At 48.2% G+C, this 227,761-nt stretch overlaps 6 protein-coding genes across 11 annotated transcripts; 3 read left to right on the top strand and 3 right to left on the bottom strand.

Moving 5' to 3' along the window:
- Positions 1–23: 23 nt before the first annotated feature.
- JAKMIP2 (janus kinase and microtubule interacting protein 2) lies at positions 24–37,699 on the top strand. Of its 2 annotated transcripts, none has more exons than XM_042826237.1 (21): positions 24–79; positions 12,693–12,961; positions 14,168–14,665; positions 15,847–16,056; positions 17,148–17,246; positions 19,296–19,442; positions 20,588–20,728; positions 21,679–21,735; positions 21,980–22,099; positions 22,546–22,674; positions 23,485–23,568; positions 23,867–23,929; positions 25,803–25,901; positions 27,127–27,225; positions 27,527–27,580; positions 28,388–28,453; positions 28,812–28,880; positions 29,820–29,897; positions 30,790–30,993; positions 31,965–32,030; positions 36,638–37,699. In XM_042826237.1, exons 2-21 carry the CDS (start codon positions 12,833–12,835, stop codon positions 36,668–36,670), a joined length of 2,445 nt encoding a protein of 814 aa, XP_042682171.1. In that variant the 5' UTR covers positions 24–79; positions 12,693–12,832; the 3' UTR covers positions 36,671–37,699. The 2 variants fall into 2 exon arrangements, with proteins under 2 accessions (XP_042682171.1, XP_042682170.1); XM_042826236.1 differs by lacking the exon at positions 36,638–37,699 and adding an exon at positions 34,952–35,623.
- Positions 37,700–57,487: 19,788 nt separating this feature from the next.
- DPYSL3 (dihydropyrimidinase like 3) lies at positions 57,488–86,871 on the top strand. Of its 2 annotated transcripts, none has more exons than XM_042826597.1 (14): positions 57,488–57,784; positions 72,758–72,846; positions 74,970–75,154; positions 77,191–77,355; positions 77,649–77,710; positions 78,172–78,252; positions 79,712–79,780; positions 81,956–82,076; positions 82,568–82,724; positions 84,451–84,592; positions 84,852–85,022; positions 85,450–85,629; positions 86,241–86,403; positions 86,679–86,871. In XM_042826597.1, the coding sequence occupies exons 1-14, from the start codon at positions 57,488–57,490 to the stop codon at positions 86,765–86,767; spliced, it is 1,971 nt and encodes a 656-aa protein (XP_042682531.1). In that variant the 3' UTR covers positions 86,768–86,871. The 2 variants fall into 2 exon arrangements, with proteins under 2 accessions (XP_042682531.1, XP_042682532.1); XM_042826598.1 differs by lacking the exon at positions 57,488–57,784 and adding an exon at positions 66,607–66,681.
- Positions 86,872–89,191: 2,320 nt separating this feature from the next.
- Positions 89,192–106,572, bottom strand: STK32A (serine/threonine kinase 32A). The gene is made up of 12 exons (XM_042826425.1): positions 106,521–106,572; positions 105,114–105,169; positions 104,052–104,203; positions 103,800–103,973; positions 100,500–100,537; positions 96,000–96,089; positions 94,452–94,549; positions 92,928–93,044; positions 92,246–92,371; positions 91,106–91,234; positions 89,719–89,783; positions 89,192–89,445 (listed from the first exon to the last, which is right to left on the bottom strand). The coding sequence occupies exons 1-12, from the start codon at positions 106,570–106,572 to the stop codon at positions 89,355–89,357; spliced, it is 1,188 nt and encodes a 395-aa protein (XP_042682359.1). The 3' UTR covers positions 89,192–89,354.
- A 14,709-nt stretch (positions 106,573–121,281) lies between these two features.
- On the top strand, positions 121,282–182,267 carry PPP2R2B (protein phosphatase 2 regulatory subunit Bbeta). 4 transcript variants are annotated; one of them, XM_042826539.1, is made up of 9 exons: positions 121,282–121,538; positions 168,978–169,075; positions 170,075–170,240; positions 170,878–170,990; positions 175,147–175,324; positions 176,207–176,371; positions 179,488–179,657; positions 179,761–179,852; positions 180,616–182,267. In XM_042826539.1, exons 1-9 carry the CDS (start codon positions 121,421–121,423, stop codon positions 180,893–180,895), a joined length of 1,380 nt encoding a protein of 459 aa, XP_042682473.1. In that variant the 5' UTR covers positions 121,282–121,420; the 3' UTR covers positions 180,896–182,267. The 4 variants fall into 4 exon arrangements, with proteins under 4 accessions (XP_042682473.1, XP_042682475.1, XP_042682474.1 ...); XM_042826540.1 differs by lacking the exon at positions 121,282–121,538 and adding an exon at positions 140,100–140,214; XM_042826541.1 differs by lacking the exon at positions 180,616–182,267 and having other exon boundaries at positions 179,761–179,856.
- A 1,048-nt stretch (positions 182,268–183,315) lies between these two features.
- On the bottom strand, positions 183,316–214,626 carry TCERG1 (transcription elongation regulator 1). The gene is given in 21 exon segments (XM_042826255.1): positions 183,316–184,381; positions 185,210–185,310; positions 185,549–185,632; positions 186,540–186,719; positions 187,291–187,473; positions 188,270–188,434; positions 192,810–192,960; positions 194,987–195,105; positions 195,793–195,882; positions 196,918–197,053; positions 197,851–197,917; positions 198,518–198,678; positions 199,109–199,197; positions 200,349–200,464; positions 202,065–202,265; positions 203,559–203,621; positions 207,335–207,577; positions 210,262–210,487; positions 210,736–210,888; positions 214,401–214,559; positions 214,561–214,626. Coding segments are annotated over 21 exon segments (2,955 nt in total). The 3' UTR covers positions 183,316–184,179.
- Positions 214,627–225,110: 10,484 nt separating this feature from the next.
- Positions 225,111–226,372, bottom strand: POU4F3 (POU class 4 homeobox 3). The gene is made up of 2 exons (XM_042826508.1): positions 226,253–226,372; positions 225,111–225,971 (listed from the first exon to the last, which is right to left on the bottom strand). The coding sequence occupies exons 1-2, from the start codon at positions 226,370–226,372 to the stop codon at positions 225,111–225,113; spliced, it is 981 nt and encodes a 326-aa protein (XP_042682442.1).
- Positions 226,373–227,761: the final 1,389 nt, after the last annotated feature.

Raw genomic sequence — 227,761 nt, 5'->3', positions numbered from 1 at the left:
GGAGCCGCCGCGGCAGCGGGAAGATGGGAGCGCCGCACCTGTCCTTCGCCGCTCAGCATCGTCCCCTGTCCGCGGCGCGGTAAGAGGCGGGGGCTGCCTGCTCCCACCGCGCCGCAACAATGACGGCGGGGGGCCGGGACGGGAGCGGGGAGCGGGGCCGGGGCGGCGGTGGCGTGGAGCGCGAGCGATGGCACTGAGATGGAGGCCGAGGAGGCGGAGGGGAAGCAGATGGGAGCGAGGAGAGGAGAGGAGGCAGGGATGCAGGTGATGATGGCGACGGCGATGGAGGGAGAGGTGTGGCAAGGATGCAGCCCGCAGCCGTGTCGGAACCCGCCTCAGCCTCCATCCCGCACCATTGTGCTCCAGGTCCGTCATTGTCTCGTCCTCGCCACGGCACGCGGTGCAGCAAATCGCTGCCTGCGGCGGAAGGAATTTTTACGGAGCTGAATTCAATGCGCGGAGCGGCGCAGCTGCGATGGGCCTCGGTGAGATGGCACTGAGCTGGGCGCTGGCGCAGCTGAGCATGAGCAGCTGTGATGGAACTCCCCTGGTTTATTTTTACTTGTGGAGCATCTTTGCCTGTTCAGCGTTGCACGAGGTTTATTTCTGTGTGTTTTTTTTGGAAACGCACCTGTATGTGTCTCGGAGTCTCAGAGCTGGTGGGTTTGTGGATGTGTGTGAGAACCCGCGAGCTTCGCCCCTTTGTACGCGCAACACATCTTTTTTTTGTTATTATTCGACAGCTGTTAGCTGATGGAATGCGCCAATTGGGCTGATGCACAATTTACTCTTAGGTCATGGAATTGCTGCCCCTCAGCTTCATGATGGCTGCTTAGGACAGCATCATGCATTTGGGCTGGTTTATGGCACTGAACGCTCATTTGTAGACTGTTTCTGTTTTCTTTTCTGAATATACGTATAAAAAAGATGCTGAGCATGCCCTGTAGGTTGGGAACATAGAGATGTGTCTTCTTTGAAATTGTAATTTGAACTCTTGTAAGGAAAAAAATAATGACGCGTGTTGTTGAAACCTTTGCGTTCTGAGCCTGCCCTGTGCATTACAGTAAGGTGATGCCTTGGGTTCTTAGTCTCTTTCGTCTTTTGGGTCGGATTCTGCGTGTGTGCATATACCATGCCCTGTTTAGTAATCCGGGCTTTCTGTGCCCAGTCTCCTAGGCAGAGTGTTTAATAACCTTGTCCTTGTCATATTTTGGTGGTTTTTGACAATTTCTCTTCTTCCACTGGCCATTCCCAAATATGTGTTATGAGTGAGAGCCTCTGTGTCCGACTTACTAGGAAATGAACACAAAGTACAGCTGCATCGTGGTGGGGTGTTAAGAAGAAAGTTGTCTGTTGCCATTTGTAAATGTGCGGTAGGGTCTGTGAGACATTTTATTATCAAGTTGCTGGAAAATGCTGCATAATTTCTCTGTCATTACAATGGATAAGTAGCCCTTGGGTGTTCAAGTCAGGAAAATACTGTGAAACAACTGTCAGAACGGTGCTCGGAGTGATTTTCAGTTTTGTTTTCTATTCATCCAGTTGATATTACTGATACTGTGGTTTAAAAATTGTATAATAATAGCCCCCCAAATTGTGAAACAAGATATGGTAATGGATTCCACTGTCATAAGGCTGGTGTACAGGTGTTGAAATCCAAGTAGTTTGTGAATTACAACTTTTATCTTTTTTACCTTTTTGAATGAACTTTGGGACTGACCATGCTGTGAACTCATTTTTCACTACTGTGAGTGGGGGTTGCTTTGCACTGTGGTCAGTATTTATGCTTTCTGTTTTCTTTGTGAAGTTGTGAAACAGCAAAATAATTCTCATCAGCTACCTGAAATTTGGATCACATGGTCTGCCATGCTCCATATCTTCTATGTTCAGCCAGGTTTCTCTGTGCATCATAGCATCGCAATGTTTGGTTACTGCAAAATAAACGACTGAAATAATTACTTTAATTGATTTTACGACAGTATGTTTGCAGTGGATGTTTCTATAACAACTAGACTGCTCTAATTCCCAGGCAGGAAGCTTTTCAAAGTTCCTGTATAGATCTGTATCACTTCAACATCTGCTCTTGACTGGATTATAACAGTCGTGTTTTCCCATCTTCAGAGACAGATTCTCTGCTGCCTTCTTTTTAGTCATCATCTACGTCTGTGCAGGGCATCAGTGCAACTCTGCCATCAGCTTTCAAGATCCAGAATCTTTATTACTTGTTTTTGTATCTTTAAGGTATATTTGAATTTTTCCTTTAAAATATCAGGACTGAAAATCCTAAATGCCCCCCCCTCCCCTCCTGTCTAATTTATTTGTTGCAGGAGTTGGGGACCTGTATAGCAAGTTTATCAGCATGTTGCTGACATGAAGTTGCAACGAGTGTATTTAGCAACTTTTTGGTAAATGACAGAAAAGCTGCAGATTGCACTGTGTAGTATCTGATGAACTTGAAAGGAAAAAATAGAGATAAGCAAGTGCTTTTCTGGATGCAGGCTTTCAGTTTGGATCATGGTGAGTTGCTGACAAACTGTGGCACATCCTGAAACCTTAAGGCCTGTGTGGGTTTTTTCCTGGAAGATCATGTTTGGACATTGCAGCCACTTCCCTTCACTGCTGTCAGAATAAAAGCAAGGTGAACTGAGTTGTGTGCCCATCTGCCTCGCAGTTACATGAAAAAGAGGCAAATGAATGCAGAAAGTATTTAAGTACATGACTACACTATGAGAATACTCTCAGTGAACTGTGTAACAACAGCCAACAAGTAATGAATACACCCGAAGAGCCAATATACCACAATTCTATCTTCAGATGAAATATAATTCTGTGATGAACAACAAAACAATCGAATTAAATTTATTTTTACACAATACAGCAAAATGACTGATTTGAATTAACTGATAACCACTGATATCAGTAAATAAGCTCAACTAAATGTCCCACAAATGTGGAAATTAAAATTGAAAAGAAGAAATGCAGTTAAAACTTGCGTGGAGTGTCCAGAGTAGATGAGAGTAATCAGTAATGAGTGAACACGTAAAGGTGGGAGGAATGGTAATTGCAGGTTTTCTGAGCATGTTTTTCTTCTATTAGCACTGGTTTGTTAAAATTCAGTAAGCAGACTTTTTTTTTCAATTGATGCATAAATATTTTTCATAATTCATTTGTGCAGTGTATGCAAAATCCATATAACTCTTAATGTTACAGGTGTTTGAAATTAATTATAACCTGTACTCAATTGTTTTGTATGTCTTTGATGTAGGATTGGTGTACAAATAAGGTACTGAATAGTATTCAAAAGACCTGGAATTGTGTTAATCCATAACATTTTATTATAGTTCAGTGAACATAAGTGTTTTTTTGTTCCTGAAGTTCTGTTATTAATAGATAAGTCTTTTTTTTTTTTTTTTTTTTTTTTTTTTTTTACACTATGCTTTTTTGTATTTAATATTCAAGGTTCTGTGAGCTGATGTTTTCTGCCTGTATCAACGAGGAGGAAAATGAGATGCAGTCACTTTTGCAGAATCAGCTCAGAGAATTTGCTGCAGTTTCATAGGGCCCTTAGTAATATTCACTTTCCATCTCCCCTCCCTGAATAGAAATTATAATCAGTTATAATCACTCTCAGACAAACAAAGGGTGTTTGTAGACCATTGCACTTGAAGTACATGTAGTAATTTACAGCTGAAAGAACAATTGTGTGGATTACTATTTGATAGCTTGTAACTGAATGAATGGTTGGATTAATTAATTTGGAAATGCTTTAAGGAATTAAGCTATAAGACGAGAGTGTGCCCAGCGCTTTAGAGGCACAACTAACTGCAAATCAGCATCCACGTATATTCAGTGGTAAGCATTACTGGCTGAACGGACTGGCCTGTTTTTGCAAAGGTCTGTGTTAGCAGATCACTTCCGAATTGCTTTGCATGTTCTGTGGGTCACAGAATGACACACATGTTGCCCTTTCCTTGAAATATGTGGTCAGTGTCAGTGATCTGCATGGTAACCTGTGTAGGATGAAGTCAATGAAGGTGTAAGCATTGTTCTTGAAAGCAGACTGTAGGGCTCTTGAGGGCTTGTAAACTGGTGCATCTATCTTTCAACGTACGATAGAAGGGTAAAAATCACAACAATCAGAAATGAAAAAGAGCAACTCTGGTAATATTGTATCCCTAAGTGAATAATCTGTGTGTTTCTAGTGAATTCTGTTTCTAGCACTGCTGTTTCCAAAGAAAGGCATTTTGACTCGAAAGTGTGTTGAAACAGATAAGAGGACGTTCACATACATACTCGTATTTCTGCTGGAAAGCTGATCTGAAGAGACGAACTGTAATGCACATTGGCTTAGATTTGTACAGCTTGGAGTATAGCCTGTGGTAATGGGAACATGCAGAGTCTTATCCCAGGCAACTTAAGTGAGATACAGGACATGGGAAGTTAGAAAGATATGTTCATCAGATTCTGAAGGGCACTGACAGTGGTGCAGAGAGAGGAAAAAACCCCACGGAATCACACAATCATACATGTTTTGAAGATATATTGAACTTACAATGAACTGTAGGAATGAAGTGATCTGGTCAGAAGCAAGATGTCCAAAGAAGGAAAAGTCATCAGAGAGATCTACATTGTTAGAAGTGAGGAAGGGAGATTAGAACACAGAGTTTTCTTATTCACTCTGACATCTTATGTAAATCCCCTTTCATCAACTGCAGGAAGAATTTAGCTAAAGGTGGCAGAAATTCTTACAGGCTAACTCCACTTTTAATAGAAGTAGTATTTAAATACCTGACAGCTTTTAGTGGTGAACGTTTTGTTTTCTTGCTTGTATGCATTTTGATTAAATAAAATATGTATTTGCTGGCTTATTAAAATCAAAATCAAAAGAAGGGCCTGATAATATAAATCATGGAAATTGCAGTATTTATCTTTCAGGCTCCATGTGTTTCTCTGATGGGATTTGAGTGTGATCCTACTTGCATAACATTCCTTTACAAAACAGCTTTCTTGGTAAACCACGGGTGGGCCTGGAGTAACGTTGGAAGCACAGGACCGCCAAAATGTCTTCTAGACCACCGCCTTGCAGTGAGCTGGACGGCTGCTGGACTTCATCCCTTTTTTGACAGTTCTGCTGTTCTTAAATTGAATGTCTGTATGGGAACTGTTGAGAAAGGGCCGGTCAGCCCTGGGAGCACAGCTGCAGCAATTTACCTGTGGGACAGGAAGGGGTGGAGCCTGGCTGCTCCTCTCTTAGACCTCATTTAAGGGCTGACTGCCAGCAGGGAAGGATCTCTGGTTGGAGATCCCTCTTTGGTGGAGCTTTCCTCTGTGAGCCTGGAATCTTCTGATATGGGTAAGCAATCTTCTTCCCTTCCAGCACCTTTCTAGTGTGCTCATCCTTCTGGTTTTTACACCTCGGTTGCACCACCTTTTTCCATTGTATTATCTGTCTAATTGCTACCACGTCTGATCTACGTCCATGTATCTTTCACTCTGATTTCCCTTCAGAACAGGGAAGAATCTTGTGTTTTTACCGGTAGTGTTCTTGGTGAGCACTGTGTTGTGCTAACTTCTAGGAAAAGAACTTTGTGAAAAGGAGGCAGATGGTATTTTAGCCACAGGATACTAGAATTTTGGTTTAATATATCTCTCACTTTGCTGCAGATAACAATAATGCTTCTGTCCCCTTTTGACTGTTTCCATGGTGCTGCCAGCATCTTGGGTAGAAATGTTTGGCCCACTTTATAGAGCAAGGGCCAATGGTAGTTTTAGCAGCCTGGAAGCTCCAGATTTGTGCTGTGTTCCTTATGTTGAGCCTGAATCTGAGGGATATTTTGTGTGTAGTCCTGGAGGAATTTCAGTATTATTGAAAATTGCTGTGGTATTGATTAAATATGTAACTATTAGACTATGAATTTTGTTCTGTTAAAAGCTGAGTTGCTTCAGATTTTTTTCTGAAGAGCTGTTTGTCACCATTTGGTGAAGTAAAACATGTTAGCTGCTAGCGTGTGAAGTTTGCCATGTCCTCACTATAAAAAGAAGTATGGAATAGAATTGTGTGAAGGCATGCAAGCATTTACAGTATGTCTGATTTAAGACTTTGGGTTGGCCTTGGGATGCTGAACTGTGATTTCATACAAAAATAATGCAGACCACTCTTCTAATTGCAGTTTCCATTAATCATTTTTTTTCATTGTGTGACTGTATGGGAACTGCTGAGTCACGGCCTGAACCTCTGATTGATCACCTGAGATGAGCCTTGAGTCAGCCAGAGGAGCACAGCTGAAGGCAATTCAATTCACCTGTGCTGCCAGAAGGGGTGGAGCCTGGCTCCTAGACCTATTTAAGAGCTGGCTACCAGAGGGGAAGGATCTCTGCTGGAGATCCCCTCTTTTGGAATCTTCTGGTGAGCTCAACCCAAGGGTAAGCTCTTCCATTTATTCTCTTTTTGTGATCGCTGTCTGCTTTGCCTTACTCTCTTGATTATATTGCAATTATAACATCTTGATATCTATTGATTATACACAATTATATTGTGACTATAACATCTTGGTTATACAGTGACATAACACAAAGAATGGAGTGCTATGGATTTCTTGAATATTGTAATCCATAGCCAGAATGCTTGGGTCAGGAGTCAGGAAAAAACTGAGATGGGGTAGGCTGATCTGTCCTGGCATCCTTCTCAGGTGGAGAGTAGGCTGAATTAGCATGTGAATGGTTTTCTGGCCAGAATTGAAATACTGAAGGATTGTCTGTTTAGGCTCAATAGCTTCTGTTTTTTCATACTGTTAGAACCACCTCCCAGTGGAACAAATGTCACCTCCTTTAGTGGAGCAGGGCTTTGGAAGTGTGAGAGACTTGTGGTGGCTACCATCTGCTGCCCTGAGAAAACAGAAAACTGGAGTATAACTATAATTTAAGTATGGCCCTTAGAGCGAGCTCTGATGGGGTGAGACCATTTCTGCTGTGAGGAAGAATAAAGCTCAGTTCTTTTAACTGCAACTTAAGGTAAAATCAACTTGTTCTTTGTTAAAGCAACTTGCCTAGGTGATGAGACTACCTTAGTAAAACACGTAAGAGCAAACAAATTATGCAGTCTAAGAATTCCCGTTATTCTCTCTCCGTTGTTTTAGGTGCTGTTATCCCCAGAAATTTCTTCCAGGCCCCTGGTGTATTTCAGAGAATGGAAAGTCGATCCATCTGCTCTTCTACAGACAGTTGATCCCTTGAAATGGACAGAGGATATGAGTTATTGCTTATAACAACATCCTTTTAAAAACACTTTTTCCTTTTTGGTAGAGGCTTCTCAGAAAGGTGAATTTAGCTCTGAACTACTCGGAGTAATGAAACTTGATTGTGGGTGCAGTGTTTCTTGCTGCCAATGGACCTGATTACAATTAACAGGTCACTGAGCTAATACTTTTTAAATACGGCTGAATGGTGACTGTTGGCTGTGTGGTGGTTGCTCATGTTTCCATTGGCCTTTCATGCAGAGAGGAATTGAAGCCTCCGAACCTGTTGTTACCTAGGTTGCTCTGAAAATAATGCCTCCTATTTATTTTCGTGGAAATGCAAACAGATACATAGAGTGCAATAATGCTAATCAATAGGACAGACTCTTAGCTACAAAACACTATTTTTCAACACAGTTACTGCAGTTTGTTACACATTTTCACCAGTGGTGACGAGGAGCCTGCATGTCACGCTTGCCAGTGACTTGCTGTTTCACAGCTGCTGTGGTGGTGTCACTACAAGGAAACACGGCCCATGCTGTCCATCTTTCGTTAGCTGCTCTGCCGTCACATGGCAACAAAATGTAATGCAATAATGACAGGAAGGTTCAACATCTGCTGCCATACTGCCAACATCTGCTCTGACACTGGGCCAGTATCACAGAAGAGGAGTCCCTCATACTTTGCTTACTTTTTAATAAGCATCGCAGAATCAAGTTTACTATTATGGGAAATAAACCGTATCAAACACCATGCACTGTGAGGGAGCATATGGAATTTGTAGAAATACAAATGAAACTCTGAACAGCAGCCTAGTTTCAGTGAGACCACAAAATTAAAACCTAGCAGAGGAGTGGCCTGACTATAATTTGTATAGGCAGTGTCCTTTGTGAGGTTAGCATGCTGTGATTTTGTTACAAAATGCACATTTTGTGATAATACACATTAGAATCCAAGTTAATGAGGGTTTGCAGCTCCTTCACCCTGTTTGTTTATCCATGAAGGAAGCAAGTCCTCTTACAACTCTGCAGAACAGCTTGAGAATAGCAGAGAATAGGCTGCTGTCTATTGAGATTTTTTTCTGTGCTGTAAAACCCATTCTGTAGGACAACTACTTAACATCAGATTTGGTATATAAATCTTTACAAAGCTCAGAGCTTTGTGAGCCAAAACAACCTTTTGCTACAGATTTCATAACGGTTTTCTTAGTGTTTTGTTATAGAGCCATCTGGTTTTGACAGAGGTGTTTCGTGATCGTTATGTAGTACTGTCAGCAGCTCTGGCCCAGTGTGCCGGGTTCAGCAGGAAGGGTACAAAGGGAAGAGGCAGGGAGATGGGCCTGAAGTAAAACAGTGGCAATGAGCGGAGGGAGAAAACTAATTTACTAAATGTGATAGTGGAATGTGAGATTGCACAGTAAAATACAGTATCACTGGAGTTGAAACTAATAAATCAAAATGAGAGATAGAGTAAGGCCTTCACTTTTGGACACTAAAGCTGAAGACAGATGGCTGGGGAGCACTGCAGAGATGAACAGCAAAAGAAGGACTGTCTTGTGACTGGTGAGCAGGAAAACAGAAAGGGAACAGTGGCAGTCTGCTGGGAATGCCAGCAATCCTCACAGCTGGTGCGTTGGCCTTCCAGTACTTGAGGGGAGTATATAAACAGGAGGGGGAATGGCTGCTTACAAGGATGGGTAGTGATGGGACAAGGGGGAGTGGTCATAAAGTGAGACAAGGGAGGTTTAGGTTGGATATTAGGAAGCAGCTTTTCCCCCCAGAGGGTGGTGAGGCACTGGCACAGGTTGCCCAAGGAGGCTGTGGATGTCCCATCCCTGCAGGCATGCAAGGCCAGGCTGGATGTGGCTCTGGGCAGCCTGGGCTGCTGGTTGGCGACCTGCACACAGCAGGGGTTGGAACCAGATGAGCATTGTGGGCCTTTGCAACCCAGGCCATTCTGTGATTAACCTTTTAACTCCCAGTTCACTACATGGTGTGGAATACCAGTGACAAAAATCATAAAACCATGACAGGTATACTAATAAAAAAAGCAATCTCAATAATTATATATTGATTTCATAATAGCAAAGCAATGCAGTAAGATGGTTTCAGTATTTCCCAGATAGTAATAATAGTTTCCATTTCTTTTCTGTTCTGAAGGATACTCTTAATTTTCAGGATTTTCCACACTGCATAAATTTTGAGATATATTTTTCTTAACCAGCTCTAGACTTAGAGATTGCATTGAAATCTACTTAGACTTGGCCCCTTTACCCCCTCCCCCATCCTGCAGGAGTTTTAATTTTTTTTAAATGCTGAGAAGGGGAAGAGATTTAGAAGTTGCACAGAGGGGATTTGTCTTCCAGTATTAATCACGATCTGGTCTAGAATTTAATGTTCTCACTCTCAGAAGAGTAAATACAACTTTAGGGATAGTGACAGCCTGCTAGTTAATAGGTTGATATTGTGAAGTTATGTGGCTCTATGAATATCTTGATTTATTTTTCAAATAAGATTATTTTCTATACTGATGATACTGCAATTTCAGGGAGAAACAGGGAAATAATGTTACCCAAAAAGTAAAGCATAGAGATGACAGATTTAGAATAATATAAGCCTAATGTTTCTCATTACTTTTGCTTTTAACAGTATTGCAATATATTGTGTGTGTTTTACTGCATTTCAGTAAATATGATACCAGTCTTCCATGTGTATTTTTAGTGCATAAAGAAATGAACGCTTATCTTTTGGTCAGCATTTTGTGTTCTTACTTCTAGCTTACTCAGTACTTATATCTTCTGCAAGTACTTAAAAATAACTTCTATTTCAGTGGAGCTGTTACATGTGGAGGATCTGCTCAACTTTTTTTTAACATGCAAATGCACAGAGATGTCCAAATTTCTGTTACCCTTATGGTAGCTGGTGTACTTTCTAGTCAATCAAGAATACGTTTCTAACTCTTGTGGACATGGGGTGATGGGAAGTCCTAGGAGAAGGATATTTGGCATGAAGTCATTTATGCTACGCGTGTTTGAGATGCGTTAACCATTAAGGGATGCCAAGGGAGCGCAATGAATAGCTGCTAAGGCCGTTTGTCTCTTTCTGTACAGACAGTTTTTTTGGATACCATATGTCACTTAGATCTCCTGGAGGATGCAGCCTGCTGAAGGGGCCATATATTTTCCTTTTTCTCTTCAAAAGTAATGTGTGTGAGGAGAACGCTTACTGCAAGTGGAGGCCATCTATGTATTTCACGACTGTGTGTGCAGTACTTACAAGATGTCCAGCAGATCTCCTAAATGACCAATAACAACAGTTTCCTCTGTGAAGGGTAGTTTTACACTAGTGAAGGTTTTGATTACTAAAAAGAAATGCAAATCTTAACATAGGCCCTTACTGTGCCAGAATAATTTGTGAAGGGTGCACGTAGACTTAAGGTAGAGATGCCACTTAGAAAGAAATCTTCTCTGACCTCCTTGACAAGTAGATCCTGCTGCTTCAGCAGAAAATAACAGTAGTATTGACCTGCAGTGGGAATCTGTGCTGCTACCTCTCCTTATGCTGGAGTGTTGATAGAGCCCAGCTCTTGCTGATCATCTGTTTTGCTCTTATAAACTGAAAGGTCTGTGCTCTGTCAGGAGTGCAGCTTCTGCCTACAGGACTTTGTGCCCCAGCCCCTCTGTGCTCTAGCTCTGCCAGAGTTACAATGTGGGACCTCAATTTAGGAAGGACTAGTTCTTCTGTTCCTAGGTAAAAAACTGCCGGTAATGGTTTAGCTGCAGTAATGGTTTGCTGTGATTAATTCAAGAAATAATGAAAGCAAAAATCTAGCCCTTCATTAATAATATAAAGGATGTGCTGAAAGAACGTGAAAGTTACACTGATTACAGAGTTCTCTTCATTAATTATGAACCCACGTAAGTGAAATGATTATTACAGATTTGCAAAGTAAGTCACTGTCTTAAGCAGAATAGCCAAAGTTACAAACCAAAACAGCGAGTGGAAGGGGCAGGAAAAAGAACCTGGAAGTTGTGCGCCGTGGTCTCTTCTCTACCCATAGGATCACCTTGTGTTCCAGAACAGCTTCCAGCTCACATTGCATTACAGCAGGGTTTCTTAAGTGCTGCTGCAGACAGCCAGTCTCACCACAGTGTGGTCTGCAACATATGTTCAATACGTATTTCCACCCATTTTCCTAGAGTGGTCTGGAGCAGATCTCAAGGGCCCAAACCTCAAACTAGATTAATAAAGGACCCTTATTACAGTCTCCCTACAGAACTGTATGCTTGAATCCAACAGCATACACTCTTCTTTCTGTGACATAAAAGCAACTCTTTGTAAATCAGTAGGCATAACTCAAGCTGCAAAAGAGTATCAATCTGTGTCAGACTGCATTCCAAGATTCTTGGAAGCAGCTTAGCAAGGAGGGAATTAGGCCACTTGAAGAGGCAAGGTGTGCAAACAACTGACACATCTGACAGCGAGGGTTACACTGTGTGATAGGTACTGTTGCTGGAAACTCAACCAAGTTGAGTTTCTTTCTGTTTTTTTAAGTCTATAAGTGCAGACTCAGACATGGCCAGAGAGAGACTTTGAAGACTCTGCCTGTGCTTAGCATGTTAAAGCTCATTTGGTCTGTGTATCGATGGGCGGGATATGTGGTGTTGCCAGACCCTTGGCTGATGCAGGGAATGCTCCTACAGTGGAGCAGGGATGCCTTCAAAATGTTCTAGACATACCAGCTCATCTGTGTTTTAGTGTGCTGTTCGCGAAGCTTCCCAATCTGCATATCTTACTGATGTGATTGCGTTTAAACTTACTGCATTAGTTTGGCTAAGGTTGGAATTTTCTCCAAAATTTGGCTGAGGGACACTGTTGATGGAGTCTCCTTTGCAAAATGGCAAAGGAGACAAATTCTAGCCTGGCTGGGGGTTTTGCATATCATTTTTTTTCTCTGCTTCTAAGGAAACTCAGAATGGTGGTGAGAATGTCAGTGCTTTTCTCTTCCTGTAGCAGTTTGTAGAATTGTTGCGTGAAAGCCTGAATTTGGGAGGCTTGGAAGATTGCAAGGGATTGGGAAGGGCAAGAGGAAGAGATTGTTGATAGAACCTTTGGACTAAAATGCCTGTTCCATCATGATCCCAAACTGTAAGGCTTGAATTAAATGACCCGTCCTCTCCAGTTCTGTAGTCTCAATAGCTTTAATCCTTATTGTAAACAAATTTGTATCTTCTTTGCATGCTGTGCCTTTATGAGAAAAGGGAAAGAGTACGTACGAAATCTCTACTAGTATGTCAGACTTGCATGCAGAAGCCTGGTTGTGCTGGCATCTCCCTTGTAGGTTTTCAGACAAAGACTGCAGTGTTTTGAGAAATGAGCTATCCTGTGTTCTGTAACCATGTGAACTGTCATGCTGCAACGTCCACTGGCAAATAATAGTATGTCTAATTTCTTGCAGGGCTTCCAAAGCAGCTGAGGACAGAACCTTAAGGAATGCCATGCAGTAAGTGCTAAACAAACTGGCACAGAAAGGATCAAAAAAGATGGCAGTCTGTATTTGAAACAATTAAACATACGGACTCTCACTGATAAGAAATCATGTCCAAAAAAGGACGTAGCAAAGGCGAAAAGCCTGAGGCACTGATTGTAGCCCTACAGGCTGCCAATGAGGAACTCAGGACCAAGCTAACGGACATCCAAATTGAGCTGCATCAGGAGAAATCTAAGGTGAGTGAGGGTTTGGTTTTAAAGAAGTGTCTGCACTGAAGGAAAGAAACGTGGGGAAAACAGTAGAACAGAAATCAAGAGATGCAGCAAAACTCTTCTCTTGAACAACAGTTTGATGTTCCTTCACTGGAAAAGACTTCTTTTTACTGAGGTACAAATTCAAGCAGCCTCTGGCCTTACAGTGAAGCATTATGCCTTTTGTAACATCTTTGCCTGTGTTCCAATTAGTGATTTTTCATCTTATCTGCTCAAATTGTTTCTAAGTATACTGTTTTTAAAAAATTCCAGTGCCTAGTAGTGTTGCTGTTTTGAATGACTGCTTATTTCAGTAAAATATACCTCTATTTCAAAGTTGAGTGAAGTAGTCCTTAAGTGTACAGCATGAAAGTCCATATGGACCTTTGTAATCCTTCTGCAGTACAGACCAACTCTGTCATGTGCACTAAGGTATGTATGCATTGTTTCAGGCTTGTTCAGGTACCAGTGATCCGCCAGCTTTTCAGTATGATATCTAAACTTCCTTAAAAATCAACTTAGTATTATGTGTAGGTGCATGTAGGATTGTGCTGTGAAAGTGCTCAGAGGTCTCCAGTTGGGCTTAGACATATATTAGTGTAAATGTATTGAAGGCTGCTCTGTAACTTTGATTCCAAACATATGGACGAATAACTTAAAAGTTGTTTATATTAAATAGCAACAAAGAACTATCCTTGTAACGACCAGTGAAGCACACTTTTCTTTAGTTTCATGTCCAAGAGCTGACTATCTTAAAGTTTCACTTATGATTAAGAACATCTACAAAAGACTAGATGTTTTCTGGATGTTCAGATTTGCAGCACGCACTTTCATCTAACTTCCTACAGTCATGAATCACATGAAATCTGTATGAATCTTGCTATTGCCAAGCCTTCTACTTCTCTGAGGAATTTGGTTGAAATTAACAGTTGAGTTAGAAAGCTGTTAGTCAAATGTCTATACAAGGACTTATTTCTTAAGGAAAAACTGAAGTATTTATCTTCAGTAAAGACATTGCAGTATCTAAGTGAAGTCTTCAGGAGTTGGCCCGTATTTTGTTGGAGGAGGATGGAGGAACAACTGGGGTCTGCAGGAAGCCCTTTCTTATTCTGACATGGCTGTGTGTCCAAGTGAGCTTGTTTTGGTAGCAGTATCTTGGTAGCAGTTGACTCTCATTTTATTTCAACTTAGATTGCTAAACTTGAAAGAGAGAAGACTCAAGAAACAAAGCGTATCCGTGAAGTGGAGCAGCGCAAGCAAACTGTGCAAATCACAGAGCTAAAAGCCAAACTCCATGAGGAGAAAATGAAGGAGCTGCAGGCTGTGAGGGAGAACCTCATCAAACAGCATGAGCAGGAGATGACACGAATGGTGAAAGTCCGAGACAGTGAAATCCAGCGTCTCAAGTCAGCATTGTGTGCCCTGCGGGATGGCAGCAGCGATAAAGTAAGGACAGCCCTGACTATTGAGGCTCGTGAAGAGGCCAGAAAACAGTTTGACTCTGAGCGCCTTAAGCTTCTGCAGGAAATTACTGAACTTAAGTCTGCCAAAAAGCAGGTAGATGAGGCCTTGAACAATATGATCCAAGCTGACAAGATCAAAGCAGGTGATCTTCGAAGTGAGCACCAGTCCCACCAGGAAGCCATTTCTAAGATCAAGTGGGAGAGCGAGAGGGATATTCGCCGCCTGGTTAGTAAGCCTTCCCTGCACCAAAACATCTCATGTATTTTATTCTGTAGTGAGTTTGTCTCCTTTGCTTTTCAATTTTTTTGGTGAATCTTAGAACTCTGCAAAGCAGCTCAGTCTGAAGAAGTAACGAAAACCTCATGTTGCTGTATCTCTGTGGCTGATAACTCACAGTGAGTCAGTTAGAGCAACCACTGGGTGGGCAGCTAATACCACAGAGTAATGGTGATTGATTTCATCAAGACCTTGGCTTGCCAAGATCCTAATATATCTGCCATGCGAAATATTAGAAAATACATCTGCACTTGAAGTTATTAGTTTCTTTAACCCTTATGTTAGTGTCTTAAACACATCAAATCATGGCAAGAGGGAAGAGACCTTTTGCTTTGGTCTTGCCATAGCATTCAGTGAATTCATACTAATGAGAATGGGTAAAAAGAACCTATACCAGTAGTAGTGCAAGTGGCTGTGTTTTTTGTATAGCTAGGGAACTGGGCCTGCTTGCAATATTGGAACATTTGGCATGAAAACTGACAGTTCAGTAGAAGGAAACAGTGATGTAAATACTGTCAGGAGTGGTATTTTTGATTTTAAAGCATTGTGGTTGAACACTGATAGGGAGCTATGCACCCCCCACTCACACATTCACCTCTCCTCTGCTCCCACAGTGAGGGGGTAGAAATAATCGTATAGTAACAAGTTATAAAAAACATTGAGGTAAGGAGAGTTTAAGAAGTAAAAGAGAAAAAAATCCTAAAAACCAAGAAGAAGAAATGCAAATGATGCAAAACAGAGTTGCTCACCTCTGGCTGACCAATGCCCGTTCAGTCATTAAGGCATGGCAGCCCCAGCTTAGTCTTCCTAGTTTTACTGTTGAGCACAGTGTCAACATGGTATGGGTATCCCTTTGGCCAGTTTGAGTCAGCTGTCCTGGCTGTGTCCCCTCCCGTTTTGCACATCACATTGTGCTCAGTTTTGCTTTGTGTAAGGCTATCAAAGCTGTTACTGCAATGGTGTACAGTGCGGCTGACTCCTTGGAGTATATTATTTTCAAGCCTGGGTGGTAAGACTTAGCAGATTTAAGTGGTGAACACTAGTAAATCCTATTGTACTATATTCACTGAAGCTGAAGTGCTTTTGTTTTTACACACTTAACATTGTTGCTCTTGTGCTTTTCTCATCAGATGGATGAGATCAAGGCTAAAGATAGGATCATATTTTCCTTGGAGAAAGAATTGGAGACACAAACAGGCTATGTGCAGAAACTGCAGCTGCAGAAAGAAGCTCTGGATGAACAGCTTTTCCTGGTGAAAGAGGCAGAGTGTAACATGAGCAGTCCCAAGAGGGAGATCCCAGGAAGGGCCGGAGATGGCTCAGAGCACTGCAGCAGCCCTGTATGCAGGTTTTACTGACTTCTACACAACGTTTCTCTTGCTTAAATGTTGTCTTGGCCCCTGGGAAAACGTTTAAAAAAATCAGTACTGCTTTGAAAGTATTGATTGATGAACATAACTATCCAGATAGCCTGCATCCTCAAAAACAAACAGAAATTGGGAAGATGGGCAGAAAGAAGGCTGTGGGGAACCTAGGAGATTTGGAGAGTACCTCCTATTTCTGTCTTGCTTTATGCATGTGCAGCTATTGCTGTCATTCACAAGTGTAGCAGATATGCAAATTCATGGCCTGAAATAGTGATGGAACATGTGGTGGGAAGGCATGGCCAACCCAGGGGAGTTCAGGTGTATGCAATGTGCCTGATTGGGTGGAAGGGGTGAAACCAGGATCCACCCCTTCCCAGACCTCATTTAAAGGTTGGCAGTGGAGGTGAGGGGATCTCACTGGAGAGCCCTGCATATGAGGCCTTCTAATGATAAGCAGCCTTTTCTTTTTTTTTCTTTTTCTTTTTTTTGTGTCCGTGGCTGCTGTCTTTGTTCTTGTTTGCTGCAGCCGAAGTCTTTGTCACCCTGCTATTCTGCACTTCCCATCACGTTACAGCATTACAACAAGGAATGCAGCTCCTTGTGACTAAGCACAGTATTTACCCAACAAGTGTGTATGCATGCGCGTTTTTACATATATGTGAATGAGGAAGAAGAAGGTAAAGAAAGTTGATACTGAAAGGGGTGTCCTTACTTTTTTGCCTGACTTACTGGCCCAGCAGTGTATAGGAAAAATCAATTGAGACTAGAATATTTCAGCTTTGGGGTTTTTTCCCCCCTGTAATAATAGTTTAAAAAAAAAAAAAAAGCATCAGGATCTTTTTACTATTTTTTTAGAAGTAGAATTTTTTAATCTTAAAATTTTCTCAAAAGTAGATGTTTTCTTCTCCCAAAAACTCATTTTTGCCAAGATGTGTGATCTTCTAAAAAACAAATAACAAGTACAATTTGTTGGTTGTGTTGACTGGTATGTAGCTTTGGGTGATTGCTTTCCCAAATGTGTTTTGAAGAATCAGTAACTGTGTTGTGTTGTTACTGATGAACAGGACTTGCGCAGGAACCAGAAGAGGATAGCTGAGTTGAATGCAACCATCCGGAAACTGGAGGACAGGAACACGTTGTTGGTTGATGAACGAAATGAACTGGTATGTGAGCTTTGTGCCGTCAGATAGGGGAGGCCAGGAACTGTAGGGCAGATGAGGAGAGGAGTCTCCAAGCATGTGGTAAATGTGCCTTTTCTATTCATTGGGATTGTCTCCTAGGGCACTTGGGGTGGCTTTTCACTCCAGAGTTACTGAGTAATCTCAGTAAAGTTATATCAGGGCGAAAGTCACAATGGAAGAGTATTGTTGGTTTCTGTGTGACTGCGTTCCTTCCTTGACCTTCTCAAGAGTTCAGGAGCATGCAACAGTATATGGTGATGTAAATCACATGATGCCTGTAGTCCTATACTTGAGAAGAGACAAGAATCAGCTATAGATAGAATGGACAACAGTAAACTGATTTCTGTGTCTGATTTACTCTTAGGTGGTGATTTGATCACTCGGTCTTTTTACTTCCATGATTAAGAATGAGGGTGCTGAAATTCGATTCTGATATTTTATTTATTTTGTTCTTCAGATAGGAGTCTCGGTGCACTCCTTTCATATCAGTATGGCTGGCTTGAGCCTCCTCAATATTTTTAAATTAACATTTTCAAAATAACAAGTTTGTGGTAACAGTAGAAATGTGTTCACATGCCTCTCTTCAATTAGGAAAAGCTCTCAGATTTCTACAATACTGAATAGTTTGTAGCTGTCTCGTGCCATTAAATCTTCAGCCTATTTTTTCACAGAAAAAAAACTTTTTTTTTTTTTTTAAAAAAAAAAGGCTTCAAAATTCTATCTTGCATAATGTGACTATAAAGAATACATACTAAATGTGGGCAGGAACTGTTGGAAATACCATGTTGTAAGGTAAGTGAGTCACAGCCTGAACCACTGATGGAGCACCTGGGAAAGGACCGGTCAGCCCTGTGAGCACAGCTGCAGCAATTTACCTGTGGGACAGGAAGGGGTGGAGCCTGGCTGCTCCTCTCTTAGACCTCACTTAAGGGCTGACTGCCAGTGAGCCAGGATCTCTGGTTGGAGTTCCCTCCCTTGTGAAGTCTTTCCTGTTTGCCTAGGTCTTTGGAGATGGTGAGCACCTTTCCTTTGTAACGTGGTTCCATCCATGCTGGTCCCTTTGCTTTTATACTCCTATATCCCCTTCCACCACGTTAATCTTTCTGATTGTAGCACGTGTGCTTTGAGATACAATCAGACTGGCAATAGCTTTCTTCATTCGTAGGGTAAGGCAGGTAGTTTTGCCAACAGTGATGCTGTTGGAAGATGTAACCACCTCCTACCAGCTCCTCCCTTTCCTGTTAGCAGAAGGGGTCTTCAGGCACTTGCTAGCTTCAAGCAAAATCAATGGGTAAGATGATATGATGATAAAAGGAAATGTGCTTAACTCTCCTTAACAGCTACAGGGAACTCTCTCAGTTTTTTTTAGGGCAGAACTGCATCAGGCAGGAACTTCCTAGTAATGAATGGTAATACAGAGCTGATTCTTGCATTCATTAAGTAGATAATCTGGGCACACATCATCTTCTTTATCCTTCCTTAGGAAAAGAAACGTTGTGTATTAACACTGGGTTTTACCAGACAGAGCTAATTTTGTGGAGGAAAAGAACTTGGTTAAGACTCTAGCTGTATTAATACTGGGACTTCCAAAGATGCCATAAGATACTTTGCTTACTTTGTAGTTTAAATGACTTTTAGTCAATATTTGTTCACTCAAACATTCATTGTGCATATGCATAAGTTCCTACGTAAATCTGTCTTTTGATGAGAAAGTCCATGAGTTTCTTGAAGATAAAACACGGGTCTTGGTTTCGTTTACAGTTCTTGCAGCAGCTTTGCAGTTATCTGATAGTGTGTCAGTTTGCTTCATCTCTATAAGTGAGTTTTCCATTTGATAGAACTATCAGTAAAAACATAAGCATTGCTAGGGTAGCTTCACCAGTTCCAGTAATCACTTTGCTTGGTGTTTTAGTGTGACGGGAGTCCTATAGGGAAGATTAACAAAAAATATTTCTCACAAAGGAGAACTATATCTCTTATTTGGACTACTTACCATTATTAATTGCTACAAATCAATTGTTATCAATTCAGCTGAAGCGTGTCCGAGAAGCTGAAAAACAATGTAAACCTCTCCTGGAGAAGAACAAGTGCCTCACAAAGAGAAATGATGAACTGATGCAGTCTTTGCAGCGCATAGAAGATAAACTCAAAGCAGTCACTAAAGAAAACATAGAAATGGTCAGTATTGAAGAGAAAATTGCATATTACTGCATGATATGTCTGTTCTAGTGGAAACGTTTGCATGGTGAGTGCATACGTGTGTGTACTACTATGGACAAGATACAGCAATGGTTAGGTTTGTGCATAATAGCCTTACATAATGTTGTTTATTATGCTTGTGTGCAGTATTTTTGAGTGAACGCATAAAATCAGTCTTTAATATCCTGAAAACTATATTTGAGGCTGAATTAGAAGTTGTATTGAGTTATGTTCTACTCTACAAGGCTAATCAATTTTAAGACTCTGCAATTCACCCATGCCCGGAAGACAGATACACTTATTGCAGACATTACAAATTAGAATTCTTTTTCCATGGCAGTCGTGGATGGCAAATCACAGCCCCTTGGCCTCTCTCACAGCAAGCAGGAGAGACTTTAGTGATCATGCATTAGACATCAGGGGACAGCACCACCAGTGCATATGGGTGCGCATGGCAACTTAGTTCCACTATCAAGAGTTGCCATCTGTTTTTAGTAGCGTAGATGCACAAATTATGCAAGTTAGCAGGCTGTGGGTGGCTGGAATAATATTCTTGGGCTATAGGTGTTTCCTCTTCCACACGTGCTCAGAGCAGGCAGCACACAGTGTTCTAGTTAAAATAGTTATGGTGCCTCATTATTTCCCCTTCCTCTTCTTTTGGCAGGATACGAGTTTTTCACAAAGCTGAAATGTCCAGTTGCTCACTGTATATGGTCAGTTGAGGGGTATCAGCAAATGCGTGGGGACATGGAGCAGATACTACTGGGATGTCCCCTGGACAGGGGATAAATATATTTGCCATGCGGTGGGCCTCTGAATGCATGTGACTTTTAAGGGGTAGAAGTTAGATTACCACAAAATAAATAGATGTAAGTCCGTATTGTTCTTCAAGCAGAACTCAGCCTTTCTGTGCTGCTTTGTTGTTAAGAAGGTGCTTGTGGTTTATAAAACTTGTATAGCTGATACTATGAATTATAAAATTACAAGTTATACAAATTATTTAGCAGAAGCATATTAATATGATGGTACATTCTAAATGAAAAGCTCCACTTAATTTATAACTGAATGTTTGTTTTTGTTGTTTAATTGCTGGATCTTATTTTATCTATGTCTTCTTACCACAGAGAGAAAAAATGACATCGCATCCTCCACTAAAGAAACTAAAATCTCTCAATGACCTGGATCAGGCTAATGAAGAACAAGAAACGGAATTTTTAAAGCTTCAGGTCATAGAACAACAGAACATAATTGATGAGTTAACAAGGGTATGTCCAGAACACCAGGAAATTAGCAGCAATTCCTGTACAAAGTTAACTGCTACTAGTATTTCATATTATGAATAGAATTCTGAGGTTTCATATCTTCCTTGCTCTTAACACCTATGTAGCTTTAGATGTCAGAGTGTGTTGGTGTGGACTAACTGCTTTTTTAATGGGATGTTGTCTCTGCAACTTGAAAATGTGACATTTATGTGTGAACTGAGCTGTAGAAATGAACAGACTGAACAGTGGAGCTCAGGAACATACACACACCTTTGCAAGGCAGGGCTGTGACAAGCTGGCGTATGAGGTAACCATGCTGCTATTAAAATCTTCTTGGAGAAGAAAAATGCATGCACACAACGCAGTGCCCTTTGTGTGCTGGGAAAGAGCATGGTGCTAGTGGTTCTCTAGTTCTTATGTTGTATCCTTTAACACTGACAATCCCTTTTTCAGATAACTTTGCATTTTGTTGAGGGGAAGGAGAAAGATACTCCAAAGCAGGCTGTTTCTTCTCCTAAGGCACCATTGCTAGAAGTGGTGAAATCAACATGTGTATCTCTTAATAACTCTGAGACAGAGGAAGCACCACCTTTGCAGTGAAAGCAGTTTGCTTCCCATTATGAACCCAAATGGGTGCCCTGTGAAAGCCTCCTGGTGACTTTCACAGGAAATTGATCAGTGTCTGTTGTCTGACAGCCGCCTGCCAAGGCAGCTACACAACAGCAGGGGCTGCTTTTCTGCTATTCCCTCTTCATCAAGTGATTTTTCAGGTGGCAGACAGATTTAGGTATGAATCTTCCCTTCTACCTGGAATCATATTGCTTCTGAAAAATATAGCAGTCAGTGGAAAAGCAATGACTTATCTCATCTGTAGGTCTAACATTCTGGGGCTGCAAACAAAAGAAGATAGAGGTAAAAATTGAGTCCAATAACTTTTCAATCTCACTTTCCAGGACAGGGAGAAACTCATTCGTCGCAGAAGGAGTAAAAGGAGTTCAAAGCCAATTAAGGTAAGAGGAAAAACTATGAATTAAAAAAAGATATGTAAAAGTTGATTGGCATCTTCTGTTCTCGTGGTTGTTTTTTTGGTTTTTTGGTTTTTTGGTTTTTTGGTTTTTTGGTTTTTTGTTTTTTTGTTGTTGGATTCAGATTCCTTTTGCTGGTAATAGGGCTTGAAACTAATCCTTCTCCAAATTAGAAACCCATACTGGCTGTTTCCAGGCAGTTTCAGAAACCATGTTTTTCCTTCTTTAGAGACACGTGATAGACACAGTTTTGGGGTATGATGATGATTCCATGGACTCTGAAACATCCTCAGTGGCCTCATACAGAACAGACAGAACACCAGCAACTCCGGATGATGATCTGGATGAGGTAAGATCTGACTCGATTTCCATAGGCAAGGACAAATCTTCAAATGATTCTGACTTCAAAGCAAGTGACCTGGGTTTTATTGCTGCATATTGGATGGCAAGTTCTTCATTAAATTCGGCCTCGTTTTCATATACTCAAATACTGGGAAGTTCTCTCAAAGTCTAGTCCATAGACTCTACAGCTATGACTTCATTGCAGTCTGAGGTGACTTCTTCCCTCTCATCTTCCAAGAAAATGAACTTGCCACGCTTCTTTTTAGCTTAAAGACACATAATTCAATTAATTCTACATCCTTATCACTTCTCATTACAGCAGGATCACCATAAAAGCTGTTCTAAATCAAGATCTGTAAACCAACTAATGTGTTTAATACCTTACACTTGTGTTCTTTGCTTTGGCAGTGCTGTGCTGTCTAGTGCTTAGGCGTGTCCTTTCTCTTTCCTCAGAGTTTAGCTGCAGAAGAATCAGAGCTGCGGTTTCGACAGTTGACAAAGGAATATCAGGCCCTGCAGAGAGCTTATGCACTACTGCAAGAGCAAACAGGAGGCGTCATAGATGCTGAAAGAGAAGCCAAGGTCAGTAGCTGTCTGAGAGGCAAAGCGTTTCATTACTATCAGAATGTTTTGATTTCTCGTAGTGGCATGCAAGGAAAAGGAGATAAATATTCATGGACATCTATCTGCTGCATTTCACTCATTGGCAAGTATATTTCAAGAGAGTGATGACTGAAGATGGACACAATTGCTTTGTTTACAAGGGTCTGTTCTCTGGCTGTTTCAAACCCTTGTGTTTAGACAGACGTGTCGAAGCAGCTGCTTCTGTAGTTTGGCACAGAGTCACAGAAATGGTCTCCTGTTTTGCCCAGGTGTGAAGGGGTTGGATTTGTGTGTGTGAATGGAGGCCTGTGTTTTTCCATAAAGGCATAAATTGCACCAACTTTAGAAATACCCACCTGAATGCAGCTTTTTTTTCCCTTTTCTTCTTTTCTGTATCTGTGGCTGCTGCGTTTGGGCTTGTCCTCACTTGTTGCAGCTGAAGTCTTTGCCATCCTGCTATTGCTGCTATACTTTCCATTGCACTGTAGTGTTACAGGCTCTCACTAGGGTCTTTGAGTAGAGTTTCACACTGAATATCTGGCCTTCCATTGCTCTGCTCCAGTTTAGACATGTTTATTAACAGACTTGAGTGGAACTGCTGCTCTGTCCCCTTTTGCCATCTGTATGCATGTGTAAGGTGACACAAATATTACAGAGCTAGGATCTTTGTAGTGATTACTCATTCCCTAGAAATAATGGTGTAGATCCAGACTATTTTGTTTTTCATTTTTTTATGTCAGTCACACTGCTGTTTTGGTTGTTGCTGAATGCTGTGTTTGACTTTGACAGGCTCAGGAGCAGCTCCAAGCAGAAGTCCAGAGATACAAAGCCAAAATAGAAGATTTGGAGAAAACTTTAGCACAAAAAGGACAGGTAAGCACCTCTTGTGTATTTTGTTTTTCCTGTTTTGTATCTTCACTCTGTTTAGAATACACCTAGCACAATTTCATTATAGACTTCCCCAAGATGTATTATTATTACACATTCTCTGTGTAATAAGCAGGCAGGTATAGTGTGCTTAGAAGCCTTGCTAAAGCTTGCTAAACTAATATGCTGTTGTTTTGTGATCCATGATTTGTTTACTTAGGATTTTAAAACCTGAGTATTGTGGTTCCAATTTTCAGCCTTGTGAGGTTTGATTATTCTGTAACAGAACTGCTTCATTCAACAGGACTCCCATTGGGTGGAAGACAAACAGCTTTTCATTAAGAGGAACCAAGAGCTTTTAGACAAGGTATGTTCCTGAGTTTTGCATGTCTGGAGGAGACTCAGGGGAGGTTATGTTATTGCTCTCTATGGCTACCTGAAGGAAGGTTACAGTAAGGTTGTGGTTGGCCTCTTCTCCAATGTAGCTAGTGATATAGATAGAGGGAATGGCCTCAAGCTGTGCCAGGAGAGATTGATGTTAGGAAAAGGTACTTCTCCGACAGACTGATCAGGTGCTGCTATGGGCTGTCCAGGGAGTTACTGACTGGGAGTGTTCAAGAAATGTTCAGATGTTGGACTGAGGGACATGGTTTAGTGGGAAATACTGATGATAGGTGGACAGTTGGACTGGATGATCGTGGAGGTCTTATCCAACCTTGGTGATGATTGTGTTCACTCTGTAGGTAATCTTGATCCTAAAATACACCTTTTGGATGTTTACTCTAGTGTTTACAAGAATAGTGTATGGATAGCATAGTGTATTTGAATATGAACAGGATATACAGATAGAGTGATGTAGATAGATATGGCCGCTCCAGCACTGATAAGACACTGTTGGTAGTAGTTCTTGATGATCCTAGTCTAAGACTTGGAAGTTTTGCTCAGCATTACAGCTCTGCTGTTAACATTATGCTGTTGCAGCAGTGTTTCGAAGAGTTTGCTGATGCTGCCTCAACAGGACGATCAGAGCTGAGCTTCTTGATATGAAATGGCAGCAGAAATGAAGTCACCCTCTAACATCAGGGCTTTTGTACTCCTGGTCTCAGTATAGTCCATATGTATGTTTGTTTGTTTTTTAAGGGCTTGAGTCACCCCTAGGTCCTGTGAACTTGAACTGCTCTTTTACTTGAAGCATTTACGTGTGCATATGTATATCCATATATTTGTATGTATGCATTTTTAGTCATGCAATATAAGCCCATGAAGGACCTTAGCATTGCTTGCGTATCACCAACAGTTACAGCAGTGGCTGTACGTATGACTGCCATCAGCATGAGGCCATTAACACCCAGCAATGGATCTCCTAACTTCTTTCACCTCTCTAGATAGGGCATCCTAGCTGTGTTTCTTCCCTTCCATAAACAAGTCTTATAAGTCTCCAGCCCTGTGTCATAATTCCCCAGCCAGATGAATTGACCCAAGGGGGCTCATTTGGGAGCATGTTGATACAGATCAACTGTCCTGGTATTGGCTCCACTCGGAAAACCTCATTGCAAAATATAGATCCTAGCACTGACCAGAGACTTGTGGAAGGGAGCAGGCTATAGGGGATCAGAGGTGGAACTGTCCAGAGCAACGAAGTTGTATCTAATTGGCCAGTGCATGTTATTCACATCTATTTGCTAATTGACAGAACTGTTCTTGAGGAGTGCTCGAATGAGGTAGGATAGCTGCTCAAGTAACTGCATCCAGAGACAGTTGTCCCTGTGTGCTGACTGTGCTACACACTGAGAATCTCTGATCAAGCCCAGGACCTCCTCCAAGGCAGGACCAGGTGTTCCTGATAGGTGCTTATCCAGGCTGTTTGCAGAGTCCTCTAAGTCTGTACAGTTCCCCTCCAAACCATCTATTCCAGTGCTTTACCATGAGAGCAATGCACATTATAGTTAATACAGACTAATCTAATAGCTAGCTTGATGTTTCCATCAGCCTTCCCACTGATGTTCGCTAGGATTGGATTCCTTTAGGAAAACCTTTAATGTGAGCATTTTATGATGTTTAGCAAGGTGAGCAGAAGTTCACCTGTAAATTATAAACTCTTTGAGTTAACGTGGCAGCTAGAGAATCATCTCTAGAGGTTTGGATTTTACACTGCCTATGCTGTCCGAACTGTTACGTGACAAATACTCAGTGTCTCATGTAACAGTCATGCAGATAATGAATTTATGTATATCTATTAGATAGAAAAACTGGAAGCAGAAAACAACCGTCTGCAACAGGAGCTACAGGATGCCCGGGACCAGAATGAGCTGCTGGAGTTCCGCAACCTGGAGCTGGAGGTAGTGATGTTCTGCTTGCAGTAGAGCTGGTAGCAGATGAAACCAGTTCACTCACACTGGACACCAACTTTGACTGTTTACACCAACACTGTAATGATATGATAGAGAAACTAATCAGTGCAAGCACGTTTATTTGCAGTTTGTGGGAATATGTGGGCTCTAGTGTCCTGGAAACAGTAACCTCCGTACTTGACTCATTTTGGTCCGAGCCAGATGCCTAGTAAGCAAGGCTAATCTTAGCTGATTAACTTTGGTGTGGCTGTGCAAAGTTATCACACTTGTAGGTATGTTTTTTCTAATAGTTCAGAGCGGTCTGTTGTCAGCATGCTTTGTCCTTATTGCTGGCCTGGAGGATATATGCACAGTGCTGGCCAGAATCTATTAAAATTAACAGAAATGAATTGGATTGAAATGACCCAGTGAGCAAGATTTAAACTCCATCCTCATGTACTTTACTTAGGGCTGCATCCTAGTTGGCAGCCAAAATTGCTGCTGATATCCAGTTGTGGTTTTTTTGTTTGTGAACTTGTTTGTTTATTTTCTCATGGAAATGAAGAATTGAATTAAATGCTCACAAGCCAGAAATGTATTTCAAGGTGAAATTTAATCTTGTGTGCTTGCCTGACTAAGAAAAGGAATGTGAAATAACATCTTCAGATTTTTATTTTTCTTTGGCCTTTTAAAATAGGTGTTTGTAGATTTTAGGCAGTGAAGGTGTATAAACAGCTATGTTTATCAACTTCCTTGAACCTACTGCTTTCCATGAGTAATAGAACATGTGATGTGAGGATGGGCAAGGATGTAATCCAAGTATCCTTGTAGTCTTAAGTAAAATATTTGCTCGTAAAGGTAGTACTATCAGCAGTGTATAGTTTGTTTTGTTTTTTTTTTTTTCAACACTTTACTGAGCAAATCACTTTAAATGACAGTCTTAGCCGATGACAGACAACTTGCAAACATACATAATTCATCAATAAATAACGTGCCGTAAAATAATTAATTGGAATTTAGGATCCTATGCTACTCTGCACTCTATTCTTAGCCTAGAGTCCTGCCATTAGATGTTACCAGCAGTTGTCAAATGCTGATGTAACGCTTTTCTCCTACTGTGAGGAGACTAAGTTTGTGGAGCATGATATAAACAGTAGCCGTGGCATTTGCTGAGTTCTCTCCGCATCTCATTCATGCTAACATGCTCTCTGGTGTCGTCTTCATGAATATTCAGGAAAGAGAGAGACGGTCCCCACCATTTAATCTTCAAATTCACCCATTCTCAGACGGTGTGAGCGCTCTACAGATATACTGCATGAAGGAAGGGGTGAAGGTAAGTCAGTTTCATTGGGCAGGGCTCACTACAGGAGTGGCTGATGCTGTCCGTGTAATCACTTACGTTGATCTCTGCAAATAACTCCAGTCAATTTTCAGGTTTAATCAGTCTAATGAAACTTGTTTGACATATGGAGTTGTAGTTTTCAGTATGATTACAAAACCTGGTGCAAAAGCAATTTAAATCAGTGTGTGTTGCATTTCCATGTTTTATCTCAATGTTTTTCATAGGAAGGACAAATAATGCAGACATGATAAAAATGTGCATGCCTTGCCTTTATCTTATTTTCTGTTTGCAGGATGTCAGCATCCCAGACCTCATAAAACAATTAGACATCCTAGGTGATAATGGGGTAAGTTAAGAGGGAGATATTTTCTCTTTGCAAGCTACATTCTGTACAGAGGATAAGTGAAACCTGTAACTGACTGTTTTCTAAGGTATTTGTTAAATCATGTAATATTGGAATTGTTCCTCTAGAGAACATATACCTTTAACTTTAGCTTTTGTTGGACCTCTATAATCAGAGGATGTGTAACAAAGCAGTAGCTTTAACAGCTGGTTTAGTAGACTGGGAAGAATGCGTGTCCAGAAGCCAAATGACATCTGGAACCAGGCCTGACTGCAATCCAGGCACTCAGCAAAAACTTGTGATGAATTAGTTTGGCAGTATAAGCCCACCACATCTTCATCATGTCTAGGATTTCTCTGAAAGAAGTTTCATAAATAGGCAAGAAATACCAAACGCTGTGTGGCTTTCTAAGCAGACATTGCCCACTTTAATCATCCTTGTGAAAGAGAATATCCTTTATCTGTGGTCAACATTAGATATGCCTTAAGAGTGCATAAGAAATAGTAAAAGAAGGATCGTGATTATCTCTGTGTGTACTGAAACAGATGAGCTTTAGCTTAATTGTTTTTCAAGAAGTTATGGAAATTTGGTTTAGAGAAACTACCCCAAAGGCAAATGGGTCTAACTTTAGATTTCTTCTGAGGTGCAGCAGTGTGAAAACATAGTCCATAGCTTGCGAAGAAATAAAGCATTCTTCTTTCTTTATGTTAGCAGACCCGGGACACTTTGATGTAGACCTAGTGTGTATAGCATGGATAATCTGTATCCATGTAGGAAACTAGGGCTAATTTTGATTCCTTCTCTTCACAGAATTTAAGAAATGAGGAGCAAGTGGCTATAATTCAGGCTTCCACTGTGTTGTCTTTGGCAGAAAAGGTAAAATGTGTGCTTGCTTTTCTCAAGTCTTATCTAATGACTCATATAATGCTGTCAATTTTCAGCTCTGTTGTTGGAAATACAATCAAACTTTCTAGTACAGGAGGCAATTTCTTGGAAAAAGAAAACCCTGCTGGCAGTATTTTATATTAGTGTGCATCAACTAGAGATTTTGCAAGGATAGGAATACCTTAATGTAAATGTAATCACAGTCTCAAACACCTTGCTAAAGTGGCAGAGATGTCAGATTTACCAGACACGAGCAATGTGGTCAGAATAGCTGGAAATACAAAGTAAAATAAAACATTACTTGCCTAGAAAACACAGCAGGTTACAGCTCTCATTGTTTTGCCTGCAGTGGATTCAGCAGATTGAGGGAGCTGAGGCTGCTCTGCACCAGAAGATGATGGAACTGGAGAGCGATATGGTAGGCAGACTTTCTTTGAATGACTTCTTAGAAATATGTCACATTTGATGTGCCACAAGCTATTAAAAACTGGTCTTTTGGCAAAACACGTATGGAGGCTTTCTGTGATTATTAGTCCATGAAGTTTCTGTTTCATGTGCAACAGCAGAATAAAGGAAAGAGAAATAGTTGACATTTGAGAACTTTTTTTATCAAGATAACTGTTTATTAAAAAATACAAAGACTCAGATGCTGCTTGGTGATTTTCAGAGATGTAAGTGACCACACTCTTTGCCTTAATGTTAAACTTAAAGTTTAAAAGTTAGTAGTTGTACTGCATTTTATTCTCTATAGATAAGTGGGAAATAATTTTCATGCTGTTTTATTTCATTGTGCTTTAAACCTATATAATCTTTAAGGTAAAACACTCACAGATAAACTTGCTACAGTACTTCTATACTACTCTTATTCTAGTTAGTGGAAGTCTTTTAAAATTAGCCTACCAGCATGAGTTGGCATGTCCATACTTAAGTTGATTAAGCTTAAGTTGAGGACTTAAACGCAGCATCTTTCTCCAAATAACATGGTCATGAAAATGCCTGATTCAGTTCCTGTTCAGTTGATTGCACTCTCACACTTATTCCAAAATAAGATCAACAGAAGGTGTTGTCCATGCCTCCAGAGCTGCTGTCTGCACAAAAACTGAAATGCTAAGCGGCACCACTAAGAAAAGAGATTATAGATTTAGCTTTATGTAGATGTATTATCATGAAAAGCAAACACAGCTGTTTTTGTTCCTACTCTTCTATCTGAGATAGCCAAATACCAATAACCCTGCAGTGTCAGCTGTAGATCAGTCTTCTAGTCCTACCTAAGTCAGATATCTGTTGATTTAATAAAACTTCCCAAGCATTTTGAGTAACTAACTCATTTTTCTGTCCAAATGATCCTTTGTTGTAGGAGCAATTTTGCAAAATAAAAGGTTATTTGGAGGAAGAACTAGACTACAGGAAGCAAGCTCTTGACCAGGCATACATGGTATGTACAAAGGAAGTGCTACAGCATACATTGGTTTGCACTGTAGTGCGACACAGGCTCCATCTGGATCAAGAAGAGAGGTTTTTGCTTTCCTCTTGGTATCTTTTATCTGACACACTACCCATGCATCTGCAACACTTCAAAAGGACGCCTAGGATTTGCTGGCACATCATAAAAAGGCAGAGCTCCTGAAGTCCAAAACTCTTCTGTCATCTGAAGGCAGATGTTGCTCATTAATGTCAACATGTCCAAATGGAGTCAGTGCAATCAACTAGAACTCAGATCTGGAATCTTAGAGGGCCCGTTTTGTGTGTGCCATAGCAAGAAGATGATGTGCCACAAAGAGCAAGATTTCCTGCTGTAAAACACTGCTGTACCAAATTCTGATACGTAGGTCTGGTAACCAGCCACACAAGTTCAGCATATTTGGTTTGTCAGTTAATGGCAATACTCATGACTAGCAGGGTTAAGAGCAAAATTAGTCTAGCACTGACTTTCAGTCTGTCTTCTTTTGTTTTAAGGCTTATTTCTAGTGCAGTGGGTCAGCTTTAGAGGTGGTGAAATATTCATCTTTTTAATTGCAATTATAAAATACATATGAAAGTTTTGTCCAACTCCTGATCATCACTATAACCAGTTAAAAAAAAAAAAAAGTCACCAAGAGATGTCAGTGACAGTATTAGAATACCATGCAAATGAAAGTGCGCGCTTTTTTGGTTCAAGCACTGGGCCCTTCTGTAAGTTCTGCTTGTCACACTCCTGCACGTTTGAGCACAGGGACCATCATGCAGGTGCCTCAATCTGCCACAACTCCCTGTCCTCCCTTTTTTTTTTAAAAAAAAAAAAAAAAAAAGTTTTGTCTCTAACTGACTTTTGGTATTGCATCGACCAGAGGATCCAGGAGCTTGAGGCCACCTTGTACAATGCTTTGCAGCAAGAAACGGTGATAAAGTTTGGAGAACTGCTCACTGAAAAACAGCAGGAAGAGCTCAGGACAGCAGTAGAAAAGCTAAGACGCCAGATGCTGAGGAAAAGCAGAGAATATGATTGCCAGATTCTTCAGGAGAGGATGGAGCTGCTCCAGCAGGCTCATCAGGTAAAAAGAAAAAAGCACATGTGTATCTATGCAGTTTTGCAGTGTAAGAGTAAAAACTGAGGCCAAATCTGGGCAGGCTCCAGGTCACGGGCATGCCTGACATCTAGTTTCCTGAGTTGTTTTATACTTCATGTCTTTACTGTGCACGTAAACCCTTTAATATTAGCTCGTGGAGTGGTCTTTAGAAGTATTTTGAGTCTTAAAACTCTAATCCAAGCAGTTTTCATCCTTAAAAGTGGCTGCCCTAGTTATTGGACTTGTCTCAGTAGGAACTGCATAAATTGTTCTGGTGCATGTCACATAGGAGAAGTATCTTTTTCCTGCCACTTCTGGGTTTCTCCTGGTTACTGGCCATCTGTCATAGGCTCTGGCTAAGTAGAAAAAAGACACAAAGACTCAAGGTCTCATTTTTGTAGTCTGTAACTCTGTGGGATCATTCTTCCCATTGTGCTAAACTTCTAAGTTGTATTACGCAGTTTTTGTAGAAGTATCTATCTCTGTTAAAACCACACTGAGTATGAGTTTAGCACACCCTGCTAACCACAGAATTAGTGTTAGCCATAAACATTTAACACTTCACATCTGATAACATTTTAGTCCTTTTTTAATACATCATACTGTGAGAAATCTTAATTTTGATATATTTCCAACAGTATAATCACAACTGTACACTTTCCATATCTTTACCACAGGATTAGTAAAATCAATACTATCAAACATCCACTGTTGATGCTAATTCCCAGTGTTTTGAGGATGCAGTAAAATACACACAACATCATGTTTTGAGTGGTCATATGTGAGGTAAAGTCACTGTTAGGCAGGGCTAGTGGCTGGAATTGTGCTGCTCCATAAGTTCATACCTGCCAGAGAAGTGAACTCGTTAATTTCTGGGCTTTTGTCACTTCAGATGTTCGGTTGCTTTCAGCTGAGCAGAGCTACTGAGTCTAGTTGCTTTCTTTTCTAATTTCCAGAGGATCCGAGATTTAGAAGACAAAACTGACATCCAAAAGAGACAAATTAAGGATCTGGAGGAAAAGGTTGGTTTTGTTTTGTTTCTGAAGCAGGCTTGTTTTGAAAGTAATGACCTAATTCTTTTGAACTACGTGGATTTCTTCTTATACCTAAATCAGCTGTACATTTTAGTGCTTTTCTACTATGCCTTTTTTCAGTTTTTGCCTTTTAGTGTATTCTGACTTTAATCTTAGAGTCTCTTCCACAACAGATTGTTTCATTTTAGGAAATAAATTCTGAACACTTTTTAATTATGGTGAATGATACTGGGCCAAATGTTGAAACCTTTATTTGGTGGTGAGAGGCTGTCTTGGTCTCCAAGCAGTACATCCATTAAGGCAGGGTGATGGTAGTGAGCAGGAAGGAGCAAATGAAGCTCAGTGAAGGTACAGAGACTGTCCTTTGGGAACTCAGGTTCTAATGCTGTCTTGTTTACTGAAGTTTGCAATTGATTATGCAATATGAATGCAGTACCAGAATCTTGCTCCTGGCCGACCCGTCAAGTTGCATATCCACATTCTCCCTATATATACAAAGATACACATAAATATATACAGAGCTGTGCTGCTTTTTTCTTTGTCACATCAACTTGTCTTAATTCTTGATAGGTTAGATAGGATTGCTGAAGAAAGATCAGTGTGGGCGCATCATAATCTTACCGTTGATGTATTTTCTAGGAATGCTGTACTGATGTAAGATGCATCTCCAGTGAGAGCTTTGCCCATGTAGTCGTGTTAGTGAATATCAAAGTACATATGTGAGCTATAACCGTGGCTTTATCAGTACAGTGACTGTAGTGCCAATGAGCCCCCCCAGTCTGTATTATGTTCCTTAAGTGAAACAAATGAGTTCAGTGTAAAACTTGATATACATAATTCCTTCCACTTTTCTGTCAGTATTTTCATGACACAAGAACTCGGTGTCTGTCTTTCTTGAGTATACAACATGGAAATATTTCATAATCTGTAATGAAAATCAAAACAAAAATAAAATCTATGCAGTGGTCATATGGAGACCTTGAGTACGAGACTCTTTAGTGTCAATATTCCACAGAATTTTTTATTCATAAAAATTCACATTCCAGGAGATCATTCATGATTAAAATGACACATCCAGTTTTTTCAAAATATAATGGTTAGGTTTTGATATTGTATAACACTGTGTATACTTACAGTTGCAGGTTATTTCCAGCATAAATGACAGGCACTGTTTTTTTTTTTTTTAACCTACTTTAAAATACTACTCATGCTAGTTTTGATGTCCAGCTTTGTATCTTCCATCATTCCACAGTGGCTTACAGTGACAGCTGAATCTCAGGCTTTCAGTATGGTGCAAATTCTAGTTTGCCACCAAAATAAATCACATCTGTTTGTAATGTGGCACTTTGAGATGTAACTAGGGAAATACAGTGTATTCTGAACATAGAATTACTTTACTTGTCCTTCAGAGTGCAAAAAGAACTAATCCTGGTGCTTACAATGCCATGACTTCTTATTTTTATGCTGTCTTTTTCTTCTGCAGTTTCTATTTCTATTCTTGTTCTTCTCTCTTGCCTTTATTCTTTGGCCTTGATGTCAATGTGCCTCTTGAAAAGGTAAGACTTATTTTTCTCCTCAAATCTGGTACTTCTTGCGCTGTGCTGAGGATCAGACTTTGTGTGTTCTGTGCACGTCCAGAGTCAGGAATCTGGGAAGTCGTTGTCAATTTGTAATTTGTAAGTTCATTGTGGAGAGTGATCACTGCTGATCTAACAGGTGGCGTTGCAGCCAGACCAACACTGTCCAACATTCTTGAAAATGAACTGACAAAGCTTGCTAATTATACTATGCCATTTGTAATTGCAAAAACTAAAGCCAACAGGAATTTCATAATATCAAATAATTAAGAGAACAGCAGGTAAAATTCACTGTGCCATCTAAGTTTCTGGTTCTTAGAATTACCAAGATGAATACCATTAGGGTGATCTTTGCAAAACTGCTTGACTTCCACTGGATGTATGTTGACTTTATTAACCTTACAAGAGACTTCAAACAGATCTATAATAAAACAACAACAAAAACTTACAGCACCTCCTTGAAATAGACGTAAGGAACAATCTGATAACGAGAGAACTTTGGTTTTGTTGGAGCGCTGCTCCAGTTTGTCCTTTAACAGTCTCTCAACTCTTAGAGCAAACTGATACAATTGCAGATGATTCCTTCTGGATTCTTTTTCTGACAGCATTAGGCACAGCTCAATGTTGTTCTTTTGAGATTAGGATGGACAAGCATTTGAAACAAGTTCAGAATGTAATGTGTGTGAATGAAGCCGTATGCAGCATATTTAGCATCCAGACCAGAATTCTCTTGCTCCTTCTGGGAGTTTACTACCTGCATTTTTTTGGTGCTTGTGTATGTACATTTTCACTTGCGATTGCATAAAGAAGTCTGGTCTGCCTCAGTCTCACACTCAGTGAGTTTTACCATGTGGATTTTAACGCTGAGGAAGCAAAGAAAAACTAAGCTGTTTTCTCCCACAATTAAATCTGAAACCCAGAATTCTTTTCCATATTACAGGAAAGATTTCCTTGAACCAGAAGTAGTCTGCATTTGACTCATTACTGAATCAGCCAAAGTCCTAGATTTGGGGTAAAACCACAAATGTATCACCTGCTGTCATATCTGGTAAATTTTAGGCAACTTTGGTACAAGAGTTACTGACACTGACAGTTTTCCATGGACTGATGTGTAGCTATTTGCCTGAGGATACCTGTGGGAACTTCTGTTGACCAGAAGACTGTACTCTGTAGTGTCCAATAGATGGGGAGCAGAAACAGTCTGCCAAGGTAGCTGGTAATATAAGAAAAAAATCCTTTCACCTTTCTGATAGATTCTGTTTGTCAGCTGGATAGGTAGGCAGTGAACTTATCACTTATCTGATACAGATGTTCTTTTTCTTATACTTTTAGAGCACCCGGCCACACAGATTTGTCCCTAGAAAAGCAAATGCTTCCAACCCCCCAATGAAGAGAACCTTGTTTACATCTGTTTAAGAAAAACAAAAAAACAAATGAACAACCTGTAGCCAAGACCACAACCACCTTGTATTTTAAAGCCATCACTCAAGATTCATTAACGGACAGTTCCTGTCTAAAGCTATGATATATGCTGCATCTAATGAAGTTCTATATGTTGAAATTACAAAAGGGGAAGAAATATAAACTGTCAACCTACTTTGCTAAAGAAAAACTTAAATGGAATCAGCAAGGATCCGCTTCCAGCTGATTGAGTCAGAGTGTGTCTTGGGCATGGAACCAAAGTTACAACAGAAAAATCTATCCCTGCTGTGCAGGGCAGTTGTTTAAATCTGATATCCCACAAACAGATAAATAAGAGGAAAGAGCAGGAGAAACGCTTAGGCTGTGCAGAGAGATGCTGACCATAAGGTGTTCTGTTCGAACTGTCGGACTTTCTCACTGCAGGGAGACTCTTTCTCTCTCCCTTTGGTGTTCACCTCAGGAACAATGACAGCTGCAATGTGGGGGTAAAAAAAAAAGGAGAAATGTATTCTGGCTTATTGCACTGTGGGCAGGACAAACCACCATGTTTTGTATTTGAGGTCATTATGAGGCACCATTGCACGTGGCAGAGGAAGGGAAGAATCAGATGTGGGGCATAAGGAATATTTCTGGCGGAGTTGTCTTATCTCTTCATACTCCATGCATGAAGAAAAGCCTGTCCTTTGTCAGATACTTCTCAGACTTCCATATTTGGTTTCATTGAAAGAATAATACGCTGAGGAGCACTGAATTGAACTTACAGTGTGGCTTCTGAGAAGATGTGTTCAAGGGGAAAGGAAAGAAAGCAGTCCCCAGTATCTATGTTGTATGATCCTCAGAGCATCAGCTTTCAGATATTTTGTTCCAGCCTTGATCCTACTGAGCATAAGAAGCCCTTATAAATATTTTGGTTTGGCTTGTCAAATGGATTTTGTTAGCTGGCTTCTTGACCAAGAATGTGTTTACCAAATAGTGGGGAAAGCCATGTGAAGATATCTTTACTAGATATGAGAAGTAGTGTCTTTAGTCCATTTAGATATTACCATAATAACTAGAAGTCATTTCCATTTCGAAGCATTATGCATCTCTTTCACGACCAAGTCTGGAACCCAGTCCTGCTGTCTCCCTAAGGCAAGCAGTGCCCTCGCAGCTGCGTGTCCCTTTAGTCGGTAAAAAGCAAACCCCAAGGAGAGCTGGCACCTGCAACAAACCCTGCCAAGCTTCTGTGTCTGTTGGATGCACCTTTGCTTCCACCTTTCCTTTCTTCATGGTGTGCTGTATGAGCTAGGCACAGCAGTGCACTTCTCTGCCTCTGTTTTTTATTTCCCTGGAAACAGGGTCTTGCCTGTGCAGACTTCAGGTTCCTGTGGCAAAGCTTATTTGAGCTGTGTCTTCCACAGCGGCGCCTTAATTTCAGCTGGGAAAAAAAAAAAATGGATTTCCATGTAGCAGTGTAGAAGACAGCCTGTGCGTTACTTAAACCTTCAAAAGAGGGCTCATGTGTTCCAAATGTTATGCGCACAGACTCTGCATATTAGAAGCTTTAAAAGTGCTTTACAAAGAGTCTTGCCTTTGCTTGCTTGTTCATTTTCACAGATGAAGCAACTGAGGCACAAAGCAGTGAAGTAACTTGCACAACAACTCAGTAGGGCAGAAGCTATTCCTCGGCCGTAGCAGGAATGAAGTTCATCTAGTGCAGAGGATGCCTGCCCCTCAAATGTTTTGGAGCTGGAATAGATTTTACTCATTAATGTCCAACACTGGGTTCTGTTTGTCAGAGACTGAGAAGATCCTCATTTCATGCATGTCTGGAATTTCTGTTGAGCCCTCCATTAAAGGTTAGCAGCTACCAGCAACTTTCTGCTCCTTAAAATTAATTTAAATTGCGAAATGAATGGAGCTGCGTGAAGCAGTCCGTTTTAGTCAAGGGGTTTACTGAATTCTGCACTAGCTATATGTTGTTTGGCCCCATTTTACTTTATTTTTTTGTAACAGGCTTGTAGGCAGGTATGTTACATGAATGCTGGTATGTTTGCATGCTCTGTGTTGCAGAAGAATCTATGGATAAGGTTGGCCCAAACCTATCACCTGTGCTTTCCAAGGGTGCTGCTGCCAATTCATCATGAAACTTTGGAGTCAGGCCCTTTGAGAGCCTCCTCCCACATTTGTGACACATTGGGATCACTTCACAATTTCTTAAGTGCAAAAAGTTGTTTTTTCCTGTCTGGTTATTCCTTCTTCCCATTTCTACCATTCTCTGCTGGAGCACAAGTTTGTTTCGTATTTGGCTGCAGTAGTATGTGGGAAGTAAATGCAGCCTGGAAACTTTTCCTTAGACGTTATAATGCCAGGCTTGTCTTTAAGAAGCATGAGTACAGCATGTGTTTTCCATGGTGGTGCAGTAACTTCCATCTCTGCTTTAGTTTAAAAAAAAAAAAAAAACTGGAAATGTGTGTTACAGACAATCACAGGGCAGAAGCATAGCAGATAACACTGTCTGGTTTTAGAACATGCCTTGCTGATTTTGTGACAGGCTTCATTATTTAGGCCCTATGACCTGTGCTGCGCACATCTTGTGCTCATTTCTCTTGCCTGATTTCCCCTCCCTTACTCTTTCTTGTTATATGCATGTAGGTGCTGTATTTCCAAGGGCTGAGGGAGGGGTGGGAGGTGGCAGAGCATCCACAGGGTACTGTGGTGTGACACGTAAAAGGTTGCAAACTTCAGAAAGATTGCTAGAGTCCCTCCAGAGAACTGAACAACAGCTGCTTTATTCTCCTTGCAGCATTACATGAGCCATGCCTAAAACACACTTGCTGGTAAAATACAAGTTTCCTCCTCTCTGCCTGACAAAAATGAGTTTGATACAAAATGTTTGGCTAAATATACATATGTATCTATATTATATAGATACATACATATAAGTATATATGCACATCTATCTGTCTGGTCACTATTGTATATAGGAAATCATTGCTATAGGTTATGAAAATGTATTTCCAACCTAGGTATGGGGAATTCAATCTAGACTTGTTTAGCTACAGCAGCTGGTGCACTCATGGTTTAGTTTTACATCTTCTGTGGTACTTCTTTGTGGTTCTGTTTTTCCTTACTTTGCTTTCTCTTTTTTTTTCTTTTTCCCTCCACCATTCTTTATCCTGAAGCTGTCATCCAAGGCTTTCTGTTTTTCCCGATATTCTCTGAGGCAAGGTATTGAGAGTCCTCTCAAACGAGTCTCTGCAGCCCCTCCCTCAAATCAGCCAGCAAACCCACAGCAATTTATTCAGTCCTTGAGGATGGTAAACATAGCCCTGATTCCTCCTGTTTGTACTAGAGCAGGACCACAGCACTGCACTACTTCCACACCATCACAGCAGGAGATGAGGCGCACACATGATGGAAGTCAGCTGAACAAAAATCAAACTTGCCACTTTTTCTCCCCTTTCTCCACCAAATCAGGAGAGTTCAAAGACACTTCAAGCACTTCAGACAAAGATGTAATTGGTGAGATGAATTTAGGCAGTTTGGTTTGAGGAAGAAATAAGGCTTCTTGCCGTATTACCAGCCTGGCTCACAGCTCTATTCTCACTGGTGTGCCTGCAGACCCATGTAAATTTTATTTTATTTTATTTATTTATTTTTTTTCACACATTCTTCATTTTCCAACTCCTTGCTGCCATCTCAGGGGGGAATACCCTCTGAAACTCCAAAGTTTTCAGTTTCCTGGCATTCCATGAGAACGGGATAGGCCAGGCTTCTTCTCATTAGGGCGAGGTTCAATGAACAGCCATACAGTGGCTGGTGACTGAAAGTTTTTTTTTGTTTCTGTTTGTTTCTCCCTGCCCTTTTTCACATCAGCACCTGTTTTTAGATATAGTTTTGTTCCTTTTTTTTTTTTTCTTGGTGTTTACTCCAGAACAGAAGTGTTAATGATTTGGCAGAAACCCTTTGATAAACCACTGGACGCGTATCTGTATTATATGTATTAATGTGTAGAAGAGAATCCTTACTGTATGTAAAGTTTTATGAATGGTTATTTTTTAATTTATGTATTTAATATAGGATTCAATGACCTCTGGTGTTTTAGTTTGTATAAAGAAAAAATAAAACAGCAGCATTTTTTAAAAAAAATCTCACTTTACATTCACAGAGATGTTTAGTGTCTGTCCGGAATCTGTTTGGTGGTGCGGGTGGCAGAGCCCCAGCCCAGCTGCTGAGAGGTGGGGAGTCTCCTTCTCTGGAGGAATCCAGACCCTCCCGGATGTGTTCCTGTGCAGCCTGCTGTGTGGGGTTGGGCCAGGGGAGCCCTGGAGGTCCCTTCCAACCGCCGTGGCTCTGTGACTGTGTCGAGGCTGAACAACTAAGACATACGGAACGCACCTTCCTGGCCTGCTCTGCTCTGATTGCTTACAGCCTCCAGGGAGAGTGGAAGGGCCCGGGGAGCCATAGCGCAGCGCAGTCGGGAGCGCAGGCGCAGGGAGAGCTGCAGAGGCTGTGCTGAGTGGGTTGGTTGGCGGGAGGAGGGCAGGCAGCTCTCCCAGCGTGGGCCCATCTTTGCATTACTGACTTTGTGCTACACCTGTGTACCGAGGGGAAAAAATAAAGATGCTGCCTGTTTCGTGTGGCTCAGGTAGATGGGGAGCCCTTATCGGGCTCTGCCTCACTTTGAGAAAAAGACATCAGAATTTATTTTACAAACTCTTCGCACACCAATGCTCTGAGCTGCTGAAAGCTGACTTCCTACAGCAGCCTGTAAAAAAGAATGGGGCTCAGTTAACTGCTGCGGAGAGGCCGCGCGGTACGCAGGTGATGCACAGCCCTGTCGGTCAGTGCGGCAGAGCGTCCTGCGCCGAACGCCGTTCCGTTCTCTGCGTTACCACGGGCTCCCCAGCACCGCGCGAGCGCTGCGCGCGACTCCGCGGGACGCAGAAAGAGCCGCCGGCCGGCAGGTGGCGCTGCCGCCCTCTGCGCCGCCGTTCTCGGCCGCTCCCCGGGCCCGCGATGCGCGCGCCGTGCCGCTCTGGGCGGGACGGGCAGCGCCGCGGCTGTTGGGGCGGTAATGGCGCGAGGTCCGTTTGTACGCGGAGAACATCGGCATTGAAGTCAGAGAAATGGGGGGGCTCCGTGCAGGTGGACGCAAATAGCGCTGGAAGGCAAGCTGCGATACCGTGCGAACAAACCGCGTGGGAAGAGGACTGAGCTGATTGCGGGTTGAAAAAAATAAAGATGCAACGAAAATGACGGAGAACAAGTTGTCGTTTTGCCAGGCTTCATCTTCCTGAGGTGCCAATGTTCTCCACTGCCATCCTGGTGCACCACATACATTTAACTTTTCAGGTCATGCTTCTTACGAGGCTTTAGCTTGTTCAGAAAGACGCCCAAGTGGCCGCACAGAGCTCAGTGTGACTCCTGCGCGCAGAAGGAAGTTTGTTCCAGTTGTGCCACTCAGCCGAGCCGCGCGTGTTGTGCAGCCTTTACGTAAAACAGCCTTTGGTGCGTGAGGAACCGCGCTGTGCCGCAGCTGCAGCTTTGGGCAGCACGGCTGACGCTCACCGCTTCTCTGAGTGCGACTGCGTGCGCATCGAAGGGTCTGTCTTCTCTCTGCACCATTTGGAGAGCAGCGGTTTCCGATTGCGTGGCACTGTCCGAACGTACCGAAACCCTCACGGCTGGAACCGTGTCGTGTGCTCTGCTGAGGGGGGCTCAGTTTCTGAGCATGGCAGAAAAATAGGCTGCAAAGCCCCATCCGTGCTTGGACAGAGGAGCCCGCAGCCTGACGCGAGGCGCCGTGCAGTGCCTGCCGCAGCGTGCGGGCCCCGAGTGTCGGGCACAAATGGGCCGCTTTGCACAACAAAGAAAATCCTGCAAAAAAACGTTCAAGCCTGAAGCAGGTCTGAGACCAGACATGCAATGATTCCGGTGTGCACAACAGATGGAGACTTCGGAGTATGGAGCCACTAATCTATGGATTACAGAGTCCCTAATTACAGACTGACACTTACCATTTCTGAGTGGAATTGCCAGCCCAGGGAGGAATCTTGCAAATCAGCATTTGACACAGAATGCAGTGTTAGGGATAACTGGGGACGGAATCAGATGTTGTCACCACGTCAACCTTTTACACGTTTGTGCTTCTGAATGCTGCATGGAGTTCTGTGCCACTGCAGATGTTGAAAACAAGGATAGCAGAGCTGGGAAGGGCCCAGAAAAATCTGCATATGCGATCAAAGGCATGGCCTACAGCTGTACCCAGCCCTCAGTGACAGATACCTCCTCAAGAGTTAGACATAAATCATGCACACATTTCTCAGTATAAACAGGTCAGCGTGTAAGAACAGATAACAAACTGAGTTCTTCATCATCTTCAATTTCTTAACCACCTGATAGTAGCAGGGATTACAAAAAGTTTTAGCACATATGAAATTGAGCAGTGCTTTAAGTCCAGAAGTCCTAACTGAGATGCAGCCACGCATCCTGCCTCTCATTGTATTGAGGTTAACAAAAATTTAGTTGTTTACTTCTGGCCTTATACTACAGCAATCTACATAATAGAATGGAGAAATTACCTGAACATCATAGCCATGACTAAACTGAACTCCTACCCTAGCCTGCACCCTAATGTTATGTGTGTCCTGAATTCCTTGACTGCCTCAGAAAAACACTCACCAGTCAAGCTCTCATCAGTATTCAAGCCACGAGAGCATATGAGGAGCAGGAAATTCAAGCGATTCAACTTTCTGGTACACTGTACTCATACATTTCTATACTCATGGCTTCAGGACATCTGCTATCCACAGGCATAAATGCAAGGCAATTGCAGAGATTAATAATACAAACCTGGGATGTGGAGAGATGCAGTCATCAAATTAGCTTTTCAATGTTTCCAGTCAGAAATGCTGATTTAACAATAAGCCTGACATGACTGCCTATACTGTCTCTAGGCTGGTGGGATGCCAGTCGTCGCACTCCAGCCACGTGCTGCGAATCCTGTTCCTGGGTCCTTGCAAAGCTGAACCCTGCCTGTGTTGCATCCCTTGCTCACACAAGCTAAGAGTAGGGCAAAGCCTGCAGCTTCTGTTTGGCCACAGGCACACCTCCAGCACCTCTGGGCTTCCTGCCTCTGTCACAGAGGTCCTTCCGCACCGCAGCTCAGCCCCAGCCATGCTGGCAGTGCTGTGCCTATGGGCACAGGAAGGTTGTGCTCTGATTTGTGTTCTCCACTGCCATTCTGCTTCCCATAGGGTATAGCTGTCTTAGTGATAGTCTTTCTGGTGTTGGTTCAACTAAACCTGCACTGAAAAGTTTTCATGGGGTCTGGCCCTCAACACAGAAATGTTTTGGAGCGTGCACTGTCCAGTAAACTTACACTGTGTGGGTAGTGGAACTCTACAGGGGTCCCCCACCACATCCTTATCTCCAAATTGGAGGGATGTGGATTTGATGGGTGAACCACTCAATGAATAAGAAACTGGTTGAAAGGCCACAGACAGAGGGTGGTCATCAATGGCTCTGTGTCCAGGTGGACGCCGGTAAGGAGTGGCATCCCCCAGGGCTCTGTCTTGGGACCGGTGCTCTTTAACATCTTCATCAATGACAGCGATGACGGAATCGAGTGCACCCTCAGCAATTTGCTGATGACACCAAGCTGAGTGGTGCGGTCGACACAGTAGAAGGCAGGGATGCCATTCACAGGGACCTCGAGAGGCTGGAAAGGTGGGCAGGGTGAACCTGATGAGGTTCAACACAGCAAAGTGCAGAGTTTTGCACTTGGGCCGGAGGAATCCCAGGCATCCGTACAGACTGGAAGGAGCGGTGCTTGAGAGCAGCCCTGCGGAGAAGGACCTGGGGGGTCTTGATAGATGAAAAGCTTAACATGAGCCAGCAGTGTGCCCTTGCAACTTGGAAGGCAAATGGTGTCCTGGGCTCCATCAGCAGAGGGGTGGCCAGCAGGGACAGGGAGGTGATCATCCCCCTCTACTCTGCTCTTGTGAGGCCCCATCTGCAGTACTGTGTCCAGGTCTGGAGCCCCCAGTACAAGAAAGACAGGGAGCTGTTGGAGGGGGTGCAGAGGAGCCACAAAGATGAGCAGGGGACTGGAGCACCTCCCCTACAAAGACAGGCTGAGGGAGCTGGGCTTGTTCAGCCTGGAGAAGAGAAGCTGCGGGGTGACCTCATTGCAGCCTGCAGTACCTAAAGGGAGCCTACAGACAGGAGACAAATCAACTCTTGAAAGGACAGCAGGACAAGGGGAAATGGTTTTAAGTTGAGGGAGGGGAGAGATTGAGGTTGGATGTCAGTGGGAAATTCTTTACAGAGGAGTGGTGAGGTGCTGGGACAGCTGCCCAGAGAGGCCGTGGATGCCCCGTCCCTGGAGGTGCTCAAGGCCAGGCTGGATGGGGCCCTGGGCAGCCTGGGCTGGTACTAAGTGGGAAGGTTGGCAGCCCTGCATGTGGCAGGGGGGTGGAGATTCATGATCCTTGAGCTCCCTTCCAACCCTGGCCATTCTGTGATTCTATGAGGGGGTTAAGGTATTTGCTGGAATGCCATAATGTATTTAACAGCAATAATATTGTCAATAGTTAGCATAATAATTATTATTTTGGAGCAAAAGTGATTCTGAATTGGAAAGAAAATGAACCATTTTCTTTATGGAAAAGAGGTGATTCCTACAAATAGAATTCATTAATGGTTTACTAGGAAAACTATGAACAGTAAAATATTTGGTTTTGATTTAAGGTTAGGAATAATTAAATTGTAATCTTGTTGCTTACATTAATGCAGATCTCATCCTGACTGATAATACACAGAGTTACCATCTGGCCATTGTATGTAGGTAAGGTATTCTCCCCTTACTACAGAGGGCAGAATGATTTATAAACATCAGTTCAACTGACAAACACCACTGCGTTTCCTGGATGCGTTTCCTGCAGGTGGATGTCTGTGTTGCTCAGTACATCTGTGGGCATCTTCATCAAATAATCCTAACCTGGAACTTGCTTGTTAAACATCTACAGATAATTGAAATTGGACCTGCATAATAATTACAAATTCTACTACATCTATATCTGTTTGTCTGTGTGTTCCTCTAGATGGGAATGTGCATAGCAAACCACAAGAAGGTTTGTATTTCAAACTGCGTATGCAACTGTTTTGTTTTACTTCACAGTTCACAGATGACAATTCAAGTAGATATTTTCTCTAAAATGAAAAATAGTTTTAGGTGAAAGTCTTAGGCAATTCATGTGTATTATTTTCTGTACTAATACATATCAGTATTAATTAGTTAATATTAATACACATTCTCCTCAATATTTGAGAACGGCAAACACAAAAGAACATGTATATAAAAAGCAAGACATGAAGTAGGAGGTGTATTTAAGTATTAACTTGAATGTATTACAGCACTTGCTTGGCTGTATGAAATGAGCATTTGAGGTCCACTAACTCATCTGCGGAAGCAAAGGTCAGCAGTCATGAGTTCTCTAAGAGTGCAGCTGTAGCAGAAATGCTGTCAGAGCTTGAAGCAGTGATGGAGCACCTGGTGGGAAGACAGGGCCAACCCAGGGGAGCTCAGCTGTGTGCAATGTTCTGTGTGATGGAAGGGCTGCAGCCAGGATCCATTCCTGTCCAGACCTCATTTAAGGGTTGGCAGTGGAGGAGAGGGTATCTTCCTGGAGGTCCCTGCATATCTAAAGCTTTCTAAAGGTAAGCAGAGTTTCTTCTTATGCTGTTGTGATTGTGGCTGTTGTATTTGGGCTTGTCCTCTTTTGCTGTAGCTGGACTTTGTCACCCTGCTATTATTGCTGTGCATTCCATCACATTATAGCATTACAGCAGTATTTGTGGCTTCTGTGGTCCTGTGCCACTGAATAACTGACTGTAGGTTATTGCATGCTGTAACTACTGAAGATGTATCTTGGCAAGCTGGATTAAGCTGGGGCTTTGTAAGTGAATCTCACCCTGCTCCTAAGATGGTGTTTTCTCTCTCTGTAAATGGTACCTGGAGCTCTTGTGAGAAGTCTAAACCAAAAAACCAAGCAACTATGTGTACTTATTAAATTCTGATCTGCAGAGGACTCGGGGAGAATGAATACTTACAAAATGAGGTGACTTGCAAAAGGAATCTGGAGATTCAAAAAAAATTGTGTAGCTTCATCTGGTTTCCTTTAGATGCATAAAACAGAGTTGCTGAATTACTGCATTCTTGCTTGATGTGTAACACGAAATCATATTACTAAGCCCCCAAACACAGCTGTCTGTTCACCACACCCTGAGCAGCGCTTCACCACTGTCCTGGGCAGGAGGGCAGACGGCTCACCCAGGGCAGTGGACCTGCAGGCTGTGCACTGAGAGGTCCAGGAGGGTAAGAGAGGGTGGAACGTGGCAGCGAGCAGCAGGCAGAGTGAGGAAGGCTTTCAGCAGGAACTCGAGCAGGAGATAACTGTATTGGCACTTACCAACAGGTGTACGCTGAAATGCTTCCCAGGACAAGTGTGTTATCTGGTGATTGAACTCCCCTTAGGCCCATCTGAAGCCAAAAGTGAAATGCCAGCTTGAGTGCTTTGATATTGGGCTTCTGGAAGTGTGCAGACAAGTTATCAAGAGATGGCATTTCAGTCTCGTCTTGGAATTGGTTTCCTCACAATTCTCTATACATAGAGCTCAATTTGTACCATAAAGAAATGTGGCATAGTGAATACTGAAAGTAGTTAAATAAAAGCCTTTCCTGAGCATTTAAAGAGTAACTAAAGGGAGCAGTCTCACCATTGAATGGGATGGGCCACGCCTCCAGTTAGGGACACTGGGAGCTCTCCTCGTTTTCACATTTCCCCAGTCTATATGCGTTAGCTTCCATCTGCTACACAGCTGACACTTCGGTCAGACAGCAGTGAAGAGAGTGAGTTCATGGTGGACACAACTCTCCTTCCTGCAGTCAGCCACACACATGATCTAACTGCCACAGAACACCTTTAAACTGCGAACGTGCAGATTGATGTGCACCCACGAAGGACATCTGTTCCAAAGTGGCCTTGTGTGGAGGACTTGCAGTGCTTTGCAGGAGCCGTGTAGCTCTAATATGATTCAGTTCTGTATCCAGGATCTATTCCCAGTGGAGTGGCTGAGGCCACCCACAATTACTTCTTGCAGGGAAGGATGCTGCTCTCCATTGCTAAAAAGCACAGCAGACTCTGTGTGTTCTGTTGTTACGGTCTTGAGTCAGGCACAACAGAAACTGTGCTTGTGTGTCAGCATCTCTTTGGCTGAACTACATCTGCTCCTTCATGGCTCCAGTCCGGGGCAGGCTATTTCCTGTATGAACAAACTGCAGCATACATTCAGCACTAACATTAAAGAAGTGACTTGTTAGTTTGTAGTTTCCTATAATAGCCCTGATTATGTTCTGTGCATTCAGAGATCTGAATGGAGAAGCTTCTGGAGCATAAAGTCTTTTGTACATTCTCTGTGTTTTCACTGTCCCAGAAGTTGAGTAATGTTAACCTGACACAAAACATACTTTACCAAACAAGATTATTATTATTCTGCTTTGCGAAGTCCAGGGGAAACATAATGAGCTTTGCTTCCTAGAGGCAGATAGGGGAAGTCTGAAAGCGGTGCCTTTCCCTTTCAGTGGGGAATTCCCTGCCCTTCCAGAAGTTCAGCTGGCACTATGCAATGTTTTTCAACAGCAGTTTCCAAGTTAAGGATCTGAACTTTTGTCCAGGCATGATTAAAATACAACTGGATGGGTTTTTTGAATTAAGGGAGAGTATGCACTGAAAAAGGAAAAGGGAAGTTGGCAGATTTGGAAATATTCCATGCATAGGAATGTGATTGCTTTCATGAGGTATCTAGAAATATATGTATTTTCATGAATGAAACCTGAGGAAATCTTCCATGAGCATTCAGGCAGGTAGCACAGGCTACAGCCTCTGGGACATCTTGCTGCTAAGAACAACAGTATCTACCAAGCATAATAAAAAGACAAGCTACAATAATTTAGATTATTTTGTATATGAAACAGTGACCAGTTTGCCAAGCTTTATTCTTTGTCCTGGGTAAACCAGCCAGAACAGTTAAGGTAGCTTAACTGTTGTGGGCTGTAAAAAGAATTTGAGCATTCCAGCTTAGCAAGAAACACAAGCCTTTATTTTTACCTTCAGAACAAAGCATGTGGAAACTTTCAGAGTTCACCATGGTAAGTGCTGCTTGGGTTTTTAGCAGTTATCTTAGGCACTGAATGAAGGATTTGAATGATGTTGACAGCCACTGTGCAAGAACACACCATAGACATAAGCTGCTCAAGCATCTTGCACACACTCAAATAATCACTTCTATGTCAGAGCATGCATATCAGAAATAGTAGAAAGGTAGAAGGAAAAAACAGTGAAGTAGAAAGACCATGTGCCAAAGGTGACCTGCCATGTTATCCATGTCTTTGACTCAGAAATCTGTAGTAAGAGGAGAAAATAGAGGGGAAAAAGGAAAGAATTTTAACTTCTTGGTTTGCAAGCTCTGAAGAATGGTACGTTTGGCAGTAACAGAGCTGAAATCCCTAAAATATTTTTGGGATGTTTTGTGGGATGTAAGAAAGCTATGGATGTGGCTCTGGGCAATCTGGTCTGGTGGTTGGCAACCCTGCACATGGCAGGGGATGAAATTAGATGATCGTCGTCCTTTTTAACCCAGGACATCCTGTGATATATTGCAACCAAGGCATTAGTGTGTCTGGGGTGCAGACTGATTGCAAACTCAGACATTCAAAGCTTATCATGAGTGGGTACAATACTCATACACTTTCCTAGGGAAATGACCAGAATGCTGCTTTCTACAACTTTCCATTTCAAAGCACTTCACTTTATTCATAAAGCTCACAGCCATTTGACATTCATAACTTGTCGGTGCTCTGTAAAGTGCCCCCATCAAAATGCTTCAATCTGGGCCTTGGGCTCTAGCCTCTCAGGCAAGGAAGCGTGTGTCTTATCTGATCATCTCTCTCTGCTCTGTATTTTTCATGTTTGCTAAAATTCTTAGAGTGGTGATGCTCAGCACAGTGGTATGCTGTGGAGCACAGGAATGAGCCTGTGGTGTGATGAGTCTGTCTGATTCTTTTCACTGCTGTCTGCCTCTGGTATGTGAAGACGAGACACTGGCTTAGAAGTCGTGGCAACTGAGATGAATGAACCACACTGGAAATGAGGAAAAGTCCCTTCAGACCTTACAAAAGAGGATTTAAACATATAATATGAAGACAAAACTTTAATGTTAATATAGTGTCTGTAATCCTGTAAGGGCATGTAGCACTTTACCTCTATCTAAACTATTCCTCCAGAAGTGTTGGAGGTTTAGTAGCATGACTTTTACTGCCTTACCCTTTCAGGGAGCAGTTATGCTCAGCAGAGGGTGGAATGGAGCACAGTCCTCCACTGCCTGCTCTGCACATCTTTCTGCAGAGGAAAGCAGTGCAGAACCAGGCAGACATTACAGTATCCTGATTTACCTGCAGCTTCCTCTTCCAGCTTCTGAGACAGGGTCCTGAAATTAAATCTGGATGGCATTCAGGGACAGTTTAGTACTTGAAGTCTCTACTGTCTTCACAGAGAAGGAAAATAGAAGGAAAAAACAGAAGTTACAGCACTCTGGGAGCATAACCCTGCAAGTACGTCTTGCATGTTTGAAGGTTTGCTGCAGAGCAACCTCCTATCACAGCCCAGCGGAGCAGACCCTTAGCAGCTGTGCACATCACACTTCAGTCAGGAAGAAAATCTGTTCGGATAAGAATTTCGCTGGGAAACAGGATTAGTCCACGTGGTCTGAAATTGGACCAACTTGCTCAACTCCCCTCTCTCTGGATGCACCATAAGCCTAAGACTGAGTGAACGTGGTGGGATTTACTCTGGCCAAGCTCTGCCTTTTTAATTCACTTCTTCCAGGTGCATCCAGTGCAGCTGAGTTTGGGTTCTGGCCTTCTTAAAGAGATGTGGGCTTGATGTGAGGAACTGGAAGTGAGTTCAGGGAACAGCTCATTCCAGGACCATGTGCAAAGAACTGAAGGTCAGGATGTGTGCTGGTGATAGATTTTGGTAATACAGATGACTTGTTTTTGTCATAAGCTGTGCTTACTTTTGTCTTCAGTATAATTAGCAAGCTCCATAAATGGACATTATCTGTTTTGATCTATTTTAACATTTCTCTTGAAGGGATAGCCTACTAGTCCTTAACAGCTGTAGGATAATTTGGCAGTACTTTCAAAGAGAAATTATGTAGGGCAGTGAAAACAGACTGAGCAAAACTACTCGTAAAATGGGGGGAGGGGAGTGACTTGCTGGTCCCGGATCTGCTGAAAGATTCCTCTTTTTACTGTCTTGCTTTCCTTCTTTATCCATAGGAAAATTTTGCTGCACAGCAAGGAGTAGTATCAGCATCAAGGACTTGGTTGAACTGCCTTGAGCATCTTTATTTCTTGCCTGTCTTCTCAGCGCACCTCAGAGACATAATTGCTTTGCCTGACCAATGGAGTCAGACATCGTTTGTTGCCAGCACCATGAAAAAAGAGGAAATGTTTACCTCTGTTACAAAACATAGCAAGCTTGATTGTGATTTCAACTGCACTGGGTTTGCACAAATCTATCTCTATGGAGCCACATTTCTGTTAATCCAGCTTTACTTTTACTTTATTATATATTTTAGTTTCAGCTGGGACGATGTTTTTAAATAAGGATGTGATAAAACCAACTCTCCTAGCCAAGATGAACACAGCAAGATGAAACCATCATCGCTATTTTGGATACATTTAACAGGAACCACTATGAAGTAGAAATGCAAGTAAAGTTTGGATGGGTAAATTTTTCATGCGAATGACATTTGCAAGTCAGTCCCTAAGAGAAATGTCAGCATCCCCTTCCATCTTGGCTGCACCACAAGAAAAACAGACAACTGCCTAATGTGGGTCCAGTCACCAACTCGTTTTGTAATGGTGGTGGGGGAAGAATGCTGCAACTATTGGGCTGGATCAGACCTGGTAATTCTCTGGTGTGTATGTCAGGCTGCGATAACAGCTACCTTCGCAAGGCTGAGCTTGGATGGCTGCAGTGTCCCTGTGAGCTGGGGCGATCTTGGTGTTTAGGCTCTTTTTCTCTGTTCTTTGCATAAAACCTTCAAGGGGACTGTTTTAGCTTAAATAAAATCTCTAGAACTTTTCATTTGAATGCTTCTCTCCTGAAGCGACTTCCTTCAACAGAGAGGAATTTCAGCCAGGATTTACTTTGATTCTCAGGCCAACAGGAATAAATCTCTATCTCATGATTTCTCTCCCCGCCTCTGCCTGCAAACAGATGGAAGACAAAACTTCAGTGGTTACTACATGGCTCTGTGGTATGGAGTGGAAAGCAGAAATACTTCCAGACTTCCTCTGGACTGGTGGTATTCTGACCTCTGTGGCTCTGTCCTTGCTCAGCATCTGTCACCTCGGTACAAATCTCTGTAGTAATCTGCTACGACAAGACCTGGATCTCGCTTTTCATTTGCCATGTATTTTGCACTGCTGAGAGGGGGGGTAAACAAAAGGTTATAACCCAAACTGTGTGAGCAGAGACCATGGCAAGGATATAGAAAGGTGTAAAAGCAGCTGCTATCAACCATCCTGAGCGGGCCAGAGCGCTGGTGAGAGGCAAGCATCTGTACAGGAGAGCTGGAGGCAGAGTGGACTTTCCTGCCTCTTGGAAAGCAACAGCAGGGATCTGCCTGTAGGAACAATTGTCTCTGTGTTTCATTGCAGGTGGTTTCAGTGTCTCCCTAGCCTCTCCTGTGAAGCTGCTGGGTTTATGAGCCCACTGTGCTGTCTGAGGTGATAAACCAGGCAATGTAACACATTTGCTCTGTGAGGCAACAGTGGTGCTGACAATGCTGGAAACCAAATGCATCGCAAGCTGAGTGGACAACAGTTTTGCCTGCAACTTCAAATGAACCTGAATTTAGCCTCTGGGAGCCCCACACTCCATTCTGAGCATCCAGGACCCGTTCCTGTGCTCCACACAGAGCAATGACATGGCTACTGTCAAGCCCTCCTGGGCCAGGGCCTCTTTCTGCTCCTTGCAGGCTGGTTCCTGTCACGCTGACATCAGCAGCCTGCTCAGCCTGCCTGCTGCTCATGCACTGTGTCACTGGCCTGTCATTTCTGTTTCCAGTTACAGTTCATCCCAATAAAGTCATGACTCACTGGGGGAAAAGCAGAGTCTGCAAGCAGTGCTGGAGCCAAGGCTTTGCTCAGCTGTTGCTGATGCTGAGCCAAGACTGATGCAGGACAGCTGGCAGTGGAATCACCTCTCTTGTCACATTAAGCATCGTGAAATGAGGTTAGCACAATTTTACATGTCCTGAGATAACGATGCTTTCCTAGCCCACTAATTTTCATCTGTATTTGTGAAAATCAGCAAGTAGTCAGGACCACAGCAAGCACAGGTTCCAGATCCTGTGAGGTGGTGCTCACTGCTGTTTAGGGAAGAGGTTTTTGCTTCATTGTGATGGCAAATGCTTTGTGTGGCTGGATGGACAGCCAAGCAGTCTGTGATCTCTCAGTTACAGTCTGGTTCCTGCAGTGTTTATGCAGTTAAGGTGCTTATGTCCTGGGCTGTACCAGTAGGTGTAGGGTAGTGACAGAAAATGTGCACGGGGAAAGTCCTGCCTACTTCTCCAGCCAGGTCAAAATATATTTCACTGCTTGCATTTTTGCAATCACAAGAAATCATATAAACAAACATTGTACCTTTAAATCCACTGTAATTCTAGTCTGTAAACATCTAATTACTAATTATACGCATGTAATCACTGGCATATAATCACTAATTATCTCTAGATTCACCACCTGTTTTTGCTGTAGAGCATCAGTATGCTCTCCTGAGGCTAGGAACAAGGCTGTGTGCAGGGAGATTGAAGGGGAGACCGCTTCAGGTCTGGAGAAAGAAGCAGAGGCCAGGTTTCCCAAAGGGAAATTTTCTGAACTCCTGTTTCACAATTGTTATTTGCTAACATTTTGACTATCAGCTCATTTCAGGACAAAAATCCAACATGTAGAGAATTTCCTATAGATTTTGTTCAGCACTAAGCAAATCTGGAAGCAAAAGGCATTGCTCCATTTCAAAAGTATTCTTGGAATAACCCAGCACAGAAGATTATAGATCTGTTCTAACATCAGGTAAGTGTTCTCAGTTAGTGTGGAGACTGAGAGCATGCTGAAGTCAATCTGTATGTGTTGTTAGAAGGAATACACTCTAGGAGTAGAACAGAATTCTGAAACAGATATGAACATTCTATGAACCCGCTTTCCCTTGTGGCTTTAACATGAAATGATGAATAGGCTTTTGACAATCAAATGTTTTTTCTTTGACTTTGCTGAAATATTTCATTAAAATTGCCACCCTACTTTATAGCAGCTTGTCAGATGCTGCCTGTGCCTGTGATGAAATCTTTCACCAGTACCTGATGTAAAGGCTTATTTCCCACCTCATATCTCTTCCATATTAGATACCCATCCTGCCTTCTTTGCCAGGTTCCAGCAGCACAAAGTATGCCCTTCTAGTCTCACCCATTTACTTATCTCGTCCACTGTAGCATATCCAACACAAAGCAGAGCTGACAGGGTCTGTATTGCCTTGTTTAACTACAGGTGTGTAGGGCAGCACAACTGCCAAACCAGATGTGCCCAGATTGGGCCCAGTCAAATAAATGGCACGTTCATAGGCTCCCACATAAACTCATATGCTTGGGAACAAAGACATTCCTATGAGTAAACTCTGTTCTGGAAAACTGATTTTAAATCAGCTGAACATCAGCTCCCAGCATGACTCTGTGGCGAAGACAATTATCACCAGTTCTTTGATGTCTCAGCAGACATATCAAACGTGACTACATATGGATGTATTTAACATTGCTGTACTATTGCCATGCTGTCATCAATTCTAGCTGCCTGCGTTTCCAAAAACTGCCATCCCTCCAGATACAATCATAGCAGAAAGACTGGAAAACTGTCTGTGGTTTCTTCTCAAGGACAACAACACAACCTTTGTCACGTCAAAGAAAAGGTTACATACAATTTGATCACAATCTGTAAATGTCAGAATGAACTGGCAGATAAAGCATGATCCACTTGCCTTCCCTGACTGATGATGGTAACAGCCTGCTCTCAACAACTGTGCCATTTCTTGGGAAATGGGAGAAGCCACTCATCTCTGACCTCTGCCTCTAAATCTAAACAAGACAGCAGACTTTTCTTGTCAAGTTTGGCTCCTCCACTAATTCTGTGCTCAGCCTCAGTTTTCCTGAGGCACAGGAAACGCAGTGCTGGAAGTTGCCCCGACATTGCTGCAAGAATGAATTAGCAAAGAAATCCTGTTTATCTGGCAGTCTTCTGAAACTTGAATAAATAAATAAGGACTGCAGAGTAGCACAAAACAAGATAACTCAGTTAATTCAGATAATCTCATTGTTACTTGTCATGTGTGTAGCAAAGGAATGCAACCTGTAAAATCCTGTGGGAAGCATGTGAGATAGAGAGATTGGTGTCATCTTGCTGAAGGAAGGAAATGTCTTCACTCACGACATGGCTCTCCTTTGCCTGAGCTTGTGAGCATTGGCAACAGAGGGGGCAATTGTCAGCTGAAGTCAACATCTATTTTCTTCCAGTAACACAACGTTCCCTGAGTCAAATGAGCATTGTGGTCATATCTACAGAGCCCAAAATGCGCCCCCACCACCAGCGGTTCTTTCTTTAAACAGGCTGAGTAATTCCAGAAAAGAGAAACAAGAATAAAGAGCAAAGCACTAAATATTGTGAAGTTCTATTACTTAGCTCTGTGACTCTGCTCCCATAGCAGTCTAATGCAAAAGTGAGGGCCAGTGACCTCCATCATATTAGTGAGACAAGGGAGGCATGAGCCTCTGCGGGCCTCGCCTTCGCTGCATGACCTGAACCTCCCAGTGCAATGAGCAGCTCCCAGGGGCACAGGAATTATGTGAGCAAGAAACCACAACATGGGACATTCCTCACTTCTTTTTAATTCCTTTCTGGTTTTGCTACACACAGAATCACATCATGTAGTGCATCTGGAAACCAGGAATCAGGTGTTCAAATGATTCAGTGGACAATTTAAACTCCCTTTTAAACACTTAGCAGGTAACTCTTGCTATATGGGCAGCCTCACTGAGAAAATGCTGGTGAAAGTTGCATCACGTGTGGTGCCTCTCCCTGGCTGTTCAGCGATTGGGCAGTAGTTGGGCAGAAGCCTGTGATCCCCTGCCCAGGTGCTAGCAGGAAACCCAGCTGGTGCTCTTGCAGCACATGAGTAACAACAAAGGAAATCTATAAGGAGGCTGGGTGTACGAGGCACACCCCAGACAGGGCGATTATGTCCCATCGCATTAACTAATCCTTCTGGAGAAGGATTTGGCTAAAGGACGTTTCCAAGAAGGCTGCACTGCTCCCCCATTCATAACTAGTATGGTTCACCCTGTGCTGTGACTCATTTCCATTTCTGAGTGCTGCTTAACAGAAACAGTTCATCTTCAGCTAGAAAGGGACAGTGTAATTGAACATAAATTTAGAAGTTTGAGCACAAAACATAATTCCCCATAAAATACATGCTGTTCCCCAAATCAGATTATCCTATTTCTTTTATTTCAAGATGTGATCATCAACAACCATCAGGAAGGCTCAGTCAGACTCCTGGGAATCTTGTTCTATGTCAGGAAATGAATGCAGTCGTGAAGCCAGAGAGATGCGCTGTGGGGCTGATGTCGTGGTTCTGGCAGGTCCTGTGGCAGCCCCCAAGGACATGCGTTCAGATGCTGCCATCTGCATCCTCCTGCGCCGGGCGGGACGGCAGCCTTGTCATGGAATCCCCTCCTTGATCTGTATCTCCTGTCCACTTTGCATAGACAAACAATGGGAGATCAGGTTTGCCAGCAGGATTTGAAGACACTCCACTCATGACTATGTGAAAAGTACTTTGCCAGCTGGCATATAAACATATGATTTGAAGAAATCACGCTTAATTACAGAGGACAAACATTCTGTCATTGTGCAGTTAAGCTTCAAATCTGATCTGCAGACATACAAATAAAGAAATACGCATTCTTCCGGGCTCAAAAGCAACGCCATTGCATTGATACTGAACCCAAGCCTCAGTTTTCATAGTAGTTTTGCACAAATGGTCTTATAACACCTAACAAAAAGATCCTTAATAGTGAATGGCAACTTGATCTAAAGATTCTGCTGTAGACGGCAGAGAAATAAAACCAAGAATTGGCTTTTATACAGTGAATAATTTCCATTAACGGTTGGATTTTAAGGCCTCCATTATTTCAAACAGCCTCCATACTCCTTTTCCAGCAAACAAATTCAATGCAGTAATTTCTGCTGCAAAGTACTAGGAAGAATAAACATAAGAACCAAGATTTAAATAAATATTTCTGTTAAAGCACAGTGCAGAAACTTTTGCACATTTCTAGAATCAGACAAAGGCCAGGCCCCGTTCCAAGGAATTTTCCTTCTCTGTACACAGCCATAGGAGGGGTCCCTGCCCAAACAAGGGCTTTACACTTCCACTCCTGAGCACGGGGCTGAGAACACACATTCTGTCCCAAGGAAGGGTCATTTCCTCAAGAGCTCTGACCTGGCAGGGGTCTGCCTGCTGTCTGGAGCTGCTCTGCAAGGAGAGAGCAGCAGTTGTGTCACATCCCCCGCTGCTGGGGCAGAAGCTGGCCCAGTTTTCAGCGTGTGCTCAGCAGACCTTGGTTGCAGCACAAAGAAGATAAATTCATGCAGAAACCCACTGAGCAGCCGCTTCCCATGCAGTGGTTTGAGCAGTGCCAGCAGACTCCCCAGTAAACAGCTGGCTATGAATGGAAAGCCTGTGCTGTAGTCGAGGAAACTGCAGCAAACTCATTCAGATGTCTGACGGGTGCTTCCTTCTTCTGCTACTCGTTAAAAGTAACTCGTGCAAGTTTACTGACACACAATGGTTATAAATACTTACATCTAGTGGGCCCTTTGTTTTCCTAGCCCTCTGAACCTGAATAATTAGTTAAAAATTTAAGGTCCTGAAAATTGTTCTGCTTAGGTGGGGAAAAAAGGGACAGTCAGTTATTGTGGTATAGACCCAGAAACAAATGCAGGCTACTTCCCAGGGCGCAAAAGGAAGGAAACAATCCCAAATCATTTCCCTTCACTTCAGGCCTGTGTCAGCCAGCAGCCACAAACTGCCTCTCCTACCATCACGCGGGGTCATTGTTCTCTGTGATGGGGTCAGGTTCCATGGACACTTTGCTGTGTGAGAACCACCAACCCTCGGAGGACCGGCAGACAACGGTACTGCTTTCTTTCTTGAAAATGTTGGAAAACGACATCTCTTAGTCAACAACAGAACACAAATAGGGGGTGTGAGAAATTACTTTGAACGATATTAAGCCCAGGTATGATGTACAAATGTTCTGTATAACAAAAAATAAGTACTTGGAAAAATAATTTTAAGTCAGAACTCCGGTTTTGCTGCTGTGTAATGAATTTGATAGGCTCAGTTAAACACCAGTTTGCATATTTAAAACTCAGCCTTGCCTCTCTGTCTTTCAGATCTCCCGTGCTTTTGAAATGAAGTTGCAATGGAAATCTCAAAGCTTAAATTAGCCAAAACATGCAGCTTATATGCTGGCTGTGTTTGCACGGCAGTTTTTGCAGCAGATATCACTTGCGTCTATCTGTAAGGTATGAACGACAACGTGCTCCTGCAGTGACTGCGGACGTGAGCGCAATGCCACACCGCCTCGCGCCTGTGACAGCTCGCCTGCAGGCAGCACCCACTTTTCGTAAAGTCAGAAGCTCACCAAAGCGCCATCTGTGATAGTCGCGCACTCACGCTCGAGCCTATTCGTTGGCAGCGAGCCCTAGCGAACACTGCCAGCAAAACCACAGCGGGATGGGCACCGAACTTCCACCTCGGATTCCCTGTTCCATCGCTGCGCAGAGGCCGGAGATGCGCCCGCGCGCGGACACATCGCAGCGCCGCTCAGCGCCCTGACCGGCGCGGCAGCGGCGGGACCGGACGGTCGGGACGAATCGCCGGGCAGCGCGCCTGCACGCGCCCCGTCAGCCGCCCGCCGCTCCGCGGCTTCAGCTTAGCGCCCGCCGCTCGGCAAACGCTCTCTAGGAAAGCCGCACCGGGGCCGCCCGCACCTCCAGCGCGCCGACGGCCTCGACGGCCCCGCTCTCCGCTCCCGTCCCCGCGGGCGACGGCACCGCGGCCCCGACACGCCGACAGCCGGCCCGCCCAGTCGAGCGGCCCCCGCGCCTGCCCCTGGGGCCGCCCCGCTCCCGCCCGTTCCCCGCCCCGCGGGGAAGCCCCCGCCCCGGTCGCGGCCCAGTCCCCGGCCCCTTCCCAGGCGGCGAGGCGGGCGGGCATGGCGGCTGGCGGGCGGCGCGGCAGCGACGAGCTGCCGGTCTACCTGGCGCGGCCGGGCACGGCGGCCGTACCCCGGCAGAAGCGCGGCGGCCTTTTCTGCAGCGTCGAGGGCGCCTTCGAGAGCAAGACTCTGGACTTCGGCGCGCTGCGCGTCGGGCAGCGCCGTGCCACGCCGTCCGCCGCCCGCCCCGAACCGGACCCCGCCGCCGTCCCGGACCCCGACCCCGACCCCGGGGAGGTCCGCGCCGCCGCGGACAAGGAGCGGCTGCAGAACCTGTCCCCCGACGACGATAAGGTACGGGCCGGTCGGCGGACGCTTGTCCCGGTGCGGGGCGGGAGCTCTTCTCGGCGGCGGGGCGGCAGAAGGCGCCGCTGCTTTTCTCCGTCCTGGCGGCGGTAACTCGAGGCAAAGTTTGTTACTCTGCTGCTGCTGCTGCTCGGGCTGTTGCTTTCTCTGGTTTACCAGGAGGAGGATCTGCAGTTCCTCCCGGTCTTCCTTAAGGGAAGGAAAGAAGGCTTTCCTGTTATCTTCCAACGTGCAGCGCTCCTCTCTGCGAATTGGGATGTCAGTGATTTTTGGAAATATAATAAAAAGGTCTACACCCCGTTACCAAGAATGGTAAAGTTGAGCGTTAGATTTGCTGACTCTTTCTATTACGTTGCTCTTTTTATGCTTTAATGAATGGACATCCTCTTCTCCCACCCCCAAAAAAGACGCTTTAGAGTTACTCTTTGGAAGTAACTGCAGCCCAGCCCTGATTTCACTGTGACACAGAAGCCAGAGACCTCACGCTGACCTGGAAGTGGCACTTCTGAAGGGCAGCATTAGGCACAACGTTTCTAAACTCGTACTAAATTCATATGAACAAATAAATACTCTGCTGTCTTAGCAGCATGGATTCTTCAGATAGAGGTCGCTTTTTTGGCTCTTATTCCGTATACATCAGTGTGAGTTTAGCAGGAGGATTTTTAAGTTAATGGTGTTGAGTAAGCATGTCATTTAGGATTTCAGTGAATCTGGTGCTCACATACATATGTGAAGTAGTAAGGCTGCAGGCCGGCCTGCTGCTCAGTGGGTTAGGGGGTGAAATTTGTAGTAAACAGTGGTCCTAAGGGCATTGTTTTTCAAGGGTTAACAGAGCAAATAAATAAAGCCCGTTTTTAAAACTGGAAACAAAAATCACTAAGCTCAGCAGCAGGAGGGCAGCTTAGCCTGAAGAAGTGATGTGGTAATGTTGGGGTTCTGCAGAAACACCATCTTGTGTCCAGAGCACAACCACTGGTAAAGATCCCTGCTCATCTGGAGTACTGAGCTCAGCTGGAGCCTGGTGGGTGCAGAAGCAGTGATGTGAATGATTTGGCCTGTATTGCTGTTCGGGAGAAACATCAAGCTGTTCTCAAGGTCCGCTGTGTTCTGTACGAGCTTCTAGCTTGGCAGCTGGATGCTGTGAGCTTTCTTCATTGTGCTTTCATTTCTTCAGTCTCTGCTTTCAGGTTTCTTACTGGCATACTGGGTGTTCCTGCTCTTGCAGTTTGCTCCTTGTACAGAGTCAGGAGCGAACTTGATGCTGCTCCTGTCAGTGCAAGCCTTGTCGGTATGGTTTGATTAGCAGACCACTGAAATAACATTAAGCTGATGCTTGCTGAAAAAGAAGCAGAAATTTGCTGTAGCCTGTTTGCGGGCTTGTCTCCAAGCTTTTCATTACAGTACTAGCTGTACCAGTATTTGGAGCAGTCTCGTTCCCTTTTAAGGTCTTGTTTAGACCATTCTACCAGAATTCTGTAGTTGATACTTCCCTTCAACAACTCTTTCTGGTGTTTTCTGCTCCCACATTTCTTCTTCTGAAGGCTTCCATTTGATAAGCATCAGAAACCAGGCCCTTTTTATCTACACTTCTTGTCTGAGAGGGTGGGAAGCTTCACATATAAATGTTCTTGTTACTGCATGGCCAGAAAGAATCATATGACTTTTTCCTACAACTTCCAAGTTCAGGAGTGCCCCAGAGCACAGCAGCCCCAATGGGAAGGGCCCCTCTGGCACACTGACCCCCCGCTATGGCAGGTTAGTGTGTCTGTGCAGTCACAAAGAGTTTGCTTATGTTGAACTCTTTGCAGATTCAGAGCACACAAAGACTCCTTTGTTGAGATAAATTAAACTTTTTTGAATAATTTCAAGATTAAGAAACAGAAAGAAAGGTTAAGTGATCTACCCTTGACCAAGTAACTTTGTTAGAAAAGCTGAGAGTGAAGGACTTGCTTGTGCAGTGGGCAGCAGATGGGGTGTATCGGATAATTTTTGGGTGAACATATTCTTGGAGAAGGAGGGAAGGCGGCAGTGAAATCATTCCACTGATTTACTGCAAAGGCAGCCAGGTGCCTGACTGCTTTATCAGTGGGAATCTGAGCTCTGCTAGTTGATGTGGGGACTGTGAGGGTGAGCACTCCTCCAAGCTGGAGATGGCTGAGCCAGGGCAGTAGTGCAGAGGCTGCTGAGCACCTGCATGGCTTTCTGGGCTCGCCTGCTCCCAGTGCAGATGGCTGAGAGCTGTGCCTGGGGCTTTCTCTGCTACGTCAGGAGACCTCCCCCAGATCTGGGACCTGCTGCATCAGGGGTTGTTGTTGCAGAATGCTCAAGTTTTGGAGGAACGGTACATTGTTCTGGAGCATTGCAGGGACCTTAGTTAAGAAGTGGAATTGAGCTCAGCGCAGGTTTCCATCAGTAATACTCTGTGTGGACTCTACCCTTGTGAAGTTCCATGCAGTTTTTCTCAAGTATTGCCACGCTTTTTATCTACGTGTGTGGATTGCGTCATGTATTTTACTATAATGAACTCAGAGAAAGTTTCTCTGGAACTCATAGACAGCATCCTCTGAATTCCTGTGGTGAGGGCATTCCCTGGGCATTGATGACAGATAAATGCACCCTGCACGTCTCTGCTGGGCACCTGCAGGGCAGCACGGCTGTGAGGGATGGTGAACTGAACTTCACAGGCATGGCATCTCCTCAGTGCCTGGTGCCTGGGATGGTAAAGAGCAGCCTGTGGCAGCGCCCTGCATGAGCTGCCCTTCCTGCTGCTCGGCGTACAGGGCTCTTACTCTTCCACCCTTTTGCTCAGTAACATGGGTGGGGAGCATTTGGCTTGTTATGCTTACCCCAGACTTCTCATCCCATCCTGCTGTGTGGTTCTGCAGTGAAGTTGTCATTTCCCAGGCAACTGGCTGTGGGCCCACAAACTGGGGATTACAGCTTCCCCACAGGCTGAGGCTGCTCTGGCCAGCACGAGAAAGGGTCCGGCTTCTTCCTGGCTGAGCTGGAGCTGACAGGCCCTGCCCTGCAGTTGTGTGGCACCGCTCTGACTGTAGGTGACAGAACACAGAGTGAGGCGGAGGGCTGCTTCTGATGCAGAACAAAGCTGAAGCTAACTCTGTTCTCTGTTTTTCTTTTTCTGACACTCTTAACATTTGCTATGACTTCAGCATCCAGAATTTGTTTCCACTGCCAGTAATTTATAGCAGAGACACCGATCCAGGAGTAATCTTTTCCTTACCGGCAAATTGAGTGGGATCAAGAAATTGTGGTTGTGCACAGCCATTCAGAACAGTTTAAAATCTTGCATTTATGCTGAGGATCATAAAGTGCTTCTATGGCATTGATTCATAACCTCTGTATCACCCCCCTCAGGATTGCAGAGAAGAGATTTTTGTTTTGGTTTTCTGTTTTTTTTTTTTTTTATTTAATTTTTGTGGTTCTGTGAGAATCCAGCTCAGCCTGACTGTCCAAGGCTGCTGGGCCAGCCAGGCCTGCGGTGGCTCAGTTATGTGTGAGACCCACAGGGTTCACCGTGATCCCTCTGAATGTGAGCTTCTCCCTTCCTCGACTGCTCATTCCTGCCCTTCTGTCCTTGGCTTCCTAGGCAAACTTGCCTTGCCATTGCAAACGGCATCAAAGCAAGCAGCTTTTAGAGTCATGGAATAGAGTTGTAGAATGATTTGGGCTGGAAGGGACCTAAAGATGACCAATTGCCAACTTGTTCTAGATGAGGTTGCCCAAAGCCCCATCTAAGCTGGCCTTGAACAATTCCAGGCCTGGGGCAGCTGACAACCCCCCTTTCTTGCAGAAACAGTGTGAGATCTGGAAGAGCATCTCATCAGTGCGGCCTGCTCTGCAGAAGTGGTCTGAGCGAGTGCAGAGCTGGTTGCTGGCAGCCCTAATCCCAAGGAGAACCACCATGCAGACCACTTAGATCTGTACTTCTTCTGATGTTTAGCTTCAAGCACAAGTTTTCCCTATGTGTACTCCTCCATCGTTACCTATGCAGAGAGATGGGGAATGCTGCTTTTTCTGCTCACAAGCAGTTGCTATGATGACTGGAGGAAACAGGAGGAAGAAACAAAAATCAAACATGCCGGCATTCTTCCTGGAGACGAGGCAGAGGAGCTGGAAAATACAGCAGTACTTTGGCTCGCTCTGCTGGGCTGACTCCTGGCTGTGGGTTCAGTCCAGCAGCTCTCATTGCTCTGCTGGGAATGGCCGAATGCCATTTTACAGCAAGCAGGTTTGGATCCAGCGGTGGATCTTCCCGTTTAGCTGAGGGTGAGCAGGAGCGAGGCTGAGCTGAGCACCCGGGCCTTCATTCTGTTCCGTGCCCTGCGCAGAACTTTGATGGCGACCTGCAACCTGGGCCAGCGCCCGGTGCCCCCTGGTGCCCTCCACATCCCGGCTCAGTGCCGAATGAAACGTGCCCGTGTGCGGCTGCCGTGCGGGTACCGCAGTGCCCTCCGGGTAGCGCTGCGCTCTCCAAGCTGCAGGAGGGGCCCGCGGGTTGCAGCCTAAGGGGAGCGGAGCTCCGAGGGGACGGCCCCGCTCTCTGGTGACATCCAGCGGCAGCAGCGCCGGGCATCTCTGCAGTCGGGGGGCCGGGAGAAGAGCAATTCTTCTGGCCGAGAGCCAAGTCTCAGCCTGGGCCACCCGCACTGTTCCCCTGCAAACGTGGCTGCATGCTGAATTCTTTGCTGTATCGCTGCTTCTGTCCGGAATGAACTCCTGCAGTCAGGTTTCAAGCACTTGCGTCCCTCCAGGCCATTTACAGGCAGGCGTTGCGCCGTGTGCACTTGTGTCTGCAAACCCAGTGCCACCTGTTTGCTCCTGTGCTTGTGTCCCGTCCCTTTTTACCTCGTGTCATTCTGCTCCTCACCGGGTCCCAGCAGTCCGCCCCGTGTGAAGGTATGGGAGGGGACATGGGGACAGCTCTGGCCACTAAGCCCTGGGAGGCCACGGCTGTGTCAGAGCTGTTATGTTTGTGATCTGTCATAAACCCAAGGCACGTGTGCCGCTCTGCTGCACTCTCCTCGTTTCTATCGTGTTTCTGAAGCGAGGTGCTGCTGGCAGTGGCACTGGGCAGCACAGTGGGGATGGTGCCTCGGCACACAGCTGCTGGGCCAGCCCGGGGCTGCTAGCTCCTTCCCAGCCCTGCCCTCGCCTCGAGTGCACCACGAAAGGGAGGGCATTCGCTGAGTCACCCAGCTCATTGCCCTGCAGGTTCAGGCTGTAATTGCGTTGTAGCTGGCTATAAAGCATCAGTCACTCATGTACAGATTGGGGTATATTCTATTTGACATGTTTAATTTCAACCTCATTTGTTTCTGGCAAAGAGAATAAATAATTTTCCCATCCCTTGATGCCTTCCCTGCATGCTGTTTGCTCAGGGGTGTGTGGTCCTGCTGATGTGAAGCAGGGCAGGGTCTGTCTTCTGCAGCCTGGGGTCTATTCATTTCTCAGAGGCCTGGCATGCCTGTTGGGGTTGGGGGGTCCTGGGAGATGTTTGTGAAAGCAGTGGCATCCCATTGGGTTAGCAAGTGTCCGAGCTGGCAGCTGACAGCAGGCCCACTAACAGGGCAGCAGGGCTCCTAGGGGGATTCACCATTTGTTCCCCACAGGCAGTCCCGTAAGTAAGTTCATGCACTTGCAACTTTTGAAGACAGCAGTTAGATTCCACCATCATGAAATATTTTTGAAATGTAATTTTGCCAGTATCTAATAGAAATTCAAAGTGCTTTTATATTAGTTTCCCTTCTTCCCTCTGTTCCTGACCCTGCTGTACTTCAGCTCAGCTGGAGGTTCAGAAGTCTTGTCTGGTTGGCTGAAGCCAAATGGCATCGAGGCTGTTCTTAATGGCTCTCTGTGAAGAGTGTAAGGTAGTTCACAAACCTCTGGGTGTCTACAGCCAATGTTTTAACAGGGACGGTGTCTTGGTGTGTGCCATGGGCATGCTGGAATCCCTGTGTTCTGGTGATCAGGGGCAGACCCTCCAGACCTTCTGCTTTTCCAGAGCCTTGATTGCATTCTGCAGAGCATCATCTCCAACAGGCGTGAAGTTGGCTCTCGAGGTTTTTGTGAATGGCACCACTGGTAACCTCAGTCCAAAGGAAAAAGAACAGTCTTGAAATTACTCATCCTCGACAGGACTACAGAGAACTTAATGTCAGTTTGGACAGGTGATTGCAATCATATGGTAATCGAGCTGGGGTGCAGTGGCAGTAATACCTGGTGGTTTTAATATGGTAATTCCTTGAAAACATCAGTTCCTGACCTGGAAATGTAGCTTGTCTCAGGCCATAACATTGGTTAAATTCTCTCCTTCTTTCCATTGCCAAAAACCCAGTGTATAATCCAGCCAGGAGAAAACTAAGCCGAGTTGCTCCACTGTGGAAAAAATGTCATGGTCCCCCCATGCCTTGTACAGCATGGAGGCTCTTCTGCTGCCTCCTGGCAGACCTTGCAAGTCCAGAGCAAGCGTCTGAGTTTCAGATTCCATCCCATTGGTATCTGCTTCTGAGTGAGAGTTTAAAAGTCTATAGAGTTCCATGTTGCCTCTGGGAGATGATGTGAATGGTGGGAACGATGGGCAAGCTAGCATGATGGGGATAGCTAGTGAGTATTTTCCAATAACAGAGCCAGTAGGCTCTTTTCCCACTTTCCCCTGGCTGTAAAGTTGAGCATCAGAGTTTGGGAAGGCTGGAACCACTGACAGCACGGTCATCAAACACTGAGGAGAGCTCATGGCTGGGAGCTGAATCCCCCCCAGAGGTGGCCAGGTGTGCTCAGAGGTACCCCAAGGTAGTTCAGACCCTGAGAAATTGACCGTTACGAGAGAAGAAGGGATGGTTTTATGTAAAGAACAAATGTGGGAGGGAGGAGATGATGTGTGTGGGGATGGGCTGTCCTGTCGTGCCTGCTGAACACTGCAGTGCTGGAGTCTGATTTGCTCCGTGAGTGGTTATATTCACTGAACCTCCGTGAGAGCGTCACTGACCAAAGACACATAGGGCTGCTGAACCTATTTTCATCCTTTGCACAAGGGTTAGATCAGCAGCTTCCTGTCTTCGTGACACTCTTTGAGCCTGGCAGCTGAGCACTGACAGGCCACAGTCAGATGGAGTCTGTTTTGCTGGCAAAGTCCTTGCAGTAGCGCATGGCCGCTGCTCTGCTCACACTGCCGCTGCTCCTCGCTGCGCTCCTTTCACCCACCTCAGTGGGACACTGACATGTAACTGTGGTTGTCTCTCCCTGAAGGTGTTCTGGGGAGGTTGAGAGCTGTAAGGGTGTTGCCACTTTGAGGTGCCTTACCAGTGGGCTGTGCTTCTTGTCGGGAATACTTTGAAGCCTGAGAGTAACATTTCTCTGATTGCACCTGAAAAAGGCCCTATGAAATCTTTTCCCATGTGCAATGTCTGGGGCCTGCTGAGGTGTGTTTGGCTGTGTATTTATGCAAGTGTCACATAGCAACCAGGAGCAGCCACATTGCACATCTCCTCAGAGGAAGGCTGTGAGGTCACTGTGGTTGGCCAACATCCAGGGGGCTGAAACTGCCTGAGTGCTGAAGGCAGCGGTGCGTGTCTGTGTCTCATCTGTCTGTAAGTGACTGATGAACTGCTGCTCTTTTTGTCCCTGACAGCACACCATGTCCCACGGTACCACACGGTGGGGGGACAGCTCTTCAACTTTCTAGAAAATAGATGTGTGGAGTTTCAGCAGGTTTGATGAGGAGGATTGGGTGTCCTCGTACCGCAGGCCCAGCCAATCTTATCTCACCAAAATCCACGACCGACTCTTGGAGCATTGCAGCACTGTAGCAGGAATGGTGCGGTCTGCTGCCACGTCCCTTCCCTGCTCTCTCCTCTGTCGCAGAGGCTCCAGCCCAGCCCTGCTCCGACTCCCTTTCTGGCACCTGCAGACTCCTGCAGTAGATGGGTGCAGCAGGGAGTTGGGGAAGCTTTCAGCCCTCCCTGTGCTCCCTGGGCTGCTCTGGCAGGGGCAGTGAGTGGCCAGCTGTGGGTCTGCTGAGCCGGGCAGCCTGGGGAACGTTGCAGATGGTGGTAGTGATGGTAAGTTGTGGAGAAGCTGCTGACTCACTTTAAGCAGGTGAATGTTTGTCAGATTTAGAAGAAATACATATCCAGTCTGACTTTGTAAGAGCCTCACAGTGATGGCAGTTTTCGTAACGCAGAGGTCCATAGTACTGCCAGCACTGGCAGTGTTTATAGTGGGCACCTGGTTCTTTTAGTCGTGTGTGTAATGCATTGTAGGGTTTGTTGTTGTTTTTGTTTTAATGCTTTTGATTCTCGAGCTTTTGAAAAAAAAAAATAAGGTGATTTTTGGTGCCCCATTTGTACCATCTAGGCTATTCTTTAGAAATCTCTTCACTATTATTACAAAGGGAATGTTTAGCTCGTAAGGAACCCCATTCGTGGCCACCTTTGTTGGTTGCTGTCTCTGCAGGCAGGACCCGGACCTCGTTAGCATCGAGCAGAGTGGCCGCGCCGCCCAACCTCAGCGACCCGAACCTCGGGACCTCCCCAGGAGGGGGGACCGGGCTGAGCCCAGCGCGTTGCCCTGTGCCGGCCGAGTGGCGTCGGGCGTGCGGAGCCCGGTTTGGTGCGCGGCTCCAGGCGGGCGGTGCCCGGCGAGCGCCGCTGGGTGCCCGATGAGCGGTGCCGGTACGGGGGCGCCCCCTGGCGGCTCTGCGGGCGGCACGGGGCGGGGCGGGGCGGGCCGGTCTCCCGTCCCCGGTGGCGGCGGGCACGGTGGGCGCGGCGCGGTGCTGCCTTTGTGCGGAGCGGAGAGCAGCGCTCGGCGGCGGGCAGCGCGGCGCCATGTCCTACCAGGGCAAGAAGAACATCCCGCGTATCACGGTGGGGCTGAGCGCCTCGGCGCCTCCGGTGCCGTCGTCCCTTTGTGCTGTCGGGGACGCGGGCGGCGGGGGCGATGCGGGGAAGGGGGAGCCCCGCACCTCGGGCCGGGGAGGCGGCGCGCAGACAAAGAGCCGCCGCCCGCGCAGGTGTCCGCGCCAGGCAGGGCCGCGCCAAGCGCAGCTCTGGTGGAGCCTCTGCGGCGGACGGTGGCGATGACCGCTCCCCGGGCAGCGCCCGCGGGTCCGGCCCGGCGGCAGTCCGGGAGCTGCCTCCGTCCTCTGCTCGAATTGCGGCACCGGGCGGGAGCGGCCAGAAGTCCGGGCGCAGCCGTCGCGTTCCGCGCGGCTCCCTCCCGAGCGGGGATGCGGACGCGGGAGCTGCCGGCCGGGCGCGGGCTCTGCGGGCGGCCGCTCCCCGTGGGCAGCGCGGTGGGGTCCCGCCTGGCAGCGGCAGCGCCGCCGGGCCGTGAGCGCGGACCCTCTGCGCCGGTTCCCATTGTCCCCGGCGGTGCGCGGCCGGAGCGCAGGTGGAGCGGGCGAGCAGAGACCGGGCGGGGCCGCAGCACGGCTGGTGCGTTCGTGTCCGTGGTCTGCGGGATGCTCGCTGTGCTGGCGGGCGGTGCGCTGGATTCTGAGCCCATCTCCTTTCTCGCCGCGTCAGGTGCGGCGTCCGCACTGCTAGTGCAGTAGAGCAGGGGACCGCACCTATTATGAACGCAGCACGTTTGTGCCACCACCCAGCGAGAAGAGGCGGCTGACATGTTTCCTTCGAAGCTGCGGGCAGTCCAGCTGCACCAGTGTCGCTGTGGTGCCTCTCTGTGCTGATTTCTCTGTCAGGTTTTCATGCTCTGATCCATCTCATGCTTTCCTCCGTGGGGTGCAGCTGCCTTCCCCCCTGCCCTCCTTAGAGGAGCCATGTGGGGATTTCTTTTTGGGAAGCAAAAAGGTCTTTCATCTTGTATTTGTGGCTTTCTGCTGACTTTGTATTGCCCGTTTTTCCTCCTGAGGAGAGCTTTGGCCTCTTGAAGAAAAAGGATAGAGAGAGCAGAGTTTCATTCTTTTTTATGTACAGGTGTGAACAAATTGCTCCCAAAGAAGCACAGCTACTATGAAGAGAAATTCTTTTGTCAGTGCAGGTTCTCCACCCAATTGCTTTAACAAGCAACATTGCCTTTTCACAAATCTCTGCACAAATCTTTTTTTCTGTATCCCAGACTGCAGTGACCAGAACTTTGCTGTTGCAGGTGGGATTTCCTGCATTCTCTGGGGTTCATTCCACAAGGAAAGTGCAGTCCGCCTTACAGGTGTCAATATGTGGGTATGTGGGGCTGATTCCTGATCCCTTGGAATCCAGCAAGGACTTTCTCACTGCAGTGGTGACAAAGCCTCACAATTTGCTTTATTTCTCTCTGTTAAATCCTTCCCTCAGCCTATTGAAGCTTGAATTGCTATGAGCGAATGGCATCTTTGAAGCTGACACCACAGGTAGTTCTTTCCTGTGTCCCACGCATTTTGGTGATGGCCCCCTGGCACTTGCCCTGAAATTTGGGTCAAGTGGCCTTACGTTGTGAACACATGCTTTGAGATGCAGGGTAGGCAATGAAGTAGTCATGGACGGGGTGGTCTCTCTTTCAGTAGTGTGGCATAAAGAAAGTCTCAGCTATGGTGGCTTCTCTAGAAGAAAGGCACTGCATTGCTTTATGCAGATTGTGCCTCCCCTGGGCATGGTTTCACTTGTTTGTTCTTATTCCCTATGCTTCCATCTCAGGGGCTGTTGTTGCCTGTCAGGACACATAGCGTCAGCTAAGCTGTGCTTGTTAGAAGAGGCTGTGTTGTGCCATTAGGATGGGGGATAGCACAGGGACCTTTCCACAGCTGAAAGCTCTTAGAAGTGCCTTGTGCTGGCAGTAGCCCACCTGTATGTCTCAAACTGATAGCACTGCTGAGCCTGCAGAGTAGTGCCTTCACTGCCTGTCACCCCTGGAACAGGCAGACTTGACTTTTTTGCAGGTATTGGAGATCAGAGTGGTTTTACTTTCTGGCAGCTATTGTTTAAACTGTCCTGGGCAATTCTGGAGATGCACAGATGCTCCCATCCTATTTCTTCTTATACTCAACACTGTTGCTGTCACAAGTGAAGGCTGTTTTCTGACAGCGATCTGTGAAAAAACAGTGTTTGTCTGATGGATCAGTTTGAAAAAGTGAGGGGTGCATTTGTTTGCATGGGGTGAATTGGTGTGAAATTATTCCCAACCTGAACTGGAAGAGCCTGATCAAAGTGACACGTGACAGTGTTACAAGCAAACAGTGGCCACTGAAAGGAGGTTTGGAAGTCTGGGCATGTGTGTTGGTGGTGGTGTGGATTAAAAAATGGAGAGGAGGGGGGAGGATAATGAAATATTTTGGCTTTCTCAGTGCCTGCTTCATCAGCTCAAGAGCTCTTCACTGCAGCTCACGCTGCGCACAGTGCATCAGGCTCCAGTAGATGTAGTGCTACTGTCCAGATGCGTGCCAATGCTGTGGCACTGAGCTCAGGAGTCACCCCAAACCTTCTGCATGTTTGCTAGCTCCCCCCACCCTGGCATAATCAAAATATTTCCTTTCCTTCTGTTGACAGTATGTTTTCCTATCCCTGCAGAAAGAGAAGTAGAGGTTCAAAGAAGGGAAATGCCTTACCACAGTTTCACAGAATAGCTATCTGTGGAACTGTTGGTTGGAACAAAATATTCTGGTCTTTTTGTTTTGGTCACAAAAGCCTTTTCTATCCCAGAGGGTCTGGAGCTCCCACATCTCCTCATGATATGGGCTGCGCTCACTCCTTTCAGCCATCTCATCAGAGCCCACAGGCAACATCTCTGTGACATCTGTAGCCTCTCTGGAAATAAAGAGGTTTGCATGGGGCTGGTTGGCGTCTTGCGTGGGGAGAAAAGCCTCAGTTACCAGCTGGGCAGTTCTGTTCCACACCTGGCCATAAGTGTTGAGGAAAAAGGAGTTAGTTCACGGCTCTGCTGTCACTGCCATTCCAGCCTGAGGCTTTTCAACACTCGTGTAGTCCCTTAATAAGAACACATTTAGCTGCTGATGTCACACCTTTGCAATTAGTGTCTATTCTTTTTCAAGGTAAAGAGCAGTACAGCCATGCACCTGCTTCTGTGCTGCCCTAACGATGCCCTTGTGCTTAGTTAGTGAGGTGAGCAGTGCTCTTGGCTGGATCCAGCATCCCTCTGGAAGCAGCTGCCTCCCTCCCTGCTACACATCACACCAAGAGATTTTAAGAAGTCTCCTGATACTTCAGGATCTCAAATAGCCAGATGATGCTTAAGAGCATCAAGAGCAGAGTGTGGGCATGAGGAGACGGGTAATGGTTTTGAAAGCTTCTTAACACTGATCCCGAATGCAAGCAGGCATTGCAACAGAGTGTCCAGCACACAGATGGAGCTGCCCAGCAGGACAGAGGTGTGGGGTGGCAGAGATCCCAGTGAGGGCCTGGCAGTGTGCCCTGGGGCACCTCTCAGCCCTGTGCTGCACCCACACGCAGCCCTTGTAAGAGCCAGGCTGCTGCCTGCTGCCCTGCTGCCCTGGCACACGTGGCAGTGCTGCTGGTGGGTCGGGAGGAGAGGGGCTGCCTCCCATCTGCTGGCAGTGCCAGTGACGTGGCCTGTGGTGGGTGTGGAGAGGCACAGCCTAGCTCTGGTGGGAGAACAGTGGGCTTATTGTGATCTGGGGCCACTCTGGATGCATGTGCTGCAGAAGCTGCCTATTAATTCACATTCATTTCCTCCAAACTGTTTCATCCTCTTCCTTTCTGCTTTCTTGTCTTCTTGATGTCTGGGAGCTCCCCTGAGTAATGCAGAGCCTGGAGATGGGGTGTCAGGATGTTCCTTGTTTTACTTTGTTGCATTCTTCCTCCTTGTTATCAGGCGGGTACCAGCGCAGCCCTTCTCCTGCTGTGCGCAGGGGTGCTGTGGTGGGCAGGCATGGGGCAGGCCCCATGGCAGAGCCTGACTCCTGAGTAAAGGCCCTGTTTGTGCTGCAGCTGTAGTGAGTATAGCAACCTTATTTATGTAGCAACTAGCTGAGTACTGAGCAGCCCTTCATGTCTGTCACAAAGCGACTGTTTGCATTTGTGTGTGGGTGTATTTTTTGACTTTATATTAGCAGTTTATTCAGCAATTGTCAAGTGTTCCATTCTGCTTCCCACACCACCAGTGCCCGTGTGCCCTTTGTCTGATGAGCAGTAAGAGGTGGTCAGCGTCAGTGTGTGCTGCTGCTTCTGCGTGCTGGCAAGAATGGACTCCCGGGACTTCAGAAGGGGAAGTCAGGAGGTGCGAAGGCTATAGGTGTGACATACCAGAGTCTGGTTTTGGATTTGGGCAGGTTGGCTCTTTTCTCTTCCAGCAGGCTAGCTAAAGCAAACAAGGGTCTGCCATGGCATATGGGGGAAATGGGAGAAATTGTACGTAGAGTTAACTGGAGTGTTGTGTTTCTGATCATAGCCCTGATTTACAGCCTGTGCCTGATACTGCTGCATGGTAATTGCTATCTGCCTTTCTCATAGTGATACTTAAATACCAGTCCTTTGCATCCCTAGGAGCCACAGCTCAGCTGTTTTCCCTTGTGACTGACAGGCTATAGTGATATGTCTGTGGTCCCACGCTTTTAGTGTTTTCTGAATTTAAAATTGCAGTATTGTTAGTGAGATGATGTTTGTATAGAAGCAGAAGGGAGGACAAGTGTCCTGTGCTGAGGAGGATCAGTGGTCTGTTAGCAGTATTGTCTGTGTTTGAGCTCCATGGCCCCAAGCCTGGGCATCCCCTGAGGTGTGCAGCTGGGTGGGCCCAGACCTGGTGCTCCTGGTCAGCATGCCTGGCTGGGCTGCAGCAGAGACAGATGGAAGTGAGAGGCGCCTGTGACCTTGATGCCACCAGCCAATGTAGCAACTCCGTGTGCAGGCAGTGACCTGCTGGCTATCTCCATGCAAACCTCAGTTAGACCTCAGTGTTCCACCTGCAGTCAGGAGAGAGGAGAACTGAGCTGGGTCTTTTGCTCGGAGAGGACTGTGGGTGTGAGGGGTAAGGCATGGCTCCAGCCTGCGCTGCTGAGGGTCCCGGTCCTGTGCTGCTGGTGGCCTTATCTCAGCTGTGGAGCCTCGGGCTGCTGAAGGCTGTCAGTGCTGCCAGGGAGAAGCCCTGGGAGGCTGAGCTGCAGCGGCTGAGAGCACCGTGCTGCGTGCTGCCTTCCCCACCCAGTTTCTTTGTCTGAGCCGCACGAGTGAGATTGCCTTGCAGTGCACACCAGCCTTTGCTCTTTGGCGGCTGTGCGCTGCGGGGTGTGAGGGGATTCTGTGCTGTGAATGACCGTGCAGTAGTGATTTTTTTTTTTCTTTTTTTTCCCCCCTCCTGCAGAGCAGCAAGCCCAGCTCTCTTAGAGGAATTAATGGTGCAATCTCCTCAAGATGCTTCTGCATGTGAAACTGCAGAGGCTGTCAGCAGCTGGGTGTGGGCTTGTGCTGTGGTGGTGGTGGGGAGAGAAGGGGGTTTGCACCCTGAAGCTGGGGCTGCAGGCATCTGCAGGAGCGAAGGGGGAAGTAAGGGATGGCTGAAAGCTGGGAATGGTGCTGGGTGTGTTTCAAGCAATCAAGAAGTCTGCATGTCCTCTAGAAAAGCAGGAGCAGATAATGTCACCTGAACACGTGGAGCCCATGTATGAGGCCAGGGTGTTAGCCCCGGTACCACATGCAGCCAGCACTCAGACTTGTGCAGAGGGAGGTAGAAGATGGAGCTCATATTCCTCAGGATATGGTGTTCCCTGCAGCACAGTTTCTGTTCTCTCAGTTGCCCAGGTCCAAAAGTGTGAATGCGGGAGGGAACATAAGAGCGTTTCTGGTCTGGGTGACATTCAGTCCTTGTGCTTGTTCTGTTTTCCAAATATTATTGCAGATGCAGACTTCCTGAAGTATCTGCTGTTGCAGTGAGCTGTGTGATGCAGGAGGAGAGCACCCAGGAGAAGCACTCCATTGGTATCTGAGAAATGTGTGTTGCCTGCTGCTGACTTCTGCTGTGTTTTTCTCTTCACAGAGTGATCGTCTCCTTATTAAAGGAGGGAGAATAGTCAATGATGATCAGTCATTCTATGCTGACATTTACATGGAAGATGGTCTCATAAAGTAAGTATGGGACTTCCACAGTTCCACTCTGTCTCCCCTTAAATTAGCTTCCGGTTAGATGGTTATTGGCTTTTTGTGGATGCAGTCTGCATCCTGCTTGCCAGCTGTTGAAACGTCACAGGTCACTTTGGTTGGAGGTTCAGCTCTCCACCTATAAGTGGACGTGGTTATGTAGTGACTCCAGTGACTGAATTGCAGCTGGACTGGTGACCTGGTGACTCAGTGTTCACTGTACAACTAAGCGGTATCTAATTGCATCAGGAACAAAGTTTTTCTCTGCCTCCTGTGTTCCCCTGTGTCACCAGTGTTAGCATGAGGGACCCCGCCCAAGATCCCATTCATTAGCACTAATGAGGAGTTCAGGAGGTTATCTTCCTCCTTGAGGTTTTCAGGAACTGCATGCAAACCTCTGGGTCCCTCTGGCTTCTTCATTTGTTACAGAGGAGCAATGATAACTGCTGTCTAAAAGCTGCAGTTCAAAATTAGCAAATTTTTCATGGGGACCAGCTCCAAACTGGGTGAACGGAAAGAACCGCGACAGTTTGCAGCAGAGGGACTTGAAAAGCCATTTTTTGCTGTATGCTAAGAGGAAAATACTGATCTTTTAAAAATCTAACAGTAGATAAATAATTTTCAGGAAGTGGGACTGTGTTTCTGTGAGGCTGTTTTTAGCTCAAGGAGGAGAGCAGTCTTGATTGACTGCTGCACATACCTAGGCATGTACCAGCGTCAGGTCCTGCAGTTGAACAGATCTTCTGGATATTCCTGGGCAAATCCCTTGCCTCGTCCGCAGCCTGAAGGCTGCAGAATTCCATTGCCTCGGAACTGGAACTCTCCAACAAATGAATTCTGTTAAAAATACAGTGAGCAGTTTAAATCCCTTGCTGAGGGATTCATCTTAAAAAATGGTGGGAAGAGCTGCTGATGTATTGCTGCGAGGACACTGGAGTAAGCAGTTCTGTCTGCAGAACTTGCGGGATTCTAAAGAAAAAAACTGTAAAGTGGATATGTTGAATGAAATGCGAAAGTGGAATTTGCTGCTCAATTGCCTCCCCAGCATGTCAAGGAAATCAGAAGTCTTCCAGTAAAACTGGTGTTTCTTTTATCTTGATTTATCTGGAAAGACTGTGGAAGGCTTGTTGAAAATAGGATTTCTGAAAGAAGAGATTTGAAGGCTGAGTGCTACATATGGGCAGATAAAGGGATTGAGGGGGTGGGGCCTGAGTGAAGGGAGTCCCCGCATTCAGGTGCTCTGGCAGAAGAACTGATGTGTCCAGGGAGGAGAATATCGGTTGTTCTCCTGAGGGCCCTCAGTATGAGCTCTGAATGGATGTATAGTGGAGGTTTAAGCTTGTTCTTTTCAGGTGTTTTGGTGTACCTCAGGTCTTGCCTTCACTACCGTGTGGGCCTGCTGGTAGCATCCTTTGGGGTGAGCGAGGGCAGCAGGCGAGAAGGAAGGTCCTGGGAGAGGGTCTGTCCTTTTTCCACTGGGTTTTGTGCTTGGAGCAGTGTTGCCAGACCCTGCCGAGCCCTGAGCTGGCCTAGCAGCTGTGGCATTACAGTGGGAAATCATCTTTCTCTGTAAGTAAGCCTCAGACTTGAGCCTTACTTAAGGTGGGCAGAAGGACGGGGGTGAGGGGAGATTAGGGGTGCAGCTTACTGGAGGCAGGGCTGGTGTCAGGGCTTGGGGAGCACTAGTCCCAGCTGAGCAGGTGGGACTGCTGCTCTGGGAATGCTTGCAGGTGCCTGGCTTCTGGTCAGTGGGGCATGAGGTGACCTGGGCAGCTTCTCACCAACAGTGCAGAGATCTGAGTATTCATCAGACCATGCACCTGGCCACCCTGAGCCGGTGCTGCCCCAGACAGTTGGTGTCACAATAGGCACTGTTAAAGCAGGTGGACAGATGGCAGCCCTCCCAGGACGATGCAGATTGCAATTTTGGGCAGGCCGGACAACCTCACAGTTGGCTGCTCAGTGAGGTGGTCTCACCTCTGGTTCCTGGGAAGGAGCAAGGCACTGCTGCTGGGCTGGGGTTGGCCTGCCCCCTCCTGACCTGTTGATCCATTATATGGTGTCTGGTTTTCCTCTGTGTGTGGCTCACCATCTTGATGTGGTCTCATCAGGCAGATTGGAGACAATCTCATTGTCCCTGGAGGGGTCAAAACCATAGAAGCCAATGGGAAGATGGTGATCCCTGGAGGAATTGACGTCCACACTCACCTGCAGATGCCGTACAAGGGGATGACAGCAGTGGATGATTTCTTCCAAGGGACGAAAGCAGCTCTGGCTGGTGGGACTACGATGATCAGTGAGTGCAGCAGGCAGGTCCCCTATGTGACAGCACCCAGCAGGCTCTGTGCTTTTGAGAGGAGTTAAAGCACTGCTGTGTTAGTTCTGTAACTGCATGGGATCTGTTTGATATTGACTTCCAGGACTTCTGAAGATTTGTTTGTTGTTGTTGTTTTGTTCAGAGGGTGTACAAAGAGGGCTGTGCTGAAGTTCCTATGTAGGGCAGCAAAGATGGACAGAGATGGCAGCTGACAGGGAAGATTTAGGGGCAATTTTGGAGAAAGATGAGCAACACTGTCATTGTTGCCCTCTGGAAGAGGCAGTTAGGAGCGTAAACACATCTGATGCTTGGGAAAATACGGGAGAGGACTGGGAAGGGAAGTCCCTCTGGGAGCTCAGAAACTTGCAGGCAAAGTGGCAGAGACCAGAGAGCCATCTTGGCATCGATGGTTTTTCAGAGACTCAGTCGAGGATGTTTGTTGTCCTTGCCAGGCCAGCCCACATTTCTCCCTGCCTTGCTGGCGTCTCTAATGGAAAAGCGAGTGGAACAGTAACTGCAGCCAAGTGTGCAGCTCTAGCTTTTGCTACCAGCAACTTGTGGCAGGGCAGGTCTGAGTAGAGCAGAGTTCTGGGATCTTTTTGTTTAAGAGGGCCTTGGAAATTACTTTTTCTGACCAGTGGGTGAAAGGTCTCTTCGGGTATTACAGTGTGAAACCCCTCAGAGCATCAGCTCTCCTGCACTAGTGCAGGGTAGCAGTAAAGCACAGGGTATGGCACAGGTCACCTTCTGGGCTGCCTTGGGGAGGCAGAGCAGTGAGAGGCCAAAGTGAGAGGCAAGTTCACCAGAGTGCAGCCCCTGAGGGTGAAGGGGGTGTATATCAGGATAGCTGTGCGAATGTGAACCAGCTCTCGTTAGTTCCCTCCCATGTCCCCAGTCAAGCATTTTTCTGCAGTGCATTTTGGACGTGGTCCTGTTCTGAGCTGGGGAAGGCATTTGCAATAAAACCTCAATCCAAGTGAAGCTCCTCAGTCTTTTTTTTGTTTTGTTTTGTTTTTCCTTCACTTTTGGAATGTTGCCCAGTTATTTCTTTTCCTGCTTGCTTTTCATGGTCTTCTTTGTTTTAAAGCTCCATGACTATGTGCTCACCTTTTCTGCGTTGTCTGTTAATGCAGGCTGTGAAGTGCAGGATGAATTTGTGGGACCCTTAGTGCTGGGAATAAAAGTGTGCACAGGGCCCTTTGCACAGCTTCAGATCCTGTGTTCTGCAGTGCTCCAACATCTGCAGCTGCTGGTGCCCACAAGAACCTCAAAAAGGAACAAAAAAATAAAGAACGCTTTTTTTTTTCTGCCTGGTTAAATAAAAATAGGGCAGTGTGATGCTCAGATGATGCTGAGCAGAGAAACAGAGCAATGTCCTGGCATCCTGCACTGCTCAGAAATAAACAGTGCTAATGAAAAAGGAAAGGACATTCTGAGATCCTTTAGAGGAAAAGACCGTGAGCATGCAGTGCTTGCAGATCCAAGCTTTGCTGCTGTGCAGTGGCCACAGCAGTGTGCACTGCAGGTTTTCATGGGATGCAGGAAATGGGATACATGGGATGCAATTATCGATCCTTCCAGTAAAGGAGTGGGCTGCCAGTTCTCCTTCTCCCTTGGGCCAAAAAAAATCATGGTGTGGCAGGCTCAAAGTTATGTGGTGGGCTGTAATAGGTGCATTGGTGTTGCAGTGTGGGAGGAGACCGTGTTAATGAGGTGGAAGTGGGGGTGAGGAGGAATGAGGCCCTGAAGCTCTCAGCTCATTTCTCAGCAGAAGCCTGTAAAAGCCCATGGTCCTTTGCCAGAAGCTCTTAAGTAAAAGCTGTGTGCATTTCCTCCCACTAACTGCAATTGAAGGGGACGATGGAAGTCATAGAGATGCTGAGGGCTGTCCGGAAGCAGCTGGGAGACAAGTGTGGGGTGGTAGAGATGCCTTGTGGCATGCAGGGGTACGGAGGGGTGCACATCAGGACGTCTGGCGGAGGAGCCTTTGTTGATGACTCCTTGTCACCCTGCAGTGGACCACGTGGTGCCTGACCCCGAGTCCAGTCTGGTGGAGGCATTTGAGAAGTGGCGGGAGTGGGCAGATGGGAAGGCCTGCTGTGACTATGCACTGCACGTGGACATCCCCCGCTGGAGCCAGCGCGTCCGGCAGGAGCTGCATGCCATGGTCCAGGAGAAAGGTTTGCTGCTCTTTCTTCCTTGCCCTGGCTGGGTGCGGGGGACCTGGCAGAAAGGGGAAGGTGGTGGATGCTCTACCCCTGCTCCTCTGGCTGTGAGCGTGATGGGATCCTGCTTGGCCTTGAGCTGAGAGTTGGCATTCTGTGGATGAATGGCAGGACCTCCAGTTGAAGCAGAGATTCTCCTGCCAGCCCGCTCCTGTGCCCTTTGCCCAGGTCTCAGTGCTTCCCCTGTGTCTGGGGATGGGAAACTGTTGGCTCGCTCTCCTTCAATTTCCTCTCTGCTCTTCCCCTAGGAGTCAACTCATTCATGGTTTACATGGCCTACAAGGACTTGTACCAGATGTCAAACACTGAGGTAGGAACTCCTTTATGGCTTTGGTTGTGTGTGGTTGCAGTGCTAGCAGCAGTGCTGTGTGGTCATAGCTCCGCAGCCTGACGTGAGGTGCTTTGCAGGGGTTTCCATGCTGCTCACTGCTCATCCTTGCTGCCTTGAGCGGTGCGACCCTCGGGCAGCCCTGCACTGCTTGCTCACAAGCCCTGAGGTGCTTCTCAGTGGCCAGGCTCCCCGTTAGAGAGCAGCAGGCAGAGGGGGTGGGCAGGAGAGGACAGAGAGCGCCTCAGGGAGCAGGCAGCATCCTGAAGGCACGGCCAGTACGACCACAGAGGCCGTTCTCTGTGCAGCTGATACCGGGTCCTGCCTGCCCCTGTTCCTGCACAGCTCTCCTGGGAGCACAGCGCGGGAGACTTACGGTCGTGTGCAAGCCAGGGCAGTGTGTCTGCCTGTGTGGTAATCTCTTCTTCTTGTCTCTGTTTCAGCTGTATGAGATATTCAGCTGCCTGGGAGAGCTGGGTGCCATAGCTCAAGTTCATGCTGAAAACGGGGATATAATTGCACAGGTAGCTACTCCTCAGGTGTGCAGGGACTGGAAATCTATCCTGGGCTGATTGGACGTGGGATGTTTGTAATGTGACACTAAAGCTGTGTGGGCATCTTTTGCAAGGTGATCTCTGCTGCTCAGCAGCAGTATCAGATTTACCGAGATTTTCTGCTGTGAAGCATCTGGTGGGAGCTGCAATAAAGAGTTTGTGAAACCCTTCAGCATTGTTCTTCGGGATGCATAGAACTGCCTCGTGGTATTTCTATGTTTTGAGGAACAATAGTAGGTAAAACTCCATTTCAAATGGGCGTGACGGATAAACCAAGGAATCAGAAGGACCAATGTTTTGAAGTGTATGATTCTCTTATTACAGGAAGCATTGTCATCTTCTAGAGATAATAAAAACCCAGATAATTTAAAGGGATATCAGGTACTGCGAAATTATTATTTTTTTAAAACAAAATCAGTGAAAATATTTGTGACATTAAAGCAAAAAAAAAACAACACAAAAAACCCACACTGGCTGAAGTTTTGTTAAGTAGATGGTTTCCTGCTGGATTAGAAAGACAGGCTGATAGATGAAAGAAAGCAGATCCCAGCTGCTCTTTTTCTTCCTAAAATTAAAAGAAACTTGGAATGGGTGGAACTTTCCAGGAAAACATCAGGATTTTAAAGGACCACCAGATAACTGGGGAATTTATTACTGCAAAGCTTTTGTCAGTGGCATGAGTGAGGTCTGAACCCACAGTCCTGGTAAGGAGATGTCTCATCCCAGCTGCTGCTTTGCCCTTCCCAGAGCAGTGGGAGAGCTCTGGGACCGGTGTGCCCTGTCTGAGTGTCAGAGCTGTCAGCAGCAGCCTGTCACTGCCATTCCCTTGCCATCACTCCCTTCTGGCTGCCCTTTGGAAACTGCTGCAGTTTTCCTCTTCCAAGGCTTTGGGTTGGTGAGTGCTGCATGTCAGTCCCACATGGCAGTGAGTGCCAGTGCTGCTCTGCAGGTGCCAGCGGTGCTGAGAACCAGCTGAGCTGCTCTCTGGTTTGGTGCCCTTGGCTGCGTCCTGCTGAGAGGCTGGTGTGGTTCCTGTCTTTGAGCTCTTTGTTGCTGGGAGGGGAGCCAGGGCACTGGGGGGCTCTGGGAGAGGAAGTGGGGGGGGATGCTGCAGCCATGGGGACCTCATGTCAGCAAGGATGTGGCTCCTTGGTACCACAGGGCTGTCCTGAGGCTGTTCGCTTCTTTTTGCCTGGTGTGCTGTCACCAACAATGGCCACTTTTTCTCCCGTCAGGAGAAGATTAGCACTTCTCATCTGGGTGAATTTCTCATGTTCTCATACTAGCCTCTGTGAGGTTCGAAGAGAGACCCTTTGTTTATCTGCCTGTCCTAAGTACAGAGTGTGGTGACAGCTCTTTTGGGCCATCAGGAGGGGTGGGGGCGGGTTCAAAGCCTGATAAAAACTCCTTTGTCCTTTTTGTGTCCTAGGAGCAGGCCAGGATGTTGGAGATGGGGATCACGGGCCCAGAGGGCCATGTGCTGAGCAGACCTGAGGAGGTAAGGCAAAGAGCAGTGTGCATGGCAGAGCTTTTCTGAGCTGTGGTAGGGTGTACTGCACACGGCTAAACGTGCGTATAGTACTGTCTTGTTCATTATCAGCTCAAGAAAGAGTGAGATGCTCTTTTGTGACCAGCGTTTTTCCACCTAACTGGAGTCTCCTAGCAGAAATGAAGGCTTCTGAGTTGTTCAGAGATTAAGTAATCAACAAAAAATTCTGTACAGCTGTAGCAGCACTTGGGGCAGGTTTGGCAGCATTCATCTTCTATGGGATTCCAGAGCATAAGAGGCCCGAGGAGAATAGAAAGGCAAGTTTTAGTCCCTCTGAAAGGTCACTGTTCATGTGTCTGAGCACAGACAGATTCCAGCCTCTTCCTGCTTAATCTCTGCTTAGGGTCTAATGTGGGTTTCGAAGTCAGACAGACAAAACCATTGGTGGAAGGAGTGGGAGGGGAGGAAAGGGGGAATTTCCTGGTTACAAGTCATTGTGAAGACACTAATTAGATTATTTCTAATTTTAGCTTGCAGGGTATTTTTCTGTTTGGTCTGTTAATCTGAGTTGTGTCTAATTTTAGATAGGTTTTCTTGAGATAGCTCCCTGCAGAGAGCTGCTTTTAACTTTCTGTGGCATGTGAAAGATGAAAACAACAGCAGAACCGAGTGGGGAGCAGTGACAGATACTTACTTCGGGGTCTGCAGAAATAAAATCAATTGGCTTAAATTAACAGTGTAAGAAGTTGACTGTGTGGTAGCTGGTAATGGCAGAGCCTAGTGTAATGCAGTGCTTACTGTTTTTGAAGAGTGAGACAATAAAGAGAAAAGACTCAGTGTAAAAAACAGATCATAGTTCCTCTGTGTGTAAATGTACACTTATTTTTTTTTATGGCCTTAGACCTGATGCCACTAGCTGGCAGGCTAACCTGCAGTTACAGGATATTGTGCCAGGATTTGAGAACTCTCATGTTATCATAAGACAATGCTGCAGTTCTTCTTGTCCAAAGCCAATAAAGCATTATGGAGTGTTTGATCCTGAAATGCCATTAGAGCTTAAGGCAACTGAGAGCAGTGCAAGAAACCTCTAGATTCAGTCTGTCCAGCCAATCCCAGATATCATTATCTTTGAAAAGAAAGTGTTGTTCTTCCAGCACATCTTCATCCTGGGAAAACATTCAGTGGTGTGCAAGTGATGTGCTACCCTCCTGAAGACTTGCAGGCGGTTGGCAAGGCACTGGGAGGGTGGCCCAGGGTCCAAGGATCTGCTGTGTCCTGGAAGGACCTCTGTGGGCGTTGAAGACATGCTCTTCTAGCAGGTGGTGCTGGGATTCGGTAGTGCCGGATGGTGCTCCAGACGATCAATTTTGAAGGGTGTTCAGTGATGGCTGTTTGCCCCTGGCCATGTGTTAAAGCCCACTCAAGTCTGTAAGTGTGCTGCTATGTTTTCAAAAGAGTTCTTAAGCAGAAGAAGAAAACTGTTTTCACTGTGCTGATGGATGGTGCTCAGAAGTGTGTGAGGTGCACTCGTGTGTTTGTCTGAGCGCAGTGGCCCGCTGCTGCTGGGAGCACGGAGCAGCTGCCAGCTGCAGGCAGCAATGGCACGGTGCCTGCCTTTCCTGGCTGGTTTGCGCATTGTCTTTTTAAGGCTTCTGTTTTGAACTGTCTCAGGCCAAGGGTTGAAGCCAAGCTGCAGAGCTAACACTTAGAGAACGTCTGGAGCTGAGCTCAGGCTGAGCAAGGGCTGATGTCATAGTTCAAAGATAACTGTGTGGTGGAAATGGGCCCTGCTGCAGCGGCAGGCTGGCCGGGACACTCAGCAGCTGGCTCATGGAACAGCTGGACCCCAGCAGCCCAGCAGGGCACAGCCTGCAGCACCCCAGGCATCAGCAGGGCAATGTCCGATTAAACTAGCTTAGAGAGGCAGAGCTGTGTCTGCCTGTGCTGGCTGCAGCCGTGCTGCCAGGTGTGGGCAGCTGGCCCTGAGCTCCTCTTGCTGCTGACAGAACTGGAGCCAGGCAGGGGAACAAGTGGCTGCCCAGCTCCATGCTGCAGCCCTGCAGAGTTGCCACTTGCAGGCTGGGCCCTGGAGCCTCCCCAGGTACCAGAGGGAGCACAGCCAGCAGTGAGCCCTCCTTACCTGCTGTGCTTGCTCCTCTGCAGCTACACTGTTCTCTCTTCCAGCTGGAAGCAGAAGCTGTCTTCCGAGCCATCATCATTGCCAGCCAGACCAACTGCCCTCTCTATGTGACTAAAGTGATGAGCAGAAGTGCTGCAGACCTCATCTCACAAGCCAGGAAAAAGGGTGAGCTGATGCTGTATGCATCCACACTGTTGCCACTGAAGTCCTGGGTTTGGTGTTGCCCTGGCTGTTGGGTTCAGACCCCTTCTTTAAGCAGCCCAGAGCTACCCCTTCTTCTAGGGGGGGTTGAGATTTTACCTGATTTGCAAAGGGCTGCGGGGATCAGGTAGCATCAAGGTGTGGGCATGGGTCAGAGAGGGTCTTGGAGACTAAAGCTTTCCGTGAAGGGCTTTCTCTGGGGAAACTCACACCATCCACATGCAGGTGGTTGAGGCTGCTGGGTACATCCCCAGCCTCTATGGCACGATGTGCCTCCAGGTCTGCACCACTGTCATGCTCTGTGACTGGAGCTGAAGGACTGGGACAGTTCCTGTGATAGCAGAGAGGTGTCTGGCCCAGCAGTCCCTCCCCTCTGCTCTAGAGGCCACAACAGGTAGACAAGGATCAGACTGCTGTAATCACCAAACCTGTGTCCTCTCTGCACTTTTTTCCAGGAAACGTGGTGTTCGGTGAGCCCATCACAGCCAGCCTGGGGACTGATGGAACACACTACTGGAGCAAGAACTGGGCCAAGGCTGCAGCGTTTGTGGTTTCACCCCCCCTAAGCCCAGATCCCACAACCCCTGACTACATTAATACCCTGCTGGCCAGGTGAGCAGTAGCAGCCAGGCAGGCTGTGCCTGGTCTTGTGGCTCTGCCAGTGACTACGAGTGGGAGGCAGCACCTTTGGCCTGGAGTAGTCAGAGAGGAGGCCAGGGAGTATTCAGGTAGCCTAGACACTATTCCAGTATGAACCATTTCACCCCAGGGATTTAATGAGCTGCCTGATGAAATGGCTGTCAAGGGAGGCACTGAAGGCATAGCGCCAGTAATGACAAAAATACTGTGGCACGCAGTCACAAACAGCTTTAAATGCCCTGAAGAAGGGAAAGAAATGAGGGCCAGACAACACAGAATTTGTCAGTGACAGCATTGACTAAGCTGTAGAAGTTGTGTGATTGTGGGAGGAGCAGAAGGTGAGGTTTGGGATGTGGCTGTGCATGAGGAGGTCTGGGGGCACAGGTGGCATAGCTGGTGGGGACCCACATGCCAAATAGCTTTCTGGCTTTTTGTCCACAGGTGAACAGTAGAACAGTCTGCAAGGAGTATGAGGCCCTTAGGGACAGCTTGTGCTCGTCTGGCAGGATTAGTAGATGATTTTTACCCTAAAGGCAGGGACTGGGGGAAGGGATCTGTTGAAAGTGGAGAGCAAACAATAGAAGCACTTCAACAATTTGAGGTGACCTTTCCCTCAAAGCTGTCCTCCATCCTCTCACTGGAAAGGCATGCACCACAGCCAGGGATGCAGTGCCTGCTTGCTGGCTGTGCTCACATGCGAGCTGCGAGCCTCACTGCTCTGCATCTGCAGCTGAACGCTTTGTGTGGTGCTGCTCTGTGCTAGCTGGGCAGGGCTGCCTGGGGACAAATGGAAACAACCTTTGAGGTAATGTTGGAAACATCTCTGAGATAAGCATGGGATGCCAGGTCAGAAATAGGTGTGACAGCAGAGCGATAAGCTGGGATTGTGCCCCAGTGAGGGGCAGTGCTGAGTGTGTGTGGAGTTGCTTTGGCTGGCAGGAGAGGTGCCCATGCATATGGGGTCTGAATGTGCACCTCGCCTGGGATTTTGCTGTGGGCAGTGAGCAGCGTGTGCTTCTGCTTGATCTGAACATACAAGATAGATGCAGGTCTTAATGAAACAGCAAAACGTGAGCCCAACTCCTGAACTTGATTTTTGATGTTTTCCTGCTATTTCAATACCAAATTTACCCCAGACCTCAGAGGAGAGGCAGAAGCACCTCTGAGCCCTGCAGCCAATACAGTTCTGTCCCAGTGCCTTTTCCAGTTGTTTTCTTGAGGCTTTGGCAGGAGAAGCAGCTGCAGGGCTGGTTTGTTTTCTTTCACCAGAGCAAAGGTGGTGAAGATTAGGAAGCATGTTTTGTCATCAGGCTGGATCTCTGGCTCTGCAGTCAGTCAGACATATGGCAGAAATTATCAGAGGAAGATGGAGATTACCAATGGATTATGAATGATTCGTGGCCCTGTGCAGAGCTGCTGCATCTGTGCCATCAGAGGTCTGGGGCCAGGAGTCCAGCACTTGCAGGCCCTTCCCTCCCAGCTGCTGCAGGAGCCGGCCTGGGCCCTGTTCCGTTCCACCTGGTGGCAGCTGTGTCCCCAGCTCCCCTCAAACCCAGCTGATTTTCAGCTCCTTGTCCTGTCCTCCTGGCAGAGAGCTGGGTGGGGGCTGCCCATACGCAGAGCATTTCCTAGTCCCTCGTGTCTCTGCCTCTGTCTGACTATGAAATGGCTCAGGATGCTCTTATTATCACCATGCCAGTGGTGACCTGCAGGTGTCAGGAAGTGCCCACTGCACGTTCAGCACTGCGCAGAAAGCAATTGGAAAAGACAACTTCACAGCGATCCCAGAGGGGACCAATGGCATCGAGGAACGGATGTCTGTCATCTGGGACAAAGCAGTGGTAAGAGCCAGCCCAGCAGCGAGTGGGCAGACTTGATGGGCAGCACTGTGTCCTTGCCCCAGCAGGGCTGAGTGCCCAGTGGCACGTCTGCTTTCTGCTTATGAGCTGAACCAAGCTGGAGCAGGAGAAACAGCTGCCACAGGGCGAATAGCCATGATATGTGTGCATAGCTCCAGCTTTTGGTCTGTCTAATGCCAGACCTGGGCTTTTCCTCTTCCCTTCCCCAAAAGGGTGCTTTGTTCTCTCTGTGTCTGAGCAGGCCACAGGAAAGATGGATGAAAACCAGTTTGTGGCAGTGACGAGCACTAATGCTGCAAAAATCTTCAACCTGTACCCACGGAAAGGGAGAATAGCTGTGGGCTCAGACAGTGATCTGGTCATTTGGGATCCTGATGCAGTGAAGATCGTCACGGCAAAAACCCACCAGTCTGTAAGCCCTCTGCTCAAGCTGGGAATGGGTGTGGGAAGTGCTACACACAGTGATCTTGGTGCAAGGAGCTTGGTGCTGCCCTGCTGGTAGATGCAGGCTCTGGGCAATGCAGGTGTGACTGCAGGATAGGATGCCTTTGAGCCTTGGGTTCTGCTTGCAGCATGTTTCTCACCGAGCTGCCTTGCGCTCTCCTTATGCCAAGCCTGCAATGGGCTTTTCTCCTCCTCTGAGTCCAAATTTTTCCCAGCTAAGCTGGGTTCTTGGTGTGATGGACTGGTGAAGGGCAGGAGGCCTTTGAGGCAGCAAGGCTATGCAGGTGTGCTCTCTCTGCCCTGGAGGCTTTGTCAGTGAGGTGAGGGGACTGAGCAGCCCTCACTGGGCAGATAGTGCTTGTGTTTCTCCTGACTGTCACCCCTGGTTGCTGCAGGCAGCTGAATACAACATCTTTGAAGGGATGGAGCTGCGTGGGGCCCCACTGGTTGTCATATGCCAGGGAAAGATCATGCTGGAGGATGGCAACCTGCATGTGACCCAGGGGACTGGGCGCTTCCTGCCCTGCAGCCCTTTCCCTGACTATGTCTACAAGCGGATCAAAGCCAGGAGAAAGGTGAGGAGATGGGGATGCTGGCAGAAAGAGCTGTGAAGCTGTTAACCCAAATTGCCCCTTTCCCAGCTAGCTGATTGTTTTCCCTCCAGTGTATCTGATAAGATGGAAAAAGTGCTGTAAACCTGCATGTGCTGAACCTACTGGGGATTGCTGAGTGCTGGGCAGAGCTGTGACCTCTGTGCTGGTGGTGTGCTATAGTGAGGGGAAGGACATGGGGCTGAGTCAGCAGTGAGTGCTGCAGGTCCACCTGCTCCCTTGTTGCCTTCCTGCTGCAGCAGGAACCTGCAGGGAAAAATTGAGTTAAAAACAAGGAGACTGAGCAAAAAAGGCCTTCATCTGCAGAAAATAAACCCATGTCAGGGGGTGCCTGTTGCATAGTCCCTCAGCACGCAGTGGGAGGCTGTTGTGTAGGAGGTGGGGCTGAGACCTCAATGCTTCAGAGAGGTCTTGGGCATGCAGGACAGGTGAGCACGGGATTGGCAGTGTGAGTGGCCTCTGCAGTGGGACTAGGGAGCCTGGAATCCATGTGCCAGGATGCTGGCGGCGTTGGTGGGCTCACAGGCATTGCAGAAGCATTGCAGTGTCACTGTGCCATTCCTCTCTGGTAACAGATGGCGGAGATGCACGCTGTGCCCCGGGGCATGTATGATGGACCTGTGTTTGACCTGACTGCCACCCCCAAGGGTGGCACCCCTGTGGGATCCACCCGGGGGTCGCCCACACGGCAGACACCCCCTGTGAGGAACCTCCACCAGTCGGGGTTCAGCCTGTCAGGTAAGCATGGCACTGGCAGAGAATGGTGCCTTGGGCCGGGGGGCTGGGCTGCAGCCATAGTGCAGCACTGGGCTTCTGCTTGTGCTGTGTGGGTCCACACGTGGAGGACCATCTGCTCTGGGAGTGGCCACTTCTCTCCTTGGGGTCCTTCCTCAGTCAGAGGCAGAGAGGTTCCCATCGGTGGCCCAGAGCCTTTCATCAAGACCCCAGCCTTCCCGGTGGCTGAGTGGGAAAAATCCTCTTGGTGTCACTTTCCCTTTCCCTCCGTGCTCCAGGTACCCAGATTGATGAGGGCATTCGTTCTGCCAGCAAGCGCATTGTGGCACCGCCGGGAGGCCGCTCCAACATAACCTCCCTCAGCTAAAGCCCCACACAGAGAGGGCAGTGATCCCTGTGCAAGCAAAGGAAGAAAAAGGGGTGCATTGGTGTTTAAGAAGGAAAAGCAAATAAACCTGTTCTGAAGAATCAGTAAGCCTCAAGCCTTACTTTTCACAAAAGCTACTTGCTACCTAGCTTTAAAGATGTTGCTTCATTTTATTTTATGCATAGCCTTAAAATTCTGTTGTTGTTGTTGTGGGTTGGGTGGGTTGTGTTTCTCCTCTTCCTTTTGTATGCATGCCGCTCAGACAGGTCACTTGGTTCAGGTCGTTGTTGGTGTTGAATGCTTGTGGGCAGGTGGGGGTGCAGTGTGAGCCCGCCGTGTTCCTTTGTCTTGGCTCTCAGCAGTGTTTCACCACGATGCCCATTAAGGAGCCCAGAACATCTCTGTAACAGCTGTCACAGCACCTCATGTAAGGAAATTTACGACTTTGTACACTTTATTAAAAAAGAAAGGAAAAAAAAAAACAACTGTTCCTCAAATAACTTGTTGTCATGGCTGCTTTTTTCCACTCTGAGCTGTGGCTGCCTGCCTGGCCCTGGGGACAGCAGGGGCAGAGAGGCTGTGTCCCAGGGGCAGGATGTGTGCAGGGCTCCTGGAGCAACTTGGGGCTGTTTGAGCTGAGGGAGGTGTACAGCCAAAGGGAGTCTGTGTGCAGCACTGGGGGACCAGTATGGATGCTGGGACAGTGTTGCTTCTTGGGCAAAAGCAAAAGTATTAACAGAACAGCTTGGAGCTGGTGCTAGTGAGACTGTTCGCGTTGGCCATGCTCTCTGGCCGCTGCCTGTTGTGGCCGTTGCGGGCTGTGCCTGCCAGCTGTGTGGTGACGTGGCCCAGGCCTTCCCAGCTGAGGCTGATGGTGAGGTTGTGGACACCTGTGAGTTAATTGCTCTCCCTGTGTCAGGTGGTGTCCAACTGTGGGTCACTGCCTTCTCCAGGTTGCAAAGCATCCAAAAAAATTAGATTGTTTTTTACATATTAGAAAAAATTGAGTGTCAATCTAAGCAGTGCTAAATAAATCCTTTTTTTTTTTTTTTTTTTTTCCTGAAGTATTTGACCCTGAAATATTTATTTTTGCATGCCTGTAGCTCAGACAGGATGAGTCGTCTGTGCAGCAGTCCTCAAAGGGGCTGAGCCAGAATAGTTGTGCCGGGGTCAGGATAACTGCTCATACTTGGAAGTTTTGTGAACTTCTGCTATGAAGTAATTAGAGATTTTTTGCTGCTGCCTTTTAGTGATTAAGCTGAGACTGTGCCTCAGAGATTGTTTTAGAGATCTTTTGGGGAATTTTTAAAGGTGCAGCGTTCTCATACAACTTCTTCAGGGTTTTGGGTTTTTTTGTGTGTGTGTCAGCTAGTACAACAGCACTGATCTTTGTCCTAGCCAGGAGCAGGGCCAGTTCCCTTGTCTGGGTTTATGGCGTGTGAACCTCTCCTAGGTGGCTGTAGCCCAGTGCTTTGCAGGTGACAGGTATGGCTGTTGTCACAGCCTGGCTTTACTCAGCCCTCCCAGACCTTTTCTGCCTTGCACTGCAAGTGACCTCAGAAGAAACAGTGGCTTTTGGTTACCTGGGAAGGAGTCTTTCATTTGCTGTCTGTTTTATTTGGAGTTTTTTTAATTAATCAGATTCAGCCAGAGGAGAGAGACAGGAAGGCACAGGGGATACAAGAACCCTTGGGCAAATGGGAGACAGACAGTTCATCACATGTTTATTATATTGCTGAGATTAGGAAAAATGTCAAATAAAGAGGTGAAAGGTTTGGTCTGCAAAAACATTTGAATAATAGCATAATACCTAGCATTTATCATAATAGAGATGCTTTGGTCAATCTCACTCTTGGCAAAGCTTGCACCAGGAGCACAGCTGTTGCTGCTTAAATCAAGTGTGAAGACAACAGCAGAGAGATGAAAAGTACGCATTCAAATTTACCTCTGATGTTGGAAGCCACGACCCATCAGACTCAGAAATTTGCAGCAGTTTAACATGTTTGTGAATGGCTTTTCAGGATGGCCTGGAGAAGCTCTGGGATGCTGCTCATGGGCTGTCACTGTATCACTTCCCTGTTCAGCTCTGTGCCTGCCTGGCTCTGCACCAGGTGGCTCTGCAAGCAGTGAGGAGTGGGAGCATGAATGGAACCTCACTGCCCTTGCCCAGCTGGGGAAGAGGCTTGCTGCCAGCACCAGCCCTTCTGAGGATGTTTGCAGATCTCTGCAAGTTGAGGCTACTGCTGCGTGCCACTGAAGGCGCCACAAGTCAGAGCAGTGTTTTCCACCTGGAAAAATCAGCTCCATGTAGGGACCATGCAGGAATCCTGGCCCAAAGAGCCAGGGCTCACAGCTGCAGATCCCACCATGACAAGGGCTGGTGGTGACGTTCTGCGGGTGGGTGCCTGGTACTCACTAGGCTGTGATACCAACTGGCCAACCCCAGTGGAAGAGTGCTGAGCAGCTCACCCTTCTCACGCAGTCACATTGCTGCTGTCATGGAAGGCAAATTCATGGGCTGCTTCTAGTGAATGGTGGCAAGCTACAGGGGCGGTCCCAGAGCTTCCTGCTGCCAGGGCTGTGGTTCTCAGAGGTTGTTGTTCTGGCTGTCCTTGTGCATGCCTCTGCACTTGGCCAGCGCTGCTTGCTGCTGGATCTCGTTGTGCTGGTGTCTCACCCTAGGGCAGAGCAGGAGGCAGAGCTGTTGGTGGGCCTGGGGATGCCTGCAGGCTGCCCATTCGCACTGCCTGCCCCAGACCAGCTTCTCTAGGCACCTCCTTGCTGCTGGGGCAGCTGGCCCCAGAGACCCGGCCACGGCAGGGTTGTTATGGACAGGATGCCAGCCCGGCCTCAAACCAGCATTAGCAACGTCGCTGCTCATCCCTGTTCACTGGCCAAAAGCTTTTACTCTGCAACAGGATTTGGTACGCTGCCTTTTTATCAGTACTTACTTTTCTCTGTTGAAAACAATGAAGTCCCTCTGGAGTGTCTCTAGATGCTTTTGAAGATGGCAGGCCTTTCGCATTTGAATAGGAAAAGATGAAGAAAAATTGAATAAATTCACAGTTGGCACAAAAAGATGTTGCAAGGGCATTTTCAAGGAGATACAGCAATATCTTTAGCTCCAAAGCAACACCAGCACTGCAGTTGGGAGAATGGCATTACAACTCTCCTCACATAGAACTCAGTAGGTATACAGGCTTCAAATTATATGTTGGATTTCCACAGGCATTTTTCTATTGCAGAAAAAGCTCAGACTTCAGAAGCATAAAACTGCTCATGCAGCAAAGCCTTCCAGGGCTCAGGTGTACCCCAAGAGCTCCTGAACCATGCAAGAGGGAGGCAACAGCTCAGGACCTGTATCATGCTAATTCTTGTGGAAGGTCTACATGAAAGAAGCCATTCAGGCTCAGGTTGCTTGTGTTAACTGCATAGCTGTATGCCCAAACAAATGTATGACTCTTGTCTCAACACTGCAATTTATCCAGACTCTTGCCATTGGGATGGAAAACAAGTGTTTGGCTCCAGTGCCAATGGAGGAGGCTGCAGGCTGGGAGTGCATGAGAAAGCCAAACCCTACGCAGGGCCAAGCCCTGAGAGCCCAATCCATCTTTAAGTACTGAAGATGTTCAACAGCACATCTGATCTTTAATTTACTTTATTACAGAAATGTTCAATAGTGAACAATTAAGGGGCATGAAAAATAATGAAGCTTTATGAAAGCCAAAGCGCTCCTTATGATCTACAGAGGAAATTCTGGCACTGTTGAAGCCAGTAGGAATTTTGACATCGATTCCTGTGTAGGACAGTATCTCAAACTCAGGACCTGGCTAAGCTTGCCCTCTGATACCAGCTTGCATGTTCAAAGCACAGACTCTTCTCAGATTACTGTTGGCCCTGGAAATGTTCTTTGTTTTCGCAGCACCTGAGACAGAACCAAAGAAAGAGTTCCTACCCAAAAAGGCTCTCCAGCATCATGAAACCTGCCCAATGCTTCTGGAGTGTTTTGCATCTTAGAAACTCTTAATGCAATATTCACGTGTTACCATTCCCTCTTTCTAGAGGATGTTTCAGAGGAAATAAAATAGAAAGGTTTCTGCTAATACAAAACAGTAACAGCCTAACTGGAGGTTTGGAAAAGCAATAGTGTGTGTTGGTTGATGCACTGTGAGGGGTGCAGCTGGGTGAGGGATGGGGGGATCTCTTGGGAATAAAGCTGGTCAGAAGGAAAAGAGACAGTCTGTCAAACAGGTTGCTGCAGTACTGCTAAGTGATAGTTGGCTTTCACACAGAATGAAAGCCTTCCTTCACCACACGCATGCACCTGCTTGCTCTTACCTGTGAGGAATTGCTTTTGTTGATGTCTTTCTCCTTCTTAGCCAGGCGCTTCTTCTTCTTGTGAAGAGGTTTGGACTCCAGGATCATCTCTTCAAGTTCAAAGGTTGGGTCACAGTTCAGTCTTCCTTTCTGGAGGGGAAAGAAATGTTGCCTTAAGTGAGCAGTGCTGGTCATTAATTGGGCAGGTCTGGGATCTGGGTTTTGTAAAAAATGAACTAATTAGAACTGCACACATAGCTGGAACAGCTGCTGCACATCCGACATATTTCAGCACTTCCCTCAGCTGGGGGAGCGCTGTCAAGGTGTGTTTGCTCCCTTTACACTTACTACTTACATTTAACCCATTGGTTGCTTCAAAGTGACAGCCTCAGTTGAGGCCGTGCAGAATCCTGCATGATGAGTTTTGAAGCAATACACATACATCCACAATAGAAAGCCACTGACGGAGGGGAAATATGTGCAGTTAAATATTCATTCAGTTTAGCTCACCATTTGTTTGGTTGCAAGTGAAAAACGGCTGGAGCATCACTGTACAGAGCAGTCCTTGGATTATTTTCAAAGAGGGTTACGTTACCTCTGTGCTGCTTTAATTTGATTAAAAAAGAATCAGAAACCTGAATCTACCGTATTTGTTCTTTTCCTGTGAACAATGGACTTGTTAGGGAGAGTCACTTCAGGAAGAAACAGTTCTGTAATGGACAGTGATCTCCAGGCTGCTAACGAGCCCTCAGCTCATTATTTTTTGCATTAGGAGTGCTGGTCCTAAACAGGGCTGCTAGAGAAGGTGGTTCATTGGAGGATGGCTCAAAACGAACAGCATCCTGTATTTTATCTGCAGCGCCAATGGTGCTCATGCCCTGTAAGTCCACGTGTGCGCACAGAAACTGAGATTATTATAAACAGAGGGGATCACCTTTGGGGCGCCCATTCCTTGCAGTCACCACCCATTAACCCTCATCAGATTCACCAGAAAGTGAAAATCGTGCTCTTGCCTGTCCTCCCCTGTGCCAAGGGCACCTACTGTTTTTATGGAAATGGAGAGATGTTCCCACTGTGATTTGGTTGAAGGCACAAGGACAGGATGCAGGCTGTGACTGGGACTGGGCACCTTAAGGACCTTTCAAACTTAACACTGCTCACCGTAGGAATGAATTCTGGCATTATCCTCTTCTGGAGAACAGCATTCCAGTTTACATCTGACAGATAGGGAAAGTCCTGGATATCTTTCAGCTGAGAAAAACGCTTATCAGGATTTGTCTCGAGCAACTGTAGCAAGAGTGAAAGGAAAGAGGTTAGAATGAAAATGGTGTGCCTGCTCAGACTCTCCCACAGTCCTGCCCTCCCATCCTGACCACATGAAATTGCATAAATTTCATGGCATTGAGGGATTTCAATATTATCAGCATTTTTTTGCAAATCTTTTCATTATTGGAAAAAATCATAAAATGTTTATGCAAGTTTTTAGTCAAATTTGTGGACATATGTATCAGTACTTCTAAGTTACATCACTCCAGATGGACGAAGTTGTAGGAGAAACCCTGGAAGTGAACGCTGTGTCCTCAGCAGAGATCCATCCTGGGCTGCCAACGTGAGCACCATCACCATCAGCACAGAGAGCAGTGCTGTTGGCTGATGGCGACATTAACGAGCTCTGTCATTAAAAGCTGGCTGTTTGACATACAGCACTACCTGAAGGTCACCAGCACTGAGTCTGGATACAGTTTTCAGTGAATCTCCACCATTTCCCTCAAGGAAATGTCAGTGGGGCGCAGTGGAAGTGGATCCCAGCCCCGACGTGCTCCAATGCCACAGCAGCCCTCACCTTTTTGATCAGCATCACCATTTCCTCAGACCAAGCAGCAGGGTACATCACTGTAGCAGTCTTAAATACGTGAGCAATTTCATTTGTGGAAGTGTTGGAGCGAATGTGATACGGCCTCTGTGAAAAGTGCAACAAGGAAAGCATTTTAGTGTATCTTTTCAGCTCCTTCAGAAATCTTTTCAGAGCAAGGCGGCTCCAAACAAAATCTCTAAGCACATTCCCCAACCCCCCCACTGAAATCTCTGCCTGTCAGGTCTTGAGCTCATCTGAAATAAGCACAGTAATGATGCCAGAGGACAGCAATAATGGCTGGGTGACAGATAGGAGCCATCAGTCAGTGTCCAGCTTTGTCTTCCTCAGCCTCGCCAGCGTTCCCAATGTTCCCGTAAGACGCCTCTGTGTTTTCAGTTCTTTGCTCTGTGTTTTCAGTTCTTTGCTCATATTGGCTGTGACAGAAGGGAAATGGAGCGGGATTTTTCACGCCTCATGGAAAAGCACCGTCCCAACAAAGGCTGAGAGCCGCCGGTCCGGCACTGCAGGACGCTCTGCCTGCGTGGCTGCGCGGCAGTCGGGCACCCGACCCTGAGCTGCCGGGCTGCATGCGGGGAAACAGCCACCTCCCAGCCCCTGCATGGAGCAACCGCACTGCTGTGCTTGGATACTGCGTGCAATGGAAGAGCGCTGCTGGGAAGCATCATTAACTCCCGGATTTCTACAGTGTGTGCGTGGGGAGCTGCTACAAGTGCATTTAAACAACACGGGCACGATGTCAGATGCAACTGCGTGCATGGTGCCACCACACACAGGCACCGAAGGCACCTCGAGGTCCGCCCAGTGCCACTGCTGTCAGAGCTGCCACTGCTCACCGCTGTGCCGCGACCCCCTGAGTCCCTCACTATGTATCCACTGCTACCACCAAGTCAAAAATCCAATGCCATGGGCAGTCCTGCGATTAATTTAAATTTACAAATAGAAAATTCAGATTTGTATTAATATAAATACAAAAAGTCAGTTCAGACTGACATCCCCTTAATGTGTGCTGTCAAGATTGCTCACCCTCTGTTCTTCACATTTTTGTGAAAAATACTTTTAGGCTCCCTGCAAAAATTGGCTGCAGCATTTTTTAAAGGTGTTTTGCCCTCCTTTACCAAACAGAGCCTTCAGCCTCTCAAGGTTTTCAATCGCCTTTAGCTTAGAAGAATGTCATTCAAAAAATGGTATCCCACTTTTTACACAGCGCTTCCAAAGCACTGCTCTGATCAACTGCCTGCAAGTAAGGTCACCTGAGAAGCCCTCAGACAGAGCAAGGAGCTGCTGCGATGTGCTCTTCTGAATGGCAATGTGATCATATCTGTGATCACAAAAGCTCTGATGAAGATTTGATTTCTGCTGCCCATGCTGTAATAAACCTTAGGGCCTAAAATCTGTCTCAGAACTTTCCTCCCTGTTGCAAAGCATCAGCCCCTCCAACAGCATGCTTAAGGAAAGAGAGGGACAGAGGCATCAGCACTGTGTGCTCCGTACCCGGGCCCTGAGCAGCTCATAAGCAGTGATTCCAAGTGACCACCAGTCCACAGCAAAGGAATAGCCGATGGGTTTTGTAGAGTTAAACATCTCAGGTGCTGTGAAATACAGAAAAGAGATCATTCACATTGTTGCAATCCTGAGTTAAAAGCAGCAGTACAGAATGCTTGATCCAGTGACACAGAAAGCATCCCAGGGCACAAATCAGCAGATCACCTTGTAGCAGAAATGATGAGTTATGGGCTGAAGCAGTGATTGGGCACCTGGTGGGAAGGCAGGGCCAACCCAGGGGAGCTCAGCTATATGCAAGGTACTTGACGGAAGGGCTGGAGCCAGGATCTACCTCTTCCCAGCCCAGAGGTGAGGGTGTTTCTCTGGAGTTCCCTGCAAACCTGAGGTCTTCTAAAGGTAAGCAGCATTTTGTGTGTGTGTGCGTTGCATTTGGGCTTGTCCTCGTTTGCTGTAGTCAAAGACTTAGCTACTCTGCTATCAGTGCTCTCTGTTGCATTATAGCATTACACACCCATTTCTGCTTTTACTTTGGAACAAGAGTACATGGCTGGTCTATTGGCCCCTTACTAAGGGGTGCAGGGTGCTACACAAGCTTGAAGCATGGGCTTGCTTGTACCATTTCATTCTTCAGTCTTTGTTAGGCCACACAGTAGCTGTCTCAGAGCAGCCACCAATGTGATGTGAATGTCTATATGAGAAATATAATCCAAATTATTTGCATTACAGAATGCTTATGTAACTCCCCAAACCATGTAGAGGCTCTCCAGGCTCACTTTCCCGTATCACATAAAGCACCCAAAGTTCTGAGTTCTGGTGTGTTCAGGCAAGGAGAGGCACAATTTAACTGAGCAGAGTCTGAGAGCCACAACCTTTCAGGGCAGGTCAGCGATACGGAGTGGGCAGGGGCTGGAAGGCTCCTCCTCAGCCAATACATTTCCCTTCTAAGATGAAGAGAATAAAATACTGTAGTTATTTTCCTACAAGATGGGTAGGAAGAACTGCTCTGAATAAAATAAAACCAAACCCAAAGAGCAGCATTTTCCTTTTGTGCATTTGCTCCTCTTCACAGTGATTGCGCCAGGTGGTGCTGAGGTGGTCCTGCTGAGAAGGAGCCTCCTTGTCCTCCTCCCCAGGGCCTGATGTCTGCAGAAGCTTTGGGAAGGGATTTGTGCTGAGCCCTTTGAGAAGGGCTTTGTGGGAGACTGCACTGGTTTGTGAGAGTTTTGTTTTTAGTGTTAGCTGTATAGAAAGACTTCTGGGTACTTTTGCTTCACTCAGAAGCATCACGCTCCTGCTTTCTTCAATGCAAAGGCTTCTCTGTGTGACGTTTCCACCTGAGCTCCATTAGCATTCACCTGGTTTCTCTGTGGTTCATTTCCTGCATACTCCAGCCCTGATTTCTCCCAGGTACATCAGTGGTATTCTGCTCTATCAGCTGTGCTTGTGTGATGAGGAACTGGGGTGATGTTTTACCATGGTTATCGATTCAGGTCTGGAGGATGGCAGTTCAGGAGCACAGTGTTCGTTGGCTCTTACCCATGTACGGCTTTGTGCCAGCGATTGTGGTGACTTGAGTTTCTTTAGTCAGCATTGTGGCAATGTTGAAGTCGGTGATGTGCACGTGTCCTGGAAGGCAGAGATTGAAGTGTAAACAGATTTGCTTTAATTTCACAAAGAAATAACCTTCCATCAGAAGGTTATCAAAGTAAAGTATCCAATGGAAAGTAGTTTCCATGTGGAAATTTCTCATGCCAGAACTGATAGAAAGCATTTAGCTCATAGGCTGCTTATAACTGTATCTTGTTAGAGGAAATAACCCTTATTTATCCTCTGGGAGTGAAATATCAGTGTTTTCACAGTTGTCACTGTGCACTGTTTTCTGTCTTTGAATGTGCCTTGTGATGTTTGTGAGCTCGTTTCAGTGGTGTTTGTTTTATCAAGGATTTCTTGGTGTTTTTGAGCATGGTTTCTGCTCAATGTGCTGCAATGTGTGCAACTATTGCCTGCAAACTGAGAAGGAAATGTGAAGATGAATGTGATAAGCAGGGATGAGAATAGAAACACCTCCACGGGGCTTGTGGCTGATTGGTTACTTTTTCTTTTTTGACAAGTACTTAATTTATTACTCCTTATTCCCTGAACTATCAGTGAGCAAACCCATGGAGTACAGCAGTGCAGGTAATCAATACGGGGCCGACTTCCCTGAAGTGAACTTCTTTGAACCTTAGAGGTTAACCTGGCCTAATTCTTCTGATTAAATGCTGGCTTCTTCCTGGTCTCGTGCATTTTCTCGTAAGGCAATGAACTACTTAATCTCTGACAGTGTTGGACTCATAATTAAATCCAGGGAACGCTGTGATGTTGTTTTGCAGACACTGCCACAGGGGGTGGCTGAATTGCTGTTGTTTTCTTAACCACAGAGATCAAATGGAAGTGGTTTTTACTGATGGAGGTGCTGGGACAATATTCACTCGTGAATTTCAGCAGCTGGAAATTCATTGCTGCTTTACTTCATGAGTTAAAGTGGAATGTGGTTGTCCTTATGGCTAAAAATCTGTGCTTTGGCAGTGAACATATGCTGTCCTCTCTGGATGCCATAAAATATTGAAGCCAATCCTTACATTTGCACAGAAATATATTATGTGTGAGCAGTGACCAAATTTGCCTGCTGCAAATATCTGATCTAGCTGGAGAAAACAAGGGAACAGAAGTACAGTTCGTTATTAGCTAGAAAATCCTGCATCACATCCCTGTTCTGCACGCAGCTTTCCAACAACACTGCATAGAGTGCAGAAGCTCTCTCTCCCCTGCCCTGAATCAGCCACGGTCAGAGCACAGCATGGGTGTGCAGGGCAGGCGGGCAGCCCACAGTACCATTGGTCTGGGATCATTCCTCAGCCACTGAACTTCCAGCCCCATATCAGCATCTGGAAAAGACAAACTCATCCTCTGGCCCCCTCCCATGAGTGGCTGTCTGGTGTTTCAGCAGCTTCGTTTTCTGTCAGATTCAGCTGAAGCTGCGCACTGCTCACAGGACAGCCTGTCTGCCAGTTGTCCAGTTCATTGGGGCAGACCTTTCTTCACTGCGTGCTCTGTGGGCTGTTAGTTCCACTGAGACACAAAACAGCTCCTTAACAGAGCTGTGGTGCTTTCAGGCTCCATTCTGAAGGAAGAAATGCAGAGGTCTTTCTGCGAGCCATGTGAACTGCTGGAAGACCCTGGGTGAGAGGCAAAGAATCTCTCGCATGCTGCAAGTTTGCAGCACGTCCCTCCTTGCTGCTGTCAGTGCTGTACAACATCAGTCAGGTCCTTGCTTCCTCCCTTCCTGTGAAGGAGTTGTGATCAGATCGCTGGGGAGTGCTTGAAAGGAAAGGATGATACAGAATTTTCTTGTCTTGAGATGTCCTCTACGTCCTTGTATTCTTTTCTTTTATCTCTCATTCCACTGTGTGGGGAGGTGTTTTGATAAATGTAAATCAGAGACTTAGTAAGAATTTGCTATTCCAAGCATAAATGTGCCCTTCTCTGGATGCATCCTTTCAGTGATTCACTTCAAACAAACCACAAGTTTTTAAATGTTCCCACTTGGGAGCACATCAAACAATGGCATGGACAACAGGAAGGAGCTCTGTGCAGTGGGACTTCATGGAATGTAGTTGTGTTGAACTGCAGCTGTACAGGGCAGAGTGGAGAGGTTGAGCAGGCATAGCTGTTGGTGGACAGGAGGAGAGCACTGTGTGCTGCTGCAGAGTTTTCAAGTCAGACTCCAAGGCCTGTGTTCTCCTGATAGCTCAGCATCTCTAATTGCAGCTGGTGTCTGAGCAGCACAGCCAGAGCTGCACTCTGAGCACGTGTCCTTCCCCACATCTCCTCGTCTGCTGGGAAGTGGCACTTCCAAATCAAATCTTGGGTTCTGAGAGTGCAACGCTCCCCTGTGAGTATTGCATGCAGAGTGGAGAAGGACTTTGTGCTCTGCGGTGAGCAAAGAAGTTTGCTGTTAAAATGCAGCACTTCTGTTACTACATAATCCCTTTACCTTTCCAGAACACCTCTGAAGGAGGAAGGCTTCTCTGAATTCAGCTAAGATTGTTTTAAAGAATATTAAGCACGTCAGGTATGTTGGTAACAATTGGCAGCAGGTGATACATGTCAGTGCATAGTATCATGAGGCAGTGCACCATCAGCAATCTGAACCAGACTCCTCCACACAGCCAGAGATGTGCCAGGGCTCCTCTGCCCTGCCAGGCATTGGCACCAAAGCTGCACTGAGCTTTGCAACAGGCAAAACTGCATTTCTGTGCTGAACTACAGGAGGGTGATGGGTGACAACAGAAGGTGGCACATTACTGCTGAAGGGCTGAGCTGGGAGCATGGGGATAATGGGGGCAAAAGGCTGCAGCTGGACTGCTGAAGGTTTCTAGGTGCCTCATGTTTGGAGAGACCTGATCTCAGTGAAGAACCATGGTTAGTAAACAGTGTGCATTTTTTGATAACAGCACAGAATGCCTGGTGAAGGAGGAGGGAGAATGAGGTTCTTCATCTTTGTTCCATAAGTAAGAACAAGCAGAATCTGTGAGGCTAGATGGAGATAAATGTGCCCTAATAGTATATACACAGGGGACAGAAAAATCTGTTTCCCCTTACAGTTTTCTATATGCACAAGAGGATGCATTTTTAGCTGAAGATGCAAGAGGAAAAGAAATGGCTTCAGTGTCCTTATGGCCATGCATCTAAGGCCACGTTTGCCAGAAATAACTCTGAAACCTCTACAACAGACACTTAAAACACCACAGTGATAGAGAACAGGCTCAAAAATCATCCCAAATTGCAGTCATAATGGAGGTCTGCAGGTGATCTGTAATGGAAGCCTGTAGGTGCCACGCTGCGGAGCTGCAGAGTCGCACAGTGCCTTCCTGCCCTGCCTTCCTCTATGCAAGGATGCTGACCTACATTCCTGTGGTCCTGCAGTGCCTGGAGTCACAGCGCTGCCCGGAGAGTAGCCCTGGGCATCTGGCCCTGTGTGGGCACTGCGTGGCTGGGCAGTGCTGGTCCCCTGTTTGCTGTGCTGCAGTTCCTCCATAAATAAACTGGTGCTTTGAAAGCGGAGGCCATGGGCAAACTGGGAGCCTGGGCTTGGATGCAGGGGAGCCTGGTTATGTGTGAGAACAGCAGTGATTCTTCAGGATGTCAGCATCGGTGTTGAAACCTCTGCAGTGATAATGCACTCAGATATGCCTTGCTCCTTTGCTGGCACTTGCTCTTGAAGTAGCTTTATTGGAGCTGTTAATGAGGATTTCTCACAAGACACTACATGTATTTCCAGAAAATATTGAAATACTAATTTCTTTTTTAATGTCTGAAAAAACTAATCAGTGTCAGAACAGCTCTTCACTGGAGCAACTTTGCCAGGGTAAAAGTAAATGTATTCAGTGATGGAACAGGACTACAGTTAGGAAAATATATAGCTCTCTCTCTATGTAGTGCATCCAGGCCTAAGTCCTCTTCAGAGCTTCCTCCCCAAGATAAAAGCTCAAGAAAGAAGAAATAAGTGAATGAAGATGTTCTGTGCAACTGTAACACATTCTGTTTATGCGCATAAGTTACACACAACTGTGCTTACACTTCTGCTCAGATTACTACATTTTGGGTATATTGAAAGCAACTGCAGAGGCTGTAAAATGAGAACTGCTTGGAAGCTGAGTCCAAACAGCACAGAATACATCTGACCTGCAAAGCCCTCCAGAAATGCCACTGAATCAGACTACAGCAGAGTTGATTAAACACCAATATAACCCCAGGAAATTGCCCAGCCATGTGGGATGCACAGTGCTCTGAGTGCACCTAGTGCTGCTCCTCTAAAAGAAGTCATCATCATCCCAAGCACAGAAGGGCAATAATGCTCCAGACTGCTTGTGGGCCAAAAAAGAAAGCAACACAAAGTGAGGAAAGCTGTGAGCACTGAGAACTCAGCACAGGTTTACTATTTCTGTCCCTGCTTTTATACATATGAATGACTAGGGGGTAAGCAGCACTTACCATGCTCGTCCAGCAAGATGTTGTCAGGCTTGATGTCCCTAAGAGAGAAGGAAACAGCCATTCAGCTGGGGATGTGGCATGAAGAAATGCTGCGGGAGATTTCTGAGTAACCAAGCTGTAGGCTGTAGAGGGAATTACACCTTAGAAAAATCTTTTGTTGGAGTTCTTCAGCTCTGATGTTTCTGCAGGGTTTGATTTCAGCACAGGAGAAAGCAGCTTCTCAAGCAGCAAAAGCAGAAATAGAGGTAGAGATGTGACTGCCAGGGCCAGCAGCACCCGGATACTCCAGCCACAGTGTCAAAAGCTGCTTTTTACCTTTTTCGTTACTTCATACTCTGTCTCAATCTAATACTCTATGGAAGTTGTTTAACGTTTACCCAGTAAAAATCACATGTTGGAGTGAAGCAGACAAATGGCGTCCATTGTTGCTCTTATTCTTTTGGCATCACTGGAGCCATTCAGCTGCAGGTGGAACATCAGAGTGGCACAACAAGGAAAGTGTTTGTGTGCCTTAATGGCACACAATGGAGTTTCTGCAATGAGGGACAAAAGGTGCAAAAGCAGGAAGGCTCTCTAAAAAAAGTGTGCTTTGTATTACAGGAATAAAAACTACAAAATCAGAATTGCATTCATTTAAATGCTTGCCAAATTTCTACCTTTGGCTTTTAATATGTAGACCCTACAGAAAGTAGAACAGATGTTCTGATGCTCTGATTGGGATTTTATTTATTAATGCTTTCATTTTCTTCAGAAGGATAAAAGTCACCCATGCTGCTGCTTATAAACTTCTTTCCTCCAGGCTACTGAGAAATTGACACAGCAGGGAAATTCATCACCACTGCATCTGATGCATCTCAGTTACCAACTGTGGGCACACTAACAAATACCTCACCCTTGGGGTAACAGCAGGGAGCGTGAGGGGCATCAAAGGTTGGAGAATTAAAATACGAAGTGAGGAGAAAAAGGATGAACAAAATACGGCTTGTGCTCTACAGCACAAAGTGACAGTGATTGTAATAACAAATTGTGAAAACAGCCCCATCCCATACGGGAGAAATGGAAGGAATAACCTTAAGAGGAACCCGTTCCTCTGTGGAAGTGCTGCAGAGAACCCCGCTTCCAGTCCATGAGAATGTGGCCTGCTTTCTCTGTCTGCTACTAAGAGAACAGTGAATGGAAATGAGTAAATGTCATTCATTTTGATTAGAGGGAGCTGCAGATGCCTGGCTGAGCTCATCCCTGCCGTGAGCTCTGGAAACAAACTGGTTCCTGCAGGCTTTGTTCCTGAACAAAAGAGCAACAAACCCCTGTAGCAAAGCTGTAATAAAAGGCGTTCAATTGAAGGGAGATGTACACCTGATACACCTCCTGAGTGCGCCTGAATGGCTTTACAAGATATTAGCTGCTCTTAATGACCTAATTACACCAGCACCCATTGCCTGCTCTAGCACTGAGCCAGCACAGCTCTGGGCGCTGTGGGAGGTGCGGAGTGGGGGCAGCACAGCGATGCCCTGGGTGTGCAGATGCTGCACAGGGCACGGTGAGGAGGGAGCAGCTTTCAGCCTTTACAACTGCATAAGGTACACTTTGACCTCACCTGGCCATCTGTGATCCAGGAGAAAACATATATCTGATTACCACATAGCTGCTTTCAGTCCTCTGCAATCCTGCTCCTCCTGGGCTGAGCACAGACCTTTCCTAGCCTGAAAAGGTTAACAGCCATTTCCTACCTTTCTGTGTACAGAGAGAAATAACTGAAGCCATCGCTCTGCTGTCTGCACACAGCGCTGTTCAGACAATGTGAACAGTTGTTTACATCTCTCCTGCCATTCCCAGCCATTCCCAGCTGTGGATGTTGCACTCCTCAGCTGAGTCCCTTTACCTGATACTGTCCTGCTGAGATACAGCGTTTATTAAATCTCTTGCAAATTTTGCAGCTCGCTGGACATTTCGTGGAACCATTGTACTGTGATACTGTACTGCATACAGCTGCTTGAAATACGCCTTGTGGATCAGACTCAGCCTTTGGGGACCTGTCCTTGGACACATGTGCACTCCACCTCCACAATCCAACCTGTATTTGCAGAGAACCCTCTGGGAAATCGCAGCAGCTTTGCCCCCAGGCTCTTCCCTGTGTATCTGCAACTGGAGTGGGTGCTGGGGCACTGCACAGCTATGCTGGCATCCCCATGCCCAGAACAGGGACCATCAATTCCCAGTTACCTCTCACCTTTACCAGGTGCAGTTTTTTTCCTGAACAGACTTTTCCTCAGATCATAAATTGTGCAGCTCTTCCTGCCCACAAGCCCTGGAAATGCCACTGATTGCAACACATTTCTGGTAGAGAAGATTTCCTCCGTATGCTTCTCTTGTACCCATGTCTGACACGATTTATTTAGACCAAGCCTGCAGCACAAAGATTTGCTCCTGGCTGCCCAGGACAAAGGCAGCTCAGTGTGCGCTTCCCAATGTTTAATTCATGCTCATCCATTATTAGGTGACTCAGGCAGGTGTGGGGTGGAGGCACAGCTCAGTGCCCGCTGTCTCCCCGCTGCACGCAGTGCTGGAGCAGAGCAGGGTGCCGGCTGCTTGCCAAGGTCAGGGTACTGTGGGGCAGAAATCTATGCAGGTATTCATACAAACAAAGAAGGACTCATGCAAACAATCCAAGAGGGATGAAAAATAAGACTCTGAGAAACTGGCAGCTGTATGTAAGGAAGCCTGTCTCGTAAGAAAGAAGAGCAAAATCTTTTTGGTCCGCTGAGGTTCTCTGCAAATGAGGAGGGCCCACCGGAGCATGGAGGCAACCTTTCTGCTTTCACACATCAGGAATGGCAGGTGTATGCTCCTGGACAGAAGCAAGTGCTCATCAGCCTTGAATAGTGCATTCCTTCTTTTGCTAACCACCAGGATCATGTCAACCCTAAATTTGTGCCACGCTTTATTTTTTACACCTCACAAGAATGCTGTCTCTGGGATTATAAATGTGATAATTTTCTGCCCTCGCCCTGTTTTTTAACCCATTCTGACTCCATCCCTGCTGATGCCCTAGTTATCCAAATCTGAGCCAAAAGTCTTGGACCTCTGAGGTTTACATCACTTAATAAATCAGGAATGGGAAATGTCACACGAGAGAAATGCTTTTCTCTGAAAAATGTACACCGTTTTACACAAAAGCCAATGTACGTGGGGGAGTTTGTTTAGCTCTGAAGGTTCTGCTTGTCCTATCAAATCATGGAGGAAAAATCAGCCCCTTCTGCAGCCCACGAATTCCACCCGCCTATGGAGGACCCAGCTGACCTGTGGATGATGTGTCTGCTCTGGAGGTAGTCGAGGGCCAACACCAGCTCACAGATGAACAGTTTCACAGTGCCTTCCTGGAATCGCACGTTCTGTTGGAGGTGGTACCGCAGGTCCCCTCCGAGCAGCAAGTCTACCACCATGAACATGTCCTCTTCGTCTTGGAATGAGTACCTGCCACGGCATAAACATGCTCAGAGGTTTCTCTAGCTAACAACAGACTTACCAGGGAGCAAAGGAGAAATGCCTTACCAGAGATTAACCAGGAAGGGGTGCTCCAGGCCTTGCATGATCTGCAACTCCTTGAAGACATTCCTCACTTCATTACGCTCCACACACTTCTGCTTGTTCATGTATTTCATGGCATACATTTTCTTGGTGTCATTCTTTTGTACGACACAGACCTAAACGAGTAAATGAGTGATCCATCAGAGATGATTTGCCAACAAATCAACACAGATGAAGCATGGCCTCTGGGTGTCTTTCACAGAGCCCCTCAGCCAAGTCCAGCTCCATGTGCTGCTCTGCAGCTCAGACATTGCCACTGAGTACCTCAGCGAACACTTCATCCCATGTTGTCCCAAAGGACAGTTTTTGCTGTGGGAGGATGAGGGGAAGGAACGTATCACTGAAAAACTGAGCCTGTGAGTGTGCAAAACCAAATATTTAGGGTTTTTCCTCCTTTCTCTCTCCAGATTTCTTTCCATGACAGTTTGGGGATGAATTTGCAAAGTTTTGATCAACCTTTTTTGTTTTTCCACCCACAAGTCTTTCTCTCACTCTGTACATGAGGTACATCTCAGTTATGGGATCTGTGTGCCCTCATGAAAAGGGGAAATGACCTTTGAAATTTCTGCTAACATCTAAAACCATGAAATTTCATAACAATAAAAATAAAACTGATGTGACTGTAATGTGATGCTTAATGACAAACACTGTTTCACAGACAGATGTTCCCTTAAAAAGATACCACCAAGGCTTTTATGTGGGTGTAGCCCTTTGCTAAATACATATCATGATATTCAGTGTTTTGCTGCAGAAACTTGGGAGATGTTTATCCAGAAACACAGACAATTCAGGCCGTTTGATTTATCACTGTTTTGTGTTAACCTCCTGTAATATCGTTTGTGGTTACGGAGTGGATGAAGAATTGGCTCTGATTCTTTCTTGACCAGCTTGATGAGCTGATGCTCAGTAGATCTCACTGACAGTGCAGCATTTTTTCTTCTCTTTGCTCTCATTAAAGCCTCTCTAATTTCCCCCTCTCCGTTGTTTCCAGCTCTCCCAATGCTGATTCACTCACACACTACTTACTTTTCCAAAGCTGCCCTTCCCAATCGCTCGCAGTATCTCAAAATGGTCGAAGGTGACTGCAAGAAACAGCAAACATTCAAATGCAAAATGGCTGAGCAGCAGTTGGATGAAGTTATTTCTAATTCTTCACAAGAGAAAAAAACCTGAAGTGTTCTCCAGCATCTTGCTGTTGTTTTTGAAGACACGGGGTTGTTTAAAATTTGGGGTTTCGATTTTTCTTTCCAGCCCATCTGCCCATTCAAAGCACAGCACCTGCGCAGGTCGCTGTGTTGCTCCAGAGAGCATTTATTCCTCAGCCATAGGAGCTGATACGGCACAAAGCGCCTTGAACCAGGCAGGACTCAGCAGAGGGAGCAGACAAGGAAAATCAGATTAGTTTCCGTCTCACAGCCTGGACACAGCACCCCGAGGAAGGTGGTCAGGAAAGAGAGAAGTGTCAGCCGCCTGAGTTAGCACAAGCAGTGTTCATGAAAGAAGATGCCAGTATTCGACATTGGATGTGCCAGGAATGAGATCTCCAGGAAGGTCTCACACCACTGATGTTTTTTCTCCCTCGTGTCTCTATCAGCTGTGCCAGTAAACTTCAGTACAGAGGAATCCTGATCAGATCTGCCCTAACTGCCCTTCCCCACATGTGTAGCACTCAGCATTTCGTTGGGCCTGATAAACATCACACATTTTCTATGAAGCATTGGAACAAACTCAGAATTTCACTCGGGAAGAATTTTGACTGTTCATTTTTAACAATTCAAGATTATTCAATATTTGATTGGCATTCTTCTCTGTGTAAGAACAGTTTATAAGTCATCTAAGTTCTCATCTCTTGTTTGTATTTTATTTGTATTATCTATGCACTTTGTTACTGTACTCATGGGAAAGCCCATATGGAAGTTAATGAGCTCAGTCATGCAGCAGGAACTATATTTATGGAATGATCCTTAAGTGCCACCTCTACCATTTGGCAGCAGCAAAACCAGCCTGCGTGGCTGCTCTCAGTGCCCCTCCCGCTGGGGCTGTCGGCCCAGCTCTGCAGCAGTTCTCCCACCGAACCTAAAGCTCTGAAGGACACACATCGCCGGGCTCTTCTGCTGCTCCTCATCCCACTCCTTGAGCTGTGCTCCAAACAAACCTTCCTTCCTGCAGAACAGCATTTTCTCCCCTGCTCTCAGACTGCCTGGCAGCGTCCCCGGGCATCTCAAAGCACCCCCCCCGAGTGCCCCCATCCTGTGCTCAGCTCGTGGCCACCGACAGCCGGCCCAAAGGCGCGGGGCTGCAGCACGCCTGACGCTGCTGTGCCTCGCTGGGGTGCCCGGAGCTGGGCTGACTCCTAGCCGTGCTGCCCTCAGGATATTCTATGCGGACTTCGCAGCTTCAGACACCAACCGCTCTGCAGAGCGGAGCTCTTACCTTCTTCATTCTCACCGAAGGGCAGCGACTTGCTGGAGGTGTTTGCTCCCATGCTGCCTCCCGCCCAGAATCAGCTCTCCCGCTCCTCCCCCTGACGTTTCTCCTACGAGCCCGGCGTTTGCGGGGCTGTCATCCCGTGGGTCACTGCTGGCGGGCCCGCGGCAAGGTGCTCTGCTGGTGCATCCTGGGGAAAACAAGAGGCGAAATGTGTCACCATTGAGGTTTGAGAAACACTTCGCAGCCCATACATTTCCTACTGAACACTGAGAGCTCTGGGGACAAAACTGAAAATCAGAAAAAGCACAGCAAAATGGACCTGAGCAGAGAAACTCAGGAAAAGTGTAACCTTGCCTCCTTGACCAGAGCAGCTGCCTGCTGAGTGAGGTGAGGTACAGAGACCAGGGACCTGCTGACCAGAGACAGCAGGGCAGCAGCCTGAGGGCGTGCCTTGTGTTTGCAGCATCATCTAACGCACGGAGCTTTGCAGCCCTGGTGCTGTTATGACCAATTTAGAGATGATAAAGCATGACTAACCACAGCGATGTCAGTATACAAAATTAATGACTTGGATACATGAAATCAGAAAGGCATTTTTGACCAAGAAGGTTGCAAGTTTTAACAACTGTACGAGGAACTCAGTGTCCATCTTTTGATTTAAACGGCACAGGTTTTAATTTCCCAATTCTCCCCCAGACATCTCTGTAAACTGGAGCACATGGTTCTTGTAGTTCAGTGACATTAAAGATTGCTTTCACAGACTTATGTGGGCGCAGTGGCAGCTTTGATTTTTAAAGCATTTACATGAGAGTGATCTTTATATGCTTGCTTTGCTATGGACATCCATGTGAAGCACACAGCATTTATTTCTGCTTGTAAGCCTGTAAAATATTGAAATGAAGGAGCAGCAATGCAGCACAATCTGGACTTTGTCCAACCTGGAGTACTTTCCAAGACATTCACATTTCCATTGAACATCAGGGTGCAATGCAGCTTATTCATTTTTTCTCAGACGTACACTCTGGAAACACTGAGCAGCTTCGCTTTTTTACCTGATGGTAACAAAATCGTGCCAATGATACACAAAGGAAGAGATCATCCAAAAAAGTGTTGGAGAAAAGGTAATTATTTGCACCATGCAAGGAATGAGGGCTGCCATTGGTTCCACACACCAACTCAGCTCCTCCTCAGTGAACTTCAGCTTTATCTCTGCTGCTCAGCCGGGAGCTCAGCTCCAGCCTCGTGCCCTGGGTCAGATCAGCAACCTTAAGCAAGTGCCGAAGCTGGTCTGAAATTTAAAGCTACCTCTGTATTCATGGATCTTCCTGCACTGCTCTGCAGGGATGCAAAATCCATCCCCATCGTTGCAGTCCTGGGAGTCAATCCGCGGCTCAGCCACACGCTGCATGCAGCAGGGTTTGCCACGCCTCGGTCAGATGGAGCTGAGAGCTCCCAGCACTCCCCACATCTCCTCAGCTCTCCCAGGGGCATCTCGAACAAAGCAGATGCAGCTCACAGGGTGTTTTACAAAGCCGAATGCAGCCCACCGTCCTGCTGTGGCTCACACAGTGCTCACGATTTGTAGCAAAGGTCAGGGAAGCTTACAGTTCACAACCCTCCTCCCCCTCCAAAAAGCAGTTTTTAAAGAAGGTGAATTCTTGACTTCTTGCCTGAAATGTGATCAAACAATAAAGCAAACAAAACAGCAGATGTTTATGATACCCCTCAATGGAACAAACAGTGCCACCAGTCTGGAACAAAATTACGCAAGCACATCTTTCCAAGCTCCAAAACTTGTGCTTCAAAGTAAAAATACACCTTGAGAGATAAAAGCCACAGGTCAGTTCTGCACACAGATGCTTCTACATCAGAGATCTCATCGGTGGCACCAAGGTCGTCTGCTCTGGGAGGTTTGCTTGTGAAGAAGTCTGTAGCTTAATTTGTTTTTGAAAATACGTTGATCTAAAAGCTTTGGGGAAGGGCTACAGGTATTCCTCAGAGCTAAGTGGTCTGGATAACAGTTACTAGGATTTGTATCTTTATAAGAGGCACTCAATATATACATACTCAACAATGATAAATCTTTTCCTATTTCACCATGCAAATTCACTGAATGATTAAAATCATCATTTTCATTAATGCCTTCATGTCTTGTTCTCGGAGCACTCGTGGCTCTGCAGGCACAGTGGCAGCAGCTCTGTCCATCAGGGAGCAGGCAGTTTCACTCAGATACAGCCATCACTGTCAGGCAGCTACTGAGCTTCCTCTGAAGAGGACCACTCGTGGGCATCCAGGAATTATTTCTCTCATCACCACTCGATTGCCAAAGTGGTGGGATGCTGCTGTTCTGTTGAGCAGACGGAACTGTGCAGTAACATTACAACACGCTATTACTTCAGTACTGACATCTCTGTCCCACAGAAACTAAAGATTATTTGGAACACTTGAGCAGCTGCAGGGAAGTTCGGAGGAGGAAAGCAGATATTGCTCAGTGTCATCTTTGTTTCTTGCCCTGTTGCAGCCGTTCACCTTGTAGCACAACTTCCCTACTGCAGAAAGTGACCAAGTTAATGGTCACATGGAAAAAAGAAAATATTGCAAGCTGCAGAACCGCACGGGAGACCCCACACAGAACTTAAGGGAAGATAGCGGGGGACACAGAGCAATGCTGAAGCAGACCCGTCAGGAGCCCCAGAGATAGAGCGAAAGAAAGCGCTTACCTCGCGGGAGGGGAGGAAGCGGCAGCGAGACGGGGCGGCAGAGCGGCTGCAGCTGCGAGGAGGCGAATGGTGCCGCGAGAGGATGCGCTGGGATGCGCTGGGATGCGCTGGGTTGGGTCCCCGCCTCTGGCAGGAGAGCTGCGGGGGGTGGGGAGGCCGAGCCCAGCGGGGCGCGGGGCTGCGGGTGCGGCGCCGGGATCGGCGCGGAGCGATTTGGCAGCGGGGCGCGGCTGCGGAGCTCCGCCGGCACGGCGCGGCTTTTGTCCTCTTCCCAGATCAGCAATTTTCAGCCGCTCTGCGCGTGGCGTTTCCTGCCACGAGAGAAGGACGATCCGGTCGTCCGCCACAATGGAAAACGTTTTGACAATTCGAGATGTGTTTGCAAACTGTTCCCTTTGTTGCTGCCTGTCTGGGTTTTATTTCTTCTTTTTAACTCGTGCAGTGCCAGAGATTTTTACTGCTTTTATTACGAGAAGGTCCGGGATTCCATCCCACTCAGGTAGGTGCACTACATCGCAAAGCAAGGATCTGTCCTCTTCGAGAAGGGATTGGCCCCGCAAGGCGCTGATGCTCCATTACTTCTCTAGTTTCGAGCACTGCCCACTTCCCGTGCTTTGCGTGATTTGGTGGGACTTCACGGTGTGAAGGTGAGCAGAACCCTGTCAGAGACAGCCTGGGTTACTCTGCTCGTGGCACTGCTGAGTCCCGGTGGCACCTCTGTCTGCTCTTCCAAACTCGTTCCTATCTGAACTCGTTCCTATGTAAAAGGGCAGAGACCACATTTCTTGTCCTTTTGCTCGTGTTCTTTAGGTACTGACTTCTCCCTCATTCACAAGATCTTGGCATGTGCTCGTACCCCTGGGGCTCCCAGGGAGAGCAGCTCTTCCTCCAGGGCAGCTGAAAACGTCAGAGTGATTAATCCAAATTTAACTGCCTTCATTTATTACTTGGAGAAGAACCAACGAGCTGAAACACATATTGGGTTCCCCTGAAACGATCTGAGTTTTAGAGAAATGCACAAAATCAGATTGGCTCATAGATGAGCACAAGGGCTGAAAAAGAAAGCAGAGCTGCGTGCAGCGGTGCGGCTCCCATCCGCCACTGAGCAGCGGAGGGCACTGCTCGTCTGCCCCTGCAGAGAGATGAAACAGGATTGATTTTCCTTAGGAGACAGGGAGCCCAATCTCTTCTAGGTGAGACTGCGTTTAATCTCCATTAAGAGAAGGCACATTCAAAAAAATAATAATTTCCTCCCCCCTTCCCCTGTTTGCTTCAGACAGCAATTGAGCTCTCTTTGAGGAGTCAGAACTGCGAGGCGGGCAGCTCGGAGCCGCGGCTCTCCGGTGCCGCCCAACGGAGCAGAGGCGAAGCGGTCCCTGCGCTCTGGAGGACCGCGCGGCGCACCCAGCGCTGCCCGCTTTCAGCTGCGCACCCTTCCCCGTCCGCTTCCCCGTCCCCATCTCCATCACCCATCGTCCCTTCCCCGCCCGTCTGCAGCTTTGCATGCACAGCAGAACGAAATGCTCCAGAGGGGCCAAGAGAGCAAAGAAATTAGAGAAAAACGTTTTATTTTCTTTCACTCTTCTAAAAATTTCACTGTTCAGCCAATTATGAATTATTTTCCTTCAGGAACCAAACTCACTTTTAGCAATAGCTTGCCAAGCCCAGGATGTTTAACCTCATTTACAGTACGTATTTTCTGGAACATTAAACCCTAAAAGGATTGAAAATTTATTCAGCATCCATATCTCAGCTGCAACCCTCGGCAATGTTTAACATTATGTCTTCCACAGACCGTGTTTTAACAGCCATTGCTAGCCTGTCATGGTTTGAATGGGCTCACTTTAACAAGCACCCAAAAAAGATCGAAGCGCCCATGCGTCCCCCAAGGTGGGGGAAGGAACAGCACTATTCTTCTGAAGGGTCTTTAAAAGTCATCAGAGATTGGATTTGCTTAAGAAAAATCTTGAGAGGAGACTCCTTCTCCAAGGACACGGTTTCAAGTATGACTGCACAAAAACATCACTGTCTTCCGCAGCTCTTGTGAGCCAGTGCCAACATTGCGCTTTGGCTTGAGTAAAGGCTTTGGAAAGCTCTAGACAGAGATGGATAAGCTGAACAATGAGAAGCCCTGTTAGGCTTTGGAGGTTTTTTATCATTAATGTGACAGATACATTTACACCTTTCATCCCCAACAATCAAGAGGCCCAGCGCCTCTGGGCTGCACAGTGCGGCTCCTCCCACAGCCAGGACGACCTTCTCTGGGCAGTTCCAGTCATCTTACACAGCAGCTCGACCTTTGTCCTCTCTTTAACCCTTTGCTCATCTCCCTTGGTTCATATGAAGGCAACAATGAATTTCCCAAAAGCTTTGGCAGGGAAGGCTCCTTGCTGACTTCTGGAACCTGCAGCAGGAGCGGCGCAGCTCTGCTGTTTGCTGCCAATGCACTGCACTGCAGGAGCCTTTCAGAGCGCCGTCAGGACGACATGGAGGGAGCACCAGCCTGCAGTGCCCCATGCCTGGAGAGCACTGTGACTGCTGGGCTTTTTGGCATAGACTTGTGAGTTTGGAATGCCAGTGCCTGCTCACTCATTTCGTGCTGTGCATGTTCGTCCTGTTCGAGAGAATTTTCACACATACCAGCAATACTTCTGCAAGGTTTCTGTTAGAGTTTGATCTCCAATTTGGAAAAGACGCCAACAGCTTTTCCACCCCGCCATGAATGAAATTGCAGGACTGTCCCGCTAGGGGACACCGGAGCTTACGGCAGAGCAGGTCCTCGGAGCGCGGGGACCTCAGAGGACATCGCCTGCTCGGAGGACTGCTGGGCAGCCCCTCGTGCGATCACGGTACTGTTCACTGAAGCTCCATATTCCTTCTGCGGTTCTCCTCCTGGTGAAGAGCCTGCAAAATCCTGCCCATCACGGCGCGCTCTGTGTGCATCCGCTGGCAGAGCAGTGCCCTCGCCCTTATCTCCTGCAGCGCAGAGCTCTGCGGTCCCTGAGCTGTACGTTCCTTTTGCTACGGTGCCACCGGGGCACAGAGCTGGCTGCGTTTGCTTTGAAAAGGTCAGCAGCGAATCTCAACTGCATATAAATATATCCAGATCTGAAGGGTGAGAAGTGCTCTATGGAGGGTCAGCTTCTGCAGAAATGAATGCTTTATGTATAGCTATGTGAGGGGAAAAAAACCCTGTTATTTTAATAGGTCTCCTCAAGGAGCTGGGAAGTTAAAAATTACTCCAACAAACTCTGAGCTCAGCCTTACAGTAGTGAAAACAGACACCAAAACTTGCTGGTTTGTAGTTACGAGATATAATCATAGATGGATTGGGAAGTGAAAAGTATTCCTACTTCCCCTCCTTTCAACTACTACAAATCATAACCTCAGGCACGCCTGGGAATGTCCTCATTCTGTGCACAGCACCCAGTCCCCCAGCACCCACAGGTGTCACACACAGCTCAGGTGGATGCTCTCCCGCTGCTGTACAGCAATCATGGCTCATTGAGTTCCAGAATGGGATGCAGTGCCATTGGCAGCTGACAGCACACAGCCAATCTGCACTCACATGCAGCCCTTCCCCAGGTAGATTTGGTTTCAGGGAGATCTCCAGCTTCTTAGAATAAAAGAGTGTTGAATTTGCACGCAGAAGAGAGAGGTTTGCAGGCAGGCTTTTTCATACATCAGAATCATGACACACACTTTGCTACTGAAATCCTCTCCTGGCAGGAACTGATGTTCTGAAGGAAACAAGTTCAACACTTACAGATGATGGCTAGCACAGCAGCTCCACGTGGTTTGCTGAGAATTCGTGCAGTCAGTAATCGAGCGTAAAAACACGGCACCATTCATTCAATTCTTCTCCAACACGCCAAATGGAGACTCGGCCGCCAGAGGCCGTACTTCCAGCCTGGTTTCTGCAGTACTGTGGTAGCGATGCTCTGGCAGCCAGGAGGTTGCGGAGGCCGAGGAGCCCTGCCTGCTGTGCGCAGTGCGACCAGCACGGTGCAGGAGAGAAAGCTCCGACGTGAGCAGTGCAGGGCTGAGGACAGGGAGTGACAAAGGCACGGCCAGGATTCAGGGGTTTTTTGACAGGATTCAAAAAAAAATATTTTTTTTACAAGTTTCTGCAGTGGATGAATGGAAGCTGTGCCTACTGGCACAAATCCTTACAGCTCTGTGATTCGTATCATTTCTAGACTACAGCGAAGTTCCTAGCAAGCTTACATCCAGCCACAGAGGGACTGCTTGAATGCAAATTCAGGAGATATCGATCTGTTATTCAGGCAACTTTTAATTTGTCTGTTTGAATTCAGTTTGCAGAGGCAGAAGGCCATGCCATAAGAACTGGGGATTGCAATGGCAACTGGGAGCTCTGTGTATTTTTTTTTTCAATGCCTTGCACACCTGTGAAACTGTTACAACTGCATCACCAGCTCCTGACTTTGAGTCACAAAACAGCTGGCTTTCTTTTGGACCGTGTTCAGCATTTGGATGAGTTCAGACGTCTAACTTCACATTCCTATTGCTGAAAGCTCTTCGTGAACATCTTCAGCAGCAGCTGTGCCTGGGAAAACTTTGAAAACATGGAGAGAATGTCATCAAACATGTGGTGTTTGTCTTCCTCAGAACAGTCACACAAAATGAGGCGTGTTTACGCTCACAGAAATCTTTGCAAAGTGCCAGCAAGTGAATTTCGCCTGAAACGTCGGACGTCTCTTATGCAAGTGTTGCATTAATAAAGCTGCAACACAAAGCATTCACAGCTTAGCAAACAGAAGAATAAGGACCAAAGGCTCAAATCAATCTGGTGCTTATGCAGAAGTAATGGTGATGCAGCAGATTTAACTGGGACCTGGCCATTCCTGCAGTGCATCCACATGTCACAAAACCCCATCCCTTACGTTAAAGCAGCTGGGAGCACAGCGAGGCGTTCACTCCTTCACTGAGCAAAAGACACTTTGTGCCTCAGACAAACGTTATCAGATGACAGCTATCAACCTCGCGTGAGGCTCCTACAGCGTCCCCACAGTGACTAAACAATAAATAGTAAAATTCCTGTAAGAAGAAAATAGCGACCCCATAAACTTTACCACCATAGTCAGAAAAGGAAGTATTTGTTCACTGGTTTGCTTGGGGTAGAGAATCAGAAATCTTATTATTGTCATGGCCACATACAGAAAATCCCACATGTAAAAATATTCTTGTCTCAGATGGGCTTGATTGCCGTGTTTGCTTTCCAGCCTTTATAATTCACACTTCAAATCAGTGGGGGAAAAAATTGCTGTAACAGCTGTTGATTTGTATGAACTAACTTGCATAAATGTTCTCCCTCCTATCCTTCTGGGAGGAGGCTGAACAAACACGAGCCAGGGAAGCGTATTCCCTTAGCAAAAGTCATCTTCTGGCAACCCAAAGAACTCCGCCAGCTGTGAGCACGCGTTGTCCCAGCAGTGCCATTTAGTCCCCGATGGGTAAATCTGGTGATGCTGAAACCAGGCAGGGCTCCTCGGGGCTGCAGCACCGCCGGGCGATCAGATTGCCTTTAATGAATGCATTGATGTATACATGATACAGATTGACTGCTATTAATATACAAAACCCAGTCATCAAATTAAACAAAAATAGACAGAAATCTCATGGATTTCTGCACGGATGGGCCATGGGAGAGTCTGAGGAACTCAGTTCCATCTTGGACCACATCTTATCTTCCTTGTCTCAGGTGTTCCTTTTCTTCTGGGGGGAAGTATCAGGTTTGGGCTGTATCTCAGTGTGACTCCCACGTGAGCCTGAGATCACTGCAGGGTGCCCAGATTTTCTGTTCCAGGTTTCCCTGGTGTGTCATACAGGTATGATGGCACTTCCTGCCTTTGCAGATCCACTGTGCTGCTTTCTTCTTGTTCGGAAAGTGCTCCAGGATGAAATGCTCTGGGAAATGCTCTGCAAGTTGTCCTCTGAGGCTGAGGAATTTTTGTGTGATGTGAAAAGGGAAATTTTGCTGAGCTGTCAATAAGCTGAGGGATAGCAGTAGACAAAATCCTCATTTCTCTGGTGTTATAACAGAGTATTGCTATGGCAGCAAGAACAGCTGAGAGCTGCATCTTGCTGGTGTGCCCTCTGGTCGACGTGCCTCCAGTACTCTTTAAAGCGACTTCGGTGCTCTTCTGCTTCCGAGAGGATTTTGGTAATGGTGTGATGTACTGTACTGTGACTTTATTCTGATGGGGTTTGTTAGCAATCACTCACCATGAGATGGGCCCTAAGTTGGAAAAAATACCACGTTAGTGGTAGTAGTGAGTTCTCATTTTCTGTTTGACTCTCCCTTTAACGGTGGTGGGAAGGGTTGGGGCCATTAGTATTCTGATGGAGAGAGGCTGTGACAAAGAGTGTGACTGCGGGGCCTCCTGACTGCTCTGTGTGCTGCTGTGATGTGAGGGGACGGCTCCGACTGCACCATTCTGGGACTGGCCCTGAGATGGCACAGAGCACACAGACGGGCGATTCATAGGGCAGGCACAATGCTGCCAGCACTGCCACACTGACCCTGCGTGCTGGGAGAATGATACCAGGTGAGTTTATTTTCACAGAGACTGTAGATATTCGTGTGCCAGTTTATGTGTACGTATGTGTGTGTTTTCTTGAGAAAGGGCAACCCGTATTCCAAAGTCATAGCATCTTCATTCTGCATGTGCTTCCTCGGCAGGACTTGGAAACCTCATGCAGGATGTGCTGTGGTGCTTCAGTCAGGTGAAGGGAACCATCGATGTTGGGGTGACAGAAGGTAGGTTCAGTTTCCCCTTTTGTTGGCTGCAGTCACAAAGTCCTCATTTGTCACCTACTTCTTGCACAGGGCTGCCTGCGTGCTGGTGGGTGAAGAGAGAAGGCGCACTTCTTTTCTCTCCTGCTTTCCTGGTGTAGAGATGGTAGAGGGGGTGGTAACCAAAATTAGCTGTTGACCCAAAGGTTTAATTGGAGGGCATTCTTATTTAATAGCATAATAATACCTGAAATACGTTTCCTTGTTTTCGAGCTTTTATTTGCTTGAATGTCTTAGTGTGTGTGACACGCTGCTCCACCGTAACATCCTTCCTGAGAATCAGCCGGGTTCCATTCCTGGGTGACATAACATTGCCTTGCTGCCCTTTCTTGTACTGGCATTAAAAATTAATTGCACAGACACAGATATGTATCTATGAGATACATGCATCTTCAAAGGTAAGGAGGAGCTGGTGCAGGTATATGGGAGGTTCAGGAGCTGAGGGTAGCTCCTAGGGGAGATTGCAGCATTCAGGGCAATCTGTGCTCATGAATCACTTTGGTACTTTTCCATCCACAAGCGTTCAACCAACACGTGAACTGCAAACACATGGGCAACTGAAAGGAATTAATGCATTCCTTTCTCCTGCCCTTAAAACTGAATGTGTTCATGCTGCCCTGTTCCTCCTATGATGACCATTTGGTGCTCAGCTCCATACTGGGCTTCCTCCTATATTTTCTTATTCCCGTTTCACTCTTCTATCTTGCTTTCTCTTGTTTTCTGCATTGCTTATTAATCCATCAATTCTTTTCCTCCTTTACTTCACATTTTGTTCCCCTCTGTACTTTGTCTCTCACAGACAAATGAGTGCCACCTGCCTCTTCTAGTCCTCCCAACACGTGCAGTGTTTTGGAGCTGCAGGGAGGCCAAACGCAGCAGAGAAGTTCTGTTTTCTGACGTGCAGAGCAGGCAGTTGCTGTTAGCATAGAGACCTTTTGCACTTGCACATGCATTTGCTGTGTAATTGTGGATGTGTTGGAGAGCACAGACTGTTCTGTGAGGACCCACTGCAGGCTCGCCACGCGCCAGACAGGCACAACCACACAAGGGTGCTGACTGGTGGGATGGAAGTGCATGGGCAGGGCTGCGCTCACATTGCTGCCAGGCAGCGCTGCGCAGACAGCATGGGCTGCATCTCATCCCTCTGACAGAGCGGTCTGGGGAAGAGCTTGCCCAGAAATGCAGCAGGGTATGGAAAGGTGCTGCTAGAAGTGCTGCTCCTCACAGCTCCACTTACTAAGGTGCTTTTCGCAAAAATATTTACAAAAGTTTCATGCTTTTACTGTATAATCAGGAAATCATTTCAAGTGGTCCGAAGCACTTGTTTGCTGGTTCATTATTCATTTGTTTGTTGATCAATGAAACACAAGGTTTCCTCTTCTTACTCTTCTTACCCTTTTTTAGTGTAGCCAGGTACAAACTGAAGACCATAAGCTTTTATTTTTTAAATTTGGGACTCAGTGCTGAAGGAACGCAGAGCCGCAATGGCAGGGTGCAGTGACAGTGCAAAGTCATGGCCTGCAGCAGTGATGGAGCAGCTGGTGGAAGGCAGGGCCAGCCCAGCTCAGCTGCATGCAATGTACTGAGTGATGGAAGGGCTGGATCCGGGATCCACCCCACCCCAGCCCTCATTTAAGGCTCGGCAGTGGAGGTGTGAGTGTTTTGCTGGAGTTCCTGAGATCTCATAAGGGTAAGCAGATTTTCTTCCATTGTTTTGGTGCCTATAGCTGTGTTGAGTGTATCTTCACCTGCTGCAGCCTGGGGCTTTGTTGCTCTACTGTTGTTGCTGTGTGTTCTATCACATTATAACATTACATAGGAAGAGCCTGTAATCTTTTTCTTGGGGTATTAAGGAGACAGAGAGCAGAAGAGGGATACAGATAAGGCTGTGAAACCAGTGACAAAAAGGTGTCTGGGTTTGTCAGGTCTGATCAACAGGTGCACATGGGCTCAGTGTGACTAAAAGTTCTGTTTTGCTGGTTTTGTTTGTGCTTGTGTGTGAATACAGGCACGTATGTGTTCAGATGTGTGTAATAAGAGTTATGTGTTCTACTTGTGCCTATATCACACCTCCCTTTCTGCTCAACAGAAGTTCATCTGTAACTTGTTTGTTCCATGCCAGTCCTCATGGCACATTTCTGACCTTCAGAAATCTTAGTAATATCCAAGCTGTCTGAATTTTGGCTATTAATGGGATGCATGCAGTTATATTTGAAAGGAGGTGCTACTGTTATGTTGATGGAGTTCTGCACCTTCCAGTGAGGCAGAGCATCCTTAAGCTGGATGCAATGCTATTATTCTAGATCTAAACTGTGGTAGAGCATAATTCTGTGTTTGTTCCTTTCCCTGCACATGTAAACCCTCACAGAGATACTCATGAACTCTATCATTCTGTTCTTTTCTTGTTCGTTGCTTTTTTTTTTATCTTTGAAGGTGGTGTCACAATTGCCCTGTGAGCATGTATAGCAAAGCTGCCCACTGGAGAAACACCACCTTGATAGTGGCTCAGTTATGTTGGTCCCACTGCAGTCAGATGTTTTTCCTGGGGTCTGGAATATTGTGCAGCTGGAACACCCCCCAGTCCTAGCAGGCTCCTGCAACCAACAGTTGCTTCCAGCTCACCTGAGGTTTTATCACAGCTGCCTGATCTGTTCACCCCATCGTCCACAAGTGATACCAATGGCTCCAAATGAGGGGCTGTTTACTCCTTCAATATTGAATGGCTGTTTGTGGGCTCACCAAGCTGACTCAGAGCCTGCTTTGTGCTCCCGTGTGTTTTCATTTCTGTGTTTCTTGCTAATTAAGCTCAGGTGTGTAACCCTGCATGTGAGGTGAGATTCCATTTGTCAGTGGAACATAAAAACTGACTGTATTCAAACAGGTGCAGCCCACAGTAATGATGGTGAAGGCTTTTTACTTTGTTACATGATTACAATGAAGTGGAATGAATCTTGTTAGGGAATGTTCGTGTCTGTCTTTAAGTGCCTATTTTTCAGCACTGGTGGAAGATACCCACATCCACACAGAGCATGGCAGAGAGGCACGGCACTCATATTTGTCCTACATGTGGGTCTCAGTGGTGGCTTCTGTTCCATGATGAGTTTCCTGGTAAACCTTAAGTGAGTCACTGCAGCTCTGCATGGACTGACCTTATTCCAGAAGAATTAACTTTCTCAGGTGTGCTTGCATAAGAAGCAGACACAGCTGATTGTTAGTAAAGAAATTGCTTGTTTTGAAGTCTTTAAATGGAGCAAACTGTGTTTATTGGAGAGGTGGAACCACCAAGAAGCAGACTGTGAGACAGGGCAGCCTGGGCACAGACCTCTCTTAGGCTGATTTCTCACTTCAGTTTCAGCAGATTGTGCTGATGAAGTAGTTTGTTCAGGACTTGATAACTGCCAAGAGCTCCATGGGAACTTCTATAAACCTCAAATCCTGCGTAGTCAGAAGGGTAATGCTGCCTCAGAGCCCACGAAGTACGAGGTGGTTCATTCACTGAGGGGGGTGACCCAGCTCTGGGTTGTCCTGAATAAAGCAGCACACCGGCGTGCTGCCGCCTGCTGCCATTTCTCCCTGTCACACTGCCTGCAGGTAACCACGTGTGCGCTGCCTCCCTGTGCCCTCCTGCACATGCAGGTGTAGCAGTGTGGGAAGGGTGCAACTAGAAGAGCCATGCCACGTTTTTCTTTGTAGAAGTTTCCTTCAGAACTGTTCTCAGATGATGCGGCTTTGGGGCTTTCTCTAAAGTCTCTCTGGCTCCCAAATCTGTCCATCCATGCAGTTAGCTGTGCACAGTCTTTTCCAGATGTTGTTCTAAAACATTGATGATAACTGAGGCGCTTTGATCATCAGAGAAATGTAAGTGCAGTTTTCACATCTGTAATGTGGTTTAATTACGCACACCACACCCAGCTTTCCTCTGTAATTACAACAGGAAATATTTATCTCTTTCTCAGATGAGCCTGGATGTGGTATCCAGGTCCAGATAAACAGCGCTGTTTGTTTCAGAGGTAGCTTCATGTTTCCAGATGAGAGTGTGGAATAATGTCATTGTGTGAGTCATGCATGAGCGTATGCAGGTAGTTGCCATAAAGAGTATTTGATAAAATACTGCCTCCTTATTTCCTGGCATGGATTTAAGGTACACAAGTGAGGGTGGCTGATCAAGTATTATTGTGTGATGCAGATGTAGTGAGCAGGATGGCTTTGCCTTGTTTGCAGTGAGACCTGCAGTTTCCTTACAAGACCAGAGAGTATCTTTTTAATAAAGAGACAAATGTGCAGTGAAAAGCTTCTCTCCTCAGTGCCATAGGTGCTTTGCATCTTGTTGGTATAAATGCAGTCATATTGTCATTGTCTGACAATGCAAATGAGGCTGCAGGGAGATGATGAAACTGAACAGCAAACTGATCTTGTGCTCACATGACACAGCAATGTTGGGTGAGTTGGTCCTAAAACAGAAAGTTGCCCATGGAGTACCTAAACATCAGGAAAATGGGAGATTAGACTGGCAACTTGTCATGCTATGCCCTTCTAGTCTGCTCTCCTGAAGCTGATACTTTCCATCATGTGCACCTGAGTGGTGCTACAGAGCTGGTGCAGGGTTTGGATTGCACTCGGATGGTGAGATTTGTGCCCTAAGCTCCAACCGCGAGAGGTCTGTTTTGCTGCTGAAGTGCTGCGTGTGTAACTGGGTGTTAGGAAGGCAGAATTACGAGTGCCTCTCTAGAATAACCTGAAATACGGCGAAATACGTTGTGACTGTGTGTTACGCTTTGTTTCCCAGTGCTCTCTGTGAACCTTCAGGTTGCTCCCCGTCCCCCACCCGCAATCTGAGGGAGCAAAGCCGCTCGGCTGCTCTGACCCCCGAAGGCAGCACGTAACTGACGTTACCTTGGAAATCTCATTCGCGTTTTGCTTTTGCACCGGGAGAGCGGCGGCGTTTAAGAGCACGATGACCGGGCAGGCTCCGCGCTCCCCCCGCCCCGCCGCATGCGGCCGCAGCGATCGCGGCTCCTCTGCTGCTCGGCGGCGGAGGGGCAGCGGCCGGGCCCGGCAGGACGGCTGAGTCAGCGATCCGCCCGGCCGCGCCCAGCCAATGCCGCGCCGGTGCCGGCCGGGCCGGGCGTCCCGCTCAGCTCCGCTCCGCCCGCGGGGCTCCTCCCGGGGCCGGGGCCGCTCGGCCGGGCCGGCGGTTATGGGGACGGGCAGCGCCGGGGCCGGCGGGGCAGCCCCCGCGGCGAGCCCCTGCCTGCGCCATGTAGGCTATCTGGAAACGGGGAAGATCCTCGTGGAGTGAGGAGGGCTTGCTTCATGTTTTCCTTTATTTTCAGAGGTTTGGTTGGTTTGTTTTTTTTAAGCTGTAGATGTTTTTCTCGCCCTTTTTTAATTACCGTTTTTGGAAGATGAAATGCTTTTCACGTTACCTGCCTTACATCTTCAGGCCTGCGAACACCATCCTCTCCTCCAGCTGCCACACGGAAGGTACCGGCGGGGGGCGGAGAGGGGGACGCGGCTGCAGCGCGGCGCTCTGCCCCAGCAGTCGGCCGCTCCAGGCGGGGCGCGGGGACGGCGGCTGGAGCGGGGTGATGTGGTTAGGAGAGGGCTCAAAAGGCGGGGGGAAAGGCTGGATAGGCGTAGCAGAAAATGATTTTGATTCTGTAAACGCACGTGCCAAGTGTGCGCTAACTGTGCGAACCAGCAAGCAGCAGGTCTGGCTTAAGGGAAGACTTTCTAGTTGTTGCCCTGCGTGGTTTACAGGTTTATGTGGTTTGTGACTGGAGTGCTTGCTTCATCTGTATGCTCCGAAGAAAAATGAGGGGAAAAAAAAAAAACCAACACATCTTGCAGATCCTGTATTTGCTTGTCTGTGCTCTTCCCCTCACTCAGGGAAGCCTGTTTCCAGGTCTCAGCAAAGCAGCCGTGCAACTATTTGAGTTAATTGTAATGCTCTGAACAGTGCTTGAACTTCATGTTTTGCACGTGGGAATGCAGAGCAGTAGGGCTGTGTTTTGCTGAGACTTCAGTGAGAGCTCTCCCATAAGGAGTCCTTTCTTGTACTGATTGATAATCCCATGTGATGACTGCATGAATGTTAGCTGTTTTGTGAATCGTGCTCAGTTGTTCCCAACTTCCCTGTGTGGAGTTGCAGCATTTTCCCTCATGCTCCCCAGCTGTAGTCAGTTGTGGTGGATAAATCTGCTTGTTGAGAAGCAATGTCCAACTGTACATGTGCTACCAAAGACACAGAATCGAGGAGAAATTAGGAGGCAAAGCTCTTTTAAGTTACACGTGGATAAGGACCAGTACTGGCAATGTTGCTTTGAGGTCATTCAAGTATGTTTATGCATAAACCTGAAAAAGTGAAGGAAGGACTGGTGATTGAATGTGATACAGTGAGCAGTGTGAGCAGTGGACATGCAGGGGAATTCTGGCATAAAAACTATGGCCATGTGGTGATTCCTCAATAAGGGAAAGTAGCCTTCCTGTCAGTCAGCTTTCTGCATACTAATTTGGCTGCTTCAAGGCTGTACATGGAATGAAACACCAACCACATCCATGAACAAAATGCTGATCAAGACAGTTACTGTAGGGATGTGCAGTCATGGCTATTTTTGAGATGATTGGCTTCAATCTCTGTGCACAGCATGCTGTAGCTGCAAGGAGATGTGGCAGGCAATACCTTGCCTTGGCTTCTGCTGCTCGGCTGAGAACATCGTCAGGTTTAAGATACACAGAGGAAGGGCTGGGCGGGAAGGACAGGGCGATAGACTCCAGGTTGGACTGTTCTGTCTCTCTTGGTTGCTATGTTTTGCTTCAAACAGGCAGTATGGGCTTTAAGAAAGAAATTACTCTGAAATCTATTGGGATAATTTTATCTGCTTAGAATGACTCAGACTAATTCCAGAATTAGTTACTCTGGAGTTCTTTCTTTGAAAACCTCTTCTCTGAACGTTTCTTTTGTTTTTGCTTTGACTTTGTCCAAAGGCACTTAAGATATTCTAAATAAGTAATTTTTGGATTGCTTTATTGAAATAAGTCATGCAACAGAGAAAGATACTGCTGTTTTAGGGGAGGTCATGGGGGAGTACTGGGAGGAAAAAAAAAGTTAAGGAGTGCTGTATTGCTGTGTTATCTGTTCTCATCCGTTTGAAAAAAAAAAAAAAAAAAAAAAGAAACTTATATGGAGCAACTTCTCGTACCAATTATCAGATGTGTCAATCAGATGTGTCATTAACTGTGGGTGAAACTGGAAGCTGGAGGGTTTGAGTGACTACAGGCTTAATTGCTGGCTGAATTGAGGTGAGAACAGGCACAAGGAAGGTTCTTTTCTCAGTCCCCTGTGTGGCTGTAAGGGCCAATGGAGCAGACAAGAATCCTCTGTGTGGGGTCTGGCAGGAGCAGGAGTCTGATGGGTTGGACTGGTAAAGCTGCACTTGGAGCTGTAGCTTGATCTAGTGGGGCACAGGCATTCACAAATGATGGAACTTCTGTGGGTGAAGCTGTGATGATTCAGTGATGGGATTCAGATGCTGCCCAGGCCTGCACCCAGCACAGGGCTTCCTTGGCAGGTCTTTCAGGCTCTGCTCCACGAGCAGATGATGATGCAGGAGGGCTGAGCCTGTAGAACTGAGAAGGTCCTTCCCACTGTCAGCCCAGCAGCAGCGTCTGCACATCACCCCACACACATGGCTGTCCTGGCAGAGATCTTCCTCTGCACCCACTTCTAATGCCATGGGAATGCTGCAGCACTGTTACCTTTCCTGTGAATGTGCTGGTTTATGGTAATGAATCAGAAGGAGAGGGTTCACCTGGGGGGAGCTGGCACCTTTAACCTCTATGTTGGTGGCAATGTGACTTGTTACTGCTACTGAGCTCTTGGTGCTCGATGTCATCCTGAAGCGCCAGCCTCCTCGTGCCAGTGCACGTGACAGGGTTCAGAGCAGCATCTGCATCCTCAGATTTTGTCAGAGCTTTGGCAAGCTGATCCTCAATGGCAGCTCAGTGAAGCATTCAAACAGGTGTTCAGTGTGATGTGTTTGAATTCAGTCCTGTTCAAATGCACAGAAACATACACTTGTGTTCCACTGGCCCTAAAGGCAGTGCCTGTAGCTTGGCTGAAGATGAGGAGTTTGCATTGTTGGCTCAAATTCTGTAACTTTTTGGACTTGGTTTGCTACTCCTGAGCTGTTTGAGGGTGGAGTATTGCTGTAGAAGAGCATTTCTCAATCTGTCACTTAGATTGCAAAGTAACTACTTGGATTTGTTGTTTTCATGGTGACGTGTGAACTGAAAATTAATCCAAATATTTCTTTGATACAGAATATGCACTGTGGACTTCTAATAGTTTCTATGTGCTGAAAAAAGGGTTAAATGGTTCCTTGATGGAGCTGTATTCATGTTAGTGTTAGGTTGGCTTGGAGCAGTGGAGGAGCTGCAGCAATGATACACCTGGAGAACGTGTTACACAACAAAGCACTTCAGTACGTGTGAACACAAGATGTGTGAGCAGTGTGAACACAAACAGGCTGATCACAATAACTGCTTTTTTTCAAAAACAAATTTTTTTTGTTTCTGCAACATGTTCAACTCAAGGATATGGATGATTGTTTAAACCCTGAGCTAAGTAATGCTCAGGAAAAAGCCTTTGAATTACACAAACAATGTCCTTTCCTGCAGCCAAGGAAGCGAGCACAAAGAAGGGAAGTGAGAGCTCTGAGGTCACGGTTACAAAGCTTTGGTCATGCGTGTGTTTTTCTTCCAGACCTAACACAGAAATGTAGTCCTGTGTTTCCAGGAGAAATGCTGGCTGCTCTACCAAGTGTTATTTTGGATACTTCAGCTGAAGTTGAGATTTAATTGTCCTTGAGTTGAGACTCCTTGCCCTTAAACCTGTTGATGTGCCCAGGAGATCAGGGTTGTTAAGGTGCAGATGCAGTTTTTAGTGTTGCAGAATGTGAGTGATGCTTTAATGCTCTGATACTTTAATGCTGAAATTCTGAATGCTACAATGAGAACTTACCACTGCTGCTTTCAAACTAAGTTCAGAAATATGTGCTGAAGATTTTATACTATTTCATTAACTCTAATGAGAATGAGATGAAGGTTGGAGTTGAGTTGGTGCTGTGTGTGGGCTCAGGTGATAAACTCAGCATCTGCCTGCACCAGCACCTCTCACTGTTTCCTGAAGAGCTGACCAGGAGTGTGGCATTATGCTGCAGCTCATCTCTGTGCGTTCTTTGTTTGTGCAAGTAATGCAGGTTGATTAAACTGAGGAGTTCAGCAAGAGGTTACAGAGCAGGTACCTTGGGATCATGCTCAGTAAGCTGAGCATGAGGTCTGTATTGTTAATGTGCAATTTTGGTGCTGGCCGGTTTTCTTTCTTGTGGAGGGGAGAAAACAATGTTTCACTGCACTGTGGATAGATTTCTATTTGCTTGGAAAGTTGGGGGGGGGGGGGGGGGAAGAGACTTTCCACATCAGCTGTACCCCAAACTGAGGCAGCACGTGAATGGTGCAGCTCGCTTTGTGTGGTGCAGTTGAGCAGTAGCTGCCACTGGTTACGAAGGGTTTTGAAATCCTGCCATGCTTCATCTGAGCAGCTGTAGATGCAGATGTGAAGGGAGAAATGGTAAAATGTAACTTGTTAGAGAACAACAAGTGGTCTGGGGTGCAGAAAAAAGTCATGGATCACAGCTGCAGATCTGGAAAACAAAGAGTTTGCTGTACAATTACAAGGCATCATCTGGGTGTGAGTCTCATTAGTTGCTGTCTCTATTGTCTTTATGACGTTATCCTCCTGGCTGCAGTTGCTGCTCTGCTGGCTGCTATCTGGCCCTTCTATTGAATTAGTGCTGACTTTTTGTTGGGAGATGGTATTGTTAATGATTTACCTATTCTGAGCTACGCTCAGTAGGATCACTGGCACAAGTGTGGATTTTCCATGTTGCCTGGGGATCTGAGTATTGGACCAGGGCTGGAAGAAAACATGGGTAGATAGCATGATGATGTTTTGGAAGGACTGTTGTTTTATCTGCTTTCTTCTGGGGAGAATCTTCAGTCCTCGGTTGCATCTTTGTGTTAACATCAATCAGATTAATTAAGAAGTATTCCCAGGATGAGGGCTTCACTCTGTTGCAGCTCAGAACAGCTCTAGGCCCTGTGGTGGGAGGTGGTCGGAGGAGGGCTGTGTGGGAGCTGCCATGCTGGGCTGGAGCTGTGCTGTGCTGGTGCATGCAGTGCCCTCTTCATTGTCCATCTTGGGATCCTTCGCAGGCTCTGTGTATCTTGTCAGCACTGCTGACCAGCAGAGCTGCTCTGATGACATTGCTGTAACAGATCCCAGCTGACAGCAGATGGGAACAGCAGAGCTGGGCCTGCCGTGACCCTGGGCAGGGACCCCACAGAGTGCTCTGTGCGGAGCAGCCACTGCGCTCTGTCTGCAGCCATAGTGCTTGAGGGCTGAACGTGCAGCTGAATAAATAGATTTAAATGAATAGATGGGGTAAATATGACACGTTTGAATGTTTCTTTCATGGCCTCTGGACAATGGCTGGCTCCCAGGCAATGCTCTGCTTGAGCCGCAGCTGTGTGGTGGCACAGGGCAGTGCCTGGCAGGGCTGCACAGTGAGGGTGGGCACAGCCCCACTCCCTGCAAGGACAGCGCGCCTTTGTCCCCGGTGTCTTCCCCACAAGGGAGGGCAGAGCCAACAGGGGTCAAACTGGGGAGCACCAGGACGTGGCGTGCCATACCCCAAGCTGGGTGCTGCCCCTGCTCGTCTGCCAGCCTGGGTCCGTGCAGCTCTGCATGTGGTAGTGAGCTCTCCTCCCTCTGCAGCTGAGGTCCCTCCTGTGGGGAGGTTAAACATAAAGCACCTCCACATTTCTTCAAAAGCTACAGAAGCGTGCGTAGAGGGCAGCGGCACACAGATTAGTTATGAGCTCTGCCACCCGGTAAAATGGCAGCTTGTTGGTCTACTGCAGAGCAGCCTCTGTTTCTCTGACCCCAGGTCTGCATCTCAGCTTTGGCTCTGTCACCTGTGTGTGCAGCTGGGTCTGTGCAGAAAGCACAGCTGCTGCCAAGAGCTGCTGGCCTTGCTGTGAGGTGGTGCTGCTCGGGCTGCCTGGGGCTGTGGTGAGCCTCAGACATCCTTCTGCACCTCAACCTTGTACTCAGGTGTGCGTGGGCTCTGCTCGCTATTCAGGTTTGTGTAATACATGAAAATACGCTTTGCAGGTGTGTGTCCTGGGTGGTCTCTGTTCAGTGTCACTATTTGACAAAGTAGAGCTACAAAAGGCTGCACGGCACAAGCTGTGGTATGAGAAGTCTGGAGCAACTTGCCTCTTTTGCTGGGATGACTTTAAGGATGTCGATTTGCTGCCTTAGGAGCTTAACAGAACTGAACTTAGCTGGAGATTGAATACTGTTTTGTGGAAGAAAAATACACTATGTGATGGAAATGGCGTTTAAATGGACTATTTACTGAATATTCTAATGCCTGCAAGTTTCAGTCACTGAAAGGCCAAAATGTGGCTTTCCTGTTAAGTTAAAAGTCAGGCTTTAATTTCCAGATGACTTTTCTCAGCAAGGCTACGAAATAGCACAGCAGTGTCTGCGTGTCAGATCCCAGAGGCAACTGTAACTTTGTTTTCATTGAAGCTTTGCCTTTCTGGAGGTGACCCTGAAGGCCGTAACATTTTTTCACTTACGTACGAGCTGATGTTAAAGCTTAAGCTCGAGGGAGAGAGTTTTAGGGGATCTTTAACACCGTAGCTCTACCAAAGGCACCTTGAAACTGAGCTGTTTGCCTCGGGGGCACCTCTGGGCTTGGATTTTGGCATTTAGAGTATTTTTGATTAATGCATATGAGAAATAAAAGGTTATTTCCTCGCGTGCTCCAGACAGCAGCTTCCTCTGCGGTGAGCGCAGAAAGGAATTCCAGCGGCGCCCTTCACGAAGCGCGGTGTTTGGTGAAGGTGCTGCGGAGCGCGGAGGAGGCGGTAAAGGCAAAGCGAGGGGCCGCTCGTGTGGCAGCCGATGGAAGTGCTTGAAGCGATCGCAGGCGTTAAACGTCAGCTAAAGGGAAGCGCCGCAGGGTGGCAGTGTGAGCGGTGCCAGCAGCGTCCTGCTCCCCGGCTCCGTGCCGCGCTGTGCAGAGCCGGCGCCGAGTGCCTGACGGCAGCTTCACGTTCACAGCCTTGGCAGCAGGGAGCCCACAGGCACCGGCTCTCCTTAGTTCGTTTCTGGGGATGTTACCGTGGGCCTTATGCACTGTGCAGCACCACGCGTGTTTGTTTCTCTGGTGAGCCGGTCGGGCAGCAGCAGGTGGGAGCTCTGCAGCTGCTCTGAATTGCACTGGAGAAGAACACGTAAATTGCACTTGAAACAGTGCTAATATTGCAGGTTGGTACGTGCTCTATAGGCACAGTGATGGTGTGTATGCATGCAAATACTGTTGGTGTAACTAGCAGTCTCTAATTAGAGAGGCCATTAGTTTAATGGCAATGGAATCACAGAATGGGCCCAGGTTGGAAGGGACCTCAAGGATCATGAAGCTCCGGACCCCTGCCAAAGGCAGGGCCACCAACCTCCGTGTTGAATACTAGCCCAGGCTGCCCATGGAGGAGAATACTAAGTTGAGACTGAGCTTTCTACGGTAATTGTGTTCTCTGATTTAGCTGTTGTTCAACTGTTTGGATGGAATGGTGTATCAGCCTCCCCCTAATCTCACTGCATCCTTCCATGTGCAGGAATCCTGCCTGCTTTGTTATTTCTGTAATGGCAAACGGAGTTTTGTGCAGCCATAAAGATATGGATTGTTTCTAGTGAGGGGGAAGGGGGAATACTTTGCCCAAAATTATGGGCATAGTGCGAAAATGAAATACAATATATGAAAACTATTTCTCCTTCTAGCGAGCTTAAGGCTTTGTTTCTTCGCATCAAATTCTATTTATTTGCTTGTCTTTACTCCTGTGGAGTTGAAACACAGTCCAGCCCTTCTGGATGTGTCAGCAGCAGTTCCTGCTGAGTGCCAGACGTGGAAATGAGCTTCAGTGGGAGAGGAGGAAAGCAGCAGGCCCCTGTCTGGATTCTTCTGTACAAGAAATAACAAACTCTGCCCATGCGGGAGGTGATGGGGAGCTCTGATAGCAGAGTGCTGCTCACAGGCTGGCATGGTGCCCCAGTCTGGGGCTGCCAGGTTCAGTCATTGCTATTCAGGCGTGTCGGTGGTAGGCACGGGTCTGTTCTCTCCACTGGGATGAATGGTGCACCCGCATTCTTGTGGTGGTAACTCAGGAGCTGAAAATATCTTTCCTTGGCTGTGGCTGTTGCATCTGCTTTGTATTTTCCCTTCCTTTGTCCATTTCAAGGCCTCTTAGGAAAACAAAAACATTTTCATTATTCATATATGTTCTTACAGGTTTTTATTTTGTTCTGTATCGCCTTTGGGAATTTATAGAAGATGATGATTATTTCAGCTCTTGCAGAAACAGAGCTTTATAGTTGCAATTATATTCTCTCAGCGCAGTGTGTTTTTGTTGCCATAGAAAGCAGTCAGATGCGTTTCTGTCTGAATGGTGATGCTCTCAGAGCACTTTCAGTGTGGAAAAGTGCACGAGGCACTGACAGATGTTAGGGTGCCATTAGGAACTCAGCTTGAAGTCTCTCTTTAATACACAGAGTTTTGTCTTTTAAGAGGTAGAGAGTCAAAGATGAGAGAGAGAGAGAATGCATTTGGGGTGATTACTTTGTACTTCATTATCTGAGCTCATACTCAGGCTTTTGGTGTTCCCTGGGGGTGGTGCAGCACTGGTGCCTGGCACTGGGCTTTGGGACAGCACTGCAGCAGTGGGGGGTGGGCAGGATCATGAATCTCCAACCCTCCTGCCACAGGGACACCGGTAATACCAGACCAGGCTGCCCAGGGCCCCATCCAGTCTGGCCTTGAACACCTGCAGGGACAGGGCATCCACGATCTCTCTGGGCAGCAGTTCCAGCACCTCACCACTCTCTCTCTAAAGAATTTCCCTCTGATGTCCTCAGTGTGGAGCTGAGGTGACCTGAGTCTGCATAGAAGGCTGCAGGTGTGCAGGGGAGAGGATTGCAAACACATGTGGCTGTACTCAGTGTGGTGCAGTGCTGCATGGGATGGATGTGAGATGGGACTCCTGGTCTCCATCAGATGTTCTTCAGTGTAGGTGTGTACAGCTGCGTGTGATTTTTGGTGTGCATTGCTCTGTTTCTTATGGGCTGCATTCCTATAAGCACTGAACAGTCATGGTTGTGTCTGTGGAATGCCTGTGGCCTCGCTGGCTGTGCAGGGAGCAGCAGATGCTCCATGGCTCTCAGGACTCAGTCCTTACCAGTTTATTTCTCTTCCTGTGTATCTGAGCTCAGTGCAATTCAGCCTGGTTCTTCCACCATGCTGTCTGATCTCTGCCACAAATATCTTCCCCTTGTGCCTATTCCAGCTGCTCTGCCCACCTGCATAATGAAGACATTTAGCACTAAATGGCATCAAAAAGGCTTTTAAAACATTACCTAATTAATCTGCACAATGTCTTTATGAAGGCATTGTGCATTAAGAAGCCAGAGAATAGAAAAATAACTGCAAATGGGGATGAGGTCAGGACCTGGTGCTTCTTGTGGATGTGTTTTGTATTCAAATGCAGTGTTCTATCACGATGGATGTTTCTTTTTCTTACTCCCTTTGTTGTCTTAGTCTGGAACAATGTACTTACAGAATTTTCACAGGAATGGTTAGCAGAATGGTCGGGGAGGGGCTCCCCATCCCGTGTGGTTTTGGGGCTGCGTTCTCCAAACCATATGTGGTTTCTTGCTGGGCTGGAGCAGCTGCTGTGTGTCCTCAGCATCACCGCTGAGCTCGTTCTGCTGCCTGCACACAGACAGCTGCTCCCCTGCTGCTTTCCAAGGGCAGTTCAGCCCCTGACGAAATTTCACTTGTGTGACTGAGGTGGCCAAGGAAAGTACTTTTGATGGAATGTCACAGCCACGTCTTTTTGATGCATTATTTGAGGGCAGGAGTGAGGAAGATGTTGCTGTCATACTCTTGGCACTTTATTCTCATAAATATGAGTGTTGGGAAAATTAAGCACAGTAATGTCTGCTAACAGACCTTAGCAGAGAGGCTGTGTGGATAGATATAAAACAGGGTTCAGGTCTTTGATCAGGTGTGGGGAGTTGGATAGGAGGGCTGCAGGAGATGGAGCAAGGCATGTGTTCATAGGAGCTGACATCTGTGCTTTGTCTGGGAGAAGCTGAGTGTGTAATCTCTTATCTCAGGGCATCTTTCTGCAGCAGTTCTGGTGTGTGCTGCTACAGGCCAGGCTGAATGAGTTTCTAGTCTGTGTGAACTCAGGATAACCACCTGAAATGCACCAATGCCTTTTTTCTTTAGCTAGTGTGGTTGTTGTTCTAGGTGAGTGGCCATGGCATGGAGCAACTGGCACAGAATTTCAAACACGTGAAGAGCAAGATGCTTGGTGTTTTGTTGCCTTGGTGCTGTGCTGAGTGCCCACAGAACGTACAAATGAATCAATTACTCCCCATGAAAGAGTGTTTTCTTCCTTTAAATGTTCAGAAATCATTAGGAAACATGACAAGAATAGAATCAATTTTGTTTCTTAAATTGGATTAAAGTAACTGCATTCCCATATGGATTGGGCAATTAGATTTAATGCTACTTTGCATATTGTTTCAGTTTCATCTTGGTGGAGATAGCTGTCTGTTTTAGGAAGTAATTTTTCTGAGGGACAATAAAATCTTAATGATCACATCAGTATGTTTCAATGTAGACTCTTCTGCACGGAATGTGGCCTCACTGCTCACATTGTTAGTATGTGCAGTGCAGGAAATGCCTTTGAGAATGCAGATCTGTGTGAGAGCACGCACGCTTGGTGCTTGCTTGTAACCCGTGTGGCGGAGCAGGCTGTTGGTTCGTGGTTGGTCAGGGCTATTAGATTCCTTCCCTGAGGCATTTTATAATCTGTTTAACATAACACAGTCATTTGTCTTGTTTGCTGACTACTTAACAGATGGATTTGTGGGTTTTGTAATTACTATACAAACGGTAATAAGACGTGATATCTTTTATTAATTAACAGTTTTTCAGGTTTGTTTTCCACACGACGAGGTAGAGTAGATGTAATACCAGTGGCATACAAATATTAGTTTTACAGTGTTAGTGTTTTGAGAAACAGTGCAAACTTCCAAGGGTCCTCATGGTGCCCTTCTTGTTGTTCCCAAGGTATCCTTGCTCACTGATCTGGAAGCACAATTGCTCTGTTTTGTTAAAATGTGTCTCTCTGTGAATGGAGAGCACAGACCTGGTCCATGTCCTAAAGCATTCTCTATCTGTATCCTGTCTCTGCGATGTTCTTTCATTGCATTTATTTCCTTGACCAACATTCACATCCCGTCTTTCCTCCTGGAGGTTTCCAAAAGTAGAAATTGGGTGTACAGAGGAGCCATGGACTGCTGGATTTGCTGACTTTGTTCCCTCTTTGTGGCTCTGAGTCATGGCGAAGGAGCACTGCCATCTAACTTCAGCAGCACATTCATGTAAGCGATGTTGAACAGGAAAAGCGTAACATTTCTCAGCCTTCCATTAATATGCAGACGCTTCAAAAATGAACGTGATTGAAGCTGAGAGTTTACTATCTGAAGGGCTTAGTTTTATAGGAGATAATGATGAGCTGCACGTGTAGGTGTGATGTGAGCATCGCGTGGCTTCTACCCTGCCGGCGGGCAGCCCTGGATGGGCGGAACTGCTTTCCTTTCAAGTGCTTTCCATTCCTGCTCCCTTTACTCAGCTGTGTTGTGGCAGGAAATTCACGTGCTGAATGCCACGGCTGTCATCTCCTGTGACAGCCCTGCCATTCTTGTAGAACAGCGTGGCTTTACAGTGCCAAAGAAGTGATGAATCAGAGTACGTTATGATGACTTGTTGATTTTTTTCATACCAAAATAGTTCTGTGCTTAAAATACATTCCCCGTGAAATGAAGCATGAGTGGGGCTGGGCTTGCTTTCCAGCACTCAAATGGATCTCAAACTTACTTTTGTTGCCTGCAGACTTGTGTCTTTCTGTCAAGTCAGCTGTGAGGAAGGAGCTGGCGTTGAGCACGAGGGAGCGCAGTGTGCGCTGGTGCTCTGTGAAGGGTCACTAAAAATCGCAGGCTGCTGTGAATTTCAGAACAGTCAGCGCAGAGATCTGCCTGCAGGTGGCTGATCTGGGCTTCCTGAATCGTCTGGCTTCCAGTATTGCAGCCAACACTTGTTTTATTTTGCCTTACCCGACGTTGAGCTTCCCACCACGATGGTTGGGCAGCCATCCTTCGATGACTGCAGAACAAACTAATCCCAATGCGGGTCAGAACTGCTGCTCTGCCAGACGTGCAATATTGTTTTCTTTGGGGAGTTAATCCTGTCTGGCTGATTAGCCCATGTGCTTTCAGTTTTATATGGATGGCCATGCTGTATGCAAGTGTTCTGCTCAGTTCTGCTGCTAGATGACATTTGAACACAAGCAGGATGATTCCTATGTAATAATCCTAGTGCAAAGGCTTGTAGTATTGTAGAACTGGCTGTGCTTGTGTTATAAGATGTAGGCAGCCCTGCTTAGATTTATGCTGTGATTTCATTACTTTTTGGTGTAGTCCATTTCATTCAAATGAAATGAAGGCAGTGGAGTAATCGCAGTTTAGGATATATGATTCAAAATGATGATGTGTTGGTGCCTTGTATTAGCATAAGTCCTTTCAAATAAAATCCACCTTTGGAGCCATGCAAAATCTTGTGTATTTAGTGTTGATTTAATAGAAATAAATCTTAAGTAGTCATGCTGACAATGTTCATCCTGGGTTGTGAGGGGAAGCTTCTGAGTGCTCTGTAGAAATGCATTGCCTGACAAACTCAGCTTTTCTCTGGGTCTAACTAACCTGATTTTCTCCTCTGTGGTGCTTCTGGTCAGGCAGCTGATGGATAACTGGGTTACAGACTGTTGGTTATTTGGTAGCTTTCCAGTTTTCTTCACTGCTGAAGTGTGTGACTGCAATCTTTGCACCGTGGAATTGTTTTTCAGCCTTGGCTCCATGACCAGACTTTTTAAAGTAGGATGGTGGTGAACGATGAGGAAGGATGCTATTGGAGGGCTGTTCACTGGAACGGACACCAACAGCATCTGGTCCCTAAAGTTTATGAGAGAGAAATCAGCCTGTTCACATTGCATCCCACGAGCAGCGGATGAAGGGTGCACGAAGCTGAAGCATGCTTCCGTTGGGAGGATGAGCAAATTATCTTCAGTGTAGTTTTACAGTGCTTCTTTTGCTCAAATGCACATGCGAATTCACACGTTCTTCTATACGGTGACCAAATCTAAAATGTTGTTGTATTTATATTGCTGCATAATACATCGGAATTAACAGTATGACTTTTTTTCATCAACTGGAAATTAATCAATAGGGAAATGTGATAAACAAAATGTTGCCCTTATTTTTCCACCCTGTGCTCACTAGATTTAGTTATTAGGCTCTAGACTTCCTGTAAACGGCTGCCCTGTGAACAGTGTTCCAGTACTGTCTTGCATCCTTTCTACTGATCTCAGATCTGGGTACCCAACCAACACAAATCAATTTCTGTCACTCCGCTGTCATTTTTGGTGGATTGTATGGAAAGTTAAGACAGACAAAAAGCCAATGACAGCAAATTGCCCCAACCACAACAGGAGGCCTCAGCTGGAGCACTGCTCTCAAGCAGAAGCTTTTTCCTTAGCATGAACTGCTCTCAGTGAGTTCTGGTACACTGATGCTATAACAAGTGGCCTTAATCTTCAGACGTGGGAAATCCTATTTACTGAGTAATTATTTAAGCTAATTATATCTCTGATGTGAGGAACATGTGAATTTTTCGTCACATTACAACCTTTAAAAATGTTGGAGTCTTGGATCCTCAAAGAAATAGTCTCATTCTGTTCTGGGAGTGTTGTATGTGTTCTGAAGTAATGTAGTTTAGAAATAACGCAGAGAAAAATGTGTTTGTAGTGGTAGATTATTTGTAGAATAATAGAAGCTGCAGTTTGTAACAAGTCTTCCCTGGAAGGGCTTTGTTTGCACCGCAGTTTCACACTTAGGGTATCTGTTGTGTTATCAGAAGTGATTGGATAAAAAGAAACACGTTTTGGCTTTCAAAAAGCTGCATTTGAAATCAAACTCCTCTGTAGAAAACCAAGGAATAGTGTTTGATCCCATGGATACAAAACGTCCTGGGGGCAGTGCAGTTTGCATGGTGCACTGACTGCCTAGGGAGCGTTTCTGCTGTGTGCCACTGACACAGGCAAGGTCAGCATCGGCCCGGTCCTGCCTGCAGGGTGCGGTTGGAGTCGGAACGCTGCCAAGGGAAGCAGTTTGCTACAGGGAGCTAAATGACAGTGGGCCGAGTGTGAAGGTGGGCCGTGTCTGCCTGGATGGGCAGAAGCAGTGCAGGGCTCCTGGTGGTGGGATCTGTCCCTGTTTGCACAACCCGGGCTGGTAGGGATGGATGGCAAGCACAGCCAAGCAGGCTGAGTGCTGGCAACCCGTGCTGGGCTGTGTGAGCCACAAAGCTGCCGTGCTGCTCACTGCTCTGCCTGCTGGTCTGTGCCCCTCTCGGCAGGACAGCAGGTGTTGCAGGTGCAGAAATACAAGTCGGGTTGCTATGGAATAATCAGTAGGTGATCCAGGTCTGCTCTTTGGGACAAAAAAACAGCATCTCTTTTTCTGATTTAAATGCATTCAATTGTTATTTCCACCTGCTTAGTTAGCTTTTCAATTCATAATATAGATGTGCATATATATGTATAAATGGCATGTATACATGTGGAGTGAGACAGACTTCACAAGTAACTCTGCCTGTGCTTTTGGTGCATCACTGATAAACATAAGATGGTTCCACGTCCGTAAGGGATGAGGTGGATAACCAACTGCATAACCCTTTTTACAGTCAGCAGATGATCAGTTCCTCAGGGAAATCCTGGTGCTAGCTAAGAATGACCCAAGGAAATGGAAAACAAACTATGAGAAGAGCTAAGCAGAGAACCCTAAGGCGGTACGTGAATGAGTATATGCCAGATCAGCTTGTGTGCCAGAATAGAAAACAGTTCCCAAAGGAAGTGTGATTGTCCCTCAACTAAGAAAGATAAAATTAATGGAAGAAATGAACAGTGTATCCAAAGTACACACAGCCACACGTGTGCTTAGGCATGCAGTTCTGGCAATACAGACAAAAATAGAGAGCAGTTTCACACTGAAAAAAGGAGTTGCATTAGCTCAGTTGTAGCTGCTGTTGTACATACAAAGGGAGTAAGACTTTGTTCCCTAGGGTGGCAATTGTTAAAATGGGCATTGCTGCAGTGGTGCTGGTATCCTCTGGATGAGCTCTGCTGCATTTAAGGTATCTGTTGTCACAAAGTGTCATTCAGGATGGAGACTATAGGTGTGCACTGCGTGACATCAGAGGGGGAGAATCTTTCAAATGAGTCGTGGCTTCCAAAAGTGAAAAGAGATGGAGAGTTCAAGGTGTTGAAGTTCCATAATGTGCGTTTAGCTGGAGTAGTGGGCACAAAGCAGCCTTTAAGGAAGTGTTTATACTACCAGAGTGCATTGGGCAGATGAGTGAAGTTTTGGCCAGGTTAAAATACGGGTAGAAGTGCTGACAGTGGGCACTGAATGAGGTTGATTGAAAAAAGGGTAAAAGTAGCAAAATGGGCCAGAGGAGGCACTTCTCAGACCTGACACAAAATACTCAGCAGGAAAAGAGTGAAAACAAAGAAAGGGCTGCTAAAATGTCACAGAAACTGCCCAGTCTAATTCAAGGCAGAAGAGAAAACATCAAGAGCAGGTAATCTCTGAGCCAGGGCCAGATGTGACAGTGCTTGTTCCTGTTGCACCGCTAACCAGGGAGCAGAGCAACAGCATGCGGCAAGGGTGGAGGCAAAGCAGATCAGTTTATCACATTCCCTTTGGGAAGCAGAAGTCTCTGCCTATTTTGCATTCAATGAATTGTTTCTTTCCTTTTCTGCCCTGAGGTCCTGACCCTGAGTCCCTCACGGAGGGAGACATGCTTCTTGTCCCTTACGCTCAGCCTGACTTCCCAGATTTCATTGTCTTGGTTTAAGTCATGCTGAAATAAGCTTCACAGTTGTCTTTTTTTTGGTGCACTGCATGAGAAACCTGCGGATGCAGCTTAGGAGCACCTCATGGGGGAATGCCTGTAACAGCAGTGGGACTCACATGCTGTCCTGTGCCCACAGGGCTGTCCTGTGCTGGGACTGCAGGTGGAGAGGGAAGAGCCCACACGAGGTACTCACCTGGGGCACATTCACCTGCAGTGCACATCCTTCCATGGCTGGGTTGGATGGGTGTTTGGTGGGCAGTGCAAGACTTTCCTAGGTGTTCTCCAAAATCCATGGGCTCCATGGGCTGTGAATGACTTGTGGCATGAGCCAAGGTAAAGGAGAGAGACCTTCGAGGTTCAAAAGGAATGCTACCTCATAATACATTAAACAATTAAAAGAAAAAAAGATGCCTTTCTAACACATACCAGCAATTAGGAAAACAGAATAATACTCATGGATGTGAAGGTAAAAACAGATTTGATGAAGGAAGTTTTTCATGCAAGCTTCATGCTGAGAATCAAATCAGACTTGATTCAGTTATTATTAATACACTGCATAGGTCCTGCAGAAAACCATGCACAGAGCCTATTCTAATTGAAGCAAAATCAGTGGAGTGGAAAGTGTCCTGGCTCTGCAGGAGATGTCAAAGTACAGAACGTGGAGACACCTGGGAGCTTGGGAAACAGTGACAGCTCCAAGCTGACCTTTGGCGAATTTAATCTGCAAATGGGTTCCTGCTTAGGACAGCTAATGCTTTTAGATATTGTGGAGGCTCGTTCCTGGATTTTAAAAAGCTGAGAATAAATGGATTTCATGATGCAGCTCCTATGCACATTGCATAACAAACAGGTGGCTCGCAGGTGTATTACAGTGTATTGAGAAACTTTGCAGGACTTATGAATTTGTAATTATGCATAATGAGGAGAATTTTTCTAGTTAATAAAGTAGAAAGGAGCTGGCACACGTTGAAGTGGAACTACATTGAAAGCAGAACCTGCTGGAAAGAAAGGGAAGGAGGTGCTGGTTTGTGCTTATGTTTCAATAATAATATCTACAACCATTTCTGGAGCTTGTGGTTGAGCTGCGTGCTGCCTTTTGACCAAGAGTTGCCATCTGAGGCTTGAAGGGAGGAAGCTAACATTCTGTTATTCAAAAATATCTATCTTCATCTTTCTTTTCTGGAGTTGGAATTGCTTGAGTCAGATTGCATCCTTTAAAGGGTGCAAGTTCCTACCTGCAGGCAAGCAAGCATAGTAGGTAGAGATAATCAGATATCTGTGTGTCTATATATATGCATTTAATCTTTCTTTTCCTTCTCTCTTTTACTGTGGGACCATTAGCTCCTCTTTGCAGACAGGAAATGGATGTGGATAAGAACATGAGTGCAGAGGTGTGGTTTGTCCTGCCCAGGGTCAGCAATAAGTGCTGGTGTTCTCCACAGTGCAGTTTTACAACACCTGCTATCAGCCTCCAAGTGACAGCATGTCAGAACTGGTCCTGGGGGGGGGCAGACAGCTGAGGACCTGGGAATGCACAAGGTTGGGGTATCTGGTCTGGTAGGAGCCAGACGTGTTTGTGTGGGGACCTGTGAGCTTCTTCAGCTGCGTGGCATGGCCCTGCCCTGCCCACAAGGTGCACAGTGGAGTCCTTCAGCTTCCTCACCAGAAGAAGCTGTCTCCAGTGCTCCCCTGAAATAAACACCTCCCCAGGAGGCAGGGCCATCCCAACAGAATGCTGCTGGCTATAAAATGCTGCACCTTGCCAATGAGATTCTAGTTATACTACAGTTAGGGGAAGAAATCAAACTGCAGTGCAGCAATGTATTTTACAGTGTCCCCCAACATCTGCGACTGCTCCCTCCGCATCCCGAGTTTCCCCTCCATCCCAGTAACAGTTGTGCTCCGATGTGGCACTGTGCTCTGTGGAGGGACTGAGGGGTTGCAGGAGGTGGGCACCCAGGTAGGACGCAGGCTGTGTTCATGTGCCCGTGTTCCTTTGGCAGCGATTGGGTGAAGGAAAGCTGTGTGTCAGTTGTGGCTCTGGTGTGAGACATGGAGGTGTGCTGGTTCCCAGGGCACGCATCACTGCCCATCTGGGGATATCTTGTATATCAACACCATGTATGGGTTCTACTTCTAAGTTCAGATGCAGCAAGTAACAGAGGTGGAGTCAGAGGAAATCACCCTCTAGTGTATTTCTGTGTCTGACAGCTGCTCAGTCACTGCCAAGGCTGATTCCCTCCAAACACACTCAATAGGTGATTGTCTCGTTTTGGAGTGCACCAGGTGCCACGTCCGGAACAAAGCCTGTCCTGTTGGAAATGTTCCCTGAGGTGCAGGACGCTCAGTTTCCTAGTGGTTCCTGCGCTTGTGCTGTTCACCTCGTGGTGTCACCGCTCCCCTGGCGTGCGTTGACCTTCGCAGCCATAACTGCCCCGCAGTCCGATCGCTTTCCACAGCTGAGGCACGGCGAACCCCCCTGGAGCAGCCCCGGGTGCGCACCGTATCGCTGCTGGCGGCGCGGTCAGCCCAGTGGCTCGGGACGCGCTGCGGCTTCTCTTCTGCCGGAAAAGGGGCCTGCGGTCAGATCGCCAACGCACTGCTGTTCGGGCCGTGAGGGGCCGCGTTCCCAGCCCCGGTTCTCCTTCAGGCGAGAGCTGCGCAGCGGTAGGAGCATCCCGGAGCCGCTGCGCCCGCCCGAGCTGCGCCGTACCCGACGGGGCGGGCGGAGCGGGGCACGCCCTGCAGCGCGGCGCGGAGCCGTGCGGTGCCGTATGGGAGGAGCCAGCGGCTCCACCGCCCCTGCGCTCCCCCCACGCCGCCGCATTTCGCGGCCGGCCGCCGCGGAGCAGGGCGCGGGGGGGGATGATGGATCCGCGGCTGCGGCTGCTGACGCCCCGAGCCAGCCAGCCCGCCGTCAATGGAGGAGGACGTTGAGACCCGCAAGATCAACAGCAGTTTCCTGCGAGACCACAGCTATGCGACGGAAGGTGAGCGCCCCGGGGGCGACGGCGGCAGCAGGTGGGGGCCGCCCCCTGGCAGCATCCCCTCGAGCCTCCGTCTTCCCTCTTCTCGCGCCGCCGGCACCTCTCTCCTCCTCCCCGGCATCTCCCCGGAGCGCGGCGCGGTTCGGCCAGCCCGGGGCCGGGTATTGCGGCCGTCCCGCCTGGCAGCGACAGCTGCTGCTGGGGAGCGGGAGGGGGCGCGGGCCGAGCCCCGCAGAGCCGTGCGGGCTGCGGTTACCCCGCTTCGGTGACTCAGCAACGCCGGACCCGGTGCATTTCCACCAGCATCGCGGCTTGCCAGCCCGCTGCGGCCGCGGTTCTCTCCGGATCCGGCTTTGAGGATGAGGTCTGACATCTTGGATGCACGAGAGCCTCTCGGGTGTCAGTCAGAGCTGTCCCTCAACGGATACCGCAGGGGCTGGAGCCGCAATCCGGTGTGTTGCTCCGCAGTTGCGTGAGAGTCAGAGAAGATCGTAACTGAAGCAAAGGCTGTGGGAGCGCTGCAGCGCTCGCGAGTCCCGGCCCTTCTCCTCGCCGCGGTCCAGAGCTGCCCGACGTCTCTGTGATTCTCGGGAAGGGCAGCGGATGCCTCTGTACCGCGGAGCCCAAATGGGGCCGATGGGACGGGGCAGTGCCAGCAGCGCTTAGCGCCGGATTTGTGCCTGAGCAGGAGCGAGCCGCTCCCTGCAGATTCGAGAGCGCGTGTGTGTGTGTCACCGGTGTGTGTCCGTTCCTCGGGGAGCTGCTGTGTCAGGGCAAGGCTGTATGGGCCAGGTGAGCATGGGACTCGTCGTCCCACTGCCTGTTCCATTCTGTGGGAGTCAGCAGAGCTCATGTGGGGCTGCTGTGGAGCAGAGGAATTCCTGATTGCAACAAAGCGCTCATGCTGCTGCTGCCCTGCAAGGGTGAGCATTCCTGATGGCTGTTGTGCTAAGTGGGAAGGCTTGGGGGATGTGGGTGGGCACAGGGTCAAAAGAAGCTTCCTTATCTTATGATTGTATAGGTGCTTCCCTAAGTAGCCTTGGACAGTAGCTGTTCTTGCAGGCTTAGGAAGTATAAATGTGTGTAATTGTTGTTACAGGAGTTAAATGTCTCAGGGCTATTCTTCCTACAAGCCTCTGCAAGAAGAAACATGCTTTCTGACTTGTGTATTACAGAGGTGAGGAGATGCCTGTTAGACATTAACAGCGTCATAGCCCTGGCTCAGCCTTGGGCCCTGGCCACTGCTACACTGGGACATGAATTTCCTGTAATGGTTCTGGGTTAGGGGAGGTAGTGAGGCTGTGCTCAGTTCAGGGGTTGAACAGTGAACTGCAAAGTGCTTGCCTATGGCAAACAGGCAGCCGGAGCGCAGCCAGCCACGGATCAGCACTGGTGCAGCCCTCCTGCTTTCTGCCTCAAGAGGAAAATGCAGCTTCTCTGAGACAAAACCCAGTGCCCCATCCGGGCAGTTATTGGTTCTCCTGCCAGAACTGACACCTTACAGGAAACCCTAACAAAGCCTCCATACCAGAGGGCATGGACAGGTTGATCAGCTGCTTGGTTAGCAGCCAAACACTCCTCACGTTATTGGTTCATTCCTGTAAGGCTCTGGAGAAAGATAGCATAGGACCGAACTGGTGGAACTGGTGGAAGTTATGACTTCAGGGCATTACTCAAGGAGAGTTAATCTATCTATTGGAAAAATGGCACCTTAATATAGTAACTGCAAGTTTTGGATACCTGATGAGCTGCACAAGAAGATCCTGTGCAAACTGGCACTGCTTGTGTGTAGCTGAAATGCAAGTACTCAGAGCTGGCAAGGACTGGAGGCAGTGGAGTGAAGCTGCAGTGCTGCTGGCTCCTGGCACCGTGTCCCCATGTGCCTCGATCCACGGGGCAGGGCTGTGGTGCTGGCCTGGCTCTGCCTGCACAGGTGGGGACTTTTCTGTGTTTGTGGGATGATGCAAGACAGGGCTTCCAATGGGGCAGTGCACACAGGGCAGGGGAGCTCCGTGCTTCCACCTGGCAGGCAGCCTTGGTTGTGGTCTGTGGAAGGATGAGCTTACCATGACTGTGGCAGGCAGCACAGTGCAGATGGAATGTGGCTGCCCTGCTGTGACCTGGCTGGGAGGGACGAGGGGCTGAGCTGCGCCTGCAGTGAGGTCAGCTGGTGGCACTCGGGAAGCCGGGGATTTTCTAGCCTGCTGTTGCAGTGATAAGATTTGGTCTGGTAATCCATGGTAAATTTCTCGAAGTTGTACGCTGGTGTTTTCAGAGTGGTGTAGCAAACAGCACTAGAAAACTCCACCAATCCTCTCCATAGACATGAAATAGACAGAAATGTTTGTAGGCAACCCGTTGCTTCTGATTCTAGGTGTAGTTATTCTGCCCCAGAAAGCTGTGTGTGCTCTGAAGCGGTAGGGCTTACTGGTGTGGCGTGAAAGGAAAAAATTATGAAAGAAAATGTTGAATTTATTTATTTATTTACTGCGTGCGAAAGCAGCGTATTCCTAAAGTGATCTGGTTGATAACCTGCCTTCAGTTAAAAACCCTCCCAAATCCTGCTCGGAGGGCAAAGACTTGTTTTGGAAACGGAGTTGTCTGCCGTGTGTCAGCTGAGGAAGTAAATAGACTTATGTAATGTGGTTTAGTGAAGTGTCACTTAAATAGGTCTGGTATTTTTATGCAAATACGGGGCGAGGATGGTATTTCAAAAGCACGCACTCAGTGCCCTGTTGTGTGACTCTCAGAAGTATCCTAATGAAGGAGATGCACCCGTTGTGCTAATTCAACTCTAGCTGCCAGGGAAGATCGAGTTTCAGAGATGTGGTGCACAACACCAGGGGGTCCGGCCCGGGGTCCTCCGCAGGGCAGTGCCCAGGGTTGGTGGCCCAGGGCCTCGCAGTGTGTCCCCAGAGTGGGGGCTGTGTGTGTGGAACACTGGGTGGCTTTGTTCTGCAGCAGAAATCCATCTTGATTAGAAATTTTGCTGAGCTCCCAGTCAAAAACAGGACAAATAAAGACTACCTGAATATAAACCAACCATCTGAATAACTTCCACTTTGAGATGTGTTTGCTAGAGATGCTGAAGGGCTTCTCACACCCCTATCCTAAAGCTGGGCAGTTCCCAGCAACCCAATCAAAAGCATCATCTCCTGAAGCCCCCAGCTGGGCTGTGAGCCACAGTTGTGCAGCCCTCCCACCCACCTGGCCATTCTGAGCCCTTCCCATAGCTGCAGTTGGGCGAATGCCTACAGACAGGGGAGGAGTCTTTGCTCTGCTTGGTGCCCGGGAGCTTGTACTCTGTGGTTTGGATGGGATGGGAGCTGTGGCCATCAGGGCTCAGCCAGTGGGGCACCAGATGAACGGCAGAACGAGGGCTGTGCTCTGGGAGGTGTGTGTGGCCATGGGGTGCATCTCCCATCAGATGCCTGGTTGGTGGGACTGGGTCCTCCTGTCCTCTCTGTCTGTACCTTTTATGCTGCTGTGGGACTCCAGAGCTGCAATTGCAGAAGGCCCATGTAGCTCAGCCCTGCTGTAGGGCTCTTGGAGAGCTTTCCTGCTGGCCTGGTATGATACACAGGGAAATACTGCAAGGCCTGACAGGTGCCCTTCCTTTCCAAGCGTCTGTTCCTTGCTCCCTTCCATGCTGCAGACGCAGGAGAGCTGTGGGAGGAATGGTCTGCAGTGTGTGCTGTGTGCCCCGGCTGTACGCACTGCATTGCAATGCAATGAGGCATTGGCTGGCATTTCCCTGGCACGCTCACTTTCCAGCAGATCACTCTGGGGAACTGTACAGAATACCTGGCCTTGCTAGCAGCCGCTCCTGGCTCCTGCCCTTGGCCAACTGATGCTGTCCCAGTTCCACAGTGCAGCCCTCTGCTGCACCTCCAGCAGCGACTCTGCTTTCTGGCAGCATGGCCACGTCCGTGGGGCATGGGGTGGCCCCAGGGCTCTGCCAGGTGCTGAGGATGCAGCTCCTGCCTGCACACCCACTCGCTGGTGTTGGTCAGTGAATCTTTAATTGCTCTGAACTGTGTTTCCAAAACCAAATGGATTTGCCAGTAAGAAATCTGTCATTAAACCCTCATTTCTTTTTCCCAGTTTAATCTCACTCCTCCCAGCTGTAGCTCCTCTGCCACCCTCCATTCCCACTCAGGTGTGCCCCATGCATAGCAGTCCCTGCCCCACGGGCCCCAGGAGCATTGGATTGTGAACAGCTTCCTCAGGGCTCTTTTGTTCTGGTTTGTGGAGGGAGAAATGATCCATGCACCCAAACCTGGACGCCTCTGGCCACTCGTTCCCTCAGGTCACAGGTGACACTGGGTGGCTGCTGCATTCTCCTTGCACCAACAGAGCTGCAGGGATGGATCAGCTGCTCTCTGGAGCTGAGTCTCGCTGTGCTGAGTGCCTAAAAGCTTTCTCGCTTTCAGTGCCCACTTGCTAAGAGCTTTCTGTGGCAGTGACAGTGGCTTTTTATTTCCATCCATGCATAGTCCTCTTAGAAGCAGGAAGTGAGGCGTTTCCCCCGTGCCTGGCTCGGGATGAGAGCTACCAGGTATTTTGTTGTTATGAATGATGTTAATTGTGGTCTGGGGATCATCTGGATTGAGATTTGATTAATCCAGGAACCTCCTTGAAGTGGTTGCTTTATCACATAAGTACTTTGATTACACAATTCCATCCTTTGTGCTTTCAGGTTTTGATTTTTTTTTCATTATTTCAAAATTATTCAATTCATATTCAGTTATTCAAAATTCATATTATTTCAGTTACACAGACATTATGGGGCTCCCCGACCTCTCCCTGCACGTGGTCCAGTTGTTCTGCAGGGCTGTGGACATGTCTCCTATCTAATCCTGGGGTCGCTGCTAAAGGGATGAGCCTAACTTGGCCATTCCTGGTGTACCGCGTCAAAGCTGACTTGGGATGCTCTAATCTGTGGATTAATGAGAGAATAGATTTGCTTGGGGACTCTGTAATCCTGGATTACTGGAAGTGCTGGGAGCGGGTAATGCTGAGACTCAGGCCCACTACTGATGGGGCTGCAGCGATGCAGAGTGCTCACACCCCGGGCTGCGTCCTGCAGCTGTGTTGGGGCTGTGGTGTCCCTGGGCTGTGCTAGGACAGAGGTGTGATGGCTCTGATGAGGAAACTTCTGAAACCTCCCCAGAGCAGCAGTTACCTACAGGGGAACACAGCTGGGAAGCTCCCAGCTTGTGGGTCGTTAGATCTCTGTGAACACTGTCTGCAAGAAGAACCGGGCAAGGTCATGAAAGCTGATGGTCAGCTGCTGCTTGGCTTGAAGTCTGGACTGGAGCAGAGACATTCCACTCCTGGAGAGCTGGGGGAAGAGATCCTCTGAAAACCAAAATCCAGCTGTATGAGATGCTGGAAATGGGCTGGCATGGGCTGTGAGAGGTGTGTGGAGGTGAGGAAGTGGAGCAACAGCACAGCGGGGCTGAGGCTGCTGTTGACGTGGCAGGATGCTGATCAAGCAGGTTAAAAATAGCAGCTGCTTGCTCCTCCCCAGCTCGGTTGCGTGGCTGCGACCAGGAGCTGGAAATGCTTATGTCGACGTGCTGAGCAGGCACAAAGCCCAGCTGCAGCCACGGGGATGGGTACCGCAGGGAGTGTGGGGCCACGCCGGGCTGCGCTGGGGGAGCTTGGAGCTGGATGCTGAGCACCCAGCACGTGCCCTCCTCTCCCAGCGCCCCTGCAGAGCTTGGCTGCACATCCCACGCTCCTCCTGTGCTCTTCCTGGCTCCCCAGAGCTGTGCCTTCAGGTGCTGGCAGCATCCCGGCCCTGCAGTGGCAGAACCAGGGCCAGGAGCACAGCTACGGCTGCTTGAACACTCTGTGCAGTGCAGAGGGGCAGGAGGTCAACGTGCAGACTGAGGCAGGGAGGGGTGGACGTGACCAGAGGATGCAGCCACTCTGCTCCTTGGCAGGAGCCCCTGCACCGCGGGGTTCAGGCAGTGGGCACACAGCACCTCGTGGTGCCTGCACCATCCATAGTGCCTGGTTTCCCAGATGCCCCAGAAGTGTAATTCTGTGTGAAACGGGTGTGAGTTGTGTGGCAGCTCCCATTTCTGATGGGAGATGTTGTTCATGCATTGTCAGAAGTGCTTTTCACAACATGCATCCTGCTGTCCTCCCCAGTAAAGGTGTAATTGAACAATTGAAGTCAGTATCTCCATTCAGAGCAGTCATTCCAGCACTGTTACTCTTCTCCTGATGTACTACTATAAGCCTAATTTCTCGAAGGGAAACTTTTGATGGATTTTTACTGAAAGATTTTGTTTTCCCGTAGTGGCTGCAGCCATGGAGGGGTGGAGAACAGCACTGTTTCCCTTTGTGCTGTGCTGTTGGCCTTTGGTAGCTGTGGAGGCACAGGCACAAATTGGTGGTACCTCTTCTCAGCTATATGGGGTGGGTGCCTGGGCACCAGCAGTGCCAACTTCAGCAGCATGGGAGATGCAGGAGCTGTGGAGGTGGCTGTGTGGCTTCTGTGGCTTTTCTGTTTTGTTGCTTTTCAGTCTTTTACTGCTTCAGGCAGCTGAGTTCATACCAACCCTTACTGCAGCTTCAGCTTGCTTTGTTTTGGGGTCAACTTGCAAAGGATGTTGAAGTGCTTTGAGGTGCAATACATACCTTAGGAAGAAAGAAAGACTCCAAGTAGGTTAGGTGCATTTTCTTGCAACCTTGTGGGAGGTTAAAGGAATCACAGGGGTTTGGGCTTCAGGGCTGCAGGAGAGAGCCATTTCCAGGCAGAATTTCTGCACAGCCTTTTTGTTTCTTTTTAGAGCTGTTTGCTCTCTTGTGTGTGTGCAAGGCAGTCAGCTGCTCAGCAGTGTGCCAGTCATCTCTCCTAAATCCATGCTAAAGCAGATCCTTTGAATGGAAAGGTAATGAAAATAGAAAGCAGAAACCAAAATAGACAACTAATCCCCCATTTTGATCTCCTCTGCCCTGTGGTTCAGCTCAAAGAGCGGGCATAAAACGCGACCACTATCTCTGCCCCCCAAGTATGTGAACAAGCTGCCATGATTTGGCTTGGATCAGACCATGTCCGTATTCTCTGAATAACAATAAAACATTAATGGCGATGAAGACTGTTGTCTCCCTCGTGTCTATTTTGTCACTGGAATAATAACTTTAAATATTAAGAGTGCTGAGATTTATAGATGCCAAGCCTGCTCAGCAAAATCTAAATCATGTTCTTTAGTGCACGTTACCATTTATTGCTGCTGTACTGTCTGAAGCCTGAGTGGGTGTTAACCCTGCGATAACATCCTCAAAGTGGATTTGATATAAATCTCAAGTTTAGTGTAAAAATTCTGTTGGCTGTTTGGTTAGATTTGCAGCTCTTCTTAGAGAATATTACGGGAGTGGGGGCTGAACAAAGTGCTGATGCTCCCCAGGAAACATGGGAGCAGGAGGAGCGCGGTGTCATGGAACAGCCACGCTGCTGTCAGTCCAGCGAGCTCAGCTGTGTGTGCATCGGTTCCAGAGTCTTGCAGACTTTTGAAGCTACTTGATTCTTCTTTAAGTTTAATCTTAGCATTTTCATACTTAATTTAGAGGTCCTCACTGACATATCTATTAATAACAAATGTACCAGCTGTTATTTAATGGAGCGTTCTGCAGCCCAGTGCTCTCTTGGGCAGCTCCGGGTGCTGCTGCTGAGCCCATAGCAGTGGAGCTCCACGTCCCCAGGTGCAATCCTGCTCACGTGAGGCTGTGTCACTGCTCTTGAAATGAGCTGTGCAGCCCAGTGGTTCATCATGAGGCATTTCCTTGTGTTCCCTTTGTTGTGCTCAGTGAGTAAAGGAAAAGTAATCTGACTGATGAAAAGCAGCCTGACAAACATGAGCATTAGGCCAAATGTCAGTACCTGCTAATGACAATTCATTCCTGTGCAGCCTTGTTGCAGTTAGCAGCTGATGAGCAATGTTAGTAGGCATGACTGATGGCTTCAGTTGCAGGTTTAGTAAATATTGCTGGGTGAGAAGGGGACAGAGGTCAGGAGAGTGCAAAGGAGCCGTCCTCTCCGCCTCGCTGTGTCTGCAGTGAGCACTGATGGATGTGTCCAAACGCAGAGCTCAGGCTGATGGGAGCCAGATGCTGACTGCTGTCTGGGGGAAGCTATCGCTTGTTTAACACCTGGCTGCTGCCATTAAACTTGGTCAGATAAATGTTGCAGAGCAGTAAGTGCTTGTGTTCATGGTGCAGCTCCTGGAAGAACCCTCTGTCTGTCATGGTGCTGCAGGAATGTGGCAGCTCTGCAGAGCACAGCCTCAGGAAATGCCTTAAGAGCTGCAGTGTGCAGGTGTGGGTTGCTCATCCCTCATGGAACAGGGAGAAAATGAACTTTGCTTCTTCTGGGCCCGTCAGCATTGCTGCCAGATGCAGTGTCCTCAGCGCCCGGTGCTTCGTGTGTCTTTGAGGTGGGTGAGGAGCCCCTGTCACCGTGGTGCAGCTGAGCGCTGCCTCCAGCTGAGGTGAGGCTGGTTCTTGCCGCTGCCCTGACGCTGGGCGCTTTGGAGGGGCACTGCGGGGTGACGTGGCGCTGAAGTCCATTGTTGCTGTGTTCCAAGGATCGTGAATTGTGGGAGAGAAGCGAACAGCCCAGCTGCCTCTGCAGCCGCTTGTGTGTGTCCCCAGCTCCCTTATGAACAGCTCAGAGAATTGCTCTTCTTTAGTCTTTTCATTTTAAGGGAAGTGCTTTGAGCTATGCTGTTGCGAAACACCACGATGGTTCATAGGGATGATACCTGGATTGCAGAGCTCTGGTGAGCTGTCTGGATGCAGGGAGCGCTAAGGCACAATTTGTTCTTCCTGAGGAAGGGAAATTGCCCTTGTGGCAGTGGTTGAACTTTGTTCTACACAGGCAGCAGGATTATGCAGAGGAAGGGAACAGTCATCATCCAACCACATACAGCAGGAAGTGCTTTCATAGGCTGCTAATTCACACAAGATCTACCGAAATCTAGAGGGAGCTGAACATCTCACACTTTTAATATGAGTTATCTGAACATGTACAAGGAGATAAGTATGAAACGAACCCTTCTGAAATCAGATGCTGCATCCAGTCCCCTGCTGCCTGCAGGTAGCTGTTGTCTGAGCAGAGGATGTGGTGGCTGTTGGAGGGAGGATGCTCGCAGCTACCCTGCAGGTGAGCCCTAAGCAGCGGCGGGTGGAACTCTGAGCCTGTCTGGCTGCCAGGGCAGTGATCCTCTGCTGAGGGCTGGGGTGGAGCAGGCAGAATGAGAGGAGGTTTCTGAGGGCCTTCTTCAGAGGTCACTAGGTGAACTTGACCTGGATTGTGCCTGACAGGTCGTTAATTATAATAACAGCGTTGGCAGTGCTGCTTTGTGGCTGGTTCCCCACTGTGCAATTCTGGCTAGTATGAATGGTACGATAGATGAGAGATTGTCTCTGGCTGTGAGGATCGGCTCAGGGGTGACACTCTCAGCTGGAGGATACAAGTAATGCAGGTTCTGGTGTTCCTGTGGTTTGTTTGCTTGTTTCTTTGGAAGAAGCCAAGGTGTCATTGCATAGGCCCATCAAAATCCTTGCAAGCGTCTCCACAGCAATTATCTTCTGCAAAAAGTCATTATGTTAGAAGAGACTGAAGTGAATTGGGATCTGCAGGTCTCCAAGCAGCGATGTGCTCCTGAGTTCTGGCTATGCTCTGGAGGTGTCTCTCCTCCTCCCGCAGATCTCTGGGCCGTGGGTTCCTGCAGTTGCCAGTCCACAGCTATACCGAGTACAGCTGGGTCTTATAGCAGTGGGTCTCAGCCCTATGGCAGTGCCTGTGAATCCCAGACATTGTGCTGGACTGGGAAATATGCTGACTTGTGCTCTGAGCTGCTGATGTTTGCATTTGCTGTGATCATGTGCCAGAGCAGAATCCAACCCAGAGGTGGGAAGGAAAGGCATGGTGACAGTGAGGAGCCTTCAAGCTGATGCCAGCAGGTGTGCCAGGGCTGTGTGTGTGCCGGGGAAGCTGCAGAGCAGCCATCTCTGCTAGCCTTGCCTGATGCTGAGCACGGTGTTGTGCTGTGTGGTGCCATGAGCCATGCACTCCTTGTGCACAGAGCAGCTCCTGCACCGCAGCTGGGACAGAGCCCATCTCATGCTGCTGTGTGACACTGATACGGCGCTCTCATGAGGAGGGCTGCAAAATCCAGCAGCTGGACACTGCTGCTGAAGTACAGCAACAGGTTGTTAAACGTTTCTTAGATGTGGAGGTAATAAAGAAGCATTCCTTCTGTGTAAAAATGCAGCCAAAGGCCAACACCTGACCTGCCTGAGTCTCCCGAGGCGCTGCCTGCGATGCCATGCAGAGGTCACCTCCTGGCTGGGGCTGTCTGCTTCCCCGAGACACGGCTTTGCTGCTCTCACAGCCGGGGGTGATCCAGGGACAGCGCTGCCACCCGTGTGCCCAGGGCACCTTTCTGCTGCACCATGGCAGCAATGGTCCCAGTGCTGACCCAGAGCCTCACACCAGCAGATTTCAGAGCGCCTCTCAAAGGAGATGAGGCTTCTTGCCTGAGCGGTACAAGTGGATGTGCTGATTTGCATCCATTAGAGCCCTTCCAGGGTACGTGCTGATTTTGGCAGATCTTGGCAGTGCTGCTTTGGAGCTGGGTGGAAGCTCGCAGCCTTACCTCATTTTTACGTGGCTTTAGGAGGAGACAGTGAAGTCACATTGTGTTTGGGCATCAGATCGAATGTAAGAACTTTCTAATTAGAATGTTTATGAGTTAATTGTATGATGCTTTGTTTGCTCCCTGCTGCAAGGCAGAGCTGTGTGTGAGGGGTGGGGAAGCAGATCAGCCTTTTTTTGGCTTTGTGTCACCCAAGTGCATTGTCTCCTTCTGGCTGTCTCCTCCCCCTTGCGTCTCTCCACTGGAGTAAGTGTGGACCAGGGGCTATTAATAGCTCAATCCTGCAAGTCTGCTTCTGCAGATGCAATTCTGAGCTTCTGAATCCTAAAACTCATTACAGATGAAGCTGTAGGCTGTGTGGTAGTTAATGCAATTAGGCTTGCTAAGTTAAGTTCTGAGGGCCAAATGCTGCCCTTGCTTTCTGTGTGAAGCTCCTCTGGGGCCCTGCCATGCAACCCCCCCCCCAGCACATCCTCCTGTTGCTCATGGCTGTTATCAGAACTCAGCCGTGGCGCTAGTAGCAGTGCTGTCTGTTCGATAGCAAGCAGGGTTCTGATCCGCACCCTCAGCTTCCCAATCCCACTGTCCCATGGGTTTGCATGGCATTGGGATAGGAAAAGTGTTGGGTTGCTGCTCATCTATGTTGTCCCAGGCTGTTGGCTGCTAAGGGTTTGGACTCGCCTTTCTCTGTTAAAAGCTGGAATCAACTGGAGTGCAGCTTGCCCTCTCTGCACGATGGTTTTCTGTACAGGAAGCCAAATCTCCCATTCTAACAGGGATATGTTACCTGCAGGAGGAAGCAGAAAGACAGGAGACATGAGCATTGCTCCTATCTCAAGGGATAGGGCATTTGGCAGCCCTTACAGCTGGAAGTGGTTGTTGGTGCCTTCTCTTGCTACCTCATGTACCCATGCACTTAACTGACCAGCCCCAGCTTTGCAATTAACTTTCATGAACATTCTGCTTGCCATTCTTGACTAGGGGAAAAAATTCACTGCCTCCCCCTGGAATCATTCAGGAGGGCAAGTGGGGCGTGTCTGCTGTGTTAATTGCAATTGTGTTATTGTAAATTCAGCCCTGCTCAGGTGAGCTGGGTGCAGTTCTCATGGTGTGTCCTCCTGTGGGCAGGGTGTGTGGCTGTGGGCAGTGCAGGTGGGGGGACTGCAGCACCCAGCCCCTTCCACTGCTGGTGGCTGCAAATGTGATACATTCATGGCTGAGGATTTTGAGTTTATTTTTTGCTCTGCTCGGAGTCTCAGGAATTTCAGTTAATTTTATTCCCCAAATTGCATTTTGCCTCCTGCTTCCATAACCGTGTAAATCTGCTGCTAAAGTTAAAGAACCATGACATTATTCAATACATCATTCATAGATCCTTTGCTGGAATTTCACACTTCCTTAAGCTGCTCAAGAGCCTGCAGGGCATTCTCATCCTGCCACACAGAGCTGCTGCCATGCAGATCCTTGCCCTGGGCAGTGGGGCTGGAGGAGATGGGCAGCCATCTCTGCACAGCTTTCTGCACAGTTTGAGCCCTTCTTCCATCAGCTCTTCTCCTCTTCCCTTTCATCTTTTGTCTGTCTTTGCTAATTTTAGACTCTTCACTTTCCTTGTATTGTAATCTCTATTTTTTTCTCCTCATCCTCGCACCAGCCCTTGTTCTTCCCCTGTTCTGCACACAAACCTGCCTGTTCTGCACCCATCCCCTTGCAGGGGCAGCGCATGGTGCCAGGGAGCTGCTGGCAGCTGTGGGGCTGCAGAGCAGTGGGGATCTCTTGGAGGCAAGGGGAAGCACTGTGCACTGAGCTGGATTTAGAGAAACTGCCAGAAATGGCTCTAAGCTGTGCACACGGCTGGCGTGTTCCACTTGCCAAGGACCCACACAGCCTTGGAAACCAGCAGTTGTGCTCTTAAGGACTTTGTGCCTTTAGTTGAGAGAGCTCTGCTTCCCTTTGGGCTGCTAAGGCCAGCTGTGGTTGGGGGTGCTCTGCCGTCCTGGTGCTGCTGGGCTGTGGGATGGGATCCTCATGGTGCCTTTGCCCCCTGTGCTGGCAGCCCTGCCTCACCTCCTGCTATGGGTGCAGAGGTTGGGTTTCACCTGGTGTTGCCGGCTGGCTTTATAGGCTGTACTTGTTTGACTCTGTGACAGTGTTCTCCCAGCACTGCCTGTTTCTGCCCCAACCTCCAGTAACGGCCCATTCCCAACCCTCTGCACTGTGGCAGCAGAAAACATTTGCTGAAGTCTTCCTCAGTATGAGTGCCCTGACCTCCACCCGCGGGGGCTCCCACTGACACAGCCTGTAAGCTTGCTGTTACACTGTGCTCGTTGTTGGTTACGCTGCTCATTACTCTGTGCTCCTTGACTGGGGCTGGGCACCAGGGAGCCTTGGTTGCAGTAGATGCGGCCGGCACCTGTGTTCCTCTCCCAGAGGGAGCGCTGCAGCTGCCTTCTTTGTTTCATGACTTTTATGTTTTCAAGGTGCTAATACAATGAGTTTGATGGATGTGCAGCTGCTACTTAACTGGCTGTAAATGTTCATCATGAATCCAGGCAGGAAACTTGGCCTGGTTTGGAGCACTGCAGAGCGGAATCCCGACGTGCTGCAGCACTTTGTTCTCTCGATTCCTCCCTGTTTTGCGGAGCTCCTGTCTCACCAAACCTCCTTCTTTCCTTGCAATCTGTTTCTGACAACGTGTAAAGTTATTGACAAGGTGATGAAATCTGGTGGACAAGGATTTGCCAGAAAGAAGCAGTTTTTTTCCTCCTCGTAATGCAACTCATCTCCAAAAAGAAACCTCCGCCCTTTCAGCCCCGCGTGCTGCTGCTGGCTGCAGAGCTGTGGCTGCAGGCAGTGACCGCAGGGCCCAGCAGTGCTGCCTATGGGGCGGTGCAGGCAGTACTTGGCAGGGGAGGAACACACCAGGATGCTGTCCTTGTTAGCTCTGCTTCCCCGGGAGCTGGATACTGCTCACCAAACCCTCCCCTTCTCTTTGGATAAAAGTGCAGCAATTGTGTCCCCTGCAAAGGGAGCGATCCTCAGTTCTGCTTTTAAGCCTGTCTCGAGATGCAATTGTTTTGCACCTACCCTGTTTCCAGGAGCTCAGTTTTGTGCCAGTGGTGCAGGTGAGGGTCACTGAAGTCTGAAGCGACAGTGATGCGGAGGGCAGTCTGACCACAGGCCAGGAGCTGCCTGGTGGAGTCACCCAGCGACAGGCTGCCTCTGCCAAGTGAGACTGACAGAATATGAATATGATCAGATTCATTAAGTGAGAAGAAGCTCCCAACAGACAACACTAACAGCTCATCTAGATTGAGCTTATGGGAATGGTTTGTTGGGAAAAATCCTGTTTTGACAGAGTGCTGGGAAATACTGTAATTCTGTGAAGTTAATGTCCCGTTCAGGTGGCAGATACCCACGTGGCATTGGTTCTGGGATGTGCTGCACCTTCAGCTCTGCTTGCACAGCTGCCAAAACTGAGCGCAGGGTGATCCGTGGGGCTGTTCTGTTGTGCTGCACAGAATGCTGTCAGGCAGCCCATCCTGGACATCCCCATCTTGAGAAATGGGCTGCGCTTCCCTTGTGCCATTTAAGAATCTCTGCATGGCAGCGGGCAGGAAGGCAGCTTGTTGTAGGCACTGCACTCGGTTATCTTCAGGGTGGGAATGCAAAGCTACTTGGTTAGACTTGGAGTTGTCTTCTGTTGTGCTGTTAGCCTTCCAGCCTCTGAATGATGCTGCTGTGTTCGGTCTGCTGAATTACGGAGTTTTCTCCCTCATGAGATGCGTGCCATTATATTTCCTAACCAGGAGTGAAAATGACAAAGCAGGTCTGTTCTTTGTCCCATCTCCCTTCAAAAAAAAAAAAAAAAAGGGGGGGGAACAATATTGATATTTACCTTGAGCATTGGTTTATGGCTTAGTGGGGTTTCCAGCAGTTCGCTGTGTGCGTTTCTTTTACTTTCCAAAAGCCATTGATTTTTGCAGCACTGCAATTAGAAAACAAGAAGCCTATAAAATGGTGTTATTTCTGTATTTTAAAATGGAGTTTTGGTCTCCTGCTGCCTTCTTATTGGTTTCCCCCTCTCCTGCCCTGCTGAATGTTGCTTGAGTCAGCATGTTGTAATTTTCCTGTGGAGACCCAGGGCTCGCTGGTATCACTTAAACCAAATGGCCCTGCTACAGTTTCGCCATTCTTTGGCTACCCATGTAATAGAAAACACACTCCTTAGGAGTCCGTGCTGCAGTTGTATTGACTGGGAGCACTTGGCTAATCACTTCCTGTAATTAAATTCTTCACGAGGAGTAAAGTTAATCTTCTCAGAACATGTAAAACCTGACCCGCAGCCCGAACCGGCAGAAGCGCAGTGGTTTATAGGCAGCTTTGTCCAAGCGTAAAGGCTCCCTTCCCCAACCAGAAGCAATTAGTGTAATTAAATATTCCTGTTCCTGAGCCAAGGATACATAATAATAAACTGTAACCGATACAGCAGATTTCCTCCGCAGATTTGGTAGACTTTCAAGGACACGAGGGATCGCTGTGCCTGTTCCCGTTGACCCCTAGCAAAACGCAGCTCCCTCTGAAGGAGCCGCCTTCCCCTCCTGCAGACACGGGGGCAGCGCTGGGTGTGAACACGGACGCTCTCAGCTGATCGCAGACCGACCCAAAGCGCCGCGGGCCGCCCGGGCTGAGGGGCTGCTGGGCTGGGAGCTCAGTGGCTGTGTGGAGCAGGAGGTGGCGGCTGAGTGCTGCTCGGAGGGTCGCTGCCTGCGGGGCTGGTTTGTCGGTGCTCTTTTCTGGGCACGCCGCTGTCTGTGGGCACGGCGTCAGCAGCTCCGTCTCCCTTAAATTCATTCTGGACTGATGTTCTCTCGGCTCTGTGCTGCTCGGTAGGTTTGGTAGAGAGAAATCAAGGAGACTTTCCCCAACTCTTTTTCTCTGTGTTTGCATAAACACATTAATAACCTAATTGCCCAAATCCTCGCTGACTGGCTGAGGCATTAAGCTTGCTATGGGTGGCTGATTTGAGCCATATGGTTTGGTCCCAAGGTTTCTCTGGGTTTTTAGAAGAGGTTCAGAAAGTGCCTATTTGCATCATCTTGAAGCATTGCCATTCCCAGCACAAACAGTTCTGCATAATTTATTACCCTCACTGTAGCTTTGCTCGTACTCATAAGTTCAACTTCAAAGTACTGCAGTCTCACTGGTGATTATTTATGTGCAGCAAAACAAAACAACATGAAGTGCCATCCCGGTGTTAAAGTCTTTGCTTCCAATGGGGAAACTCCAGCCATTCTTCCACAGTCACAAAGTTCTTGTACCTTCATTAAAAGTCAGAGTAAGGATAACCTTTCAAGGATCTGTTAACATTTGCCCTTCCTGGCAGTTGGAGCAATTGAAATGCAGCGCTTACAGCCAGCGCGGTTACCTGGATGATGACAGGTATTGCCATCAGCTGTTCAATTTGGACAGTTAAGATGTATTTGTCACATCCACTTCTGGTTAGCGTGAGTTTCACATGCCAGTTATTGCTCAGCATCTCAGTACAGCAGGATTTCAGCTGTAAATAATGTCAGGGAGCTTTAGGATATGACAGGGATATTATTTTCTTCCCCCCAGTTTATTCACTGTACAGCAATGGAAAAATACTACTTATGTGTAGAGACTCTTTGCTAAAGCAGTCAGCTTTTGCCTTGCGTTCTGCCCGAGAGGTGCTCATCCCCTGGGCTCCTGTTTGCTCATTAGCAGTTGGAGCTGCTGAGGGCTGAGCCCTGCGGCGCTGGATGGGCCGTGCAGGCAGTGGAGCTGTGGGGTAGTGGAGAGGTCATCCTGCTGTCTTTGCAGCAAATATTGCATTAAAAAAATTGGAAACATTGGATGAACCGTGCAAAAATAGTGCCAGCAGTTGGTGTGCTAGGGATGCCCTGAAAGTGGGGCTTCCCCAAGCCTGCTTTGCTTGTGAAATTTGCTTTCCTAATTGTCAGGTTCCTCTCTTTGTGATCTGGGGTTCCCTGCTGACTGGCTCAGCTTACAGCCCATCTTCAAGAGCCGTGGGGACTTCTTTCATGGCTCGCAGCCCTGCAGTCAGAGTTCAGATGCCAGTGATGTGTGCCAGAGTGACATCAGCCGCTATGGTAGGCAGGGTCTGAATCAACCTGTGTGCACAGATCATGAGTATTCTTGTTGTAAAACAAACAGCTGCTGTCAGTTAGTCACGTAAAGAAACATCTCCCAGGTCTCATGGCATTATTTAAATCCTAAATCCTCTTGCAGTTTCCTGAACAGAACATCTGCTATAATCTGGAGAAATTAGACCTGGAATGGTTGTTGGGAACGTTGCTGCCACAGTCTGGGGAGGAAAAGGAGCAACGTCTTTGGGTATTTCCCACAGAGGCTCATCTCTGCCTTTGGATGGCCCTTGTCAGCTTGCAGCCTCCCCGTGCTGTGCCCTCAGCTCAGTGCAGCACCCAGGAGCTGTGGGTGGCAGTGAAGAGCGTGCCTGCTTTGTGGGCAGGGCTGGTGGTGGCCTTGAGCCCCGTGTGCTGTGGCTGGCCCCGGGGTTTCCCTTTCCATCCAACTGCAGCAGCCTTGGGTACAGGTGGACCTTTTGTTTCCTGCCCCCGTCTCCCATGTAGAGCTTCCAGTAAGCTCTGGTGGTGCCCATGGCTGTGGGAGCAGCTTTCCATCCACGGTGCCCCATAGGGCAGCACCTCCATCCCATGGCTGAGGCCAAGTGGGTGCTCCCACCCAAAGCGATGGGGCGCTGGGGTGGGGGAGCAGGGCAGCAGCAGCAGGGTGAGCTCCAGCTTTCCCAAGTGCCAGTGAGTCAGATTTTCTCTCTTCCTGTGATTGCGGCAGCAATGCTCCCAGGGACTGGCAGGCCAAAGAAAATTCATTAATTACTGCAGCAATTAGGCAGTGGAGGTAATGCTGCCCTGCCTGAGGTGCAGTCAGTGCTCAGTGCAGTGGCAGCAGCTTCCAGGGGCACAAGAGTGATGGTTTGTGATGGTGCAGAGCTGGGCTGCAGCGGGACAGCAGTGTGTGCCCAGGGCTGACATCGCTGTGCTGTGCGGCAGAGCTGCAGAGCTGGGCACGATTCAGGGGTGGGCTGAGATGGGAAGCTGGGCAGCCTGGGAGGAAATTCTGATGAGAAATTCTGCTTTTAATTTAAGAAGTTTGGATGGAAATGTTGCCATGAAAAAATTTAGTTCCTTCTTCCCACAATTACAGGCTGGGAAATTATTCCTAGTGTTTTTTTGCTGTTGCAAAAAATAGTAGCTGTGCATTGGAGTAGCCAGACCCAATGACACAGGCTGTTCACTTGGCACATGTGAACTGATTTCCTCATGAAGTGGCAGAACACAGGCACTTCTTGTGGTAGAAAGGCATGGATTTGCTGTGTAATTTTCACCTACGTTTCTCTATTTCTATTTAAAGTGCTTCTAAGCAGCTCAGAGCCATCTAAAGCTGGATGTGCTGCGCTCCGTCCCAGCCTTGCTGCAGGGCGAGCTGTCAGTCTGTCTGTCTGTCTGTCCTTTGGTGCTCGGTTCCTGAACATTGGTCCCTTCTGCCCAGGGCCTGCAATTGGTGTCTGCTGCTTTTCTGCCATGATTAAAAAAGAATTCAAACTGCGGCAGCCCCAATTTACAGTTCATGTTCTGAGAAAGTGGCTCTTATGTCTTGCCAGCCCTCAGCACGTTCCCTTGTTAAATTATGCATATGCTAATGAAGTGTGAAAATCAGCCAAATAACAACTCTGTGTAATAGCTTAATGTCCCCAGAGCGTTGTGGCTTTTTTTTTATTATTATTTTTTGATTTGTGACCCATTCTGAGTCTCATTTCTGCAGGGTGTTCTTCCAACAGCTGAGGTTAATTTGCATTTTCACTTTTTCCCCTTCTGAAAGAAGCCCAAACACGTGCTCACAACCCTCAGCGCGATTTCTGTTGTGGATTTGGTGATGCCCAGGTTTCCATTGCAGTGAGTAGCGATTCCTCAGCACAATTTGTGCAGTCCACACCACTGTCCCCAGTGTCAGTGGGTCTGTGGGATGCAGGGTGCTGGGGAGGATGGCTGGCTGCCTTGGCAGGGCATCACCTGTTGGTACAGCCCCCACCACCAGGAGCAGAGCTCCCAGCAAAGATCCTTAATTCCCTGTCAGAATCAACTTAATTAAATCCCATCTGACCGAGAGAGGGTTTTCGTTTGGTCTAATGAATGTCCGTACTTCCATTTGGAAGCTTCTTACATCCTGGAGTTTATTCCCTAATAACAAGCGAGGTTTGTTTGCCTGCCTGTTGCCACTAAAGATTGACTAGAATGAAAGCCAAATGGAAATTTCCTTCCAGGAGAACAAAATCCAGGGAGGGATGGTTAATTAAAAATGAAAGGCAAAGGGGGCAGGGAGTGAGTTTGGTGGCTGGAAGGGCGTTGCAGCAGCAGTGCTCTGGGCTGCCCCACAGACTGGTGGGCATCCCTGGAGGGCTGGGGGCTGTGCTCAGGGCTCTGCCCTGCCTCTGCACCTTTCCCATGGAGCCCACACATCCAGCAGGAAGGTGCTTGGCTGAACCCCATGGGCTGCTCTGGAGGGCATTTTTTCCTTCAGCTCTTAAAATGAGCTGTTTGCATGCTCAGCTCACGATAAGGAGAGCAGGCTGCTTTAGTGGTAACGCAAGGCTTTGGCAGGGAGCAGCCAGCAGGTGCCCAGGTCTGTGTGCTACCAGAGGGCTTCTCAAAGTTCTGCTGTGTTTATTTCTTTCAGATGATGACGATGAGCAGCGTGGAGGGGATGCTGACAGTTGGCATCATTAAGCTTAAGGATATTAGTTCTCCAATAGTAAAGACGAATTCCTATTACCACAGCACCACAGGCCCTAGAAATAGCATGGCCGTGGCCTCTCCATTTCAAACAGAGTGAAGTGATTTATTGTGCAGGGAAGTAAGCAAGGTTGTAACTTCTCCTGGGCAAACTTGAGATGGTATTTCAGCTGTGTACCAGATCCTTATCTGAGCTGGGAGAAGAGCAGTACAGGCAGGCGTGTGTTTGTTGAAACAGAAACCCCTGATAGGTTTTAAAAAAATACTTGTTGTGATACTTACAGCTCATAGAACAGGTGGGGTTTGGTGCCTTTTGGTTTGTTTGGTGCTGTTTGCTTTTGGCTCTCTGTTATTTACTAGCAGCACACCTGGCAGCACTGCTGTGGGCTCTGCCCGGTGTGTGCAGAGCTGGGCGAGCTGCTGCAGCTTCGTGCTGATGTTGGACAGCCTTGGTGGGGCCGGTGCCTGCAGTGGGGACCTGTGTGCTTACAGCGGGGGGTGCTGAGCATCCCTACGTACAGCACACAGTGTGAACCAATGTGAGCAAAATGCCAAGCTCTGAAGATGAATTCATTTATAATCTGTCTTCAGCTGCTTCACAGATTACTTTTAAGCAATTCATTTTAGAGACTCAGAACCTCGTTTTATGAACTTAATGCCAAGATGAGGAAAGGAAAGTTTAATTAAAACACTGCGTGGAAACTGTCCTGAAGCGATCTCCTTCAGGGCAGACTGCAAGTGGTGGCACAGTGCTCATCTTCCATGGAAAGAAGCACTAAGGGAGCCAGAAGTGGAGCTTTAACCCGAGCGCTGGGGGCTGATCCAGTGTGGGGCTGCTGGGCTTCCCCTGCCGTGCCCATTGCTCCCAGAAGGGCTGTGCCCCCCAGAGGCACTGCTGGGCCGTGGGGCAGCCTGGCAGGGGCTGCAGTGCTGCTGGACCCCAGCAGAGAGAAACCCTTCCTTGGTGCCTCCACCTCAATACTGCTCCAGATGTTGGATTAAGCCATCTGTAGCTGATTAAATTCTAATCCGAGCCACAAATGCCAGCGACTGTCTGTGTGTGGCTTCAGTGTGTTTACTTTCTCCTAAGTACAGAACTGGGATGCTAGGTGTGCTCTTTCCAATGCAGTGCTCTCTGGTCTGTGGTTTCCGCTCTGTTCCTCTGGAGCAGAGAGATGCTGGGGTGGCTCAGCCGCTCTGGGCTGCTGTTTGCTTCCCATCAGGCACACTCTGTGCTGGATTTCCCATTCCCCATGGGTTTGGACCCCTATGCTGTCCCTGCATCCTGGCGGCCGAGCGGCATTTGCCATTCCTTACCTCCCTGTCACAGTGCCCTGCCTGAACCCCCAGCAGGAGGAAGTCTGTGAGAGCTGCTGCGTGTCGTGCTCTCAGCATTCACCCTGACTGCTTGTTCCTTGTGCATCAAACGGGAGTAATGGTGGAAGAACAGAAAGTGACATCAATGCAAAATGTGACAAATTTCAGTCATAAGCTGAAAACAGCTGCTGGCTACGAGAGGAAAGCTCGCAGCTTCCAAATTTTACTCACTTAGCTGACATTTGGGTACTTCTAATTACAGTTTCTAAAAAATCAATAGGTTTTAGTGATAAGCTGACAGATGGCTTCGGCAAGATGACCAGAAAGGCAGAATGCGTGGCGTGCTGAGCGCTTGGCAGAGCGTCGGTGCCGCTGTCAGCACAGCCAGCCTTCTGCTGCCATGGCGATCTGACGGAGCTGCGCGTGCATTGGGGTTTCCTTGCCCTGCAAGGCACTGTCTGGAGAATACGTCTGTAATGATGATCAGAGCTGGTTGCTGTAGTCATCAGCACAACACAGTCTGCTAGAAAAGAGATCTTTGTAGTTCTGCTGAGCGTAAAGATGTTCTATCCCTAAAGGACTGGTAATATCCGGGAGTTGGGATACCAGCTGTTCAGACTGCAGCAATGTGGTGTCACTGGGACCGATGGGCTTTCAGGAGGTGTTTAGAAACCAGATCACTTCCTTGGCTGCTTCCTGCTGTGTGCCACGAACCAGAGGTGCTCCAGGGTTTGATGCCCCGATCCCACGGTGATGGAGCTGTCTGCGAGGCTTAGATGGTTCTTGGAATTCCTTGGAGCTTTTAGAGGTTTTAAAGTGAGAAGGGCAGAGGACTTGGTCAATGCTAAGGTGCTGTCTACATCTGATTTATTTTAGATCACCCTGGAGGTGGGCAGTGAGGGCTCCCTGAGCCCTGCGAGCGGTGAGTTGGGCACCGCGGTGCTCAGCACTTCCCCCAGGCTGGCTGCTCCTGAGCGCCCGCGTCGAGCGGTTGCAGTGCGCTCAGCCTTGTGAGGACAGTGGGAGAGAAGCAAATTCACGTTCTTTCATGTAAGCACTTTGAAATAGGCACTGTGGTGGGGGAAGCTGCAGAGCTGCTCTGGAGGAGCTGCCAGATGGAAATGTCTTCAGTTTGGGTCGGCAGCACTGAATTATTCTGCACTGTAACAAGGGCAGAGAAATTTTGAATGTGATGGTATTTTTAGCGTTTAAATCTAGGAGATTTATTCCATTTTGGGAAAGATTCGCAGCTGCTGCTATCTCAGCAGCATTGCACTGTGCTGCTGGGAAATGGTCCCCATCTTGCTGAGCGCTGCACCCTGCCAGCCCTCCTGAGCCAAGCCATGCTGTGGGGAGGGGCTGGAGATGCAGTCCTGCAGAGGTGCAGTGTGAGGGCTCGGATGGGCACAGTGTGGTGTTTCACTGTGTTGGTGTGTAATAATGTTGTGGGGCATCATGCTGATGGTACGAGATTCTTACTGGGCTTAATGCAGTGGAATTGATTTCTGTTTGCCAGCCTATCATTCCCCACAGTGGGGAAAAATCAATGCAGATCAATCACGTGTGATTTTGCATGTCATTAAATCCACGCTGAACCTCTGCTGTCCCACTCCCTTCTGTGCCCTCACCACATGGCACCACACCTTGCAGGAGGACAGATTGCCCAGCCCAACCCAGTGACCCACAGCCAAACTTTGCTGTGTTCACGTAGGTTGGAGGAGCACATCCCTGCATGCCCACCATGTGTCCTAAATGTTCCTTTTAAGTCCATCTTTTTTGTAGCCCAGAAGCCTTGGTGCCCTTCTTGTTTGGTTTCCTCTTGGCGTTTTCCATAGGCAGGGCAGAAGGCCGCAGAGGAATTTAGTGGGAGATTCAGGTCCTGGGAAGAGCCCATCTCTGCAACTCTCAGGCTGTGCTGGAGGCAGGACGTGTCCTGCTCACCCCCTGCTGCTCCCAGCCACCCGCAGCCCTGCTTTGTCCTATGGGAGCCTTTCCCAGTTCCATCACTGGGAGAGGTGAATGGGATCTGTGCAGCCTCAAAGCCCACGAACTGGCCAGGACTGTGCCACAGGTTCCATACACAAAGTCCTTGTCATGTGTGGGTCACAGAGGCTCTGCTCCCAGAAATGTTCTCCATTTGTCAGCCAGTCACACCTGTGTAGGGAAGGCACCATTTGCCTACATGTGCTTGGGGCTGAGTGCTTTGTTTTGAGCAGGTCAATTTATTTTCTTTTGTAAATACAAACTTACGAAACAGAAAGAAGGACAGAGCTCCTGTTAAAAAGCTGTGCAGTGTACAAGCTTTGCACTGATGCTTTTGCAACTCTATTTCAAAACTTCAGATGTGTATTTAAAGTTCTGATGTGTGGCACAAAGTTGTCATAGCTGACATCAGGTGAATTGCAGGTAATGGGAAAACCTCACACTCCCCTTCTTGTTGAGAGGCAGATGAAAAGGATAACTGAAGAAATCTCTTTTAAGCAGTGAAAGCAGCGAGCCTCACGACTTCCTGAGTGAGACAAGACCCACAGGCTTCCATGGCTCAGGGCTGAGAATCCTCCTGGAGTGGAGGCCCATATCTGCACTGCTTTGTCTGGAGGAATCCCAGGGGCTGTGCCCTCAAAGCCCTTTCTGAGCTCCAGGGTTGTGCTGTGCCATGCAGCAGTCAGGTGCAGAGTTGATGCTCTGGCTCTGCTGTCAGCACATGGCCGAGTTCTGTGCTTCTCTCCCTGCACCATTCAGTTTTTCATTACCTCTCTGTGTCCCATAGTGGTGAAAGGTGAATGTGTTCCTGCAGGAGCAGGACCTGCGGCATCCCTGTCCCCACAGTGCTGGGGGGCTGCCCTGGGTGGGAGATGTGCTGATGGTGAGTTTCTATCCCACACTTATCGGTGTTAAACTGGATTTGACATCTTATAGCATGGGATTTGAACGATCTAAACCCTTCTTCGTTTGGCAGCCTGGTTTGCTGTTATTTATGGTGCTTCCCAATGTATCACCGTTTGCAGGCTTGGAGGCTTTGTGTGTGCTGCCATTGGCCAAGTGATTCTTACCAACGACAGAACACGGGGTTTCAGTGCCCTGCTGGGTCCTGAGACCCCCTCAAAGCTCCGCTTTGTCCCAGTGCAGTAGGAGCACCTGTTTGTGTCGCTTTTGGAAAGGGATCTGGGGTCACTTTATGGGAGGACGCCTCAGTTACAGTTGGAGTGACGTGTGAGGGGTTCTCCCAGTGCTGGCCTGTGGTGTCAGCAGTGGGATGTGGGGTGGGCACATCTGCCCCCCACATGGCGTGGAGGACCCAGGGGTGCTGCTGGCTGCCATGCACTGCCTGGGGCTGAGCAGCACCAGGACACGGGGACATGTGGGGTCTGCAATGGCTGTGTGGAACAGAGGAGCTGTGCAAGGTGTGGAGCTGCAGGGTAGCTGTGTGTGGTGACGTGGAGATGTCAGCTCTGGGCCTGGCTAGATTGGAAACAACTGACTGCAGCTGTGTGCCTGACTCATCTGTGGATCTCAGACATAAGATTTGCTATTCACAATCTTCCACTGTAGCCAATTTATCATAATGATGCTTACAGTAATGCTCTTGCTGCCTCCAAAGCGTTTTCTCTTCAGTTCATGGAGAAAGAAGGAGAAAAATATATGTGTGTGCCATGGTCCTGCCATGCAGATGGAGAGAAGCAGGATGCAGGAGAGCTGCATGGCTGCCAGGCTGCAGAGCAAAGGGGGGTGGAGGGAAAATACCATCATGTGCTGACTGTTTGGAGCTGATGGGGTCCGAGCAATGGAGCTGCACATTCCCACCAGCACTGCCTGCCCTGCTGCAGCAGTGGGCCAGGCTGTGAGAGCTGGGAGCACATCAAGGATGTGTTTGTAATGAGGTACTGCAGAGATTTGGTCATCCACTAGAAGTGCTTCAGCTGAGATGGTGTTCCTACCTTTCCTGGGCTTTGAATCTTGCCCTGGATTGCTGTGATGAGGCAGCCATGCAGTGCTACAACCCGCTGCATCCGTGCTGCTGTGCCAGCAGGCATTGCACACATGATGTGCAGAGCTGCCCCACCGCACCTTTGGAGACACAGTTCTGCCCCTTGGAACACAGGGATTTCAGGAGGAGGTGTTCAGAGAGAGGTGGGGATGTGGGCTGTCCCAGTGTGGGGTTATGGGGGTGTCTGGGAGCACGGATGGGGTGTGTGGGCCCTGGGCACCAGGGCAGCCCCTGGCTTTCTCATCCATGTTTAACAACCACTCGCTGTCCCTTTGCTGGGGAATGTGCCTTCCTCCCACAATAGGAGAGGGGAAGGGGCACCTTGCCATTCAGCAGCACATGTGCATACCAGGGTGTGTGTATTATAAATTTTCTATTTTTCTGATAAAACCGCATCGCTAGGGTGAAAATCAAATCCAGCCCTCGATATTTTTAGCATGAAAGCGTGAAGGAACATTAATGCTCACAGAAGGGAAAGCTGCGGGCTGGTGCTGCTCGGAGGGGAGGGTCTCCATGGAAACAGTTTTCTTTAAATTCTCCACATTCGGGGCACTGAGCGTGTAGGAGGCAATGAAGGAAATAGAAACAGGAAAGAAAAAAAAAGAAGCATTTTTCCTTCTTACTGTCACAAAACTACTATAGGAACCTTAGGAGAAATGGACTTCAATTACTGATCATTTCAATGCGCGTGCACAGGAATTTTAATGAATAATTGCCGGTTTGCTCTGAGCGCGGGGTGGGAGCGGCGGGCAGCAGCGCGCAGTGCGCCGTGCTGGGGCCGCAAGTTTGGCGTGGGACCCAGCGCTGCTCCGCTGCTGTGCCGTCATCTCTAAGCTCCGTCCTTCTCCCTTGGGAGATGCTCTCCCGGCTGCTGCCCGCCTGCTGTTACAGCCTGAGGGTGTTGGGGCAGAGCCCAGGCCCGGCCCACCGGACCCCAGTGAGGTCCCGCTGCCGGGGCAGGAGCCGGGGATGAGCCGAGTGTCTCAGCCGCCCTTTGCCCGCCTCTGGGCAGCTTCTGGTGGTTTGTGGACGACGTCTGCGCTGGGGCAGAAGCCGCTCGAGTCCCTGGATCGCAGCGCTGTGCTGAGGAGGGGGGAGGCTGCAGGTTGAGTCTGGCAGCGCTGCGAGCGGCCGCTGTCTGGAGGCTGTCCCAGTGCAGCAGGGGAAGTTATTGCAGCGCACTGACAAATGCGGTGACCTGAAACCAGAGCTGGTGATGGGAAGGGTTTCAGAAGGAAAAACGCCGCCTGGTGTGAGGCGCAGCTCTGTGCTGCGTAGCTGTGCTGCTGCAGCGGCGTCTGCTCAGCCCTGTCCCTGTGCTCTCCAGGTGCCGTTTCTACCGGCGTGGAGTTGGCAGAGGGGCCGTGGTGATGTTCACCGCATTGGAGGTGGCCTGCGCTGCGCTCTGCTGGAGTCGGGGCCTTTTCCTGCCCTGTGCTCCGTACCCAGGGCTGCTCTGCCCTCAGCGCTGCGGGTGGCGCTGTGCTGCTCGGGGCTGTGGCTGCTGCTGCCCTCCCGATAAACAAGGCTTTTAGCAGCAGTGTGTGGTTGGGACGTAGCCTTAGAATTAGGAGCTGTTGCCTGTACTGTGCTAGAAAGTAGCATAGGAGTTAGAAAATGTTGCCTAAACGTTGCTGGAAAGTAACATTGCAGTTGCAAATGTTGCCTGAGCTGTTGTGTCCAAGGCAGTGACAGCTGGAAAACATTAGCAGTGAAAACCTGGGCTTGTACGAGGGCTTAACCTGGCGCTGCTGAACCCCATCTGGTTCCAAGCACAAAGTCTGTCAGTGTTTGAGTGTGTTTCGTTTTAGCTGAGATACGTATCTGCTCTGGGGATGTAGGGAAATGTCTTCTGGACTGATTTTTCAGGGCTGTAGATACCAACAGCTGTCCTGGCCTGCAGGAGGCATCCACTGAGTGAGGGGACCGGACAGAAGGGCACTGTGCCGGTGGATGCTTTGCTCACCGAAGTGCTGCTGATTTCATTTTGGAGGCCCATGCAGCACGGTTTCTGTGCAAAGCTTTCCCTGGTGCACAGAACTCTGCGTGTCCTCGCAGTTCCGCCTTCGACCCAGCAGATCTGAGGTTACAGCACGGTTACAGTGGGTGCTGGGGCAGAGCGCTTCCCAGTGCTGGTTATTAACAGCAGCATCAGAACCACGTCCTCCTGGGTGCAGCTGTGGGGCAGCCTGGGCTAAAAGCGTGAGGAAGGCTCTGTGCACCCCTCAGCATTGCCTGTGGCCAGTGGTGCTGTCAGCCCGTGCAGCTGGGGGCTCTGCCTGAACCCAGTGGGTGCAGTGAGTGCACGGGGGGCTGCAGGCTGCTCTGCCACCCACACTTGGGCTCTCACTCCCATTTTTTGCTTTTTTTTCTTACCATAATTCCATGGGGAAGAAAACAGGCAGGAAAGCTTCCCATCCCCATCTTTTCAATTGCAAAATGGGAATGATGTTTAAGCAATAATTCAAATCCAGCCAAGCAGAAAATAACAGGTGTGTCTGAAGGAGCTCAGGATCTGTTTGTTAGCTTGAAATGAACCCCCAAAAGGGTGAAATTCCGAACAGGTGTTATCAGTGCTCAGCGATGCAGCCTGCACTGCTGCACTTAGCCTGGCTCTGAACCAGGCTGGCCTTTCTGCTTTGCTTTTCAGTGCTTCTATTAATGTTAGTAACAGATGGTTAAAACCTTCCCGACAGATTCTGCTGCCCACACGTGCAGGCTGATGCAGAAGGGCTCCATGCAGAGGACAAAGTGCTTTGCTGAGGAGCATTCCCACGCAGTGCCTCAGCCCCCATTGCACTCCTGGTCCCATTCATTCACCTCTGGTCCCTGGGGTTTGTCTTTGCAGTTCCATCTCCATCTGCAGGGAAATGGGCTTCCGAGGCTGTTCACAGCCACCAAAAGTTGTAAATGAATTACAACAAACTTTGGAATGCGTTCATGTGTCATTACAAATTGCTGAATGCTGGAGAGATGGGGTAATGTGGGGAAGAGAAGCGCGTGTTGCATGTTAATGGCAGCAGCATGGAGTTCATCACTCACCTGCCTGCTGCCATCTGGATTCTCCCAGCTTGGCAGACGTGGGGCTCTGTGCACATCACCAGGCTGAATGGATGCAGGAAGTGAGTGAGCACCCAAAGCTTTCACTCACTCCAGTGAGCTTATGAAGGTCCCAGTGACTGCGGTTACTCTGGAGCTGCAGCTGACAGCTGAGGGCTGTGGTTACAGCTGGGGCTGGTGCACAGAGGGGATCCACCATCTCAGGAGCAGCGCAAGTGGGGCAAAGCCATCACTGCTCACTGGTTCCATTTAGGAAAGCACAGACATTGAAAGGAATTCAGGGCATAAAGCCAGGAGGAATTTTGCTTCCTGCTAGGCAGAAATAGTGACTGTGTGTTATTAATGGTGATGGCAGGGTCTGCTCTGTGCTGAGCCGTGTGCTCTGGACGAGGCTGTGGCCAATCTGCTGTAGTGGCCTCCTATGGGTGTTCCAGGGGGATGCAAATGACAGAGACTGCATCCACCCTTCCCTGTCCCCTGCTCTGTTTGCTGCGCTGTGCTCGAGGCAGCTGGTGACACCAGTCAGGCAGTAATTGTCACGGAATTAACCTCTGACATTCTTTTAAAAATAGCCCCAATAAATCCAATCATTAGCAGCTCTCCTGCTTTGCCTCAAGGGTAAGCGCGCAGATTAAAGTCTTTACGTGCTGCAGATCCATGAGTGCTTCCCCGCCTGTCCCCTGCCATGGTGGGAGCATCCCTGCGCCCCGAGGCTGTGGGACACGGAGCAGCGCTCCAAAATGCTGCAACTGTCATTATGTACAAAAGAAAAGCTGAGATGCACGGAAATGTCACAGGGGAGAGAAGGCGCTGACAGCGTGCGCTGCCTGAGCTGCGTGGGAATGGTGCATTTAGATGCCTGTGAAAGCCACTCTGCGGTTACTTAAATTGTCTTTGTCTTCTTCCTTTCAGCTGACATTATCTCTACAGTAGAATTCAACCACACCGGAGAATTGCTGGCAACAGGGGACAAGGGGGGTCGGGTTGTCATATTTCAGCGTGAGCAGGAGGTAAGTACAAAATACCATTTTATCCTTGTAAAGCAGTGTCCTGTTGTTTCCTAATCTGTGCCTGTCACTCTTAACCTAGTTCTCTCCTAGCAGACCGAGAATTGGAAAAAGGCAATTAGCAGCAAGACCTGGAGTAACATGGTAGAATGCCCTAAAATGCTGCGTTGCATTCCCACACACCTCCAGCCATGCTGTAGCTCCCCATAGCCCGGCACGGGCACAGCTGGCTGCCATCCACCCCTGGCCATGCTGTCCCACCCTCAGAAGCCCCCCAGGCCTGGGGCACTGTGCCCTCAGCTCGGAGCTGCAGAACTCCTCGGGGGGTTCCTGAGAGGGCTGCACTGCATGAGGCCACCAGCAATGCTATGGGGCATCAATGGGTTACGTTTCTCCCGACGTTAAATCTGCCCAGTATTTTGTGTGTGCTGGGGGAAACTGATCAGTATGAGGTTACACATAGGTGCTTTGTTGGCCTTTCTGTTACTGTTCCATTTCATATTTCTCTCTTTTTTGTTATTCTCCCACTTTTCTTGAACTTCCACCTCCCTGACACCACCTGCGATGCGTTCTGTCCGCCTCCTGTTTGTCACAGCCCTCTGCTCCAAGGGACCAACATCAGAGTGTGCAGGAAGCGACCTGCAGCACAGATCCACAGAACTGAGCCCATGCTGCACAGCTCTGTGTGATTTGGAGAAATGCAGCCCCTGGCAGACAGGCACTGTGCCTCTCTGGGCAGATGGTTCTCAGACGTTGTCACCTTTCAAAGCAGCATGATTCCCATCCTGATGGGCTCTCTTTGTGGTGCTGTTCCCAACGCAGTCTGTGCCTCAGGGCTCTGTGCCGGGGCCGACCTGTCCCCTGGGGGCTGTGGGCTCAGTGCAGAGCTCAGCTCCCAGCCCCAGGGCAGCGCTGGGTCAGGTGTGCAGAGAACCTGGGGGCAAAGAAGTCGCTGGGAAATGTTCTCTCCAAGTCTTACATCCTCTCTGTCCTCCTCCTCAGAGCAAGAACCAGCCCCATCGCAGGGGTGAGTACAATGTGTACAGCACTTTCCAGAGCCACGAGCCGGAGTTCGATTACCTGAAGAGTTTGGAGATCGAGGAGAAGATCAATAAGATCCGATGGCTCCCGCAGCAGAACGCCGCCTATTTCCTGCTGTCCACCAACGGTGCGTGTGGTGCAGGCAGGGGGGGCTCCTCTGTGCGCTTTGTTCTGCTGATGGCTCTTGTTGGGCATTTTCTGAGCTCTCTGGGTGAAGTTTTTGTTGTTGTTTTGGCTTTTTTAAGCCGTGGCTGCTGCGTTTCTACACGCAGCTGTGCTCAGCTCAGCAGTTCCGTGATATATTCAGATAAATAGCAGGAGGATCCAGGAATATTACTTGGGATGAATGGAGCCCTAGGATGGATGTGACTTAATTACTTCAGGGGACTAGGAGGATTCTAATTATCTCCCGTAACCAACTAACTTTGTGTTACAGAATTGACTCTATTGATCACTGTAATAAAATTCGAAGATTTACTAAACTCATCTGGGGGAGAATTACTGAAATGCAATGAAGATTAATTATAGAGCACGGCGATCTGTTAATTGAGTTTTTAAACAGTTTTTTGATTAACAGGGATATTATCTCTGTGTTTAGGACGGTGTTTCGTATTGTAGTGAGTTATAAAGCGATGCTTTGTAACACATTCCCACGTTGCCCTCTTTCTTTCCATTCTCACTCTCGAAGTAACGTGGCACAGAGATCGACCCTGAAGGAGAGGGGGCTCATAGCAGCAGCCAGGCGTGACTCTGTTCTCTCGCAGATAAAACTGTGAAGCTATGGAAGGTCAGTGAGCGCGACAAGAGGCCGGAGGGCTACAACCTGAAGGATGAGGATGGCCGCCTCCGAGACCCCTCCATGATCACCTCGCTGCGGGTGAGCGGCTGGCGCGGTGCATTTCTTTGGGGGTGGGATGCAGACAGCAGTGCTGGCAGGGCTGTGTGTCCAGGGACGGTGCTGACGGCTGCTGGGGGCATGGGGAGTGCTGCACGGCTGGGGGTGCAGGCACACCATGAGCACAGCCGTGCCCAGAGCTGCTGTCCTGCTGGGATGGAGCTGCAGAGCTGCCTCCTTTGCACTATTTACAGCACAGTAAATAATGTAAATGGCAGCTTCTGCAGCAGCAGTTCCTTCTCTGTGAGTTTTCTGGCCACCTAGGTGGATCACAACAGGCCTCCCGAGTCAGGTGTAAACAGCCTAGGCTATGTGTGCCGTTTATTGCAAGAGAGATGCATGCATGGACCCTTTAAAGCAGTCACCCTGTGCCTGGCAGTGCTGGCAGAAGGTGCAGCTGAACCCACTCCTCCTATGAGGGTCCCCGGGGCTGTTTCTGAACTTTATTTGTGCACAGAGACCTGGCCTGGGCAGTGTGAGGTCCTGAGGGGGGGCTGCACCATGAGGCCACACTCCTCTGCCTGAATTCAGAGCAGAGACTGAAGGTTTCCCTTCACCTGCAGGCCTGGGAACTCCAGCTACACAGTAATGTCATGGTGGCATTAATCAGCCAGAGCAGCTTGTGATTTATTAACCTCCTATCAGGGTTTGCATTCTAAGTACTCAAGTTCAGTATTTATGAATACAACACTGTTGATATGTCTGCCCTTGGCTCACTTTGTAGCTTCAGACTTCATTGCCAATTGAGCCTCCCAGAACCTCAGACCCAGTTCTCACCTCTGCTCCAGGTGCTCCTGGGGCCAGCAGGTGTTTCCTTCGCTGAGTCAGAGACATTTCATTTCATATGTATCTGCATCTGCTGCCACGTTTCAGGCAGAGTTTGAGCCCAGTGCAGCCCACAGGAGGGGCCTTCCTGGGGTCTGGGTGTTGGTGCTGTAGGAGCTGTGCTTACTGACTGTGTGTGGGATACAGGTGAGTTTTTAAAGGATGGTGTCGTTAAGGGGTATCACTGCAGTTGAGTAACTTGAGCTCAGGGTAGAAGAGATGCCTGTCTCAGTTTCCAACACAAACTGCTTTTCAAAGTGCTGCTGGTGTTGGTACATCTGCCGGGTTTCCTTCCCAGCCCGTGCTGCTGTCTGCACAGTTGGCTGCTGGCGCTGGCTGGCGGAGGTTGGCTGCATCCTGGCGTTGGCAGCTGCTGGGCTGCAGCGGGGTCAGAACAACTTGGGCATTTGTTGCAGACATTCAGTCCAAAGTCACAGCTTGGATCTCAGCGTGGTGCTTGTTGGCTGCACAAGTTTGCCTTTTTGGTGTTTTTTAATGCTCCCTACAGTTTCCTGACAACTATAGCAAGCAGCCCCATGGGAACATGTGATTCCTGCTCCATATCAGCAGGTAGAGGTAAAGCTCAATGTGAGTGCTCGGTGTTATGGGTATTGCTATCCTTGTGCACAACACCTTCTGTCCCTAAGGATGCAAAAGAGAGCAGCCTTCAGTCTGCTCCAGTTCACACTGATGGGTTTCCTCAGGCAGATATTTACATAGCTCTCGATTTTACTGCTGCTTGGTGTATCCTGAGCACTTAATGCTCCTCTGCTGCTCACGTTTTGTTCATCCATCCATGGTTCCATGTTCAACTGCAGACAAGAAAAAAGATTTAAAACCACCTTGCTGCAGTCATCTCTTCCTATTCATTTAATGGTTTGGATTTACTCGATGAGCATTGTTACCTGAGGAATTTCTAACCCACGTAATGCAGGACTATTTCCCTCTGTTCAGACCACGAGGGCCTTTGCTTTCTTTGGGTGAGCTCTGCACATCAGGGTGGGTCCCAGCCCGCAGCCTCTGCACCACCTCACGGGGCTCCCTGAGAGCCTCTGCACCACTGTGCGCCAGGGGCTGTTTGCAGGAATCGTTAACACAGATAACAGCCAGGGCTGAAAACTCTTTGAATAAGGACTGCGTTGTCTTAGATCCCTGCACGGCACAAGGGGGGTGAGAGGAGCTCGGTGATTGCTGTTGTCACAGTGCTGTTGGTGATTAAGAGCTGCTGTTTCACTCAGTTCCGACAGCATCCATCATAAATAGTTTCATATCTCCCATTTTGCCAAAACATTCATATTTTTTGGCTTCTGGGTGCAGCTTCATGGAGAGTTTGTTCTTTTCTTCTCCTGTATCAAATGTATCCGTGCTCACACACACCCGTGGCCTCGGGAGGGCCGTTTGTTTTCTGAATTCTTACTGCAGAATTCAGGTGCAGATGATGTGAGTCATTCTGAAATGTAAAAGCAGGGACAGATTCTCAGTTACAAACTGAAAAAGGATTCTGTCCTGCTACAAAAACAAGGAAAGCCAGGGGGGTGGCTGGGCTGGGGACGGTGCTGGCAGTCACTGCCCCGACCCCTCCAAGGTGCTCTGACTGCGCTGCAGGGCTGGGTTTGCCCTCACTGCTGCAGGTGCTGCTCCTGAGCCCCTCTTCCCCCGGCCAGGCCCCGTGGGGCGCTTTGGGCCCCCATAGGAAAGGCTCTCCCACACCTGGAGCTCTGCTGGTGCTGCACACCGTGTGGCTGGGAGCAGGGCTGTGCTGGGGAAATGACTGAACCAGGAGCTCCATCAGCGCACGGCGAGGGGCCAGACAGCAGGTTTGTCTCTACGGGAAGGGATCTTCTCAGATGGCATCAGGAAAGCCCGGTAAGGCCAAGTCCTGAGGAACGTGAAGCTGTTGCTCTGCCATGAGCGTGGTGAGGAGCGGCGGGGTGGGACGTGTTGGGTGGTGGGAGCGCGCTTTTTGCAGGAGGTGCCTGGTAAAAAGCAAAAAGAAAAATGAAGACGTAATTTTTTTAAAGTGAGTAATGAATGGCATTGCCCTCTTCCACAGAACAGGAAGTAATGTAATTTATTAGTGCTTTATTTTATTTGACAGCCATTCTATGTACTTGATGCGGTTTGTTACACCAAATTACCCTTTAATAATGGGTGTATGTAATACCAGGCACTACCCTGCAGGTCCGCTCAGTAACTGAAGGGCTGCACCCAGGAGTTCTCACTGCTGGTGAAGGAGGCGGCGGAGTGCAGCCCTGCAGCTGCACTGCTCCCTGCTGCTGCGGCCGGTGTCAGTAGCACTGAGACCAGGCTGGGACCACGCAGGTGTTGGATCTGCAGGTCACCCCACGCCCTGTTTGCTGTGATACTCAGGCTGGGCGCAGCCATGGGTCTGACTGGGACACAGTCAGGCTGCACAGCAGTGCTGAGCTCCAGAGCCTGTGATGATTTATTTTTGCGTCCAGAGTGGCCCAGTGTAACGTTTGAGCCCACACCCTTTGCAAAACCATCATGTTTCTGACGGTCTGAGTGACAGCCCACGTCCTGCAATCTCTGAGCACAATGCGAGCCTCTGTCCCCAGATGGCTGAGCAGAGTCCTTCAGCAGCAAACGATGCATCATTGAGTGTGTCAGGCTGAATTAGGAAGCAGGCGCATCACATTAAGCTCAGGCTCCAGGCTGGCAGTTCCTGTGTTCCTGTGTCACTTGATCTGGCTGTCATGCTCCCATCCCCACCTCTGCAGCCATGGGAAACCTCTTCGGGCAGCACACAGAAAACATTTGCTTTGATGGAGTGGCTGGAGGGCGCAGCTCCTGGCGGGGGGAGCACTGGTGCACGCAGCTGCCTTAAGAGCACAATGTCTGAAGTTATTAAGTACACCTCTCCTTGCATATGCTGCTTTCATGCCTCCCTCCATCCCCTCATGTTTACGTGAGCTATGCTTACAAATCCAAAGGCAAACATTCCTATTTCCTCCATCTGTCCCTGCCCCGTGCTTCCCTTCTATCTCTTCCCCTCCTTTACTTCCACCATTCACTGTGGGGCAAATCCTGAAAATCTGAAAGAAAATCCGGAGTTGATTCAGCTCTTAATACTTACCTTCTAAATACACTTCTGTTAGCAGCGGGGCAGGAATTTCACATTCCGAAGTGACAAAATAGGAGAGGTTTTGCTGTTGTTTGACCGAAGAAGGAACTGTTGCTGCAGAAGAGCTCCGGACTGGCACTGTTGTCTCCCAAAGCAGACGATGCTGCGGTGCTGCCCCACGTGGCTCCCAGCATCCCGTGCCCACTGCTGACTGCCCGTCCCCTGCAGGTGCCGGTGCTGCGGCCCATGGACCTGATGGTGGAGGCCACCCCCCGCAGGGTGTTTGCCAACGCTCACACGTACCACATCAACTCCATATCCGTCAACAGCGACTACGAGACCTACATGTCGGCTGACGACCTGCGGATAAACCTCTGGAACTTTGAGATCACAAATCAGAGCTTCAGTATCCTTTGGTGCGCGCACCCCGTGGTGTCCCTGGGCCCCTCTGCTGCCAGGAGCTGTATTAACAGAGAGCCACGGGGCCGGGCGCACAGGGAAGCATTCAGTCCTTTCTGACCCAGAAAAGGGAGAACCAAGGTAAAGGTTTGACCCATTGTGATTTTCTTTGGCAGTGTTCCTAACTGGTCCTGCTCATTACAGGTTCATTACTGCCAGTTACCCCAGATCCTGCCAGGAGGTCGGTGCAGGAGAGATGGGGTTGCAGGCACAGAGCACAGCAAAGCAGGGCTCAGTGCTCCGCAGTACCCACAGCCCCCTCAGTCACAGCTTCGGACGTCCTCATCCCCAGAGCAGTCACTGCTGCTTGTGCTTGTCTGCGTGGGCTGAGCCGTGGCAGTGTGCTGGCGGTGCTGGGCGCTGTGCCCCTCTGCTCTGTGGGACCCCCACTGCCACCACTTTGAGTTCTGCCTGCAGGGCTGAGCCGGGGCTGAGGGACGGGGGTGATGTAGAAGACAGATGCCCTGGGGGAGACGGGGAGGGGAAATCTTAATAGCGCAGCAGGGTGACGGGCTGCCAGTCACAGGCGCATAAATGAGATCATGCCTGTCACCCTCCTAACTGCTGCATCAGAAATAATCACGGCGGGGCACTAAGCGCCACTGGTATTTATGTCGTGTTCTCTACTGAGAAGCCCCAGGGGCAGCGTTAGGCAGCCGGAGTTCAGCAGCCACAGGCGTGTGGTCGGTGGGGGCCCACATCTGAGCAACGCTGCCATGTCTGCTTATTTCGGTGAACGAGGGGAGGATTTAGGCAAAGCTTGAGGGGTTTGATGGCCCGAGGCACCAATTCCATGTGGGGAGCAGCGGGCTCCTTCACTCACCCCCAGATATCGTGGACATCAAGCCAGCCAACATGGAGGAGCTGACGGAAGTGATCACCGCCGCGGAGTTCCACCCCCACCACTGCAACACCTTCGTGTACAGCAGCAGCAAAGGCACCATCCGGCTGTGCGACATGCGCACCTCCGCCCTCTGCGACCGCCACGCCAAGTGTGAGTGCTGTGCAAGCTGCCATTGTGTGCTGCAGCACAGGAGGTGCAGAGGGAAGCTTGCTCAGACATCTGGAGACTTGAAAGTGTCAGCCGCCCCAGGGAGGTTGTGGAGTCTCCTCTGGAGATGCTCAAGGCCTGCCTGGATGCCTGGGGAGCCTGCTTTGGCAGGGGGTTGGACGCGATGGTCTCTGGAGGTCCCTTCCAAGCCCTACAATTCTGTGAATCTGTGAATCCCAAACCCTAGCAGAACGCATCTCTCTGTTCTTGCACTTCATGACTGTCTCACAGTCCTACAGTGACTTGGAGTGCAATGATAGCTAAGGCAATCCCTTTCCCTGATGCTCTGGAGGCAGCAGTCCCTACATGGCCACTGCCTTTGTTTGGTGCTGCCACATCCTTCAGCCCACAGTGAGCGCCGACCAGCGGTGAATAAGAGTTTGGTTTGACCTCTCCGTTGAAATTTTCTTACTGATTTCCCTCTGCACCTCTGAAGCAGCAGCCTGAGTCGATTGCAGCTCAGCAGATGTGTAAGTTGAAACTGAGGCAGTTCATCGGAGTTCAGAATGAAAAGCAACATTGGCTTTGGAGGCAAATTCTCCAGCAGGGGTATTTAATAGCTGTCAGTAGTATTAAGTGGGGAGGTTGGTGGCCCTGAGGCAGGGGGGTTGAAGATTCATGATCCTTGAGGTCCCTTCCAACCTGGGCCATTCTGTGATAGCACTGCACATCCCTGTTGTGTTCAATCAGACAGACACACTTTGCAGCTTAGGGGCAGACTTACTGAAATGATCTCCTATTCAATTCTGCCATCCTGTTTGACCTGAGGCTGCTGGCAGTGGCTCGAAGCAGTGATTGGGCACCTGGTGGGAAGGCAGGGCTGACCCAGAGGAGCTCAGCTGTATGCAATGTACCTGATGGAAGGGCTGGAGCCAGGATCCACCCCCTTCCCGGCCCTCATTTAAGGGCTGGCAGTGAGGGGGTCTCACTGGAGATCTCTGCATATCTGAGGCCTTCCAAAGGTAAGCAGCCTTTTCCTTTAGTTTTGATGCTCACAGCTGTTCTGTTCGAGCAAATCCTCACTTGCTGCAGCTCAGGACTTTGCCACCCCCTGGTTATTGCTGCACTTTCCATTGCGTTGTAGCCTTACAGGACTGAGCCCTGGGTACAGGCACACCTTGCTGCACGACTGCTGTCACCTTCCTGTTGACAGAATATCTCTTGTTTTTTTGTTTTGTTTTCCTTTTCACCAAAGCCTTTTATACTAGAAAAAGGGCACATAAATGGGGTGCAAGGATCTGCTCTCACATTAGGAACTCCCAGACACATGAAGCACATCCTGCCCGGGGCTGAGGATCCGTGGTGCAGAGCTCTTGTTGCCTGCTGTCAGTTGGGGCAGCACACAGCCGGTACAGAGCTGAGATGTGGCAGTGCCTCCAGAAACAAATCACCTCCTTCCTCAGCCCCGAGCAGCGGCTAACGACGTCCTGCTGCACGCAGTAATAAGCCTGGCAAGACCTCGAGCTAAAAATTAACAAGCTGATTGTGCAGAATCTCCGGAGGATGACAAACCTTGTCTGCCACCCTGGGCTCGTTTAGCTAATGAGGAAACAAACCTCTTTGCCTCTGCAGCACTCCCCAATCTCCATTTTAAGTGAGAAATCTGTTGTGGCCTGCAGCACGGAGTCAGAGCCTGGAGAGATGGCGGCGGGCTCTGCAGCCCTGCGGGACCATCGCTGCAGAGGGGGCTCTGGGTGCTGTGCCACAGGCTTTGTGCTGCTTTGGATTTCCTGGTACATGTGGCCAATGGTCCCGATTAGAGTTTAAATGAAGGAGAGAAAGAAAAGACGGGGTTTGAATTGGTGTTACAGAAATGGAGGGGTGGTTGCATTCACTAAGGAATGGAAAGGAGCCATGTGCTCTGAGCTGCCCGCAGGGCCCTCGGGCTGCACGCACAGCCATGCAGGAGCTCGGACAGCAGAGCTGTGCAGGAGCTGCTCTGGGCTGCAGGTTCCCAGGGCGCACTGCAGTGTGGTGCTGCTCGGCCCAGCAGAGCACACAGCACTGCGGGGTCAGGATCTGAACCCAGCCCTTCTTGCTGCTGCCCTTCTCCTCCTGCTTGTGTTCTTGGTGCTGCCATCACCTCTTGGGTTTGCTCTCTGAGGCATCTTGGTTTTTCAATCTGCAGTTTGATGCTTTCTACTTCTATGGTTGTTTATTCACTGTAAGTGTAACATCCCCAGCCCTAAGAAAGGGCTCCATTTGTATGTCAGGCCTTCCCTGCTGTGTTGGAGAATAGCTGTGATGAGCACAAGGCTGGGCTGGGGCAGTGGAGGTGAATGGTCGAACCCAGCCCTGGCTCTTGGAACAGCTCCTCCTGCCTTTGTTTTCTGGATACAGGGTGCCAGGCAGTGCTCATGCTCATAAGCTTTATGGCCAAGTCAGTGTTGGGACAATGGGCTTCTTTCCAGAAGGAGGAGGAGCCTCTCCTTGTTCCCCAGCAGTATTCTGTAGTGCTGAGGTGGTGAGGGGTCTGTAGGGGTGGAAGGAAAAGGTCTGACAGATGCACTCCAAATGCAGCCTGTTCATTGGTGCAGATCTATTGTTTTCTTTAAAGCTATGCCTGTTCAGCCGACGTTACTTCGAAATTGAATTTGTAAATGCATTTAATTTGGACCTTCATCAATGCTCTTTGGGCTGTACAGGCTGTGATTTATTCAAAGACGTCGGATTAAATCTGTAGGTTGCAGTAGCTATAAAATATTTACATGGACTTTCAGTTATACTGCGCATTGATTTCTATAGAGAAAAGGTACACGAGGCTCTAAATCTTTTGGTCTTCTCTTGTGCTGCTGATAGATGGGTCTCTGCTGACCCTTCCTGGTTATTGCACTCATTTAAAAATAGAGGCACTTGAGTTGCACGGAGTCCATAACACACAGGTGCTCGCTTTACGCCATGCCCAGCGCTCACAGTGGGCTCAGCACTGCAGGCTCAGGGTGCTCACGGCCTCCCGTGTGCCGGCCGTGTCCCCAGCTGCTCTGCACCCCCCCATGCTGGGCCGGGCAGTGGGTCCCGCAGGGTCACTGATGCCAGGCCTGTCCCTTCCTCTCTTGCAGTTTTTGAGGAGCCCGAGGACCCCAGTAACCGCTCCTTCTTTTCTGAGATCATCTCCTCCATCTCCGACGTCAAATTCAGCCACAGCGGCAGGTACATCATGACCCGGGACTACCTCACTGTCAAGGTGTGGGACTTGAACATGGAGAACCGGCCCATCGAGACCTACCAGGTGGGCAGAGCGGGGCTGCGGGCAGGGCGGGATGGGAGCATGGAGCGGCCGTGGGGCCTGGCATGGCTGCCCCCTGCCTCATCCCATCCATCCCTGCCTCCAGGTCCACGACTACCTGCGGAGCAAGCTGTGCTCGCTGTATGAGAACGACTGCATCTTCGACAAGTTCGAGTGCGTGTGGAACGGCTCTGACAGGTGAGGGGTGGCTGTGGGGCTGGGCGCAGCTGGGGTCTGTGTGCGGGGTGCCTGGGGCTGCGTGCCTGGCTCCAGGGGCAGTGGCTCCTTGCTTACCTCACAGTGAGGCAGCTGGGCCTGAATTCTGAGTCTGATCTAAATCATGTTACAGCTCTGTGTGTTCCATTTAAGTCAGGGAGAGTTTGCCTTGAAAAAGGTGTGAAAATCATTTGGTTTGGGTCAGCCAAATCTTTGCCATAAAGAGCGATATCCGTGTAATTATCCTGGAAGAAATTCTTGCCTGCATGAGCTCTCCCTCAGCTGCGAAGACAGAGGCTGGGAGCAGCCCTGCAGAGACAGGCGGAGGGAGCTGGGCTTGCACAGGCTGCAGGGAGCCCTCATTGCAGCCTTCCAGTGTTTAAAAGGGGATGATAAAAAGAAGGGTCAACAGCGACTGGAGAAGGGGTGACGGTTTTAAGCTTGAGGAGGGAAGGCTTAGGTTGGATGTCAGAGAGAAGTTCTGTACAGGTGGAGCAGTGAAGTGCTGGCACAGCTGCCCAGAGAGGCTGTGGATGCTCCATCCCTGGAGCTGTTCAGACCTGGAGGGCGGTGGCCCTGCCACAGCACAGGGGTTGGAACTTGATGATCCCGGGGTCCCCTCCAACCCAAACCTCTCCACAACTCCATGAGGTGTCCGCTGTGCGGTGCTGGGCTGAGCGGGGCAGGGAGGAGATGGAAGCGGGGCCGTGGCTGTGCTCGCTGACTCGCCCTTCCGCCCTCACAGCGTCATCATGACCGGCTCCTACAACAACTTCTTCCGCATGTTCGACCGCAACACCAAGCGCGACGTGACGCTGGAGGCCTCGCGGGAGAACAGCAAACCGCGCGCCGTCCTCAAACCCCGCAAGGTCTGCGTGGGAGGCAAGAGGAGGAAAGATGAGATCAGCGTGGACAGTCTGGACTTCAGCAAAAAGATCCTGCATACGGCTTGGCACCCTTCAGAGAACATCATTGCTGTGGCAGCGACAAATAACCTGTATATATTCCAGGACAAGGTTAACTAGGAGGACAAGTTATTCTTTAGGAGTCTCTCATGTACTGAATACTAGTAAACACAAGATTCCAAATGTTTCTTTTCTTTTCTTTTTTTTTTTTTTTTTTTTTCTTTCTTTCTTTCCCATTCCTCTGTTCAATTGCTGCTCTGGGAAAGGCAGTGTGCAGGGGCAGGCGGACCAACTGCCGTGGGGCCGGGGCTGAGCAGCTCCCAGGTTTCCATGTAGTGCTGGGAGCTCCGACTCGGCGCGGAGCAGCTGGGGGGGCTTCAGCTCCTGCTGTCCCAGCGCCCCGAGGCGTTGCTGTAAAGGTGGCTGACGGGTGGCGAGGCGGCAGGGCGCCATCAGCTGCAGTGGGAGCAGACGGGGCGGCTGTGTGCACCGCAGTGCGGGGTGCTGGGCTTCTGTAATCCATGCCGATTCTTTAAAGCTTAATCCTAAAGATCCCAGCTGTTGGTTCAGGATATCAGAGCCCTGTCCCCATTTTTCACATCTGTCATTTTGCCGTCATCATTTCCTCTTCTTACCAACAGCAAAACCGAACACAGAATGGAATTGTTGCGCCCGGAGCTCCCAGGCAACTCCCCAGGATTTGGCTTTGTCAATACTGTGGTGCCTTTTGGGTATATGAAATACCTTTATAAATGATGCTTCCAAAACACACTGATTGCAAACCAAACTGAACCTGGGCTTTAATTTTTTTTCCTTTTTTTTTCCTCTTTCTGCATTGTGGTCATTGTTATTGTCCTGTTGCTGTACACCTGCACTTCATACTCTTTCTCTTTTTAATTTATTTATTTATTCTTTTTGTTTTTTTTTTTTTTAAAGAAAAAGTGTAAGTTGCTAATTTATGACATTCTAAAAGAGAATCCAGCCCAACACTGCTCTCAGCACCTGACCGCTTCCTCCATGGGCTGCCCACGGTCCTAGATTATAATAATAATAATAAAATCAGTAACTCTTCCTCTGTGCATGGCCAGGCTCCCCCTTTCTACTGTTAAGATTGTTCAGATCCTTTTTTTACTCGAGCAAATGTTGAATTAAAAGAATAATTTTCAGTCTGGAAACAGCTCCTGCAAGACCCAGTGAACAAATGAAGTCAGTACAGCACTCAACAGCACCACCGCAGCAGTGTCCCCAGGAGGGCGGCCCTGCTGAGCAGCTGTGCTGCATCCCCCACACCTGTGTCCCACAGGGAAGCTCCCACCCTGCTCTAAGGGCAAAGTGCTCCCTGCCCACCGCCCCTCCTGTACTGCGCGCTTCGGACGCCCTGCAGCTCCTGCGGTGCCTCCGGCCCTCAGCCCCTAAAGAGGAGCCTGGGGAGGCCCTGCCTGGATCTGCGGGGCAGGAGCAGGGGGCATTCGCCATCCCAAAGGGATGAGTAGGGGGGACGTGCACTACAAGTGGTGGCTTCCAGGAGTACCTTTTTTTTAAATGGTTAAAAAAAAAAGCCAAGATAAAGTAACTTTTTTTTTTTCAAATGTTCTTTTTTTTTTGTTCTTGTACAGAAAGCCTGCACTCTGGTACCAGAAGTAAAGTTGTTCCAAATGTGCCTGTGTGGAGCTGCTGATTGTTGTGCTTTCCAGGCGGCTGCAGCTGGGGCCATGCTGGGGGGTGCAGGGAGCCCTGAGAGCCAGGGGGCACAGGAGCCGGGAAGCCCCTAGCCCAGGTGCTGCAGTGCAGGGCCCCATCCCTGTGTCTGGGGGGCAGTGGCAGCTCCCAGCCCGGTTTGCAGTGCTGAGTCCTTCAGCATTCATTCTGGCCCCAGGCTGCCCAGCGGGGAGCTGCTGAGGGCAGCAACGCGTTCAGAACCGAGGCAGGGGTGAAGGAGGCACCAGCACAGGAACAGGCGCTGGCTTCTCCTTCAGCTGCAATCTCTGCTGGTAGTGGAATTGGTTTCACAATGAAACCAAACCCAACGCTGCACAGAGCTGCACGGCCTGCGCCCCCACGGGGACAGGACTCATTACTGGTAACACGCGACACTGAGCTGCTTCCTCCACAGCCCAAGCGCTAATTCTCAGCTGCTGCTGGTGATGAATTTAAACAGAGGCACCTAATTAGAAGCTGTAGGGCATGGATAATGCTGCAAAGGCAATGTTATACAAACAGGCGCTCATTTACCTTCATATTAATGGCATGACCTTAATCTACCACTCCTTGGCCCAGAGAGACAGACCCACACCACATGTGCAGGCAAAGGAAGAAACGCCACAGCCTGAAGAACTGAACTGGAAAATAATTCTGTTTGGCACCGAACTGCACAGATGCTGATCTGAATGTTTATGAAATTTAATTTGATGCTGTACAGTATCACACAGTTTGGCAAAACACAGCCAACATTTTAGGCAATAGGACTTCAGTTCTTTGCTCTGCTCTTGAATTCACAACTCCAACAAAACCCAACAAAAACTGGCATTAGGCCTGTACAATCCATATAAAAAAGGAGTTGGTTTATTGTAGTTCAAATACATAAACTGAACAATCCCAACATTTCAAAATTAAACTTTAGAAACACAAGTTTAACATTCAAAACAGGAGTATAGTTTACAAGAATTGCCCAGAGGGGGAATCCACAGTCTAATCCAGAAGTATGCAAAGATCACTTATCGTAAATAAAAACATTTATACAACCGTCCTGCTCTGCTGGGTAGCCACTGCTACCAGCCACGTGTTTCCAACTGGAGTAAAAATCATTGGACAGATCTTTGCCTGGGCAGAGCAACCTGATTTTGTTTCTAATCCATGGATAGGGTAAGGAACAAAGCAGACCTGTGAGCAAATTTGATTTGGTCTCTGTAGTGCTAATTCTCCTTTCAGTTTTAACTCGGGGCTCCAACGGATTTATCACCACATACAAGGGTGAAATCAAGCACAGAATCAGCACCTGTTACCATAACGTGGCCCTCAGCCATCAGCTACAGCAGCATCTCGCCCTCACAGCCAGGCAGCCCCAGGGCCACGCTCACACCTGAGCCCCACGCGCAGCTCTGGGAGCTGCACAGCACCGCTCCTCCTGCGCGGGGACACGGCCCCGACACTGCCTGCACAGCTGGGCCCGCCGTCCCGCCCTACAGACACTCATAAATAACTGCCACGTTCTTTTTTCTTCCTCTTTTTATATACATCTTCTATTTTCATACAGAGACCACTTTATGCTCACAAACACTGCTTTCTCCTCTGTTCCTAAGATGGTTTTGCAATATATTCACGGTAATGTATATGTATAAACCCGACAGATGGCTCATGCAAGCTTTTTGATTTAGCAGATACTCTTGCCTTAAGTGAACTCAGCTCTACTTCGTCGTCCGTCTCGTTGGCTCCGAGGCTGTGGGCGGCGGGGGCGGACCTCGGCGGTCCAGGTCATCCACGTAGGACACGATGAGTTTGCGCCTCTCCTCCGGCACGCAGTCAAGCACCAGGTAGCGCTTGTCGTTCTGCAGTATCTTCTCCACATCCTTCAGATGCTGGTCTGACTCCTGGATCAGCTTTTTGGATCTGGAAGCAGGCGCAAGGAATTACTGCCTGGCGGGGCCCGGGTGCCACCCCTCACAGCGGTGCAGGCAGCCGGGGGGGAGCAACGCCAGCAACCTGCACGGAGCTTTGGGCCACGCGCACTTTCTGCTCAGTCAGCAGCAGCAGGATGCTGAAGTATCTGGCAGTATCAAGGCACAGGAGCTAGAGTGTTTGTAGCCTCTGTGCTAAATTAATTAAGCATCATGGAAGACCTGTGTCTGGCTGCCGTGGCCTTGTACAGCACTACATCAACTGTTTAAATGCCAAAACCTAGGGGGACAAAAATCTAGAGTTTTAAATTAGGCATCCAACTGAGGCAGACAATTAGGATTTCACAGCTTTGGTACTAAACTGTGTGCACTGCCTCAGTTGACAGCACTGTGATTTGCTCATTGAGTAGCATCACCTGAAACCAAAACTCCAAAACACTCCAGTGATGACTGGAGGGGCAAGGACTGACACGAGCACAGGAGATGGCCCTCACCACAAAATGAATCCATTGCCTGGCAGCCAGGGTACACACAGTGCTATTCTGAAGCAAACGACAACCTGACCTCTGTGCTGGTTTGATTTTCATTATTTGTTAACCATTAGGAAGTGCCAAGTTAAACCAAAACAAATCCTCTGTCAACTACACACACACACACACACACACACACACACATATATATATATTTCTTTTTTGACAGATTATGAAAAAAATTATAGAATAAATGTAGGCAAGATTATTCTAGGGAACAAAAGAGCAGCTTCTTGCCACTGACATGCAAACGCACAAAAAGAGCTCCTGGGTGACATTCTGCTACACACCTGTATGTGATAAATTTGGTCTCCTTCAATAGTGTTCGGAAGTCAGCTTTGGCAGTAATGTATTTGTCTCTAATGTACTCCTCAAACTCCCTTTGTTTCTTCTGAAAGACAAAAGATGAACCCAGAACATCGAATGCAGACAAAGTACTTCACGCAACTCAACACACTGAATATAAGTACAAGTCACAGGATGAATGTATTTCTGTTTACTTCTTGCATTTTTTAATTAAAAACTAATAACGTTCACATCAAGCAGGCACCATGTCAGCAGTCCCTGATTTTCCCTCTCCATATCCTGCACCACAGTGAAGGCCAACAGCAGCAATGCAAAGCTCTTACCCGGTCACTTGAAGAAAATTTAATGCACCTCGGATCTTCTTTAATGATTTTTTTTACTTCTTTCCACGTCGATGTTAAAGTTATCTTTCAAAAGAAGCAAAAATAGTTAAGACTGCAAGAAAAATGATATCCTACAGATGTGGAATATAAGTATTACCACATCTGAAAGTAAATATCCCCAGAGCACACCAACAAAATCACTGCTGTATCCAAGTCTTGGGCTTTTCTCGTTCCTATTACTATACTCGTATTTTTTGTTATATGATCTCATACATTTACTTTTCTTCAGACACTTTCGAATCAACATCCTCCCAAACACCATTTACATTCTAAGATCCTTTTCTAGAACATATCTATGGATATATGCTGTGAAAAATTACCTACAGGAAGCTTGCTTCAAAATAACATCTGCCATATGATTCTATCACACTAAGATCTGCCTGCTGTTCCAACAGCTTTTAACCAATGCCTTAAAAACACTCAAAGCTGCAGGGTCAAGAAAGCTGACCGAAGCTTGCACACAATTTTAAAAGACCAAGACTGTCTAGAACCTCACAGCACACTGAGAAGATGACAGGCTTCCTCAGCGTGGCACAGAAGTTCAAATTAAAGAGCATGACTTAAAACAGACAGACAAAAGATCATCTACTGGTATCGAGACAAACACACTGGTTATTTGAAAGAGCAAGATGCCATATAGAAAGGAATATCAAGCAACTCAATACTGAAGAAACGTAACATCCTGCAGGAGATAAAAAAAAATCACTGATTAGAAGCTTAAATGCAAATGAACTGTATGTTAAAGTGAAACAGAACTCAAGAGAAGCAAGGAAACGTAACGCTTACATTTTTCTTATGGAGAAAAGAGACTGGTGAAGCAAACAGCCCCAGAAAATAAAGCCAAACAAAAATCAACTCCTGGCAGAAAACTGAAAAATCCAACTCCCCATGGACTTGCAAATATCTCAGTTTGAGCACATATCGCTCTTACCGCTGAAGTCTCATCCAGAAGTTGCCTAAAGTGTTCCCTCTTCTTTTTGGTAAGTGCTTCGATGTGCTCATTGAAGAGCTTCTCTTTCTCTTCTCTTTCCAGCAAGGAGCCAGACTCCCAGCGGTGATCTTTGCGCAGGGTCCTTCTGGTGTCAGACCACGACACATCTGAGGAACGCACCTGGCCACAAGGAGGATTATTGCTGTCAACGTGTTGTCCTGTGGTTCACTGACAATTGTCACCCAGCCCTTAGTGTTCTTCTATCCCTTCTTTTAAACTATAGATCAAATTAAGAATTAAAGCTCTTCAAAAAAATTCAGAGACAACAGCAGCTTTCTGTTAAACACTAACCAAGCAGCAGCTGGGGGAAGCACTATGCATTAGTTCAAATCATAGAATCATAGAATCACCAAGGTTGGAAAAGACCTAAAAGATCACCCAGTCCAACCGTTCACCCATTCCCAACAGCTCCCACTAAACCATGTCCCTCAACACAACATCCAGCCTTTCCTTGAACACCCCCAGGGTCGGTGACTCCACCACCCCCCTGGGCAGTCCGTTCCGTATTGGCTTCAGCCCAGCTCAATGCAGGAGGAGAAATCACTGTCCTGGAAGAGTACTCTCTTGTAAAGAAAGTGAAGACAATTCTACTTCTATATAAGCCAAAGTGCTTTTCATACACAGCATGACTGGAAAAGAATGCACTGCCAAGCTCCTGGAGTGAATCAGAGAGAACGTGCTGGTGCCTCACCATGTCAGACAGCAGTGCTTTGAAGTTCTGTATAGCTTCCTCCCGTTTGTGCTGCTCACGCTCCCTGTCGATCTCCTTGGTTTGCTCTGATCGAGCTTTCTGCACTTCTCTTTCTCGTTCACGCAAACTTGCCTCAATGCGAGCTTGTCTTTCCAGCTCCTTCTCCTTTTCAGAGTCTAAATTCTGGAATGTAAGAATAGAAGTTTTTCCTCAATAAAAACAATGTGACATCTTTCATGCTTTCATTACGGAGGTTAGCAAATTAAAGGATTATCAAACCAAAAGTATCTCAGAACAAAATACTTCAAAGTGATGTAAGATCTGCAAAACTTTGCTTCAAGAACTGCTGAACTGCTGTTGGGGCTGCATGGGGGAAAGAAGCCAGGTTACAACACACACTTGTTCTCACCACAGAACGACGTTTCTCACGAGTGCATCCCCTCACTGAATAATGGCTGAGGGAAGCAGTATAACTGTCTTTAGCCAACTTTTCCCCACTCCACCATTAATTCCTTGAAGAGAAAAGCAGGAACGCTGCACTCAGAGATGGGCACCAGCGAAGGAGCTGCGTGTGAGCCACCTGTCATCCTGAAAGTTCAGCTGATATGAAAATCACAGAACGGGAAGGTGCCCATTCTGTTTCAGAGCCACCAGAGCGGTGTCTGCACGTTCTGAACTTCTATAGCCAATGACCTTACAGCACTCTGCTTTTCCTGCTCTGCTGACTAAATTCACCCGTGCACGTATGCAATGTATGCATGCAGGCATGCACACACCATGCAGCAGCAGAGCCACGGACAGCACCGCTAAGATCTGCTGCAGTCATTCCAAGGTACTGCTACAAATAACCCCCGTGCAGAGCCTGCTTAAACATGGGAAGAAAGCACACGTGAGGCTGTCTTACAGTTAGTTCCTTCACACATCATTAGCAACATAACAGCAGAACATGCAAAATTCCTTCCCAATGGCACACACGTACCTTAGCTATTTTTTCAATGTACTGTTTGAAAAGGTCTTCCCTCTGTGAAGAGCTATCCACAGCTTTGTAACGAGGGTCAGTCTCTACTTTGTCCTTCACTTTGCTCCAGCGAGACTGACTGTCCAGGTGGTGGTTAGCCAGTAGTTCAAAGAAGTCCATTTTGATCTATTTTACAGACAATAACAGAAAGATAACACTTGAGAAAGAGACTTTGATACGCAGCAGTTTGCTCTTATGAAAGAAGAAATGAACTTACCTCCATTAGAGGAAGTATACTAACATTACATACCATTTTAATTTAGAAAAAGCATTAAAACTACTAAAACTCTGAATTTAGACCTCACATCTAAAACTCACTTCCTCTTTGGGAAGATTTCACATCAGGAAGATCTGCTAAATCTACGATGAGCTATATTCATTAAAGAATGATTCACCAATTTTATTTCTTCAATTTCAGCTTATTTTTGAGCTTTTACATATCAAAATAACAAGCTACTGATTCTCCACTGTAGCATTCTACTATCAATATCACAGAAGCTCTGCAGTTTTAAACAGGGCTCTAAATAAATCGTCTATTGAAGGACTCGTATTCCAAGTGTGCAATAAACAGAGGTAAACACTTGGATCTACTCATCTTAAGATGGATCTAACCAGTAAAGAACCCACACAGTAGTAATTAAGTGAACTACATTAGAAGACAGGTATGGAAACAAGGAAAACTTTTAGTTTACATTTTCAGTTTTAACTGGGATGTCAACACTCTGTCCAAAATGACAGCACCACCAACGGCTGGCAGAGCATCAGTCCTGCTGGATTTTTGTTCTGGTTTATTTGTTCGTTTTTGTTGTTTGTTTGAATCTTAAGACAAAAGCGAGCAACCAATTTTCACCCAAACTCCCAGAATCAGCCGTCACAAGAGCAACTCCTGTGCCTTATTACACCTCTGTTTTCTGGGGTGGATGATTTCCCTCTTTCCTGATGTGCTGAACTCCTAGCTGATTTTTCCTTTTTATGCCCAACACTTGGTGCCGCAGAAGTTTGCTTTGACATTTAAGACCCCGTGCGTGAGAACAGAAGCAAGGGACCTGTTAGCCTCGCTCCCTGAGCGGCCTGCAGGCAGCCAATGGACAGGCCGGACGCAGAGGTTGAGCACGCTGCCTTCGCAGCAGCCCGAGCCTTGCTGACCGATGGAACAAAGTCCCCGGCCCTGGCACACCACTAAAACGATCGGTTAAGGACTGGCCGTTCAGTTTGTGATACTTGTCACCTCTCCTCGTCCACTGGAAAAGAACATCGCCAGAAGCAGTTCTGCTCTGGAACACCGAGGTTCACAAAGGAGAACACTCTGCATTTGCAGAGAACTGCCACCTGCTGCTCTGTGTTACGGCACCAATGAAACAAAGCTCAGAACAACATTCTGCAGGCTGAGCCAGCCATAACTTGCACTCTTCACAATATTAATACATAAACATAAAGGATTTATAGATTTTTTTCTTTACTATCTCAGAAAGGTTCAGATAGTAAGCAGAGATTAGAGAACAGTGGTTAGAGCCAGCCGAGGAGTTACTCTGTATCTACAGCACTATCATTTTGCTTAAAGAAGCTAACAAAATGCTAAGCAAACCATTTACTCATTTTAAGATAAAGAATGCTGTTTCAAAACATCTTTAAACATGCATGCAGTATAAAAATATGAAGCTTTCTAAGCCATGGCATTAGAAATACGTCAAAAATCAGACGGTGCCCAGATCATAATACAGAAGTCTATAAAGTAAGGGTCTCTCAGAGCTTAACCAGAAGCCCCTGCACAAACAACGTGTGACAGACATCCCACGGAACAAGGCGGTCAGACCTCGGGAGGCAGCGCTGCAGGCAGTGCTTCCACGGCAGCGCAGCGCAAACCACAGCCTGACCAGAGCTCCGTCAGGGACGGCAGCCCAGCCCAGCACCGCCTGCCCCACCGCCGCCCAGCCCCACACCGGTGCTCCGCAAGCAACGGCTGCAGAAGGAAGGGAGCGTTGAGCCAATTCCTTCCTAAGAAAGATGAGCGACTCTCAAAGCACGGGTTTAACTCCGGCCAGAGCTATCTTTCATCTGCAGCATCTACAGAGAAGCACTGCGACTTGCTTTGTAATTAAAACTCCAGAACGTCTCACCAAAGAACGGCCTTTTGGGATCGCAGCTCCTGGATGGGAAGTTCAGTGCACGTAAGCATTTAACACAGGAACCAGCTGACAAACAGCACAGAGGGGGAACCCTCGGCAGGGCCGCCCAGCACAGCGCCAGCACAGGGATCTGCTCCTGCCTGCTCCCCTCCACCCCCAGCCGCTGAGCGGCAGCTGAAAACCCAAGCAGCCATCAGCAGCCAGTGAGCCACAACTGCCAGCAAAAACCAAAATACTGGACAACTCCAAACCCTTACATTAAAGATTTCTGTAAAGCGGATCCTCCTTAAATAGAGATTTTGGACTTTTAAAACAGACTGAGAAAGCTTCAAGTTCAATGCTTTAAATTTTCTTTTGTTTTAAACACTTTCAAAATCAAAGGAAAATAAGACCGAAAATATTTCAGGTGTATTTAGGTCTTTTTTTTTTGGCAGTTAACACATTGCAGGTACAACTCTCATCACTTCACAAGGAAAAAAACTAAAAAAATGTAAAGTACCGGAGCTGCGGGAGGCTAAAGTCACCACACAGAGATACCAATTCTTTCCTCACTAGGGAATCCCATAATATTTGCGTGTCAGTGATTGACAGCTGTCAGACTGAACTGATTGACAGGCCGCACAGCACATAACTGTAAAGTCTATCCACTTGTTATAAAACAGAATACATAAAATGGTTACAAAAGGCTTTGGAGAAAAAAAAAAACATTATTTCAAAAGCAAACAAACACAGTCTCTCTTCTTTTAACTTTAACTTAAGAACAGTCATGCAACAATACGACATTTTACTTTGCACTAAGCTGCAAGAGCGCTTTAAAGTTCCTCGTTCATAACCGAAACGCAGCATGTAAAATTCTAGATCTGAAATACATCAGTTCTCCTCTAAGAGCACAATTATTCATTGAAAATATCAGCAATAAGGCAACATTTGGGAAAAAAAAGACCAGAGTACCTGGATTAAGGAAAAAAATACATGAGACTTACTGAACAAGAAAACTGTCTGCAAATCTAATGTGCTGTTCAGCATTTTTCTCTTCTGCAAGTATTCTAAGTGCAACATACATTAACTTTACGCTACGAAATAAACACTGCAAACTTCAACATGTTAAAAGTCAGGCTTTAGAGGTTTTCTCCACTCACACACCACACGGGGACATCGCAGGAAGGCTGCACATTTTGGTGGTAACACCCAGCGTCACCTCCGCGGTTAATTGCTCTCCTAGCACTGAGAGCACAGCAAGGGAAGGGAGCCCAGCAGGGCAGGGGAGGTGATTCTGCTCCTCTGCTCTGCTCTCGTGAGACCCCACCTGGAGTACTGCGCCCAGTTCTGGAGCCCCCAACACAAGGAGGACACGGAGTTGTCGGAGCAGGTCCAGAGGAGGGCTGTGATGATGATGATGAGGGCTGGAGCACCTCCCCTGCGAGGACAGGCTGAGAGAGCTGGGGCTTTTCAGCCTGGAAAAGGCTGCAGGGAGATCTGATGGCGGTCTACCAGTACCTGAAGGGGGCCTACAGGAAAGCTGGGGAGGGACTTTTTATAAGGGCAGGTAGTGACAGGACAAGGGGAAATGGTTTTAAGCTGTAAGAGGGTAGATTTAGACTAGATGTTAGGAAGAAGTTCTTTCCTGTGAGGGTAGTGAGACACTGGCACAGGTTGCCCAGAGAGGCTGTGGATGCCCCCTCCCCGAAAGCACTCAAGGCCAGGCTGGATGGGGCTGCAAGCAACCTGGGCTATGGGAAGGATCGCTGCCTACAGCAGGGGGCTGGAACTAGGTGATCTTAAAGGTCCCTTCCAGCCCAAAACATTCTCTGATTCTATGAAAGCCTGCTCTTGACTATTGACACTACGGTCAGATGACATTTGGAATTCATTAATCTTTAATAGCTGACCTTTAATTCTAATAAGCAGCAATTTATACATAAGATATATTTACTGAAAGATTAAGTCACGGAAGTGCTAGCTTTAAATGCAAAGAAAATATGGAAGCTGTTTGAAATTTACTTGGAGCAGCCTGCAGAGAATTCTAAGATCTTACTGCCTTCACTAAGAACAGAGAGATAACGGCCGGCTCTGGGCCTCCCAGCCAAGCAGAACAAGAACTGTGCTCCTCTCAGTGCCTAGGGACGGCATCTTAAAGTGTTCTCAGGGTCACAAATATGAGCTCAACACACTCTACGTCAGTATACCTGCAAACTTAAAAGCAGTTAGTTTAGAAAGACCAAAGAGACACCGGTGAAGTGCTTACATTATAAAACATCTACAGGAAGGGAAGGACTGAGTCCCGGCCAAGGCATGCTGCCAACCAAGCACTGCTCTGTCCCATCTCACTCAGGCTCACAGCACTCACACCGCTGAGCTAAAAAAATTCACCTTACCTTCTCACCCCTGGTCTTCGAATCTTCTTTTTCCTTCTTTCTTGCCGCTGCGATAAACTCATTAAACAAGGCCTCTCGATCTTTCATCTTTTCAATTGCCTTGAATCTCGAGTCTTTAGCATGCTTGGCTGCAAATTCACTAAAAGTAGTTCTGCAACAAAATGGCAAGTGAACTAATGTGGCAGAGCTGTCTTTGCTTGGAAGCAGGTTCAGCAGAGAAAACATTTCTTCTGCTGGTAAACATGCCAGAGCACAATGAAAACCAAAAAGAAAAAGAGAAAAACCATCCTATGTTCTCACTGTAGAGATGCTTGATCAACGAATTACAGAAGGGAGTCCGGTGTAGGCACGCACACATTAGACACTTGTAAGGTGCTGGTTTGTTGCTGTTTTGGTTTAATAGAGCTACCTGCAGAACATGCAGGTGTAGGAAGAGAAACTACAACACAACCAAGAAAAGGAAATGAAAACTCAGCTGACTATAAGTTGTCTTTTTTGTGGTTAAGCAGTTCAGCCACCAGTCTTGTCCAGGTATTTCACACCTGTGAAATTAGAAACTTCGCATGCATTCACTTGCAGCCAAACCATGCTAAGAGTTTACTGAGGAAACAATCTTTCTGTGCTAGTCACAACGTAACACTGGCTGCTGAAATCCTCCCCTACAGTGAACACCATACTGCCTTATCTTAAAACACATGGAGTTGAAAATACTTCAGACACTATGGGCAGCTGCAGCAGTACTGGGCTTTTAACCCATTATCCCCATAGCATTTTCCTGGCAGTTCTCTCACCTCCAGGGCCAGATTCCAATCTGTGCAGTAGATATAGTACTGCCACTTACCTCAAAAAAAACCACTATTCTGCTTTTTCCAAGCTCTGATGCAAATCTGGCCCCAAGAATACGTGAGACACTTATAATCATACGAATGTTTTCATCACAGCATGGAAATAATTAGACTTGGAAAATCCAGCCTACTGTTGCTGTAGGGTAAATTGAAACAAGAAGAGAATTTGGTAGCTTATTCAAAAAGATTAGAAAATGAATGTACAGCTATATTGAAGAACAAGAGCTGTTTAAGTGGAACACAAACTCTTGAGCATGTTGGACTGAGATAGATGATTAAAAGTAGTCTGACGCTCACAGAGGTACAGCAATATCTTTAGACAAACACTGAAACCAGAAGACAAAGGATAAGATTAAACAAGACAGTCTTTCAGTCGGAGTTCTTTCCCACCCCAGTCCATAATTAGGTAAGAGTTAGTCCCAACACGACACACTGCAGGTACCTTGGAAGCTGAGAACACTACAGCTAACAGGAACCTTTGGTGTTAGTCTGTGAACGCTACGTGGAACTCACTGATCCATTTTTTCTTAAAACATTCTCATCGCTCCATTCGTCCTAGACTACCAAACTTTCTGCCCTCGAAATGAGCAGACTGGTGCTTCACAGTAAGAGTTAATCACATCTGAAGTCATGTAAGAATTTACATAACACTGGGTTCCATCAATTTCCAACGCCGATCACTAAAATAATTAAATGGAAGCAAACCGAACAAGCAGTTACTTCACTGTAAAAGAATTAATGCCAAGTAAGCCAAGAGATGCTGAAAGAGAACGCTCACCTGTTGACATAAGCACCTATTTCATGAACTCTGTGTGAGAAAGTTGTGAAACAAACATTTCTAGCAACGTGATCTTGAGCGTTAGTACATTTACTGCTATCATCTCACTGCTACCACTGCATGCTGGCCTGGCTGAGAAGGGTAAGTAACACTTTTCATATGAAAGTAATCAAAACATTAAAAAGTCATATTATTATCAAGACACTTAAACAGAAAAATGTTCCTTCAAACTCTCAAACTGGGGAATCTTCCCTAACACTTCTCAGAGGCTACAAATATTCTTAGAAAACAGCGTTACTAAAGAACAACTGTGGTGGACCTTGAAACCTCTCACAGTCCAGAGAACGTTGTGGGAATTCCTTCAAAATGACTAAAAATACATAAAGCAGGATAAAGTTCTATTATTTTATAGAATAATACAGTAAGCAAAAAAAGATTTTAATACCTTATTTTTCTCCTCTTTCACCATTTTGAAAGAGGTTAATGAAGGTAATCTACCCAAAATACTTGGTTCCTGCAGTGCTTATGCACACGAATGACAAAGAAGTTCCTACCTCGGGTTAATCTTTGATTCTTCCATCATTTTCTTGAAATCCTCCTTGGCCTGCATTATTTTGTTTTTCTTCTCCTTGCGCTCCTCTTCTGCCCGGGTTTTCACATACTGATCAAATACCTGCAGAAACAACACCAAACATAAAACCTGCACCCACACCAGCTCTAGGCAAGGAGGGAGAAAATCCCACTCCTTTTCTTTTCCCCTGGCCCCTTCCTCCCACCACAGAACCAATACAGACAAGGCAGAAAGAATGGTTACGAGTGCTTTGCACTTCAATATGTGAATTACTCCAATACATTGAGCGTGTGATCTGAGAACAGTGAACAGTTCCTTACATGTTCCAGTTAACATTTCACTGGGACTTGTGTTTAAGCAAGCAGACACTTCTTGTGTTTTGGAGTTTCCTGTTTCCGTTCGTCCATTCAAAGCCTCCTGAGTGAGAACTTGCTTAAGAATAAATGAGGTGGTTGGGATTTTTTAATTACTTTTTATCACTATTATTTTTTCAATTGCATTAATCATTACTCCAGCCGTTTGACAAGATACTGAAGATTCTGATCACTTCATTCAGGTTTTGGAAGTTTTTGCACGCATACAACTTTTACTGCGCTAAAATGCTGCACCTTGAAACAGCAGAACCATCAACCAGCTTCTTCTGGCTTTTCCAATTTCACGACAAACCCTAATCATAACAAAAATCTCTTCCAACAGATTACTCAGAAAGACTTGCATGGAGCAAAAATAATTGGCGGAGGATTTAGACACCAGCAGCAGCTGGAAGGAGAGTGAATTTCACTTCCTTACCTGTTTCCTTTCTTTAGGGTTGAGAAGTAAATAACGAGGATCAAAAACTATCTTGTGCAGTTCTTTCTCCCACGTCGAAAAAGCAGAGACCTTTAATTAAGAATAAAGTCAGACTTTAACTGAGGCTTAATTTGTCTTGAATGTACACAGGTTGTACAGTTTTGCTTAAAAAATATAAGGCATGAAAAGATAAAGACAAACTCATGATGAAGTTTTCATCACTAATAGATGATGAGCTATGGGGGGTGGCCAGAGCAAATTCCAACACTAATTGGCTCTGAAAACTTTAAATAGTAACACACACTTAATTACTCATTAAAATAACTAATGCTGTGTGACATTAAAAGAAAACTGAGAAGTCACTGTTGAGATTTTGTGTTTTTAGAAAAAAATACAGAGCAGATGTTGGATATAAGTGCTATGATTTTTAAACAACAGTTCTGGTACAAGAGATTCCAACTTAAACAGGCTCAAGTTAATCTTAGGAAAGCCTTATTACAATTAACCCACGACATTTAGCTGTTGAAACTAAAAAAAGCTCATTGGCAGCTGGAACCACTTCACATATTTAAACTTCCAAAAAAACTGAATTTACACTCTAATAGTCTAATTTATTTACCAGAACTGATTGGTACAAAGCAAATTCCCAATTTAGTTAGCTAAAAATAAAAAGTCTTCCATTTAAGGATAAGGATGTACAAACCATTTACTGCTTCTCTACTGAATTTTACTACTTACTGGAACTTACTGCTTTTCCCATGTAGGAACACCTCCCAAAACATTAAGGGTCCATTTCTCATTTATTTTCACTGGCATCTTCCAATTTTATGCTTACTTAACTTGGATTTTATTTTATTTTATTTTTTTCCTCTCTCCTCGCCCCTCACCTCCATCTTTAAACTGTTTAATTCCACCTATTTAGAAATGAAATGTTGCTGATTTTAACATTCACTGAAATACAGGCTCTTGTACCAAACACAACCATGAATTGGAAGAATTACGAAACTGTTCTCCTTGCATAAAGTGCTGCAGGTCCTGAACTGGCTAAGAACTGAGATTTCTGTCTGATCCTCCTCTCACCCCTTCGCTCAGTCACTCATTCACACACACAATCATTTCCCTAACCCCTCTTTCTAGAAGCATGTCCTTGAATTGTTTCATCCGAGCCTCCAAAGGGACGATGGCTCTCTCTCGAGCAGCTTTAATTTCAGCTTCCATAGCAGCCTCCTTCTCTGAGTCAATATCTTTGTTATCATCCTTCCTGGGAAAAAAAAGAACATTAAATATACAGTATGACTTGGGAAGCAGCAAGTCAGCTCTGCGGGTCAGAGGTTAAATGGTAACAGGTCACACAACAGATGGGACAGGTTAATTCAGAAGTACAGGCTTACAAGTCGCGACCATTCTTTGAGACTTGGATAGGAATGCTTTCGTATTGAAAGAGCTCAAGCAACCAAGATATTTTCAACAACTTCAGTGCCAACAAACGAGCCTAAGAACTGAACACGTTCTGGTTGTGTTCAGAGGCCTCGCCAAACGTGCATTAGATTTTAGGTTAGCTGCACTAATTCTCTCATCTCCTGTTCAAGACTGTGAGGCTCTGTGAAAAAGACTACAGCCGTTAATTCAAATTGAGAATACCTTAAAATGATTAAAGCAGAAAATGTTGTAATAGAAATAAAAATTTATCCATCAAAACTTTTCTGGAAAGAAATGCACAATTTGCTGATTTATATTTACTACGGGCAAAAGTGCTTAGCTCCAAACACAAACTCACAAACCATCAACAACTTTATGATCACCACTAAGAGTATAAAACAACAAAAAAACCTGTGAAACTGTTTTTAAAACAGCACCTAGAAATGACTCCGACTAAAGCAAGGCCCACTGCTTCCATTACAGAGAGCGACGTGAGAAAGGAAATAAAACATTTAAACTACCGTAACAGAGAGAAAACAAATCTCACAGAAATAACTGCTGTTAAAACCTAGACTGCTGGACTTTGTCCACCAAAGATGGATATTCATAAGCAAGATAAACAACCAACTCAAAACTTACTTGCGCTTTTTAATTTTGATTGGCTCATCCTCATTTGCTTCTTCTATAGATTCATGCTCTTCTCTAACTGTAAGAGATTTCAACACTACTTTAGGTTTTTATCTTCGGTAACTCACACACGAAGCCTTGTGCAAAATCAGAGGATGGACAATGCATGCAGTACTGCTTTCTGATAAAGGAAGAGGCATTCTGAGTTGCTTCCAGAAAAATACCATCAGAACGCTTTGGGGGCACTAACAGATTTATGGCAGGCTTTGCATTTAAAATGATGAACGCTGACCTTTTATTTGCAGGAAAGAAATCAGACTAAGCAGCAGACAAAGCACATCTGGATCTCCTGATTACATACTTGCACTTAGCTCTCCTCCAACTACCAAGCCCATGTGTCATCCCAGGATCATTTACTACAACTCATATCAGAAAGATGCCTCAACTGAGCAGCCTCTTACGTGCTCTCTGTTCTTGGCAGCTATTTTCAAACTGTACTGTAGCTGATGTTCTTGCATTCCCACCTTCTTTCTTGAAGAAATTCCAAAACTATATGCATTTTTTTGACATGCCTACATTTTTCTCACTTGTTTGGACATTACTAATTTTGGAAACGAACACAAAATAAATGATAAATTATATTCAGACTTTTAAAGGAAGGTGAAAAGAATGCTCTTACTGAGTTTTTTCCCTTCTTCCATCCCTTTTTTGTGAGGAGGTTCTTGAATAATTTTGTCTACATCAGCTCTTCCAATAAGGTCATCTGGTCTGTCCCACATAGAAAGACGTGTGGTAGGGTTATAGAAGAAAACACGCTCATCACCGGTCCACACCACACACCTAGAAATTCAACAGACAACAGAACGTCTCGTTTTGTCTTGTTACATCGTGCTCATATTGCCATATCACTTCAAAAGACTGGATTGTTTTGGTTGGCAGCTGCACCTATTCCTTTCCCAAAGCACAGGGCAGAAGTAGCAAACAATTCTGAGGGGCCAGAATTTCATACCAGATCAGGAGGAACCGGCAGCAGATGAAGGGGAATGGGCTAAGGAAGCTATGCTGGTAATGTACCTCCCAGACTGCAGTGAGCATGAGATACAAAGACTATGCTACAAAGACTGCTGCCTGAAGGAATCCAATGTTACTGGGATCAGAAGTGTGCCATGAAAGGATCTTCATGCACTATTACTTGTTCTACCTATCCAGCAACACTCCTTGTGATGTTTCAGTCCTCCAGTTGCAGGCTGCAGGGAAAATCAGTACCTACCAAGGGGTTCCTGGAATAGGGGTGGTTGCAACTGGCTTGGCTTTCTGAGCTGCTTTTTCTTCTTCAGTCATTTCTTCCTCTTTTGGCTCCTCAAGATAAAAGCAAGCAAAAAAAGAAACAAACAAACAACAAAATCAAGTTACAGGATTTAGGCAATGATAGCTAGGCAACTACTTGTTTATACAGGGTAATGTACTTGTTTTAAACGAGCAATTGTATTTTGAAACAATGCTAATCACCAGCTTACAATTTCACCTCAACCACACTTCAAACAAAAGCACTGGAATTTCATCACACACTGTCAGAGCTGCTCCAAAACTCAATCTAGGAAACCTCCAGGTGTTTGCTTCGCTTAGACTTCACTGAAACCTTACTTCAATACTTTCCTAGATCTGCACAAATCTTTGACATAGTTCATCAAGGACTAAAATGCAGGGGCAAAGAAATACATATTTGGTCCTAAAATCCATTTATCCAAAACAAAGACGTGGAGCATGAAACAGTCGAAATTCTGCAATGACCTTTGTAACAAATAAACAAACGAGCTGCAACCTCAAAAGTAAACAGGACACAAGGGTAGCAAAAATAATAATTGAATTCTGCGTTTTTGCTAAGAAGTGTACATACAGGTTCACAGAAATCAATATAAAAACATTTATTTCATTTATTTTCATTCAAGCACCTTGGCATCTTCAAAACCTGTGCTTTTTCAGCATGACAAAATCCCTTTCAGGAAAAAAAAAGGCTGATTTTTTTTACTGCAGCACAAGCACTGCACACCTTCTAGCTCATGCCTTCCTAACAAACTAAACAGATTGTTACAGCACATGGAAAAGTGCAACTTTTGTTTCAAAGTAGTAAAGAAACAAAGCAATAGCTATTTAGGGATTTTAAAGGAAAAGTTTCATTTTTGTGAACACCTTAAGAAGAGCAAAAGATGATTACGTCTGTGCAATCAGATTACCTTTTTTCTTTTTGCTATGTTCATGTTAATTTTGTAACTTAATTCATGCTCCTTTTTTTTTTTTCTTTAAGTTGCCTTTTTCTGTTAAAAAATGCAATAAGGCCAAAAAAAAGAAGAAAAAAAAAGAAAAAGGCTTTCAAAAATCACCCCCAGAAATTCAAGAACTCAGATTACTAACCATGTTTCCTGTCAATAATGCCTGGTCTACAGATGCATCCACCCCTGCAGGATGTAGGAACTAAAATGATGATACTATTTGGTTGCAAAGTCTTTTACCTCCTTTATAAGTTCTTTTATAGGTTCTTCTTTTGGCTCTTCTTCCTCCGTCTCCATTGGTAAGGGTTCCTCTGTAGGTTCTTTAATTGTCTCTTTAATCTTCTCTTCCATTTTTTCTGCATAAAGATAAAATTCTCCTTACTACTGTTAACAAACAATCATAGAAACAGTCGTGTTTTTTCCAGTACGGTTGTCCAGCACAACAGCAAAAACAAAACTTATTTTCAATGTATTTTCACCACATTCCATTCTTGCACTTTACAACATCTGCTTACAAAGACGTGATCATCTCCAGTACAAGATCTATTTGGGACTGGACATGGAAATACCCTAAGACAATCTATTAAAAAGCCAGCTGAACGCACCACCCTCCAGAGCAAGTGCCGAGTTCTGCACCCTGGTTACAAAAACACCATGCATCGCCACAGGCTCGGGGCAGACTGGCACAAAAGCTGCATGGAGGAAAAGGATCTGGGGTGGCCAGCTGACAGGCAGTCCAACGCGAGCCAGCACTGCGCACTGGCGGCCAAAGAGACCAACGGCACCCCGGCTCTGTATCAGATACTCTCAGCGCAGCCAGCAGGAGCAGGGAGGTGCCTGTTGTCTGCACTCAGCACAGGTGAGGCTGCACCTCCACACTGTGCTCAGCGAGGCCCTGGAGCGTGTGCAGAGGAGGACAAGGCAGCTGCGAGGGCTCTGCAGCACAAGTCTTACGAGGAGCGGCTGAGGGAGCAGGGATGGTTCAACTGGAGAAGAGGAGGTTTGGGGGAGATCTTATCACTCTACTGCTCCCCGAAAGGAGGCTGTGGTAAGGTGGGGGGTCAGCCTCTGCTCCCAGCTAACGGCAACAGCATGAGAGGTGATGGCCTCCCATTGCACCAGAGGAGACATTAAGATAATAAGAAAAAATTCTCCTCAAAAAGGATGGTGAGATACGGGGACAGGCTGCCCAGGGAAGCAGTGGAGTCACTGTCCCTGGAGGTGTTGAAGGAAAGGGCAGATGTGTCACTGAGTGACATGGGCTAGAGCTGGTTGAATTATTAGAAAGATGGATATCAATTACTTAAATAACCGCATGAATGTCTAAACAACGACTTCTTGTTACCAAAAGAACCATCAGACAATAAAAGGAAGGACTTTTTGGTCTGACTGGATTTTCTTCCCCAAAAAAGACCTTACACACCAAATAAGAGCCACGAGATTTTTCCTCTTTCTTACTTCTTTCTGATACAAGTATTTTCCTCCAAAGGAACAACACCCACGGACACAAAGTGGATTGGAACAAATGCAAGTTGCAGAACATGACCAGAGCACAACTTCAGACTTAGTGGACAGGATGCAATTTCCTTTTTCTTCATACTTCAAAGCTGTTTACAAACTCAGCCTCGCACTTTGCCTTCAGAATTTTAACGACTTTCATTTTCCCTGGTTTACAAACTTTAAAATAAATGATCTTTTCCCCCATTTTCTATCTTCCTGTAATTGAGGTCTCCTCAAATTTGCGAGTCTGTACACTACTTAGATTCTACAGGAGAGGAAAGGTGCATCTTAGATTGCCACTTCAGACTCATGACTTGAATGGATCCATACAATCAAGGTGTAAAGATTTGTTTAAGACAGATGGGGGATTAGAGAACTTCTTGTTCACATTTCGAACACAACCATCACTAGTCTAAGCAGTTCTGCCCCCCACAGCTATATTTAAAATAACAGCACCTTTTTCTTTCAGTTCTTGGGGTTTTTCCCACGTTGATTCCAAAGTCCTGTTGTTGTAATAGTACGTCTTTCCATCCGCTGTCTTGTACTCTGTCCACTCCGAGACTGCAGTTGCTCCGGCCAGAGTGGCAGGTGAAGCAGCAATGGCGACCTGAGGGTGGATCATGGGAACGATGGGAGGCGCCATTCCTGGCAAGACACCTGCAGGAAGGGGGAGCAAACAGAGGAGAGGAGAGAGAAGGAAACAGAACAGTGAGTGACAGTGAAATACCAGAGACCCCAAACCTGGCACGTTTCTGACTGACTTCACAAGTAATCATCCCACATCAAAAAAGGTTATTTTCTACATGAGATTGAAAGCAATGCACTGTTACTGGGTTTTCTTCCTACGTATTAATGAACACTAAAGCCCATATTACCAGGAAAGTTACATAAATGCAACTTAATTTTAATTAATATTCAATTCTGCATAGCACAAGGACAGCTGGGCTTTAGATGTTTGCTTTAATACGTCAAAAGGAGATGTATTTTTAATTATTTATTGTTTTTATTATTTCTCCAGAGTGATTTAAACTGCGGAATAGTTCTGTCATTTTAGGATATTCCTTAAGCTGCTGTGAAAAGAAACAATGCTGGCCTGACTCTGAGCCACAGGACACGTTATGGAGCAGAACTTTGCTAAGTCTTAAATCCTGACTTCATCCTAGCATCAGTTCACAGCCTTGGATTACAAGCAAAAAGAACGAAACTATTTCAGAGTTTGTGATGGTTCTGTTTAGTAGTAAAGACTGGAAAAAAACGTTTTATTCACATCCTAAAGTAAAATGACAAGCGAATAATGGAAAATAAAACAACCAAAATGCTACATAATTATTTCTCTGCTCTATCAAACAAAATGGATATGCTGACCATGTTTTGAGGGACAACTTCTAGAAGAGCAAGCTGGATATGACTAGCACTACGAGATCACAATTTTGGACTTTTAACATTGACGTGAAAATTGTTTCTTTTTAAATAAAGGAGAAGGTACACACTACACATTGCCATGAACTTATTTCAGTAAATGGCTTTTCTTAAGTGCACAGTTTGAAAAATGGAAAGTTTCATAGTAAGACACACAAACACGCACACCAACACGCGAGCACAACCATGGCACTGCACATGAGGGGGGAAAACAAAAATCCACACACAGGAAACTGTTAACTGAGAAGTATGGTCATGAAAAGGGACACAGCTATCACAGAACTCAATGGTTACAGAACACTGTCCTGGGTTTGATGAACAAAATTAGCTGACGCTAACAGCTAATTGGGAAAGCTACTTCCTGGCCAAACATGGCATTTGCATTTATACTGGTTTTGAAAATAAAGTGTGTGTGTGTGTGTATATATTCAATCAATTGGAGAAGCAAATAAATAAATAAAATATAAAGCACAACATTCACTACCATGCCAACTTACAGACAAAACGAACTAAGATGGGTTTGAAAATTACCGGTCTTGGTGGTAGCGACTGTCTTTACATACGGGCAGCTGACTATTTGCATCATTGCTACACCTGCAAAACGGATAAGCAAGCATGTTGGAAAGCTGCCATGGTACGTCAGCTACCACTGGGAGTCTGGGTGCTAAGACCTCCTGCCACAATTTGGGATGCCATTCGGCAGGCAGTAAGAGCCTCCCGGCAAGAGAAAGAACGTTTTTCACACTGATATTTTATGCCAGATCCAATTTCAAATTAATCTTAAGCTGTAGCAACAGTTTCTACCTCCATTAAACCATCTTTTCAGCAATTACTGGGATGCTGCTTAGAAAAAATAAGTGTGCATTGATGACTCAGGGGTTTAAGTTCATTCAGGGGGGAACAGAGCCCTGCATGCAGGGGCAGCACCACGGGAGCAGATTCTGCTAATGGAGACGTTCTCCACAGACAGCATTCGCTCAGGCAGAGCCATGCGAGCAGCAGCAGCAAAGTGAAGCTATCAGCGCTGCTGCTGTGCCTGGAAGGTGCAGGGAAGGGCAGCAGGACAGGCAGCCCAGCGGGGAGCTGTGGGGTGAGAGCTGCACTCTGCACTCCGGAGGAGACGCGGGGCGGAGGAAGGCTGCGGCTGGAAGAAAGGGGTGCAGCAGTAAAAGCCACGAAGCTGCAGAGGTACACGGCACTGTGCTGCTGCAGAGGCAACAAACGTGGCCCTCGTTTTTCATTTCCTAGAAAGCTGCGAGCTGAAAATGCTCTAAAAACAGCATCAGCCCTCAAAAGGCAGCAGCACAAACTTCTCTGCTCTCCAGCTCCTAAGAAATGGCACAGCCCAAAGGGGAAGCATCAAATCCTCCTCAATCAGATGGAAAATTTAGTAAGAAATTAGATAGGGAGAAGGAGAATGCATTTCCCAAACTCTTCATTTTCGGCTATGGAAGGAAACTGCAGAAGTTCTCTCTGCATTAGTCAGGTTTTGACTCTCGGAAACAGGAATGCTTCAGAAACTTCTTCCCCTAACCTGTATCAACGCCCCCATGCAAAGCTGGAAAACCTCCAGTACAAAGTGAAATTAAACCCCTGTGTTTATAACAAATGTAACTACTGTTTTTCTTCAGCAGAGATCTAGTACCAAAAGCATTCTAAAAATACTGCCAATTTTCTTCAAAAATATTTGTGAGAAGATAGAATTGCAATGACCTTTACTAAACACTTCCATGAAAGAATCCAAAACAAGTCTTATAAAAAAAGTGTGAATTGAGACACAAAAACATTGACTCAAACAGCACTGAATGAAGTATTTGTCTAAATTTAGGAGGAATCATGTTATGCACTTGAAGACGAACGAGCAGATTCGTTTTGTTACGGAAGTTACAGCATGTCTCAGCAGGACCTGCGCCGCCGCGGGATCGCAGTGCAGAGATCCTGCAGTGCAGATCACACTGAGCAACACCGAGCTGTTTCCTCTGCCAAGCTCCAACATACAGCTACTTTTAACAGACGAATTAAGAGAAAGCAGACTTACTTTTTAAGATCTGAGATTACGACATATCACTAATCAACTCTTCCATTGCTCCGTCTTACTACAGCGTAATGCAGAGAGCAGCTTTGAAATCACATGGCAATGGCATTCATCAGCTCTGCCTCTGCAACTTGAGAACAATCCAGCTAACTTCATGCAAGGTGCCAAAAGTCCCAAATATCTGTACATTACACTTTATGAGCCTTTTGGAATTCACCTTGTACTGCCTTGGAGTTGTCTTAACTTCTTTTCACTTTCTCTTCATTGTAGTTTAAAGATTTCCTTCTCTTTGATGGTGGCTATGACTATTACAATCAAGCTAGAGCTGGCTGAAAGGATTAAGCTGTTTTTATCCTGTGATCAGGCAAACTAGCAACTTAGACTCATTAGTGGGAACAGACTCTTTGCTGCCAGGTATCCTCCCATACGTAGTGAGTTCAACCCAGAAGGCTCATCTCACCAAAGGCAGCACCAGGAAAGCTTTGGAAGAACCATGTTCTCAAACATGAGCTTAAGAAGGAGAAGACTGACGCTCTGTCTTTCCTCCTGTATTGCAATACCCAAGGAACTCTTTAACAAGCAAAAGAGCAGCAAACCAACCACACAGCCCCACCCCATCCCACTGGCACCCATCTCTGCTGCTTCAACCACCCCCACGTTAGCAGAGTTCACACCTCAGTGGCTGACCAAATCCCCCTAACGTGCACCAACCCTTCATGCTCTGCTGACCCCTTGCTGACAATGTCAAGAACTGCTGCAGAGAACAGCTGGCTGACTGCTTCTGAGGCCACTTCTGCTGTTCTCTAAACCTCACAACACAGACATCAGCATCCTCCCTGTATCCTTCATCTATTTTTCATTCAGCTTTGGATATTATGCTCAGAATAATATTTTTGCCTATCCTAGAACAGTGAGAGCTACACTGTAACAGCCTTTCCAAGCACAGCACAGATGACAACAGCTCACTGTTTGACAAAAAATACTCTTTTAGAAAGAGCAACTGTAAGTCAGTCCTCTCTTCTCGTCTCTCAAAAAAATGCTTTTTATTCCACGCATTTCTAACTAATTAGCAAAACTCATCTCCATCTCAGCTGCCTTGACATCTCTACCCTTTGATAAAAGAAGGTGTGGGAACTGTCCTAGAGTATTATTTCTCATCCAATCCATTCACTGAGGTCAAGAGCACCCCTCCTAAGTACTGCACCCATGTACTGAAGGTACAGGAGAAAGAGTCACCTTGCTCTGTCTGTCCACAAGCACAAGGAGGCAGCTGAGAGTCCTTCCTCGTAGGTAGGAACTAACTCATATCCAACACAACCACAACCTAAAACCTTTCCTTGCAACAGAAAACCATCAGTGTATAGCTCATGATATCGCACATAGGGGAAAAAAAAGGTGATCACTTTTGAACAAGAGCAGGAACTCAACGGGAACTCACTGCAAACTGAATTATCTAATTAAGAATCAGTCAGGACCCGTTCAACGACTACAAACAGCAAGTCCAAAGTTTTGCCAGCCTAAAATATTCCAGTATCTAACTAAACATTTGATTTACGTAGACACCAGAGAGCTCCCACCTAAGACTTCTTCACAGTAGACTTTGCATCTGAATCTAGTATCCTGAATACCTTCATTTAAATTGTCCCCAGTTTAAACCTCCACATTTTGCTTCAATTTTCGGCATCATACTTGAGAGCTGCAACAGAAAAGAGCTAAAAACTCCTGACATCATCAAGGGCAGTGCATCTGAATGGTAACTTTTCCTGCTCACAGGTTATTTTAATCTACTTTTTTGGGGGAGGGGCACGCAACCCATGTCCTAACTAATACTCAAACACAAGACTCAGGTCTAAATCGAGCAAGCAGAATAAAATTGAAGTGAAGCTGTGATCGGTAGAATGCAGTCCTCCCGTGCTCTCAGCCACGTATAGATTCTGTCCAGAATCTCACCCTTAAACGGGCCGATGAGGTGGACTCCTGCTGTAAGACAAGAACTGCACTAAACATTCCCTGCTATTTTCAACAATCTAAAACCAAAAACGTTTACATGGTTAGATGTACCTATTTTCTGATATGGATATCAAAGAATTAGTAGTGAAAAATTTAACGCTCACTGTTAATTAAAAAGTCTGTCTGCTATCCCTGAATTCTTTCAAAAATGCTCTAAGTGGAGAGGATTCAGGCAAGTTCCATACACAGTGGACACATGAGTGCAAACAAATTGACAACATGGACATGTAGCGGACAAGACAATCACAGTTTGCCAATTTACCTGGAAGTGGAATAGGCATGCCAGGAAGGGGGACACGAAATGGAGGTACCATTACTGGTGGAAAAGCAGGAATTGCTGCAGTTGGTTGAGGTACTGCATGAGGAACTGCAGGAGGCAATGTCTGTGGGACTGGCTGGGGTACAGTCTGCACAGGTGTAGCAGAAGGAGCAGAGGTTGAAACACTGACTGATGGTGTGGCAACTGAAACACCCGAACTTGGGGTCTGGTCTTGTGTAGTAGGTGCTGATAAAAAACAAAACAAAAAAACAAAGAACACCTTGTATCTCAGATACTGCAATATATTCGCTGCAAACATACTGGCTCTCTGTTTCCCAGCAGATGTTACAAAAGCAGGTATGCTTAGAATCAACAGGAAGACACTCTTGGACAGAAAATAGCTTTTGCCTTCTCTGTAACACTGAGTTACACAAAGGAAGTCCATTTCAGATTTTACTTTGTACCATTCGTTACTGCTAACAGGACCGTATGGAGGCAAGAGTACAGCAAAGGACAGAGCTCATTCAGTACATACATCAACTTCTACCCTGCATCCCTGTTCAGAAGAACAGAAAGGGAACATTACAGAAAGTTTCAAATGGAAAAAGCTTATTCTTATATTGAATTAACAAAGGTTCCATTGTAGTGAGCGTAATAACCAGCACGTGCATGACAACAGTTCATTTAAACCATGCTCATGGATTTGTGATCCAAGAATGGACAAATGTCAATTAAGGAACGTGTAATTAAGCACGGAAAAGGAAAGTACTTTTTGTTCAGAAGCTGCAAGAACTTCCTTGGTTTTCAGTGCCTCGCAGTGGAAAAAGACAATACCAGCATTCAATTCAGCAATCCCTGTAGCATGCCTGAAACCAGCATGTAACCAGGAGCAGTGCTGCACAACAGAAACTAGAGACCTGATGGCCTGAAGTCAACGGCCAGCCCTGAAATTCATACTCTGAGGTTTGGTAGAGGAGGAACTGTTGAAAAATGTGTTAATAACAAAAAACAATCAAAACCCCCAGCTTATAAGCACATGATACATGGGCACCCTGGATGCCTTCTTTACTTAACCATAACCAGAAGCACTCCCAACCAGGTATCAGTATTAAGCTACTTAGAAGAAGATATTTGGTCTGTTGCTCTTAAGTGCTTCAGGACGAAATTTAGCCTAAAATTTAGGGAAACAGAGCCAAGAGTGAGCAGGTGATTTGTTTTAAGGCCTGCATCAAATCAGTACCAGACGAGGTACCAGAAGCCCCAGACTTTTACAGGCCAAGCCCAAGAGTTGCAAAATTATTTCAACTGATAAATGTTATCACCTGGGCACAGACACCAACAGTCACAGTTCTTGAAAGCAAAGACAAAGCTTAGCAGGTAGAACAGGCAGAAGCAGAACAGACTCTTAGCATTTAGTACCAAGACATTTTGCTTCAGAGAAGGTGCATGAAGAGCGACATCAAAACTAGGAGCAGTTCTCAGAAATCTATGCCAGCACCAAACGTTCACCTTCTGCCTGCTTCCAGTTTCTCAGCAAAATGGCCGCAGCCTCAGGTGATGACACCAGACCTATTTCAACACAGCAGCTGATCACAGCTTTATCTTTCATATTGAAGCCCTGAAAAGTTTTGAGCAATGCAGATCCTTTGCTCCTTCACTGACCTCCTTCCAGGACTAACAAACCATACCTTGTGGGTTACCCAAATGTCACTTGCTTTCAAACAAAGATACCAGAAGTTTGGGTTAAAAAAATTAAGCCTGACTTGTCCCTCTTGTGACAGCATTAAGGTCAAATATTTCAGTGGGACGCATCTGTGTGCTAGAGCTGGAGTTCAGACAGCTCAGCAATTGCTCATCTTCTGCAGAGGATTTTGCCTAGCCCACTGTACATGTTTCTGCCAGCGCAGCCACAACAAGGGCTATTAAACAGGCTTCCAGAGCAGCAGAGATGCTGTGCTTTCAGTGTCCTGCACACGGGCAGAACACAAACCAAAGCGTTTGTTAATTAGCATGCCTTGCTTTGTCCACACACTGCGATTTTACTCAGTTGTTTGCTGGTGACATATGCATGCAGACAGATTTGAGTACCTAAGATAAGAAGCTGTGTTGATGCTCTAGAGGCATTTGTGAGCATATATATGCCAAAGTGTATTGTAAACTATTGCTACATACAAACGTTCATTATGTCCATGCTGCATAAATAAGACCCCTAAACTCCTGGGGTTTCTGAGTAAGAAAATCCTTAAAAGCAAAGGCTTAGACCATGTAATCAGCAGTAATCTTCGGAGTCTTATTCAAAGGTCATCTGTGAATAATAATGGGGCTAAGGACTTTCTTTTTCCGTTTTTGTGCAGCTCCAGCAAATGCAAACTTATGAGGCTCAGCTAGAAAGCTACTAGTGGTAAAAATAAGACATCAGAAGCAGCTCTATTCTGCAATCAACCAATTCTACGTAGCCCAAAAGCAGCACTGAAAGATTTCCTCTTAAAGCAACAAATGCAGTTTTGGAAACAGAGGAAATTGGTACAATTGTAATTCCTACCTCAATTTTTTTAGTTTTTTTCTTTTGAGAGGTACTTTTAAAACCAGTTTTGCTTTAACTGCAGTCAAAAGGAAATGAATGTATAATAGCTTTGATATGATGTGATTAAAAAAAAAAAAAAACAACAACACACAAAGACCTAAAGAAAAAGGGCTGCATGCTGACCGAGATTCGCCTACCCCAGCACAGTACTACCCTAACTCTTCCAAATCAGGAATAAAAAACAACAACAAAACCCATGCAATGTTCTCCTGGATTAAACATTGTACTTTGAACACATCCCACTCTAGGTGGAAATTGCTTCCTGCTGGATGCTCAGCTCTCGCTGCAGCAGCTCCCCAAAGCAGCACCCCAACAGCACAAAGCTGAGAAGCCCCCAGGGACTCACTGGAATTTGTCTGTGAAACCGACGTGGCCGTGGTTGTGGTAGAGGTTGTGGAGGACTGAGTGCTCGAGGAGGTGGACGGCGACGCGGCACTGCTGGTTGTTGGTGTGGAGGCCCCGACCTGCGCCTGGGCTGCCAGCATCGGCGTCAGCTCCGACTGCTGGATGACTTTCACCCCGTCCGGTTTAGTCCACGCTGACTCACGCGTGCGTGCGTTGTAGAAATAGACCTACGAGTTAAGGATGTCACCATCAAACACGTGCAATGCAGAAAGGAAGCATTCATCAGCTCTTCAGCTACTCCTGCTCTAAGCGCAACTACGTAACTTTAACAAGAGCATCCATAGAATTATAGGGGATTTTACCACGCAAGCTTTCATTAAAGATCTGGGGCGCCCGCATGTAGGGCTGTACAAGGCAACGCCTTGACAACGGCAGCCAACACCCGTGGCTCTGCTGTCCCTGGTGACCGTCTCACCTTGCCGTCTGGAGTTTTGTTCTCCACCCATATCTCCTCAGCTGGGGGCATCGCTGGCGTCCCAGGCGCAGTGACAGGCGGCATCCCCGGAGGGAACATCATTCCGGGAGGTGGGGGCATGCTGCCCATGGGAGGAGGCATAAATGGTGGTCTCTGAAGGCAAACAATAGTAATAATGTAATACCATACTCAAGCTTGCATTTACTGAAGCATCAACGCTCATTACAGCCACACTGAGGATAACTGCCCATACTGAGAGCTTTACCAAACCAAGCTCGGCTCAGAGAACTCCCCAGCAAACCACCGAGCATGGCAGAACAGCAGAGGGAAGCACTGCACACCTGAGACATTGCTGTAAATGCAAAGCAGCAGCAAGGAGTGGTATGAAAAGGAGCGGGGTGAGGGAAAACTACTCTCTGAAAAAGGAGAAAAAATCCCTAGGCAAAAAAGAACGAGTGGTGGAACTACTCCTGAGTAACTGCCCCTCAGACCGCTCACGCTGTAAAGCAAAATGATTTCTTGCATTACTACTGCAGTCACACAATGATAATTATTTAAAGATTAAAATCACAAGCAAGCATCCCGTTAATTAGCACAGTAGAGCTGTAGATTTTATTACAATCCACTACGCATCTCAAACATCCATTAACTACAACACTAGCTAACGCTAATTAAAAAAAAAAATCACACACCTTCACTGTCACGTGATCAGAAGAAATCCAGAACTGCCCTGCACATTCGCTCTCACATGAAAACTGAACGCCTGGTTTTCTAATTAGAGGTACGTTCATTTATCTCACTTGTTTATTTGGACTGTTCTGAAATTTCCTGTGTGTAACAAGCACAACAGATGCTCCCCTATAAAAAACGGCAGTCGACAAAATTCATCAACTCGTTTAATTCACTCTGCAGGCACCTACAACTGCCCAATTATCCACATAACTCCTGTTTTAATTAAACTTCAGAAGACTTCCTCCAGCAAAAGCAATACCGAGACAGTTGACACCACAAAAGCTTCCAGCCCTACCCTCCTATCTGACGGGCTCCATACAGAAATGCACACAACTGGGTGGCTCAGTGGGATGTGCCGTGCAAGCCAGCACCGAGCTGCACCCACACTCTGGAATCTGAGTCCTACCCATGGCAGTGTGCAGTGTGTGCAGCATCCTTGGATCCTGTACACATTTGGCTTCTTTTGAAAGTTTTCCTGAGATCTCTGCTCTAAGAGATGCATTTTTAACTACTTTTTAAACTCATGTACCAGCTCTGATTTTTGCTCCGTACCATTGTAAAGGAAGTCAAAAGGCCACCGACAGGATTAAAAACTAACGAGAAAGCTATTAAGGTGACTTCCTTTCTTCATGACTTCTCTGCAGCTCCTCCATCTGGCCGTTAGGTGATCTCTATCTTTACTACCCTGCAGCTTGTAAGAAGAACCCCAGTAGCCCACTTTGACTTTGCTGCTGCTGCTTCCTGAAGAAAAACGAGTTGGATTGATGCAGGGCAGCACGAGGAGCAGAGAAGAGGATCCAGTGTGCAGTCAGGGGATCGAGAAAACAGCTCAGCTCCCCACTAAGCACCACATCACCTTCAGAATCATGTGCAAAGCAGAGCGCGGTGCCGACAGCACGAAGAAACGCAGACAAGCTTGGTGTGTGAATTTCATGTATGGCAACAAGCTGTAGAAGACATTCAGTGCATGGTGTGATTGAACAGCCACAACTAACAGCTGAGAGCAAAAGCACATTCAGAATATAAATCAAGCACACAAAACAATGAGATGTCAGGGCTCTGGGTTTCAAATTAACTGGCTGATTCTTGAAATGGTGCAGGCACCAGGAAGCATGGTCCTGTGCTTCCTTCCCAGGTCCCACACCTTCATTTCCTTCAGATCTCTCTAGTCTGAGAATGGGTGCATGAATTTTAACACCGTATCAGTGGGAGAACAGGACCACAGAGCACCAAGAGAAAGGCATGGCATGTGGAAATAGTGTTAAAAAGAATTAAGCTGAGCGTGAAATCATCCAAGACCAAGAACAAGGTCCTGGTACCAGATGAAGGGAACAGAAAAGACAACTTTGCACTAGATGAGTTGTGGCTGCTGACATCCCACAAAGTTACTGTTTCCATCTTCAACTCCACAAGTCTTTTCAACTGCTTCACACTGCCAATTTCTAACACTGTGCCTCATGTCCAAGGGAAAAAAAGCCTGCTGTGGGAAACATATACATTTTTTTAAAGATCTCATACTCAAGGTGATGACAGGACACAAGATGAGACTGCAGTCTGATGTTGGTTTATTTCACGTGAAATCCACATGAACTCCTTGCTCCTGCACTGGTGGCTGCTTTGCTTCCATTCCTACTGCTCCACCACTTGCATAAAGCTACATGCAGAGCCATACACTCCCATGCATTAGGAGTGACGTGGAAAGAAGCTCCTATAGCTCAGCTGCCAAAGACACAGGCAAATCAAGACCAAAAATACCATAAAAGTACCAACAATACCATAGAATGACCCACGTCACCATGTTTTCTTTCCTTCCTGCCCACATCCCTACTCTTTCAAATAAATTTCACAGCACAGAAGTGTTCAGTATTCCACTACAAAGCGTGGATTTAAACTATTATTTAAACACCACACAGTATTATGCACCACCTACAGCCCTGCATGGTAATCACACCGTCCTGACACCCCTACACTGCTATTACAACAGAACTTTTCTTACTCCCAGGTATGTCGTGCCTTTCAAACTGTCTAGGTATCTGCAAAGTAAGCAGAAGTACTTAAACATACAACATGATAAAAGGTGAGCAGAGATGCACCTCACTTGAGCCCAACAGGCTCACAATGCGCTCAGACTAATCCTGTAGCTGCCAGGAGCACTCAAAGTTAAAAAAGAACAAAATCCAGACAAGCACCAAAGGTACTGCGAGGTAAAGAAGGTTCTCCCCCAGACAAAGGAACACACAGACTCATGTCAGTATGAAAGCTTTGTGCTGATGATTTGGTCAAACCCTGTGTCTACTCTCAGGTTTTTCAGATGTCTGCTCAGTGTTTGTCCGCTGACAATTTCTGGTGCATCACTATTGACATAACCTTCTGAATACAGCACTGAAACAAAACATACTCGATCGCTGATTACAGATCTGCTTATCAGAATTACTGCTTGCCTATCTGACCGGTCGATTGGCAGTGAGAACTAGCAGCAAACTTCCACAGCAACTGCCATTACAGTGCATGCTGGAACTCAGGTAGAATTCAGCTCACTGTACCGCAGTACCTTCTGCCAGTCTGTGCTCATTCACCACTGCCCAGTAAGCAGTCACAGCACACCAGGACACCCCAGAAGGCCGACACACACATCAGCTGTGTGTTTTTCCAAGCACAGAGGGCCGTGCACAGTTAACTCTGCATTCTGCACAGCCACAGGGCACCGAAGTGCAGTTGGGTTTTGGTTAACACAGGCGGTGAACTCACTCTGCATAAAACATTAACACAGAATTGCTGTAAGGAGTTGAACGCAGGGCTCTTCACACTGTCACACATCAGCCTGCGTTCCATAACGCCACACAGAAACGGCGTGCCATCCCAGCTGCCTTCCTCCCCCTCCTCACCGCTCTCATCTCCCCATTCCCACAAACGCGACAGACTGCCCGGCTTACCTGCAGATGCGGAGGTCCCATTGGCGGCGGGATCCCTCCCGGGGGCGGCATCGGAGGCATGTTGGGGTCGAAGGGAGGGCGCCCGAAGGGGGGGCGCGGCGGCGGCGGGGGGCCCCGCATCATCCCGAAGGGCGGTGGAGGCCGCATCAGCGGGGGGGGGGCCGCGCAGCACCGCGTTCGGGGGCGGCGCCGGGCCGCGGAACCGCAGTGCCTGCTGCTGGGCCATCCTGCGGGGAGGGGAGAGAAACCGAGCTCGCTATCGTTCACTGCTGAGCTGCAGGGAAATCAATGCTCGTTAAAACAGAAAAAAAGCGAAAGCTAACAAAGCTCAACCGCGCGAGGAATAAACACCAAGCCTGTACTACGTATGTAAAAACCACTTGCAACCTCCAGCAGATTCTTCCCTTCGCAAACTCAAAGGACGGCGCTCGTTAACTTCTACGCACGGGGAGAAACAACCGCCTGGGGCTGGAAGCGCCCCGCCAGGCCAGGCTCCAGGCCCCGAGCGCAGCACACATGCGGGGATCGCAGCGCCCGGCGCTGCTCCGAGAGCGGAACTGCGCCGCGACGGCACGAGGGGAGCGGAGAGCGGCACGGCCCGGCGCCAGGCCCGGAAGGAGGAGCCGCGTCCCGCTCCGCACCGGCACTCCCCGCCCGTCCGCGAGGTTCGGCCCAGCCCAGCCCCACGGCCCCGCGCGGCGCGGACAAAGGCGGACGGGGCGGGGCGGGACGGGAGCGGAGCCCGCAGCCCGGCTTCCCTCAGCCCCTCAGGCCGCACCGCGGTTAGGCCGCGGGAGGCCGGTCGTGGCCGCGGCGCCCGGTCGAAGCCCGCACCGCGCGGTACCTCAACTCGCCGCCGAACCGCTCCGCCGCCGCTGCCGCCGCCTCCCCCTCGCCGCCACCAGCCCCCGCGCCGCCGCCGCCGCCCCGTTCCGCCATCGCCACCTCGCAGCGCCGCCGAGCCGCTGCCGCCCCGGCCAGGCCCTGCCGCGCCTCATTGGCTGCCGATCACGCCTGTCAGCGACGGCGGGGGCGGGACCGCCCCGCGATTGGTCGTTACGCCCGCCGACTTTGAATGGGGGAAGCCAGACGCACCGGGATTGGCTGCCGGAGTCCCTCCGGCCCCGCTCTAGAAGCAGTCACGTGAGGCGTGACCCAGTGAGAAGACGGGAAATAACGTCACGTCCGCCGGAACAGGCGGTAGGAAAAAAAGCGACGGGAACCACGTCCAATCAGCGGGCAGAGCGGGTGGAACACGTGCACCAAACGGATCGCGCAGGCGGCTGCGCTCTTCCAATCGCAAAAGGCGAATTGGCGCCCAATGGGCGGGCGCGGATCTCCACCGCCTCATGGGGGCGCTCCGCACCGCGCCGCGCCGCCCTGTCCGCGTGTGGGCGGTGCCGCTCCGCCCTGCGTCGTGCGAGGGGCCGCGTCTGGGCGGCGCTGGGGGGCGGCGGGCAGCGCCTGAGCTGCGGTCAGCGTCCGTAACGAGTCCTGGGGTGGGAGCCCCGCGGTCCGGTCCTGCCGCGGCCCCAGGGAGCGAGTGCCGGTGACGGGGCGATCCCACGAGAGATGCGGAACGATGGCCGCCCGCAGCTCCAGCACAGCAGCGCTGCCCCGTTCCGCTCAGCAGGGATGTTGCCCGCAAAAGGCGGCTGGAGGTGCGTGCCCAGCACTGAAGCGTCGGAATGCGGGCACAGCCGGCCGGGAGTCGAGGAGTCGGTGCGGGAAATGCGGCCGCAGCTCAGCGGCTCAGCCGCGACTGTGTTTGTTCACGTCGCTGAAACACACGGCCAGCCCCCGTGGCATTTCCGTGGCACACTCGCTGGCTCGGCTGCTCTGATGGCTGAGCAGACTGTAGGTACAGCCTGTAGGAACCGGCTGCAGGAGCTGCGAGCTCAGGTGTGGCGTTGATGTTCCATTTGAGATGCAAGACGTTATAAAACATCCTGCTGAGAAGCCCCCACTGCCGAGTTGCGTGTTTCAAAGGCAAGAAGCGCCTGAGAGCGCCAGGAGGCGGATCTCAGCACGTCCCTGCAAGGCCACGGTGCTCCAGGAGCATCACAGCCCCAGCAGGGCTCGCCGGGTCCTCTCGTCCCAGCCGGCTTTGGTTCTGCCGTCCCACTTTTCCCATCTCTTTCTTTATGTCACAGAAAATAGAATAAAAATAAAAATCCGTCTTTTCTTAAATAATAATTGAAATTACTAAGGGACTTTTTGCTGGGGCTGTGCTGAAGAGACTGTTGGATACTTTGATTTTGCAGCTCAGTTTCTTTATTCATGAGTTTCGCTCAAAGTCGCTGCAGCCGTGAGAGCAGCTGACAGCTGTGGGTGGTTGGGGCTCCCGGCAGCGCAGCCCCGCTGCTTTCACCCCGAGGAGCCACGGCACGGAGCTGTGCGTGCAGTGAGATGAGCGCCTGTGCTGCTCTGCAGGGACGGGACGGGCTGAGCATCCCCACCCTGCGCCCCAACAGGAACGCCGTGCTTTGTGACAGCAGGAGATTAAAACAATTTTTGGACATGATTGCTTAGATCCCCCCAAACAGTGGGACTGTCTGTCTGCCACTAGCGTCTTTCATCCTCTTTTTTCATCTGCTTGTTTCAGGATTGTCTCAATAATTCATTAATTACGGGCTGGCAGAGAGGAGCATCTGCAAGGCCCCCTTCTTGCATTCAGCAGAGATCTGGCCCCGTTCCACACACAGCCCCTCACCACAGCCCCTCCCTCGCTGCTCAGGTTTGTTTTCTCAAGAAAGCATCAGTCAGTAATTCTGAGACTGCAGCTGTTTCAAGAGCAATTAATTGTGAGATGCAACGTGCAAGTCGCTGTGATGAATTTGGTGTCAGCCGGCTGTTCAGCACGATGTGGCTTTTGGAAATGGTACCATCTATTGCATTTTCAATACCCAGGTTTAAACTTTACGCAGAATTTAGTTGAATTCTATATTCTTATTCCACAAGTTGCTGTGTGAGGGACGCTAATTGACAGCTGAGAGGACTCTGGGAGCATAGAGAAAAAACGGGAGCAGTGGGACGCAGCCACCAGGAGGGCCAGGCTGCTCACGTAATGCACAGCGTGGGCAGAAATCCTCAGGGCTGTGGCTGGAAACACATCTTGCGTTTGCTCCTTGGGGGAGTGTGGATTCAGCAAGCACTTGGCCTTGGGGTTGGACCCCTTCATGGAGAACCCAGCACTGCATTAGCTCCAGTGACTGCTGTCACTGTGGCAGTAAACAGAGATGTGACAGTGTGAATGAAATGTCTCCAAGCAAGAGGGGTGTCCAGAGAGCTTCTGTAAAACCTGCAGCCGGGGCGGCAGCTGCAGCCTTGTGCTCCTCCGCTGCTCCTCCATGCTGCTCTGGTGCTGCACCCATGGCCCTGCAGCTCCGGGCAGCTCAGCAGCAGCTGGCTCTGCTCCGAGCATCACTGCACGGAGCTGCTGCTGCGGGGTCACTGGGAAGGGAGTATTTTCTTGTGGAGGTTTCTAAATGTTCCACCTTTCCAAGTGTTCAGGTTGCTGTAATTTTTAAAAGAGTATTTTTTAAGTGGTCCCACATCACTGTCAGACATACGGGAAGGATGCTTGGAGTTCCATGTTGTGATTGCTCCCTCCCAAATCTGCTCAAATTCCCAAGTTCCTTTGGGTACATCGGGTGGCCTTTTGCTCCCCGCTCACAGCAATGTGACAAATGCTGACCCCAGCACTGTGCCAGGCACCCTGACATGCTGCCCCAACCCCACCACATCCAGCAGCTCCACCACACACTCAGAGGTGCTGACATGCTGTCATTCTTTTTCCATTTTTGTTTCAGACTTCAGGTTGAAGTGTGATGCTGAATTAAAAATCTTGCCCTGGGCTGTCTGCAGGGCCTGCAGGCTACTGCAGTGCCAGCATCTGCCAAGGAGACCCAGGAGTGCTGTGTCGCAGGGCCAAAGCCCTGGGTTGGCATCGGGCAGCAGTGGGGGAGCCCAGCTGGAGGGGGCAGGCAGCACTCTTGACATTCCCATACCTGATGTCCCCATTCCCAGTGTCCCCATTCCCTGCCCTCCCTCACCCCTCGTGCTGTACAGCAGGGCCATGGGTTCGGTGTGGGCAGGGTCTGCACAGGGGCCTGGGACAGACCCCAGCTGCTAGCAGATCCATAGCAAACAAAGCAGCAAACAGGAACACCGAGCGTCTGTGCTGGGCATCCTCCAACGATGCTGGTTCCTGGCACCACAGCCCCAGCACAGCAGCCTGAATGGCTCTGGAGGCAGATGTAAGGGCTGACGCCCGGTGATGGCCATCCCCTGCCCCACGTGCAGCACATGCCCCTCACACCCTTCTGGCTGCCATGAGCACTGTGCTCAACCATGGGGCAGAGCCTGTGACTGGGGGGAAGCACCCATGCGGGAGCTCTGGGTGCTGTTAAATTTTAATGAGGTGTGTCTCTGCATGCCACATTCACTGCCACGCAGCACAGTGCACACAGTCCCCGGGCGCGGAGCAACTTGTTCTGGCCTCATTCTTTCCCTATTGTTCCATGAAGAAAAATACAGATTCCTTTCAGCACAAGGTGCTCAGGTGCTTTCGTAAGAGAACAGAAATCTGGCTGCATCAGCTGCTGTGCAGTTAGAAAACACTCGGTCTGTCCATCCCCCCTCTCTGATGCTGCCCCCATCCCCCTGTCCCAGCACAATGCTCCTCCCTTGGCACCCTGCGCCCACCCCCTGGTCACACTGCCCTGGCCATGCCTGGTGCAGCTGCGGAGAAAGGACCACGGCACTCGGCCGAGGTGAGGCTGCAGAGATGGGACAGGTTGCAGGGTGCCCTCTGGCAGCGAGAGCAGAGGGTCCTCAAACCTGGGCTTTTTTGGACGTCAGGGAGTGAACACGGCCAACAAAGCTGGGCCAGCTTTACTGCTGGTGGGCACAGCACCGCTCTGCACTGCAGCGCCTTCACAGGGTGCCTGGCCCTGCGGATGTCCCCAAAGCCATGGGGAGCCCCTGAGCAGCGCCTGCCATGGCAGCGGCCTGGGATGTGGCAGCAGGGCGCAGCGTGCCGGGAACGCTGAACTCCGTGGGAGTCCGGGGAACGTCCCCTGCTTGAAGAGCAGCCACATATCTGACACTAATGGAAAAAGACCATTAAAAAGCTTTATGATATTCTGTTCTCCTACTTCCAGTCCCTCTCTCCCTTCATTGCTGCTGGCATTTTATGAATTATTGATGCGTCGAGGTGCTCAGCTCCCCGGTCCCTGCTCCGCCGCTCACAGTGCCTGCGCCACTCCTTCCCCGCGGTGGCTCCACGGGCCCAGGCTGCTCACCGCAGCCACCAGCATTTGCTGCCCATCGGGTGCCCGGCGGCACAGCACGAGGCCCCGGGCCGCGGTTCCCCAGGGCAGGGCTGAGCGCAGAGCTCCGGGGACGGAGGAACAGGCGGAGGCCGAGGGGGCCGCCGGGCCCAGCAGCACGCAGCAGCCGCCTGGGGAGCAGGGGCACGGCCGGGCCCTGAGGGCAGAGCTGTCGCAGAGCTCCCCGGGCAGCGCCCCGGCCTCCGGTGAGCTTTGGGCCGCCGGGCAGCGCCGTGCCTCGCAGCAACGCGCCGCTCCGCCGTCCTTCGGCTCCGCAGCGGAGTCCCGGGTAACGGCATCAGCGCTCGGTCCCAGGACGTGCGCTCTCACGGCCAATCGCCTCAGGTTTCAGCGGCGGGGTCTGATGCGTTTTCCATGTCGCCGTGGTGCACGTGGCACGCGGCCCGTCGCACACGTGGCGCTGCCGATCGCCCGCTCGCTCACGTGTCCGCTCACCGCTGCCCGCGCCTTCCTGCGTCCCCGGTCGGCTTGGCCGCGTCCCCATACGGAGCAGGGCGGGAGGGCAGCCTGGGCTGGGGGCGCAGCCCTGCCCAGTGTGGGCAGAGCACAGCCGCCGCACGGCCCGGGGAGCAAGCAGTCCTCCTTCCCCAGCAATAGACAGAAGTCGGCACCTTTCCCCGGGTGCTTTTGCATGTTCTCACTGCGCTGCTTGAAGGAGAATTGTTCTTTTTTTTTTTTTTTTCCACAGGCAGAAAACTGCACTCAGGCCGTAACGTGGTGATGTTTGTAGACTAATTTGTTCTGGCATTTGGGGAAGAAAACAGATTTGGAAACAACTGAGACATCAAACATTAAATACCGCCCCGACTCGGATCCCCGCACACCGTGCTCCGGCTGCAGGGCTGCAGGATGGCTGCTCACACCGCTGTCTGCACTGCAGTCCTGCCCCTGTGCTGCACTGCTGCTGCCCATTCACCCCTCAGACAGCTCCACCCTGCAGCAGCCGTCACAATCCATCCCGCCCAACTCATTGCCTGGTTTGTCTTCCAGCCCTGATGCCCCTTCACGTGTTTTGCCATGTGAATTCAGGTAGGCTGTGAGCAGCACGGTCCTACAGGTGGCCCTGGAAGAGGATTTCGAACTCTGCAGATGAAGGGATGTTCTCTGCATGCCATAAATGCTGCAGCTCTGTGCAGGGCTCTGCTCACTGTGTGTCTGAAGAGCTCAAACAGCCGCAATCCACTCTGCTTGTCTTCTCTTTTTCGAACAAGTGATGCAGACAGGCCCAATGCACGGTGCTCAGCTCAGAGCTGCACTCCTGGCTCTGCCCCCCTTCCAGCTCTGGGTGCTGCTGGGGTGCAGCCTCTACCCTGCATGGCAGCAGGTCCATCCCTGCACTGCAGTGCGAGCTGCCCTCACGATGCTCTGAGGACCCGGGGCCGATGCAAACACAGCCTCACAGTGTGCGTGCATTGGGCACACCGGGCTCAGGAGGAGAAAACCAAAGGTTTCCCTGCAAACCCACCTGCATACACCTCTCACAGCCCTGCAGCCCTCGCACACATGGTGTGCTCCAGCACAGCACAGGGTAGCTGTTCAAACACTCTTGTATCTACTTCTATTTACATCCCGGGAACATTTAGTGAGTTCTCGCCAAATCTCTGGCAGAAAGCACAGCAGCTCAGCAGAGCAGAGCAGAGCCCATGCAGTGCTGCATTTTGGCCACGCAGGGGGCAGCACCCCCAGACCCACCCCCGGCCCCGGGCACCCAGCGCTGCCCAGCACAGGGGACGTGTGGGAGCTCCTTCCATGCATCGGAGGCCCATTTCCAGCAGGCAGGCTGAGGACATTCAGCTCATGCAGTGCTGTTTCAGAACAGCTGATCTTGATTTATATAACGGTATTGCACATTTTTAATTCTCTTCGGATTTAAAGCAAAGATTTCATTTCATCGGCATGCTGTGCCTCCATATAAAATTCTGTTTGAAGACATGGTGACACAAAGCTCCACATATATGGTCCTGAGTTTGCTTTAAGGAACAATGTCTAATTCACGTCTTGATGATGGAAGAAATTTGTTTCTAACATTTCTAGGCAAACTGCAAAGCACAACCACTCTCGTTAAAGACAAATTTGCTTAATTGCGTTAACGCACCGCTCTGAAGGTAACCGGCACAGCTGCACGACTGGAGCCACTCCTCCTCTCCTATGGGTGCAAAGCAGCGTTCTGCTTTGAGTCCACGTGCTCCCAGTGCTCTGCTGAATGCCCACCTGAAGCTGACGGCACTCAGCCTCTGCAGAATGACGGAGAGGAGCGCGAGGAGCGGGGTGGGATGTTCTGCATGGGTTGGAACTGGGCGGGATGAGAAACTGCGTGCAGCAGAGATGGGATGGAGGCCCTCGGGGTGCCCAGCAGTGTCCCACAGCCCCTCCCCCCCCCCCCTCCCCCCCCCCCCGCTGTGCATTTGGGGGGCCCCCCCCCCCCCCCGCCTCTCCCTGGGATATCAGCTGTGCTTCTATTGATTTCCGCCCCACATTTGTTTTTGCTATTCATTATTAATGGGATCGTTTTTCTATCCTTCGTGCATGAAGGCAAATTTTGTGTAAAAATCAATTGAGTGAGCACCGCCAATGGCTTGTTTGGTTTCCTTCTCTTTCATCTCTGGTGTGCAGTCCCCAGGAGACACAGGGCAGGATATTAAGGAACAAGCATGGAAGGGAGAAAAGAAAATAATAAATCAATTCTTAGTGGTTTGTGAACCATACGAAGGGATTTGCCTGCTGGTCTTTGTCTCACACACGTGTCTCACAGAGCAGCTCTCTGCTGCCCATCTCCCTTCAGTCATATTTCACTTTCTGCCCTTCCTCCAGGGCAGCGAATTCCTCTTCCTGGGAGCGAGGCTGGCCATGATCCACCGCGGGCCACAGGGCCGTGCTACAACCCCACCACGGAGGGTTGGCCACGGAGTAGAACTCTTTTCTCAGCTCCAGTCCCAGCCTGAGCCCCGTGGCTGCGCGAGGGGGAGTGGGCAGTGAGCAGCAGTGGGAGGGGTGGGTGCTCTGCAGGGGGTGCTGCCACCAACGCTCTTCTGGGTGCCAGTTCCCCGTCTCCCTTCCCCGCATTGCCCCTGGCATCGTTTCCCAGATCCAGAGCACTGCCCCTCACCAAGAGGAAAATACACGCCATTTTCCTGTGCTCCTCGGCACCAAACGCCAGCTCTCAGCTACTCCTGCTGAAGCCGAAGGAACCGATGCCCCAACTCTGGGGGTTTTGTCTCAGTGCATTCACTGGAGCTCTGGAAGCCACACTCAAGGCATCAGGAAGTGTTAATGCAGCATGTGCTGACCTCCAAAGTGAGATCCTAAATGAAGCACTCAGGTCATTCAAGAGAATGAAACTGGGCAGAGGGTCGCCTCAGCCCTGGGCCAGGAGGAGATCTTCCTGTTGCAGCTCTGTCTCCATCTGAGGAACCTGGAGCAGGAAGGATTGTGCCGTCAGTGCGGGTGGGAGAGCAGCATGCAGAGCTCTGGTTCTGGAACAGAACAGTGACTGTAAATTTCAGAGCCTAAGTTCATTTAGGTCTTGTTTTACATCTTCAGGCCATTTTCTGGGCCTGGCCCAAAAGGACAAATGTAAAACCGTCACATAGCAGAGACAAAACCAGACCAGTCAGAAACCAAAGCGGCAGGGACACCTTTGCCATCCCAAGAGCAGCACGATCCCAATCCCCTTTCGGCAGCGGCCGGCAGGAGGACGCGTCTCCACGGCTGCAGCGTGGCACGGAGAGGTGAGCCGAGCACGGGCGGGGAGAGCAGAACGCAGCTGAGCGAGGATAACCCGGCCTGCAGACGGGAACAGAGCAGTGCGAGGGGCGCTTCAGAAGCTCTGGAATTCCTGTTCCGTGCTGGAAGACAAACGGCGCGAGGCTGCCGCGTCCTTCTGCAGAAGCGCTGACCGCGTTCAGTCCGGATACTCCTTTTCCGTGGGTTAAGGGCTCCTCGGGATTCGGATCCTTCTGTTTGAAAATTCCTTCGAATTCCTGTATCACAAACAGTGTTTTGGCTTTAACAGAAAGGCGGCGTCGGCTCCACTCCCCGTCGGCAGCTCCGGCTGTGGGACCGATCCCAGCAGCACCGGCAGCCACCCGAGCGAACAGCGGGCAGAGCAGCGGGTGCAGCCCCGGCCCCTCCCGGCTCCCCTCGGTCCGGCGGCCGCTTCCCGGGCGGGACAGGCCGAGGCCGGGGCTGTGCTCGCCGGCCAGGAGCCGGTAAGGAGATAGAAACGCCCCTACCTGCTTTTACGGCGGAGCGCCCGTTGGAGCTCCCAGCCCCTGCGGCACCGCCCGCTCTGCCGCAACGAGGATCCGCCGAAACGCGAGCTGGCAGAGGGAAGGCTGCCGTCTGGATCGCCTCCTGCCCTTTTTATACAGTGGGAGGCAATTAATATTGCATCACCCTTATTTTAAATTTTCAGAACCCACAATATAATGTAATGGCATAAGGGCATGTATTATTAAAGGACATTTGATTGGGGGAAAATCATTGGGGCTGATTGGAAAAAGGCGGCGAGAGGAGCGCGCAGCTTCCCGAGAGCCGCAGCGAAGGGCGGAATTGTCGGATCCGCTCCTACCGGGGGCGGCGGGCAGACCCGACTCCGGGGTTCGGTGTTTGTCACTCATCGAAGTGCCAAAGCAAAATATTCAGAAGAGCCTCGCGCTTCGACCATTAATTTTTAATCGTTAAGGTGCTTCTGGGAATCATAAATAAAAGCCTTTTCCCCTTTTAAACAGCATTACAAATGAGCCCGCGGTGGGTTTGTTTGGGAGACGTTTTTGTTCCACTCCAACCGGAGGGGCCGCGGTCGTCGCCCGCCCGCCCCGGGTCCGGCGCCGGGGGCACAGCGGGGCCCGACGGGGCGAAGCTTCGTCCCGGTGTCCGGGGGAAACGCACCGGAGGACGATTTTCGTTGATTTCGCGCTCGCAAATATTTTCCTCGGTCCTCCCAGCGCCGCCGGCTCGGAAACGAGAGAGGGAGCCAGAAACGACACGTTCCCTTCGGGTTGAAAAATAAAGCCTTTATTCCAGAGTCGAGGTGGGGAGCGGCGCTCCGTTCGGAGGGCGACGGGACGGGACGGGGCGGACGGGGAGCGCACACGGCCCGGAGCTCCAGGCGCTGCGCCCGGAACGGGCCGCACACGGCTCTCCTCGCGCGACAGTCCGGGAAACCGCGGGGACGCCGCGCCCGGCCAAGAGGCTCGGGGGGTGAGGGCGGCCCGCCCCGTCCCGGGGCTTCGGTGGGGCAGCGCCGGGGGTTCTTCCCATCCCGTCCCGTCCCGTCCCGCCCCGCCCCGTCCCGCCGAGCCCCGGGCGCAGCCGCGCCGTCGGTGGGCAGGGGTGCCGCCCGGCCGGGCCGCCGTCAGTGCACCGCGGAGTACTTCATGCGCTTCTGCTTCTGGCGCTGGTTGCAGAACCAGACGCGCACCACGTTCTTCTTGAGGTCGAGCTTCTCGGCGATAGCCGCGATCTTCTCGGACGACGGCCGCGGCTGCAGCGCGAAGTACGCTTCGAGGGAGCGCTTCTCGGGCGCGGCGATGGACGTGCGTTTGCGTTTGCGCTCCGCGCCCGCGAAGAGCTCCGGTTTGGCGGCGCGGTCGCGGTGCGCGGCCTCGGCCTCCTCTAGCCAGGCCTGCAGCACGGGCCGCAGAGCCGTCATGTTGTTGTGCGACAGCGTCAGCGACTCGAAGCGGCAGATGGTGCTCTGGCTGAGCGAGCCCACGCCCGGGATCTTCAGGTTGGCCAGGGCCGCCCCCACGTCGGCCTGGGTCACCCCCAGCTTGATGCGGCGCTGCTTGAAGCGCTCGGCGAACGCCTCCAGCTCGCGCGGGTCGGACTCCACGTCGGGCAGGCAGGGCGCGGTGGGCAGCGGCGGCGCGGGGCCCCCCGGCGGACCCACGGCCACGGGCAGGTGGCCCACGGCGCCCAGCGGGTGCGGCGGCAGCGGCGCGGGCACAGCCGGGGGGTCGGGCAGGGCCAGCGCCGGGGAGAGGTGCTCCAGCAGCTCGGCGTCCAACGCGGGGTGCGGCGGAGCCGCGGGCAGCGCGGGGTGCGGCAGCGCGGCGGGGGCGGCCGGGCCGCAGGGAACGCCGCTCATGGCGTGGTAGGTCGCGTCCGGCTTGAAGGGGTGGCTCTTGGCGTGGGAGACGATGTCGACGGCCGCCAGAGCCTCGGCGCGGGCCAGCAGGCTCTCATCAAAGCTTCCAAATATATTGCCCTGGAGCTGCGAGCAAGAATGCGCATAGTGCAGTCAGTGGGGAATACTGTCATCTCCGGATTAAAAACCTCGCCGAGCACGGAGATTCCTCCTCAAAGCTCAGGTCATAAAAATTAATATGAAGGCAGCGGCTTTGCTCGAAGAGACATGTGGATCAGAGACGGGAGAGGGGAGCGGGATGGGGGAGCGCGGAGACGCGCGATTGTTCTGCTGACATGAAAAAAACATTAAGCGAGCGCCTGTCAAAAACCGTGCCTTAAAGCGGTAATTACGCTCCAGCTACATACCTGCGGGGCCGGGAGGCAAACCCTGCGCATCGCCTCCGCGCCGGCGTGCAGCCCGGAGTATTTGGGCTCCTGCAGGGCGGCGTGCATGGGGAAGGGCTGCTTGGCGTTCATGGCCATCATCTTCGCGCACCTCGCAGGTAGGCAGCCCCGGACATCGATTCAGGGTTGTCTCTGGCTCACCGCCGTCAAAGTGAGCGATTGGCACTGACGGAGCGTCCCCCCGCCGCTCCCCCCCCCGCTCCCTCACTCATCTTACACCGCCGCCCGGAGCGGGCCCCGCGCACGCGTGTTGCGGGCGGGAGCGGAGGGCGCGGGGCCCCGCACCGGCTCGGGACTCGCCGTCGGGGCGGCTCGGTGGGCGGCGGGTCGGGATCGGCCCCGGCCGGGCGGAGAGGCGGCCGCTCCGCCGACCCCCAGTTCTCCCCGTTGATAACTACCGTCGGGGGACCGCCGAGCCGGGCCGGCCGGGGGGCTGCGGCCGAGGGGCAACCCTCGGACCTTGCGGGACCTTCCCGCGGCCGGGGGTATCGCGTAACGCGAGGCCGAGCTCAGGCCGCACGCAGCAGCCGTCCGTGCGGAGCCCGCGGCTCGGCTCGGTTCGGCTCGGCTCGCTTCCGGCTGGATGTGTCCGGGCGAGGGGCGGCCGCCCGCACAGCGCAGTCACTTCTGCGGAGCGCACAGGACTCTGCCCCCCCGCCCCCGTTTGACTCGTTAAGAGAAAACGGACAACTCCCTCCTCCCGAAATAGTCCTGAAAGGGGCAAAGCTGCTCCCGAGCGGTTGTTACTGATTTTTGATTTCTAATCGCCTTCCCACATCTTCAAACGTTACCAGACCTTGGTGGCCTGGGGATTTAAGTAACCTGCACGTAGGAAACGGGCGATTATTTAGCGAACGTAACACCCGTGCCCGGCTTCGAGGTTTACAAGAGCTTTGTGTGCAGAACAAGTTTGGTTTGGTCTCCTGACCGACGGGAGCGGCGCTCATTGCGGACGCAGCCGTGTGCCGCCTCGCCGCGGGCTGAGCGAGGAACGGGGCGCCGCGGGGACGCGAAGGGGAGAGAGGGGCGGCCGCGCGGGATCAGCACCGCGGACAGCGCAGCGGCGGGGCGGCTCCCCCCGCCGTGCCGGGAGAGCGGAGCTCCGGGCTCTGATTTACGATAAAACATTTAAAGCAAATCATTTATATTTCAACGGGCCTAAATAGCTGCATGAAAGTTTTATCCGAAGCGGCACCATATTTATAGGCGGTCCTACTTTGTTGGGAGTAATTAATAGAGGGATGCTTTTCAGACCTTCGTTTTATCCTTAACCCCTCCTTTCTTACCTGCTCTGGCTGACATCAGTGCAGCAGAGCATCCCGGCAGTGCTGGGAGCAACGATGGGAGCAACGATGGGAGCAACGATGGGAGCAATGATGGGAGCAACGATGGGAGCAATGATGGGAGCAGTGCTGGGTGCAATGATGGGAGCAACGATGGGAGCAACGATGGGAGCAACGATGGGAGCAA

Source organism: Centrocercus urophasianus, unplaced genomic scaffold, assembly GCF_019232065.1.
Source record: "Centrocercus urophasianus isolate 14NV4802_14NV808 unplaced genomic scaffold, USGS_Curo_1.0 seq_26, whole genome shotgun sequence".
NCBI lineage: Eukaryota > Metazoa > Chordata > Aves > Galliformes > Phasianidae > Centrocercus > Centrocercus urophasianus.
The sequence above is the reverse complement of the archived record's forward strand: the minus strand, read 5'-3'. Positions and strand labels throughout refer to the sequence as shown.

Bases quoted from the DNA above. Each gene is read 5' to 3' on its own strand.
- JAKMIP2 (XM_042826236.1), top strand. From the start codon at position 12,833: ATGTCCAAAAAAGGACGTAGCAAAGGCGAAAAGCCTGAGGCACTGATT. The intron at 20,729-21,678 runs GTATGTCCAGAA...CTCACTTTCCAG, and splicing joins TAATTGATGAGTTAACAAGG to GACAGGGAGAAACTCATTCG. The intron at 29,898-30,789 runs GTATGTACAAAG...TGCATCGACCAG, and splicing joins CTCTTGACCAGGCATACATG to AGGATCCAGGAGCTTGAGGC.
- DPYSL3 (XM_042826597.1), top strand. From the start codon at position 57,488: ATGGCGGCTGGCGGGCGGCGCGGCAGCGACGAGCTGCCGGTCTACCTG. The intron at 72,847-74,969 runs GTAAGTATGGGA...TGGTCTCATCAG, and splicing joins ATGGAAGATGGTCTCATAAA to GCAGATTGGAGACAATCTCA. The intron at 85,023-85,449 runs GTAAGCCCTCTG...TGGTTGCTGCAG, and splicing joins CGGCAAAAACCCACCAGTCT to GCAGCTGAATACAACATCTT.
- STK32A (XM_042826425.1), bottom strand. From the start codon at position 106,572: ATGGGAGCAAACACCTCCAGCAAGTCGCTGCCCTTCGGTGAGAATGAA. The intron at 104,204-105,113 runs GTAAGTAGTGTG...TTACTCGTTTAG, and splicing joins GGAAGGGCAGCTTTGGAAAA to GTCTGTGTCGTACAAAAGAA. The intron at 91,235-92,245 runs GTGAGCAGTGTT...TTTCCCCTCCAG, and splicing joins TGCCAGAATTCATTCCTACG to AAAGGAAGACTGAACTGTGA.
- PPP2R2B (XM_042826539.1), top strand. From the start codon at position 121,421: ATGTTTTTCTCGCCCTTTTTTAATTACCGTTTTTGGAAGATGAAATGC. The intron at 176,372-179,487 runs GTGAGTGCTGTG...CCTCTCTTGCAG, and splicing joins CTGCGACCGCCACGCCAAGT to TTTTTGAGGAGCCCGAGGAC. The intron at 179,853-180,615 runs GTGAGGGGTGGC...CCGCCCTCACAG, and splicing joins GTGTGGAACGGCTCTGACAG to CGTCATCATGACCGGCTCCT.
- POU4F3 (XM_042826508.1), bottom strand. From the start codon at position 226,372: ATGATGGCCATGAACGCCAAGCAGCCCTTCCCCATGCACGCCGCCCTG. The intron at 225,972-226,252 runs GTATGTAGCTGG...TCTTGCTCGCAG, and splicing joins TTTGCCTCCCGGCCCCGCAG to CTCCAGGGCAATATATTTGG.